This window comes from Dermochelys coriacea, chromosome 7, assembly GCF_009764565.3.
Source record: "Dermochelys coriacea isolate rDerCor1 chromosome 7, rDerCor1.pri.v4, whole genome shotgun sequence".
Lineage (NCBI taxonomy): Eukaryota > Metazoa > Chordata > Testudines > Dermochelyidae > Dermochelys > Dermochelys coriacea.
In genome coordinates, this window is record NC_050074.1 from 56,792,069 (window position 1) to 57,041,865 (window position 249,797).

The window sequence follows — 249,797 nt, forward strand, 5'->3', positions numbered from 1 at the left end:
ATTGATCGTGCCTGACTGAAAGCTCACTGTCTCTGTTCAGAGGGATCTACTCATTTTAGTGGCAAATTTAGATTTTACTATTGTCAGTACTGCAGAGGCAACAATAACGAGTTGAAATTTATTCTGGTTCTCTCAACAGTAAATTCCAGTTGCACGACCCGTTCAGTTACATGTATGCAGCCCTGCTGAAGGACATGAAACCGAGGGCAGAATTTGGTCTGCTGAAACTTAGTGGTAATGGTGTATAAACCAGAAAGAAGCCAGCCTAACTCTTTCAGATCTTAGGACTCCAGCAGGAGCCAACTCTTGTAAATTGAGTGTGTTTGATCTAGACTCAAGTCTACACTCTGAAATTTCTTAAATTCCAATCAGTTTTGTCTCTGGTCCAGTGCTAGCACAGGTGGGACCTGTATAATAGTCAAGGATCTGATAACTGGACCCCTTTTTGTCATTGTTTTTGGTAAACCTGCTTCAGCGGGGCTCCCACCATTACTATAATCACTTCAGTTGAGTCAGAAAGGGCACCCGAATGAATCAGATTTTCTGATTTCCCAAACGTGGACAAGACTTGAGGCACAAATGTAATGCCGTTTGTTGTTCTGTTAGAATAGACCTGCACTTTAGAATGCAAAACTCTGTGCTGATGCATTTCCATCCTTCAGGAGCAGCTCTTCAGTTCTTTCATCTTTCCCAATGTGGGAGTTCCAAAGTGTCTGTCTGGAATAGAAATGATTTTCTTCCAGAGGAAAACGCATGCAATTAGAAAGTTAGGTAACTTTTTTCTCTGGGAGATGCATTTAAATCTTAGAATGAATGCTAACATTTCATTTGTCATATTTTTGGGAGTACCTAGGGCATGGGTTTTCAACCTGGAGGTGATAACCTGCTTTTTTTTTTTTTTATGGCTAGGTAGAAGTGGTCCTGAAACTTTTTTCTGTTGCAACCTTGGGGTCATGGTATAGCAAAAGAAAATCAAATTGTCTAGACCAGTGGCTTTCAACTTGTGGTCCACGGACCCCTAGGAGTCCACAGACCATGTCTAAGGTTTCCAAAAGAGGCTGCACCTCCATTCAAAATTTTTTAGGGGTTCGCAAATGAAAAAAGGTTGAAAACCACTGGTCTAAACAATTGCAACTTTTGCAATATATTGAAAAGTGACATTAGCGAGTTCTAATGCATGGAGAAAATCTCAATCATTTTGGGGGAGGACAAAAAGAAGGGTGTGCCCATTTGTTTGTTTTGGGAGTGGCTAGTCCTATATGCTGAATTAACCAATGTTCGAAGACAAACTGCTGATGGTGAACTCATGTTTAGGCTTTCTAAAGGTCTATTTTCAAGGCTTCTCCTTTTCATTCTTACCCGTATACTGTTAAGAGTATAAGAATTGCAAAAGATTCTTACAGAGGAGAAGTTGATACAAAACACAAGGGGAAAATTGTTATTTGCTGGTATATTCATCTTACGAGCACTTTCGGTCTGTGGAAACAGTAGCTTGCTAACCAGCAGTAATATCAAGGCAAGGCCATGTATTGGGTACTTGCTGAGGTTCTGTGCGTTGTAACTTTTTTTTTTAATAATTAAATTTAACCACCCAGATACTTTCTTTATATTCTAGACAGAAGCTATAAGACTATACAAGAGTTCATGTGAAATATTCAAGACGCAACTTCTATCTGAGGCTCCTTTGCATGAGTCCGCATAACAAAAACATGTACTGTGTTTTTATAATGGCAGATGAATACACAAGTAGAATATTGCTTATGTTTTACAGAAGAACTTGTTTTCCCACCTTTTGTAGCACAGGTTAGAGCATGTTCCTGTTTTGATGAACTAGTTTGTTCATTACAACATGGCAGTATCACATATAATTGATCATTTTGTTAAAAAGATAAACAATGTCCAAGCACAAGCTGAAGTACTTTGCTGAATAGGGATGGTTTGCTGAATTGGACCTGAAAGTAGACGGGTGACCCAAATTGGAAAATTTAAAATATTTTTACAAAAATTGTTTTTTTACTAAAAAAAGGATGAAAATGTAAGTTTGATCTGCACTGCAGGAATCTGTCACATTGAGGCCAGTAAACTTTAAAAAAGAAAAAAAAAAAAAAGCAAGCTTCTAATGGAGACATTAGAAAGACCCCTTGTAGCCTTTTTAACTTTTCTGTGTAAAGTGAGGAAACTTCATGGGTGAGGAAGTTATTCAAGGCATACAAGTGAAAAGTTTTATAAATGGAGGCAATATACTTTATGCCACAAGCCAGGTTAGCCAACAGTTGATAAATGGTAGGATACTGAAGACTTGCATCCTTTGAATTTGAGGATTTCTCAAATCTTATTTGTTTTTCAGCCCATAAACCTAACAAACAGTTTTGCTCTGATCAAGTAGGAATGCTTTTTACAGCAGTAGGTCTTGTTGCAAAAGGGCTGGCTAATGAAACAATATATTTCCTTCTAGCAAAAGGATTTGAAGATGTACAGTGGCCAAGTTTTGATAGAGCTTTGTAGAAGGTTGTTCTGAAAGTCCAGAGTGGTAATTGTTCTTCTACCTGATATGCAGAGGTCTCTACAGCTAAAGTCACTTATTGCTGAGAATAATTACAAGCATTAGGATCAGAGAATATCAGGAAATATTTAATTTCCTTAAAGGGAAGTTATTGTTTGCAATCTCTTGTACTTCCATTTTCTCAAGGTTTTTCTTTTATCTGTAAATTTCCAAAGCCTGTAATGTACCAAGACAATAGAATCATAGGGTTAAAAAGGACCACACGGTTCAACAATAGATAAAGCATGGCTTCTGTTGGCCTAGTTAGTAGCAGGGAAGGCTCCCTTTTTGGGTCATCTGATGGATCTGCTGCTTAGGAATCACAAGCGCCTTGGTTTAACTATATCACTTTAATTTGTTAGGAAAGTGCTGTATTGTATCCATTGCTGCAAGCTGCTTATCCTAGTGTGTGCTGTGGCAATGTGCCCTCATGTAGTGCAACAATGGAATGTTTCCCTCTGTTTCCCTCTTGTCTGGCCAGCAGTTGGCAGGTGAACTAATTAGCATTGACCCTGCTTTATCTGGAGGTCTAATCTAAAGGAGCTCTGATGCTTTTACCAGAGCGGGCACATCTTCAAGCCTAAGAACTTTAGAAAATCCTATGTCAAATAACTCTGCTTTCTATCATTCAGTGTTATGGGGATGCAGTTAGGACGCTTAAATTCAGTATTTAGACTTCGTAAAAGCTTTTTAAACAATTGTAATTAGAACCTTTTTTCATTAGCTGAAAACAGTTCGTAGTTAGTTTCTCTTTGCCTTGCTCCCAAGAAGTATTTGCAATTGCAACACAAAACACTGCAGCATTGTCATCTGATCTGAAACTGGCCAGCTAAGCTTTCTTGCCTAAACTGCACAAAGTGCAATAAAAAAAACTAAAACTGCATCAGTGGTAAAGTAAAACTAAAAATATTGGTTTTAGTAACATATGACACAGCAAAGGAAATCTAGGTTTTAAAATGTTTTAAAGCTAAGAGAAAAGGACCTTAGAGACTAACAAATTTATTTGAGCATAAGCTTTTGTGAGCTACAGCTTACTTCATCGGATGCTCACGAAAGCTTATGCAAATACAGACTAATATGGCTGCTACTCTGAAACCTGTCCTTAAAGCTAAGAGTGTCTTAGTCTTGAAAGTTAGATAAAGGTTTAGCATGTTCTGTGGTCAGTGATAGTATAGCAGACTGCCACTGCCGTTGAGGTTAGAAGATTATTTAGATAATCATGTATACACACACAACTCACGATAAAACATGGACAAGGAGTGCATTCTGTGTAAGTAAGAAGGATCTACTCCTTTGGGTTGCAGCCAGCTTCCTTTTGCTAATTCATTAAATCAAAAACTTGCGAATTGTCAAATTAGTAACAAATTCAGGTAGTGTATGCCACCAGGCTCTTCAGGAATGGACAACTCAGGGTGGATGTTGGAATGCAACTCTTCTTGCCCAATGGTAGTAGTTTAGAGGGACACTGTTAATTTTCAAAAAGAAAAGGAGTACTTGTGGCACCTTAGAGACTAACAAATTTATTAGAGCATAAGCTTTCGTGAGCTACAGCTCACTTCATCGGATGCATCCGATGAAGTGAGCTGTAGCTCACGAAAGCTTATGCTCTAATAAATTTGTTAGTCTCTAAGGTGCCACAAGTACTCCTTTTCTTTTTGCGAATACAGACTAACACGGCTGCTACTCTGAAACCTGTTAATTTCCAGCATCACATTTCTGTCCTTTTTTTGTGGCAGGAGACACAACCTTCTTTGGAAAGACCAACAGACGCATTCACAGAATTCCAGACACCAGAGGAATCTTGCCAAAGGTGGCCTGTATGGTTTTGCTTAACCCTATTGCAGCTGGCATCACTGGAAGCAATAGATTAACCCAGTGGTTCCCAAACTTTATTGGTTCACAAATCACCTTCTTAAATGGTTGTGAAGTGAATTGATGGTACATCAAGCTCTCGTACCACAATTTGGGGACTTCTGGTTTAGCTCATCTTGCTCTTTCCTTTGAGAGGTCCTTTGTTTCTTCGTAGCACCCTTGTTCTGAGTAAAATACAAGTTTTAAGAAATACTGCAGGAAGTTGCTTTATTTTCCCAAGATTCAAGGACTGAACAATGGAGTGAAGTATTGTTTGATATTTCTTTGGGAAGGGGAATGGAATGGCTCCTAAAATACTTTGAATTTACATAAAATCTTAAATTCAGTGATCTCAAAGTACTCTGCAAACCATGACCTATTTCCCAAAATGTTGAGGCTGTTTCACTTTTTGAGTAATAGGATAGATCACTCAAATGTCTAAGTTTTAATGTATAAATGGGTCTGGTTGCAAATGGAATAAATTATTTTTTCTGCTACCAAACGCTCAAGTTTGCACTGAAGCACAAGTGTATTGGCCCATTTACTGATTTAGTACACAGAAAGATTGGGATAATAAACTTATGGAGAAATTCAGATAACTATTAACCACATAAAAATATTATGGCATGAGTAAAATTTGTTATAGAGGTAAAAAGCAGTATCGAGTGAGAGACAATAGGGATCAATAATAGAACCCAATTTAATTTCATTAACAACCTAGAGCTGTAAGTTAGAGCATAATCAAATCCTGCTGAAAAGCCCAAACCAAAGAATAGACAAACACAAAGGAAGTGGGAACCAACCCAAGTAGTGACCAAGAGAGATGAGAACAATAGACTGCAACAATGAGATTAAGTATAAATGGACATAAAGCCTATATCCATAAAGAGGAAATCAACACTAGTTCAAACTAAGGGACTGCTGTTTGAAAAGTTGAATGCAACAAGACTTGGGGTGCAATGCTGTACTGGCAGGGGAGAAACCAGTGCATCCTGGATACTTTAATTTTCCTCAAATCTGTTAGCTTCTCTACAAATATGGTATGGCTTTTGAGGAGAATCTTCTGTAATGAAAAGTTCTATGTCCGTACACCCACAGTCATGGTTGTGTGTAGCAAAAGCTGTTGCATTTTGCTGTGTGACTGGCTGTCGAGTGTCCTTGAACATGTTTTTGTTGTATTCCACACTGAGGTCATAGGAGGTTGGTGTAGACTGCAGCAACAGCATGGAGTTCTGGAACCACAAGCGTTCTTTCCCCAAATCCTTTACCACTTTTTGACAAATCAACTTGTTAGTCAAATCTAAACTCAACCCATGCGTCACCAGAAAATCTGCTCCCAGCAGGTTTTGTGGTTCTGGTAACTTAGCCAGAGCAAACATGAGTCCTGCATAAATCTCCTTTGGGGACTGTCAGTGGGTGAGACAACTTTATTTTAATAGGCTGTTTTGTAAAAGTCTCAATTGCCATGACTCCTTTTCTTTCCAACAGCGATGTGGCTGGGTGAGGGTCATAATGTAGATGCACCTGCACCTTTGTCCACTATACACATTCCCTTGCCACCCCTTAGCAGAGCCATACAGTTCTCCCTGCTCTGCCTGTACCTAAAGAGATCATCATTATACAGCAGGGTGGGTACTGGGGACATTGTGAATGTGTCTCCTCTCCCCCACTTTACCTGGCTTTTAGAATCAGGGCCTGATCAACTGATTCAGAAAACCAGGTATCACATCCCCTTAGAGGAGGCAGTTACTGGATTTCTGTTTGAGTGTATTTGGACTGTCCAGTTGGCTGTGAAACTGTTTCAGTTCCTTCCCTTGTAGCTCAAGGGAATCATACATGCAGCAAGTTTCTGCCACCATGTCATCCCATTGATTCAATGAATCAGACTGGGCTGGCACTGCTTTGGAAATGGAGGGCAGATTTTCTAAGGTGCTGGTTTCTAATTCAAGCCCGCTCAAAACCATTAGACACCCTAGCAGTAAGATTCACCAGTGCTTGTACACAGTCCTTAGCCTGGTTTGCAACAGTCTTAATCTCCCTTCCAGCTAATTCATATTGCTCTCCTTTTTGCCTCTCTAAAGTATTGAACAGTAACAACAAACTATTCATTGCTGCTCCCTTTAAATCATTCCTGTTAAACAAAGTACTCATAAACCCAAAGGGATCTTGTGGCTCTGCTATATTTACCGTGATGTCCAGACTTCTCCTGTGAGTGGCAATATAAGACTTAACAGACGGCATTAAAATGGCTTGTTCACTCTGGAGCCCAGGCATATTATGTCTGTTAGTGCGTCTTAGCTCAGTAGTTTGAGCAATGGCCTGCTAAACCCAAGGTTGTGAGCTCAATCCGTGAGGGGGGCCATTTAGGGATCTGGGGCAAAAATTGGGGATTAGTCCTGCTTTGGGCAGGGGGTTGGACTAGATGACCTCCTGAGGTCCCTTCCAACCCTGATATTCTATGATTCTACGTATACCACAACATACTAAGGAGGCACCCCCCACTTACTAGTGTAAAAAACAGTTTATTTAATATTATGTACTTGTAGCATGTTAAAGTTTATAAGTCCGCAACCTGACTCTATGTCCTTGATATTAAGGATATTCAGCCTCTCTTTGGACCAGAATCAATATAGGTGGAGGATAGGTGTGCAGTCGCTCTCCTGAATGCAATCACTAGTGGAAGTTTTCCAGTGATCTTTTGGATTCTTTTGAGAATCGAAAGCTACTCAGTCACCTCTCACTACCTGTGTTAGGGTCTTCAGTCACCTTGGCCTGGAATCAGTTTTTAGACGAAGGGGGAAAACACTGTCACTTTCCCAAACACCCCTTTCAGTTCCAAAATTAAAGGGACACCCTTATTGGGAGTCCTCGGTCTCTCTGGACAGAAGCACTGTCAACTCCCCCACACCTGAGAGCTAGAATTAACAGTTATTCTGGAAGCACAGTCAGTCCTATTCTCCCTCTGGCACCGGAATTAAAGGCTAGTGCACTGTCACCAGCCTTGGAAGTCCCAGAAGAAAATACCTTCTCTGTCCAGTCCCTACAGCCTAAAGGTATTTGTACTCTGTGATAAAACACCTCTGGCTGGCCCATGTTAGCTGACTTGGGTTATAAAATTGCAGTGTAGACGTTCGGTCTCTAGTCTGGGACCCCCCAAGGGGGAAGGTTTTCAGAGCCCAGGCTCCAGCCTGAGCCCAGGCGTCTACGCAGCAATTTTATAGCCCTGCGAGCCCAAGTCAACTGACATGGAGCAGCCGTGGGTGTGTTGTTGCAATGTAGGCAATATGCTATTTAGGTCTGTGGACAGATACGAGGCCCAGGCATAACTGCTTGGCTGTATCCTGGTAATTCCCAGATGGTTTTGCATCTACATCTTTGAGCCAGTTCTGGGTTTCTATAATCTTCAGTAACACCAAAAAACAAATCATATACTTAAAAAAAAAATCAATTCCACTGTGTAACACTACCAGTATTTTAACTGCAGTCGCTTATGAGAGAAAGTACTCTGGATTGATAAAATCAGTGCCCAAAACAATTCCACAGATTGCTCAAACCAGTTTTGTAGCTGCATTATGAAACTTAAGGCTTCTAAGGCTATATCTACAGTGCACTTTTTTGTTGGTAAAACTTATCAGTCAGGAGTGTGAAAAAAACCCACTCCTGACCAACAAAAGTTTGACTGACAAAAAGCAACTGTGTGGACAGCACTTTGTCCATAAAGCTGTGCAGCTGTGAGGTGCACAGTGTAAATAGCCTAAGTGAGAAGGAAAAGTTTTGCTCTCTGAAGCTTTCCTGACTTTCTCACTCCGCAATAACCTCGCAAATCCACTCAGGCCTGGGTTTCAACACCAATTGTAACCTTTGGTTTGTGTGTTCCCAGACAGTAATTTTAAAAATAATAAAAACAAATGAAATTACTTATGGTTCCTGCCTTCAAAGCAGCTATAGATAATTTACTTTAGTGAAGGGCTGTGAATGACACAATGAGTGATAAAAGTAAAAACTTGATATAAAGTAGTTAAGCAAATGGGTCTCCCTATATTACACTGGATTTATACTAAATTGTAAGATGAAATGATGCATTTAGGGAAGATCAGTCCTTAAATGAGGAAAATAATCACTTTCTCTGACAGTACCCTGATGGTAAATGGCATGCCTAATCTAAAATGAGCATGTTAACCTTTTTAATAATCCATTTTAATGTCCTTTAATTAACATTAAATCCACCTTTATTATAATTTTTACTTTTATTAACTCTTTAACATTGAGCATCCAAGACATAACATTTTATCTAAAAATCTTGTAAAGTCCGTTACATCATAACTCGTCTTCAACTTGCCTCTGAATTGTCTCACTTCACTTTTACTCGTATTTTACCAGCCTTGACTGACTACTGTCAAGCCAATTTTTGAGAAATACATTTTTGGCCCTACTTTTATTTTAACTTTACTATATAAACATAAGCATCATCACTATAGGCTACAACACATGGCAAAACCAGGGTAAAGATTGATGCCCTGCATAATGTTGTGCAAGTGTACCTGGAGTACCATGGAATTCTGCTCCCCATAGGAAGGAAGGAAGGAAAGAGGAAAAATGAATGAGGGAGCTAAGGAATTGAAAATCTGTAGGAGAGTGCGCTTGGGGTTCAGAGGGCATCCATGTGCACAGTCCATGCATACCCTTATAATTTTATAAATGAAGGAGGAAAAATATTCACACGTTTGGCAAAGGTAGAAATGAGCAATAGCAGAGGCCAAGGAAAGAAATCTCACCTTTTACTGTTGGGCCACTTTGGGAAAGTGACAGTAGACTGGACTCCTAATGGAAGTGGCTGAGGCACCATCTCTTTGAAGATTCAAGTATAGTTTCAGGAGTTGAAATGTGGTAAGAAGCAGTCCTGGATGAACCAAGTGGTCTGGTTTTGGCCCTGCGATCTTACTTGTACAACATATTCCACTGAGGATAAGGAATTTCTATTTAGTTCACAAATACTAATCTGAAATTGATGGGTGGAAAACTTTACCCGCTTTATTTATCCCACAAAGAGATTTCCAAAGCGATTTGTATTCACATTTTTTCATGTAGAGAGATTCTGATCTTCTGGAATTTAGAATATTGTTTTTGAGGAAAACTGGTAGAGTCATGGAATCATAGAAGGTTAGGGTTGGGAGAGACCTCAGGAGGTCATTTAGTCCAACCCCCTGCTCAAAGCAGGACCAACCCCAACTAAATCATCCCAGCCAGGGCTTTGTCAAGCCAGGCCTTAAAAACCTTTAAGGATAGAGATTCCGCCACCTCCCTAGGGTAACCCGTTCCAGTGGTTCACCGCCCTCCTAGTGAAAGTGTTTCCTAATATGCAGCCCAGACTTCCCCCACTGCAACCTGAAACCATTGCTCCTTTTTCTGTCATCTGCCACCACTGAGAACAGCCGAACTCCATCCTCTTTAGAACGCCCCCTTCAGGTAGTTGAAGGCTGCTATCTAATCCCTCCTCACTCTTCTCTTCTGCAGACTAAACAAGCCCAGTTCCCTCAGCCGCTCCTGAGAAGTCATGTGCCCCAGCCCCCTGATCATTTTCATTGCCCTCCGCTGGACTCTCTCCAATTTGTCCACATCCTTTCTGTAGTGGGGGTCTGAAAACTGGACGCAATACTCCAGATGTGGCCTCACCAATGCCAAATAGAGGGGAATAATCATTTCCCTCAGTCTGCTGGCAATGCTTCTACTAATGCAGCCCAATATGCTGTTAGCCTTCTTGTCAAACATTTAGAGCAAGATTGTGTCTCACCAAATCACATTTATATTTTACATTTCAGGGCCCATTTAGCTTCTTGGATCAAAAAAACACATTCCACAAGCCTTTTTCTGTTGAGGCTTGACGTGTGTGCATATGACTTACACTGATTAGGGGCATGTGGCTGTAAAGATTGTCATCTTTTTCAGTGAGGGAAAGAAATGTCACTCCTTGAACATCACTTGGCTGCAAGTTAAAGAATGTTACAGCTTAGGAGAATGCCAATCAGACATTCATAGAAGGACTGAGCTCCCTTGGTGTTAGAAGTCTAGAAGTTATATCTTCACAAAGAGACTTTGCTGCTAGGTCTGTGTAAATTCATTCATTTGGATAACAGTGATCACCTGGCTAGAACAATCATCTGGGCTTGCACAAACTAATCCACAGAACTAGGAAACCACAACCATTCACTGACTTTTTTTTATCCAGACCCGAAGCAAGTTCTTGAGTGCTAATGTCTACAAAGGGACCTTTGTATTAGCACAGAGTTCCCAGCCTATGGGCAGCCACCCTGAAGAAGGTCAGCAGAGGATTTCCACGTGGTCACAAGACGGTTCACACTCTGATGGCACACAGCTGAATCCCACTAGTGAACACTCAGGTAGCTCTGCTGAACCATAGTGCTGATCACAGGAGAGGCTGCATTCCCAGTGTTGGAGATGTTCAAATATTTACTCCCCTCACAGAAGAACAACACTGCCAGGACCCACCCTGGAGGGAGTTGAGCAGCTACCCCTTCAAGCAGCCAGAAGGGGAGAATGTGCCTGGTCTCACGAGTGAAGTGCTAGGGGAATTGGCACATCCTTTGATTTACCACTAGAACCAGTGATAACTTGGCATGTGGTGCCATAGGAAGTGGTAGATTAACCTCCAGCGGAAGGAATAAGGTTGAGAACTCCTTGTATTAGCAGATGTGTTTAAAAACAAGGAGCCAGGTTTCCTTAAGGATGATACCCTCTGTCAAAAATATTCTTCCAAGGGTCAGGAATAAACTCTTAAAATGGATTCTGATTAAAGCGAATACTGTTCATCCACTTTCCTGTTCCCCTTGAAATGCCACCTTCTGGAAGGTGTGAAAATGTGGAGCTAGAGTTTATTGTAGGAAATGGAAGAAAATACCGCACCTGCAATGCTGCAACTGGGTCACCAAAGAGCAGCAGTTAAACCTTTCTAAAAAACAGCAGAAGTCAAGTTATTGTCAGCCATATATTTCCAGTTCCATGGTGTAATCTGTTGCATTATGCATTTCCAATGTATACGTCATTGCAGTATTTGAGCCATGCACGAGTATTATGTGCAAAAAGGACATGCACAAACACTTCCCTGGGCACACAGCATTCTTCAATGGGAATTCTATTTGTTAGTCTGGCAAGGTCTACTTGGTAGACCATCTTCCTACTTGATGGAGCCTGCCCAAATGGTAGCCAGGCTTTTTCTTTTGTGGTTTGGTAAGGAATTCCACAGTCCAGGGCCTTCCACTGGACCTTCCTAGTCCCTGAGTTTCACAAGATGCTTGATTAGAGAGTCCCTGTTGAGTGCAGCTGTTTGGTAGATTGGGCAAGGTAGGCTAGGCCCTAAACCACTGAAGCCTTTAAAGACCAGAACCAGGTTGAGAGTCCAGGTTGAAACCAGTATGGGCGGGGAGCGTACTTGTGCTTTATGTGCTCTCACCTGTCTTTTATTTAGGAGATGGTACCGTGTGCAGAGGGGAAGGAGGGCAGCTCATGGTAAACCCCAGCTAAAGTCAGTAGCAGTAATTTAGCTTCATGATTAAGGCCTGGTGTATGCTACAGTTAGATCAACGCAATGCAGCTTACGTCAACCTAACTATGTAAGTGCCTACACTACAGTAGTGCTCCTGCTGGTAAGTTGCCCACTACATTGACTTAATAACTCCACCTCTGTGAGAGGGGTAGAGCTTAGAGCGTTGATCACAGTGGTGTCGATTTAGCCACGTGGTGTAGACAAGGCCATATTCTTCATCCCGGAGCTTTAGTCCATCTTTTAGCTACCCTGGGCCCAGCCATTGACATGCCTTCAGGATAAGAACTGAGACCTTGAACTTGATGTGATATTCTATAGGAAGCCAGTGTAGAGAGCGAAGGGCAGGTGTGATGTGCAGTATCTCATGTTGTTGAGCTGTGCTGCAGTGTTCTGTACCAGTCAGTTTCTTAAGGGCCCTTTTCTTCATACCCAGGTATATCACATTGCTATAGTCCAGAGGAGAGGTAGTGAAGTGGTGTATAACTGATGATAGGTTGCTGTTTGTTGTCCAGGATGGGGTGAAGTCATCCAGGTGGCTGCAAGATGGTAGACAGTGCCACTCCTGGAAGCTGCTATTTCAGAGCTTAGCATCAGTGAAGAATTCAGGAGCACTCTGAAGCTATGGAATGGATTGATAGATGATGGGTGTTTGTCTTCAACTGAAAAAAACCTTGCATCATGGCTGCACATTCTTTAAAATGCTATCCTGTACCCACCAGCATAACCTCTCTCTTTCCAGGTCAGCATCAGGCAATTCCTGTTCTCTGTGAGCTGATCTTCAAGCACTGGACCAGGTTGGTGGTGCTAGCATCTTTTATTTAGGGTGATTGCTACCACTTTAGTCCATGCTGACTGACCAAATCACCTAGGCTGCATGCAGATATTGAATAAGACTAAGGAGAGAATGGATCCTTGTGAGTTGGCCACCAGACCCCTCATGCTTGGAAAGGTGGCTGTTCTTATGGTGCTACCCTCCAGCAAGGATTTAAAATAAACAGAGGGGCAGCAACTTCAGTATGGAATACGGCTGTCACAAACAAACTCAGGAAACAAACTCAGTGCTGCAGTGCAGGATGGTGCATTATTGTAGGCACTATTACTTTTAAAAACATTTTATGGTGTCTAAGGCCAGGTCTACGCTAAAAAGTTTTGTTGGTATCGCTATGGCAGCCAGTCTGGTGGAAAAACACTCACTGACATCGCTATGTTGGCAAAACCCTGGTGTAGGCGCAGCTGTGCTGACAGTGCTTCTGTCGATGTAGTTAATGTTGCTTAGGAAGGTGGTGGTACTACGCTGTCTGAAAAACTCCTGTTTGTGCACATTGCATCTACACTAGGTGCCTGCATTTCTAGTGTAGACAAGACCCAATGTACAAACTCCCTGTAGCACTTCACAGCTGTGGTTAGATTCAGCACTGTTGCGCATATCACTTTTTGCTCATGTCCCACTTACAGCCAGTATGATGAGCAGCCTGTCTTTTTTTCCAGGCTCAGCTCTATTTAAACCATTTCAGTATACAAGTTTCTGTAAAACAGCCTACTTGTTGTAGTTTAAAATGGCCAAACTGCAGTAACCTTGTTTGAGTTGATGGAGGAGAGAGAGGGGATGGACTTTTTTGATGATTCATTCTTTTGCTAATGGTTTTACAAGTTCACTTCTCTTTCCAAAAGAAGGAAAGCTATGGGTTGTAGAATTGTAATGTAAAATAATGCTTAACTGGATCTCTGCACTTTACTACCACCTGTATCAAACAATGTATTCCTACTCCTGTCAGAAAGTAATGAGAATATACTATCTGAGGGATAGCCGTGTTAGTCTGGATTGGTAAAAGTGGCAAAGTGTCCTGTGGCACCTTGTAGACTAACAGACGTATTGGAGCATAAGCTTTTGTGGATGCATGTATTGGAAATTTCCAGAGGCAGGTCTAAATATGTAAGCAAGAATCAGGCTAGGGATAATGAGGTTAGTTATACTAGATATTTGCAAAAATGCTCTACAGCTAGTGCTTAGCTGTAGCTCTCAAAACCAGACTCTGCTGTTCCCTTAAACTGCTTCCAGGTTGCTGCAGAAAGTCAGTGCCTCTTCTACAGTTAAAGGTACCAGGCACAAAGGATGGGACTTGACTGCAAGAGGCAAGTCCAGCTGTGGGCAAAGGGACATAGTCCTAATACTGATGCCAGAGGAGAGCCTAGATGGATTAAGAAGGGAGGGGCTCTTTGTGGATATGGCTGGCAGCAGAGGTAACTAGTCCGTCTCTTGTGTTGGTCCATCTGTAGGATAGCTGCTTGGCTGACCAGAGGCTGGCGAAGATCCCGTGGGAGTCCTTGCTGGTCCTCAGGGCTAGGAGGCTCATAGGCTGGCTCACTGCTCTGGATCACAACCCCACTTCCATAAGCAGCATCTGACTGCCGGCTACTTTTTCTCAGTTGTCTTTCTGAGGCTGGTTTGAATAGTTTTAAAGGGGTATTGGGGTAACTACTGAACCTTTTCTGGGCAAAGCCCAAGAGTCCTGGGCTGGAGCAAGTGATGGGCTGCTGGGTGAGACTCCAGTGGCTGGTGCAGAGAAGTAGGCACTGGGAAGACTGAAGTGTTCTTCTTTGCTTGCTGTGTGACCTAGGACATAACACTTAATCTCAGTTTCCCTCTCTGTAAGCGGTAGGGGACAAGGGGGTGAGGTAATGTCTTTTATTGGACCAACTTCTGTTGGTGAGAGAGAAGCTTTTGAGCTCACACAGAGCTCTTCAGGTCTGGGGAAGGTACTCAACGTGTCACAGCTAAACACAAGGTGGCAATGATTAGAAGTAGTAGTAAACACATCATTCAATGGACCCTTGGAGGTGAAGTGGACCATTAAAATTGCTCCAGTCATAGTGAGTTGGGGGCAGAGGTTGTTAGTGAGTTGCCGATTGTTGTAATAAGCCATACATCCAGTGTGTCTGTTCAGTCCATGATTTTTAGTATGTAGCAAGGTTATGAATGGAAGCTCCCAAGCTTGTGTTTTGAAAGTGTTGTGCAGGTTCCCATTGAGGATGAGGACTGAGAGGTCAGAAATATAGTGATCCCTTCTTTGTGAGAAGGGCTCGCCCACAGGTGATGTGGTGTTTTTGTCTTTTATCGTTTTCCTGTGTGAGTTCATTGGAGTGTAGTGATTGTCTGGTTTCACCCACCTTAGCGGCTGTTGGGGCATCTAGCGCACTGGATGAGGCAGACCCTATGTTGTCATAAGCATGTAATGAAGGACCCAGGGATCTTGAGGGGGTGTTGTGGGGTGTGTGTGTGGGGGGGGGGGGAAGGGAGGGTGTGTCCTGATCTGCAGGGAGCTTGCTTCTGATGATGAGCTTGGAAAGGCAGGGATGGGGAGGGGTTGTTTGAAGGCCAGAAGAGGGGGTTCAAGAAAAATGTCTGGGGGGGGGGGGATCCCCATGAAGTATGGATTGTAGTTGTTTGATTGTGGGCGAGTTCCAGTGTGGGAGGGAGGTGGCAGCTCGGAGTGCGCGGTGCGAGGCGCGGGGAGGCGTTGCTGGAGGGAAGGCAGGTGCTCCGTAGGGCTGGGAGAACAGCGCGGCGGGCTCGCTCTGCTCCGGGCGATGGGGAAGCCGGGGATCTCCCGCAGCGCTGCGGGCAGCTCTGGGCTCCCGGTCTAGCCCCGGGGGCAGGCGGGGCGGCGGGCTGGGGGGGGGGGGGAGCCCGGGCGCGCTTCGCCCCTTTCCTGCTCCGCAGCAGCGGCAGCTCGGAGGAGGCGAAGGAAGCCTGAGCCCGCCGCCCCCCGGCTCGCAGGGCTTCCCCTGGAAGGAGGAGCCGGGGCGCGGGTGCTCGCGGATTGGCTTCCCCCTGCCCTGAGTGACGGGGGCCGAGCCCAGCCAGGCCGCGGCGGGGGCGGGAGGCCGGCCCGGCCCCAGCTGCAAGCGCAGCAGCATCGCCCCCGGCCGAGGCAGCGGGCGCGGGGAGCTCCGTGCAGTGCCCGCCGGCCGCTGCAGCCGCCCCGAGCCCTCCCCGCCGGCCAGGGGCTGCGCGCTCGCCCCGGGCTCCGCTCTGCAGCCGCCATGGGCTGGGCTGCCCCTCTCGGGCCCCTGCTGCTGCTGCTGCTGCTGCTGCGGGTGCCGGCTGCCCGCAGCGCGCCCGGCTCCCGGGGGCTGGCGGAGGAGGAGAGCCCGGAGCAGCAGCCGGGGTACCGCGACCCCTGCAAAGCCGGTAGGTGCGGGTGCGAGCGCGGGGCTCCCGGGCCAAGTTTGCCGGCGCCTGGCTGGGCAGATCCGCCTGCCCCCTCCCTGCCCGCAAGAACTTCCCTGCCCAGCGCTTCCTGGCCCGGGCTGGAGCTAGCAGCTGCCCCGGGGGGGCTTGTCCCGTTCCAGGCGCGGCAAACAGCTGCACCGCGCTGGAGGCTGCGAAGGAGCCAAACGCCGGCTGCGTAGCGGGGGGTTGAGAAGCGTGTCGAGGCTCCGGGCAGTGCATCGCCCCAGGCTGAGCTGGGGAAGGTGACAGCAGGGACTGGGACCGCCCCAGGCAGGGAATAAAGCGGGGATCCTGCTTCCGGATTGAAGCAGCATCTCCCGGCTCCGAGATTACCCCGCTTTGGATGAAAAGTTCCTCGTTTATCTTGTAGCGGAGTGTCGGCGGGGGGGGGGGGGGTGGGAGAGAAATAGAAGCCACCAGCCAGGAACGAAGCTTACTGCAGGTCTCAAATCCAAGAGAGCCCATGTTCGCCTCCCCCCATCCTGGGCTGCACACTCCTTCATCCCCCCCTCTTAATGGAAGGAGATGGGGTGAATCCAGCAAGTGATGGAGCGGGACAGGACTCGCTCCGTCTTGGGGCATTTTGAACATCTAGGGTTCTGTAGGCTGCTCACTTGGGTTTGCATCTACAAATATTCTGGGAGCACTGAAGCATCCGGACGCTGCTGGGGAGTTGTACAGCTCTTATGTTCTCTCTCTGATGTGCATTTGTTACATCCACTGATTGCAAGAACTCTGCTGATGGATTTTATGAGCAACTCGCCTGCCTCATTTGTAATTGTGATCAAAATAGGAAATTCAGGTTGATGGGTTGGGGCCGATTCCTTTTAAAAGATATGTTTTTTTTGCCAAGTGTGGTATTCTCTTCTGTTCGCCAGGCCATGCAGTTAGAGATTTGATCTGACTGAAGTGCCTTAGCGATGGAATTTAAATTAATTATGGGCTTTCTTGAGTCTGAAATTCCACTCTGGAATCCAATGGTAATGAAGAAATGTTTTCTGAGCTTACTTCTGTCTGTTTCTAACAACAGAACGTGTGTATAAATACCGAAATATACTCGCCTGGCCTTATTGGACACCTCCCGCAGAGACACACAGCAATGTCAAGGCGACGCCAAAATCATTTCTGGGCACGTTGGCCCGGCGGCCCCGTGTAAACTTCAAATTGGGGTATGGAAGTCGCCGTGTCTCTGCTTTCTAACATGCTTCAGTGTTTTGTGAGCCTGGATTCCCGTCAGGATGCTGAACCCTGAATCTTGTTTGAAAGCACGATCTTTCCTATCAGCCCTCGACTAGTCGGTGTCTGACACGTTTGAAGTGGGTGCCCTCTCTTGACTGCTGGAACTGGGAAGGGGTTTTCTCTCCTCTTTTCCCCCCTCCACCCCACACTCCATGCACTAGTCGTTGGGATGGGGCAGTTCACTATCTGCTCCACAGACTCCAGGCTTCTCTGGGAAGGGTGGGTTTGGGGTAGGTCTTGTCACACCTCTCCAGTAGCTGTGGTCTGTGGGCGATCCTTTCCCCAGGTGTGATGCCTCTCTGCTCAGAGCTTCCCCCAGCAGCCGCAGCGGAGTGAAACCAATGCAACTCTTGCTCGTTTCACTGCTTCCTTCCCAGCTGCCTCCGTCCAGGGCTGTACTACTGCTGCTGCAGGCTCCAGTGTGCTTCTTTTTTAGTTTTACTGAGGAGTATTGTCAAGACTTGTCCATGTGTCCATTTCTCCATCTATAAATTGGGGGCAGTACTTATCTACCGGACTCGTAACTATCTGGAAAGTGATTTGAGAGAGAGTGCAAAATGTTTTGTAAAGGTTAACAATTGAAGGCCCTCTCTGGAAACAGAGGTTTCAAACCATGGAAGTCACCTCACCTTCAACAGGAGGTGCAGGTGCTCAGCATTTCAGAAAACTGGGCCACTTTCAGGTGGTGCTGAAATGTAGATGCTCAGACTTGAGACTGTTGGTGTTGCATGTTCTTTTCCCTTAGCTCTGTGCCCATGCAAGATAGAAATACCGTGAATGGGGCTTGCCCACCTTTTTTTTTTTTTTTTTTAGTGCTCTGGCACCTGTAGATAAGAGTGCTATAGTAGAAATGCTATTTAATTAGACCAGTCAAGGTGATGGGCTTATACCCAGCTGAATGCCATGTATGCATCTCTGTAGACAAATACATTTGGGGGGGCGGGGGCAGCTCTGACAGTAGGAGAGAAGCTATTAGGGAAAGTGTGGGAATTCCTTCCCAAAACTTAATGTTTCAAGGATCAAAGCATCTGGTTGCCTGAAATGCCAAGATATAACCACTGTTGTTGCTACTGTAAGCACTTGCATTCTGAATTATTACAGTTAATATTTCAGAGTAGCAGCAGTGGTTAGTCTGTATTCGCAAAAAGAAAAGGAGTACTTTTGGCACCTTAGAGACTAACAAATTTATTTGAGCATAAGCTTTCGTGAGCTACAGCTCACTTCATCGGAACTTCACGAAAGCTTATGCTCAAATAAATTTGTTAGTCTCTAAGGTGCCACAAGTACTCCTTTTCTTTTTAGTTAATATTTCAGCACTTATCTATAGCACAGGAGAACAGGGTAATGGCTTAACAAGAAAGAGAATCCATTGGCTGTCTTGAACAACCACCTTGCTTGGTTAGAATTGTCAGTGTAATTTGAAAAATTGGCTATGCTTAACAATTCTCATCAAGATCTATGCGGGGTCACTAAGGTTTCTAAAGAGAGTGTAGCAAATGTTCCCTGCTAGATTTCTGTGCAGGTATGGATGGGAAATGTATAATCTTGAGATCTGCCTAAACCGATGGTGTTTGTCCAAACTGACTTGGTTAAACTGCCCAAGCCTGGGTACAGATCATAGTGAGGTTATCCGTTTAAACAGTTTCGGGAGAAATTGTGGATACTTTGCAAACAGAATAGACACCCAGTTCTGAAATGCTTGGCCTTAAACCATAAGGACTTGTCTGCACACAAACTGGAACCAAAATAACGAAATAGGCTGTAATTCACCTCTTGTTATTCCGGCGCAAGTCTGTGTGCACAGTTATTTTCGATTGTGTGTCCTATTTTGATTTTAACTTATGTCACTAAAAAAAAAAATCTATGTATGTGACGGAGACTCAAGTGTTTACAGGATCGATATCCTTCTAACCACACAGTACCTGACGTGGTAAGCATGCATCTTTCCTTCCAGCAGGGGGCCTGGGAGACTGTTCCTACCTTCAGAGAGACTGCAGGTGGGGAGAAGCATTAACTCATCTAGCCCCGGTGTGTTACCTTTGAATCTGGACCCTTGTCATTCAGGGCCACGTAGCAGATGCATCATGCCTCTCTGTCTGTAAAGATCTATCTCATGTCCCACTTCCTCCCACTCCTTTAACTGGTAGCACATACAGTGATGTTTTTCACATCCTTTTTTGCTGCCTGCCCCCAGGTAACAGCTTATCTCCCTGGCTGGTGGCAGATGCACTTTGCCCTGCAGGTGTTCCAGGTTCATATCATTCCCTGCCTTGGAACTGGACGCAGGTGTAAGCGTCAACAGACTGCCGGCTGAATGAGGAGTGCTGTACCTTTGTCCCAGTGCCTCGTCCATGGTGAATGAGAGGAAATTGCGCCTGTCTGATGTTGTGTGATCAAATGGGGTCTTCAGAAGACCAGTTGCCTGTGCGTACTCTGAGCTTTTATCCTTGTGTATCAGTGTATGGGAGGGGGCGTGCTGTATGCATCTGCTGACCGATACTGAAAGGGGATGGGCTAAGGGCATAAATATGAGCTGAATTATTGTCCTGCAAGTAGTAATTGATTTCCTTTCTTTGGGATCTGTCCTCAGGTGGAATTGAGGCGCTTGCTTTCACTCTGTTAGTAATGGCAACATGGCAGCATGTCATGTCCTTACAGCGTGGACTTGGGTGCCAGGACTCCTGGGTCTGATGCTGAGTGACCTTGAGAGGGTCCCTTAGCCTCTCTGCCCCTCATCTCCCTGGTCCATAAAATAGGAATGCTACTGTGCCCGGAAGATGTCACTGGAAACCTTGGGGAGGGCAGGGTTTTTGGTGTGGAGGGGGTGGGAGTTGGAGGAGAGAGAGTTGGGACAGCAGTTGCACAGGTGGGGCTAAGGGGATAGATGGAGTATCTGGGGTGGTGTAGGCCCAGGATCCAGCGAGGGAGGAGGAGCGCTGGAGCAGCGCAGTGCAGGAAATCCTGAGCCTTCTGGAACCTTGGAGCTGGCGCATACGTGTCTGCAAGGCCCTGTTCTCCATGGAGCAATGAGACTAAACTCTGTGTAAAGGCGAGCCTGCCTTCTCCCTCCCTCCCACCCCCAAACACAGGGCCCCCTGGCTCATAGTAGAAAATATTCATTGATGTAACAGTTGGGCCTGGCTCTTGCATTGTTGAAATGGCCCAGTTCCAAACCCTCCCCTGCTCCCCCACCGCAGGTTGTTCCTGCGGCCAGGCAGCCTAGAAATATTCTCTTGGGGTGGGGTGGGGAGGAAGGTAGCGTGCTTGTTGCCTGGCACGGAATAGTGGGTGCCCAAGGATGCCCAGGGAGTCATGAGCTGAGTGGGGCCCAAGCAGGATTGCTCCCTCCAGTCTCTTCTGCAGCACTTTGTTCTGTCCCGTTTTAAATGCCCCAAGTAATGGGGTTAAACCCCTTCCCCTTAGAGATGGTGCCACATCTTGACTGATTTCGCCTTGAGGGAAATGTCCCGATGTTTGCCCTGAGTTTCCCTTCATTTGATTCTGTTGCCTGGCTCCTGGCTGTGCCTCCATGGAGGAGCTGTGCTGTTTGTTCCAGAGGAAATGGGTTTTGATTGAACCAAGCTACTGCCCTCTGACAGTCATGCGCAGAATAGCGCCCACTCCACAGAGACTTGCTAATGCTCTGGAAGGGGTAAAGACGTGAAATAAAGGGGTGGGATATCTGGATAACTTGAAATCACAGCCCAGGGCCTAAGTGCAGCAAACTTAGCCCCCTGTGGATGGAGCACAGGAGGTCTGGCGCCCTGGCAAGGAATGTACAACATAGTCAGAAGCTAGCCTATGTCACAGCCCCACACAGCCTGTTCCACTCACTGCAGTCTTAACTGTGGGATTTAGACCTGTGGGACTGGGAAGCACCTCATTTAATTTGTGGAAATTAGAAGATTTGCAGAAACATTGCATTGGTTCTAAATTCCTTCACCCAGGCCGATTTGACTGAAGGGTTTGACACAGTAACAACCCTGTGAAATTAGGAATCAGCCAAAGCTACTGGGGTTACAGTTACCAGGCTGCACATCTATGAGATTTATACACTCTACGAGATCTCAAGAAGTTTATAACCTCCACAGAGACCTCAATGAGCTTGCAAAGGGTTTAAGTACTCATGGCAGTAACTCCAAAATTATCTCCCCAGCCTCTTTTAATAAGCTTTATGCCCTAAATCATTCCTCTCCCGCCCACACACCAAATCCTGAAGTCCAGATACAGCCCAGTGAACTAAGTCTTCTATAGGACAAATGAATCAACCACACTACCGATAGGTGCTCTTAGACTGAGTCGGTTTTGACGTGCTGTTCTCAGAAAAGTTAGAAGACTCCAAAAAGTGAAAAACCCCATGCACATATCTTTAGAGCCCTTTGCTCAATTGATCTTGAGCTTTCCCACAAAAGTTCTCCATGCCACAAGATCCCAAATTTACTATAGGCTAAATTTCAAGCAAGAAGTAGGTGGTTTAGGATTATTTTTTAAACCATAGACCTTAGATGGGCGTGTCCAATAGAGTTTACAGAGAAAACTGCCTTAAAACCCTTTCCACGACTGCAGCTCCACTGCATTGCATCCCCCAACTGCAGTGAGATCACTACTGTGCGTGCGTACACTGTCTCCAGCAGCCTTTATCCACCTGTCCTCATTCACCGTAACCGTCTCTCAGCTGCAGGTCAGTGAAGCAATGTGAATAGTCAGTTCATTCCCAGACCACCCTGGGGAGACAGCCAACCAGGCCCTCCTGCAACCTGCCAGGGGAAACAGCAGGTAAGGAGTAAGTCTGTTGCATTTAACAACTCGAGAGCTTCCAGCCCCAACACTGGCTTTTTCCGACTCACAGCAACATCTGCATCAGTGCAAGGCTCTGCAGCCTACAATAGAGGTGTGCTTCCCTGATAGGGACAAGGTTGGGGGGGGGGTGGTGGCAGGCGGAGACAAAGCAAGTCTGTTCCATTGGTGAAGGCAAGAGGACTGGGAGTCCCAAGACCTGGCTTCTACTCCCAGCTCATTTGCTGACCTCTCATTTTCCACCTCTTCCCTATTTGCGAAGCAGTGATGATGCTAACCTGCCTCACAAATCCAGGTCAGATGTCTCAAAACTATCTGGAGCTCTCCCCTTCTTTAAGATGCACCCTGTGGCTACCATGGCATCCTTAGCTGGTGAGTATCTGACACACACTGGGCCATGCGCCCCCCGAGAGGCTAATCTGGAGCTGAGGGTACTCTGCACCACACAGGGTAATGCCCAGAGTCATCAGTCCACAGGTTGAAATTCAACTGTTAAGACTGCAGTGAGTGGAACTTAATTATTTGTCTATTTTAGACTTCACTTCCTGTCCTGAACTATTGTGTGGTGCTGCTGTACACTCTTAAATAGCTGCCACATTGTACCCCCAGATGTGGCTGCCTTTCATTGATGGCTGAAATGATCTATGTAAGTTCTGGGAGCCTAGGAACTGCAGCATGAATTTTTTTTTTTAAAGGTGAATTATTAACCACACAGGGCTTTTCTCTTGATTGGCTCCCGACTACATCATAAGTGAAATAGGAGCTATAGGAAATTAATTAGAAGAAAATCTATAAGTGCAACAAGAATAAAATTGCATCTAGGGTCCAGGAAGCAGGAAGGAAATTAAATTAGGTCACACCAACCTTCTAGCCATGTGTTTAAGAATGGGCAAGGGTTAATTTCACTATACACAGGTTTCCTACAGGCATCGCAAGCACGAGTACTCAGAGGTAATGCTTAAATTAGAATGCAGGCTTAATCTGCGTGGACTGGGTGTGAGGGCATGTCTCTAGATCTAAAAGTATCTCCCTCTATTGCCGGAGCTAAGGGACCCAGGTTGTTAGCTTGCAGGCAGTAGCAGATTCAGAAATGTCTCTACCTGGCCTAACCACTAGAGGGGGACAAAGAGCCATCCAAATCTGCATTTGGGTTTATGAATCAAGCACCCCCCTGTGGGCTTGAATGTCTAAATGCAGGATCAGCACAGCTCATTGACAGTGTCAGTGTTCCAAATTCACAAGTCAGGCACACCCTTGCAGAATATTTCCTTCCCCCCCTGGAGTGGTTTAAAAATTGATTAATTTTTGTAAAGGATTACCTATTGTACCTTGGGGCTTCTGTGCTGTTAGGGAGTACTGAGGTCAGGTTTCAACCTTTTCTCTAACCATGAAGTCTGGAAACTTTTTTTTTTTTTTTTTTATGGAAGCAGAGATTCTCCTGAGATTGCTTGACTCCAGCAGCTGGGGCTTTTAGAAAAACTGCAAATACCACCAGAGTTGACAGTGCCGATGTTTGGACAATTGTCCCACCGCCTGTGTGTAAATCTTTTCTTTCTGACCTCCTCTGTCTCCCTTTCTCTCTCGGTGACAGGCCCATGCTCCCTCTCCCCCAGGCCTATAATCCATGTCCTTGATTCTTCCTGCCCTTTGGCCATGTCCCCTCTTTTGCACCTGTCCATCTGTTCCTCTCTCCCCACTGCTCCATGGTAGTCTCTTGCTTTAGCCTCCGTAACTTTCTCCCTGCACTGGTCCAGAATATCGCCATATCGCTGCCAACGTGATCTTTCTCTGTTACTGTTTAGTTACATCCTCTCCCAACAGCTCCCTGCCTATCACCCCATCACAACCCCCACCCCTACCACCCGGTTCATCTTCAGTTGGCACATACTGTATGTCCACCTCAATGCTCATTTTCATCTCCCCCTACCCCCCCCCCCCGACTGCCCCTAGGTTTCTGGCCTAGCTACTGCTCCTACCTTCTCTGCTTTGTGCCTTCTACCCTGTTGCTCCCTAAGCCTGGAACACACTCCCAATTTGTGTTTGTAAAGTGCCCTTCCCCCACCTCCTTTCCAGCTGGCCCTGGTCTCCCCCCACCCCCGTCATTAATGCCTATGTTCTCGCTTATCCAAGCTGTAGACTTACTTCATGCCATGGCTTCATTTGCCGTGTCTCATGTAGCTCTTTGGAGCAGGGTACCTGCTGTAATGAATGTGCTCCCTTACTAATCTCTCCTTTCCTCTCCTCGACCCAGCTGGAGAAGATCTGGCCACCTGAGAAGCAGGGACCCAGATGAGTACCTATCCAGAAGAGGGCGCCGTGATTCATTATTCCATTCTCCACTGGAGAGTCTGTTAGATTTCTTCCTCAGGGTGCTGTACGATTCCTTATGCGAAGTCCTCCTGCACAGCTTAGTACAGGGTTTCCCCGCAGGTAAGTAGGTTCCTATGTCCTTTCCCTGTGGGGACACCAGATACTCTTGCTTCCCTGGATCCTGAGGGTTGCAGAGGTCAGTCTGCAGCCAAGCTGCCTTCGGCTAGTGCTGAAATCTGCCCTCACTGCCCCGTGATACTGATGAGCCATTGGCTTGATCCTGTTGACCAGGTTTTTTGGCTTTTGTCATCTTTTCTATCTAAGCCTCCAACTGATTTCATGTTACAGAAATGTTTAGCTTCCCTGGCAGAAGAGAGGATACTTTGTTCAGCATTTTAATCCACTCTAGCATTTGCAAGGCTGAAAGATCCTCTGCAGGGAGCAGCTGACTGGGAGGTTGATTGGTTATTGATTTAGAAATCCTGATGACTTGTTGTTTTTTCCTTTGGCATGTTTACTATAGGCAAGCTCAGCACTCCTAGAGTTGTTTAATGGTCTAAAAACAGCCTCTTCCTGTTTAACCAATATAAATTGCCTTTTATTACTGAAGTCTGCAGTGGCTCAACATCACATTAAGACTCTGCCCCAGAAGTCGTTTTGAATCCTCATAAAATTTGGCCCCTAAGAAAATGCAAATGGTCAAAGTTACTGAATTCAGAATATATAACAAAGTGGGAAATGAACTGTTTGCAGAGAAAACTCTAGAAGAAATGTGAGAGTGAGGAGAAGGACTGCTGAATGTTTTATTTTATCCTATTCCAGTCAAAATCTGCATTGGAATAAGATGTACCAGTGACCCACCAGCTCAGATTTCTCAGCAGCCAATTAATATACATTTTTTTTTAAATGCAGTACTGGGAAGAATTCAGAACTACCTTTGCAGAATTCACACATCTTAGTGTGACCATTATCTGTCTTCCTCGGTTCTCCCCCAGGCCTGGATCTTTCTGCCCTGTTCTGTCTTTTCTCAGTCTCCACCCCCAGATTTTCCATGCTAGTCCCAGTCTTCCTCCTTCCATTTGCCCCTGCCAGCTTTCAATCTCTCTACAGAGCCAGCCTTCTTCCCTCTAGGCTCCGTGTCCCAATCTACTACCCTCCACCACCCCTCCCCATAGGTCCAGTTCTTGTCCCTTTGCGTTAGTCAGCCAGCTTCCTTCTCTCGGCCTGGGTGCCAGCAGGGGAGGCCCTGAGAGTAGTGGCAAGTCTCCTGTCTCTTGGTTCTGGTGACTAGCAACCCACAGCAGCTAGGAGTAACAATTGCAGGGGAAGTCCTGCTCAGCCCTAGGCTCCTGGAGCATGTTCGGGGCAGATAGAATCATTAAATAATCCTAACAAGCCTCTACTGAGCATGTGCAAACACAGGCGCTGACTTTCTGATTTCCCTGGGGGTGCTCAAGTCCTGCTCTGCCCCTGACTCCACCCCTTCCCCCAAGAACCCACCCCTGCTCCGCCTCTTTCTGCCCAGCACCCACTGGTGGGCCCCACCAATCAGCTCCTCCCACTCCCCTCCAGTGCCACCTGCCTGCTGCTGAACAGCTGATCTGTGGTGGGCGGGAGGCACTGGAAGGGAGGAGGAGGAGCTGATCAGTGGGGGCCCCCTAGTGGATGCTAAGCATCCACTTTTTTTTTCTGTGGGTGCTCCATGGAGTCAGGGCCTATGTGTGCAAACTAATTTTTTGAAGATTTGAAATTTGGGCAAATTTTCAGATGGGTGACAAAAGGCACATTCTTGGCACCAGGGTGATTTCCCCCCACCAAATTCCAAGCCCTTGCTCCAAACCATGGGGGCACTGACTTCTCACCCAAATGTCTCTAAAAAAATTTTAAAATGTGGGCCACGTGGTTTTCTTTAAGCTCAATCTCAGAAACAGCTGAATTGTTTTATCTTAAATGTTCAAAAAACCCAACCCGAAAACAGCCTTAGTCAGATGCCAGAGTAGAAAATTTCAGTCCAAATAGTTAAAGTTTGGCAAAGTTAAAAGCAACTAAAACCATTGGGAGTACATAGTAGATTCTCTGTAACTTGAAGTCTTTAAATCATGATTTGAGGACTTTAGTAACTCAGCCAGAGGTTAGGGGTCCATGACAGGAGTGGGTGAGGTTCTGTTCTGTGGCCTGCGATGTGCAGGAGGTCAGACTAGATGATCACGATGGTCCATTCTGGCCTTAAAGTTTTGAGTCTATGATCCACTTGTCCGGTGCTCTATTATTATATTGATTGCTAGATGCAATTGTAAAGCAGTGCTCCTCATTCTCACTGAGGGATGTAATTAGGGCGGATGCAAGCATGCCCACCAGGCCATGGTGTGGTAGTGCTCAAGTAAAGATGGTGCTAAGGGTAAATAAATTCTTAAGCTTGGATAGGCTGATGTTTCTCAGAGATCTGAAAAACCCACACCGCTAAGCGACAGAGCTATGCCAACCTAGGCTCCGGCATAGACACAGTAAGGTCGTTAGAAGTATCATTAACCTAGTTACTGTCGCTCGGGGAGGTGGTTCATACAGCGACAGAAATACCCTTCCCATCACTATAGTCTGTGTCTATACTATGTGGTTATGCCATTATAGCTACGGCACCATAGGTATGCCGCTATCATCCCCGGAGAGTTGACATGGCCTTAATTAGAGCTGGTTGAAACATTTTGGAACAGTTGCTATCAGAAGATGTGGTTTGGTTGAAATGTTTCGCGGGAACGTCTGTTTCAACAATTTGACAGAAGTGTCAAAACAAATCATTTTGCCATGATTCATTTGGATAATGTCACTGCTTTCTTTTGACTCGGAGGATATTTTAATAGGTTTATATGTTTGTACCTTGTAAAAATGTTTCAAAGTTTCTGAATCAAAATATGTTAGAATTCCCATTCTGCGAAAAACTTGAACATTTCAACTTTTCATTCCAAATTTCCACCTGTCACCTTTCCCGCTGGGTGAACATTTTGTTTTCCAGTCAGTTGTAATTCTTCCCTTGGTTTTTGTGTCTTACAGGCAGCAGTTCAACCCCCAAATTTAGAGGTCTTTTTTTTTTTTTTTTTTTTTTTTTAAAAGATGCTTTTTATTTAAATGTTATCTTGGTGCTTGTAGCCCGAAAACCACAGCATTGTGCTAGTGCAGGGAAATCAGACTCTGACATGGCTTGTTTACGAGAAAAGTGAAACTGACCAGTTTCGTTGGGCTTGTCTTCACTGCACTGTTAGCTTGAGGAATACCTCAGGTTTGGCTGCTAACTCGATTCCTTCCATACATGCAAATCTCTAGCTCAAGTTAAGTGGTGCTTTAAACTTGAGCTAGATGGCCTGTCTGGGAGGTGTTGCTGCTGACACTCCAGCTAAATTAATGCAGTGGGGGTGCAACAACTTGATTTCCAACTCAGCTGCTAATCCAATCTCTGCTCATCCAATTGCTCCGTGTGGCTGTTCTCATGTGAGCGGGCAATAACTCGAACATACAAACTCGAGCTAAATGGTGCAGTGAAGACAATCCCATTGTCCAAGCAGAGTGAAATCTGCAAAGGAAGTAAACATGCATCAGTGGTGAAATGTACATTGGATTTTAAAAATTCATTTAGCTTTTAATATTGAAGTAGTTTTTGTGGTGCAGATGAGTAAATTTTGCTTTTAACCGGGCTTCCTTATTTATTGAAAAAAGAAAAATACAGTGTGTAGTTTCAATACAAAAGCAAAATGCCAAGATCTCTCTTTTAATAAGTGGGTCATATTTTTATATCTGTAGCCAGGTCCACTAGGAAGAAAATAGTTTTTAACAAGAAATGTTTAGTTTCATAAATGAATGCTAAGCACTATTTTCTTATAGGTTGTGACTGACCATCACTGATCAGTTCTAGTGACAACGCTGCAATAATCTTTACATAAGTGCAGAGCTCGTCTCCAGGGACAGGGACTGTCTTTGAGCTGTTGGTACAGTGTCTAGCACTGAGCAGTCTGTGATGAGTCTCTTAGGCGCTACCACAATACAAACAGTGTCGATGATTGTGATTTTTCTGCCCTTGGCTCTATCCGGTCTAGGAGAGCAGAGGCAAATCTCTGGTGAGATCCCCACTGTAGTCTGTGTAACTGAAGGTAGGCCTTTTATTGCTGTATTGTTAGTGTTAGGAGGAGATTTTGTTCCATGACACTTGACCTGCAGTTGACCATTCAGACAGGGCACGCATGGTGTTGGTTAGCTGTGAGAACCGAATGCACACAATGTCTAACCTTTGATCCGATTGGAAAGCATGCACTCTTCAGATAGCATTTCCCACCCACGCCACCACTGTGACCTGATGCCTGCTGTTCATTTTTCTGGGCATCTAAATATGACTTAGAAAAGATTCAGTAGACTAGTAAGTAACCTCTTTTAATAGGGGGAAGTGAGTTCCCATCATGCTTGGTTAGATACGATTGATTTTGGTTTTGCAGCCTTGTGCACTATATTCCCTTCCTTGCTGTATTTAAGTAACAAGACATTACAGGATGTGCTGGGGGTATTGCTGGCTCCTGGTAACTAAGCATCAGAATTTCCTAAAGTCTTGTCTGTCCTTTGAAGGTTCTAACACTGGGACCAGTGCGCGCAGATTTTTCCATTCTGTACAGTGACATGTCCGGGTAGCACCCTCTTCAGTTGATGCTGCAGAATGATTGCTGTGTTTATACTCTTCGCTCTTCCGAAAAACATTCACCTCCGTGGTTGACTTTTTTCCCCACCTGGTCAGCGGGACTCTGCTTGCATTCTCTGGCCCTGCTGCACAAGCTATCCTGTATTAGTTCCCCAAGTCCAACCCCCAGCCACACCCTAGACTCTCACATACCTTCTTCACTCAGCCCCATGCTGCGGTTTTGGGTTTTTCTCCCATTTGTTACTAAAATGAAATGGGGGATGGTCTACCTTCAACTTCCAGCCTTTGCCTGCCAGGGTGAAGAGTCCGCTGGTTGTCAAATGTCTGTTCCTCGGGTAGATAGCTATAGACTGGGAAATTAACCAGAATTACTATTGTGCCTTTAATTCACAACCTACCTTCCTAAGAGTAGGTCAGCTCTAGAACAGGTGATCAAGGGAGGCTGTGGAATCCCCATCAGTGGAGGTTTTTTAAGAAGGTTGGACAAACACCTGCATGGATGGTCTAGGTTTACTTGCTACTGCCTCAGCATGGGGGATGGACTAGGTGATCTCTGAAGGTCCCTTCCAGCCCTATGTGTCTATGGTTGTCGGGTGGTCATAGAACATTATAGGGTTAGGAGCTTTCCAGGGCTGTAGGCAGGAGCCAGGGAGGGAGAGCGGGCAGGTTACTGAGGCCAGAAGGCAGCAAAGGAGAATGGAAATAGCTGGTTGGTCTGGGCTGTCCTGTTGATTTCTCCTTGCATAGATGTGTTCTGATGACTAAAGGTGACAGTGGCCTGTCCTTGAGATGTTGTCGGAGCTTGGGGACTACGATTTGGTTTATACAAGAGGGACTCTCTTGTGAGAGACTCTTGGGCCAAATTTCCCAAAGGGATCATTGGAAAATGTCTCCTTTGCACCAAGTTAGTAATTAACTTGACCGCACACGGAAAACGTAACTGTCTCCTGCGGTGCTATTGCATGGGATTTGGAGAGCAAATTCAGCCCTTAGTGTGTGTACAAGGGGTTTTGGTCCTGCTGGAAGTGCACATTTTAGCACAGCGGTAGTTATGGAGCTGCTGCTGATGCCACCATGAGGACGCGTGTGTCCTGGAGGGCAACTCAGGGAGACATCTCAGTCTGCACTCCAGAAACTGCAGCTTCAATCAGCCAGGATGCTCCTGCTGAGCTCATGTATTGGGGGTAGGGCAGGGGCAGAGCTTTCTCACTCCATGGGTTTTGTTTTAGAAAGAGCTTCTGCCAGCAGCATGGCTAAGCTGGCATTGGACCACTGCTAGGGGCTGTTGTGAGCTTCCCTTCTTCCTAAGGGACATGTAGGGACAAGCTTTGCTTGGAGACTGAGCCGTCCAGAAGGGCAGAATAGGGAGCTGTGCTCTCCTGTCCCAGCCAAATGACTGTCTGATCATCCAGATGCAATGGTGATGGGCAGTTCAGGAGTGCAGGCGGTAATCAGAAAGCCGAAGGAATAAGTTGTTATAATGGAGGGCTGGAGCTGATAGCCAGGTGCGAGAAGGGAGTTTTGAAGGGCGATTTGAATGAGGAAAGGGCTGTTCTTTTGCACAGAGCAATCAGGGAAGCTGTTCCAGGCAAATCTCAGTGCTTGCTGCCTTCTGAGTGCTTTATTGACCTTGACTCCTGTTATCATGGTGGATCAAGGTGAGAAAATGCTATCCTGCACAGCCTGACTTATGTCTATCGATCTGTTTGTAGGATCTGGGCCTTATTTATTCAGCGCTTGGGATCCAAGCCTTGAGGGTTCAAAAGTGATGAGCCAGGCCCATGGAAACAGTGTGTCTCAAATCACAAGATTTAAAAAACAGTGTGTTGATTTTTTTTTTTTATTTGCATTTCCAAACCTCTAGGATTCATGTTTTTCAGCTTTTTCTTCCCCTAGCTCTGAGGACAACAAAATACTGCTAAAGAAAACGAAGGCAGAAATTCTCACGTAATCACCTGACTCTGGGAGCTGGGGGCTTCAGAAAAATGTCAAACATGGCAAGACTCTTGATCCCCTGGGGGCACTGGGCGGTGCTGAGGAAGCGTGTCCTAAGACCCAGTTGAAGCCAGGGCTGGCTGCAGGGTTTCAGCACCTCTTAACATATGTGACTTCTGCAAGGATGGTGGTGAACACTATAGTTAGAACTCGGGGGAAATCCTGCCAACCAGGCCTGTGCTCAGAGCACTGCCTAATCATGCCTCTGCCTAATCAAGGAGCAAGTGGTGCAGGCTGGATGGTAGGCTGAGGGGTAATGCTTAGCTGTTTCTGACCTTCCCTTTGCAGAGGCTTGTGAGGGGGATGCCCCATTCTCTGCTCTGTAGTGCTGTTGTATAATGCAGGTGGCTGCTTCTCGCTTAAAGCCCAGTGAATGAGTGAAAGGCTGGAATCTACCTGGTTTCTGAGGCGGTGCAGGAGAAAGGTGGGTAGGTTGTGGAACCAATGCTCTCTCCCAGGCTGTTCTGGGCAGTTGTGATGCAGACATGCAGGAAGGTCTGTGCACCCAACGGCCATTTTTACTGTTTTTTAAAAACCTGCAAGCAGACTTTTGTTACTCTTCCATGACGTGCTCCTTGCTTTGTCTCCTCTCCAGCCCCCTCCCTGGGTTTGCTAACATGCACGAATGCAAAGGCCTCAAATTTAGGTTCATGGTTCTAAAGTTCATGGTCCTGAGAATAAACAAAAAACTATTGTGGTGGCAGAGAGCTGGGTACCCCATTAACCCAGAATCATGAATATTTATAGTGCTGGATTACAAAGGAACATAGAGACTATATTGTATTTCCTAGAACTTTCTTTCCATGGAGTCCTTTCTTGGCAGGCCACTTTAATGTAAGCTTTGCTTATTTAGTCGCACACTATAAGCCGATTAACTTTTTACTAATAAAATGTGTGTTGACTCCCTTTGTCTGAGCTCCTGTTTGTTTGTACCTACACTCCTGTGACAAAGCGTCACGGAGAACTGCTTCAAGCTTTGGCTAAATCCCCCTGCTGGAGGCTTTAAATGAACTCAATGGGCTGGTGTGTAATTTCTGGGTCCTCCCCCGCCCCCCATTGCTGCCTCAGGAATGGGCCTTGTAAGGCAAACGTTTTGAACGTTGGTTTGTTACTGTAGCCATTCCCGATGATTCCACTGAAACAGTTTTGACAGAGCTGATCCTTTCCATCGGTGTCAGTGCTTGTACTGGGAACGTGGATAGTAAGAATAAGCTCTGACAATTCCAGGAGCATGCAGTAGATTATTGCTAATGGAGGTAAACCAGGGACACTTTCCAGCTCTAAACTCCAATCCAGGACTCTGCGTGTTCAGTAATTTCCCAGTCAGGAAATGAATTTCCCCTCTTCTGCTATGGATTCTCTTGTTTGCACTGACATGTGCTGTGTGTATTACAATAGGGCACATACTTAATATGGCCTTCTTGCTCTCTAGGAACTTCCCAAAGGATTGGCTGCACCTGGACAATGGGGATGACAACATGAGTCTTGTGACAGTGTTTGGAGACCTTTGTTTAAATGAGCTCTGTAGAGCTCAGGATTAGCAGCTGCTTGGCCACTGCCGGCTCTTTGGGGTAGATGGTTAAAGGTGTCTAGAGGTGGATATTGGAACCTATTGTAATGTTTGCCTATCTGCATCTTTAGGCACTTACATACCTTTATAAATCAAGCCATTCATGTTCACAGGTCAGTGTCACTGGAGCCAAATTTGCCCCTTCTCGATGACATTTTAATGTTGACCTCCAGCATCCCTCCATTCATTTCTCTGCTCCCCTCTCTCCACTCCAGTGACATAGTGACAGCAGCAGCCACAACCACTAACCTGCTTTCAGGCTGACACTTCCCAGGCCTGGTCTCCGTCCCTCGGGGATTCAGAGTGGTTCAGCTGTTAGAATAGGGGAAAAAGTCCTTTCCCTGTTGGAAGGAAATTCTTGGGGCCGCCATCTTAACTGCTCCAGCCCTGCAGTGGCTGGGGGCAGGAAGTGTAATTGGCAGGGGAAAGGTGGGCCCTGGGGTGTTTCTGATGGATTTGGCCACGTTCCGAGCCTACGGAAATCCCAGGCTGCATGTGTGGGGTGGATCGTGGGTGTGGTTTTGGGTAGCTCAGCATGAGAGTAAGCGGGGCTGAAATGTGCGTGCCCAGCTGATGCCAGTGTAGCGAGGGTGCAACCTGGGCTGTGCAGAATCCCTCGCCTCCCTGCGTATCCTGAAAGGGGAGAGCTCTTCCACTGGGCATGGCCGGGAGGGCAGTGCCACCGCTCCACCCACCCTCGCAGGGAAACTCCTGAGGGTCTAACCACTGTGAGGGATCTGCAGAGCAGGGGTCTACCGCTCCTATGGGCCCCTCCCCACTGCACATCCCCCTTCCCCAGCTCGGGAAGGGTCAGAGCCAGGGATGGGAACCATGTGGCCACAGGGAGCTGCAGAGAAGCTCCAGGAACTGTGGACAGAGCCCCCTGTGGAACAAGCTGCCCGTTGGACATTACAGCGGGGGGCAGGTTGATGGGGGAGCAGCAGCAGCTGGCCAGGGGGAGCCAGTGCAGAAGGGCCCAATGAGAGACACTGACGGAGCCTGGCCTGGAAACCTGAAAGCTCCTATTGGCTTGAACAGAGACTGCCCTGGAGAGGGTGCGCCAGGCACGAGACCTGAAGGACCCTGACTCTCGCCTAGACTGCCCCATGGCCAAACAGCAACTGTTAGGCCTCACTGGGAACTGTAACTGTTTTAAACCTCTGTACCTAGGGTATCTGCACCCTTTGCTGCCAGCCCTGACCCCATTCTCTTTTCCTGAGCCCTGTGTCTGAGTGGCTTTTGGGCCACCAGGGCTAGCGCCTACAAGGCCTAGCTGCTGAAGGGCCTACAGCGCTTGCCTCCGAGATGTGGTACGCTGGGCACCACAGTAATTACACAACACTTTCCTGCTCCTGAGCGGAGGGAAGGGGGCAAAGTGCCAGCTGTCTGGAAGGACGCTATGCGAGGTCTCTGGTCAAGACCCCATCCCTCGACGGCCACAGTCATCTTGGCTATTAACCCATCTCTTTCTCCATCCCCTGTGGAGAGAGGGATTGAGGAGGCTGGGGTGGGACAGAGAGGGCAGAAACTCGCTTTGAATGGGGTGGGAGGTGCACCCTAAGCATGGGCGGTGGGAGAGGAAGTGGGATGCAGTGGGGAGTCAGCGTGGGGTGCTGTGCGTGAGGAGCGGGGGGCAGTGCAGATGTTTGGGAAAGGCAGGGGAGTGGGTGGAGACAGGGACAGCAGGGCGGGTGCTTTGCATGGGGAGCTGCTGAGATTCAGAGGGATTGGGGGAGGGAGCTGGCTTCAAGCTGGGGAAAGGGGGTGCTGGCAGTTCATGACCCTCTCACTAGGTGTAGCTGCTCCTGATCACCCCAGTTCCTATCTGCTCCCCGATCCCGGGTGCCACTGCGGATGCTCCAGCTCATCCGCTTCTGAGCCTGCAGAACAACTCACTTAAGAACAATGTGTAGGGGTGGGAACTTAGATCAGGTCCCCCTCAGACTTTTTCACCCCAGTCACTCAGGTTTCAGACACGGGTAGCGTACAGGTGCTGCCCTGGTCGATCTCATGATGGATGAAGAGAAAGTGTCTGCACTGCCCGTTTCTCAATCCTCCTCCCAGCTGCCTTCGATATCGTTCACCAGGGGTTGGTGAGCCAGCTAGCCCATTGCTCCCATCCTGCCACTCCTCTCTTTGAACCCCTCTGCTGGTTCCCCAGATCAGGTCCAAGCAGCTTGTCCTCCCCTTCAAGAGCTTTCACAGCTCCACCCTACCCTGTGATCCACTCCTGTCTCTTAGCAGCTCGCCCTCCTGGGTCCTGCTCGCTGCAGCCACCCTCCACCCATCTGTTAGCATCTCCCACAGACGCTTTTGTGGTTGCGTCCATGCTGCCCCATTTGAGTGTAAACCACACGTAGATCAGAAAGCAGCTCCCCTCTTTCAAATCCATCCTCTGCTGTGACCCCTTCAGGAAGTCACCTGCCAGGGAGGCTGCACAATCCTGGATTCCTATGGAGTCGCACTATTTGATTTCCCTGACTCTAACCCTCTCTTCCCTCTTGGATCCTTCGGTCACACTGGTTGCAGCTTGTCTCACATTTACCTTGCAAACTTTGTGGGCAGGGATGGATTTGAACCCCATTCATAGGAGGTCCCATTCTGACTGGGGCATTTATTATGTGTATTGTGATAACCCCTAATCAGCTGTAGACCCTTGCTAGAATGGATGTAGTTCAGGGGTGGGCAAACTATGGCCTGCGGGCCGCATCCGGCCCATCAGACGTTTTAATCTGGCCCTCGCATTCCTGCCAGGGAGCAGGGTGGGGGCTTGCCCTGCTCCATGCGTGCCATGGCTCTGCATGGCTCCCAGAAGCAGCGACATGTCCCTCCTCTGGCTCCTATGCGTAGGGGCAGTCGCTACTCGCTGCCCCCGCCCCAAGCGCCACTCCCACTGACTGGGAACTGTGACCAATGAGTGCTGCAGGGGTGGTGCCTGCAGACAGGGCAGCGTGCAGAGCCACCTGGCTGCACCTCCATGTAGGAGCTGGAGAGGGGATATGCCCTTGCTTCCAGGAGCTGCTTGAGGTAAGCGCCACCTGGAGCCTGCACCCCTGACCATCTCTTGTGCCCCCACCCCCTGCCCCAGCCCTGATCCCACTCCTGCCCTCTGAACCCCTTGGTCCCGGCCTGGAGCACCCTCCTGCATCCCAAAACCCTCATCCCCAGACCCAGCCCAGAGCCCACACCCTCAGCCGGAGCCCTCACTCCCCCGCCCCAGCCCAGAGCCCCCTCCTGCACCCTGAATTCCTAATTTCTGGCCCCACCCCAGAGCCCACACCCCCATCTGGAGCCCTCATCCCCTCCCACACCCCAACCCCAATTTCATGAGCATTCATCACCCACCATACAATTTCCATACCCAGATGTGGCCCTCGGGCCAAAAAGTTTGCCCACCCCAATGTAGTTGCTCTTTAGTGGTTATACTCCTCCCTCTGAGAGGCTTTTGAGGGTAGCTTGGGGCAATTGTTCTACCTCAAATGACACTCATGCAGGGTACCAGGAGAGCTCCAGTCTGACACCTTCCTTGTGAGGCCACCTGGGAAGGTTTGTGAGGCCTAATGTATGTATTGTGCTGATCAGGAATTGCAAACAGCTGGCATGCACCCATGTGCTATGCCATCCCCACTTTGAGGCTACACTCTCATTCTCTGAATCTCATCTTGCATGTTAAAACAGAGTCTCTAGCTGTTACGGTTGCCAAGCACACCTCAAAACTTCAATTGAACAGTGTTTCCCATGCAGAGAGGTCAGAGAGATAGCTCAGATGTGTGAACTACTCCATGCATCCCAGACGCCCACAGCCAGTGACTGAAATGCCAACATTGTTAACTATTTTGTTGCTTGTGGAAGAAAGGAGTGGGCGGGTCGCAGACCTGCGCCCTTGGCTGGGGGGGCAACATCTCACACTGGCGTCTGGATGAATTAATTCACTTAATTTCCCACCCGCTGTGGTCAGGGAGGAGCTGGACCTAGCAGACCCCATGGGCATGTTCAAGCCCCACTAAGAGGAGCCAGGCTCCAGAAGCCTAGTGATAGCGTGACTGTGTTTTGAACAGCTACACGATCTACTGTGCACAATGTCTCGCCTTGGTACCCCCCATGGGCGGAGCTTATTGTGTGGGCAGAGTTTGGAAGAATGCTACCTCTTCTTCCCAAACCCTGGCCCCGATGGCAGCTGGTGGTTGAACTAAAGCATGTGAGCTGGAAGCAAGAATCCCTGGGTGAAATTCTGTCTGTAGGAGATCAGATGAGGTAATCATAATGGACGGTCCCTTCTGGCCTGAACGTGGTGAAATTGGTGTTGTTTGCGTGTGACCCATCTGGAAGGAGTGCCCTAGTGCCTATAGTACATGTGATGGTTTGAGGTGTGTATGTGATGTCTTTAAACAAGTCTGTAATTCCTTCTTGCTACTACCGTCTGTGAAAGGCACTACTACTCATTAAGGACTCCTGAGGAGCAGAGTTTGAAGTTAATACGTGAATCGATTTTTGGAGATGTGTGAGAGAGAAATTTTTGACAGGTAATTGGCAGGGTCCCTTTTCTATTCTGTATAGTGTCCTGGACTACTCTCCTCTCTGTAATGCACTACTGGATTTGACTAACATCTGGTTTGTGCTTTCTCATCCCTGCTCATGCGGAGAATTGCGTGTGCAGATTAGTGCATTGTGTTGTGGTACGGATTTTTTTTTCCTTCAAATTTTTTATCTTTCAAACCGCTTGTGTAATGTATCCCAGACTTTCCAGAACAATTCCCCACCTCGCCCCAGAGTGTGTACCATGCGATGTTTCAGGTAGCTGGAACATGGGGTATGCTGGAACAGTGTTCGTTAACAGCTAATGTAAAGTGCTACACAAAAGAAGCCGTTTGCAGCTCGCTCACTGACAAAACCAATGGTGCTGGAACGAGGGGTACTGGGGCTGTGGCAGCACCCCCTGGCTTGAAGTAGAAATAACAACCCAAATTCCATCATCAGCACCCCTTCTATAAAAATTGATCCAGCACCCCTAGACAAAACCCAAGAACTATGCTATGTATTCTTGAGCACCATCTACGGACACCTTAACTATTAGCTATAGTATTACGCAGGTGTTTCTGCGCAGTGGGGATTTGTAAATCAAGTCTCAAGCTAGCATTAACCTAAATGCCAGTAGGTTAATGCCTCTATAATTCTTATACAGTTTCTTTTCTCGACTCTTCGGTACAGATGTGTAGGAAAGACAAATAAAAAGGACACAGTAAACTGTACTTACACTAGAGATTAAGTATTTTATATTTTTATAATTCCTATTGTTAATATTAATACAGATGAAGTATTTTATATTTCACTTAATATAAAAGACATACAAGAGCATTTTTGTTGATGATGATCTTTAAGGGTGTTGTGGCAAGATGGCCGATTTTGGTCTGGTGGATCCTGCGCTTTTCTGGGCAGGGAGCTAAGATGCCACCCTTTGCCCCTGCTCTTGGGTGCCGAGGGCCCCGCTACTAGCCCGGGAAGGTGGTAGAGGAGGGAAGTGGGGGAGGGGTCTGGCTTTGCTCCTCACTCTGAGTCCCACCCCCTCTCAACTCCTGTGGGTTTCTTACCCTCGTCCCCCTTAGGTGGGGTTACCCTCGGTCCTTAGATGCTGGGGGCAAGGGAGTCTCCCTGTCCTGCTGGGTCAGGGTCTCCCTTATTCCAATTCTCAGGTCTTCCAAATCTCTCAACACCCCTCCAAGCTCTAGTGCTTTCTCCTTCCTCCCCCTCCTCTGTCTGCCTGATGCAGGGGGTTTTATTAGGTTCCTAACAGGGCCTTAATTGACTGCAGGTGCTCCGATTAACCTGCGGCCATCTTCCCTAGTCTACAGGGAACCACACCTTAATTAGCCTTAAATTTATATATTTCCCCTCTAGCACTCTCCCACTGCTCCCTGGCACTCCTGCATCACAGTGCCTAGAGCATCTCCTTCTATTACCTCAGCTCCTATCAATCCAACTTCTCCACTGCTACAATTTTGTCATGGAGGTCACGGAAGTCACCGAAGCAGCGGCTGGGAGCTGCAGGGTCCCTCCACATCCCGCAGCAGCCAGGAGTTGCAGGGTGCCCTTCCACCTGAGATGGCAGGTGCCTCTGAGCTGCTGCAGGCGGTGGGGGGACCCTTGCAGCCCCCGAGGGCCACGGGTGGTGGGGCAACCCTGCAGCTCCCAGCTGGCCCTGCAGTGGCTATTTTGTTATGGATATTTTTAGTAAAAGTCAGGGACCGGTCACAGGCTTCCGTGAATTTTTCTTTATTGCCAATGACCGGTCCGTGACTTTTTTACTAAAAAATCAATGACAAAATCTTAGCCTTTGTCATAGCCAAGCAAATAGAGATTAAAACAAACCCTGCCCTCTGTTTTAATTCAGATGGAGTATATGGGCCAAAGGGTCAAAAGTGTTGACATGACCCAGTTAGTGTCCTGCATTAAGCAGTGTCAAACACGGTTCAGGGTTTGATATACAGACACCTCAGCCTGCTTAGTACTGTGGCAAACACGTCCAACATCATTTTAACCTTTTATTCAAGATACAGAAAAGAAAGGAAAAACACTTAGTATTTGAAATGTAAAGTATTAAGTAAGGCTTTCATTTTAACAACATCCTTTGTTCCCTTTCTCTTTAGCTGGGGGGGGAGTTTTTAGAAGGAAAAATTCCCTTGTTTGACTGTCTCTTAAATGGTATCAAAGAATTGTTGATTAGACCTTGTCCTAACACAGGGATGGCAAACTACAGTTCACGGGCCACATCTGGCCCTCTGGACATTTTAAACCAGTCCTCAAGATCCTTCTGGGGAACGGGATCCGGGGCTTGCCCCTCTCCAGCCATGAAGCGGGCTTGGGGGCTTGCCCTACTCTGCGTGGCTTCCGGAAGCAGAGGCATGTCCCCGCCTCCAGCTCCTACACATAGGGGCAGCCAGGGGGCTCTGCACGCTGCTCCTACCCCTAGCGCTGTCCCTGCAGCTCCCATTGGCTGGGAACCATGGCCAACGGGAGCTTCAGGGGTGGTGCCTGCAGACAGGGCAGCATGCAGAGCTGCTTGGCCGTGCGTCCACGTAGGAGCCGGAGGAGTGATATGCCGCTGCTTCTGGGAGATGCTTGAGGTAAGCGCTGCCCGGATCCTGCACCCCTGACCCTTTCCTGCACCCCAATCCCGCTGCGCCAGCCCTGATCCCCCTTCCACCCTCCGAACCCCTCAGTCCCAGCCCAGAGCAACCTCCTGCACTCCCAACCCCTCATTACTAGCCCCACCCCAGAGCCTGCATCCCCAGCTGGAGCCTCCCTTCCTCCTCCCCCCCGAACACCTGCCCCAGCCCGAAGCCCCCTCCCATATCCTAAAATTCTCATTTCTGGCCTCACCCCAGAGCCCTTACCCCGTTGCGCAACCCAACCCCCCAATTTCGTGAGCATTCATGGCCCACCATACAATTCCCATACACAGATATGGTCCTCGGACCAAAAAGTTTGCCCACCCTTGTCCTAACAGATAAAGAGGAACTGATCACAGAACTAAAAATTAGTGGTAGCTTAGGTACAAATGATTATGACTTCGACCACATTTATAATGTGCAAGTAGAATTAAGTCCAGAGCAGTAAATAAATATACTTGGTGCTTTAATAGGGCCAGTTTCACAAAGCTGAAAACAATTCTGAGCCAAATCAGCTGGGAGGAAGAATTAAATACGAAAAATGTGAATGACAATTGGGAATAATTTAAGAACACCTTACTAGATGCCCAAAAAGCCACAATTGAGGAAGAAAGTTAAAAAAAAACATTCTGGTTTAGTGGGAAAGTGAAGGCAGCTATACAATTTTATGTAATCTCACCATCTATGGCCACCTTTATTTATTAACTACAGTATTGCACAAATGGAAGAAAGGAGAAGTTGATAGTAATGGATATAATCAGAAATTAAGTACTGTAGAAAATTTGATAAGGGAGGTAAAGGGATACAAGGAGAAATCCATGGCTAGCAGAATTAAGGACAACGAGGGAGGTTTTTAAAATATATTAGGAACAAAAAGAATTCTGATAACAATATTCGTCCATTGCTAGATAGGAATTATCAATAATAGTGCAAAAAGGCAGAAGTTTTCAATAAATATTTCTGTTCTGTGTAGCTGTAGCTCACGAAAGCTTATGCTCAAATAAATTTGTTAGTCTCTAAGGTGCCACAAGTACTCCTTTTTCTTTTTGTGAATACAGACTAACATGGCTGCTACTCTGAAAACTGTAAGGAGAGTGATCACTTAAGATGAGCTCTTACCAGCAGGAGGGGGGCGGGGGGGAGGAATAAAACGTTTTGTAGTGATAATCAAGGTGGGCCATTTCCAGCAGTTGACAAGAACGTCTGAGGAACAGTGGGGGTGGGGAAATAACATGAGGAAATAGTTTCTTTGTGTAATGACCGATCCACTCAGTCTCTATTCAAGCCTAAGTTAATTGTATCCAGTTTGCAAATCAATTCCAATTCAGCAGTCTCTCGCTGGAGTCTGTTTTTGAAGTTTTTTTCTTGAAGAATAGCCACTCTTAGGTCTGTAATTGAGTGACCGGAGAGATTGAAGTGTTCTCCGACTGGTTTTTGAATGTTATAATTCTTGACGTCTGATTTGTGTCCATTTATTCTTTTATGTAGAGACTGTCCAGTTTGGCCAATGTACATGGCAGAGGGGCATTGCTGGCACATGGCATATATGACATTGGTAGATGCGCAGGTTAACGAGCCTCCGATAGTGTGGCTGATGTGATTAGCCCTATGATGGTGTCCCCTGAATAGATATGTGGACAGAGTTGGCAACGGGCTTTGTTGCAAGGATAGGTTCCTGGGTTAGTGGTTCTGTTGTGTGGTGTGTGGTTGCTGGTGAGTATTTGCTTCAGATTGGGGGGCTGTCTGTAAGCAAGGACTGGACTGTCTCCCAAGATCTGTGAGAGTGATGGGTCGTCCTCCAGGATAGGTTGTAGATCCATGATGATGCATTGGAGAGGTTTTAGTTGGGGGCTGAAGGTGATGGCTAGTGGTGTTTCGTTATTTTCTTTGTTGGGCCTGTCCTGTAGTAGGTGACTTATGGGTGCTCTTCTGGCTCTGTCAATCTGTTTCTTCACTTCAGCAGGTTGGTATTGTAGTTGTAAGAATGCTTGATAGAGATCTTGTAGGTGTTTGTCTCTGTCTGAGGGGTTGGAGCAAATGCAGTTGTATCATAGAGCTTGGCTGTAGACAATGGATTGTGTGGTGTGATCTGGGTGAAAGCTGGAGGCATGTAGGTAGGAATAGCGGTCAGTAGGATTCTGGTATAGGGTGGTGTTTATGTGACCATCGCTTATTAGCACCGTAGTGTCCAGGAAGTGGATCTCTTGTGTTGACTGGTCCAGGCTGAGGTTGAGGGTGGGATGGAAATTGTTGAAATCATGGTGGAATTCCTCAAGGGCTTCTTTTCCATGGGTCCAGATGATGAAGATGTCATCAATGTAGCGCAAGTAGAGTAGGGGCATTAGGGAACGAGAGCTGAGGAAGCGTTGTTCTAAGTCAGCCATGAAAATGTTGGCATGCTGTGGGGCCATGCGGGAGATGGCAGTGCCGCTGATTTGAAGGTATACATTGTCCCCAAATGTGAAATAGTTATGGGTGAGGACAAAGTCACAAAGTTCAGCCTCCAGGTTAGCCGTGACATTATTGGGGATACTGTTCCTGGCAGCTTGTAGTCCATCTTTGTGTGGAATGTTGATGTAGAGGGCTTCTACATCCTGAAAACACCATCCTGGCCATTATGGAAGATCACCAATGGACTGTAGTTTCCTCAGGAAGTCAGTGGTGTCTCAAAGATAGCTGGGAGTGCTGGTAGCATAGGACCTGAGGAAGAAGTCTACATAGCCAGACAATCCTGCTGTCAGGGTGCCAATGCCTGAGATGATGGGGCGTCCAAGGTTTCCAGGTTTATGGATCTTGGGTAGCAGATAGAATACCCCAGGTCGGGGTTCCAGGGGTGTATCTGTGTGGATTTGTTCTTGTGCTTTTTCAGGGAGTTTCTTGACCAAATGGTGTAGTTTCTTTTGGTAACCCTCAGAGGGATCAGAGGGTAATGGCTTGTAGAAAGTGGTGTTGGAGAGCTGCCTATTAGCCTCTTGTTCATATTCCGACCTATTCATGATGACGACAGCACCTCCTTTGTCAGCCTTTTTGATTATGATGTCAGAGTTGTTTCTGAGGCTGTGGGTGGCATTGTGTTTTGCACGGCTGAGGTTATGGGGCAAGTGATGGTACTTTTCCACAATTTCAGTCCATGCACGTTGGTGGAAGCACTCTATGTAGAAGTCCAGTCTGTTGTTTTGACCTTCAGGGGAGTACTCCCAGAATCCTTCTTTTTGTAGTGTTGGTAGGAAGGTCTCTGTGGGTTAGTATGTTGTTCAGAGGTGTGTTGGAAATATTCCTTGAGTTATTCCATGTTATTCCCCCCCCCCACTGTTCCTCAGACGTTCTTGTCAACTGCTGGAAATGGCCCACCTTGATTATCACTACAAAAGGTTTCCCCCCCCCCCGCCCCCCAAAAGAGCTCATCTTAAGTGATCACTCTCCTTACGCTGTGTATAACACCCATTATTTCATGTTCTCTGTGTATATAAATTATCTCCCCACAGTATTTTCCACTGAATGCATCCGATGAAGTGAGCTGTAGCTCACGAAAGCTTATGCTCTAATAAATTTGTTAGTCTCTAAGGTACCACAAGTACTCCTTTTCTTTTTGCGAATACAGACTAACACGGCTACTACTCTGAAAAGAATGATTAAAGGATTGGAAAACCTGCCTTATACTGACAGACTGAGCTCCTTGAGTTTATTTAGCTTAACAAAAAGAAGGTTATGAGGTGTCTTGATTAAAAGTCGTATTAAGTATCTACATGGGGAACAAATATATAATAATGTGTTCTTCAGTCTAGCAGAGAAAGTTATAACACGATTGAATGGCTGGAAGCTGAAGCTAGACAAATTCAGACTGGAAATAAGGTGTAAATTTTTAACAGTGAGGGTAATTAACCATGGGAACAATTTATCAAGGGTCATGGTGGATTCTCCATCACTGGCCATTTTTAAATCTAGACTGGCTGTTTTTCTAAAAGCTCTGCTCTAGGGATTAGTTTGAGGAAGTTCTGTGGCCTGTGGTACACAGCAAGTCAGAATAAATGATCACAGTTTTGTCCCTTCAGCCTTGGAATCTAGGTACCATGGCAATAGAGATTCTTGTGGGGAAAGGAGAAGCAGTTAGTTGAGATGGGCTGGAGCTGCTGTTAGTCTGATCCCATTTCATCCCAGGTGGTAGCTGGGATTCAGCTGGAACTGGTGGAGGTGGCAATGTCATCTCCCGCCCCCCATCTTGCCTGGTCTGATCAGGACAGCTCAGAATTGGAACAAAGGTCTGGCCCAGGAGATGGTGGGGGTGGTGGCCATGATGGCAAAGCTCACTCCAGTAGCCAGTTTTTCTCCCAAAGTGTCTTTTTTTTTTTTTTTTTTTTAAAGGATTCCAAAAGGGAGTGATGGGTGGGATTTTGTCCACCAGTTAGGCCTAGTTTCTGACACACCAATGTTGGTTCACTGATTTCTGGGTCCACACTTCTCTCATTTCCCAGGCATGATCTTAATATGGTCCTTGAGTTAGATCAGGAGGCCTTCTTGTTTGGACTAATTCAATCTTTGTTTCCCTTTTGTACCTTCCCCATCAGCATTTATTACAGGTTATTGTGATGACTTATGAATTTACTCTCTCTTTTTACAGTTGAACTCACAATTAGGATAAATGTGTAGGCTCAATTATTACAACACCTCCCAATTCTTCCTCCGAAAATAATAGTGGAAATTTACTGGCTTATATAGGCCACCTGGGTTTCAGCTTAATAATTAACTACCTTGTCCCCTGAATCTCATCTAAGGCAGGCCGCCTATAGTAGAAGGTTGCTGAGGGAGTTATTAAAGTGCATAAATTAGAGAAAAGAATTCATTAAATAATATACACCAATGAAGAAATGCTGGGTTATATAGACCAGTGTTTCCTCAATCTTTTTGATACTAGGGACTGGCTTGCTGCCTTCCTAAACTATGTCAGGGAGATCTCAGGGACCAGTGCTGGTCCACGGAGCAGTTGTTGAGAAACACTGATATAGACTTTGAAAATAGTGTTAGTATAAATGAAGGAAGAACTGTCACGATGCTACTTCCGTATCTAAGGTTCTAGGACAGATGGCATTATTTGAGGAATTGTATGAGGCCTGTAACTATAAACTCACATATCATGCACAAGGGGGCAGAGTTAAAGTTATCCTGACAATCTTAAATTTAACGTTTCTTGGTTCTTTAGCACTTAACTGTGCAACCTTAAGTGCATTAAGGTGATTTGGTGTGGAATAATTTAAGTGGTATTTGTTCCTGCATGCAGCATTCTCATAATCAATAAGGCCATAGGTGCCATCTTTCATCACTTAAGCCCTGCACATTCTCAGTCAGGTGGGTGGCAACGTTTTCCTATTTTGGGTTATATGAGGATATGGGTTATAGCCGAATTAAGAGGCTTGCTCAACACCACCCCCTGACTCAATGGCAGAATCTGGAGTGGACCTGCAAAAGCCTGACTCCATCTCCCTGCTCTAGGAACACTGCTTCCCTGTTTAATCCTTGGAATGGTGATGTTTTCACCCACGCCTGTTCTTTTTTATGAAAGGACGTGAATTCTGAGAAATGCCAGCATTGTAAGTGTTAAAGCTTGGTTCTGATGTTATGTGTGTCTGCTGGACAGCTCAGTGGCTATAGAAATGTAACTAGCAGCAGGAGTGAGTTTTATTTGGTTGATGACAGTGTAATTACCGCGGCTCTAAATTGCTTATAGTGTAGGCTGCTCACTTGCAAAGTGCAAGTGGCTTGTTCAATGTTCTGCTTTCTACAGATTTGGATCTGGCAGTGGGCTACTGCTTCCTGGGAGGTCGCAGTGGGATCAAATTTGGCCCTTATCAGAGATTCTGCTAGGCTGCATGCCAGGGCTTATGTTACTAAATTCCCCTAGCAAAGGAACCACAGAATAGTTATCTCCAGCCTGTGCTATTTTGATCACCAGTGACAGAATTGCCCTTGAATAGCACTGGGCAATGTTTTTTCAGTGGATAGAAAATTTGATGAAAAATGCATTTTTCAGGGCACTGAAACCATTTGCAAATGCAGGTTAGTCCAGCAAGTAATTTTGGCTGGAAAAAAATGGGAAAATTCAGAAATGTCTGTTTCATTGTGTTTTCAGTGTTGCTGTTGCCATGTTGGTCCCTATTAGAGACGAGGGGGGTGAGATGGAAGCTGGTCCAATAAAAAATATTACTTCCCCCACCTTGTCTGTTTCATTTTGACATTTTTGAGATGAACTGTCTGACACTTTGTTTAGAAAATGTCCATTTAAATTGACTTTTGGAAGGTTTCATTCAAATCAAAATGAAAATTTGGGGGGTGGGGGCGAGATGGTCATTGTTTGCCAAAAAAAAATTCTGGTTTTAAACAAATTGAATTTTTTTTCTGGATTTCTTGGTTTGGCCCCTGAACTGAAAAATCAATGATCTGCCCCGTTCTACCCAGGAATGCCCCATACCTTTCCTTACCCCAGTGTCGTTGCCATCCATGCTAGCTATTGCAGCTACTTCACTGGTAAGACCCCCCCCATGTGGTCCCACCAGACCTTTCCTAACAGAGAGAGACGTGGAATGCCCTTTGTGTGCCGGGCTACAGGCAGGTTATTTGTGTTAGACACACTGGTTGCACCTAAGGCCCTTCACCCACAGAGCCTTCTCGAGGAGTGGAGCTTTGTAAAGAAAAGCCAGCATCCCAGGGAAACAATGGCTCGGTATTACCCCTCCTGCTTTCTGCTTGATCCCTTCTCAATCAAGTGTTTCTTTGTAGAATAATATAGCTGATGCAACCTTAATTTAGCCCCCTTGTGTGTATGCATTAGGATAGTCTTTAATTACAGGATCATATATTTTCCCACCGGATGCTCTGCCTCATTTAGTGGAGAGAATGGTACTGCTCTGGGGATGAACCAGGGTTGTGCAGTGAAGGAGGCTGTTGTTTGTAGGACTACAGTAATTCCCAGCTGCATGCAGCAGGAGGCAGTGTTTAGAATGATCAGCAAAATGTAAATGTGCCAAGACCCTAGGAAAATGTATTCCTGGGAGCAAATGAACCGATATGCTGAGGTCTGTGATGAAATGGTTTTTCTTCCACAGTCTCTGCATTTATGTGCAAGTGGCTCTTAATCCCAGTTTTCTGTCAACATATGGAAGCTGTTTAAATTGGCCCGGTAAGCCATAAGTGAAACAGATGCAATTCTTAGGCAGCCTTTTGTCATTTATAGTTGACTGAGTGAAGGCTGCAGCTGGTTTGAAAATTGGGGAGCATGTCCTCGCCCGAATGAGTGTAAGTGTTTGGAGTGAAACAGAGCCGGAATGCTACAGAATGGCTGTTGATAAAGACCAACTCTTCATGGGTTATTAGTGCATAAATAAGTTGGATCTGAACTGCATACAATGTCACTTAGCCCTTGAGCTCCCTTACCTATCACCAGCTCTCTACCATGCTACTTTGACTCACATAGTAGAGATGCAGTAGCTTCCTGAGCTTCAGTGCAAAGAGTTGATTGAGGTCTGTAACAAAGCGGCTTTTGGCTGGACACAACTGAGCGTATCACTCAGGATAGATAAAAATCAATGATTTTTTTTAAAAAATATTGGATTTATTTGATTTGAATCAGATTTTTTTTATTTAAATTGGATTTTTTTTTTTTGCTAAAATACTCTGAGGAAAAAACCTGTCTAAAAATAGATACATTACAGCTCCAAGATATCTCTCCATGGAATAGGGATTATAAATTCTAATTCTATAGTATGAGACAATATATTCATGTAATGTTTAAGAAAAGTTTTGTCAATGAGTTCCAATAGTTCATGCATTAACGACCCAATTTTATGGGGTTCCAGGGACTTGTGTAGATTATTTAGGTTAATCTTTCTGTCTACCCAATTGTACTCAGGGCTCAGTCTAGAAGATACCATCAGAGATGCTTAGTTTTGCAGTTCTCAAACTGTGGATTTGTGTCTCCAAAGATAACATGCTTGTTAACAGCAAAAATGTTTTAAATCAATAAATAATATAGAGAGGTGAGAAATCACAGACCTCAACCCTATCTATTGTCCCTCTGCAAATTTGTGTACACAGAGTCAATCCCTTACTTCTCTCTAGAAGTGCAAAGTTTCAAAAAGTTCAGTGAATAGAAGATTGTTGAGGGCGGAATAGATCTACACAAAGAGAAGAAGTCTGGAGATAAATGTGAGAAGGGAGGACAGGCAGTAGAAACAAAAGTGAAACTGTTTGAGCAGCATATTCCAGAAGTCTTGATGTCTTTGAGTGCAGCCTTCATTGTTTTGAGATCTACCATATCATTCTCTGACTAGAAGGGAAAACCTATAATGGCAGCAGGCCGTAAAAGAGACCCAGTTTAGGAATATTTTAATGAAGTTCCTACCTATGGGTAAGACAGGCATGCGTGCAAAATGCAAATAGTTCAACAAAGAAATGCAAGGCCTGATTGCCTGAATGAACATCACGAGAAGTGTTCTTTCTCAGGAGGAAGCTGCATTGAAGATGATGAAAGGAACATGTCTGAACATGCAGGTTCTTCAGGTTGGTAACAACCAACAAGAATGCACTTTTATGTAGAAATCCATGATTAAATTGAGTCTTGCTGACTAGTGATTTAAATCATGATTTAAATCAAATCCACTCTGGTATCAATTCAGGACAAATTGCTTAGTGTGGGGCAGTCACAGCCTAAGGCGGGGGTCCTTTACTACTAAGGCATGCCAAACAGAGAGGACTTTGGTTTTACCGCACTGGCTAATCAGAAGTCACGAGCAATTTCCTCAGACGCTCCAGTTTCCCAGTATTACCACCAGCACCACTTCTTATGGGGATGAAAGGTTATGAAAATGAATATTCCAGTAAAAGAAAAAAGGTTCTTCCGATCCCAATGGACCAAGCCCCAGACCCAGGTCAATATGCCAGTTAGATTTTACTTACAAATCATGCTGTTGCCAATCCTTTAGAATTTAAAATCTAAAGGTTTATTTATAAAAAGGAAGAAATATAGATGAGTTAAAATTGGTTAAAGGAGTTAAATACATAGAACAATTGCAAAGTTCTTAGTTCAGGCTTGTTTCAGGCTTGATGGGATTACTGCTGATTTAAACCAATCAAGTCTCTGGAGTACAAACGTCCCAGCTTGGATGAGTCATTCAGTTCTTTGTTTAGCACTTCAGTTTCAAGCACAGTTCCTTCAGAGATCAGAATCAGGATTGAAGTCAAAATGGAGGGGATTCTAGGGGCTTTTATATCCTCTTCCATGTGGAAGGACCACTTTGTTCTTACTGTGGAAAATCAGAGCAGCAAGATGGAGTCACATGGGCAAGTTACATGTCCATGCATGACTCAGTTCTTTACAGGGAGAGTGGCCATTGCTCACCTGCTACCTTGAACATTCCCAGGAAGGCTCCTCAGATGTGGATTGGAGTCTTTTAAGGTCCATTGTCAGTAAAGTGTTTCTTGAGTAGGAGTACTTGTGGCACCTTAGAGACTAACAAATTTATTAGAGCATAAGCTTTCGTGAGCTACAGCTCACTTCATCGCATCTGATGAAGTGAACTATAGCTCACGAAAGCTTATGCTCAAATAAATTTTAGTCTCTAAGGCGCCACAAGTCCTCCTTTTCTTTTTGCGTATGCAGACTAACACGGCTACTACTCTGAAACCTGTCTCTTGATTGAGCACTTACTCAGAATTGTTCTTTCTCAAGAAGCTGACTAAATGCTTCGCTGATGCTACTTAGAATTAACACATTGAGATACAAGAACGTAGCCAATATTTATAACTTCAAATACAAAAATGATAGACAGCATAATCATAACCAGCAAATTACAACCTTTTTATATACACCTTATTTGACCTCCTTTGTACAAGATGTGGTGCAACTATAGGACCTTGGTTGCAACAATGATTTATATGATTACAGTTCATGTCAATAACATCACAAGGTCACACAGGGTTCTATTGTTTGAATGCTAGGTTCTGCTGCTTAGTCACCTTGAATAAGACCTTATGCAACCAGGAGTCTCCACTGATTCCATTACTCGGCATGAATAGGGAGGCGGAATCTTCCCTAAAAATTTTGCCTGTTGATGGACTGTGGCTTAGCAAAAGTTACAGCAGGGAAGTGAGGGGTCTGGACTCCTATCTTCTCTTCCTGGCTCTGCTGCTGACATGCTGTGCGACTTTGGAGAAGTCACTTCTAATCATTCTGTGCCTCTATTTACTGATTTGTAAGTGAGTCTGATCCTTTTTGTGTCTTGCAGGAGCTTGTGAGAGGAGATGGACCGGGATCCAAAGATTTGTGCCTTGGGTCAATCTGTACTTATAAGGCTTAATGAAGAAATGCCATTAAAACACTTAGACCTTTGTTGGGGCCTTTCAGCTGAGATTTCAAAGGCTTATAATTTAAAAAGATTAAAAAACCCAAATGGACATACTAGTTCCCCCTGCCTGCATAGGTACTTTGTGCAGGAAGAGAGGTGTGTGTGTGTGTGTGTGTGTGTGGTATGTGTCAAACAAAAGGAAGTACTTCTTCACACAACGCACAGTCAAACTGTGGAACTCATTGCCAGGAGATGTTGTGAAGGCCAAAACTGTAACAGGGTTAAAAAAAAATAACTAGATAAGTTCCTGGAGGACAGGTTCATCAATGGCTATTAGCCAGGATGGGCAGGGACACAACCCTATGCTCTGAGTGTCCCTAACCTCTGCTTGCCAGAAGCTGGGGGAGTGGATGACAAAGGATGGATCACCTGATGATCACCTGTTTTGTTCATTCCCTCTGAAGCACCTGGCATTGGCCACTCTTGGAAGACAGAATACTGGGCTAAATGGACCATTGCGCTGACCCAGAATGGCTGCTTTTCTGAGTCCTTGTAATTTGTCCCATAATCTCTTGATGTGAATGTCTCTAGCATCTGCCCAGCAGGGGGCAGCAAGGTCTGGATAGGTCACTTCCTATATGCATATTGTTTTCCTGCCAAGTAATTACCTTAAGCAACCTGAGGCTGTGGTTGTTTAGCTGCAGGAGGCTCAGAGTGAAATGTGAGTAAATGGAACAATGATAAAAGACAGAGCTACTCAGACTCATGTAGCTGATACCCCTGCAACCGTTACAACACTAACTACAAGACAGCATGAGGTACGTGACACTCCGATATTACAGTGATGAGAGTGGTATGATTGTTCAAGTGGGTTTCTTTAGCCTGTGGCATATAAAGGCATTGTTTGGAGAGTAAATTAGAGTTAAGTCAAAAGGCCAATAACAAAGAGAGTTACAGAAGTGTGGACAAGCGTGCGGTCATGGCAGATCAGGTAAGCTCTGAGATGGAGGGGCAATGAGGTAGAGAGAGGTTCTTGGTGGCCGAGTTGACACATGCGAAAACTCCAGGGCTAACGCTGGTGGGACTGCATGAAAGGGTGGGGAGATTGGTATGAAGAGCTGATGGAAAGAGCTGCCAAAGGAAGAAGAAGGAGATCTCATCTATTCTGCACATGCTGGAGAGCTGGGACTAAGTGTTTTTCTTGGCTTTCCCTAAAGAGACTGGGGTCACCGATTTTCTTACACAAAAGCATCTAACTTTGGGTGCAGAGGAGGTAATCTGGCATCTGGGAAGGGTGTTCTATTATCAAAGATGAGTTACTTGGTGATCACCTGACCTGTGGGTAATAACCATGGTCCTGATTTTTCTACTTGAGATTTTCTAAATGCGTTGAGTTCTAGTTTACTGCCAAGAAGCAGATATTGGTCCCAGACTTTCAAACACTTATGCATGTAACTAGTCACATGGAACTGGAATGTGTCTGGTTACTCATGGGTGCTATTGTTTGCATGGGGACGTGGCTTGTGACGTAGAGTTGACGTTGCATCCCATCCAACCACGCCATTGTGACCACTTTGCATGGGTTTGACTGCTTTCCAAGGCTTTGTCTATGCTGATGAATTCCTTTGCCTCAAGAAGCATTTGGAGATTCCTGCCTCTGTGGTACTTAGTCATTCTTCCAAATAGATGCATTCCTTTTGAGAGGCTGTGTGGCCCAGTGGGTAGGGCACTGCACTGGGAGATCTGGCTCTGACATGGACATGTTCTGTGACCTTTGGCCAATCACTTAATCTCAGTGACTGTTTTCTCCTCCCACCCTTTGTCTGTCTTGTCTGTTTCAATTTAAGCTCTTCAGGGGAGTGACAGGCTCAGTGCCCAGCACTGAGCACAGGGTGGTGAATTCTCCATCACTGACCATCTTTAAATCAAGATTGGATGTTTTTCTAAAAGCTCTGCTCTGGGAATTATTGTGGGGGCAGTTCTGTGGCCGGTGCTATGCAGGAGGTCAGACTAGATCAGTGATTCTCAGACTTTTGTACTGGTGACCGATTTCACATAGCAAGCCTCTGAGTGTGACCCTCCCCCTTATAAATTAAAAAACACTTTAAATATATTTAACACCTTTATAAATGCTGGAATGCTTTATAAAAGCAGGGTTTGGGGTGGAGGCTGACAGCTCGCGACCCCCCATGTAATAACCTCATGACCCCCTGAGGGGTCCCGACCCCCAGTTTGAGAACCACTGGACTAGATGATCATAGTGGCCCTTCTGGCCTTGGAGGGTATGGGTGGTGGATGGGGTCTCTGTGTGTTGTTGCAGCACAAATATTAAACAATTATATCTGGTCATTGCAGCCACGTTTGCTCAGGTGACTCAGCCTTCTATTGGGGAATGTGGTCTGTGCCTTTTCTGTGGATCAAACGATCATGATGTAGGATGGGGGGAGCTTATAATTTTCCTGCAGAGCTGCTGCCAAACCGAATAATTGTAAAGGATTCCCAAACCCTGCCGGGGCTTGTCTGGATGGGAAAATTGACTAGAATAGCTATTTCGGAGTTGCTCCCTACTAGTGTGGATGCTATTCCAGAATAAGTCACTTTATTCTGGAATAATAACTATGTTCACAAAATGCACTAATATTCCATAACAAAGTCACTGTTATTCTGGAATAGTGCATCCACACGAAGCTATTTTGGAGTATTTGGCAGTAGCTTTTCCAGGGCATGTCTACACTACAAAATTGTGTCAATCTAACGTACATTGGCATACAGCCACTGCAGTTATTAAATTGCTTGTGCGTGTGCACATTTGGCTTCTTGTGTCAGCAGTGCGGGTCCGCGCCAGGAGCGCTGGTATCGATTGTATTGTCAGTGTGGGGCATTGTGGGACGGCTCCTAAAAGCCAGTAACAATTGATGTAAGCAATGCCATGTCTACACTGACACTGTATTGACCTCATTACATCAACCATGACTCTACACTGTTCGGGGAGGTGGTGTTACTAAATCAGCAGAGAGGGGCAGTTACATCATCAGGAGCCAAATTTAAGTGAAGACACTTCCACAGCTAGGTAACGCAAGGCAGCTTACGTTGACCTAACCACGTAGTGTAAACCAGGCCTCAGTTCGTTTCCCCATGTTGGCTAGACCATAGCTAGTTGTTTGTTGTCCAGCCTGTTGCAGAATGCTGGGATATAGAAGCAGGTGCCGAATAGCACAGGGACTGAACACGCACTCAGAAATGGGAGGTGAGTTTATTTTTAAACGTACAGGTTTTTAATAGTGCCGCTTTACCTGTGACAGTTTGATATTTTGCATATGGACAAACATGGAGGATACATTTCTGTTCCAGGAGGCTGGCAAACAGGCTTTGGAATCACATATGCAACAAAACACACAGGCTTGAGAGGTCAGAGAAAGGCAAAAAATACCAGAGTTGAGGCCGTCAGGGCAATCTTGCTGTCACATTATCTTAGTAATGTTCTGGGGTGGGAGGTAGAGGATGGGGGAATGCTTCATTTTGAGAGCTAATTCCACACCCTAAGAGCCCAGTGGGTGATGGTGTTAGCCCAGAATGGCTGCTGTATTCTCTTGAATTCCCATGTCAGGGAGTGATCACTGTATCGTCCATGCAGGGATGTAACCTTGTGGCCACTAAAATGTTCCATGGTTGGTCTTGTCCCACAGAGGAGGTTTTAGAAAGTTTGCATAAAACTCCCTGCTTTTTTTGGCAGGGGAGAAGTCACTTCCCATTGTAAACTGACCTGAACCACCGCGTTAGTGCTGTGCATTTCAAATGACAAAACCCCAGCAAATGCATGAGGAAGATTGCAGCAGCAGTGCTGGCTCCATCAGGTCGCACGGATGTACCATTTCCTGACCGTCTCTTTAAAAGGGTGGCTAATACTAGACTGTGTTATGATATGAATCAAAAACATCAAGATTGTGCTGGGACCCTAACTCTTGCATGTATATGTGTGGGTAGGTTGACTATGTAGTCCATGTGTACACATACGCTCTGGTCTTCGTAGCAAACCCTGAAATGTTGCTGTGTTTGGTTGGGTCCATATCGTGCCCCCACCTTATGATATGCTCCTGCTGCCACTGCCGATAATCTCCTTCTGATCTCTTCATTGTTGCAATTTGGGGAGGCAAAATTCTCTGCCCAGGCCTGAGAATTTAACTCCAGCACATTTGTATGACTGATTGGATTTGTCTCGCTTCTGTGGTGACAGTGTTTCTATGGAAAATTAATGGATTCTCACGTTATATTTTTAATGGCCAAAACCCCCTCTCCTTATCCCCGGGCTCTCAGAGGGGAAGTTCGTAAACAGCTCAGATTAGCTATAGTCTGCATACAGCTCTCGTTTGTGTCCTGCATGTTGCCTGTCAATAAAATCCTCAAGCCATGCAGGAACATTTTTTTTGTTTGTTGGATGAGTAAAAATGAATAAAAAGATCCTGTGTTTGCTCTTAGTGCCTGTCCCTTGAATGCACGTAATTCATCGTCAGCCACACTATTTCATCTGTGTTGAATGGCAAACCCGCCAACCTTCCCAAAGTTTGTTTGAAATGGGGCCCAAGCTCATGACCCTATAGCAAAGTTTCAGGGCTGAGATTTTCATTTGTTAGCCTGCCTGGGATGAAGCAGATTTTATTCTGCAGTGAAAGTTTCCTGCTAATGTGGGGCCAGATATAAGTGCCAACATCAAGACTAATAGATTCTAAGGCCAGAAGGGACCATTGTGATCATCTAGTCTGACCTCCTGTGGAACGCAGGCTGGAGACCTGCCCCACAATAATTCCTAGAGCAGAGCTTTTAGAAACGCATCCAATCTTGATTCTAAAATTGTCAGTGATGGAGAATCCACCACAACTTGGTAAATTGTTATCATGGTTAATTACTCTCCATTAAAAATTCATGCTTTATTGCCCATCTGGATTTGTCTAACTTCAACTTTCAGCCATTGGATCATCTTGAACCTTTCTTTGCTAGCTTGAAGAGGCCATTATGAAATATTTATTCCCCATGTAGATACTTGGTGACTATAACAAAGTCACCCCTTAACCTCCTCTTTTTGTTAAGCTACATAGATCAAGCTCTTTGAGTCTCACTGTAAGGCAGGCTTTCTAATCCTTTCATAATTCTTGTGGCTCTTCTCTGAACCCTCTCCAATAAAGTGGAGCTCTGTGGCAAGAGAGTTCTAGGGTTTGGCCATAGCTTGTCACAAAAAAAGGCAATTTTCCTAAAGAAACCCAAGAACACAAACAAAAATGACTACCCCTTATCAAGCCATACACTTCAACAAGGAGCCCCAGGAGCCTGACCTCTGGTTAATCAGAAGAGAATTCCAAGCCACCAACTCCCCCACCTCCATGCTAATTTGCTGCTTGTCTTGAAAATTTTCTTCTGCCATGTCTCAGGCCCTTTACCTCACTGAGGAATAAGCCCTGAGCCTCTGTTAAGGCATTTTAGCTAGCTGGGTGGAAACAGTGGTTTGGATTGTCCACTTCCACAAGATCAGAATATCTAGAAAACATAGCAAGGTTGAGTGCCTTGGCAATTGTCTCCAGATGGAAAGGAGGGGTTCTGGTTCAATTCTCTGCTCTTCCCACAGGCTTCCCAGGTGACCTTGAGCAGTCTCTCTGTTGCTCAGTTCCCCATCTGTACAATGGAGATAATACTCCTGCCCTGCCCCACAGGGGTGGTGTGATGTATGGAAGACTTGTGGGGTGTGCAGATCTTATGGGAACCATACAAATATCTAAAACTTCTGATGGCTGACCCACAGGTATATCCTGGGAGTGTTAGGAAGAGCTGTATTGAGTAGCTGGTCTCTTACGCCCCCATCCTGTCCCCTAAACCTGAGAACACTATCCAGAATGTATCAGAATAGGGTGTTCCATGGTCTTGGGGGGAAAATTGAGAGTCCACCAATTACTTCCCTGGATTCAGCAGACTTTCCTTTTCTCTTCTCTTCTCAAAGCACCAGCACAGGGCATGATCCAGGCCCAATGTCCAACTTAGGAGACACTGTAACTCTTAAATGGCTCTGGTTACCTTATTGGACCTTTTTAAAGGGAAGGAAATAAATCTCCCGTTAAGGCAGACGCTGATGGTGAGGGATATCTGGCACCAAGGCGTGTTTCTGAGGAAGTGGAAGTAGGGCTTCAGGCTGGAATGGCTCATCGATCCCTATCTATATGGTGGCTGTGATACCCATTGCTGGGCAGAGAGACCAGGAAGTTTCTATGGTCTGGTCTCTTGGGGTCTCGGGAAGGCAGTCCTGTCAAATACAGTGCTATGGACCTTCTGATAATGCTTTTCAAGAACAGCTATGTATGGTTCCTTGCCGAGATTTTCTGAGCCCAACGAGAGACACTTGAGTGGGTCTGATTTTTTTTTTTTTTTTTTTTTTTTTAAGAGGGTGACTGCTCAGCACTTTCTGCAAATGAAGTCCCTTTCCATGGGCTCTCAACATGCTCATCCCAAATCACTTCCAAAAAGCTTGGCTGTTACATGGATACTCGTTGCAGCATGTCCATATACAAATTCTGCTCTTTAATGGATTTCCATGGGCAAGACTTAACGGAATTTAGCCCAATTACTTAGTTCATTCTGCGACTTGTCAGTGGATTACTGTATCATTCTCTTAGCAATAAGAAACCTGAGCTTGTTTTATTGATGTGTGGAAGTGTCATGCCTTCCCCTTCAACACAGGTTTAATACGTAGGCTGTATGTACCTGACCTAAAGAGATTGCTTGGGTAACCTACGTGCAATAAAGAAAAGGAAGACTTGTGGCACATTAGAGACTAACATTTATTTGAGCATAAGCTTTCATGAGCTACAGCTCACTTCATCGGATGTAGCTCACGGAAGCTTATGCTCAAATAAATTTGTTAGTCTCTACGGTGCCACAAGTACTCCTTTTCTTTTTTGCGAATACAGACTAACACGGCTGCTATTCTGAAACCTATATGCAATAAATATGAGTCTTTGTCCCCCTCTAGCAGCTGGGTGAGCAGCTCCTGCCTTGCTTAACAGAATTGGGTCTCTTTGTTATGATACGTCTACACAGCAACTAGGCACTTGTAGCTGGCCAGCCAACGCAGGCTAGTGTGGCTTGGGCTATCTGGTGGGAGGGTCCCAGAGCCCGGGTTCCAGCCTCAGCCCTGAAGTCAACACAGCAATGAAACAGCCCCACAGCTGGAGCCTTGCAAGCCCAAGTCAGCTGGCATGGACCAGCTGCGGGTTTTTCTTCGCTGTGTAGGTAGCCCCTTACTTCACACAGGAGAGGTTTTAGATCAGAGGTCCTGGGTTCAGTCCCTGCTGTTGACAACTTACCCAGAGCTGTCACATTGCAAATAGTGTGCTTCCGCTACATTTTATTACCATGTTTAATTAGATGGGTCATGATGAGCAAGGGTGGGCAGGGAGCTACAGGAATAGGATCACTTGGTTACTCCGTTTATGCACATGCATGTACTGTTAGTTCTGTTAGTAGAAGATACTGAAGGTACAGAGGTAAGTCAGGTGACATTAGTGACTCGCTCACTTGACGGCAATGAGAAGGAGCAAGTGTCTTGATCTTAGTCTTCGCCTTTTGTCATCAAAGAACACTCAGAAAAGCTGTCTGCAGTCTTGTTGTAGCAGCGTTCTCCCAGGTGACAAGGTGAATGAGATACTATATTTTATTGGATCAGCTTCTGTTGCGGACAGAGACAGGCTTTCGAGCCACACAGAGCTTACAGAGGAAACCTGCACAATGCCTACAGAAGACAAGCCTGGGAGGTTAAATTCATAACTTTGCTAGACACTAAAAATCATGGACTGAATAAAGATGCTGGATTTATGGTTTATTATAACAATGTGTAACCCACTAACCTCCCCCACACAATAACTCGCAAAGGTGTGTTAATGGAACACTTTACCTTGAATAGTCTCTTACAATATGTGTTTACTTATGTTGAACAATCTGTTCTACCTTGTATTTAGCTGTGACACTGAGCACATTTCCCAGGCTTGAAGAGCTCTGGATAAACTTGTCTGTCATCAACAGAAGTTGGTCCAATAAAAGATATTACCTCCCCCACCTTGTTATTCAGAAAAGTCAAACTTGAAGTGGTTGTCACTTGAGGCATTGGATTACATTAGCATAGAACAAATGCCGTGTAGTGAAGGGCCACAAATCAGGCAGAGCTGGGGACGGGGGCAGGGAGGAGGGAGGAGGGAAAGCTATAAACCAGGAAATCAATTTAATGTACTAGGTGTTTTTGCAGCAATATCATTCTTCCCTCAAATTGCTAAAAGAAAAATTAATTAAAACTATACCGAGCTGCAGAAGTGATGGAGAGTGCCTGATGGGGCTTGTGGGATGATTGTCTGTAATTAATTGACAAATACATCCTTGGCTTTAATTGCCCAGAACATGCTGTCTTCTGGTCTTAAAGGACAGTCAAAGGGATGCAGTATTTCACAAGTCACCGCATCCTCTCTCCCAGTGAGCAGAGTAGTGAATAAGGAGCTTTGAATAGAACATATAGTAAGAGATGTATATAATACACACAGATAAGTTGGAAGTTACCATACGAACTGTGAGAGGCTAATTAGTTAAGATGAGCTATTATCAGCAGGAGAAAAAAATTTTTGTAGTGATAATCAAGATGGCCCATTTAGACAGTTGACAAGAAGGTGTGAGGATACTTAATTTAAGGAAATAGATTCAGTATGTGTAATGACCCAGCCACTCCCAGTCACTACTCAAACCCAAGTTAATGGTATCTAGTTTGCATGTTAATTGAAGCTCAGCAGTTTCTCCTTGGAGTCTGTTTTTGAAGCTTTTCTATTGCAAAATTGCCACGCTTAAATCTTTTATTTAGTGGCCACAGAGGTTGAAGTGTTCTCCTACTGGTTTTTTAATGTTCTGATTCCTGATGTCAGATTTGTGTCCATTTATTCTTTTGCATAGAGACTATCTGGTTTGGCCAATGTACATGTCAGAGGGGCATTGCTGGCACATGATGGCATATATCACATTGGTAGATGTGCAGATGAACAAGCTCCTGATGGTGTGGCGAATTTGATTAGGTCATATGATGGTGTCACTTGAATAAATATGTGGACAGAGCTGGCAACAGGCTTTGTTGCAAGGATAGGTTCCTGGGTTAGTGTTTTTGTTGTGTGGTGTGCGGTTGCTGGTGAGTATTTGTTTCAGGTTGGGGGGCTGTCTGTAAGCAAGGACTGGTTTGTCTCCCACAATTTGAGTGTGAGGGATAATTTTTCAGGATAGGTTGTAAGACTTCGATGATGCGCTGGAGAGGTTTTAGTTGGGGGCTGAATGTGACAGCTAGTGGCGTTCTGTTATTTTCTTTGCTGGGCCTGTCCTGTAATAGGTGACTTCTGGGTACTCTTCTGGCTCTGTCAATCTGTTTCTTCACTTCAGCAGGTGGGTATTGTAGTTGTAAGAATGCATGATAGAGATCTTGTAGGTGTTTGTCTCTGTCTGAGGGGTTGGAGCAAATGCGGTTGTATCGTAGAGTTTGGCTGTAGACAATGGATCATGTGGTGTGATCTGGATGAAAGCTGGAGGCATGTAGGTAGGCATAGCGGTCAGTAGGTTTCCGGTATAGGGTGGTGGTTATGTAACCATCGCTTATTAGCACCGTAGTGTAAACTATATATGCAAACTAGATACCATTAACTTGGGTTTGAATAGTGACTGGGAATGGCCGGGTCATTACACATATTGAATCTATTTTCTTAACTTAAGTATCCTCACACCTTCTTGTCAACTGTCTAAATGGACCATCTTGATTATCACTATAAAAATTTTTTCTCCTGCTGATAATAGCTCATCTTAACTAATTAGCCTCTCACAGTTTGTATGGTAACTTCCAATTTATCTGTATGTGTCTGTGTGTATCTATATCTGTCTGTCTGTCTGTCTATTACTATATGTTCCATTCTATGCACCCGATGAAGTAGGCCATAGCCCACGAAAGCTTATGTGCTAATAAATTTGTTAGTCTCCAAGGTGCCACAAGTATTCCTGTTCTTCTTGCGGATACAGACTAACACAGCTGCTACTCTGAAACCGGAGCTTTGAATGTAAATCTCCAGCTTCCTTGGGGGAAAGGGCATTGTGAAGACTAAGTGGAGAGTTAGGAAGGGTATTGCCTCTTTGTCTAATAACAATCTGTATTTATTTATGGTGCATCTCATGTAGATGGTTCCCAAAGGCCGTTTATCTTTGATCTTCATCTGGCTTCCGTTCCCATAGTATCTGAGCACCTTACAGTCTTTAGCATCTGTCTCCTGGGAAGTAGGCCAGTGCTGTTATCCTCCTTGTACAGGTGGGGAGCCCAGAATAGAACCCAGAACTTATGAGTCCCAACCCAGTGCTCTAGCCCCTGGACTCTCATTTAACTTTCATAACGTCATGTTGTTCCTGAAGAAAGCTCCCTTGGCTTTTTGAGGTGAATTGAAGGGTAGCGGTGGGAGGCTGGACTGGGATGCAGGAAACTTTCATTTCCAGCTCTGCCGCTGACTTTCTGGGTGACCTTGGGCAAATCCCCTCAGTGTGCCTGTTTCCTTGTCTGTAAAATGGGGAGTATGATGCTGACCTTGTTTGCAAAGCACTCTGAGATCTACTGATGAAAAAGGACTGTGGGAGCTAGGGAGCTACGGGCTCCAGAAGCTTGGTTTGCCTTGTAAGACTGTTTCAAAGGCTGTGACAAACGAGGCATTTCAGAGCTGTGCACGTCCTGCCCGTTGTGGTGTGCAGGGTGTTGTGTAACCTTCTCTATCCACTTGGGGCAGGATCGGAGCCTGCCTGGAGTTTCTCTCTGGGATTTAGTTCGAAAGAAAGGGAAACGTATAAATAAAAGTGCAGACCAAGCTGACAAGTTGTGTCCAGTTTTTGTCTCTCTCCAGCCTCCCCACCTCTGGGTTTTGCCCTCAAAGTTCCATCTCTAGTTCTGTGTCAGTACATTTGTGGCTGGCTTGGAATGGAGATTCACACCCGTCTCCTCCAAAAGCAGTTTTTTCAGCCTACTAACTGGTTATTTATATTTAGACATAAATGCCTCACTATGCAGCTAGGAGTTTATGCACTGTGTCCGTATGATGGGAAAGGGCTGGCTCCTGCCTAGTAACCTCTGGGGATGCAACCCTGGAGGTTTTGTTTCTCTATTGAAATCAGTAAGTGAATGAATATGTCTGAGATTGCAGGAACCAGAAGATCTACAGCAGGCTGAGGCTTTAGATTAATTGGCTGCAACAGCCCTAGCCTGCATTGGTAATATGGGCGCAGTGGCAGTACGTGGCTTTCGTTTGCTGTGCCTTATTATAGTGATGGATGGTAGAGCCTGACTCTGATACACTGCAGAAAAGAACATTTTAAAGTCCCTGGATGCTAGGCCGACACTAAATGTTCCAAAGATCAAGTGTAGTTACCTAGGCCAGGAGGGGGACAAAGTAATGTGAGCTTAATGCAAATTGTAGTCTTCACATTTCTTCTTGTGGGTAGGTTAGACTAAGTGGTGATTTAGGTAGTTGAAGTATAATTCGTTTAACAAATCCTAAAGTGGGCACTTCTTCCAAGAAAGCTGGCTTTGAAGGAGGTTTTCAGATCTTTCTGGAATCAGTTGACTTCTGTGTGGCATTTAACTGCATGTAACCAAGACAGCAGGCTAGCCCCATATACAGACAGTTCCCCTGCACCTACAGACTGAGAGTGCCAGCTGCAAGACTTGTGGTCCCATGTAATACAAGAGGTGAGACCTGTAGTCTGATCAAGGTTGGGTGTTCGAAGGAGGATATTGTCGCCTGTGGACCCGTTAAGTCAATGCAATCAAACACAAATTCATTTTTTATAATCCTTTAAATGCAAACTACTTCCCTAAATGCTAAGGGGGTACCACACGGAGAGACGTGTATGAACAGAGGGATGGAGACTTTTTTCAGTTTGATCCGGAGCCTGGGTTTTACCTTTCATCCATAAGATGCCAAGCTTTCCAAATCAAACTGTTGATTTAGGGTATGCCATGAAGATAGCGGTAGGGAGGGACCAATTTAAATAGACACTTTGGCATGTCAATGGTACCTTCATCCCAAAGCCCTTTTAAAACTTCCTGCGTGCACTGCCAGCTTGATGAAGGCTGGCAATCAGCACATTGTCTGACAGTGAAGGGGAAACGACGTTTTGGCCAAGGAGGCCAGGTCCAAATCCTTGTTCTTATGAAAGATATCACTGGGCATTGAACGTTCACCCAGGGAAGAGGAGTTTTTAGTTCTGAAAAGTAAGTTGCATAGACTTGGAAGAATGAAGCAGTGAGTTAACCCAGTTGCGATCTGAGCCTGTGATTAATGGGGGGAGGGATAGCTCAGTGGTTTGAACATTGGCTTGCTATACCCAGGGTTGTGAGTTCAATCCTTGAGGGGATCTGGGGCAGAAATTGGGGATTGGTCCTGCTTTGAGCAGGGGGTTGGACTAGATGACCTCCTGAGGTCCCTTCCAACCCTTATATTCCATGATTCTATGATTGGACATTCAACCTGATGCTTAAACCATTGAGCCACCCCACTTCACTTAGGGCTTGTCTACCCTAATCAGACCGCTGCAAGCTGGGATGCAAATCTAGCCTACAGTAGCCTGTTACGGACTAGCAGTCCCCCTGTACCTGTCTGATGCTCATTGACTGTTTGTTAGAGCACCTTGATCTAGTCCTAGCTAACAAACTGTTAGCAGGCATGTGTCAGTAGGGTGCTCCTGGACGGTTACAACACAGTAAGCTAGTGTGGACTAGATTCACACCCTAGTTTGCTGCTGTATAATTGTTTGAAGACAAGCCCTAAACTTTGAGCTGTCATACCAAAGTGTGTGGACATATTATAGTAATGTTGGTTCTTACAAAGAAGCCACAGTGCAAGTGGTCAGTCATTGGAGTCTGTGGGGGGAGTTGCTTTCCCGAGTACAATATGGGCTCTCAGCACTTTCTAAACCCTTCTAAACTTGCTCACCACACCCTGGAATGGATTATGTAGTTGACCGGACTGGAGTCACGACGATTCACAAGAATCCTTCTTCCTTTTTCATGTCTGTAAAGACTAAGAGGCAGCAAGCAGCAGGAAAGTTCTGAATATTAAAAAGGCCTAGATCTTCTTTCTGCTAACCTAATGATGGCAGACAATATAATCCATGCCACTGAATAGCGCCGTTCTCAGCTAAAATAACACAGCATTCAGCCAGGGGAGAGCATGTATTGTTCCTTAAAGCGGGTCATTGTATATCCTCAGATGCCTGATCGCAGCATTGGACAAATCCAGGCATGAGAGGCTCGTTCATTAACGCATTGTCATCTTTCACAAAAGTGTTTTATCGAGTGCCAACTGGAATGAATGCTAATTCCAGCCTGATCCTGTGGTGTTAGGATAAATAGTTTCCCAGTAGGGGGCGTTGTAGTAGGATTATGTATGGGAATTTAGAGATCTCCACATTCGGAAGTGCATGATGAGAGAGCACAGTCTATGTGGAGACGGAATAATGCCTGAATGTAGCATTCTCTTTGCTCCCTCTCTCTATGCTTGAGCACTGAACAGCCATGCTGTGCACCCACCACGTCCAGTCAACTCAGAGGGAGTTGAGGAAGCTCAGCGTCTGGCCTTTTTGGTTCCAAAGTACTCATTTGGTGTCCTCCTTTTTCAGCAGGTTTCTTGGGCCCTTAGCTGACTTATTTTTGGGCTTTATTCTTCCTGCCTGCACAGTGATTGCTTTTTGGGGTTTGTTTTTTTTTTAAATCAGGGGAATTTTTCAGCCCACTCATCCAAAATCCTTGTTCTCTTATTCCTGAGTTGGTGGCGTTTGCACAGATCATCAGCAGAAATATGAGCTGGGTGCTTTGGTTCAGTGAGTGACCAACACACTCGTGACACGTGGAGGCCCTTGGCAAAGGGCTGTCTTAGTTGCTAGTTTATTTTAAAAAATGCAAGAGGATTAGCACTAGTGAAAGATAGTGACAGCCCTGAAAATGTTTGTCCTTTATTTGTCCATAGTATTAAGAGCTGTATAATGGAAGCCAATTGCTGTGCACCACACTAACTTGATTGGTCTGACATACTTATGAACAATGTTATGTGCCAGTCGATGGCACTCTTTATATTGGCCATGTACATACACCCACATAAGCAGGGACCTCCTTTATATAAACCCCTGTAACACACACAGCAGGGGTAGCATAAGCAATGGCATGACAATCTTTGCTTGCACCGTTCTGCTCTGGGGCCACCACCTCTAGAAATGAGAGATGAGTTCAAAGTGTGTTTGTTTTTTTGCCACTTATTTGAAGTTTTGGGCGGGGGAGTTGTATTGGTGGTACGCATGACTGATTTTTAATTGACAGGTGCACAATATATATCTGTGTATGGGGTGAAATTAATGCTGAAAAGTCCACTGCAATTAAATCCTGCTCTCACTATCTCCTTTAGACCTGTTTCTGCCAAAGAAATTGCACTGGAGTGTACATCAATAATAACCACCAAGTTCTTACGGCGCTTTTGTCACTAGCTCTCAAAGTGCTTGCATATCATTATCCCCATGTTACAGATAGGGACACTGATATGCCCAAGGTCTCACAGCAGTTCAGTGGCAGAGCCAGGAATAAATTCCAGAGCCATTGTGATCACCTGGTCCGACCTCCTGTGTAACACAGACCGACTCTTGAGTCCCATTCCAGTGCTCTATCAACTAAGATGCAATGTTTTGAATGAGGAGCCTGCTGCAGCTGTGAGGTGCTGAAACTCTAGAGAGGCAGCATGCTCTGATGCACACAGCACTGCCCTGGCACTTGAGACCTTTATCATACACACTGTAAGGAGAGTGATCACTTAAGATGAGCCATCACCAGCGGGGGGGGGGGGGGGAAGAGGAGGAAAACCTTTCATGGTGACAAGCAAGGTAGGCTATTTCCAGCAGTTAACAAGAACATCTGAGGCTCACGAAAGCTTATGCTCAAATAAATTTGTTAGTCTCTAAGGTGCCACAAGTACTCCTTTTCTTTTTTTACAAAGTAAAACTATTTCCCCATGTTATTTCTCCCCCCCCACCCCACCCCCCTCTGTTCCTCAGATGTTCTTGTTAACGGCTGGAAATAGCCTACCTTGCTTGTCACCATGAAAGGTTTCCCCCCCCCCCCGCTGCTGGTGATGGCTCATCTTAAGTGATCACTCTCCTTACAGTTTTCAGAGTAGCAGCTGTGTTAGTCTGTATTCGCAAAAAGAAAAGGAGTACTTGTGGCACCTTAGAGACTAACAAATTTATTTGAGCATAAGCTTTCGTGAGCTACAGCTCACTTCATCGGATGCATTTGGTGGAAAATACAGAGGGGAGATTGATAAAATCCATTGTTTCATGTTCTGTGTGTGTGTATATAAATCTCTGCTCTGTATTTTCCACCAAATGCATCCGATGAAGTGAGCTGTAGCTCACGAAAGCTTATGCTCAAATAAATTTGTTAGTCTCTAAGGTGCCACACGTCCTCCTTTTCTTTTTGCGAATACAGACTAATACGGCTGCTACTCTGAAACCTGTGTGGCTCATAGTGTGTGTGACTGGTCACTTGAGTGACATTTAGTGTGTTTGCTCCCTGATTGAATGACCGAAAAGTCTGTAAACTGCAGGAAGGAAATCTGAGGTGACAATTACACTAGAGAGCTTATAGTGGCACAGGTTTCATAGTAGCAGCCGTGTTAGTCTGTATTCGCAAAAAGAAAAGGAGTACTTGTGGCACCTTAGAGACTAACAAATTTATTAGAGCATAAGCTTTCGTGAGCTACAGCTCACTTCATCGGATGCATATAGTGGCACAGCTGCTTTGCTGTAAGCTCTCTAGTGTAGCTGCTTTAAGCTGACAGCAGAGAGCTCTCCCATCGGCTTAATTACTCCAGCCCCCACGAGCGGCAGTAGCTATGTGGGCGTGATGAAGAAGCTCTTCCGCCAGCAGAGTGCTGTCCACACTGGCGCTTAAGTTGGCATGAGTTATATTGCTTGGAGGTGGCTAATTCACACTCCTGAGTGAGGTAACTTATGTCCACTTAAGCCAGGAGTGGGCAAACTTTTTGGCCCGAGGGCCACATCGGGGTTGCGAAGCTGTATGGAGTCCCTCCCCAAACAGCCTGGCCCCTGCCCCCATCTACCCCTTCCACTTCCCATCCCGACTGCTCCCCTGAGAACACCCGATCCATCCAACCCCCCCACCTGCTCTTTGTCCCCTGACTGCCCCCTCCTGGAACCCCCCCATCCATCCCCCCGCAATGCTCCGTGACTGCCCTGACCTCTATCCACACCCCTGCCCCCTGACAGGCCCCCTGGGACTCCCATGCCTATCCAACCCCACCTGTTCCCCGTCCCCTGACCGCCCCCATCCAACCTCCCTGCTCCTTGTCCCCTGACTGCCCCCTCCCAGGATCCCTCGCCCCTAAATGCCCCCCCAGGACCCCACCCCCTATCCAAGCCCCCCTGTCCCCTGACTGCCCTGACCCCTATCATACCCCATCCCCTGACAGGCCCCTAGGGACTCCCACACCTATCCAACCGCCTCCCTGTCCCCTGACTGCCCCCTGGAGCCCTCTGACCCTTATCCAACCCCACTCCCCACCCCCTTACCATGCTGCTCAGAGCAACAGGAGCTCGCAGCTTGGCTGGAGCCAGCCACACCGCCGCGCTGCCAGGCAGGAGTGGTGGGCCAGAGCGTGGATGGTGCAGCAAGCTGAGGCTCCGGGGTGGGGGGACAGCAGGGGAGGGGCCGGGGCTAGCGTTCCCAGCTAGGAGCTCAAGAGCCAGGCCTTAGTTTGCCCATCTCTGACTTAAGCTGTCATGTAGTCATGGTCTTAGATTCCCAGACAGTTGTGCAAACACTTCTACTTTTGCAAAAAAACCCCAAACCCCTGTAACTATGAAGCTGTATTTATTATGAAGTGTCTGAATCTGACCTATTTTTCTTTTTTTCCTTTTTTTTTTTTTGTGGTTTGTTGAAACTTTCAGACTTTATCAAAATGTTTCCTCTATCAAAAACCTGTTTCTAGGTAAATGAGCAATTCTGTTAATGGTTTGGGGGGAAAAATGATTTTTTTTTAAATATGAGGCACAATTCTTCACAAAAAAAGAAAAAAAATAGCTGTTGAAAATTTGTTGAGGAAAACTCATTAAAAATTCCAACCTGCACTACTTAAAAAGCAAACTTTCTCACTCAAAACAGTTGCAGAAGAAAAGGCCAACAGGAAAAACAGAAAGGGCCAGAGAGGTATGTTCTGTTAACCAACAAGTGCTGGTTACCGATTGCAGGGGCAGAGGAAGTGGAATGACAAGCTAGAAAAGCTTCTTGTTCTGATGATGTAGCTTGGGATTGAAACTGGTTAAGAGCCATGCATGTTAGTTACTGTGAGTAAAGTATGGGATGTTAAGGAACTCACATGCTTTGGCATCACTGCTTGTGAGTGAAACTTATGGGGAAACAGCTCTGCTTTTCCCTGAATAGGAAGATTTATTTTCATCTTCCATTAGTGCAGCATCGCTGCAGCCTATGCCAGGTGTGATACTGCCATTGAGTGCTGCACACAATGAAGGTATGAATAAATGTGTAGAACATGTTCAGACGGAGACCTCTACCAAAAAAGGATACTGCTTGAAAAGCTGGGAAGAAAAAAGCTTAATTATCTCATGTCACCTGGCTTAAATTGGAATCCACATGAATTGATTGCAGGTTAGAAGTTTTTTCTTTTTCTTTTTTTTTTAAACAAAAGCTAGTACATTGTTGCAATTAATATTGTAGTCTGTACCTGTGTGTAATTTGGAGCCTGCTCTTGGCAAAAAGTCAGTTTGAGAGATGTGGGTTTATAAGCTTCTTTTAGTCTGCTGTTTTGCTCTCTGAATTTCTTGGGAAATCTTCCTGTTAAATTTAAAGCAAGAATTTTTGGGTGCTTTTGGGATGCTTCATACAATTCGTGTGCTGACAAGTTTGGAACTTGTTGTAACCTCTTAGAAAAAAGGACCTGGCCTGTACTCAGGGACAGCTCCCTGCAAATGCCTGAACAAACAGAAGAGGGACTGGAAATAAATGTTGGAGCAATTCTGCTTTTGTCACAGGCCATCTTTCAGAATCATGCACGACTTCAGAGCAAAACAAATTCCTTCGCTGGGGCTGGAGGAACTTCCTGCCTGGGGATATAGAATAACATGGAAAATAGCAGTGTTATGTAAATCCATGGCCTGGCCTCATCTTGAATCTTGTGATTGGTGCTGATTGCCTCCTCTAAGAGACAAAATAACACACAGCAGAAATAGGAAAGTTCTTGAGAAAGAGACTATGAAAATAATTGGAGCCAATAGGGGCTTCCATATGTTTTGTGAAATTAGTGGGAAAGATAGGGTTGTTTGGTTAGAAAAGAGGATGGAAATAGAGTAGAGATGAATAAAACTGTGGTTCAGTGGATAGGGATTGGGAGTCAGAGGGCCTGGGTTCTATTCTTGACACTAACCCTGCTATGTGACTTTGGGCAAGACCTTAGCCTCAGTTTCCCCATCTGTAAAATGGGGATGATACTTTTTGAGCTGTATGGATGAAAGTGCCCATGTAAGTGAGGAGGGGGTATTAAAATAAAGAGTGTCGTGGACTAGGCTCCCCAGGAGCTCCTATAAACAAAGAATGAGGGCACTTGCTGTAATTGAAAGGCAATTTCAAGTAGATAAAAGAAAATTGTTTGGGGTTTTGAAGTAGTGCAGCAGAGTAAATTGAAACAAACAAATACTAAGAATAGCTAAGGAGAGGAGACCTGGAGCACAAGGAATGTCTTTTTTGTGGCATAAGAACTCCCCTGTGGAACTCTCTAATGCAGGATGTTGGACTCTTCCAAGTGATTTAGTGACACTCCAAAAAAGATGAACAATTTATATGAATCACAGTTTCTGCCAGAACAGTATGTAAGACACATGTTGCAAAGGCTAGACATCTTGCTTTCTTCCTTTGTGCTCAGTAGAGACCCCAGCTGAGATGGAGGCTGTTTCACTGTGGTAGGCGCTGTACAAACATAGATCCTGACCGTCGTTATCAGGGAGGTAACACAGGGTAAACAGACTAGACAGAATTATTGGCTCCATTATGCAGATGAGGAATTAAGGCACCTGGATTAAAATGACTTGCCTGAGGTCATGCTAGAAGTCTGTGGTAGAGCTGGGAATTGAACCCAGGTCTCCCCAGTTCTTGTCTAGAGGTTTGGCTACAAGCCCATCCTTCATCCACTTACTCTTTTGTGGAATAAGCTAATTACCAGTTGGGGACAGGAAAGGCCTCAGTTAGGGATTGGGGCCCCTCCCCCAGAGATCTGACCATCTAAATAGAATAGCTGTATTTTGTAGTTGTTGACTTTCTGTGAAGCATGCATTGTTCTTTACTGTCGGAGAGAGGAGATACCTGATGGGATGGGCCGTTGATCTGTCCTAGGATGGCAGGACTACAAGAGGATGGATTGCTGAGCTGCATTGTGCGAATCATCTGGGAGCACTGCGGGGGTGTGTGTGCTGTGCCGAAAGCTCGTGTGGCCAGTGCTTTGATGATGCTGGGATCCAGCCCTTCATCCTGAGGATGGACATTCACTCTGTTCATAATGTCTGACTTTGTGGGCTGATCTATGTTACGAGGAGAAACTTCAAAATTTTCTGTAAGTTCCAGCTAGCTCTGCTTGTTGGCCTTGCAGCGAAGCTTGCTTGACTGGCTGTGATTTGACACTGTTCTAGCTGTTTACACGTTACTTATGCTGTGCTAGGCATTGGGTTGAATTTACTTAGCGTGTCAGCTCTTTGGGACAGAGGTTGTCTTTTTTTGTTCTGTGTTTGTACAGCACCTAGCACCAGGGGTCGTGGGCCATGACTGGCATTCCTAGGTACCACTGAAACACAAATAATAATGACTAGCAAATGATGTAAATGGGATTCTATTGCTTGTGACCCATTTGATTGAGTTTTGGTATGTAGCTTACAAAGGAAAGGAGCAGAGATGAAATTTTTTTTTTTTTTTTTTTTTTTTTTTTTTTTTTTTTTTGAAACACTCACTGAAATTTTGGTTTCCTTAACTTGATTTCTCGACTAATTACATTGTCATTTTGTTTGGAAACAAAAATTTGTTCTCAGGTTTATTTGTTTTTTTTTAGTTCCTCCCCCCTGTCCCACACCTTGGTCTCTTCCCCTTTTCTCCATTGGAAAAAGGGCCAGGAGAGGGCCAACCCCCTGACAACTTTCATATTGAATCATTTACTCAGAAATGAAAAATTGCAGGAAAATTTTTGAATGAAACAAACAAAAAAGTGTGAGAAACCAGTGGAAAATATTTATATTCTCTCTCGTGCTGGCTGAAAAATGTCTCGTTATCACAGTATTACAGTGCGAGAGGGCAGGACCTGGGACACAGGTGAAGGAACTCGCACAGCGAATCTGTGGCTGAGTCAGGAAATGCTTGGCAGCTCCACAGGGTGGAGTCTGAGATGATTTTGGCTGAGGGAAGGCGGCAAACTGGGATGCTGTGTCTGGTGGTTCATGATAATGGGGAGAGAGAGAGCATCTCCTTTGGGGATAGCTTTTGGTCGTCTCAGCTTACAGGGCAGCTGGTGCAGAGGCCAACTACCACCCATAGTGCAGTTAAATTTCCCTTTGATTAAGAGGGGAGGGTTAGCTTAATGGTCTAATCGCCAGCGGCCAACTTCTGTTTGCCTTACAAGTATAGCCCCACTGACATCAGTGAGAGCTGGAGTTGGTCCTAGACTCAGTGCAGTCACAGGTTCAAATCTAAACAGGGGACAAGACGACGACATCTCCTTCTGGAGCAATTGAGCTTCACGCAGCATAGGGGGTTGGGGTGTCTCATTTGAGTCTCTAAAAGCTGCAGTCCTCTCTGCTCTGTGGGACTTTCCTATAAGAAGGGATTTGGACAGAATGGCTTCTCCTCCCGCTGAGAAGTTTTTCGTTGCTGCCCTCTGCCCCAGAAGTAGCTGTGTGCAAGTTTAAGGGCTTTGGGATGGAAGGGGCTATACAGATGTGAACAGCTCCTGTTTGTTAATCAAGTAGTCAGTCACTCATTTCTGTGTCCTGTTGCAGGATTTCTGTCCTTTTGTTCCTTGGCTATTCTGATGGGTCAGGAAATTCACTTTATTTTCAGCTGTGTGGCTTTTTTCCCTGCCAATTACATTTTAAAGGAAGATTTAAAATATAAAAATTGTATTTGGGGGGAAATCCCTTACCCAAGTTAACATCATATATTTAAAAAACTAAACTTTTTTCTATACATCTTTTCACTCATTCTAATATTGGGGTCCTTTTTGCATTTCATGTGGTCTTGGCAGCAAAGCTGGAGTAGTCAGTTAAGTATGATGTCCTCTGGGCCATAGGCACTGACTTCCCCTCTTTTCCATGGGTGCTCAACCCCTCGCTTTGCCCCTGGCCCTGCCTCCACTCCACCCCTTCCATGAGGCCCCGCCTCTTCCTACCCCTTCCCTGCCCCTATTCCAACCCCTTCTCCCAAGTCCCCGCTTCCTCCCTGCCCCTATTCCAACTCCTTCCCCAAATCCCTGCCCCAGCCCCACCTCCTCCCAACCTCCTCCCCCGAGAGCACCACATTCCCGCTCCTCCTCCTCCCCGCCCCGCACCCCGAGTGTGCAAACAGCTGTTTGGCGGCAGCTGGGCAGGAAGTGCTGGGAGGTAGGCGGAGGAGCAGGGACATGGCACGTTTGGGGAGGAGGATGTGGGGCAGAAGGGGAGGGGAGCTTGGCTGTTGGTGGGTGCAGAGCACCCACTAACTTTTCCCCGTGGGTGCTCCAGTGCCTATGCTTTGGGCACTAGCACAGTTTGGTTGTTTGTGTTTCCCATGCTGCAGGGAACCTTTTTCAATGATGGTGGTGGTGGGGGAGAATCAAGCCTTTCTAGTGACAGCAAGTTAAGTTCACCCCTTGTATAACTTTTTGACTTTAGTGGAATTACAGCTGGGATGAATTTGCCTCATTATTTTCTTATTTAACCTTTTGTTTTATCATTAACATACACAAACTTTCCATGCAAGTACTAACAAATCTTATTCAAAACCTGTGTTCTCTTTAAAAAAGCTATTTATGTTTGATCAACCTCTTCTCATTATTTGTGTGTTTCTTTTGTTGAAATTCCAAAAATGGTAACTGTACATCACAAAGTCATCTTGATTCTAATCTGGCTGTCATTTTTTCCATGGAAAGGATTTCATAGGCTTTATTTCTCCATGTCACAAACGTTGAGGGATCTGTCCTGTTTTATTATTTTTATGGCACCTGTCTTAAACTCCAGGCTTTTAACAGAATTAAAACTCTAGAAATTGCAAGCTGGACCCAATTACAAAACTCCCCCTACAAAACTCCACTTTACAGTATCTGGTGCAAGTTGTTAACACACAGTTCAAATCTAAATCTGAGCTGCAAACTGGCTGACATTTTCCCTTTTTAGCTGGGGGAAATGCCGGTTAATTGCCCCAGTTGTAGAGTGAGATGCGGATAAAGGGCGAATTGTACCACTTAAGCCCCTGGTTTGGAGCCAGCAATAAAACAAAGGAGGGCATGAAGAATCCTAGCTATTCAGTTCCTTTGACTCCATTCTGGTTATTCAGCAAAAGTGGCTTAATTTAAACATTGTATCTGGCCTCCATTAGTCTGATGGTTCCAGCCTCATTTGAAACGCTAGTGTCATTTATAACCTTTTCCCAGTCCCTACCATCTTTCAGTCCACAGGGGTAATTCTGGTTGCAATGTAGACCATATACAGTCTTTTATAGGACTGACAATTGTCTTCCAAAACAGAGCTGAACTAACTGTAATTTATTTTGCCTTTGTCTCCAGCTGCCTTCTGGGGAGATATTGCTTTAGATGAAGAGGATTTGAAGCTGTTTCAGATAGACAGAACTATTGATTTAACAAATCATTTGAATGAGAATATAAGACATACTACAGGTAAGTGCAGTTAATATGAGAGACAATGCCTTATTTACATAGGCTTTATTGCAAGAGTAGATCTGAAGAAGCAGCCCCTCAATCTCATTTGCTAAGGATGGGCATGATCCTGCAGCCATTGAAATGCATGGTTTCAGAGTAGCAGCCGTGTTAGTCTGTATTCGCAAAAAGAAAAGGAGTACTTGTGGCACCTTAGAGACTAACAAATTTATTAGAGCATAAGCTTTCGTGAGCTACAGCTCACTTCATCGGATGCATGGGCAGTTTTACTGCTTATTCCAATCAGAGGAGGATTGGACTCTGCGACTGAGCTCAGCTTTTGCACTTAAACCGAGATTCAGCTTCTTCGTCATGTATGAAAACTAGAATATCCTCCCCAAATTTACAGCCCTTACTCGTTGAGTACAGAATGAATGTTCCACAACACTTACAAGTAGATGTGTTAATTAGTTTGAACTCAGTCATTTATAAAAATGGATCATTTGAGATTTAGCCCTCACTGTCACTTTTTTGTCCTCATCAATCTTAATGGGATAATGTAGCTTCTTCACATTTTCTGTATAGTTAAATCATTGTTGTCTCATGTGCAGAGGCTCCCTCAAAGTTTGGTTGTAATTCAATTCAGTTAACAATTGTGGATGTTTAACGCCAGTGCTCCTGGGTGGGTTGTCAGCAATGGGGATCGAACCTGAGACCTCTGGATCCTAATACATGAGCCTCCATTGCCTGAGCTAAAAATCCCTGCTCACTTAGCTAACTTTGTAGTAGCTTGTAACCATTAGGCAGCCTAGCCAGCACTAAAGGGGGAGAGATTGCCACACCGAGTGGTCATGGCTTATATTATGATTTTATATAAGACAACAGACAGGGCCACATCACTTGAATAGCTTATGTGGGTCAGAATGAGCTCAACCAGTCATCACTACAGTTAATGTGTATGTCACAATACTGCTTGCAGGAATGAGTGAGCGGCATGAGACAAGACTCATGTCAAGAATTCTCATTGGTAGGTGTCTTGACTCCAACTCTCATTGGTCCTTACAGGTTCTGTGGCCGTATGCTGGCTTGGGCATCTGTGCTCAGAAGGTTCCCTGAAGGGCATGGGGGAGAAATCCTTGAGCTCAGAGACTTGGGAAAAGGGTTCCCCAATTTCTATACCCCAGTCTCCTAAACACAATTCTTTTCCTCATCAGGCCTGTGCGCATTCCTGCTTTATTCACATCCCCTTCTCCTGATGATGCTCCCCCCTCCACATTTCTTAATGTGCCATTTCTGCGGTGTGTGTGTGTCTCAATGCAGCCGTTCCCCCCGCAAACCCTGCAGGAAGGCTGAAGTTGGACCATCTCATGCAGCTGATGATCAGTTCCAGACCCATCTCTCTCCTTGTATGCCCCTTATCGCTGTAGTCTCTAGGTGCCTGCTCTTCTAAAGCGGAGGCACCTCGGCACTCCAGCACGAGCAGGGCTGTTTTCAGTCCTTGCTGCTTGTGGGGAGCTCCGTGCTATTGTGAGAGAGAGAGAGAGAGGTCACTCCTGGGGGAATTCTGCACATAATAATTTAAAATTCTGCCAATTTTATTTGTCAAAATAATACTATATAATCATGCCAGTTTCAATTATTTTGGTAATTTATTAAAAAATACCCGTCAGCGAGTATGGCTGTAACAACACAGACGCACACAAAAATTCTCCCAGGAGTAGAGAGTTAAAGAAACCCCTACGACAATCCAGTTCCTCCTTCTCTGCCCCTTTCTTCTCTCTTCCCCCCCGACCCTCCTCGAGCCCAGCTAAGGCAGGGGCAGACACTCGCCCTTCTTCCCCTAGAGCCCAGCTGGGGGGGTGGTGGTTCAGACACTCCGCTCCCCCCAGAGCCCAGCCATGGGGCCCCCTCAGCTCAGACACTCACACCCCGTACCCACCAGAGCCAAGCTGTGCCCCCCCCAGCCCACTCACACCCATTCCCCCCTAGAGCCTAAGAGGACTGAGTGGAGGAGGCAGAACATGCCTCCCCTCCTCACACACTGCTGCCACCAGAATACCTAGTTTAGACTGTTAGGCGGGCACTTTGTACGGCAGCATAGCGGGAATAGCATCCATTTTGTCAATTTCTCCCAGGCAGTGTGCCTATCCTGGTTCTCCTTATTACTCGACACATTTATCTTAGGTTACCGATTGGGCGAAGAGCATTCCTGCTGTGAGGCATGAATGGAGGTTTGCCTGCGAAGCAAACCATTGTAAGTGGTGAACGTGGGCAGATGACAAGTAGATCTGAGAGGAGAAGGGGGGGCTCTGTTCTCCACAACCCTATTTTTAAGCTGCATGGGCTCGATGCTGCTAGGGTATTAGGGGAACAAAGCAGATGTGGCACTTAGCTGTGGTAGCGTCCGCTTGGGGGCTTTTCTATTGATACTGTGCTGTTTGCATTTGATTTAAAAAAAAAAGGGGGGGGGAGGGATGTGACAATAGCCACTGCAGCAAGTGGATGCTGAACCTGGCCAGGTGACGGGTGTTGAGCTTCTGTAACCCTTGTCCGTCATGTGACAGGGTACTGGTCTGTTGTGACTTTCAACTCGAGTCAAGTGGCTGGGGCCTGGTAATAAAGATCAGTCTTACACCAGCGCTGCTGTGTTCCGTTTGTTTATTACAAGGGGCAGGGCCAATGCATGACAGAGCACTCCAGGATTGGCAGATGGGGAGTGTGACCTCACTCCACTGGTCCCACCCACCTCAACATTCATTAATCCCTGCATCCCCATCAGTGCAGATGAGTAAATCTTGTGAGTTTTTTTTATTGGGTTTATTTTGTTTTGCTCCTGTGCTGAGCACATAGAAGCCTGTCTGTATCCGTCCTAGAGAGTTACAAATCTGACAGGCTGTGGGTTCTTTACAGTGCGTGAAGGGGCTGATTCTTTGTATTTTGGGCTTGCTCCTCCCTTGAGGGAATTGAAAGAGGGTGGTCCGCTTGAGGAGGGTGAATGACGGTGAACTGGTGAGGGGGACTCTATTGGAGGAGAGTCCGGTTCTGGGCTTTTTCTTTCTAGTGGGAAGAATGTGACCTCTGTGCAGAAACAGCTCAAGACATTTTATGAATGGGACCCCTTGGATTATAACATTTCCAAGTTTCCTAAAAGTGCTAATCGGATTAGTTGTCTAGAGGAGGAAGTACTTAATACGTATATACAGACACCTGGCCTCTTCATATCAGAGAGCTGCAGCCCTGAACAAACTACCAGGCCCTGCATTCTGCTTTCCCTGGAGTTCCTTCTCCCAGAAGATGTTTTTTGGCTGGGGGGAAAAATGTGCAATTGGTGATTGTTGGGCATGTTTTATTTACCTCTGCCCAGCTGTCAGGTGTTTGTGGAGATTGCAGTTTCCAAGTTCCTATTGATAGTGAAGTATCTCTTTAATTAAAACGCGATCAGCTTTCTGATTATAGAGCCTCATAACAGTCATGTATCAGCTTGCCTGATATGGATTGCAAGCCAGCCTGTGTCCACCACTCTTGAAGATTTACCATTCTAACCCCAGCCCTTCAGATCCCAGAACAGAATGCTGCTGTCTGTCCTGTGTGTATCGAGAGACAGCCATATCACCCTCCACTGGGAAGGAAGGGTGGCCTAGTGCAGTGGTTTTCAGCCCGTGGGCTGCTTGCAGCCCAATCAGCACACAGCTGCGACCCATGTGACATCCTCAGGGCCATGTGGGTAGTGTATCTATTGTATGCATGCAGCCTACATAACACACAGAGCTGTATAGGTGGCCCACAATGGTTGAGAACCACTGGCCTAGTGCATGTGGCACTAGACTGGTCCCTCAGGCCACTGGCTTCCTGCACAAGCACAAGCAAGTCGCATAATCTGTCCTGTGCCTGAATTCCCCATTTGCAGCATTGCCAGCCCCATGTACGCAGAAGTCATGAGCCACAACTCCAAAAATGATGAGACTGCTTTAAAAAATCATGAGATGTCATGACAGGGTTGGAGAGACCCCCTCCAGTGCGGGGCAAGTGTGCCCCATGTCCCTTAGGATGTAGGGGTGGGGCATATGTAACCTGCATCTATGCCTCCGTAGCCAGAGTCAATATACTCAATCCTGTTAGTAGGGCAATGAGGCCTAATGGCCAAAGTCAATAGATTTGCCCCAGTTGGCAGCACAGTAAGACCTAGCGGGCCAGAGTCCATAGATTCACCCCTCTTAGCAGGGCAGTAAGGCCGAGTGGCCCAAGTAAATGTATTTGCCCATGTTAGCAGGGCAGTAAGGCCGAGTGGCCAAAGTCAATAGATTCGCCCCAGTCCATAGGGCAGTAAGGCCCAGTGGCCTCAGTTGGGGAAAGGGGCCAGCATGCACAAAAAGGGCGGGTGGTGGTGGCCTGGCTAGGGGGGCCCGGGCCCTCCGTCTCCATCAGGCCCCAGCCCAGGGCTCTGGTAGTGGTGGGAGTGTGCGCCACTAAGTCAACAGGGGGTTCCGACCAAAACACGCTGACTCAAAATTCCAGTTCATCACCTGGGCCACTATCTAATTCCCCTGGGCTGCTTCCTACCATGGTTCCCACTGGGTGTCTGCTATCTCCAGATTCCCTGGTCTGCGCTATCCCCAGCGACTCTGGACTCTATGGGGCCTCCGTGGGTACCTTGACCCCACCTGCCTGGGTTGCAGCGTCTCCCGTTCCCATGGCTTCGGTCTTTGGCTGATCCTTGGCTGGAGCCTGCAGCTTGATTCCTTCCTCTCCCATGGTCACGCCCAACAGAGCTGAGCTGCTCCCTTTTATACTAGTGCATTTGGAGCATGCTCAGTAGAGTTGAGGAGGTGTGGCTTCCTCAGCCCAGAATGTAGGATTAACCCTTCCCCGTCACAGATGTTAATAAAATGATAGTTTGGATTTATTTTGTCATCTGGTTTCTGAGTGAACACCCTTAGAGTGTTCTTGGGTCACTAATTGTGAGTTTTTCTCAGCAACCGCAAGAGTTAGAAAGTTAGTTCTTAAGAATAAAATCTGAGTATCTCTTGCAATCTCTTGACTCCAGCAGCTAGACTTTAAGAAATAAACCAAATATCATGAGGCTTATGGTAAAATCCCGAGAGCTGGCAACACTGCATCTGTAAAAGGAGGATAATGGTTCCCTACTTCTCTTGGATAGTGAGGGTAAAATCCATTAGGGAGAGGGCATTTTTGTACTCCAGTGAATGGCTCAGAATACAGTACAGTTCAGTGTTCCCATCTCTTAGTTTGAACAGCCTCCATTGTCTGTCAATACGGTGTCTCTCTCCTCTTTTTCGTTCTCTATTCATCTAGCACTGGCTTTACACCATCTGCCTACTTTTGGTTCAAGAGCATTCTCCTCTGCAGCTGCTGCCATCTTGTATCTTCCAACTCTCTCCTCCACTTCTGATTTCCACTTAGAACTTCTCTCTTCTTGTCTGAATTTCTCTGTCATGACTGAACCCTTTAACTTAGTCGGTCACACAGTGACTTGGCACAGTCCTGTAATTTATACCATATACCATCTGCTGCCCTGGATTACTTAAATCCTTTTGGGATATAGGGCCTTATCTGGCAACCTTAACTCACCGAAATAGTCTTGTTTCAACAGAGCTACCTTTGTGAAGATTACTCACATGAGTAAGAGTTGTAGGTCTGAGCCCACAGCTTGTGTGAAACTATACAAAGCTAAGTATTGTGTTATTTTATTTATTAGTAAAAGTCAGTCTTTCCAAACACCACTAAGAAGGACAGCAGAAGCAAGGTGCCTGCTTCAAGCTAAACATCTTAGCCATGCATTTTGTCACTAACATTTTTAGGTGTCTACATGCTGATTTCTATCAGCCCAGCTTAAGTGTTTTAGAATGCAGAGCCTTGAGAATATTTGCCAACAGCAGAGATTAATTCTGTATCAAAGTGATGAGATGCATTCTTGTAATAGGAATATCATGATCGGAAACCACCAATTAATTAGTTGATATCTTATCCAACCCCTGGAGACCATTGCAGACTTTACTCCAACATCTGTTCCAAAGTGCTTTGTTTGGTCAAATCTTAAATGGCTCCTGTAGTGTGACTTTCCTATTCCAGTCTGCTGCATTTTACCATAAGATATTTTTCTTACTATTCAACCTCAGTTCTCTTTTTTTTTTTTTTTTTTTTTTTTTTTTTTGCACTGTGTGCGTCTGTTCTGAATTGTGACTGTAAATTGCTATTTTGGAGTTGTGTGTTTTATTCTGGCTGTGACTGAAGATCAAATCTGATTAATTTACAGATGAAAATATTTTTTTCACCTCACTGCCATCTTGGAAACCTCATGTGGGCTTGCTGGGTACTTATTGTCTTCTACAGCTGAATTATTACTAATGGTCCTGCAGGCCTCTGTGTCACCTGTCCAAGCCCATTGCCCTCAGTGAATTTTCACAGGTGTAACTGGCTAGAACTTAGTAGTGTCTTCTGTTAAGGGTAAGCAAGAAGAATCCAGCTCCTTTCGGGTTGCCAACTTTCTACTTGCACAAAACCGAACACCCTTACCCTGCTCCCTGCCCCACCCCTCCTCTGAGGCCCTGCCCCCGCTCACTCCATCACCCCCTCCCTCTGTCACTTGCTCTACCCACCCTCACTCGCTCATTTTCACCCGGCTGGCTCAATGGGTTGGGGTGTGGAAGGGGATGAGGGCTCCAGCTGGGGTTATGGACTCCAGGGTGGGGCCAGAAATGAGGAGTTCAGGGTGCGGGAGGGGGCTCTGTGCTGAGGCAGTGGGTTGGGATGCGGGGGGGGGTGAGGGCTTCGGCTGGGGGTGCAGGCTCTGGGGTGGGGCCAGGGATGACATGTTTGGGTTGCAGGAAGGGGCTCTACGCTGGGGGGGGTGGAGCCGAGAGGTTTGGAGTATGGGAGGGGCTCCAGGCTGAGGCAAGGGTGTGGGAGGGGGTAAGGGCTCTGAACTGGGGGTGCGGGTTTCTGGGTGGGCCAGAAATGAGGGGTTCAGGGTGTGAGAGAGGACTGCAGGCAGGGGTTGGGGTGTGGGGGGGCTCCGGCTGGGGGTGCAGACTCTGCAGTGGGGCATGGGGTTTGGGGTGCAGGAGGATGTGCTGGGTTGGGATCAAGGGGTTTGGTGGCCAAGAGGGGAATCAGGGCTGGAGCAGGGGGTTGGCGCGTGGGAAGGAGTTTGGGGTGCAGGCTCTGGGGGGGTACTTCCTCAAGCAGTTCCCGGAAGCAACAGCATGTCCCCGCTCTGGCTCCTAAGCGGGCAGGTGGCTCTGTGGAGGGGGGACAATCCGCTGCTTCTAGGAGCTGCGTAGAGCCATGGCTGGCAGGGAGCCTGCCTAAGCCACACTGCGCTGCCGACCGGACTTTAAACGGTGCTGACCGGAGCCACCAGGGTCCCTTTTTGACCGGGTGTTCTGGTCGAAAACCGGACACCTTGCAACCCTAAGCTCCTTCTCCTAAAGTGGAATTGGGTCTGCAGGGGGCATAGAGATAAAAAATGCAGTAATAACTAATTCAGACTAAAGTGGGTGTATCTGACTGTGAAAACAGACCAGAAACAGATCTGTTGAGTAGGTCGGTGTCATTTTTACATCCCAGTCCTGCTTCAGGGTGCTAGCTCCTGTTGTAAAACTAAGTAAATAAGATTAGTTCTGGAAGACCTCTGCTTTAGGAAATTCCCCCAGCTCTTTAATCAGTTTGGTTGCCCTTATATGAACCCCTAGCATTTGTTGGCATCTTCCTTGAACTGAAGTGTCCAGAAGTGGGCCAAGTTCAAGGTGCAGTTTTGACTGTGCTCTATAGAGAGGCACTGTCACCTTCTTTTTCCATAGGGTGATGCCTCTTTATTATTTGCATTTAATGTGTTTTGGTGGGGTTTGCCACACTGTTGTCTCAGAACAGAGTTTTTGTCAGGCAGCAACTTCCCAGACACTGACAGGGAAGTGGTGTGTGTGTGTCTATATGTGCCGAGTGCAATGCCGGGCCAGGAGCCAAGAATATAGATCATTAAGCCCCGTAGTTGCACTTTGGTGCATAGGACAGTTAGAGCTCAGGAGAACAATGTAAAAAGATGTGAGGTAGACTTATTTGGGTTCCCTGGTCATCACTACAAATAAAGGTGTGTGAACTCCAGGTAAAATCCTGGGGAAGAGGAAGCAGTTTTTAGTTTTCACCCAAGTTAGAAGGTTCTAGTGAAGATAAGGACTGTGCATGTACAGCTCCTAGTACAATGGAACCTTTTAGGTGCTACTGTAACGCAAATTATTACAATTAATAAGTGACTAAAATGCTTTAACAAATGGAAACGTTTTCTCCCCTTTGTATTTAGTTGATTTAAGGGATTTCAGCTCTGTAGTGTGATGAAGGCCCTATGTACAAGCTAAATCTGAAGGACCCTTGATTCTGTGGTATCCTAGTGTAGCAGATTGGAAATCCTGCTGAGAGTCTGTAAGACAGGTCATCCATCACATTTTTGAGTCATGCCTTTGCTTTCTCTACAACAACTCTCATTACACCTCTGACCATATATATTTGGGCAAGGTTTGATGTGTGTTAGCAGGTGGGAGATGGTAGTTTTCTAGCTCTTTTTTTTTTTTAGTGTGCGGACAAATGTTCTGTGTTGGGAAGACATGTTTCTTGGAGCCTCCACTCCCACAGTCATGTAATTACATGAAAATCTGAACTTTCATTTAAAAAAAGTAATTTTGTCTTCAGGGTTGCAGAGAAAAGCTTGAAAATGTGACCAAGTTCACCCTGAAGCATCAAATATCAAAAGGCACATAAAAAGAAACCCAAACTCTTTAAAAAAACAAAACAAAACAAAAACAAAACAAAAAAAACTCATGATTTTTAAACTAATCTAATGAATTTTTTTTTTTGGTGGGGAGGGATGTAATGTGGACCAGACCTTTGTGAGCAACTTGCCCAAATTTTTGTGGAGTCAAATTCTGAACCTCTGTTTTATGCAATAAAAAACTCCCATCATCCTTTTGAGTTTTGCCTGCATGAGGATCCTCAGGATTTGGCCCCATAAAGTTTAATATACACTTATGCAAATCAGATATCCAGATAATTCTGTCAGGTGACTTTAAATTCAAGCCAAATAGAGGAATCCTACTCTGCTCACTCTTACTAACTTCCATAAAAGTTTTGTCAAAGAACTTCAAATATTTTTTAAAGGTTTCCATGGATTTTTTAAAAAAAAAATCATTAAAACATTTATTTTTATACTAAATGTTTATTTTTAAAGAAAACCTGAGCCAAAGTCTTACAGATGCTCCTGTGCTGTTAGAAACCCAAGTATCCAGCGTCATGGTGGGAGGGAACCAGAAACTCTATAAACAGGAAGTGGAACTGACTAGAGTCTATTCTCTGTCCAATCTGAGTCAAGGACGGAAAATAAAACGGCAGAAATGGTGAAATGTAACTTAGATTTTTAAATGCCTTTGTTTGAATCATCTGAGGTGTTAGCCACACAGGATGAACTATTTGTTTTTCTTTATCTTTTAAAGAATGTGTCCATTTAAATGTCTTATTCGTTTTTGGTTAATTTCCAAATGCTTCCTTTAAATTCACCAAAAGAGCTCAGACAATTGGGGTCTCTTAAATATAGAGGAGCTGCTTCTACAAAGATTGGGACCATTTTTTGTGATTTCTAGGAGAGGATAAAGCTCAGATAGAAGAAAAAGAAAAACACTTCCATGATTGAGGGAAAGAGAGAGAGGCTCCCTCCCACATTCCTGCTGTGGTTCTGAGGGCTCAGAAGATGCAGAAATCTGACTGCCCTGGTTGAAGCCAGATTTTGTTGGGCTTAATGCAGAGGTGGCAATTCTACGGCCTACTGAAGCCAAGAATGCTTTTCAAGAATGTTTTAAATGGGGTTTCTGATATTGAGTGGGTTTTAGATTCCTAGCCTGTGAACCTTAACAAAGCCTGTAAGACTTGCACAAAGCAATGGGAGTGTCCTAGTGTTGTTAAACCTGCAAATAACGAGTAAGACTAATTCCTGGTGTAACTCGCAGTTGAAGTCAGTGCAGTTGGACTAGGGATGCATTTGCTCCATAGGTTTATCTACTTTGATTATTAAGTTCTTTGGGGAAGGGAACTTTTGTTTGTCTGTATAGCGCCTAGCACAATACAAATAATTAATAATAATAATATTGAAATAAGAAAAAATTCAAAGTGCAGAACTTAACTTACCAGTCGGGAAGGGGGTGTTGCCAACTGCTGAAAGCAGCTAAGGCATAAAATTAATTAGACATCTTAAGATCCAATTATCTATTCAGAATTCAGTAGAGAGATAGGGACCTGTTTTACATATTTAGATCCCTTCCAACTTTATCATACTTTCGTTCTAGTCTATGCTGTGGATAGAACTTTGTTGACTATAAGCCATGCTTGGATACACTTAACTAGCACAATAACAGCTTTTCCCATTTAGCGCATCCATCCATCAGTGGAACAACCATCTTGGCCTGTCTGCACCTACTAGTAAAATACAATACATTGCATGAGGGAGATGTATTATGGTAATACATTAGTCTGTGTATATGCAAAGCTGCCTGTTGAAGTAAGGCTATGTATTAGTCTAGAAGATGCAAACAATAAACAGATAGGCACTCACGCAAGTTCTGAAGTGCGTGTGCATTTGAACGTACTGATGAATCTCACGTCCACCACGTATACATTTCAAGCTGGTAGCATTGTGTTTTGAGTTCTGTTTTAGTTCTGCAACAAACCACATTGAATTCCATTCAAAACTTTAATCTTCTGCATACTTTTTTTCCTTGTCCTTCCATCCACAAAAATAAACCCTGATATTTACCCAGAAAAATTATGAATAGTTTTTGGTACTGATTTTCAGCTGTTTTTGTTGTTGTAATAAACACCAATAAATGTCTTGGAAAAATTAAATAAAATAAAAACTGAAAACAAAGGGCCCCCACTATAATTAGAACCTGGTTATAGCTAGGGTAACCACATAGCAAGTGTGAAAAATTGGGACACTTTTTTTTTTCCGGCGCGGGGGGGATAGTTGCGTATATAAGACACAGCTCCTAATATTGGGATGTCTAGTCACCCTAGTTACAGCCCCTCTCACTGGCAGGGTCAAAACACTTAAGGAATCATGGATTGGATATATTGTGTGTAAGGCTGAGAGTCCATCACAGAGGTCACGGATTCCATGATTTTACATGATCTCTGTGACTTTAGCTTTGGGTGGTTGGGCTCTGGGCTTCTGGGATCTATTGTCTATTGCCCGTGTCCTGTCCCTGACTTTCAATAAAAATACCAATACCAAAATGACAAAATCTTAGTCTTAATTGTATGTAGACACACTTTGTTTATGCAAAAAGAAAAGGAGGACTTGTGGCACCTTAGAGACTAACAAATTTATCTGAGCATAAGCTTTCGTGAGCTACAGCTCACTTCATCGGATGCATTCAGTGGAAAATACAGTGGGGAGATTTATATACACAGAGAACATGAAACAATGGGTATTATCATATACACTGTAACCAGAGTGATCACTTAAGGTGAGCTATTACAGCAGGAGAGCGGGGGGATGTGGGGGGAAACCTTCTGTAGTGATAATCAAGGTGGGCCATTTCCAGCAGTTGACAAGAACATCTGAGGAACAGTGGGGGGGGGGGAGAAATAAACATGGGGGAAATAGTTTTACTTCGTGTAATAACCCATCCACTCCCAGTCTCTATTCAAGCCTAAGTTAATTGTATCCAGTTTGCAAATTAATTCCAATTCAGCAGTCTCTCGTTGGAGTCTGTTTTTGAAGTTTTTTTGTTGAAGTACTGCCACTTTTAGGTCTGTAATCGAGTGACCAGAGAGATTGAAGTGTTCTCCAACTGGTTTTTGAATGTTATAATTCTTGATGTCTGATTTGTGTCCATTTATTCTTTTACGTAGAGACTGTCCAGTTTGACCAATGTACATGGCAGAGGGGCATTGCTGGCACATGATGGCATATATCACATTGGTAGATGTGTAGGTGAACGAGTGTCTGATGGTGTGGCTGATGTGATTAGGCCCTATGATGGTGTCCCCTGAATAGATATGTGGACACAGTTGGCAACGGGCTTTGTTCTCTTAGCTAATATGATTGCTAGCAACGGGCTTTGTTCTCTGTGTATATAAATCTCCCCATTGTATTTTCCACTGAATGCATCCGATGAAGTGAGCTGTAGCTCACAAAAGCTTATGCTCAAATATAATTGTTAGTCTCTAAGGTGCCACAAGTCTTCCTTTTCTTTTTGCGAATATAGACTAACACGGCTGCTAGTCTGAAACTTTGTGTATGGTGTCACCAGGGTACAGACTCTGTGTAGATCTCTGTTTGACGTGTGATAGGTATAGCTGGTGCATCTCTGAGATGTCTGTCTCTGAAGAGAAAGATGTATCCATGATGCTTCTCTGTTCATTACTTGAAAAAGCTTTTCCTTTTAAATGTGGATGGAGCTCTACTGTTAGAGCATGTGCCACAGCTATCTGATTACGTTACTATTTCAATTTATGAAAGTTAACCGTGAAATGGTACATTAGCTAGAATACTAACTGTATGAATTTTCTTGTAAGGCGTATCAGCAGAGTACAACTTATGCTCAGTAACATATTTATTCTGTAAGGCAACACTTAGTTCACGGTTCGGCTAAAGCAGCAAAATTAATGTGAGTTTTCCAGTGTTCTGCCTGTGCTAGCTCAGAGAGTCCCACTCAACAGGGCTCCACTGCTTGGTGTCAGAAGCTGGTGCGCAGTCAATTAGGTCTCCTCTTTAGGCAATACTCCCTGATAGGGTAAAATTCCCTTTGTTCAGTGTCATCCTGGTGTTCCTAGTGGAGTCCAGAGTTACACAAAAGTTTGTAACACAAATAAAGGACTTTGGTTGCCTGAGATTCCAAAAGAAAAGGACTGATTTATGGATTTGGAGACGAGCCTGTAAAACTCAGTCGTGTTGATGGTTTCAAACCAGCCCTAAAACTCAAAGCTCGTTTTTCACACCACTCTTGTATGTACCTCTGACCTTGAGTCTTGGTTGTAGCCATGCTTTGCTCAGGAATAGATGGAAGAGTACGGGGACAGTGGAGGAGAAGGTGGCTTTGTGACCTCTGGTTTCTCGCCTGGCTGAGGACCAATCCAGTCTTCACAATTCAAGCTTACAGGAACAGCAGATGCAAAGTGCCTGAGTAGATGGCAATGATCATTTAGCGGCACCAAATGCTTTTCCATGACCAGTCCCAATTTTTACCTTTTTGTTTCTATTCAGTCAGGGGTTTTACCAGAGCAGACAACATGGAATGAATTTCCCATAGTACTGTAGTTCACTAATGCAAGGAAAACTCCCTGCTCAGTAAATATTAGCAGGCACATGAATCCCCACATCACCCACTTAGTTCTACCAAGCATGTTACCGAACCAAGGAATTCCTTTTCTTGCAAACAGAGTCCAGTGTCATTTTGACTTGTGTTCTTTCTTCACTCCTCTTAACTAAAGAGGAAAGTCACATTATGTATCAGATTGTATTCAGGTGCCTGGACTTTTCTAGGCAACCTGGAAAGAGTATCTGGTTACCATGTTCCAAGGGGGATTTGCACTGAATATCATACCGCTACGAAATTGATAGAAAGATCAGTGCTGGTGCCTGGCAGCTGCTACTTAAGGTCCCTCCCACCCCCTACACTAGAGTTCTTGAATTGTTAGTAAAGGTGTAGGGAGAAATGTATTGCAAGACAGACCTCTGCATGTGTGCATGGAATTTCATCAATCCAGAGCCCTGTATTTATAGTTTCCCTCCACCTGTACACAATTGGTTTGTATTTGCCCCTGTGCGTGGTGCATGCACCATTGATTTCTTATTGCAATCCATCCATGTAAAATCAGAGGCTTTAGCTCAACAAGAAGTGGTGTCATGGTTAAAAATGTACACCTTATTTCCAATCTGAATTGGTCTAGCTTCAACTTCCAGCCACTGGATCTTGTTAGACCTTTCTCTGCTAGTACCCAAATAGATACTTATAGATTGTAATCAAATCACCCCTTAGCCTTCTCTTGGTTAGACTCAAGGAGCTCTGTCTATTTAGCTTAGAATCATAGAATCATAGAATCATAGAATATCAGGGTTGGAAGGGACCCCAGAAGGTCATCTAGTCCAACCCCCTGCTCAAAGCAGGACCAAGTCCCAGTTAAATCATCCCAGCTAGGGCTTTGTCAAGCCTGTCAAGCTTATCACGATCAGGCATATTTTCCAATCCTTTAATCATTCTTGTAGCTTTTTTTCTGAACCCTCTCCTATTTATCAACATCCTTCTTGAATTGTGGGCAGCAGAATTGGACATATCATTTCGGGGCACTGGGTAATTGACATTATCTTGTGTGTGTGGGGAGGGGAGGGAATTAATGTTTAATTCTCTTTACTCCTTAACCATAGTCTTACAGTCTGTTTATTACAGCTTTCATAGGCAATTCTAGATTTGCTCCCAGCATGAAGGTATTGTCCAAATAACATTCGAACCCTGTTGATGTTGGTTTCCTTACACTTTTCATTACAGGATCCTGTTTTCAATTGCTTATAACTTTGGCAGATTTGAACCATTGGGGCAGATATTTTCCATGCTGGCTGTCTTCCTCGGCTGAATTTATTTGTAAAGTTCCAGCTGAAGCAGTTCAGCCATTTCCGAGATTGAGATTTGTGAAAAATGTTGATTTGCCAACATTAAAAGAAACGTTCTTGCAGCCTGTTCATTGGGAAGGTCTCACACTTTTTTAGCAAGGGCTTGATAATTGGCAGGGGGGTTGCCCTTGCTACTTGCCTCTGGCAACTCATAAGAAGCACCGCCCAAGTCTAGCAAAGGTATAGGTCTGAAAAAAATCTGTTTTCACATGCTGAGTAAAGCCTTGTTCAAGTTTGGCAGCTAAATTCTTCAAAGATTCAGTATGAACTGAGCATGCTCAAGCACAAGTTTGCAGGGTCCAAGCCTGACTTTCCTAGTAATTACTACTCCTAATTGCTAGGGGGCGCTGCGGTGGCTGACGCTGAAATTGCGAGCATGGAGATGGTCTCTCAGGTTATCTCAATGCCCCCTTGCTCCCACTCAGGCAGCTGGTAGGAGAAGGAAACAACTGGAATGTAGAGGGCTGAAAACTGAAGGGAAAGGGTGTGGGAGCAGCAGGGTCTATAATGACTAGAAAACGCTCCCTTCCTCCGAGCCTGGAATGGAGCCCAAGTGTTCTGAGTCTCTCAATTCCTCTGCTGTTGGTAGATGGTTGTGAAACCCACTCCAAAATGTGCGTCATCCCTCTCTGGTGCCTGGTCCACACAGATAGCCACCTCCTCCTTCTACCAGTTACTCAGCTCTGGTAGTAGAAGACTGTGCTTTGGTCTAAAGCAGTGGTTCTCAACCTATTTATCATTGTGTTTATCAATGTGTTATGCGGGCCACATCCAGTACTATGTGTGTGGCCCTGAGGATGTCACATGGGCCGCGGGCCACAAGTGGAGAACCACTGGTCTAAAGGTTGCACCCCTACAGCTGTCACAAGTATGGGGTCAATATGGTTCTACATAATATAATTTGTTTTTTATAAGGTTTCTTTTCTCAAATCTTGCCTCAAAAAACCCCCAACTACATTAAAAGGACATTAAGGTTTCAAGGTCAAGCAACCAATGTTAGGCAATGCCAGAATTCAGGTTACCTTTGCAACCTTATTTTGGCCCCCATGTGCTTATGCATCATGATCTCTATTTACATGATCACACTTTATTTTCCCATGGGATTTGTGTCATTCAGTGAATCATAGAATCACAGAATCATAGGGTTTAGAAGGGACCGCCAGGGTCATCTTGTCTAGATGCAGGATTTGTTGTGTCTAAACCATCCAAGACAGATGGCTACCCAGCCTTCTTTTGAAAACCTCCAGTGAAGGAGCTTCCATGTCTTCCCTAGGCAGTCTGTTCCACTGGCCTACTGTTCTTACAGTTAGGAAGTTTTTTCCTGAATCAATGGATGGTTATTGATTGAAATGGATGAAAATAAATATGAATACGTGTACCACACAGCCTGCACTGAATGTAAAATTATTCATTTCCTTCTGTATATTTGTCACTCTGTAGTGTATGAGTGGTTCGCCACATGCTGAGGTAGAGGAATTAAGACCATAATTGTCAGAAGTGTCCATTAAGGTTGGGTGCCCAACTTGAGACATCTAGGGCCTGATTGTTCATGTTAGTTGTATTTGTGAGTGTTCGGCACTGCTGTAGATCAGAGGCCAGATACCTCATGGTGGGCACCCTGAAAATAAGGAGCTCATAATTAGTGGTCAACGTGAACATTTTGGTTTAAGTGACTTGGTGGCAGAAGTGGGGGTAGAATTCAATTCTCCATGGTGGTATTCAGGTTCCTTAATGATGCAGCTATCCTTCCCCTTCCTGCAGTCCCCTGCCTCATTTGCTACATGCCTTCCAACTTGTGCAACAAATGAGGTATGGATGGCATGGAGTGGCAGTCGTCCTACAGACATCCTTCACTACATTACTCACCTTCCTCCCCAGAGCATCCTCTGCACTGAATGAGGCAGGGGTCTTGTGGAAAAACTGCGTGATCAGGATAGCATGTTATCCCGGAGTAATACTATCAGCTGGGTTCCAGCTGTTTAGCCTGTGTGAGGTGTAATGTGAGCGTTTTTCCTCCTACTTTAAAAAAAATACTGAGGAAAGTGATATTGATCTCAATGCAAACAAAGCATATTTATTGCTTTATGGTCCCCACAAATTCAGACCCACCATCTGCACAAGAGGTGCAGTGCACTCCTTGTTGGGAACAAGAAGAGATGATCTCTCTCTCTTATTGGAGCCTGCTTCCAGTTTGCAGCATCCCTTCAGCCTTGATCGTTCTCTGGAGGAGTTGATAGGATTTTGCCAGGCTACGCAATCTCCCTATACAGCAAGTGAAGAAGCTGTCTCTGATGACTGTAGGCAGCAGCGGGCAACAGAGATATTGTTTTGCCTGCAGCACCAGGCCTGATTTTCTTTTGAATCGAGCTTTTCTGGCATTTTGATTTGCACCAAAATCACTCTGGTTGTGGCCACTGATGCCTAGAACCTTCCCTGAGGTTTACGAACTGGGGGGATGCGGCATTCCAAAGCCAGCGCACTGCAGAACAATGGATTCTGTGGAGGGTTGCTCTGTCCGGGCCCAGCTTCTAGTAAGCCTCCTGTCTGGGCACCAGCTCCACAAGCTGTCATAATTGTGCTCCATCTGGCAGTGGCCCGAAGTGATGTAGCCCTGGCATTTTCTCTATTTGTCCTTTCCTCTGCTTTCACAACTGTAGCTGGTGAAAGTCAAGTTAAGGCCCATCAGTTTCATAGCCAGTGGTATGCCAGGGAGTGATGTGGTAGCCTTTGATTGTCCAAATGAGAGGGATCAGGTCCCGGTAGAGTGAGCTGGCCTTTCAGCATGAGACTGAGCAAGGCTCAAACTCACTATCTTCAGGATTGTAGTTGAGCATCTTAACCGCTCAGCCGCTGCACCCTGAGTAGCTGGTGATATGCACCAATAAAGCTTGTTCTAGAAACACGATGTCACTGTGAGCTTGCTCCCTTGTTTTTTCCAATCTGTCAATACTAGGTTTTTTTCCTCCCTGTTGCAGTCAAAAATATGGTGTTACGTTTTTCTTTAGCAGTTCCACAAGCTCTGTAATACTGTTCCAGTTAAGCCTGAAAGCTCTTTTCGTTAAAAAGAAAATCCTTCAGTACTCTAAACCCAGCTATTTCAACATTTCTTTGTGGAAATTTACTGGTGTTTCTCTTATGGATCCAATCCACTGATTCTCTTGGGAATAAAATAGGGAAAAAAAATTCGGACTCATTCTTGTCAATGAGTCCCAGCTGCATATTATGGATTAGTCTGCTTGGATTTTCTTCATGAGCAGTTATCTTTCTTTAAACATACAAAGAAGATTCCAAAGAGTATACAGGGCAATACAACAGCTTAAGCATCATAAAAGCAGCACTCTTTTGTACATCTCCCTATGTAGAACAGCTGTCTTCAGACTTGGGCCCAGATGCAAGCAGGAACAGTGGTTGCAAAAATGCGTCTTCCCAGACTTTTCTTCTACAAACACTTCAAGTCCAAATTCTCCATTCAGTTGCACAGATGAAACTGAGCACAATTGGATTCCCGATGTTCTCGTTTACCCAGGCACGATATGCCAAAAACTAATGAACACTTTAGGAGTGGTCTATGCACTGCACAGAGTACTTGTCAAACATCTGATTCTTCTCCACTGCTTTTGCTGTTGGCCATCCTTAATTAACTTCTTGCTTGTTCTAGTCTGCAATCGGTGTAGGAAGGGTGTGTCCCTTTTATTGAAGCCAAGAAAGACTGAACATGGTCTGTTGTGCTTGAATGGAGATTGTTAAATAGCTTTATATTAATTAGTTGTTATGCACAGAACACATTTCAAATGTACTTAAGGGGATCGGCATATCCATTTGGAAAGTACGCTGGAAGTTAAATCCATTATACTAATTGTAATATTAGACTCTACTTAGCCAGTAGTTTTGGAATTGCCTAAATCCAGCATCAGTTTTGGAGCTGGGAAAATGCCTCATTTCTTTGAATACTTGTTCAAATAATAAATCTGAATTTGGCTTGACTGCATAGGCTGCCCTTTGTGTATTTAGTTTCTGAGGCTGTTTTGTAAAGGCGCTCATAGGCAGGAATGGTCTGGGAAAGGAGGAGTTTTCAGCTGAAGAATGCTTTCAGAAAGAAGACTTTGAATCTGTAATGAGTTTTGCCCCAGAAACCTGACTTTAAAGCTGTCTTCATCCAATCAGGGATTGGGACCACTATAGAGTTTAAGGCCAGAAGGGAGCACCGGGTCATGTAGTGTGATCTGTATATCGCAGTCACCAATGCCACCTGGCCATGTGCCCACGTTTTTCCCATCAAAGCTCAGTTGAAATAATTGAAGGCTCTCAGCAAACTGCTCCCAAATGATTGTAGAGCCAAGAATTAGCCACCAAAATTATTTGAGGAAATAATGCCAAACAACAAATAAATTTAGAGAAGGTCGTTAAGTTAAGTGGTCAATTGCGAGGAGAAAGGAGTTACATCTATGGAATAAAGTGTTAGTTTCAAGTTTCTTGTTCGGGCCTAATTTTTAGAGAGGACAGATATTTTTAGCCACAGCAGACAAAAAAGCTGCAGCTCCCCTTTTCAAACCCCAAGGACAAAGTATTTATTCAGCTGTCAATTAGGGAAAGAAAGCAAATTATTCTTAGACTTAAATGCAGCGTGGTGTCCCTGCTGTAGTTCTGGCAACTGAAAGGATCTGATATTTAGGTGTAAATGGCATCTCTTCTAGAGCTGGAGGGTCGCTGTCCGCTTGTGCAGAGGGTGACAGGAAAGCAAAAAGGAAATATTTCAGATCAAGCCTCAGGGTGCTTTAGTTATACGGTACATGTAGACGATTGAGATTGGCAAAAGCTTTCTAGGGGACTTAGCCATACAGTTCCTAATGAAATTAATGGTGTGCCTAAATCCCAAAGTCAGCTTTAAAAATCTCCACCTAAATCTATATGTGAATCACTTAGTTTTATTCACCATTGAAACGCAACCATCTCTGGGTTAGGGTGTGGCAGCCTTTTTAACAGCATTGGTAGCGTGGTAGTCTACTGAAGTGAAGAAAGCTAGTGTAGCCAGTTAAAACCACAAGGGGGCTTATGGGAGGTGTAGATGTAATAACCCAGTAGGGATTTGGCCAAGACGCCAAGAATAACTCCTTTGCTGTTTTTTGAATAGCTTCAAACAATCAGGGTATCTGTTTTATGTAGTAGCTGAAAGGTGATGACGTTGGCAGCACCGGTCACGCTAGCATGCTGGGGCATTAGTTCTATATGGAATTAAAGAGCGACCTCTGCTCAATCAGCCAGCAGTACCCTGGGTTTTCACAGGCAGTCTGCCATCCCAGGACTCACGCTGCTGGTTTGGGCGCTGACAAGTTCACAGCCCATGCCACGATGGCTGCATGCTTGGAGGGAAATCCATACCTTGATCCTCCTCCTCCTTGTGAACACTGCCAATCTGTGTGATGGGGGAAGGCCCCCTCCCCCGCCCCCAGGGAGCAGGCTTTGTCTGAGCATATTACTTTCTCACTTTGACCTGGCGAGCCATCTATTTAAGACAGGCTTGAGAGAGCCAGGAGGAAAACTAAAGTTGGGGGGCTGGAATGTCGGCATGTCAGAGCCTTGATATGTCTGCTTTCCGCTGACCACTGTGGTGTGTGACCTGGAGGCTAGGTGAGTGACTGCTGCTTGTGCATCAGTGTCTCCAAAGTGTGTGTCTGTATGTGTGTAAAACAAAGTGTTTGAAGTGCTGGCATGAGATTTACCCCATGTGTTGAGAATGCTGCCCCCTCTCCTTTAATGGCCTGTATAGAAAGCCTCGCTGAATGATTCTAGCCAAAGCTTTAGCCAACATCTCTGGATCCTCTCCAGCTTCCTGAGAAATGGGATTTGCTTGTTACTGGCTCTTCCACTTTCCCTGACTGGTAGGCTGGTGCCTGTCCTGGTTTAAGTTCCCCCCACCCTTCATGGCTTTCAGGGCCTCGCTGAATGACCAGAGGGTGGCTGACAGAGTGGCCCTGCTGCGCGGCTCCTACAGCTCTGGTGCGTGGCACCTGTTGCTCTTTGCCAGCTCTGTGTTGGACCTGGGAGCAGGACTTTGCCCTGAAACAATCCAGGCAGCGTCCACATTCAGCTCCCATTCCCCAAGTGGCTTCAGCTTGCCTCCATAAACCCCATGCAGAGAGATGCTTTCTCTTTAGGTACAACACCTTCCACCTATTTGCTTTTGCCTCAGTTTCCCCATCTGTAATGTGGGGCTAATATTGTTCTACCCCACCCAGGGATGTATGTTCACTGCATCAAGCACTTTGAGAATGAGACTATAATACATTCTTAGGGATTGGATTGCAGAGCAGTAAGCACCAAGGGTCCTTGAAGTGACCAGATGCAGAGCTTGGAGGATAGGCGGGGTACTAGGTCTCTAATTTCCAGACGTACCTTAGGATTTGTTTTAACAAGCTCCTTGATTTTAATGTACATTTGAAAGTTGCACACATGCATAGCTCAGACACTCAAATGCTATAATGATGGGTGCCATGGAAAACCCTAAAACAGATGGCAGTTCCTCCCTACAGGGCAGGACTGAGTGAAAATCTGCCTGGAAACGAAGTCATAGAGCATGACTATTGGCTGGGGTCTGTGGAGAGAGTTTGTTAATTGCATCCAGTAATAATTTAGTTTCCAGTGTGTCATTTATATTTTGTTTAATTTTTATCCAGTATAAACAAGTGAGGGAAAACAAGGGGAATAGAAAATTTGTGGGAGGAGAGGACATGCATAGGAACTCTGCCGTATTCTAGATCTGGGCTGTCCTACACAGCTCTGCTGCTCTCCACTGTCCTCCCAGAAGCCAGATCTGGACTTATTGCATTTTAAAGGACACCCCGTGTTTTGCATGTGCTAGTTACACTGCTGATATCTTTGGTGTGCCTGCACGTTAACAATCCTGTGCTGCAGGTGGAAACCTCGTGGTAAATCTGGGACACTAATACAGATGATTTTCGCATTCATTCACGTTATTACATTATATTTGCCACTTTACTGAGCTGTAGCAGAAATCAGGGACTTGCAGGTTGCTTTCCCAATGGAAGAGAAATCAGTGGCACAGAGTCTGGGTATTTTCTTAACATAACTTGTTTTATTTACTACACTCTCTACACACCAGTCCTTGAACAAAGGTGGTCACAAATAGCACTCAGGGCAATCCCCTTCTCCAGAAATCTCTGCCAAAATACCACTTGTAGATTCTCAGGAAGCAGCTCTGCCTCAAGCACTGACTCTAGTTACACGGGTTATGGCAGAGAGCAAACTCTCCTGTTGCTTGCAACAGCTCTCAATAAAAAAACATCATTGTAAAACAAAAGAAGTGCAGCGTTTCTTCAAAGACAATACCCGTGCTTGCATGTGAAGGAAAAACTTGTGAACTTACATGACAGTGCTATCTGGTGACTTGTCATATCACTGTCGATACTGAGAGAGCCCTAAGAGGCCAGTAAGGTCAGGATCTCGTTGTGCTAGGTGCTGTACAAACCTACAGTAGGTTAGTCCCAACCCAATGACTTTGTTCTACCCATATGACTGGCCTTTTCTCATGAACATTCATGGAATGCAAATGTCACAATTACACACAAGCGTATGTGGGAAGTGAATTGTAACTGTGTACATGCAAAATTGGGGCGGGAAGTACTTTTGGGTGTTTGTCCAGTCAGGAATGGAAGTAATACCATGTGATTTGCCTGACCAGTGCCAACTAGAATAATAAAAATCCAACACAGACAGTGAGCTATTAGCGATCAGTCCTCGAAGTTCAAAGTTATGCCATGATTTTTTTGCATGTTTTTTGCATCCTGGAAATTCCACCTGTAGGAAATGCCAAATACAAATACAGAGTTGATCACAAATAACGTGCTCCGCTCTCCATGGCATGCCCAGGGTGTACAGAAGCTTTTTGCTGAACAGTTAAGATAATGGCTCTGGAAAACGTCTGTTCCTGTGATCGAACCTCATTTTCCCAGCTAGATTTACAGAGGCCTTATGTGAATAAAACCATCACTTTCTCTGCCATAGTACAAACTAAAAAAGTGTGTATCCCCCCCCAGTATGTTGTTGCCATAGGCACTGACTCAGTGGTTGCTCCAGGGCTGGAGTACCAATGGAAAAAATAGAGGGTGCTCAGCACCCCCTGGCAATCCTGCTGATCAGCTCCTCCCCCAATGCCTCCCGCCCGCTGGTGATCAGCTGTTCAGCAGCATGCTGGAGGCGCTGGGGAGGAGGGGGATGAGGGAGGTCAGGAAGCAGTGGAACAATGGTGCAATGTGCTCAGGGGTGTGGGCAGAATGGGTCAGGAAGAGGTGGGGCAGGGCTGGGGCCTTGGGGGAAGGGGTAGAATGGGGGCAGGGCCTGGGGTACAGCGGGGATTGAGGCCCCTCCCCCCCACCCCCCCCAGGAAATGAGAAAGTCACTGCCTCTGGTTGTTGCCCGTTGTTAATGAGAGAGCTTTAAAAGCAGCAGGGTCATTCTTATTCTCCCCTCACAGAAGCGGTTCTAACAGACACTGTTGCAATGGATCAGAATGGAATTGCAGCATCCAATGAAGCTGGAAATTCACTTGTTACCTGCTGCTCTTACTCTTTCTAATGCTAGTTGTGAAACAAGGGAAGCTTGCGCTGGTGTTTAAGCAGCGATGGTAGTTCTTCTTTGAGCGATTGCTCATGTGTATTCCACAATAGGTGTGCGTAATCTCCACGTGCACTGGTGCTGGAAGTTTTTCCCCTAGCAGTACCTGTGGGGGGCAGTGCCTGGCATGGTATAAGGGGAGCTGCGTGTTCTCCCCCCCCCCAGTTCCTTCTTGCTGCCAGGGAAGGTGCATCAGAACTGCTCTGCTCCAGCTCGTCCCCAGAACTGTTTGTTCGTTCAGCGTAGTACCTGTAGTTAGTGAGCTGTTTAATTAGTCAGTGAGCCCCGCGCCCTGGGGTTTAAGTCATGCGGCTCTTGTAGGCGTTGTATGCCAAGAAGTGACCCGCATGCAGACTGTTTGCGCTGCTTGGGAGAAACCCATATCAGCTAAAGGTGCAAGATTTGCAAGTTGTTTAAGCCTTGGACCAAGAGAGAAAGGGACATTAGGCTCCGGGCCATCCTGATGGAGTCGGCGCCGATCCCGATCCCAGCATACTGCTCCAAACCGGTACCCAGCACTGTGGCGTCAGTACATGGCGACCCTCCGGTGCCATCGACCAGTCGGCACCGCTCCCCGTCCATGGGGCACGCCAAGAGGGCCAGGAAGATTCTCTCTTCACAGCGGCACCAAGGGAAGTCTGGGTCAGAGGCTAGGCCCATATCGGGCAGTCCTTGATCCCCACTGGGCCCCAGGCCTCCGACTCATGTTGAGCGGAGTAGCTCGGCCCCTTCGGAGCAGGTCTGTCCAGATGCCATCCATGCCTGAAGCCCTCCAGGCGGCCCGGGATGTTATGTCCATGCCGATGCCCGGAGTGCCGCCGTTGTCGACCCCGAGCTCCAGAGGCCAGCCACCGCTGGGATCTCCGCAGTCACCTCTGGCCCGGTACTGGACTTGGTCAAGGGAATGTTCCCGACGCGGATCACCGCCCAGCAATTGCTCGGGGCAGAGTCCAGGTGGATCACCTTCGACACCGACCAGACTGTTTGGCTGGGTTCTGTCCAGCCAGGACTCGCGGCACCGCTTCTCCTCAAGAAGCGAATATCGGCAGGACTGCAGCGGGTGTTGCCATCAGTCCTCTTCTCGGAAAGAGTACCTCAGTCGGTCATGGCATGGTCGTCAATGCCGTTCCCGCTCAGACTCTGGCTCCAAGTCTCCGCCAAGACATCGCAGCCCCGGGCGTTGATCACCAGCATCTCGCCATCACGGGTCTGCCCGTTGAGGCCGTTCATGGAGCAGTGGTTGCCATCGATGCCAGTCCTCCACGTCAAGATCGTGGTCCCGTGACCATCGTAGATCCTGGAACCGCTGCTCCTCCCGGTCCAGAGACAGCAGATCTTACGTCAGCCTGATCTCCATTTGTAGCCGTCCTTCAATGGGCCAGGCCAGCCAATCCGAACAGCTGGCCCCGCCGGTGCCGCAGCAGGTGCAGTGGCACCGACCATCGTGACTGGCCCAGTGGGCACCGTGGCCTCCGGCACAGCCCCCGGTGGGAGCTCAGTTGGTGGCCGGAGCTTTGGAAGCACCTTTGGCCTCCCTCTCCAGACCCCCGAGAAAGGAGTCGATGGGACATACATCTTTGGCACCATGCCCGGAGTCCGATCAGATGGCGGACCCTCCAGTGCCAGCCGACTCAGAGCACTGCACCGGCCTTTTTGCTCTGCCCGGAGGACGCGATTGCGGCCCCGCCCCCCCTCCGTCCTGCAGGAGGACATCAGGGCCCACCAAGAACTCTTAAAGAGGGTGGCAGCAAGCCTCCACCTCCAGGCAGAGGAGATGGAGGAGCCCTCAGACTCCCAGTTTAATGTGTTGTCCCCATCGGCACCGGATAGGGTGGCCTTGACTCTCCATAAAAGGGTGGCTAAGATTTCAAATGCCCTGTGGCAAACACCAGCCTCGTTGGCCCCCATCTCTAAAAAGGCGGAACACAAGTACTTTGTACCCACTAAAGGGCATAGGTACTTGTATACCCACCCAGCACCCCACTCCCTGGTGGTCAAGTCAGTCAACCACAGGGAATGGCAGGGTCAGCCATCCCCGACCCCCAAAAACAAAGACTCTCTCAGAGACTGGACTCTTTCGGAAGGAAGGTTTATTCATCTTCGAGCTTTCAGTTACAAGTGGCAAACCATCAGGCTCTCCTGGGCTGGTACGAACTCAATCTGTGGGGCTCCCTCCCCAAGTTTGAGGACTCCCTCCAGGAGTGCGATAGGAAGGAGTTCAAGGTGTTAATGGAGAAAGGGGTAGCAGCTGCTAGGGCATCCCTGCAGGCAGCCTTGGATGCTACGGACACGGCCGCAAGATCAATGGCCTCTGTAGTGTCCATGAGATGGGCATGATGGCTCCTGCTCTCTGGGCTGTCCAGCGAGGCGCAGTCTTCCACGCAGGATCTCCTGTTTGATGGGAAAGCTCTGTTTGCGGAGGAAACAGATACAAGGCTGCATGGCAAGAAAGACTCCTGCACAACCCTCCAGACTCTGGGTCTCTATGTCCTGGCTCTGGCAAAACCTAAGTTCAAGCCACAGCAGACTCCCGTCCAGGCTGCCCTCCCGAAGTATGAGGCCGCCCATAAGAAGCAGCGGGACTATAAGAGTTGCCCTCAGAGGCAGTCTTGGCCTGCCCCCCAGCCTGGGTCCTCCAAGGGCAAGCAGGTGGGGAAAAGATGTTTTTGACGGGACGCTTGAGGGCACCCCACCAGTCCTTATCAGGGATCCACCCCCAATAAAGCTTCCCTTCTCCAACCGGTTGCGTGCTTTCCTCTTGGAATGGTCGCAGCTAACCTAGGACCGATGGATCCTCAACACCATCTCCTGGGGTTACACCCTCCAGTTTACTTCCTCCCAGCCCAATCACCCCCGCCCCTGTCCCTCTTGGGTGATCCCTCACACGAAGCTCTGCTCGAGCAGGAGGTGGGGTGGCTCCTAGGACTAGGAGCGATAGAGGCAGTGCCCAAGGAGTTCATGGGCAAGGAGTATTATTTCCGTTGTTTCCTTATCCTGAAGGCCAAAGGGGGGCTCAGGCCCATCCTGAACCTCCGAGGTTTGAACCAGTACTTGGTGAAACTCAAGTTCCGCATGGTTTCCCTGGCTTCCATCATCTCCTCCTTGGATCCCGGGGACTGGTACGCTGCCCTCGATCTACAGGGTGTGTACTTCCACATCCACATATTTGAGGGGCACAGGTGCTTCCTCCGTTTTGTGGTGGGACAGAATCATTACCAACTCACGGTCCTCCCGTTTGGTCTGTCCACTGCCCCCAGGGTGTTTACAAAATGCATGTCGGTGGTAGCAGCCTACCTCAGATGGCGTGGGGTCCAGATATTTCCCTGTCTCGACGATTGGCTGGTCAAGGGCACCTCCGGGTCGCAGGTGAGGGATCATGTGGTGCTCCTCCTATCCACATGCACCAACTTGGGCCTGTTGGTAAACAACACCAAGTCCACGTTAGTCCCGGTCCAACGCATAGAGTTTATCAGGGCACTCCTGGATGCAGTGTCGGCCAGGGCCTCTCTCCCGCCAGACAGATTTGAGACCCTGAAAGGTCCCATTGACTCGGTCACAAGGTTCCGGTGACAACAGTCAGGGTTTGCCTGCAACTCTTGGGTCACATGTCGACGTGCACAGACATGGTCCGTCATGCCAGACTCAGGATGAGGCCCTCCAGCTCTGGTTGGCCTCAAAGTTCTCCCAGGCCATGGACAGGATGGACAAGGTCTTCACCATGCCAGACACAGTGATCACCTCCCTACAGTGGTGGTCCGCCCCAAACAACATGCTCCAAGGGGTCCCGTTCAGAGAAAGGGCCCCGTTGTTGGACCTGGTGTCCAATTGTCGGACCTGGGTTGGGGGACCCATGTGGGGAATTTTCAGACCCAGGACCTGTGGTCGGCTCAAGACCTGACCTTACATTTAAATGTCAAAGAACTCAGGCCAATGCGACTGGCGTGTATGGCCTTCTGCTCACACCTGGAGGGCAAAGTAGTCAGGGTCCTCATGAACAACACGGTCTTGATGTTCTACATCAAGAGGCAAGGCGGGGCCCAATTCTCTGCCCTCTGCCGCGAAGCCCTCAGGCTGTGGGACTTGTGTATAGCCCACAGCATCCACCTGAAGGCCTTCCAGCTACCAGGCACCTGGAACGAGAGGGCAGATCACTTGAGCAGGGATTTTTCCTCGCAACACGAGTGGTCCCTCCACCCAGAAGTGGCCCACGGGCTCTTCCGAAGATGGGGAACTTCCCAGGTGGACCTATTCGCGACTCGGCAGAACCGGTGATGCCCCCGGTTCTGCTCCAGGGAGGCCTGGGGTGGGGCGCTATCTCCGATGCCTTTATCCTGTCCTGGTCAGACTGGCTTCTCTATGCCTTTCCACTGTTCCCTCTAATCAGCAGGGTCCTGGAGCAGATAAAGACGGACAAGGCCTGGGTCCTCCTGATTGCCCCGGAGTGGCCTGGGCAGTATTGGTACGGGACCCTCACAGGCCTGGCGGTAGCTCCGGTGTGGCCGTTGCCACTCCTCCTGGACCTGCTCTCTCAGGATCAAGGTCGCCTCCTCCACCCCAACCTGGCGGCTCTTCACCTCACGGTGTGGCTGCTCAGCGGTTAGGTGGAGAGGAAAGGATGTGCTCAGAGCAGGTTCAGCATGTCCTCCTCGAAAGTAGATCGCCCTCCACTTGCTGTGCTTATTTGGCGAAGTGGTCCTGGTTTTCTAGGTGGGCGGCATACTAGGGTGTCTCCCTAGTGACCGTCCGATCCAGCTTCTCCTTGATTACCTCCACCACCTGAGGGCCCAGGGCCTGGTGCCCTCATCAGTCAAGGTGCACCTGATGGCCATATCGGCCTTCCATTCGCCGGTGCAAGGCCGCACATGGTATTTTCCTATGCTGTGACTGGTCGGTTCCTTAAGGGTTTGGACCGTCTTTTTCGGTATTCTAGATCCCCGGTCCCCCAGTGGGACCTAAACCTGGTGTTGGCTCGTCTCACGGGTTCCCTGTTTGAACCACTGGCCATGTGCTCCTGGTCTCACCTCTTGTGGAAGGTGGCCTTCCTGGTTGCAATCACGTCGGTCAGGTGAGCCTCAGAGCTCAGGGCCCTGATCTCCGAGCTACCGTACACAGTCTTTCATAAAGACAAGGTCCAGCTCTGCCCACACCCCATGTTCCTTCCGAAGGTGGTCTCCGCCTACCACATGAGTCAGGACATTTTTCTACTGGTCCTCTGCCCAAAGCCTCGCGCGTCCAGTGAGGACCGCCATCGCCACACGCTCGATATGCGGCGGGCTCTGGCTTTCTACCTTGAGCGGACCAAGCCATTCAGAAAGTCTTCGTAACTGTTGTCGCCTTGGCTGAGCATGTAAGGGGCCAGCCAATTTCCACTCAGCGGCTTTCCAATTGGATCACTTTGTGCATCCGTTCCTGTTATGAGCTGGCGGGTGTCCCCCCACCACCCATTCTGAGGGCACACTCAACTCGAGCGCAGGACTCGTCGGCTACCTTCATGGCCCACGTTCCCATCCAGAATGTTTGTAGGGCCGCCACGTGGTCTTTGGTTCACACATTCACCATGCGCTATGCGATCGCTATGCCAGGTTTGGCAGGGCTGTCCTCCGTCCTGGGAACTTGTGAACTCCTACCCACCTCCAACAGATTTAGCTTGGAATCATCTATTGTGGAATACACATAAGCAATCACTCGAAGAAGAAAAGACAGTTACCTTTTCTGTAACTGGTGTTCTTCAAGATGTGTTGCTCATGTCTATTCCACATCCCACCCTCCTTCCTCTCTGTCAGAGTTGTCAGGCAAAAAGGAACTGAGGGTGGGGGGAGCACGCAGCTCCCCTTATACCGTGCCAGGCAGGCGCCACTGCAGGGGTTGTGGGGGGCGCTCCCCCTACAGGTACTGCTAGGGGAAAAACTTCTGGCACCGGAGAACATGGCGAGCACGGACACCTATTGTGGAATAGACATGAGCAACACATCTCAAAGAACACCAGTTATGGAAAAGATAACTGTCTTTTTCGTAGTTCAGGTTACATTATGGCTTCCATTTTAAACCCAGTCTTTGGGCTCTGTTCTGCTGTACATGTGTCATATGACCAGCAGATGCGCTGACTGAATTTGAGGTCATTTTGGGCAAGCTGTTTGAAGATCTGGAATGCAGAGGGAAAATGGTGTTAATCATTTCCCCAAAATTCTTCTAATGCTTTTTTTTTCCCCTGCCATATCCTAGCTCCAGCCTGCTTGTGCCAGAGCCATGTAATGAGATTTATTAGAAAGGCCTGGGTGTGAGTTGATGTGCCAGAACAATTATGAAGGATAAAAAAAGCATATCTAGCAAATCACTCCCTGGTGAGTTCAGAATGGCACATCCGAGTCTGGCAGATTCCTGGGGCTTGATTTATCCCTAGGGTTTGAGAGGAAGGCTAATAAGCTTTACATGATTAACTGCCTCCGAGAATCTGATGTTTGTCCATCAGCCGTCACTGAATGGAGTCCTGCTGGAGCAGAGCACCTGCCCTGCAGGCCTGTGGAAAGGGAGGGGGACCTGCTGTGGCTCAAGATGGGAGGAAAAATAAGTTGTAGATCAGCAATGCAGTCTAGGTCTAATGTTAGAAAGTGGGACACTCTGCTTTTCGTGGGGCACACGGCACTCCCTTTTAGCTCTGGAAGGACCTGAAATAGCAGGTGTTAAACATGTGACATTTTCCTCTCTAGAAAAGTTATTGTTAGTGGTGGTCTAAGTTGAGCTTTACTTTTTCTCTCTCTGGGATTTGGACAGCTGGACTCAGAATGTCTGGCTCAGAAGGAAACTCCGGTTAACTGCAGTTTGGTGTTTGGGCTGGATTTTCAGCTGGGAGAAGTCAATAAGAGCAGCAGGTGCCTTAAAATCAGGCCCAACGTAACTCAGGGAAGTCAGAGGAAGTTTCCCCCTTGATTTCAGTGATGATTCATGAGGCACCTGGCTTTTCCAGAAGAAGGATACAAGAAATAGTTCCAGCCGTACGTTTCTGTGATTCTAAATTGTTCTAAAACACAAAAGTTTGTGAAATAGTTCTAATGCATTATAGACTATACAGAGAGCCTGGGGTGGCTGCAAAGGTTTTACTGGTGTCCTTGGAATTCCCAACTCGGCCACAAGCTGCTTGTGTTGCTGTGGGCAAGTCACTTGACTGCTTTGCCTCACGCATAGGGGCGTTGAGCCGATGTTCACCAGTTTATAAAGCACTTTGTGATCTGTGGATGGAAGGCTCCAGAGAAGGGCAAAGTGTTATTTTTAGTAAGAGGTTCACCCAGCTCCTTCATAGCTCAGACTACTTGGGATAAAAAAAAATAAAAATAAGTGCCAACGTGTTGCAGGAGAACTAAACTTTCAAGACCCATAAATTAACAAGCTGTGTCCCTCTCCCCCATCCTCTTTCCTGTGCCGAATATGGTTCCATCTTCCACCCATCCCCTGTGCACCCCCCTGTCAGCTCACAGTAGAGATACAAAAGAGCTGCAAACAGTACAGTTTTGTTCTGACTCTTTGGCATGCTTTGCGCTCTCGTCTTAATCTGCTACCTTTTGTTGTGGTCCCGGCTGAGCAACTAGATTTTCTTTGAACAAGGTTGGGTTTGAGTTTCCTCTACTGTAACAGTCACATGGGACGCTTTCTTCCCACTGATTCCAGAGGCTGCCGCTTTCTGCTTCACTGGGCCTTCACACATCACACGAGAGACTCTGTAGTGTGCACAGACAATCTCGACACCTGCTGTTCTGCAGGGGCAGGGAGCGCCGTGGGCTTTGCTCGGCTCTGTGGCGCACTGGGGCCGTTGGAAGCTCCTTTAATCAGCAAAGCTCCCCCTGTGGCACTGCAGTGCAGGTCCTTGCAGAGCCGCTTTGGTATTCTTGGAACAGAAAAGTTGCGTTGTTTAACAAGCTTGCGGTAGGTCGAATGCACAGAGCCAATCTGAGCTTTGTGAAGCTTCTTTTGTATGTTTCTGGGCCTGTGTGTGAGAGCCAAGTTATCCACTGGAGTCTAGTAAAGGCCCCGCCGTGGTTAGATCGGGTAGCATTTTGTGTTGTTAAGTGCTGTCAAATCCAGGGCATCATGATGTTCGTGGCGCTAGGATGCATCCACTGAAGCCTTGCTCCATCAAGAGCTTTCGGTTACTGAGCCAAGCTGAACATCCACCCAGACTACAGAAATAAATAAATATATATATACACCCTCTCTTCATTTGGCTCTAATTGCCTGGTCAACATCCAAGTGGTGTTCTCTGAGTTCTCATTCAGGGAGGACTCTCAAATGCAGCCAGCACCATCTCTCTTCCTTTCTGACACACCAGGTCCCCCGCCCAGCTGATCCAACAGAGGCTGCTGAGAGGTCAGACCTTCTGTGGCAGGGACATTGGGTGCAATGGAAGGTGGCGGCAGTAGAGAGGGAAGATAAATAGGAGAACAGTGTCGAAACGCTGGGTACTAAGGGCTTGTCTAGTTCATGCCTGGCAGGCTGGGGTGTAATTCTACCTCGCACCGGCCTGCTGTGCACTAGCAGTTCCCTAGTGTGCTTTGACCTACCCACCTTTGAAACAGGAATCATTCAGTGCTCACTAGGGAGCTGCTAGTGCATGGCAGCAGGGTCCATATGGGCAGTCAGTGTGCAGTACGCTAACGCGAGGTAGATCAGCACCCTAGTTTGCTGTGCCCGATCTGTTTGTCGAGACAAAGTCCTTCTCTCCTACTGCACTGATCTCTGCCCTTTCCATGCTTACTACTAAAACCCTGCTCCTGCTTTTCGGCCTTGTCTTCCCAAGTACCATAGCTCCCTCCTTGCTCCTTTCTCTGCCTTTTGACCACACCTTCTTGTCCATCCCGATTGCCTCTGCTGAGATCGCAATCCTCTTCTGATCACATGGTGACTGACCTGCCCTGAAATTCTTGCTGCTGTCTCCCATTCTGCATCACACTGAAAACTACTTCAGAGCTCTGTCCCTGGCTCCCCTTCTCTCTGTCTCCTCCATGCCTTTTCTTCTGTCTATTCCCTTTGTTCCCGCCCCGCCCCTACAGCTGGCTGCCCCTTTGGTTTCTGCATTTATTTTAAATACAGGGTGAGATTTTCCAAAGCACTCAGCATCGGCCTGTCTCTGCTCTCAAAGAGGGCAAAGCTTCCGCTGGTGTCTGTGGGAGCACTGTGAGGCCAGCTTGGGAAAAATCTCACCTCCTATTTCTGCACTGCCACAAGGCGAAGCTAACTCGTGCTGCAGTAATACATTCCAACATTGCTTTCAAAGCCGTCAGCTGTAACGTCCTTGATGTTTTAGCCCAGTCTTTTTAAAGGGATGAGCCTGACTCAAACCCCAGATCCCTGCCCCCATATGGTTTGTAGGAGTTTGGGTCCTGATGCAAAGTTTGCAGGCATCCCAGAGCCATACTGAGGGGGGATTCCCTCTCTGCTTCGGGATGCCGTGGGTATGAGGGGGCCTGGCTTCAGATGGAAAGCTAGAAATGAGATTAATTACTGTGCTTTCGAAATCATTTCTCTGGTAGCATTACTGTGACATGTGGCACATGTAGAATCCGTGACGTGGACTGACCTGCATAGCTCACCTGCAGCGCCAACCTTTGCTAAGATGGTGTGCAAGAGTGGGGGAGGGAGCATTGCGAAATTCAGTGCACACAGACCACTGTTCATCAGGGCAGGTGCCCTCCAAAGGGCCGCAGGGTGCTAGGCAGAGGTGGCCAGCTGATGCACCAACTTGGACACCGTGCCCCCAAGGAGAAGTGGGCTGGGTTACGCTACCTCCAACTAGCACGCAAGTTGCACCCACCTCCCGGTAAGGAGAAGGTAGGGAAGGGCTCTAGAGGAGCAGCAGGTTGCCCCCCTGCATGTCCCTTGAGCCTGCCATCAAGATTCCTGCTCTCCCTGACCGTCATTTTTCAGGGGATGCACCATGCATCATGTCTGTCTCTTTCACTGCAGTGGCCAGAGCTGGATTTAGTTCGTAAAATACACAACTAGCAGCCAGAGCCAGAGCCAGTGCTGCTCCTGCACAACGCTTACATAGATATTTTGTCCTTCTCTAGCAAATTTAATCTAAGGGTCTCAATGCTCATTACAGACATTCACTGATTAAGCATCCCAACCTTCTGATAGCTAGGTAAGTTATTACCATTTTGCAATGGGGAAACTGAGGTATAGCAGTTAAGGAGCCACAGTGAGTCACTGGCAGAAATAGAATTCAGAAATCCTGACCTCTGGTTCCTTTAATAGCTAGATGAATTATTTGTGTTAATTAGGTTATCACCTGCTGGCCTAGTCCAGTGGTTCTCAACCCTGGGAACATGTACTCCTGGGGGTACGCCGAGGTCTTCCAGGGGGTACATCAACTCATCTAGATATTTGCCTTGTTTTACAACAGGCTACATAAAGAGCATCAGTGAAGTCAGTACAAACTAAAATTTCACACAGACAATGACTTGTTTATCCTGTTCCCTATACGATATCGGCGGGTCTCAAACTGTGAGAAGTTCATTTTAATGGGGTCACCCGGGCCAGCGTTAGACTTGCTGGGGCCCAGGGCGGAAAGCTGAAGCCCCAGCCCCTCTGTGTGGGACTGAAGCCAAAGCCCAAGTTTTTTAATGAGGTGAAACTGGTGTGTGCAGGACATATCAGACTCCTGAAAAGGGGTAGGGTAGTCTGGAAAGGTTGAGAGCCACTGGCTTAGACCACTCTGTGCTACTATTTTTAAACGTAGGTATTTTTAATTTTTCTAATCATGTTCTTAAAGACCATGGAATTCTCTCCTCCCCACCCCAAAATCTCTTATTAGCTCAGCACCCAGCCATAGATTTGATCTGGCTGTGTGTAACCTTACAATAGTAATTATGCAGTGAATTTCAATATTGGGTGTGCTTAGAGGTCAGTCTATTGATGGAGACTTGTGTTGGCTCCAAGAAGCCAGTTCAAGTCAGGGCTGTTGATTGTTCCGAGGTTATTGACAGTAAATCCTTCCTCTCAAATTCCCAGTTGCCTTCTGAGGTTGGAATCAATAGATGGGAGAGAATAGGGGTCATTCAGGAAAAGACGGCACAGAATGAGCCTGAGCTACAGATTTCGGATACAGAGTCCCCAGACTCTGAGTTTGTCTGGATTCTGGTTTTGGTTAAGAGGACTTAAGCAATGCCAGCATCAGATCCGTGGCTCTGGATTCTGGTTTGGATTCTGAATCTCCTACCACCACTCAAAGTTCAGGGTTGTTTGAATTCTGGCCCATCTCTAAACTGTAGTCACAGAGGTATATGGAACTGAGATGAATGGAAGCTCTGGAACTCCAGGCCCCAGCTGCAAGAGAAGGTTGACCTGTGTATCAGTGGAAAGGGAATTCCCTCTAGATTGCAAACATGGTTTCAGATCTGTCACGCTCTAACATAAAGTTCCATTTACAAATACTTTATAAATGATTAATGGATATTTTTAAGAAACGAGGAATCAGTTGTTAGATTTTACAGTTTGCTTAACATCTATAACCTCTTCAAATGATGTGCTGATAACCATTTGTTAGTACTACTCATGTCTGCAACAAGTTTTCGCAGTGTGATTTATTTAATCCTTTGAATATAAATAATCTTAATGTGAAGTGTGACCTTCAGATCTAATTTATGATCTTAATGTCAAAGTAGCACTGATTGCCCTACAGAACATTTATTGGTGGAATGCAATGCTTTTTTTGTGGCTCTTGGAAATTAATACATTTCCGATATTAAAATTTGTTAGTTCTTTACCATGATTGTACCAGGAGAATTGATAGTCCAGCGTCCAAGTGCTGCTAGTAGCTGGGAATGTTCCTGATTCTCTCTCCCTGTAAATTGTCAATCAAAATTTCATGTAAAATACCTTCAGAAATTCAGGGCTGATTACCCCTGAGCACATGTTCACAGGTCAACATTTATTGTTTTAATTGCATAGGACCCAAACTGAAAATGAAATATAGGAAAGGTGAGCCTGCTCTAAAGCACCTTCAGCTCTCGCACCCAGAGCAATGTTGTGCCAGAGGATGAACAAGCATTAAACCAAAAGAAGAGAGGCTGCGGATAGGCTTGTTACAAGGCTGCCACTTTATTTAATTGCAAGGGAGGGTTAGATGGTTCGAGGTAAAACTTCATAGGCTAAGTCAACAGGTCAAACTCTAGTCCCAGTCAATAGTGACTGGAAGTAATTAATATCTGGAGGCCTCTTGTGGCTTCTATGTGAAATTAATTGGTGATTCTCTGTCCAATTCATGGTCTGCACTGCAACGTTGGAGCTATTTCTCTAATGGACTGAATCTGAACACCCCAGCCAGTGTTGCCAACTCATGATTTTATCATGAGTCTCGCAAAATGTGGTGTTTTTTTTTTTTAATCCTCTGCTCGTGGAGTCAGGGGACTGCATAAAAATCTCAGTTTTGATTTAAAAAAAAAAGTTTCTATTCCTCATGGTGACAGAGAAAAGCTTGAAAAGGTAACCCCAATGCACTCTCCAGGCTCAGAAACCAGACACCAAGAAAAACAATCTCCTGATTTAAGCCAATCTTGTGAGATTTTGAAACATGACTCATGACTTTTGAATGCCTGGGGTTGGCAGTACTGAGTTTGGGAAGGTTCCATTATGCATTTCAAACAGCCAGGTCCCACGGCTGCTTGGCTCCAGGGTTTTGGTTCTGGCCCATCTTTGGATCCTTGTGGGCTGGTCACAAATCCGCCATTGCTCAAGTGGCAGTAGTTGTTGCAACGGTTAGTTGATTCCACAAAGGCTCAGAGTAGAATTCTATTAAGACAGCAGCACGTTCATCCCCAGAAGGGATTCAGCTGGAAACAAAAGTTGGAGCACTGTGGTAATCAACGATAATTCTTCTGTGTGTTTGACCTGCCTCCAGGAATCTCTCTCTCTAACCCCATTTAGGTCTGTAAAATCCTGGAGACAGGGAGCTGTCATCTGTTATTTCTTGTGAAGAATTATGCACACCTTATGGCATATTACATAAGTATTGTTAACAGGGGCCCACTTTGCCAGCACAGCTTCCCTTTAAGATGTTAATTACTGTTCACGTACAGCAGCGAGTGGTCAGTGTGCACAGGTAGATCTGCAAATCCAGGTAAGCAGCCGCTTGAGCAGCAGGATCTGACTGATCTGATCTGAGGCTGCTGTCGTCCCATCAAGCCCCCGGCATATGGAGCACTTGGCTCTGCTCCATTCTCTGGTAGCTAGGGTTTTTTGTCCCACTGGAATTTCATTTGGGTGACCTTGGCACGTAGTGCATGCAAAGCATAGACAACCGCATGAAATGTTTCAGAGTAGCAGCCGTGTTAGTCTGTATTCGCAAAAAGAAAAGGAGTACTTGTGGCATTTTAGAGACTAACAAATTTCTTTGAGCATAAGCTTTCGTGAGCTACAGCTCACCCTGACTGCTTCCTACTCATCCCCAATCTGATGTACCTCACCTACTCACCTGGAAAGGTGGGAGGAGAATCTTAGTGGACTGTTTGCATGGGGAAGAGCTAGATACTTAATTTTCACTTTACAACAAAGCTTTTCTGCCTTAAACTGTTGCAAATCAGTCACTGGGGTTGAAGACTCATTGCTGTTTTTCCCCTGATGAATGAGAGGCAATTCACAGCCACCCAGGGGCTGCTCCTTAGGTCCAGGAAACTGTAGCTCTAGGTCCCTAGGTATTGGGTAAAACCAGGTGGCTAGGATATCCCTGAGGGCACTAGGGCTTTTGCAAGCAGACATTGCTGGAGGCCAAATCCTCTGCTGATCAGGCAGTGTGGACTCTGCTCACAATAAGGAGCTGGAAAGTCAGCTTGCTGTAGTGGGCTAAGCAAGGAAGCGAGAGCAAGGGACTGGCTCCCTCTGGCCTTCAGCATGTTGTGTGTGTGTGTGTGTGTGTGTGTGTGTGTGTGTGTGTGTGTGTATAGACATTGCCTGACTGTGTTTGATTCCTTGGTTTTCTCCTGCTACAGAGGGCTCCTCTAGATAATGAACGCACCCAGCTTAGTTTGGGTTTGTAAGAACTCGCCGAAGCAGGATGAGTGCCAATTATTTGACATTGTGCTGTTAGAAATTATTGGAAACCAATTCAAAGACAGGTTACTGAGAATGGGAGGGGAGGTGGAATCTGCTTTGGGGCCGACTCCTGAGAGTCCCACCTCCAACTCCAGCGGACATTAATGGGAATTGCAAATGTGAGCACCACTTGGGATCAATCCCCTGACTAGGAAAGAGACACATGAAGATGTAACTAATAAAACATAGATTGTAAGGTCTGTGGGGCTGGGGCTTTCCTTTTGTTCTGTGTTTGTACAGCATCTTATGCCATGGGGTCCCGGCTCATGATTGGTGCTCCTAGGTGATACTGCCATACAAATAATAATGATAGGCACTGTGACATTCCCCTGGGTACAATTTGGACCGTTGAAAAGCTCTGTCATCTCAGTTTTCCAATCGGGGTTGCTTTTTACATTGCTTTGCTGTGAGAGCTTCCACTCCTGGTCTGCTCACACACAATCTCTAGCATGCAAAACCACTCCCAGCTAGGGTGACCAGATGTCCCGATTTTATAGGGACAGTCCTGATTTTTGGGTCTTTTTCTTATATAGGCTCCTATTACCCCCCACCCCCGTCCCAATTTTTCACACTTGCTGTCTGGTCACACTTCTCTCAGCTGTATTACATGAATGCTCTGGCTAGTCACTCATGAACTGTATTACAGGGTGACACCAGCAAATTCCTAGCCCCAGACTTTCCCACAGAAATGTGTGTCTTGTACTGCCTAGCACCTTCCTGGGCAAAATAAGCTCATAGAAAGTCCGTTGTTTCATCAATGGAAAATGATATGCACAAACCCCGTTTTCTCAAGTGGAGGTTCCCAACACTTCAATCCAAACACACACTGGTTTAGATAAAACAATAAAGTTGATTAAGAACAGAAAGACAGATTTTAAGTGATTACAAGTAATGAGGCATACAAGTCAGATTTAGATACAAATAAAATAAAAAGGTAAAACGGAAACTGATGTCTAATTTAACAAGCTAATTTAACAAACAATTTAAAAGCAAAAAGGTTTTTCTCACCATTAGCTCACAGCAGTCTGGCTGGATTGCTTCAGCCAGGACCCCCCCCCCCCCCAAATTCAGTGATGCTTCTTTTGTCTTTCAAACATTGTAGCTGTAGAGATGAGAGAGAGGTGATTTGGGAGCCTCTGTTTCTCATTCTATGTCCCCCCTTTTGAGGATTATCTCCAGCTGGGGTTCAGGCACCAGCCAGTCTGTTTACACAGAGCCCCCCAACAGTGTTTTTCCCAATATGTAAAGTTCTCACACCTGTGCTCCTGCCAAAGAATGGGCGCTTAATTAGGTGATAGTTCGTGATCGTCCATTTGATTATGCTGATACCTGACTGGAGCGTCAATGTGTCTTTTGTCTCTGAAGAACTGGTTTTGGCCTTCCCTTCTAACTCTGGAACATGTTATAGCAATGTTATACAGTAGAATCTTATAACTTTTACATATAACGTTGACACACATATTTTATCAGGACAATAATGTTCAGCATATTGTGGGTTTTTAATGACACCTCACAAGACATACTTTGTACAACATTTATCATAGCTTTGTAGAAAGGGTACAATCTGTCACAGGCACCTAAGGCCCTGATTCACCAGTCCATCCCTATTCAGAGCACAGCACTTAAGCACATGCTTAAGTCCCACTGAAGACAATGGGATGCACTTAGATGCTTTGCTAAGTAGGGTTGGATTTAAGCATATACTTAAATGCTTTGCTGAACTGGGGGCCTGAATGCAGAGGTGCATCAGAGTTTGCTGCTGGGTGCCTAGTGCCTCTGAAAAAAGTCAGGTCGCTTTAGGTGCTTAATAAGGATGTCGATACCTAACTATATGCACCCTTATGGCCTAGATCTCCACATCTCTAAAATGGGAGAATATTTAACTCCCAGGGAATGTGACACAATTAATTTCTGTGAAGTCCTGAAACTCATCAAAATGCAAATCCTCCACTGCTCAGAGACCTAATGGTCCCAGACTCTTCTCCCAGCTTTATTTTGTCCCTTGCAAAGATTTTTCTGTTAGCAAATATGCACAGAAGCTAACATGAGAAGCTATGGCTCCACTTTCTCTGCTACTGGAGATTCAGGGAGATGGGGCTTCCAGTGCCGCCAACACAATGTACATGTTCTATATATTAATGATTATTTCTGGAGGCAGTGTGGTAGCAACACACATCCCAGTTTTATGAAATTCTTACTCTGGTACAAAGCCATAACAGCAACTCCTCATACTCTTATGTGCACAGAGATACGTCTGACTATTATGTGGTCGCATCATTTGGAAAGTTGTTCTGCCTCAACATTTCTAAGCCTGAGTTCTGTAAAGTTGGGGTGAACATTGGAGAGGGAAGTGATGCCTTATAGCATGTACGTATAAAAAAAAAAAAAAACCTGCCGAAAGACGGCACACAGAGAGTTGTCCCTCTGGGAAGAGGATGAGAGAGAGAACGAACCACATGTAACAGATGTTCTATGTTCCTAAAAGCTCATGCTTCAGGATTTCAGCTGACCACCTGCAGGGGGTTCAGGAAGGAATTTTTTTCTCCCCAATGTATTCTGAGAGGGTTTTTTAATCTTCTTCCTTTGATCAATGCTCTTTGAAATGGGAATAGGTCAGTGCATGGCAGCAGGGTCCATGTGGACAGTTAGTGCACGGCAGGCTAGTACACCATAGATTTATGTCCCAGCTTGTTGCGAACTAGTGGTTCGTCTGGACAAGCCCTTAGACTGTAAGCTCTTTGGGGCCAGGCCTGTCTTTTTGTCCTGGGTTTGTACAGCACCTAGCACAATTGGGTCTTGTTCTATGACTAGGGCTGCTATGTGCTATGATAAGACCATAAATAATACCTGAGCGTGCTAGATACTGTCCAAGCTTATAGTAAAACAAACCTAGCCCTGAAGTACAATAGGTTAGCTAGAGAGACAGAAACAATTGGATAAAATGAACCGTGTAAAGAAATAGAAGAATACACAAAGAGAAATGTGACACACAAGTTGTATTGCAAGATAAGAGAACTGAGTGGGAGATATGGGTTGAAGATAGTGGTGAAAGACAAACCTGGGCAAGACGAACAAACAAAGCATAAGTGATGGACAGAATACTTTGAAGAGCAGCTCAATGTGTAGAAAGTTTGAGAGAAAAAGACTCCCGGAAGTGACAACATTACCCCAGACCTGCTTCAAGCAGGTGAGGAACACACGGTAAAGGCAATGCACAAGCTGTTCAATGAGATTTACAAACAAGAACAAGGGACAAGCAAATGGGGGAAAATGATAATTCTGATCTATAAAAAAAGGAAACAAAGATGATTGCTCTGCAGTTCTCACACTTATTCTAGTGTGTGCTCCAGGAAAAGCATTCACCAAGATGTTGCAGTGGAGAATGAAGTGGTGCTTACAGAGGAACAGGGTGGATTTAGACCATGATGAAATAGAATAGATCAGCGATAAGACAGATATCGGAGAAGTATACAGAAGGCAACCAAAGCTGCTACAACAAGTTAATAGACTTCAAATGGTTTTTTTATAGTATTTGGCAGAAAGGGTTATGGCAAGTGAGGAGAATGTATGGCATCCCCAAGAAACTGATCAAGCTGGTAGAAAACATCTACAGCAGGTGGATGAGTGTGATGAAAGTAGACAAGAAGCTGATAGAATGGTGCAGGATGACTGTAGAAATGAGACAAGGGTGCACAATATCCCCAGATTGCTTCTGTTTAGTACTGGAAGCAGTTGCAGCACTGAGAGATGAAATGGGAGGAGTCGTGTTATGAGGGAAGACAGTGAATAACCTTAGATTCACAGACAGTACTGATCTCTCACCAGTGACTCAGGAGGATTTACAAAGAATAATTGACAGGGTTGATTGGGAAAGCAGAAAAGTCAGACTTAAGATCAGCATGAAGAAGACAAAAACTATGGCAACTGGAAGACAAGGGAGACATAAAGATCAAAGTCGGAGATGCAGAACTGGAACAAATGGGAAAAAATATTTCTCTGGAGGACAGGTATCGGAGAATGGGAATTATGAAGATGACATAAAATGAAAAATTGAACTAGCCACTACTGCATTTTGAAAACTCTGGAAGATCTAAAGACATTTTGATAACGGAAATTAGCATATATGAGAGACTTGTCGCGCTGATACTGCTGTACAGGTTGGAATACTGGAGTATGAGGAAATATGGCAAACTAAAAATATCAACTGCAGAAATGAACTGGCTATGGGAAATACTGGGAGTTTCAAGACTGCAGAAAATAAACCAGCTAGGGCAAGAAATAACGCTGTTACAGAAGACGACTGAAGAAAGATGACTGTAGTTGTTTAGACACGTCAAAAATGGATCCAGAAAAGATACCATACATGGCAGTACATACCAGAGTGCAAGGAACTAGAAATGGGGGAAGACTGAGGATGCGCTGGATTAGACATAGTGAAAAAAGACATAGAACAAAAAAGATTTAAAAATGAATGAAGCTGTGAAGCTGGTGTGACTTCGGGAGGCCAGGTGCCAACTCATACCAAGGTCCCCATGTCTCAGCTGAAACATAGCTGGAACCTGTCTGGGTCACTTGTGCGTTAGTATTGTTAAAGTAGGTACTAGAATTATAAAAATGTGTCTGGTGCTTAGACATTATTGAATGCTTCTGAGTTGCTGCTGGCTTTAATCTCGCTTATAATATCTGCCCCCGTATTGCAAGGTAGTATTAGAGCAGTTGTATTGTGAGCCTCCGTGACTGTGTAAATCACCAGACACCTTGAAAGCCTGATCTGGAGCTTAACTCCCCTTTGAGTTAGAAAGTTTTTCCTAATATCAAACCTATATCTCCCTTACTGCAGAGTAAGCCCATTACTTCTTGTCCTACCTTCAGTGGGCATGGACAACAAATGATCCCAATCCTCTTTATAACAGCCCTTAACATATTTGAAGACTGTTATCATGCCCCCTCCCCCCCGTCTTCTTTTCTGAAGACTAAACAGCCGTCACTCTGTTGGCTCATATTCAGATTGTGATCCACTGTGACCCCCAGATACTTTTCAGCAGTACTGTCACCTAGTCAGTTATTCCCTATTTCGTAGTTGTACATTTGATAGTTCCTTCCTAAGTGTAGTACTTTGCACTTGTCTTTATTATATTCCATCTTATTTATTTCAGACCAATTCCCCAGTTTATCAAGGTCTTTTGAAATTCAAATCCTCCGAAGTGCTTGCAACACTTCCAGCTTGGGGTCATCCACAGATTTTATAATCACACAGTTGGAATTGTTATTACTATAGGATATTATCAACACCAACTTAACCATAAATTCCTTTATTAAAGGCCGAATGGTCTTTCTGCAAGTTCTCTAAACATCTAAAAAGCCTCAATAATAAGCAATTTACTGCATTCAAACAGTAACAAAACATTGATGAGCATTTGATAAGAGAGCTAAACCCAGGTATATTTAGATTCATACTGATAGGCTCCAACTCGACCAGGCAGGTATTAGTGATGAATCCTTTAAGAGTTTACTTTTTTATGCCCTTTAACTATCTGGTGGTGTCATTGCCAATTACTGGACCTAGCTAAGGCCAGACAAAGCAGTTTTTTATAATATGTTGAACAAAGTTATATAGCCAATTGCTGCATCTGATACCCAATCAACCATGTCCCCCCCCCCCCCACCTTATTACTTCAGCCTAAATTTTAAAGAAGATAACACTGGTATTTTGAAGGGTCACTATAAGTTTAACACAACTCTTCTTTCTCATGATCTTATTCTTTTTGGTCACATGCTTTTAGGGCCTGTTGCCCATGCTAATATCCCAACTCAAGTGAAAACCATAGTTCTAATGTGGGCCTATGTTCCCACACGTATTCTCCACTCCATTATCTAAGTCATTAATGAAAATATTGAATAGTACCAGACCCAAGACCGACCCCTGCAAGACCTCACCAGATACAACCTCCCAATTTGACAATGAACCATTGATAACTACTCTTTGAGTACAGTTTTTCAACCAGTTGTGCACCCACTTTATAGTAATTTCATCTAGACCAAGTTTCCTTGCTTTGCTGATGAGACTGGCAGGAGGAGCTGTGTCAGAAGCCTTACTAAAATGAGATAAATCGTGTCTACAGCTTCCCCCATCCCCAGCCATTCACTAGGCCAGTGACCCTGTCAAAGAAGGAAATTAGGTTGGTTTGGCATGACTGGTTCTTGTCAAATCCATATTGGCTATTACTTATCACCCTATTATGCTTACAAATTGATTGTCTTCAATTGCCTGTTGTCCCCGATGTTATTGGTTGGCTAATTTGTTGGAGGAATCATGACAGAAATGGAATCTGAGGAAGGAGAGAGTTAATGACTTGATACCTCAGTTCTGAGAGGGTGCTGTGTGGAGGGGAAAGAAGCATGAAACTGGTTGTGAGAGAAGCAGACAAACAGGCAAGGCAGATGGAGTAACGCGCCAAGGCAGAGTTTCCTGCATAGTGGGTCCCAACCCAGCAGTGGGTTATGGCAAGAGTCTAGGTGAGTCATCTGTCACTCTCCCTCATGTCTCTCCCTGCCCCGCCTGGTGCCCTGGAAGGGCTCTCCCCCACGTTCTCACTTCCGCTGGGGTGGGGTTGCAGGCAGTTATGTGGGGAATGGGTTCCAGGCCGCAGCAGCGTGCAGGAAGCAATCGGAACCAGCAAGCAGACAGTTGGCAACTGAGCACAGGGACTTGGGGGAGTCAAGCATGGAAGCCTGGGGGCCAGGGGAGAGGGATGGAAGCCCCCCACTTTAAATGGCATTCTACATCTCTGTATGACAGCTCCTACCTGGCAATAGTAGATAGATATCCAGTATATATGCAATAGCGGGTCACCAAAAAAAGACAAAATGCACGTGCTGGGTCACCTTAGTAAAATGTTTGGAAACCAGTGTGCTAAGGGACAGTCTGGAGTATGGGGGAGATAGGCTGACTCTGAGAGCGCCTCACTTCATGTCCAACAAAATAACATGCTGGGTGCTTCTCAAGACTTGGCAGCAATGACTGAATGGGGGCTTCCCATCTGAATCAAATCCTGTGGGACTGGAGGGGTCCGGGAGGACCGGGCCTGGTTTTATTGTAAGACACAGATTTTTTGGATTTATGAATTACAGTGAAGTCTGTCCCCAGTGATCTCCGGAAATTAGGAAGCCCCAGGGGGATACTTCAGAAATACCCTGGAGGTGGTGGTGGTAGGGGGGCTATTGGGCATGATCTGCAGTGAAACTTTAATTGATGATGCTACTAAATTAATCTATGGCCCTCTTAATATTCCCTTTGATTTTCGGTGTCCCATATGCTTAGCTGAGGAACTGATTTTTAGAACCACTGATGGTAACTAGCTTAGTCCTTTAATTCTGAATGTGGTTCATATCTCTGCATTTGGTGCATGTTCCCAAACAACTCTCATGTCCAAGGATGATTTAGTAATAGGCCTAAACACTTTTATGGTTATTCTGCACGGCAGAACTGCCCTGTGTTTTAACTATGTGTGGGACAATGGTGTTTCAGTCACGTCCGGGGGGGACAGGGGCCCATGGCCCCTCCACTTTTAAAGGGAAGGAGTGGCATAGGGGCAGGGCCTTGGGGGGGAGGGGCATAGGGTTGCCAGACATCTGGTTTTCTATCGGAACGCCCGGTCGAAATGGGACCTTGGCGGCTCTGCTCAGCACCACTGACCGGGCCGTTAAGTCAGGTCGGTGGCGCAGTGGGACTAAGGGAGTCTCCCTGGCTCTGCACAGCTCCCTGGAAGTGGGTGGCATGGCCGGCCCCTAGGTGCAGGGGCAATCAGGGAAGCTCCGTGTGTTGCCCCCACCTTCAGCGCCGACTCTGCAGCTCCCATTGGCCAGGAACAACAGCCAATGGGAGCTGCAGGGATGGTAACTGCAGGGGCGGGCAGCACGCAGAGCACCCTGGCCCCTCCATCTAGGGGCCGCAGGGACGTGGTGCTGGCAGCAGACGCCAGGGCAGACAGGGAGCCTGCCTTAGCCCCACTGCACCACTGACAAGGAGATACCTGAGGCAAGTGCCGCCCGGCCAGAGCCTGCACCCCAAACCTTCTGCCCCAGGTTGGAATCCCCTCCTTCACCCTAACTCCTTCCCAGACCCCGCACCTCCACTGCACCCCAACCCCTTACCCCAGGTCGGAACCCTCTCCCACACCGTAACTCCCTCCTACAACCTGCATCCCACATCTCCTCCTGCCCCAGCCCTGAGCCCCCTCTTGCCCCCCAAATGCTTCATCCCTGGCCCCGTCCCAGAGCCCACACGCCCAGTCAGAGCATGTGCCCCCTCCTGCACCTCAACCCCCTGCCCCAGCCCTGAGCCCACTCCTGCACTCCAAACCTCTTGGCCCCAGCCTGGAGCCCCCCTCCTGAACTCTAACCCCCCGAGCCCCACCCCAAAGCCCACACCCCCAACCGGAGCCCTCACCTCCTCCCACACCTCAACCCCCTACCCCAGCCTAGGGCCCACTCCCGCACGCTGAACCCCTCATTTCTGGCCTCACCCCAGAGCTTGCACCCCCAGCTGTAGCCTTTACCCCCTTCTGTACCCCAACCCCTTCCCCTGGCCCAGTGAAAGTGAGTGAGGATGGGGGAGAGTGAGTGATGGAGGGAGGGGCTGGCGTGAGTGGGGGTGGGTTCTCAGCGAAGAGGCGGAGCAGAGGGTGGAGCAAGGGTGTTCGATTTTATGCAATTAATAAGTTGGCAACCCTAAAGGGGTGGCGTAGGGGCAGGGCCTCAGGGAAGGGGCAATGTGATGGTGGGGCCTCAGGGAAGGGGCAGCACGAAGGTGGGGCCTTGGTTCAGGTGCTTATGGCCCCCCCCTCATTTAGGGCACTTGTGCTGCTCCTAGTCAGGTCCTCCCAAGAAAGCAGACAGAACCTTAGACTGTGAATGCTGTCACTCTTTGAAATGCTGAATGGGGGAGATGTATAGCCAAGACAACTCCGCTAAAGGTGCCTCAGGTGAAATTGGACACATCTCTGGAAAGTGAAGTGTCTCCTTTCATGTATGAGGCTGGAGATTGATCAATCTAGGAGGTGTCTGTCCTCTAGAACTCTCTGGCATGTTACCCAATACTCTGAACTGGAAAGTCTTGATGTATTGACTGTGCAGCTGGTGAGGGAGCGATGCTGTATGAATATCACATCTCTCTGATCAATAGAAAGAAGAGTCATTGGATGACTTGGCTCCAGTTATGTGCACTTAGGCACCACTTGGATCAATAAAGGGCATTAAGCCTCATATCTGCTGTAGACAGGATCTACCCAGAATGCCAACGGTCATGTTGGATGCTGTGAACAGTGAATCCACTCAAACGGCTGTGTCGGGACAGTCACATCTTTGGGCTGATTTCTCAGCCTAGGAGAGGAGTTGGAGAACACACGTTTGTGTGGTGAATGCCATGACTGTCCTACTGCAACAATGTTTGAAGGACCATCAGTGTTCATGTGGGAAAGGAGAAGATGACAGGTTCTGAGAGGCTACTGCAAAAGGGAGGGTGTGTGTGTTCCCTTCTACTTCTCCTTCAGGTCCTGTATCAGTCACTCAGTGCCCTTCTTCGACTAAGGAGGACTTGATGGGAATTGTCGTAGAGGCCATCAGCACAGCTCCTAGCCCTGCTATGGTGGACTGTGCCGGTGCTCCTTTCCAGGCCTCCCACAATTACAGGAGCAATGTCACCATCATGATTTCTGGCTTTGCTCTAACCAGTTCTTTACAACTCCCTCCGCTATTTTTTTTTAAACTTCCTTTTTCCTCTCCTTTAAAAACAAACAAACAAAAACTAGAACATAGTGATGGGAACCTAAACTTCTGCTGCCAAACCCCTCATTTCCAGGTTCCCCAAGGATCAGGTCTCTGTCCAGTTTTCTTCAACATCTACACTCAACCACTAGGAGAACCAGTGAGATTTCTTGGCCCAAACACCAACCGCAGCTGGCACTCAGCTCCGGATATCCGTCACAATACACAAGGATGCTGGTGCCATCTGGCTAAGCCGGTGACTGGCTGAGATCAGAATCATGGACTGGACTAGGAAGATCTGCTTACAGCTGTCTAGCAGAGGACAACACTGAGGGATTGCGGCTGTAGGGCCTTCTGCACATGTTGAAGGTACTACAGCTGGACAGCTAATAGAGCCAGGCTGCAACCTAGGAGTTCTTCTGGACTCCTCCCCAAAGTTAAGCTCTCACTGCTGGCTAGCAGGCTGCGTCTCATCCTTTTGGATGATGACCTGGTCTTGATAACACATGCCTTTGTTATATCTCAGTTGGATTATAGCAATGCAATCTATGCCGGTGTGAGAAATCAGCCATGAGACATATACAACTAATACATAACGCACAAGTTACTGCAAACATAAATTTTTTCTCCACTTGCTACACTGGCTTCCCATAGTACGTTGCACCAGATTCAAGATCTCTATCCTCCTCTTCAGCATTCTTAATTATACTGGGCTGAAATATGTACGTGATCAGTTCATACTCTGGAATTATAATTGCCATCTGCAGCTATGCTCTTCTGGCACGATGGGAAAGTCCATCACGAAGGTAAAGCTCATTTTTCCCTTCTCAGTTGGCTGGCAAGAGAGACTGTGGAACTCTTTGCCACAGTAACCAAGAATCACCTTGAACCATTACACTTCCTGTTCCAAATGAATGGTGCATTTCTTAGACCTCACCTTCACTAATAAAAGCCCTTAATTTACCTATCACAATCTCTCCAAAATCATGTTTTATCTTCTCATTGGGAAAAGAACAGAGAAGGGGCATCATGTTGCTTAGTGAATCTCTGGAAGGTGTTTAGATACTAAGTTCGCAGGTAGGGCCTAAGAGCCCCAAAAATCTAGGATGTGGAATGTGTCAATAAAACCATCCATCTGTTTAGGCAGGAGTGTGGGTGTTCCTTGGCTGTGGTGGCAAGATTAATAATGTTTGAAAATATCTGGTGTATCCCCACAACCCTATTTAGTCTTTGTGTAATCATCCCCCTTTTCACTGGCTACCATGAGAGAAAATACGCAAAAAGCTTGTAAATTTCATTAGGCTCAGTAGTTTATTCAAACATCTCGTTTGCACACGAAACCAAGGCTTGCACTGATCTCTGGGAAAGAATGCAATTGCAGCTCTGAAAAGAAGTCTGTTCCAGTGATGGCTGAAACACGGCAGAGGTCAGCAGCCTGGGATGGAGGGGGTGCCGGCTGTAATGCTTGGTGCCATCATTTGCAATTCAATCCCACGCGGCCCCCTTCTAGGGAAACAATTCACTAAATGCAGTGTTGTTCTTTTTTTCCAATTCACCATATAATTCACCTCCCAAATTCAATTAAGAAGCAATCTGTTCATGACTCTAGAAGCAAGCTGCTTTTTATTTATAAATACAAAATTATTTTCCACTCCAGCAAAGATCCCCAGGCCATAAGAACTCCGCGTTAACATCTGAACACTGTCCTTTAAATATGACTGATGCTCTGTAATGAGTAGTATGCTTAGGGGTATGGAACAGCTTCCGTATAAGGAGAGATTAATAAGACTGGGACTTTTCAGCTTGGAAAAGAAATGACTAAGGGGGGGGATGTGATAGAGGTCTATAATATCATGACTGGTGTGGATGAAGTAAATAAGGAAGTGTTATTTATTCCTTCTCATAACACAAGAACTAGGGGGTCACCCAATGAAATTAATAGGCAGCAGGTTTAAAACAAACAAAAGGAAGTATTTCTTCACACAATGCACTGTCAACCTGTAGAACTCCTTCCCAGAGGATGTTGGGAAGGCCAAGACTATAATAGGGTTCAAAAAAGAACTAGATCAGTTAATGGAGGATAGGTCCATCAATGGCTATTAGCCAGGATGGGCAGAGATGGTGTCCCTAGCCTCTGTTTGCCAAAAGCTGGGAATGGGCAATAGGGGATGGATAACTTGATGATTACCTGTTCTGTTTGTTCCCTCTGGGGCACCTGGTATTGGCCACTGTTGGAAGACAGGACACTCGGCTAGATGGACCTTTGGTCTGACCCACTATGGCCATCTTATGTTTGGGGAAAAGAAATCCTAAGGATGTCAAATTCAGCTAGTCAAAAGAGCTGTGTTGAGATGATTTTAGTGGATGTAATAAGTAGCAAGATGAAATGGAACAAAGGGAAATTTTCGAATTGGCCATCACAGCTGGAAGTGAGCGATTAGGTCCCAAGCAGCCCATTTTGTCAATTCAGGTTTAGCTCACACATGTAGTGACTTTTGTCCAACTGAATGGTAAGTGTCCCAAACGATGGAGCTTCCATCACTTCCCTTAGGAGACAATTCCACACCATAATACATCAACAAATAGAAAATTCCCCAAATTTCACCTTGTGAATGCATATCTCTCATCCCTTTTCTTTGTTCCATGCCTGTTTTTCAGGGTACAAAGATCATCTGCACCCATTATTTCTAGCATCTTATCTAATTAAAGACACTGGTACCAATTATCTCAAAGATAACGAGCCATGCCTAGCACACTGTTTACATTTATATCTCCTAACAGATTCTGCCCATTCAAACAGCAGTCCATCTGCTAATAAGTTTTCACAGTAAAGCTTTACATCCATGCAAGGCATGCTAGTAGTATGGTTCATAGTTATACAACTTAGTGTAAATCCAAAGCCATCCAAAAATGTGTAACTAACAAGCTGAGTGCTCCAACCCTTCCTTCTCACTTCACCTGCCCTCTGTGCTCCCCTCCCTCTTCTCCCCTGCCCTAGTCTTTCAGCATTCCCGCACTGGCCCTGTAGTGTGCCCCCTCCCTCCCTTTGTCTGTCTAATCCCCCCTACCAAATCTAATAAAATTTAGCTCCCCCCTGCAAAAAGAAAAAAATTGTGCCACATATGGCATTTGCAAACCATTGCTCTGCTTCAGTGTTTCATCCTCTTCCCCACTCTTTGTCGTATTTATTCAGATTGTGAGTTCACTGGGGAAGCGGTTGTGTCTCATTAAGTCTGCACAGGGAGCCCTAGGAGCTACCGTAATACAAATAATAGATTTGGTGGTGTTAGAAATGGAATGGAAAATTGTGTTAGAAATTACAAGCTATTACTTTAAGTGGCAAGGGGTTACCTAGTCCTGCTGGCAGGCTAGGGACACTATAGGGAAGCATGTGATCTGGGTCTAGCTGAATCAGCTGCAGAGAGGCAGCCTAGATTAAGGTGGAGTGAGTTGTGTCTGTGTTTTAGGGAGCAGCCTGCTTTATCTCATTCTGGTTTGGGGTTATTAGCATGTTAAGGTTCTGAATTTGAAGAAATAAAGTTGTTATGCTGCAATCTTTGAGCAAGAGTATTTTATATTCTTATCTAACTTTTCTGTTTGTATGACATGAACATAAGATTCCTCCCCTCTCTTGGTCTTTACACTCTTCAGATGTTTACAGATCAAGATGCAAGATGTTTTCTCATCTCTCAGTCAAGCTGTACAGATCTGCTTTAATTTTCCTATGCAAGTGTTGGAAGTAGACTGGTAATTTGGCCCTGAGTGAACTGCAAGAAATAAAGTGGAATTGTGCAGTTCTTTATATTCAGTATTGTAATAACACCTAGAAGAATTGTTGTTTTCAAGTGGGGGCAGATTCATCCCAGGTAGAAATTAATTAATTGAGTGGCCAGGGATGAGGAGTGGCTTATTTCTTTATCATGTCAGTGCCTTTTATTATTGTATTTAATAGCTACCATAAAGAATGCCTGGCTCTGAAATAGCGTTTTCCATTCACACGTCATGTTACAAAGATGGTATTAAAAACTGGGGTGCAGAGAGGTGATATCACTTGCCCATGATCACAGAGCAGGCTAATGGCAGAGCTGGGAGCAGAACCCAGTTCTCATGAGCCCCAGTCCTGTGCGCTACCCACCCGGTCCCGCACCTGGAAGGAGAGCGATCACTTTCCATCCCCATGGCAGGTCCCCTTCCAGGGTTCGCACTGAGAATTCGATGTGTGTTGTCCTTCTTTTGGTGCATCTGCTCTCCCTGCCTGCTCACAATGGGCTCTCTCTCCTCTCTTTACAGGTGGCCTAGGGGAGCAGTCTGCCGGGCCCAGCCAGAACACCACGGCAACCAGTGGTAGTAGCAAAAAAGTTAAAAAGGGTAATGTGGTGCCCCGCCCAGACCTTTGGGTATCTTATATTTCCTTTTTTATCCACTGTAAAAGAATGTTTTGTCCTGTGTACGTGTGCTTGCGTGTATCAGACCAGCTGTATCCCTGACGCACCTTCTCGGACCTGGGTGGAGGTTCACCAGGGTGGATTTGGTCCAGTATAGCTCAATGAGGATGCACTGGCTGGGTGGTGCTTGTGAGACTCCTTGCCCCTTTCCAAAAGCTAAGCTAGCTGGGGACATGCACCATGTTGTGAAGCAGGCATATTGAGCCTTCTCACTTGCAGGAGCTGTCAGTGACTGGTTCCTGCCCTAGGTCAGAGCTCAAACACTAATGAGAGCAAAAAGAGGGAGCTGCCACTGCCTAGACTGTACCTTGTCTGTGGATAAATACAGGACATCAGTCTCTGGGTAATTCCTACAGGTGCTACATGCTTTGCATTTACAAATCGTTCTTCCCACTTTACAGGTGGAGAAACTGAGGCAGAGAGTTTGAGCAACATCCCCAGAGCCATATACCAAGTCAATGGTAGAGCTGGGATTAGAACTCAGGAGCACCTGGTTTCTAGTGTAGTGCTCAGTCCCCTGGACCACGTAGCTTCAGAATAGCTCCAGCTGAATTACCCAGTGTTTGCCACTTGGCCTCAGGATTAAATTCACTAACTCAAGGAAGAGCAGTTCATGGATATTGAGTAGGACCTTGTTATCCAGAAGGCTGAATACTGGTTTTTCTGTTCTGTTACTGGTCTTTCTGCTCACTTCCTATTTGAGACACACTGGTGCAGATACGTTTAAAACTGAACTCAACCTTTCTGACAAACTGCCCATATCTAGCCACGTGAGGCTAGAATAGACAGTGTGTGTACACAAGCAGCAGGAACCATTTCACAGCCCCTCTCATCCCAAAGCACTTCATGAGCTACAGTCAGCGTATGAGGAATCTCTTCACCCCCACCGCTGAAATGCTGCCATTTCTGCGGTGGCGGTGGCAGCTAACAGCTCACAGCAACACTTACAAACTCGTTTCAAGACAGGAAGTAAAGAAGGAAGCTGTGCTCAGTTGAGACTGCAGGAGGAACGTTAGGGAGGTGGACTCCTATAACTGTCCAGACTAGCATTTGCAGTGTTGTTGTAGCCATGTTGGTCCCAGGATATTAGAGAGAGAAGATGGGTGAGATATCTTTTATTGGACCAACTTCTGTTGGTGAGAGACACAAGCTTTCAAAGCCACACAGAGCTTTTCCTCTCTGGGGCCAACAACTCTCTTTATAAGAACAGCCACTGCCATTGGGAAAAAGATAGGGCCTCTCTCATTTTTAGCTTCTGTCTTCATTCTTTGTGGCATGTGCTGGGCACAGAAAAACCTCCCCGTCACACTGATGACTGATATGAGGATCATTGCTTAAAGCCATGAACTGTGTAGTCCTTGCTGGTGGCACAATGCTGCCTCATTTGCTGCCGCTTCTATAAGCTGCTCCAGCTCTCTGCCGGAAGCATTGGAACGTTGCCGAGGCAGTTGTTGAGAAGGAAGGGCAGCTTCCTCTAGGGCCTTGCCACAAGTTGAAGAGCACGGGGCAGAATCTCGGAGCTGCCAGCAGGGAAAGGACCAGGAACTGCCAATGAGGTCTGAACCAGGGGCTGCCCCAGCAAGGTGCATTGGGATCTCTAGGGAGGGGAAAGCACCTACAGCTGCTCTCCCAGCGGTCTCCCAGCCGACACAGGAGCACAGCCACAGAATCTGTCCCATGGAGCTCCTCATGTGCCACAAACGGCAGGCTTGGGCTGGAGTGTGGGGAAAAAGGCAACTAGCTTAGCTTGAATGGTGACAGGTTTCAGAGTAGCAGCTGTGTTAGTCTGTATTCGCAAAAAGAAAAGGAGTACTTGTGGCACCTTAGAGACTAACACATTTATTAGAGCATAAGCTTTCGTGAGCTACAGCTCACTTCATCGGATGCATTTGGTGGAAAAAACAGAGGGGAGATTGATATACACACACAGAGAACATGAAACAATGGGTTTTATCATACACACTGTAAGGAGAGTGATCACTTAAGATGAGCCATCACCAGCAGCAGGGGGGGAGGGAGGAAAACCTTTCATGGTGACAAGCAAGGTAGGCTATTTCCAGCAGTTAACAAGAACATCTGAGGAACAGTGGGGGCTGGGGTGGAGGGGGGGAGAAATAACATGGGGGAATAGTTTTACTTTGTGTAATGACTCATCCATTCCCAGTCTCTATTCAAGCCTAAGTTAATTGTATCCAGTTTGCAAATTAATTCCAATTCTGCAGTCTCTCGTTGGAGTCTGTTTTTGAAATTTTTTTGTTGAAGAATAGCCACCCTCAGGTCTGTAATCGAGTGACCGGAGAGATTGAAGTGTTCTCCAATTGGTTTTTGAATGTTATAATTCTTGACGTCTGATTTGTGTCCATTTATTCTTTTACGTAGAGACTGTCCAGTTTGACCAATGTACATGGCAGAGGGGCATTGCTGGCACATGATGGCATATATCACATTGGTAGATGCTCAGGTGAATGAGCCTCTGATAGTGTGGCTGATGTGATTAGGCCCTATGATGGTATCCCCTGAATAGATATGTGGACAGAGTTGGCAACGGGCTTTGTTGCAAGGATAGGTTCCTGGGTTAGTGGTTCTGTTGTGTGGTGTGTGGTTGCTGGTGAGTATTTGCTTCAGATTGGGGGGCTGTCTGTAAGCAAGGACTTGCCTGTCTCCCAAGATCTGTGAGAGTCCTTCAGGATGGGTTGTAGATCCTTGATGATGCGTTGGAGAGGTTTTAGTTGGGGGCTGAAGGTGATGGCTAGTGGCGTTCTATTATTTTCTTTCTTGGGCCTGTCCTGTAGTAGGTGACTTCTGGGTATTCTTCTGGCTCTGTCAATCTGTTTCTTCACTTCAGCAGGTGGGTATTGTAGTTGTAGGAATGCATGATAGAGATCTTGTAGGTGTTTGTCTCTGTCTGAGGGGTTGGAGCAAATGCGGTTATATCGTAGAGCTTGGCTGTAGACAATCGATCGCTGGATGAAAGCTAGAGGCATATAGGTAGGAATAGCGGTCAGTAGGTTTCCGATAGGGTGGTGTTTATGTGACCATCGCTTATTAGCACCGTAGTGTCCAGGAAGTGGATCTCTTGTGTGGACTGGTCCAGGCTGAGGTTGATGGTGGGATGGAATTGTTGAAATCATGGTGGAATTCCTCAAGGGCTTCTTTTCCATGGGTCCAGATGATGAAGATGTCATCAATGTAGCGCAAGTAGAGTAGGGGCATTAGGGGACGAGAGCTGAGGAAGCGTTGTTCTAAGTCAGCCATAAAAATGTTGGCATACTGTGGGGCCATGCGGGTACCCATCGCAGTGCCACTGATTTGAAGGTATACATTGTCCCCAAATGTGAAATAGTTATGGGTGAGGACAAAGTCACAAAGTTCAGCCACCAGGTTAGCTGTGACATTATCGGGGATAGTGTTCCTGATGGCTTGTAGTCCATCTTTGTGTAGAAAGTTGGTGTAGAGGGCTTCTACATCCATAGTGGCTAGGATGGTGTTTTTAGGAAGATCACCAATGGATTGTAGTTTCCTCAGGAAGTCAGTGGTGTCTCGAAGATAGCTGGAGTGCTAGTAACGTAGGGCCTGAGGAGGGAGTCTACATAGCCAGACAATCCTGCTGTCAGAGTGCCAATGCCTGAGATGATGGGGCGTCCAAGGTTTCCAGGTTTATGGATCTTGGGTAGCAGATAGAATACCCCAGGTCGGGGTTCCAGGGGTGTGTCTGTGCAGATTTGTTCTTGTGCTTTTTCAGGGAGTTTCTTGAGCAAATACTGTAGTTTCTTTTGGTAACTCTCAGTGGGATCAGAGGGTAATGGCTTGTAGAAAGTTGTGTTGGAGAGCTGCCTAGTAGCCTCTTGTTCATACTCCGACCTATTCATGATGACGACAGCACCTCCTTTGTCAGCCTTTTTGATTAGGATGTCAGAGTTGTTTCTGAGGCTGTGGATGGCATTGTCTTCTGTACGGCTGAGGTTATGGGGCAAGTGATGCTGCTTTTCCAGAATTTCAGCTCGTGCACGTCGGCGGAAGCACTCTATGTAGAAGTCCAGTCTGTTTTTTCGACCTTCAGGAGGAGTCCACTCAGAATCCTTCTTTTTGTAGTGTTGGTAGGAAGGTCTCTGTAGGTTAATATGTTGGTCAGAGGTGTGTTGGAAATATTCCTTGAGTCGGAGACGTCGAAAATAAGCTTCTAGGTCACCACAGAACTGTATCATGTTCATGGGGTGGAGGGGCAAAAGGAGAGGCCCCGAGATAGGACGGATTCTTCTGCTGCGTTAAGAGTATAGTTGGATAGATTAACAATATTGCTGGGTGGGTTACAGGAACCACTGTTGTGGCCCCTTGTGGCATGTAGTAGTTTAGATAGCTTAGTGTCCTTTTTCTTTTGTAGAGAAGCAAAGTGTGTGTGTTGTAAATGGCTTGTCTAGTTTTTGTAAAGTCCAGCCACGAGGAAGTTTGTGTGGAAGGTTGGTTCTTTATGAGAGTATCCAGTTTTGAGAGCTCGTTCTTAATCTTTCCCTGTTTGCTGTAGAGGATGTTGATCAGGTGGTTCTGCAGTTTCTTTGAGTGTGTGTGGCACAAGCTGTCAGCATAGTCTGTGTGGTATGTAGATAATTGTCCATGTATGTATTCACTAAGCCTTATGGTAGGCCAAGGATGGTGCGAGATGGTGGCTGGGAGAAGGTGTCCATGGGGCCCTCTCTCCCCTTTCCAAACCATGTAGCCATTTGAATGTTGCATGCCACTGCCCGTGGACTGCACCCAGAGAGTGTCACTGCACCCTGTTAAACATCCTACCTCGATGGCAGTCAGTTCAGAGAGGATGGGCCATGACCCTGCCCTCATCCTGCTTCTCCTCTATGGGGCTCCTAAACCCACTGTCTGTTGCAGAGTCCTCCAGTCCTTGTATGGTGAGATGTGTCTGGTTGTGAGGGCCCAAGTGCTAGTCTCCTTCCATCTCCCTCACCCTCTTTGCACCCCCAGAGATCTCCCCCAGTCTAGCCCATAGCGCTGTAGAGCACAAGTAGGCATGTCGGGGGCAGGTGAGAAGGCAAGAGGAGAAGGTGGCTTCTCCTTCATCTGAAGCACCCGGCATTGACCGCTGTAGTAACCACAATGTCTGACTAGCTGGCCCATAGGCAGGTTCTGGGATGGGCCGTTCCTATGCTTCTAAAATGTTTGATGCTCCTGCTCCCCTCTGCAGTCACATGAGACCCCTTCAGACAAATGCAACCGAACAAAAGGCAAATTCCAGGCATTGTGTCCTCGCTCAACCTGCAGCTTCAGAGAAGGCATTTGACAAGCAAGCATGGGCCCTGCAGGAGGTGGGGAGGGAGTTTGAAAGTTCATCCTTCCATCCCTGTGCTCTGCCTTAATTTCCTTCTCATTGTGCAAGACCGCTCAGCCTTGACAGCACTGATTTGCTGCTTCACGTCTCTGCCAGGAGGATGAATGGGAGAGGGGCTCAGTCCGCAGCCCCTGCTAATCACGGTGGACCATGGGGACCCCTCTTGCATGGAGAGTAAGGCTCAGCAGGCTCTGAGTATTTTTGTAATGAGGCTTTAAAAAAAACAAAAACAAAACAAACTCTGCGTGTGTCACTGATTCAGGAAATGAGGCTAGTAACTGGCCACACAACCGCAGTGATGCTGACAACAGCGCAAAGGCACCTCTGCCTGGAGCTTCAGCAAAAATCAGCGAGCCGCAAGCCTGGATCGTGCCCCCCAGTGCGTGAGCAGAAGGGTATGGATCTGGTGCCTGTGGATTGGAGGGGGGCATTGCCAAAGCATTGCTCCCTTCTTTTCCTGACCCTCCCCCCGTGTGCAGCAGAGGTCCGGCTCCTTTTGGGGTGGGGCGGGACTGGGGGAGCACAAGGGACCACCAGCCACTTTGTTTTGTAACAAATCTATGAAGTTGAAGTGTTCTGGGATGTAAGATACCACTGGGATAACCCTAAAGGCCAATTTCTTCCACTATCCCCCAATCAAGTAGGGCACTGGCAACAGCATAGCAAGCTTCTTTTACTGCCTCAGCCCTGACCTGCAGGGGCCGTCTGCAGGGATGTGTCACAGGGGGCTCACTCATCGTTGGTGGGGCCTCTTTGGGGCACCTCTGGGATTTGCTCTCCACCAGTCTGACACTTTTTCCATCAGTTCCTCGCCCTGTGGTCTTTCTTTTTCTGGGACCTGGGGTGCTCCTTCTTCACGACTCACCCCTCCAGCCAGTTCACCATAGTCCTCCCTTTCCAGGGTGTCAGAGTCCCCTGGATTAGCAACCCATTTGCTGGCCCAGTCAGCCTTCCGGGCCACGACCGGATCCAGTGCCGCTTTCTCAGCAGCTGGTAGAAGAACCCAGGCTGGCCGACTACTCCGGGTTCCAGTCGAGGGACTCTACACCTGGCAACTAGCTCCCAGGTCCTGGGGCTACTTTCCTAGATGCCTTCCTATTTCCCTCTTTATCTTCTGGACTGCCTCTGAGTTCACTGGCCTGAATATCTTCTTCTCAGGGAGTAACTGCAGACTACTACTTCTCTCCTCTGTAGCCCTGAACTCACCTCCCTTCTCCCCGGGAGCTACTGCAGACTACTTCCTCTGCCATCCCTTCTTTTTTTTTAGCCTGCTGGCTATATACAAGCTCAGCCTGCTCCTGCCCAGCTGGGCTTCACAATCAATTGGTATTTCAGTCTCTGACTCTCCCACAGGTTGTTAATTGTCCTAACAACCTACTCTGCCTACAGTGGGATGGACACCCCATCCCAGGGTGAAAATGGAGTGGTCAATGACCCATTCATTCGGTCCTCAGCTTCAGCACTGATGTTGCCACCCAGGGCATTGATTAGCTCGAGTCATGTCACTGGCTTGTCTTTGTGATGGGGCTGTTTGTCCACTAGGTACTGGACTGAGGATCTGTCCAGGCTGCAACTGAGGTATATGACTGCAGGAGGTGTGGACGTACCTGCACAAGCCTTAATGTAGCCAGCTCAGGTTCCGTTAGCAGGTCAGCATGGACTTCAGCGCGGATTATACAAGCTCCCCTGGAGCCCTGGATAATCACTGGGCAGCTAGCCCCCACTGAAGTCCATGTTGCCGCAGCTTTGCTACTATCAGTACCTGAGCTAGCTAGATTAAAGCTAGCTTGTGTGTGTGTACACCTGCTGCAATTCCATCCTTTCATTGCAACATAGACCTACAGTGAGACTCACTAGCTGGAAATTCCCGTGGGCTGTACAGTCTGTGTGTAAGTGTTCTTTAAAACAAGACAGAGGAATAAAGCAGACAGCGGGGAAGCTGCCTATGGTGCAGTAAATGGGACATTTGTAAGTGCTCTCAGAGGGTCATCAACAAAAGAAGATCTGCAGCTCAGTCAGCTCTAACTTTGGCTACAAGGCAGTGTCCCTCAGAGTTAATAAATCACCGTTAGAACTGGACCAAGTATGTTTGCAGCAGCACCAAGGCAGATGGAAATTAACCTTGTTGCCCATTTAGTAAGTAAGGGGGAGACATTTTCTCATTTTGCCTGTTAACTTTATATTCTTTTTGTACCAAAACAAGAGATTGAATGTGACAGATTTGTAACTAATGCTGGGGGTCAAATTTCTTCATTTTTCCATGGTGAAAACCTGCATCCTCCTGGCAGAAACTGCCCAATTCAGACCCTCCCAAGTGCCTGAAAATTACATATGAAAACTATTCAGCGTAGAATTTAGGAGGTTGTTCCTTCATTTTGTGAGAGCAGATTCCACTTCTAAGTAGAAGTAGGTTTGGATGCTTTTACCATTATAACAATGTAGACGTTGTGGAATAGACTTCAGTCTCTAAACGCGTTAGTATGAAGATGAGTCAATAAATTGAGAGTACACGCCAAATCAATAACTGCCTTTGCAGTGGGATAAACTCACAGGCAAAAGGACAAGGATACACTTATGAGTTTATATGAAGGACCCTAGTGTTGTGATTACACTGGAAGGCCTAATGATTGTAATTGTTCAGCCTCCCTGTGCTTTGACTGACTGAGATGCAATGCAATGCAACGGAATCTACATCATCTAAAATGCCAGGAGCCCAAGCTGCCAATTTGGGGTCTAGAGGCAAATTATGGTGCTGTTCGGATCTGGGATTTTGGTTTGGTCCCGACTCTACTCAAACTTCTAACTTGATGTCCCTGTCAGTGAGATCACTGTAATGTGAAGAAACAGCAGAATGGCAATTCGCCATCTGCTTTAGCATTGCGGATGGGGAAGGTCAAATAAGACCGTCTGCTACAGATTAGCTCTATGATAGCCCTGAAGAAAACAAGGGCAGGCCTAGATGTGGCTTCTGGTTCACATTAACAATCTGATCTGTTTTGCGTGCACTGAGGCCAGGGTATTGCTTTGGGGCTGCCCTGGGAAGCAAAAGGATTTAAACAGTGTTGCAACTTTTGTCTTGCAGATGGCAGGAGGAACGTCACGCTCTCAAGGAGGCCAAAGGAGGAAGAGTATAAAGACCTGCCTCTCTCAGCCATGGGCTCCTCTCCCAGAATCCGCAGGGCAACCACATCCAGGGCAGAGAGAATCTGGCCTGGAGGGGTCATACCCTACGTCATTGGAGGAAATTTCACTGGTCAGTAGCAAAACCCAATGCTTAGCTGTTTGAGGCTTGGGGAACTCTTCTTAGGAGATCTTCATTACTGGCTCATGGGTGCCTGATCTTTGGGAGCCCTTCCCTGGAGAGGGCTGGCAGCATGGCGAAGCGGCTGGACACCTGGCCGAACCCCACCCTTGAAGTTCCTAGAGAAAGGCCTCGGCACTCAGTCCAGCCTACCTCTGTGCAGCTGGAAGAAAAGGAGTACTTGTGGCACCTTAGAGACTAACAAATTTATTTGAGCATAAGCTTTCGTGAGCTACAGCTCACTTCATCGGATGCATTTACAGCAGCTGTGCAGCTGGACACTGCTTAAAACTCCTGTTTTGTGGTGGGTCAGAATCTGAGACCTGAGCTTGCTTCCTTGCTGTCTGGATCTCCAGGATGGGAGTTCTGAAAAGGCAGGGCACTCTGACCCACAGGCATGGGGAGAAAGTGCATTTGGCTGTTCTCGTGTGATCCCTCTGTCGAGCAGACTCCTGAGACCACAGCGCCTTGTGATTCTCCTCTGCACAGTTGGTCAGTGTGATGCCGAGCCACGAAGCAGCTGGGTGGGGAGGAGGAACAGGGAGCTCTAAGCCGGATCCCTGGATGGAATGGGGGATCTCTTAGTACAGCTCAGAGACCCTTGGTTGCACCACCTTTGAGCAGTGTCCAAATAAGCATCTCTTCCAAGAGTAGCTGCCTGGAGAGGGGCTGGTGTCCTGCCTACTGTTTTGCAATATCCATTGAGAGGATGTGGCTGTCTTTGCCTCTCTAGGGCAGCCCTGCCAGGCCATGTCTTCCTTGTGTCTTTTGCTGTTTTGTTACCAACCAAGTGCACCTTAAAACGTTCATTTGGATCCTGCCATTTCCCAGTGCTTTGCTCGGGGAAGCCACAGGAGAGGTGCCTGGTTACCACCCTCAGTCAGAGCAGCCTGGGAAAGGGTTTAAAGACGGGGGAGTCACAGCTTCCACAGAACCCTAGATGTGGGAACGAGACCATCCCCCACCCTTTCCTGCCCAGGCCAGTGCAGGATCCTTCCCTACAATAAATCTTCCAGTGGTCTGTCCACCCTCGCTTTAAATAACTTCAGTGATGAGACTTCTAGCGCTTCCTTTGGGTGACTGTTCCAGTCTGATCTGTCATGGTGGCAATATTTCTCCCAATATTCAACCCATTTCATCCTAGTACTCTGCACTATACTCCTTGTGGCCTCTCAGTGCACTTTCCATTTGAAGTTTGCTCCCTTCAAATATTTCTCCATGGTTCTAGCTCCTTCTCTTAACCTAGCTACCCAGTGAGGGTTCAATTATTGCATTGCAGCAGAGCTCAAAGGACAGGGCAGTGCAGAGGTGCGGTCCCAGCAGAAGCTCCTGGAGGAATTTGTGCCACTCAGGTGGGCATAACTGCTCCAGCAGTCCCTAGGTGCTACAGGTGCAGTGCCACCCTCCACACTTGTACAGCATGCACAACCACTGCAGCATGGCAGCATGTCATAGACTCGTAGACTTTAAGGCCAGAAGGGACCATCATGATCAGCTAGTCTGACCTTCTGCACATTGCAAGCCAAAGAACCTCACCCACTCCTGTAATAGATCCCTAACCTCTGGCTGAGTTACTGACGTCTTCAAATCATGATTAAAGACTTCAAGTTACAGAGAATCCACCATTTACACGAGTTTAAACCTGCAGCTGACCCATGCCCCATACTGCAGAGAAAGGTGAAAAAAATCCCAGGGTCTCTGCCAATCTGACCTGGAGGAAAATTCCTTCTCAATCCCAAATACGGTGATCAGTTAGACCCTGAACGTGTGGGCCAGACCCACCAGCCAGACACCTGGGAAAGAATTCTCTGTGGTAATTCAGTGAACTCCCCATCCAATGTCCCATCACCAGATGGTGGAGATATTTGCTGCTAGCAGTCGCAGATTGGCTAGATTATAGGCAGTCTTGTCATACCATCCCCTCCATAAACTTATCTCGAGTTGGCAGTGCAGAACCCTCTCATCTCTGCCCCTTTGGGAGTTGATGAAAGCCTGGAGCAGTCCTTGTGCACCAGACAAAAGGACAACAATTGCTCCTGGCTCCTGTGTAAGGGCTCAGTGTGCATTCTGTGTTGCACACTCAGCCAGGGCCAGACCATCTGTCCATGTATGTACCTTTCAATCTCGCCTCAGAAATGATTCCCTCTAGCTTTTTTCCTCGTTATTTTTTGCTCCTTGGCTGAGGAGATTTTTTCGGCAACAATTTTGCTTTATTCACTGGGATCCGGGGGAACGTACACCCAATGCAGACCTGTAATTACCTGAGCTTTACATCTTTTGCTTCCCTGCCCTATGCTGCCACGGGAACGAACGCTGTGAGATTGTAGTCACATACAGAACAAAGCACCATGCAGCGCTGGACATTTGGCCTCTCCCTTTTGCAAGTGTGCCTCTTGATGGCAGAAGCCGGGAATCTGTACTTTACTGGTTTATATATGCATGAAATATACTGTTAATGCTTAATCGTGTTCGTGAGTCATTTTAATACAGTAAATCATTGAGTGTAAGGAGGAAGGACAAGCCTGGGTTTCTATACTAAGCACTAAAGGTCCAGCTTTCAGAGGTGCTGAGCATCTGCAGTGGCAGTTGGAGGCCATGGGAACAATGGAAAAATGGGGCCCTAAATGTTTGTCCTGCTTTGATTTCTTTTTTAGGCAGCCAAAGAGCTATTTTTAAGCAGGCCATGAGGCACTGGGAGAAGCACACCTGTGTGACTTTTGTGGAAAGGACTGACGAGGAGAGCTTCATTGTGTTCACGTACAGAACCTGTGGGTAAGCGCCGCGCACTGGAGCACATAGCAGTGTCCAGTCACATGGCCTGCTGGCATCTTACCACATGCCGTACCAGCAAAATCAGTGATTGGTTGCCATCGTGCAAGATCAGGCCTTTGCTTCCTGGATGAAACTCCTGTTGAAAGTGTCCCACCCCCATTTTTTGTATTTCACAGATCAGACACTATAAAACACATCGTAAGCCCTTTGGGCTGTGTCTTGCCATCTAAGTGCCCCCAAAGGATCCGTCCCCATTTTACAAATGGCAGAGTGAGTCTCAGAGAAGTTAAACTCCCAGTCCTGTAAGGAGCTCCATACAGGTGACTCGCCCCAGATCACACAGGAAGGACTGGGAATAGAATGTGGCAGGACTGGGAATAGAATGTCAGGCCTCCTGAGTTCAGTGCTATGTTATTAATGAGCCCCTGTGTAGTTCAAATGGACAGATTCTTGAAGGCTCCAATTTCCTTTTCAGTATTTATGCTGTTGGTTTCTTATCAGTGCTTTTGTTCTGACAATGAAAGTAGCTGTTGTTGTTAATTAACGTAGTGCCTGGGAACCCCATCCATGGACCAAGGCTCTGTTGTGCTAGGCACTGTACGAACACACAACAAAAAGATAATTTCTGTCTCCAAAGCGCTTACAGTCAAAGTAAGTGGGACAGTGTCTCTCTGTTTATAGTTCATTTCTAATTCTTTTCACCCTCTGGCTTCATTCATTAGCCTATAGGTTGTTTGGGGAGGTAAACGCTGAATGAGAATGTCAGAATTCCCTACCGCTTGCCCCTGTAATATCTGTTTGTTTAAAAAAAATAAAAGTCATGCACATATTTTAGATTTTTGTCAGATTTTCGGGGAAGGGAGGAAAAACAAAATGTAAACGTTGGCCCTATTGGCTCTTTAAACCAGGGCTTTGTAACTCGGGCCCCAGGTTTTCCACCTAAGAAATCTATTGCTGGTGAATGTGCTTGGTCCCCTCTAATCATTCCCCCTCTGCCATTGAGGCTTCATCTACCCTTGGAGCCGGGGTGGTGATTCCCCACTCACTCAGACGTACTCAACTAGGACTCATCAAATCAGTGCGCTCAAAATAGTAATGTAGTCACAGTAGCACAAGCAGTAGCAAATGGCAGCAGGGCCATGGGATCCAGATGAGTTTGTGCTCAGGGTAGCTAGACCTGCTTGCCACTATCCATGTGACCATGGCTCTGCTACTATTTTTAGCTTGCTAGCTCAATGAGAACTAGCATGAGTATGTCTACACAAGCTGGGAATCGCACCCTGAGCTCCAAGTGGAGACATAGCCTCAGTTTCAAGAACCCAGCATAAGTTATTGACCCCTTGGGATAGGGGGTCTTGCCATCCAGGATGCTCTTGCTGAAATGGGCCTGAGCATTTGAGGGAGTTCTAAATCCAGCTTCATGCCTCCTCATCACAGAGGGGCTTCTCCTGAACACAAGTCTGTGAACACCTCCAAATCTGGTGGAGTCCAAATCTAATCTAAACTCCCCAGGCCTATCTCTCAATAGAGAGAGAAACTATGCTTTTCAGCCAAAAAACTCCCCAAAACATTAGCCTGCAGCATAGGGCGACCTGAGGCTGTTCTGCTCCAAAAACCTACCCCAGATAAAAAAGCTAAAAGCGATGCACGTGTGAGAGAGGGAGAGGGAGAGATAGAGAGCATGCATGATCTCTCAATAAGAATAGACCTGGAGCACCTTGAGCCACTAAAACATAACAGCCATACTGGTCAGACCAGAGGTCCATCGAGCCCAGTATCCTGTCTTCCGACAGTGGCCAATGCCAGGTTCCCCAGAGGGAATGAACAGAACAGGAAGTCATCAAGTGATCCATCCCCTGTCGCCCATTCCCAGCCTCTGGCAAACTGAGGCTAAGGACACCATCCCTGCCATTCTGGCTACATAATTCTAAATTATTCAGTGGATCTGACTCCATCCAGCAGGACAGTGGTGCATATTCTGCCAGTTGATAGACACATGCTACTCCAGCCATACCAGCATGGTTTAATCCATTAAAGTCACTCATCCAGTTGTTTGTTTTCCAGTTGCTGCTCATATGTGGGTCGCCGAGGGGGAGGTCCCCAGGCCATATCCATTGGCAAGAACTGTGATAAGTTTGGCATTGTGGCCCACGAGCTGGGCCACGTGGTTGGGTTTTGGCACGAGCACACGCGGCCCGACCGGGACCAGCACGTCACAATCATCAGGGAAAACATACAGCAAGGTAAAGAAGAAGCTCTTATACCAATTTCAGATGCTGCGTGGTGGAAACCTCAGACCTCCCTGGGCTTGTGCACAACTCCCCTTCAGCTAAGAGTTACAGCTGGTAGCCTCAGTTATTGCAAAAGGAAACCAAACTACAATGCCAGGCATTGCAGAGAAAGAGGGCCAAAATATTCAAGTGACTAGCGATTTTAATACACTGGGAGGGGAATTTTCAGAGGGTAAGATCCAGTTCCCTTTAATGTCACTAGTTGCTTCTGGAATTCTCAGCCATAGATATTTACTAAACAGAATTATATTAAAGGAACTTGCAAGATAGCTGAGGAGCCCAGTCATTATTTTGCTAACTTCAGAAATGTAAATGTTACTGGTGCTTCCCTTAATGCCAGATGTTGCTTTACCTATCTGGTTATGTACATTAGGACAAGAGCTGGATAAGTTAGTCATAATTGTGAACTCTCTAACTTTTCCAATATGACAACAAGCACTACAGGACATGTGTTAGGCTGTGACTGACTTTTCCAAAGCATTTCTTGTGGTAAAGTTATATGGGAGAAATAGGATCAAATGCATTTTGAAACCAATATGGAAAGGAGGTTGGGCCCAACAGAGACTTGTTCTTCATTTTAGGCCCTTTGTACGTCTCAGCAGGTATAATACATTTTACGTAGACCATTCAGAAATATCCCTTTTGAGTAGAGCTGGATGAAACTTTTCTGACAAAGCATTTTTTCACTGAACTATATAGATTTAGGTTACCTGAAGCATGCTGTGAATTTGTGTCAAATTTGCCAAATTATTTGAGCAAAAAATTAAATAAAAAAAAGTCAATGTTTTTCTTGTGATGTTTTCAAAATGGAATGTTTTGTTTTTATTAAAAATTTGGTTTAAATTTACTCTTGATTTTATTTTTAAACAGGTTTAAAAAAACCCAAATGAAATGTTTCATTCCACCCAAACCAATTTTATTTTCAACTTTTTCGTTTTGCCAAAAAATCTGAGACAGCAGGTGGATGAGATAATATCTCTTATTGGACCAACTTCTATCGATAAAAGAGAATAGCGTTCGAGCTTACCCAGAGCTCTTCTTCTGAGTAAATTCAAAAGCTTGTCTCTGTCACCAACAGAAGTCGGTCCGATAAAATATATTGCCTTATCCACCTTGTCTCTCTAATATCCTGCGACCAAGATGGCTATAACACTGCAGACAAAAAATTTGAAACATTTATTTTGGGTTGATCCAAAATGAAAATATTTTCTAATTTTTATTTTGGTGATTTGGCCACCAAACCAAAAATTATTTATTTGCATTGCTTGGCTTATGAGTGCTCTTTTGAGCAAAGCTCTCAGATTTCCACGAAACTTTTTTCCTTTTAATGGAGCCTTGTGTCGCAGGTCAGGAGTACAACTTCTTAAAGATGGAAGCCGGGGAAGTGAATTCTTTGGGAGAAACTTATGACTTTGACAGCATCATGCACTACGCCCGGAACACCTTCTCAAGGTCGGAATCCAAGGTTATTTCTCTTTACTACTTTATATAGCGCCTGGCTACCCAGGCTGTGTAGCGGCTAGAAGGACAGCTGTGAGTTTATTGCAGATAAGCATGGCATATGCAATGATTTCAGATGAGGGATGTATCAAGCTGCAGGAATTTGCCCGGCGAGCTTCATAAAGCAGAAGCATAAAAATGACTCAGTGGAAACATGGGCAAATCCTGTTCTCTTCCCCACTACCCTGACCTCCATCTTGCACAAATACCCATAAGACCTGACCTCCAAATATACTATAGAGAAACCAGGTACTTCCTGCCTGGTGTCGGCATTCTCTCCTTCCTCCCCAGTTGAAGTGACTCTGAGTGCTCTTGGCCTGCTCCTCCTACTGCAAGGATAGCGAAGGTCAAAATGTGAGTGTCAGTGGGAACTGGGCCCATATATCTGGGCCCAATTCTGCCCCCACTGGTCTTGTCTAGACTTTAGGACCTGCAACTCACCACTGGTGCAGGCTAGAATGGATGGCTGTCACTGGTGGAGCAGTCCATTGTGGGTCCTTATGTAGCTGAAGCTTGTGGGAGCAAGTTAAATAATTGAAGAATTCCCATCCATGTTACAGGACAATACAAACAAAGAAAGATGCTGCTGACAAGACATAACCATTTTTAGGAGCTGGAATCCTGGCTTATCCTTCCGTCATGATTAGCAAACTAAAAAATACAACTTGTTGAGAGGTTCATGATGCTGATGACTGAAATTTACCTACTTGTGTTCTGGGCTGGGTATGGGGGGGGGGTATCCCTGGGGAACTTTCAGCACAGTTAATCAAGACAGTGCTAAGCGTCCCTGCCCAAGAAGAGCCATTTACATATGTGTAAACAAGCGGTGACCTGGCATAATTCTCCGGCTCACACAGCTCTAAGCGGGTGTCATTGATTCTACAAAAGCAGTGCCACACCATTGCCTTAGAAAGGAAACTTAGATTAGTAATGTAAACCTTGACATTCACATTCCAGGGACTGCATACACACAAAATCTCTTCTGTCTGAAAAGGGACGGATTCCAAAAACCTCTCCTGTCACTGTAAGTGGAAGACTGGAGGAAAATTCCTTTTTAGAAGATACTGAGCTAAGTATCTGAGAGTCAGATGTTGTGATGAGTATATAGATAAGTGTGTGATGCCAGCTCCCACAATCCAACCAACTCCTTTATTGTACAGGGGACTTCAGTATTACACAGCATGGTTGTGTGTGAGGATAATTCTGAACTTAGCTTTGAGCTTCCTGGTTTTCAGACTTGTGCTTTTGAATTGCAGCAATGCATTGCTTTATTTCCTTTACACTCCCAGACAAATAACTTTGCTAAGATAGAAGTTAAGTTGTAAATACCAATCGATAACTTCAATTATTTTATTATTACTGTACGTGATCAAGTACCCTGTGCTATGCACTACAGACTTATGACTATGGACTGTAGAATTATAAAAGGAGAGAGGAAGTTGCTAACGCCTTTCCCCTTTCAATGGTTAGTTGGAGAGAGGTGAATATAAGAATCTTTGGCCTACATTTCCAACTTGGCAAAAAGAACTGGAGTACTTGTGGCACCTTAGAGACTAACAAATTTATTTGAGCATAAGCTTTTGTGGGTTACAGCCCACTTCATCGGATGCATTCAGTATTTTCCACTGCATGCATCTGATGAAGTGGGCTGTAGCCCACGAAAGCTTATACTCAAATAAATTTGTTAGTCTCTAAGGTGCCACAAGTACTCCTGTTCTTTTTGCGGATACACACTAACACGGCTGCTACTCTGAAACATTTCCAACTTGGGTGCTTAAAGTTAGACACCCAAATAAAAGTTTTCCTTGGGTGTTGAGCATCCATAGTTTCCACCATAGCTGTAGGTTCTCTGCACCGCTGAAAATCAGATCACTGTTGTTTAGTTGCGCTAGGTGTATGTGGCATTTTACAGACAGGTCAGGCTGCAGATCCTAGCCAGAGCAGCTTCCCTTCTAAAGGTCCTGTTCTTTAAACAGTTTCTACTGTGTGTCATGCCTATTGCTGTGAATACTCAATCCCATTGATTTGAAGAGGGACATCTTGTGGTAGTACGGACTATATTCAATAGTGTTTTCAAAATCACGTTCTCTGGCTGTGCTGCCCAAAGAGATCACATCCCAAGCACCAGACACACTTTCCGCTTAAATTTCCAGAGCCATATGTTTAGGGCAGCAGAGATGATCATCTCATCCTTTGCTCGAACCTGGGGGAGACTTAAATTCAGACTGTCTTGCCAGAATGCTTGGTTGCCCAGTGCACAATATGCAAAGATGTCTGACTTTTTAACCCCCTCTTGTCACTGAGTTAGACCTCAACTGTTGTAAGGTCTCTCAGAAGGGCTTGGAAGCAAGGGTTTGGTGAGATTGGGGATGGGATGCAGAGCCTTTGCATCCAGCCCATATGGACAGTGACCCAAAATGATGGTGGTCAGTGGCTTTTGTGAATGAACTGAGGCTTTCTGTCCAAGTTCCTGCTCCAGCTAATTATCATCAAAGCTGCAAAGAAGGGGGTCCATTTTTGCATGGGCCATACATACTTAGCTCCCATCTCTCCCCTACACGTGGTCTCTTCAGTCAGCATGGAGGGCAGTGCTAGAAAAATTGTACTCCTGCTGCCCATTCCATGAGTGCAGGATTGTATTCTGTTGGGCTATTAATCTGGAATCTTTAGCCAGTGTTAAATATTACTCACAAATTCAGCTCTGCAACTGACTTGTGAAGTGTCTGACCTACTGGAAAGCTCTCCCCTAACTCCCAGTACTGCACTGCTGGTGCACCTGGAACTCCCAATTACTCCAGTGCACCAGAGTTTGCAAGATGGAATCCATTTCCTTCAAGCACATCCACACTGCAAACCTTTTTATTGCACTAATATTATTGCATATTATTAATTAATTATTGCATCTTTTCACTTGGAAAGAGGATCCCTTTCATGTGTGTGTTCTTCATTGCTAAAATTCAATACAAATATTTTTGTTAACCTCTCTAGTTTTATGGATGTGCCACATCTATTACTTTGCTCTCTTGTTGATGCACGATTAAAATCCGTTGTGGTCAGCAGGAAGAATTATGAAATGTGCGGTAGTGTCGCCTGCTCTGGGGATGGGTGCGGGAAAGGTGCTTAATGCATTCAGAGATGTCTTTGTGTCAGATAACCTGGAGCAGGCAGTTTTTCTTCCTTTGGGGCATCTGCTGAGCCCTTCCAGAGTTCAGTGGAGTTCAGATGGTAAGAGTTGTCTCACACAAAAGCAGGATTAAGATATTACCTCCATTTATACTGTAGATGCCTTAGTCTGCATCCCTTGAAATCCAGAGCTCTTCAGACTATTGAAGGGCCAAAAATAGCAATAATTCTTCGAAATACAATTGTGTGTTTTTCATCTGTTCTCTAAACCTTTTGTCTCCCTGACCCATCGCTGCCCCAGCAATGGTCTTTTTGCAGGTTTCAGAGTAGCAGCCGTGTTAGTCTGTATTCGCAAAAAAAAAAAAAAAGGTCTTTTTGCAATAATTCAAGTGAGCGCTAAGCACTTCTACGGGCATTAGTTTTGTATCCGGAGTAAGCAGGCAGCGCCGGCATGCAAGTTTTACATATCCTGTGAGTGTTTTTAATGCAAGGAAAAGGTGCAGGCAAAGTGTGGCCCAAATTCTCAGCTGATGCATGAAGCTGAGCAGAGAGGACCTGGCTGAGAGTTGGAAAATGGAATCGTTCCTTTCCCATCCCAGCCTGGAGCTGGAATGGTATGGTATGGAATAGCCATACAGCAGTGCCCTGGGCTTGTGGGAATGGCTATGACTCGCTACATGACACCTACTTAATGCTGCTAGCACTTTCTTTTAGACCGGACAACATTGAGATCCTGCTCACACTGCTGTTTTTTCAAGAGTAATGCGTTAACCCTAGTGCCCTGAGCAAATTTCAGGGTGGATGGCTGCATTCTGCTTCACTGAACTTCTCCTGCAGTTTAATTGGGATTCTTCATGCTTCACCTCTTGTCCTAAACTACTGCCTGGTGCTGCTGTGCACTGCTGTGGAAAATTGCCCTGTTCCCAACCAGAGGTGGCTTCACTTCAGTGATGGGTGAAGCAATCTCGGCTCCATTCTCTGAAACGGTTCTAATATTCATGTTCTGAAGATTGACTTTGTTTCCTGGGATTTTAAAGTGACTTCTTTACACATTCTGTATTGTCATACTTTAGTTAGCAGTTTGTCATCCAGCCTTCCTGGTGTAATAGAGGATGCTGCTAATTTAGTTGCACACCCGAATGCAACGCATCCTTACTTAGGCACAAGGCAAGCAATGAGGGAGTTAGTGCAGTAATTTAGCACTGAATTTAAGTGCCTACATAGGACAAGCAGTTTCCCCTGTTACTTTGTCATACCTAATCCATAGGATGCTTTGTAAGTACAATGTACTATGTACCTGTCATTAATGATTGTCATGACTCCATTTGTCTAGAATTTGATTTCTTCACTTTCAAGTACTTAGTGTTGTTGTGTTTTTCTTAATTTTTTTATTAATAATGTAGCAGCCAGCACAGGTGCAGCACTGCCCAAATGTTAGGCAGACCTTTCTAGGAGGCCCATTGGGCAGAGCCTTCCCTAGGGTACGGTGAATTGGGGTGACTGCTCCTGGTCCTGCACTTTGGGGGGCCCTGTGGGCCAGCACGATTGACCAGTGTGGTTGGTCCCAGAAGTGACGGATTCGTCATTTCCACTCTGGGCCCAGGAGCACCCTAGGGATGGCCCTGGCCCTGCCACCTGGAATTGCTGTCAGCAGACCTGCATGGGACAGTGCCAGACAGTAGGGATCTGTGTCACCATATAACAGCTGCCAGTAGTGGGTGTCACTGGGGATTGAACTCCAGAATTCCAGCATTACAGTCATGAGCTGCTGTCAGTTGAGCTAATGGGGTAATTCCTCTGGCTAGTGGCACACAATACTCTGTGGATCAGCAACCTCATCTCCCTCCCCAATTATAATGTGCATTAGTGGCAATGGGAATTTGACTGCAGGCATAAGAGCCCCTAATGAGGGCAAAATATACTTTACAACAATGGATGCTGGTTATTGCACATGAGGAAATGTCGTGCAAAATACGCAATGTGGCTCCAGACTTGTACTTTCTAGTACGCAGGCTGATGCACACACAGAAATGTGTTAAGCCAATTAGTCAGGAAGACCGGATTAGAAAGCAATGCTCTCTTCTCCCACCAAGACCCACAAGTAGCAAGTCATCAAAGATATCTTCCTGTATTCCAGACAAAAACTTAACATTAAAGTTGCACAGTCAAAAATTAGAATTAAGGTCTCACATTCCACCTTCATTAAGCCCCCTTGCATTACAGTTCAGCCTTTAATTATGTTCTCGGACTATTTTTCCCCTGAGATCCCCGCCTCAATCAGTACACAGATGGGGCAGTGCCCAGCTGTTCAATATTTGTTTCTTTTTTCAGTGTGTGGCTTCTTGTGTTATTTTGTGTGTGCCATTCACACCCTGTCCTGAACATAAAGTACTGCATATCCTTTTGGACTTGACCCTGGGAGGTAGGGATGTATTGTCTCCATTTTACACATGGGAAATCAGATGCAGATTTAGGCCACAACTTGCAGAATTGTCTAATAATTGTGGGTGCCCAGCTTGACATCAAAGAACTGACTTTCCCAGAGGTCCTGAAAACCCACAGCTCCACTGATCTCAAACTGGGGTTGTGAATGCTCATCGTTTCTTAAGCGTAGTTAATAACTTCGTAGGGTTGATATACCACTGTATTGTGCCAAGTACCATACTCACATTAATCCTAAAAGTATCACCACTTGAACTAAAGCAGTAATTAATTAGCAGATAGCAGCAGTGGGTGCCAGTGATTGGAGGGTTATTGGATATTTCCTCTAGCCAATCAAGAGTTACAACACTCTTTGCCATCAGGTTATACAACATTTGCTAGACAGCAGGCAAATGTGGGTGAGGGGATCAGGATTCCTGGGTTCAGTTCCAAGCTCTGAGAGGGAAGTGTGGACTAGTGGTTCAAAAAGGGGATTGGGAGTTAGGACTCCTGAGTTGCTATGCTTTGCATTTAGATAGTGCTTATTCGTCTGTGTACCAGAGCACTTTGAGGGTGGGTAGTCCCATCTGAACACCATAGCCAAGCACATAGATGTAGCATGTTCATTCTGAAAGTCAGTATGGCTAAGTCAATGAGACTTGGGTCTGTGGTATGAAACCTCTGGGATCTACTCTGAGCTCTGCCAGAAGTGATGTCATACATCCTCATTTGTAAAGTGGGCAAAATCTATACTAGATTATCTCCTAAAGTAGGACCTTGCTCAGTAAGGGTTGTGAAGGGCACAGAATTAAGTTGGAGGAAAAAGCGGGACTAGAAGGTATGGTCTTTTGGATCCCAGCCCAGTGCACCTTCCTCTAGGCCAAAGGTTGTTTTGATGGTGGACAATGACCCTGGAAGGAGATGGTTCCATTCTGCCAGTGACTTGGTTGATGCTTCTGTGTGTATGATGTTGGAGGGACCTGGGAGCATGGGCATGGCAGGTGGAACATTCCAAACAATTAAGAGCAAGCATATAATGACTCCTACTGAGCATGTGCATAGGACAATTTCACTTATAATTTTAAAATCCTTCCAGCTTTGACCATCGGGACAGAAAAAGGTATTTCTCTGAACCCAGAAATGCCCCCTTGCCAAATATCATATTATTCTACAGACCCCTGAGGTGGTCAAAAAAGTTTTTACTATTGGCAAAACTACCTGTTTTTCAAGTAACCTTATTCCTGGAAATGAAGGAACTGTTTCTGCTCAAGCTTCTTACCCAAATTCAGCCCAGAGCAGACACCGGGCATGGAAAATTTCAGCCTGAAGCGTTAAAGTTGGTCAAAGTTAGCAACGGACAAATGTGTCCTGATAGACAGTGGCACCCTTCGCTTAGAAACATCACTGAATTCGCGTGTTTTGGGAATTTATCTTTTAAACATGAAAATTTTTTTTCCCACCAAAACCTCAACATTTACACACGAGATTGTTCACAAAAACTTGTTTCATCGAAAGACGTTTTCTGTTGAAAAAACATTGAAGGAATTTTTGACCGACTTTAATCACTATTACTCTGCCTGTCTTTATTCAAATTAAAACAAAGAAAACCTCCACACTCTCCAGCGTTCCCAGCCGACAAAGTAATTACACCCATGCATAGTTCCATTGACATCAGTGGCATGACTCATATGCTTGAAGGTAAACACCTACCTTAACACTTTGTTGGACCTGGGCCTACCTGCATTGCAATAATCTTATTGCTCTCAGCCCTGCCTTTCCTCGGGCTCTCCTCAGGACTGTGGTCATAGGAAGACGAGCCATATCCCAAGGAACTGACAATCTCTGTTCAAACATGTCACTACAATCTGCACTGTGAGACTCAGAATGTATTTTGGGGTGATGGGTAGCACGGCTGAGTTAACTTAGTTTTAAGACCCTAAACTTCCATTTTCTGACTTTCTCCCCACATTTTACTTCTTTCACAGGACTTTTCATCCAGAGATCTCAAATCACTTTACAAAGGAGTTCAGTATCGTTATCCTCCTTTTGCAGATGAGGAAAGTGAGGAACTGGGCAGTGAAGTGACTTGCCCAAGGTCACCCAGCAGGCCAGGGGCTGAGCTGGGAATAGAATCCAGGTCTCCTTAAGCCCAGTCCAGTGCTCTATCTACTAGGCTCCACTGCCTCCCTATGATGTTACACTGAAGTAGCTTTTGCATTAAAAACCCTTGCACCATAAGTACGTTGATTTCAGTGGAGCTGCTTGCGTGCTGTCAGTGAAGCATGTGCTTAAATCCTGTGTTGAATCAGGGTCTCAGACATGGGGAAGGGGTGCTGAGAATAAGGGACAACATAGAAGCAAGCACAAAGAAGAGAATGGGAAAAAGATACAAAGAGAATCATTGGCTTGGAGGCTTGGCCAGCTCAAGGGGACCAAGAGTGGAGATGAGTTAGACACGAGCACAGGAGCCTCTTGGTTTTATCATCTAAGAATGGCAGGTCTATAGTAGTCTCAGTCCGCAATGATCATTACGAGCACAATCCCAAGCATGGACACCCCATGCTGCTCCCATGGCCATGCTGTCCAATCTGTGCTATTGTTGGTCTAGTGGGCGTATGTTGATGTGAACCTTGTGAAAGGATATTTTATTGCTTTCTCTGATTTATGGTAAGTAAAGTGTTTGTGCTGAAATAGAAGCTGTCACAGCCTCTGCTAGGCCCAGAATTTACTAAATTGGCAGAGATGCCTGCTCATTTGGAAGCTATCAGGTGTTGGGAGAACATGAATGTCAAAGCAGAAATTTCTCATAAAATACGTTGTCCAGTCAGATTCTGTTCCCCCCTCCTGCTAGCGCAGAGTATGTAGTCATGGGATTCTCATGCTGAACCATGATTGCCCTCAGCACATCATGCCATCTTCACTGCTGCCTGTGTCTCTCTCTCTCTCTCTCTCTCCAGAGGGGTCTTCCTGGACACCATCCTTCCCCGTCGAGATGACAGTGGGGTTCGGCCAACTATTGGTCAGCGCATTCGGCTGAGTCAGGGAGACATTGCTCAGGCGAGGAAGTTGTACAAATGCCCAGGTAAATATGGCCAGTGCAGATGGCTCCAGCTCTGTTCCATACATGTGCTTTATCTGAAAGCCTCTGGAGTTCAGTAGCAAGTTAATGATCCCTTTGAGGAAAGAGCTCTGAGAAGGTGGACCATCCAAGTGCTTCAAGCTGGGGGAATTGAACATTTATTAGTACTTTGTCAGTAGTCCTTATTTTGTTTAAGGCTTAGAACTCTTTACTGTCTTCCCCTGCAGTGACTGAGAGGTGGTAGTGCCTGCATTTGATAGGTCCCTATACTCCTTCCTTTCCCAGCATGCTTTGCTGAAAAGGAAGCTAAAGTCAAGCTGTCCTCCCCCACCGTTTTTTAGTGGAGAAAGTTCATTGCTGCACCCTGTTCAGAGTCTATTATCCAGGTAGGGACCAATCTTCCATGGCTTGTTTCCTTCGGGCCAGGCTATCCTAATCTGCTAATCTGGTGAGGAGAAGGGAAGCTCTTATTCCTCGTTTTTGGTGTCTAAGTGAATGGGAGAGTAAGCCAGTCTGTTTAAAAGCATAGTCTTTTCACCCCCACCCCACGGCACTTTCCAAATTCCCACTGCTAAGGGGGCAGCCGCTTTTCGTGTCAGAAGTAGCCATGTTGGTGGTTTAGAAGGGAGGGGGCAATTCTTGAGTCTTCCAGGGTCTCAGTCTGAGAGGAGGTAGAACTGTTCCATGTGCATCGTCCCTGGAAACACATCCCTTCAAGCTGCTGGGTAACATGCTGCATACCCCAAATCGCAGGGGATAAAAGGGAAAAATGTCAAACTTGCCTACCTTGTTGTCCTGCCATGCTAAAATCCCTTATTGGGCTCTTGCTGCTGGGATATTGAACTATCACCTCTGCACTATGTTCACTCCTATTTTAAGCATTTGCTGGTCACTTATAAAAGGAAAGTAAATTCAACATATCCCCCCACCCCCCACACAAATACACCAACACCCTGCCTCCCCCACCAACACACCCCCTTTCATGACTAATAAGCAAATAGAGTTTCTGGGAATGGTTACCTTATAGGAAGTAACTCCCAACTCTCCTTTATTGTTTGCTGGTAAGTACCCAGTATCTGCATGGTAATTACTTGATCCTGCAGATTACTGTGTAATTGCACTTAGCGAGCTCAAAACTAATTCTCTTGCAACCTGCACTGCGGTTTAGCTGAGAGCAATCATCCTCTTTATCCCGTGTAATTAGGGCAATATGATATGTGTGCCCTGTAATGATCTCTCCACGGAGGCAACTTGTGTTTGAGCGGTTGTTCTTTTTTTTCCCCCCAGCTCAGAAAAGCTGTGTCGATTTGTTAGCCACATAGTGGGTAGGTCCGATAACCTGGGACATGCCCCCAAATGGTCAGATATTCCTCGAGCCAACCTTCCAGCGATCAATGATGATTCAAGGTGACTGGCTCCAGAGTGACTTGTTGTTCCGGTAACAAAAATTAGTGGGTTTCAGTCAGTCTCCTTGAAGCATCCGCCTCGCAGATCACCCTCATCGCTGGCCTTTTTTTACGTGATGTGGCCGGGAATGGCGTAGGCCATGGAGACTTTACAGCCCCAAGACAAGGTACTGCCAGGAAATCTCAGATGTGTGGAGAATGAGCATTGGTCGTTTCCTGCTCCACAAGGGAAAGCCTTCAGGCTCTGGCACTAGGAGACCAGCACCTTCCCCCCCCCCCCCCATGTGAATTTTTTTAAATCCAGTCCGGTGAGCACTTCCATGTCTGGCCCTGGGAGCTAGCAGACCTTTCAGGCATGCAGCATTTGCGGATGTGTGGACTAGCAGTGCAGACACAGTTCTGTGAATGAGCCCCTCAGGAGCTGTAATCTCAGCTCGGAGATTAGCTCTTTCTGTGGCCTAGGGGCTTTCACTTTCTCTGGGTACCTTGCTCCGCCCATCTGTGGAATGGAGTGATGATACTTGCCAGAAACACGGGGTGGGGCCTGGGTGGAGAAATTGATTTCCATTGTAGAGCACTTGGAAAAAGGGCAGTGTGATGTCCCTTGGTGGTTGCATCAGGGCTCGTGTTTTCTCAGGACTGATAGCTATTTCCATTAGGAATGGAGAGCAGGCTGGAAGTTTTAGAATCTGATTTGCTGTTTTCTAATACTTCCCTAGGAGGGGCACGTCTTTCCCCCTTATATGATGACTAACTAGGATATGACACCCCACATTTCAAAGCACCTGTTTCACCTGCAGGGTTCAAAAGCTGCATGCTGCTCTCTAGCAGTTTTACAAGGAGTTTGGCTTCACCTCTGAGGCCCCTGCATCTAGCATGTACAAACTTACTATCTGCATTGTTTGCGGTCTTGTAGCCATGTCAGTCACAGGATATTAGAGAGACAAGGTGAGGGAGGTCATCTCTTTTATTAGACCAGCTTCTCTTGTCTTTAAGCTTCTCTCTTTCACCAAAAGAAGCAGGTTTAATAAAAGAGATGACCTTGCCCACCTTGTGTCTCTACTTGGAATCTGTGACTTTTCCATCCTGGTGTCTTCACCTTTAAACTTCTTTATGAGCCATTCAGTAGGACAAAGACATCTGTACGTCCAAGCCCCATGGCTGCTGCCTGCAGGTCATCTTTTCTGTTTGGCCTATTAAGTTGTGGGTCAAAGTACTGTAGGGTAATTAGGATTTCTGGCCTGGGTGATGACATTTTTTCATATATTAAGTGTCCTGAATGCGGCTGGTCTCTCTCCATCTCCAGGTTCCAACCCACCCCTGGATTGTGGGTCAAGGCTGAAAAATTAGTGAGCAACCCGCCGCGTCAGGCAGTGTCAGGGGTGCCAGGCCAAGTAGCGTTCATGGCATTTGCATGAGAAATGGAGGCAGATGTTCCATCTTGTCAAATCTTTCAAAGCGCTCCTGCTTAATGAAGGATTCTTGGGGGCTGCCTCACAGTTGCTGGGGAAACCAAGCAAGGGTCAGATCCTACTTTAGAACGGGAGTGGGCACAAGGTTTATGAAATGCAGAGCAGTCGAGCAGCAGTCTGATATCTGCTCCACGTTGTGTGTATTCACATGCAGCTTTTGAACCCTGTGGGTGAAATAGGCACTTTGAAATGTGGGGTCTCCTGCCCCAGTCAGTCATCATCTGCTCTGCACGTGTTTGTCATTCTACATTCCAGCCCTTCCTTCCTGGCTCAGTGAACAGGAACTACAGTTGTATCTGATTTCACAGATGTTGGAAGCCTGTTGCCTAAAGAACGGTGTTTAAAAACTTTCTGAGATCTACGTCTCCCCCGCTGCAACAGGCAACAAACAGCGCATGGTGGAGAGCGGGACAAAGCTTCGACATTAAAATCTTATGCCGTGTCTTGCTACAATGCAGAGTCGACTCTGTGAACTGAGGGTGCTTTGGGGCTCAGCTAGCTTTTGTCAGTGTTTTAACCCGAAAAAGAGTATTAACAATGGTAACTAAGGAGAACTTTATTGAGCAGATTGTAATGAAGGGAAAATAGCTTTTCTAGTGCCAGGCTTTGGTTTTAATAATTTTGCATTTGGTGAAGAGGAAAGAAAAGATCTACCACAATTCAGATAATTAAAAAATATATTTAAAAAAGTGCGTGGCGCAGAGGGAGGGGAGAGGTTACCCTTTATAATGATCTATTTTCTCGGCACCCCCAGCTGGATAAATCTTTCTTATCCCACGGATGCTGATGAACTTCACTGAGGCCACCAGACAGATGAGAATGACCACTGATCACTACCGAATGAAGCTGGAGTTGAGTCAGTGATCTAGAGGTGCAAGGCTGTCTAGCTCGCTACCAGTACCCACAATAGAAGATCAAAAACAGCTTGATAAACTCTGACCAGCTTCTTTCAGATAGTAACTCTTTGCTGCTGTCTTTCAATTACATAGCTTGTGGGGAGACCTTGCAGGACACAACGGGGAATTTCTCTGCTCCTGGTTTTCCAAATGGCTATCCTTCCTATTCCCATTGCGTGTGGAGAATATCTGTGACTCCTGGGGAGAAGGTAGGTTAGACTGCAAATTGTATCTGCAGTTTACAGGCATGTGGTTTTGCCTGACGGTTGCATTTGCAACTTGCTGGGATGTCCTAGGCCACACCTGTTTTCATCCTAAATGCAGAGACTGTGCACCCGATCTAAGTAGAGGCTCATCTGGTGGAGTCTTGCACAGGTAAGTGGAGCCAATGATCACGGAGTACCAGCTTCCATGGATAGGTATTGCTGTGGGAGTTCAGGTCTCTACATACAATATTCTGCACTGATCTTCTCCCCTTTCAGAATAGAGCCTTGCATATGGGGACTGGTGCTATTTGCTGCATATCTGTGGGCCCCCCCCAGTAGATCCTGGGGAGCATTTGGATAACGTGGGTTGTGCTGTGCTCCCTTCCACTTTCGTTCTAGTATGAGGAGATGGTGGGCAATCTCTGTGGGGTTTTTTGCAGCCTCTTGGATCTCATGGAAAGTTTGTCCCCCTTCACTCATCTCCACTGATGCACATACAGGAACTGCGCATACACGGAAGATGTTCAGTGCTCTGCCCAGTTGAGTAGCTGTCCAGGAAAGCTCCAGAGGCTCTTTAGCTACTCTCCCAAGAAAGCAGAATTCAGTGCAGAGCCTTTGGGGAGCTCAAAGGGCCGAGTCAGGCAATAACTCTGAGCTGCTGCCAGCAAACTGTTAAAACGGGCGACACATTCAGAGCAGAAGGGGACAATCCTTCTCTATCCAACTCTGGTGTGAGTGTAGCAGTGGTATTGCCCACAGTTCTGGCCAGGAAGGCATTTGTCAATTGAATGGAGTTAAGAAAAGCAGCAAAAGGAAGGGTTGTTTTAAAAAGAGAAAATAAGAGCTAAACCCAGGTATGTGATGGCTACGGGGAAACATGATATCCCTCTGTAATTATAGACAAGGTTTACACCAAGGATGGAGAGGGTTTATTAAAGATGACTCACGGGATATAATTACTGCTACCAGGAAAGGGAAAAGGGAAAGAGAGCCATATCAACAGTTACACGCTTACAGTGGCACAGCTGTAGCCACATCATGCTGATGGCAGAGAGCTCTCCCGTTGACGTAATAAAACCAGCTCAACAAGCAGCAGTAACTCTCTCAGTGGGAGAGCATCTCCCGCCAACATAGCATGGTGCACACCATCATGTGTGCCAGCAAAATATGTCACTCAGGGTTTGGGGGTTTTTTTCCCTACACTCGTGAGCGACAAAAGTTTTGCTGACATAAGTGCTAGTGTAGACAGGGCCTGAGTATTTGGAGAAACTTCCTGGCAGCGAGGTTTAATAAGCTGTTGGACAGTCACCTAATGGGGGTGGTGAAAGCCCCATCATTTACAGGAACTCATTTAATGCTACAGGCTGGACAAACACTAGGCAATGTGGGGAACAACCTTGCATTGGTCCTTGGGGGAATGGACTTCACTAAACGACCTAAGAAGTCATTTCCTTCTCTAATGTGTCTGCTGTGTTGAAAATCCCCCAGATCTGTTTTTAGGGATCAATGAGGTTTCTAAACCAGCATTTTCAACCTTTTGCTGTTTGGGGAATTTGCTGGCTTTTGGGGAATTAATGGCTTTTGTCCCTAGAACAATAGGGGACCTATGCAGCCTTGAGAAATCATCAGTGCAGCATCTCTCCTAGGTGTCTACTGGCCTTCCCTGGTGGTCCTTACCTGCCTGCTAGCCTTCCAACAGCCTGCTAGCTCCGGCTGCGCTGAGAGCTCAGATGCACACCTCTCAAAGCTTCCTTCCTACCACTCTGACTAATTCCATAAAGTTGTAAGCAAAATTGCCATTGGTTCCTGAAGGGGGACTGAGAATCCAAGACATCACCTGCACAGGGAAATGCTGCTGTCAGCTGGAACGCCGCCCACCCATCTTCAGATTGCAAGACCTGCTGAGCCTCAATCAGTTGCTTCCTCCATTTGCTTTTCAGTTTCCTTTGTTTTTATTGATCTTCCAGTGGAAATGAAATCTTTCCTTAATCTATTAACACCACTGCACTCAACCCCTTTGCATCATGTCAGGCTTCAACAGGTGTGGTGCCCTGCTTCGGAGCTCCTCTGAATGGCAGCTGATCGGTAAACTCTGTAGGGAAGCATTTCAGATGCACCCTGAAAACCATAGATCATAGTGCAGAAAGAAACCATAGATTACACTTCAGCAAACATTTGCGTACAGCTACCTTTCATAGAATCATAGAATATCAGGGTTGGAAGGGAGCTCAGGAGGTCATCTAGTCCAACCCCCTGCTCAAAGCAGGACCAATCCCCAACTTTCTGCCAAGCTACCTCATTCAGGGCCTGAGGCCCAGACCCTCACATGGATTTAGGTGCCTAACTCCCAGAGTGAGCTGCCTTACTACCTTTGAGGGATCTGAGCCTGAGATCTGTCATCACTGGGTTCCATTGCCTCTGGGTCCAGTCCTGAGATGTGAGACTCCTGGCAAGATCAGGCCCAATCAGAAACCTTCTGATATTAGAAAAATTTCCAAGAACAGTGCAGGCTCTTAAATAATATTATTTGATGGTTTTAAAGTGATTCAAACCGTTATACGTTCTTTATGTGTCTCTCTGCTTCATTTATGAGGGTTAGGTCAGATGTGACCCAAAATTTAAGTTCTATGAAAAACAAATGTTTACAAAATCTTAGTGCCATTTAAAGGAAAAAATAATCCAGCATTTTAAAATAAATAAAATAGACCTTCCACTGTGGTGTTTGCAGCCAAGACATTGCCGCGTTGAGTTAGTATGTGAGCCCCAGATGCTGTCTGTAAACTGAACTGAAACTGACTAGTCTGTTTTCATTGTACCAGTTCAGAGAACTGCAGAATGTGAGAAAGGGTAAATAATAAAGAGTAAATAGCAATTTTAAAAATCTTTCCAGTTTTAATAATCTAGTTTGTTAGTTCAGAATATATAATAGAAACCTGTTCGTAGCAAGGCCTTATTCCTTTGGAAGATATTAGATGTAAATGAATCTCTGGGCCAAATCTTGCAAACACTTGCTACCCTGAATAGGTCCATTGGGTTTGGTGGGACTCTCAGATGCAAATGGGAGGGTCCCTTTTCAGAAATAAGCCCTCTAGCTCTAAAATTCACGCTCCCTCAGCTAGTGGCCTTACGACTGAATACTTTAAAGGGACACTGTCATGATAAAAATCATGGGACAAATTATGCTCTTAAATGAGAGCCAGCCCCACTGGGTCAGCATGATTACAGTGGCATAAATGAGCCGAGAGTTTTTTAAAAAAAGTTTTTGTTACCTTCCATCACTTGTGCCATGTGTATCTCTTTTGCACGGCTCTTAGTTTGGACAATGAAGTGAACTGCACCATTGCTGGAAAATATTTTTGTTTTCTTGTCAACTGTTGGGAATGGGCCACATCCACCATGATTGAATTGGCCTCGTTAGCACTACAAAAAGTAATTTTCCCTCTGTTGATATTCACCCTTTCTTGTCAACTGTTGGGAATGGGCCACATCCACCCTAATTAGCTTCATTAGCACTGACCCCCCACTTGGTAAGGCAACTCCCATCTTTTCATGTGCTGTATATTTATACCGGCCTACTTTTTTTCACTCCATTATCTGATGAAGTTATAGCCTGCGAAAGCTTATGCCCAAATAAATTTGTTAGTCTCTAAGGTGCCACAAGGACTCCTCGTTGGTTTTGTTTTGTGTGTGGCTGCAGCATACATGACTTAGTTTCCCCCAATAAAATGGATAGTACTTACCTACCAGACACCACAGTTGTGTGAAGCTTAATTCGTGCCTTGTAAAGCACTCAAGAACATACATGTTCAAATGAAAACAATCTTATTTTCAGAGCTGATCAAAAATCAGAATTTCGGTTCCATGGGGAAATCCAATATTTCAACTTTTTTTCTTGTGCCGATTTTGGACAAAAAGTTGAAATACTGAAATTTTTGGTAGAGTGAGATGCTCCGAAACATTTCAGTATGGAAAAGTGGAAACATTTTCAATCAAAAAGAAAATGTTGAAACATTCCTGAATGGAAACAGTTTCATTTTTGGTTTATTGAATCAAATTGAAACATTTTGTTGCAGCTCTGTGTGACGTTAACCATTGTTTGCCTCAGCGCTCACAATAACTTGTGTTCTCCCCTATGGGCTGGGCTTCCTGGCTGGACTACATCTCCCATGATGCATCACAGTGGCTCACCTAGAGGGGAGACAGTGGTCTATTGTGGAGGACGTAATCTGGCCAGAGAGACCTGCCCAAAAGGAATAGCGGCATGAGTCAGCCAAACTACAACTCCCATGATGCACCACAGCAATTGGAGCAGACTCAGATTAATGTTGAATTGGCTGGAAATGGAACATTTTAATTGGTTTGACAATCCCAAATGTTTTGATTTGGGTTAACTCAACCCAAAACAAAATATTTAATTTTAATTTTCCTGACAGAAAACTGAAAAATATCAGCAAAATCAAGATTTTCCTGGAGAAAATGTTAATTTTGTATTTCCCCCCCTTATTCATATTAGGTGAACCTATGGTCCCAGTTTTTGTTTTGCTACAAAACCTAAATTGGTCCTAATTTACGTAATAGTAGCCTTTTTCTTTATTCCCTGTGCAGTCAATTTGCATAATCTTTTCCATAATTCCCCCAGTTAGTTGTGCTGGCTGCTGTCCTGTACTCTATAGCTCTGAAAAACCCATCAGGTAAAACTTTTTAATGAAAGATGCTCCAAAAAAATAAAGTTGGTCCATCTTGTTGTATCTAAACCTCATATGCAGAATAACGGCACCAATGGAATCTAATCTGTAGTGCAAAATAGCTCCTTTGGCAAAGATAACCGGGCATCATCTGTTCACAGATCATTTTAAATTTCACATCGATGGACTTGTTTAAAAGTCGCCTATGCTGGTATGATTATGTGGAGGTGCGTGATGGCTACTGGAGGAAGGCTCCCTTGTTAGGTGAGTGGCTATTTCATTTTTTAAAAGAGGGACGGTATGGAAAGTATGCAAATGGTCACTTGCAGCTGCGGGGAACAAAGGTGCCTGGCACTAACGCCTTTCTTCCAAGGATCCCAAAGTGCTTAATGGATGGTAATTAAGATTAATTTAAATCAGTGGTGCTTAATGGACAGTAATTAAGATTAATTGAAATCAGTGGTGGTTAGGCACCTAAATCCTTTTGAAGGCCTGGAGCTGTTCAGCCTCCCAACTGCTTTGTGAGGTAGGGAAGTGATATTCCTTCATTGTGCAGCTGGAGAGCTGAGGTAGAGATGGGGAAGTGATTTGCCCAAGGTTCCACAGTTAGTCAGTGGGCAGAGCGGGGAATAGAAGCCAGGTCTCCTGAATCCCAGTCCCCTGCTCCCACCACTAGATCACATTCCTTAAAATATGTTTAATTATATTCTACTGAGATGGGCTTCTGAGCCCGCTGGCCTAGGGAAGCTGTACAGATGCAGACCCATAACACTACAGTTACTAATGAGAATACAGGTATGCAAATCCCTGCACTCACTGGGCTACTGTGCTAATAGCCATATCACAGGGCAGGGATACCATATGGACGACATGGTTTTCTTGGTATGCAAATCCTCCTGTTCTGATTGGCTACTGTCCGCAGAACTCTCACCTCAGCTTTTAACTTTCTTTGATATTCCTATCCTGGTCCGCAGCCTCTCACGAGAGTACCCCGTTCGCATTCAGCTGCCTGTTAGACAAGCTGAATCTGGAGCAGTGACAGGCCTGTGACTTGGCTCCATTTTCCTTCCCCTCAGGAAAATCCACCGGGGGTGGGGAAGGGGTATGAATATTTTTGGGGGGGGGACAGAGGGGCGGGGCTGGCAAAGAGTCCCCCACGCTGCCCTGCCAATGTGGCTCAGCCCTAGTTCAACCTTTATGATCCATTCGGTCCTTGGTGTTGTCGTCAGAGTACTGGCTGTTATCACATGGAACTAGGCCTGAGCACACCCAAGTCATCTCATACAAGCCACTCAACAGCCATCAAGTGGCAGCAGCTTTTGGTTGGTAAAAGCCTAGGATGGATTTGAAACTGCTACCTTATGGGGCATGATGTTAGAGTGCATCCCCATCCCATAATACTTAGAAACCAATTAAGTGATTGAAAAGTGGACTTCAGCACCAAGTAGGCGTTCTCTCGGAGTGGGAGGAGCAGGCAACCAGGCCAAGTGTGAAGCTGTTGAGGGAAACATCCCAAAGGCCTTTAGAGGGAAAAACCAGGCAGTTATAGTACCTCTGGTCAGCATGACGCTCATGGCTTGTGAACCCTAACGATGCATTTAAAGCACAGATCAGTCTTGCAGCACAGATAGTATTGAACTGTGTTGTAACCATGTTCACAACCCACCCCACAGGCCTTCTAGCTTCATGTTTCCAAGGTTGACTAGTGATTTGGAGAGTCTTAGTTATTGGGTGCTCAACGAGGGACAGTTAAAGGAGGACCTGATTTTCAGCAAGCGTTGAGTCACCCACCTTCTGACAATCAGGCCTCTTTAAGGTGTCTCACATAAACTCACAGCTCCTTTTGGAAACCATTTAAACATGGGCCACACAGCAAGACTGGACCTAGCAGGGGGGTTAGCGTGGTGAATCCAGATCCCTGCAACCATTGCTTTGGCAACAAAGCTGGAACCTGAGAGAACATTATCTGCTTTTGGATTGGTATGTGTCATGGATCTGAAGGACTCTTTGCTGGATCTGCTTGTACATATCCCTGGCAGATCCCATGTAATCGTCTCCACGTTCCCTCTGGAACAGTACGAAATAGCGCTGATGTGACAGTGCGCTGTGTGTACGGCTGAGTGGCTGTGAGAAAACACTAGTGTCTCAAGTTCCTGGTGGTTCATTTATTTCCTGCAGCCTGTGCTATGCCCTCAAGTCCCTCTTGAAGGAGCACAGGTGTCTGGAAGAGCCTTTGGGTGTTTTAGAGGAGAGAGCGCTGTCTGCTGCTCCCAGCAGGGAGTCAGGACTCCGGGGTTCTGTTCAGAGTTCTGCCACTAACTCGCTTTCATCTTGGACAAGTTTCTTACCCTCAGCGTCCCCATCCATCAAATGGTGCAGATCCTCACTGCAGCATACAAGAGGAAACAATGCCACATTCTTTGCAGCTGTAAGCCCGTGATGCATCACTGAGGTTAACAGCATGGCACTGTCTGACCCAATGAAGAATCGGGCTGCTAGGGTGGTGCTTTCAGTGAACTCCTAGTGACATTAGGCCTCTTTGACATTTCCAGACTCAGTGCCCAGTATACTGGGTTGTGAGGTTTCATGTTGGCAAGGTACTTTGAGTGAGCAGGGAAAAGTATGAAGGCTTATGCCTGCAGAAAGCAAGGTTGTGTAGTAGGGTGTGCAAGTAAGGCTACGCAAGGACAGCCATTGGGCATAGCCTCGCTGCCTTCTTTCCACTCAGGTTAGCACGAGGTTAAAAGAGGGTGTGTCTTCAGAGACAGGTTCATAACCCCCCATAGGTATGAAAGACACTTCCCTCCTGCTCCTAGGCAGCAGTAGCGTGGCATCTGACCATGCGTTGTCAACGCTGAATTGGGTTCCCATGTGTTTCCTGCCTGCTAATCACGTATACCCATGGCGCTGCACCTGGGCAGGGCAGGATTGGGCCATGGGACTGCTTTGGTAAAGGCTGTATAGGTAGGAGAGTGCTCTGCTATAGCGTGGATACCTGGCACTGGTGGAGGGAGCGAGGCTGTGGTCTCCCTGCAGTTTCTTTGGGGCTGTCTCGAGGAGCAGAGGTGTGGGGTTCGTAGTGTCAGTGTCCGTGTGCGGTGGTCACTATTTGCTGTGGGTGAGCACACGCCTCAGGAATCGTCCTTCCAGCAGCCTTGCTTTACGTCACTTCAGTTTTTCTGCCAAATATTTGAAGGGCTTCACAAAAAATCTCGTTAATACAGTGGGATTTGCAAACTGTTCCGTTCGGAACAAGTGGCTTGTGTGAGCTGCCATGGCCCCTGAGAGGAGGCCGGGGCCATGAAATTAGTTAGGAAGAGGCAGGCTGGTGGCGGTCCGGCAGCGGGGTGGGCAAGAGGATTAGCGTGAATTGTGAAAGCATGTATTTTGCCTGGAAAAAAATGTGCACTGCATATTTTCCCAGGGAAGTGTGTGAAAAATCCAGCCTTAAATGGTGCATAACTTTTTATGAATGGGCCCTTTATCGTACTCCACGGAGCTCACTTATTCTGGCTTCCTCATCTGCATTTTCTCTCCTTGACATCCTTGTTGAACTCCAATTCGAAATCCAAGAGGCAGTTGCTCAGTGACCCTAGAAATAAATAACTTTGCAGCCTCGACCTGTTAGCAGCATCTCCTTCCCATATCTTCGGAAACTTCAGCAAGCTGTGTCCCCATCTTTGTCATACTGCAGTGACTCCTGACCCATGTGGACTAGCCTTGTGCTTGCAGCTGTGCACCTTTGGAGGGTGATTTTTGTCAGATTTAATTAGTTAAGCAGAGTTGGGTCTGAGTTAGCATTTGGATGGGAGATGCACAAGGAAAAGACGGAGTGGTGGTTCAGCAGATGTTATTCCACTCCAGCTCTCGCCTTCACTAGGTTTGTAACACACCTTTAAACCCCAAGGCAGCCTAGTGTTAGCATTGATGAGCTAACATGTTAAAACTACAACTGCCTTCTCTACACTAGGATTTTAAGGCGTGTTGGTTAACATGTGTTAGCTAATTCATGTTAAAACGTGCATCTTTTTCACTAGTCTTGACATGGCCTGAATAGATAGAGAGCCAATCATGCAGCATGTTAGTTGATAATAAGATGCTGACTTTCCAATGAGGTACAAAACCAATCTCTCAGTCATCGGAGGTTATTACATATCCCCTGGATGTACCCTTCCCCCCCCCCCCCCCCCCCCCCGTGAGACCAGCAATTGTAACCCTGATGTGCTGGCTGAATTCCAACTTAGGTAATTACATTCAGCTTCTGCCAAATTCCCCCTGCAGATTCAACTGGATAAGATGGAATTTAGTTACTCCTTTAAATGAGGAACAAACCCCAACTCTATTGCATACAACAGATAGTATCACTGGTGTCTAGCAAAGAAAAGATCCATATTGCGTTAGTTACTCCCAACACTTATTTATTGTTTGTACCATGCTTTGAGGAGCCTTCTGGCCGAAACAGGCTATAGAACCATTAGGAATTATCCTTATTAATCCGATTGCTCTGCTGGATTGCAGTTTGTGGTGGTACAGTTCAGGAATGCCACCTTGCCTATCGTAATCCTGACATTTACGAGAATCAAGCTGTGTGAAGCATCCAGTGAAGGTGCTTGTGCTGGGGAAAGGCACTTAGTGAAACCAAGTGCCATAGGATTATGGAGGGTTGAGTAGGAAGAGATGCTCAACTAAGATGATTCTGTGTCATGTGCAAGGGGTGGAAGTGATCACCAGGGCTGGCATGACGGAGAGGTTTTCCCTCATGCTACATCCACAGGAGGAATGGATCTGTCTTTCTTTTTGGGCCAGTGATGCTGAGATTTTCAAAGCTGTCCAGGAGCTCTCTATATCGCACTCCCATCTGTATTAACCCACTGTTCTCCCACCCTTTGTCCGTCTGGTCTATTGACACCGAAGCGCCTGGGGACAGGACTGCTCCTTGCCATGTGCAGGAACAGCGCTTAGCACCGTGACTCCTTGTCCTGGGTTCGGCGCAGCTGTAATACAGTTAACACTAACAAGGGCCTTCTTTATTCTGTGTCTGTGAAGTGCTTAGTCCAATGGGTTCCAGCACATGACTAGGGCTCCTGGTCATACAAATCAATAAGAATGATGGAAGGTAAAGTGCCAGGGCTCCTGGGTATTGGTTGTCACTCCTAGCACTTTGTCTCTCACAACAAGTGAGACTAAAGTCCCCACTGCATTCATCTGCATGCTTTTTAAGATGGCCTAACCTTTGTGTGGGTAAAATGAGAGCCAGGCGAATTGGTGACAACATTTGGGAATGAGCCACACTGGCTTTTGTTCCCAGATGATATTTGAACCCTGTTCTGGGTGAATACAAATAAGGTGGCCCCTTCTTAAAATCTAAGTTGGAGTAGGAGTGAAAAACCTTTTAAATGGCTCTGTTTACTTTTACCATTGACTCTCTCTTGAACTGCAGGCGCCTTATACGTCTCCCCGTCCACCACCGTTGCGATCACAAACCACTTTTGCCAAACAATGGAGAGATCTTGATTGTCTGTTTCCTGCTTTCTAGGTAGATTTTGTGGTGATAAGGTCCCTGAGCCTCTTATCTCCACGGACAGCAGGCTGTGGATCGAGTTCCGGAGCAGCAGCAATATCCTAGGCAAAGGCTTCTTTGTGGTTTATGAAGGTATGACCCTTAGCTAGGAGGCCTACATCATGCTGCACAGTGATTCCAACACCAGGCATCGTACGTGGGAACGTAACAAATGGGCCCAGAGCAGGGACCTGTTTGACCATAAATTAAGGCTCTCAACCCACTCATGTTTCCAAAGGCTATCGGGCTGCAGAATTTGGAGACCCCCTTCAGTATGCAAGGCCCAGATCAACCAGCTTGGTCCACAAATCCGTTTCCAGGGCATGGTATACCACCATGAGGAGACCACATCTGAGCATGGGGCTCAGATCAGCTCTTCTGCTTACCCGTGCCCTGTCAACCACCGATTGTAGCTATGATCCATCTAGCAGAGGTTCAGTCAGCGTTTATCGCTGTGGTTTTGGCACTTCCTCTCAGGCTAATTGGCCAGCCAGATCTCCGCTCAGAGATTAGAGCGGGATAAGCATCTGCCACTGAAATTTCTACCCTCTCTGAAACCAAAGGATGGACTCAGCTCTTTGTTCTTCAGGTAGATCAGGTGAGTTTCTTGAAGCCTCTTGGATGAATTCCTGAGTCCCTTTCTGCACAGCCTAACATTTCTTATGAGAGGAGGGACTTGCCCTGATGTCCTGGCCCCTCCCCACTTGTCTGTGGGCATGTGATACACTGGTGTGACACAATATGTCTATTGTCTGTGAGGTTCTTCAAGAAGAGAGGTGCTGTAGACTTATAAAACATGATGGTTTAAGGGAAACTCGCCCTCCTGGTTGTGTGTGAAGTTTCAGAACTTGCATTGATTGCTGCTGTTTCAGACCCCTATTGATTCAACTCCTTTAAGGGCCTTAGCCCCTTTACAGCTGTGGAGAAGAAGCTATCCATGTATGTCAGAGAGCACTGGTTTACATTGTCCCTTCTGGGGCCGCATGGGCTCATGAGTGTGCAATGGAGTTGGATGAAATTTTTGGACCAAAAGTGTCTTTTTGTTGAAATATGTCCTTTTGTTAAAAAAAAAAAAAAAAGACAGTTTTTCACACACAATTCTCCATGTCGTTTTGCATGAACAATCTTCCAAAACTTGTATAGAAAATGCTGAAAATGTTATGGAAGTGTTCGAAAAATCTCCATAGCTGCTTTTGAGAGGGGGGGAAAAATTGAAGAAAAGTCCACTGGTTATTTATAAAAGTAATTAAAAAAAGGGTCCATTTTGGTCACTTGGGAATGAAAAAAAAAAGATTTTTTTTCATAAAAGTAGGTTTTCATTTTGCACCTCTCCCTAGTTTGCAAACAAGACAAATTTCCCTGCCAACACCACCCAGTGAACTATGGCATTTATTGCAACCCAGAGGCCTCAGTAGTAACTGCAGGATCAGTGGCTCGGATGGGGCTGCCCAGGCTGGGGAAAGGGTCCTGAGGTGCCTTGGGCAAATAGAGCATTATGGGCATATGGGCACTGGGCTTTATGTGAATGATGGCTTTGCAGAATGGGTTGTTAAACAGAAATTTTGGAGGACAGTACTCGATACCATGGGTCTGTGCATCTGAGAGGTGGTAATGCAATGTCTGCAAGAGCTAAAGTTCAAGTATGGGTCTGAACCTTTTCCTAGCAATTAGCAGGGCTTTTGTCCCTTCCTTTTTATTAAATATTTGGAGAGCTTTTTACCCTCATAATTGTTTTTCTTTCAAAATTGATTTTGCTGCTTAAATTTTTGTTGTTGCTTCCCCTGTCTGCCAGAGTAATTACCGGGGACCAAAAGCAGCGAGATCGGAAAGATGCGTAATTCTCAGAACTGGTGACACAAATGGATCTTCGTTTGTATCACTTAGTTATTTGGCTGGATTTTTGGCCCTGGCACTTACTGCCTGTCTGAAGTACCACTTGTCTTGTCTCGCTCTCTGTTGAAAATACCTAGAGAGCAGGTTCATACTGTTGTCCAGCTCGATCCATTTTGCTTGCAATTACAGCAGACTGTTACTAGCAAGAACCTTTTGCAAAGAATGGAATAGATTTTAAATGTCAAAGTATGAAATTCACCAAAAAAACAACTCTGGATTGGAAGGCCTCAAACAACCCTGAGTAGGACTAAGAACTTTGGGCCCAATGCTTGATTCAAGCCAAACCTTCACTGAAGCTGCAAGCCAATGCTTTAAAACTAGAATGCCTGAAATTTGACACCTGCAGAAGAGCAGCCTGGTTTTCAGAGGGAATGAGCACCCACTGGTCCAAGAGACACCTAGGTGTCTCAGCTGCTCTGAAAATCAAGGCACTTCTATTTCGGTGCCTAATTTTTATGCTGCTGCTTTGGGGGACTGGTCATGCCAAAGTCAGTGGCAAAATGGTGCAGGATCAAATCCATGCAATCCTTCACTTTCATAGATCATGGAAGCTTTCAAGTTTGATAGTTTTGGACATACTGTTCCCTTGGTTTGCTCTGATTACAAGCAGTCCCCTGCTGCTCTCAATTACTGTTGGCCCAGTGGAGTTACTTTGGATTTAGAACAGATCAGATTTTGGTCTCAGGTTCTTTCCTGAATAGTTTGTGCTATGAAAAGTGCCTTCACATGGACTGGATGCATATCCTCTTCCATGCAACCAAGTTCACGGTGGGCTTGGCCACTGGCCTGCCTCAGTTTCCCCATCTGTAAAATTGGGGTAATGATACTGACCTTCTGTGGGAAGTGCATTGAGAGCTACTGCTGAAAAGCACTAGATAAGAGCTAGGTTGTGGTGTTTTCAAAAGAGGCAGGACATAATACACACACTTTTTCATGGCACCGTCCCAAAGCACTTGACAGACTACAAGGTACAAATCAAACTAAAAAAGTGAGGTTGGAAGCATGCTTCAGCTGGGTCTGGCTAACGCCCAGCAAACTCTACACTCTTGGCAAAAAATAAATTCACTTTCAAACAAATATTAGAGAATCTGGACCTGAGCAAATCTGGAATCCAGCCAGTTCTCCGCAGCCACGTCATCATTCCTCACTCCTTATGGCACTGACTGACCTGAAGTTTGTCCCTTTGTTTTGTTCTGCAGTGGAAGTATGTTGGGTGAATATTGTTCGCTTTGCAGTGTGGTGGTGGTATAATAAATCGGGAATGGATTCCTGAAATCCATCTTACAGTTGGGTGGGGGGAGAATGAGTGATAAAGGATTATAGAGCCATGGGGAATTGGCTGGGTCCGTTGTCTGTCCACGTCCAGGCTTCCTAACGTATGTAATAGTTTTTCTGGTGGACTCCGTTAAACTCCTGTTTTCAGCCTGGACTCCAGGTTTGGGATTTTCCCTGTATCTAATGAGTGTGAGAGATTTGACTCAGGAGTGGGAGCCCTGATCTGACAAGGACCATCCATGCAGGGCACCCTTCCTGCAGACTTCAGTAAGTCTACAGGAAGTGTGTGGGAGTTGTTACCCCTGGGGGGGTTTGTTTTGATGCAGCTGCACCTTTCCTTGTCCTCCATTTCCATGTATACATCCCTCAGTCCGCTCCATTACCTCCTTCATGGTCCACCTCAGTCTCCTGCGTTTACCCACTTTGTGTCTCCCTCCTGGGCCCTTCCACTCCCCTGCCATGATCTCCTGCTTCCTGACCCCATGGCCACATTTCCTGTTCCGGTCCAGGCCATCCCTTCCATAAACTTATAGAATGGTAGGACTGGAAGGGACCTCGAGAGGTCATCTAGTCCAGTCCCCTGGACTCATGGCAGGACTAAGTATTATCTAGACCATCCCTGACAGGTGTTTGTCCAACCTGCTCTTAAAAATCCCCAATGATGGAGATTCCAAAATTTTCCTCAGCAATTTACTCTAGTTCTTCGCCACCCTGACAGGAAGTTTTTTCTAATATCCAACCTAAACCACCCTTGCTGCAATTTAAGCCCATTGCTTCTTGTCCTATCTTCAGAGGTTAGGCAGAACTATTTCTCATCCTCTTCCTTGTAACAACCTTTTATGTACTTGAAAACTGTTATCATGTCTCCCCTCAGTCTTCTCTTCTCCAGACTAAACAAACCCAATTTTTTCACCCTTCCCTCAGAGGTTGTGTTTTCTAGACCTTTCCTCATTTTTGTTGCTCTTCTCTGGACTTTGCCCAATTTGTCCACATCTTTCCTGAAATGTGGTGTTCAGAACTGGACACAATACTGAGCCTTGTCCATACCCCTCCACTCCACATTTACACCTCCCACCGTTCCCTGAGCCCCCCATTCATCAACCCCACTCCATCTCCACCAGACTGCTGCTCCACTCTATCCATCCCACCTCCTGCTTCTAAGAATCTCCCAAATTCTGACATCAGGGATCACAGCTCCATGCCATCCTGCCACCTCCAATCTTTTCCTTCCAGTTGCATCTCTCTCAGTTCCCTTGGTGCCCTATAAGACTCCTGTCCCCCTGCAGTCCTCTCCAGTCAACAACAGCTACAACACAGCCTGGAGTCAGACAAGTCCATTCATATTTCAGTATTGTTCTGTGTACCTGTCAAAGGAACTTGCAGCCTCACTCCTCAGTAAATGGAAGCAAATTAGGAATTTATAGGCACGGTCATTGTGGAGCCAAACACAGTTTAGGAAAAGTTTGAAAAAAAATGAGTGCAGCCATTTTAAAGATTCCGTAACTTCAGAACCCTTTCTGCTAACTTTACCAAACTTCCCAGACTAAATCTACACAGGAATGAGACCCTGTGTGTAAAATTTCAGAGGAGTTGGGTTCTTCTTAGGGACGATGGGAAGGGAGGGAAGCATTCTAAAAACTGGGCTTATAATAAACTCGCTTCAGCTTTAACTATAGAGTGGCTATGGCTGCTCCACATGATTTAGGAATCACTAACCCACTGCTGAAATGCAGCTGCTACAAGGGAGGATGGGGTAGAAATGCAGCAGCCATTCTGCACTAGCACCACTACAACAGGATGATTTTTAGGAGTGGAATTGACTAATAGTTCTCCAATTGAGACTGCAGCAGGTAGGGCTAACAGGAAGACCTAAGTTGCAATGAGTTGAAACTCGGGCTACTAGAGTTGGTTAACACAGAAATGCTATGGAATCTCTAAGATAGTCAGGGTCTTGGTTTTATGACTCATCTGAAGGCAAGTATATCAAGTAGCTTCGCCATTCATTGTCACCCTGGTTTCTGATAAGCACATCCATAGAGCTGCTTGGATTCACTGCTGGAAACCTAATGTGCACATTGTTACTTAATGTTTGCTATGGTAATGCTCAGTTTCAGGATCGGGACCCATTGTGCAAGGTGCTGTACAAACACACCCACAGAGCCCATGCAGAGGTCACACTGGGCTCTGAAAGTGTATCTTCATTTTTTTTAGGCTGATTTTTAAAAATAAATCTAAGTTTTAAGTGCGGTTTAAAAAAGAAACACATGTTCTCTACGCAGCACCTGGTGCTGATAGCATAAACTGCTGTTACCTATTCCTATGTTGAGCTTTCTTTCCTTGATTTGATCCTCTTACCAGTATGAAAAGTTTTATTTAGAAAACAGCCCCAACCTTGTCTACAGCAACTTGCTTCTCTGTGGCCCTTTTTCCAAGTCCCAACTCTACACTTGCAATGTGCAGTCCCACCTCTGTGTTGCCCAACTTCTTGCCTGGACAGAGAAATGACTGTACCTGGATTCTAAGTCTATAGAGCGTCTGGGGATGCATACACATGAGACCATATGCAATCAAGCTGTATTAGATTGGCCTTTATCTTTAGGCACATCTTCCGCATTATGAACTCGCATTATGTTTGCAATCAGTGCCATCTAGTGGCAGGATTTCACTTTGCTCTTTTTGTGGGCTTTAATGTTCATTTCATGTCTGATTGCTATTATTTATTTGATGATTACATTATTAAATGATGTACCAGACACAACTATCCAAACAATTCCTGCCCCAGAGAGCAAGATATCCTTGCGGGCAGACACAGCAAGACAAGAGGCACTAAGCAGAATCATGTTAAGCTTTTAATACCTTTCACAATTTGTTTGGAGGCCTTGTAGAATGAGTGGTGTTAGAATAGATTTGTAAGGGGAGAGGGTGTGCTGGGAGCAGGCATTTGGCGAGGAAACGATGTGTAATCCCATCCACTTGGTGTTTGTTTTTGTGAAGCGATTTGCGGTGGAGAAATTCACAAGGATGCTGGCCAAATTCAGTCTCCCAATTACCCAGATGACTACCGACCTTCCAAAGAGTGCGTCTGGAGGATCACGGTTTCCGAGGGGTTTCATGTAGGACTCACATTCCAAGCATTTGAGGTGAGAGGTTTGAGGTGTGTGCTCTTAAACCAAACTAACATGGCAGCCCATGAGACTGTAAAAAGGACATATGATAGAGAATGTACAATTTGTAAAAACTGGGAAATTTTCCCCCTAAATGTTTGTTTTAGAAAATTATTTCTGCCCAATCCTGACTCCACTATCATCAATGAAAAGTGTGTACTGTGCGTGTCTCCAGATAATCCATCCATACCACTTTTATCTGAGGACCGCAAACTGTTTGACAGCGTGTTAGTGGTTGTGTGTATCACAGTAGCATTCAGAGGTCCCAGTGCTCGGTTCTTTCTGGGCACATAAGGAAGACAGGCCCTGCCTCAAAGACCTCGTTATCAAAGTATAAGATGAGAACCGAAGGATTCAGCAAACAAACAATGAGGAGTGCAAGGTAACAGTGAAGCAAATTATGCAGGCTCATGCAGGGGCAGAGTCGGGATACAACCCAGAAGTCCTGGCACCCAATCCCTTGCACTACCCATCAGGACACTCTGCCTGCAGGGAATGTTGAGAGAGGATTCCTGCCATCAGACTGCAGAATGCACAGGACATCGATTCACTAGCCAACCCTGCACAGATCTATTGAGACCGCACCACCCAGGAACACATCCATATCTTCCCCCTCCCCCTTTAAAATCTTATAGTAGCCATAAAGACCTCAGGACAGACCATTCCCTGCATCACCAGCCAGTTTTTCATAGAAAAGTAGAAATTAGAGAGCAACTTGAAGGTTGCTGAGAGGTTGAGATGGAGCTTACATCTGATGAGTTTGCAGCAACTAGGATTATTTAGCCTTGAAAGGAGAAATTAGACAGGATTTACAATAACTGAGCTATGTAAGAATATTAAAGAGGGTCTTAGAACTGATGAGCCCCTCTGTACTACGCTGTCATGTAACATGAGATCCCAGGGTTATTTAATGAAGTTAATGGTCGGTAAATTTGGAATAAACAAAAGGAAGATACCTCTTCACACCCATGTGACTAGGCAATGACTGGAGATTAGCCAATCATATTGTGTCTAGGGGCCTCATCCAACTCCCACTGAAGTCAAGAGCAAAACTCCCCTTGTTTTCAATGGGGCAGGACTGGACCTTAGACTACTTTAGGGCCAGCAACGGCATTTGTGAATGTCTAATAAAGTGTCCTGTTTCAGGACAGCAGCCAGCCTCTGCAGAGGTCAGGAAGGATTTTCACCTAGTGTTTGCACTATGCATTGCACTACTGGCTGGGTGCATTCTGATTTGATTAATTTTTTTGCTGACTCTTTGAAGTAGCAGGGCTGGAGATGGGCTGGGCTCGGCTGGACCCTGATGCCGTGTCTTCCTGATCTACATTTTAGCTCCCATCTGTTCCTTTTGTAAAGGCCAGTGCAGGATTGTTCTCTCCAGTCTCTGCTTGTTTTGTCCAGACAAGGGCCATCAACTCCAATGGGTTGGCTATGACACCCCAGTACATTCCCCAAGCTGCCTAGTTGGTTGCTCATCTCCCTCCTTTGCTGTCACTCATGAGGTGTGGCTACAGTGCGGAGACTTTGGTATCCTGCTGGGAAAGCAAACAAGCCCTAGTTCTTGAGCTATTTGCCAGTTGGTGTTTTCCATGCTGGCTGGCGGGTAAGGATGTTCTTTCCCTGCTCGGAGATCTTCCCCTCGATTTGCCCCTCCTTGCAGCTGAGCCTGAGGAGGGCAACTCTTGTAGATAGTCAGGAACCAGAGTCTCATTGGAAGGTGGGATGTGAAGGTGACAGAACTAAGACCATATAACACTCTGATGCTGCATCTCAAGGGGCTGCAGGGGATTCGATGGCAGCCCCGTGACGCAGGCAAGAGGCTTCAAGGCTACTAGCAGAAGATCCAGTGGGTCCCACCAGGCCCAATACCCTTGTGAGGAGGCAGCATGATATGGTGGGTGCTTTGGACCCATGATCAGAGCAGATATTGAACCTCAGGAGTGTGTAAAACAAACGTAAAGATCCAAGAACTGAAAAGAAAATGAAGGGGCAGGAAGGTAGGGTCTGAGCCAGTCCTTCAGGCCCTCTTCATTGAAATAAGGGACTAGGCAAACTTCCCCCATGCTGCCCTGCCCGTACACCTCAGCCCTGCCTGGATGAACAGGAAGGGGCCAGTTATGATGGGGATTTTTATGTGCTGTCACCTGGGAGCTGAGCTGAGACTGATCTGTAGCTACGTCAGTAATCACAAATTACACATTCAGTTAAACTGACATTTTAAACCACACAACCAATAATGTGCTTTGCAGATTGGTGGGCTGATGATAACCTTGAGGTCCAAAGTCTGTTCCACTTGTTTGTTTTACTTTTGATTGACAGGAATGTTACTTAGGACCACCTGTCCCCATGCTCCAGGCACCGTTAACATAACTTCAGTTGCTGAACTTGGGTGTATTTCATTTTTAAGCTGATTCACCACAAATCCACACCCCACCCCTGTTCCCCTCTTAACAATTCAATTTCAAAAGCCTGGGGGAAAAAGATGAGCCCTGCTTCAGCTGAGCCAGAGAGCTTTGCCCTGACTGTATTGAATCAATGTGTGCTTTCTGATCCTTTAAAGCTAAACAGAATCTGATGGGGCTGAGCGAAGTGGGTGACCTCTGTTGGCGTGTTCCCTTTCCCTCTGCAGATTGAGAGGCATGACAGTTGTGCTTATGACTACCTGGAAATCCGAGACGGCCCTACTGAGGACAGCCCTTTGATTGGACACTTTTGTGGCTACGAGAAGCCAGAAGATATCAAATCCAGCTCAAATGAAGTGTGGATGAAGTTTGCATCTGATGGGTCCATCAATAAAGCAGGGTTTGCAGCAAATTTCTTCAAAGGTATGGATTGCACATTGGACCCTAAGGTGGTTAAGATGAAACCTCTCAATCAGAGATATTTGAGACCCCTCTCTAAGGATGGCCCATGGACCAAGTCCAGGCCATAATATTCAGCAATGTAGCCCACAGGCAACGATCAACATAAGGCCTCTGTCAAAACTGAAGACTGCAAGCTGCTTGGGGTAGGACAGGCTGGGAGCTGAAGACTACGTAGCTCCTTATTAAAGGGGAAATGGCTGCCCTCCCCTCTCCATTTTAAACAGACCAGATGGGGCCCATAGCTTCCTGGCAACTTGCCATTGTAGTCCTCAGCTAGTCAACTTTGGGTGCACCCTATGTTTTAATGAATTTTGTAATAATCAGGAATTTAATGTGCGTCTTGCATTGTTTGGAAGAAACATGAAACATACAAAGCACCCGACAGCTTAAAAAACCTGAGTAAAAGCGTGGGTTGAAATCTGTGCTTTATGAGAACATGGGACACTAACTTTTAAATGCTGAGAATAAACCAGCCATGAACCTATACAGGATCAATCCTTAAGGGCTAAGCCTTCTACTCAGGTCCAACAGTCAGGGGATGAGGCCTCAAAAATGAGGGATTACCTTGTCTTCAAGCCAGAAATGTGACCATTGGGGTTATTTTAGTTTAATCTACTCCATGCTGTCCTTACGGAGAAGCTAGAGTAGTCCTCAGTTATGCAGACAATCTCTGAAGTGCATATAATATTAATAATGATGTGACTGTCTTAGGTTTATATGGTACCTTTCATCTGGAAGCATCCCAAAGCATTATAAAAAGAAAAGGAGTACTTGTGGCACCTTAGAGACTAACAAATTTATTAGAGCATAAGCTTTTGTGAGCTACAGCTCACTTCATCGGATGCATTTGGTGGAAAAAACAGAGGAGAGATTTATATACACACACACAGAGAACATGAAACAATGGGTTTATCATACACACTGTAAGGAGAGTGATCACTTAAGATAAGCCATCACCCACAGCAGGGGGGGGGGAAAGGAGGAAAACCTTCCATGGTGACAAGCAGGTAGGCTAATTCCAGCAGTTAACAAGAATATCAGAGGAACAGTGGGGGGTGGGGTGGGGGGGAGAAATACCATGGGGAAATAGTTTTACTTTGTGTAATGACTCATCCATTCCCAGTCTCTATTCAAGCCTAAGTTAATTGTATCCAGTTTGCAAATTAATTCCAATTCAGCAGTCTCTCGTTGGAGTCTGTTTTTGAAGCTTTTTTGTTGAAGTATAGCCACTCTTAGGTCTGTGATCGAGTGACCAGAGAGATTGAAGTGTTCTCCAACTGGTTTTTGAATGTTATAATTCTTGACGTCTGATTTGTGTCCATTCATTCTTTTACGTAGAGACTGTCCAGTTTGGCCAATGTACATGGCAGAGGGGCATTGCTGGCACATGATGGCATATATCACATTGGTAGATGCGCAGGTGAACGAGCCTCTGATAGTGTGGCTGATGTGATTAGGCCCTATGATGGTATCCCCTGAATAGATATGTGGACAGAGTTGGCAACGGGCTTTGTTGCAAGGATAGGTTCCTGGGTTAGTGGTTCTGTTGTGTGGTGTGTGGTTGCTGGTGAGTATTTGCTTCAGACTGGGGGGCTTTCTGTAAGCAAGGACTGGTCTATCTCCCAAGATCTGAGAGAGCGATGGCTCGTCCTTCAGGATAGGTTGTAGATCCTTGATGATGCGTTGGAGAGGTTTTAGTTGGGGGCTGAAGGTGATGGCTAGTGGCGTTCTGTTGTTTTCTTTGTTGGGCCTGTCCTGTAGTAGGTGACTTCTGGGTACTCTTCTGGCTCTGTCAATCTGTTTCTTCACTTCAGCAGGTGGGTATTGTAGTTGTAGGAATGCATGATAGAGATCTTGTAGGTGTTTGTCTCTGTCTGAGGGGTTGGAGCAAATGTGGTTATATCGTAGCGCTTGGCTGTAGACAATGGATCGAGTGGTATGATCTGGATGAAAGCTAGAGGCATGTAGGTAGGAATAGCGGTCAGTAGGTTTCCGATATAGGGTGGTGTTTATGTGACCATCGCTTATTAGCACCGTAGTGTCCAGGAAGTGGATCTCTTGTGTGGACTGGTCCAGGCTGAGGTTGATGGTGGGATGGAAATTGTTGAAATCATGGTGGAATTCCTCAAGAGCTTCTTTTCCATGGGTCCAGATGATGAAGATGTCATCAATGTAGCACAAGTAGAGTAGGGGCATTAGGGGACGAGAGCTGAGGAAGCGTTGTTCTAAGTCAGCCATAAAAATGTTGGCATACTGTGGGGCCATGTGGGTACCCATCGCAGTGCCGCTGATTTGAAGGTATACATTGTCACCAAATGTGAAATAGTTATGGGTCAGGACAAAGTCACCAAGTTCTGCCACCAGGTTAGCCGTGACAGTATCGGGGATACTGTTCCTGACGGCTTGTAGTCCATCTTTGTGTGGAATGTTGGTGTAGAGGGCTTCTACATCCATAGTGGCTAGGATGGTGTTTTTAGGAAGATCACCAATGGACTGTAGTTTCCTCAGGAAATCGGTGGTGTCTCGAAGATAGCTGGGAGTGCTGGTAACGAAGGGCCTGAGGAGGGAGTCTACATAGCCAGACAATCCTGCTGTCAGGATTCCTATATCGGAAACCTACTGACCGCTATTCCTACCTACATGCCTCTAGCTTTCATCCAGATCATACCACTCGATCCATTGTCTACAGCCAAGCGCTACGATATAACCGCATTTGCTCCAACCCCTCAGACAGAGACAAACACCTACAAGACCTCTATCATGCATTCCTACAACTACAATACCCACCTGCTGAAGTGAAGAAACAGATTGACAGAGCCAGAAGAGTACCCAGAAGTCACCTACTACAGGACAGGCCCAACAAAGAAAACAACAGAACGCCACTAGCCATCACCTTCAGCCCCCAACTAAAACCTCTCCAACGCATCATCAAGGATCTACAACCTATCCTGAAGGACGAGCCATCGCTCTCTCAGATCTTGGGAGACAGGCCAGTCCTTGCTTACAGACAGCCCCCCAATCTGAAGCAAATACTCACCAGCAACCACACACCACACAACAGAACCACTAACCCAGGAACCTATCCTTGCAACAAAGCCCGTTGCCAACTCTGTCCACATATCTATTCAGGGGATACCATCATAGGGCCTAATCACATCAGCCACACTATCAGAGGCTCGTTCACCTGTGCATCTACCAATGTGATATATGCCATCATGTGCCAGCAATGCCCCTCTGCCATGTACATTGGCCAAACTGGACAGTCTCTACGTAAAAGAATGAATGGACACAAATCAGACGTCAAGAATTATAACATTCAAAAACCAGTGGGAGAACACTTCAATCTCTCTGGTCACTCGATCACAGACCTAAGAGTGGCTATACTTCAACAAAAAAGCTTCAAAAACAGACTCCAACGAGAGACTGCTGAATTGGAATTAATTTGCAAACTGGATACAATTAACTTAGGCTTGAATAGAGACTGGGAATGGATGAGTCATTACACAAAGTAAAACTATTTCCCCATGGTATTTCTCCCTCCCACCCCACCCCCCACTGTTCCTCTGATATTCTTGTTAACTGCTGGAATTAGCCTACCTGCTTGTCACCATGAAAGGTTTTCCTCCTTCCCCCCCCTGCTGTGGGTGATGGCTTATCTTAAGTGATCACTCTCCTTACAGTGTGTATGATAAACCCATTGTTTCATGTTCTCTGTGTGTGTGTATATAAATCTCTCCTCTGTTTTTTCCACCAAATGCATCCGATGAAGTGAGCTGTAGCTCACGAAAGCTTATGCTCTAATAAATTTGTTAGTCTCTAAGGTGCCACAAGTACTCCTTTTCTTTTTGCGAATACAGACTAACACGGCTGCTATTCTGAAAGGTGCCACAAGTACTCCTTTTCTTTTTGCGAATACAGACTAACACGGCTGCTACTCTGAAACAAAGCATTATACACTCACTTGTACTGAAATGCAGCCTTCTCTGGAGTGGGACATTGCTGCTCCTAAACAGTACAAAGCTGGTCAGGTCAGGAACTGAAGATAAATAGTTCTCCAACAGGTTGGATTTGATTTAAATCAATTTGATTTAAATCATGATTTAAATCGCTAGTCAGGAAGACTCGATTTAATCATGGATTTCTACATAAAAGTGCATTCTTGTTGGTTGTTATAACCTTAATACATATTCTTCACAACTCAGAGATAAATGTAGGTTTCATTTTTAGAAGGTACACACTATACATTTTTAAGTGATTTATTTTGAAAACTTTTCAGATTAGTTTTACAGCTATATTAGAAAATGAATGATTGTTTGGTTATTTCATTACCAAAGGTAATTGAAGCAGATATTTATGAAGTCATTGAGAGGTGAACTATCACCAATTCAACAGGTTAATCATTAATATTTGGAGGATTTTCTTGCCATGCTCTATTTGGAGGAGAACATCACTAGACAGACATTTAAATTGTTTTATTTAACTAAAACAACAGTGTTATGTATTCTGGATTTTTTTCTTCAACAGCAAACATAATATTTTAACAAAACAAGAATATGATTTTTTTGAATTAAAACATTCACATTTTTTAAAATCAAGTTTGTTTTTGTTAAAATTGTTTAACTAAAATAGTTAAATGAAATATTTTAAAAAAACCCACACAAAAATTAAATCGACTATGTCAGCCAGGTCAACATGAGAAACTTAAAATATTGGCTTCTGCAGCTAACTCAAGTCGTCTTCACCTTCATTTTCCTATTTGTTCATCATCTGGAAAAGAAAAACAAGCTTACCTGCTTTTTCAGGTCCCAAATGATTTCTCAATTTGAAATGAATTAGTCCAAAGGAAGACAATATTCTTTCTACACTGGTAGAAGAAGCTACTGCTGTTAAAAGTGAGATTATCACTTCAACAGTCTCTGAATCCAAGTGCTTAAGTGACTTCCACCAGTTCACTGGTGTGACTTTCTTTAAAACCTCATCAGCAAACATATATTTCTTGCATGGTTTACCCTTAGCTCTGGAGTTTATTATAGTTGGCATTATGGAGGGATGATTGCTGGATGTCCATGTCATAGCCAACTCCTCTTCTTCAGCAGTTATGGTTTGACCCTGATGCCGAGTATCGAGAATATTTGCAAGAAAATGAGCTGGAGATGGTGCTTGTCCCATTCATTTTTTTTAATGCTTGTAATTTAACTCTGCCATTGCATATTTCTCTTTTTCAGATCTCACTCAGTTCCTTCCAAATTTCAACAGCATCAGCAATAAAACAGTTACTTCCCTGCACTTTGTTCAGGGCTACAGAAATAGGCTTCAGGGTACTCAGCATGTGTTCAATCTTTCTCTTAAGCCCAATGTTGAGAACGTTGGCTGTGACAGTGTCATCTATTTTTTCATGATTTTGTTCACAAACTGTCATCAGATTAGGCCAGTTCTTGATCTAGTGCTCAAAACAGTCCACTACTGAGTTCCATCGCACGTCTTGTGGGAGAGTTAGCTTGGTTCCTCCCACCGTTTTCATAGCAGCTGCTGCAAAGTGGTTGTTACGGAAGTATTTTGCAGTTTCAACAACATTAGGCTCTATTTCCGAAACACTGAAGTCTTTGGCTAGGAGGTGCATCAAGTGAGCACTGCAACTGTATGTTGTTGACTTGGAAAAAGAAAAGGAGTACTTGTGGCACCGTAGAGACTAACAAATTTATTAGAGCATAAGCTTTCGTGAGCTACAGCTCACTTCATCGGATGCATAAGCTCACGAAAGCTTATGCTCTAATAAATTTGTTAGTCTCTAAAGTGCCACAAGTACTCCATTTCTTTTTGCGAATACAGACTAACACGGCTGCTACTCTGAAACTTGTTGACTTGGGACTCTCTTCTAAATAATTTCTTCTCATCTTGGATATATTTGCAGCGTTGTCTGTGACCAAGCTGCGTACTAGACATTTGCATTTTTTTTCACAGTTTGTTATAGCTTTTACTGCTACTTCTTGTAAGTATTGTGCTGTATTTGCATTTCCTGATGTTTCAGTTGTTTCTGTAAGGAAGACATTCCCTTCTTCTGTTGTCACACAAGCACATACAAAAGGATCATTGTGGACATTGCTCCACCCATCAAGACTCAGGTTAACAATTTTACCCTCTAGACCTTTTGCACACTGTTCAATTTCTCTTCCATACACTTTATCCAGCAATTGCCTGCGACGTTTGCTCTGATGGGTGGACTGTATCCTGGTCTTAATGACTGAACCATGTTAATGAAGTGTGGGTTCTCAATTCATACGGAAAGGAGAGTTAGTTACATAAACAAACCAGGCAATTTTTTCATCAATTACCGTTTTGTAATGTGCTGGTTCTTATCACAAATTTATCTATGGTTGTTTCTGGGTGATGGAGATTTTTTTTTCCCTTTTTTGCTATAGGTGATATACTGTGACTATGTGACATACCTGATGTGATTGAAACACTATCATTGGCAGGTAACTCTGAAACTATAGAAAATGATGGTGATCTTGAAGGTGGATAGTCTTCAGAATCCTGTATGTTGAGGATGGATTCTCCTAAACAAAATAAGTCGATGCAGTTATTAATTATTATTACCATACTGCTCATTTAGTATTACTCATTGCATTCACTGACACGCAGTACTACTTTAAAGGCGAAATTGTACAAGGAAGGTCTGCCTATTTCAGCTATTTATTTTTTATCACAACTGCATCTAAAATGATATTACCATAGAGTAACATCTATATTTTTTACTCAAGCATGAGAATTCAAGAATAGTCCAGAAGGAAGACAGGCAGTCCTTAAGAAAGAAGTATGAAATAAAAAAGTTTACCAACCTCAAGGTTCTGCATGTTCAGACATGTTCCTTTCATCATCTTCAATGCAGCTTCCTCCTGAGAAGGAACACTTCTCATGGTGTTGTTTCATTTGGGCAACCAGGCCTTGCATTTCTTTGTTGCACTATTTGCATTTTGCACGCATGCCTGTCTTCCCCACAGGTAGAGGAACTTCATTAAAATATTCCAAAACTGGATCTCTTTTTATAGCCTGCTGCCATTATAGGTTTTCCCTTCTAGTGAGAAAATGGTATGGTAAATCTCAAATCAATGAAGGCTACATTCAGAAAGACCTCAAGACTTCTGGAATATGCTTCTCAAACAGTTTCCCTTTTGTTTCTACTGCCTGTCCCTCCCTTCTCACATTTATCTCCAGACTTCTTCTCCTTGTCCAGATCTATTCCGCCCCCAACAATCTTCTATTCATTGAACTTAGAGAGACGTAAGGGATTGAATCTGTGTACACAAATTTGCAGAGGGACAACAGGGTTGAGGTCTGTTATTTCTCCTCTCTCCATATTATTTATTTTAAAACGTTTTTGCTGTTAACAAACATTATCTCTGGAGACACAAATCCACAGTTTGAGAACTGCAAAACTAAGCATCTCTGATGGTATCTTCTAGACTGAGCACTGAGTCCCACTGGGTAGATAGAAAGATTAATCTAAATAATCTATACAGAAACCCCTGGAATCCCATAAGATTGGGTCCCTAATCCATGAACTGTTGGAACTCATTTACAAAACTTTTCTTAAACATTACATGAATATATTGTCTCATACTACAGAATTAGAATTTATAATCCCTATTCCATGGTGAGAAATCTTTGAGCTATAATGTATCTTAATTAAAACTATCTTTAGATTTTTTTTCCTCAAAAAGTATTTTATCAAAAAAATCATTGATTTTTATCCACCCTGTTCTCCAGTTAAAACCACCAGGGTAAATTCTTAGTGAAGTATAACGACCAGGACCCCAGAGCTCACATCCCCACCTTTTAGACACAACAAATGCTGTATCTTGGCAGGGGTTAGACTAGATGACCCTTACAGTTCCTTCTAACTCTGTGGTTCTATGAGTCTATGAAAATGGCTGCAGGACCTCCAGTGACCATGACCTAAGCTTTGTCTCATGCAAATGATTTAACCCCACTTCCCCTCTAGTTTTAAAGTGGAGCAGGAAATCTGGCATTGTGTCTTAGCCTGGCGGTGAAGAAGCAGAGTTCTAGAGGCTGACACAGACACTGTGGCCCAGTGTTAATCAGCTGTCTTTCACTGCAGTTTAACAGCATCCCATGACCAGCCACAGAGCACCGTCGGTTCATGGACAACTGTTTGGGAACGGCTAACTTACTGAATGGGAGGGGTTTTCTTAGCGGTGAGCCTGTAAACAGAAGCAGGGAAACAGTCTCTTCTCAAAGTGGGGTTATCGCCTCTGGTGTTTTCCCAACTCGGTGGCAAGGCTTCCAAAGAGATCGTGTTGGCAAGGCTGTCCCCACCAAACCAACATAGCAATAACCTTTACCAGGTTCTCTTAACAAAACAACCCTTGGGAGGGGGGGTGACCTGAGGTGCCTAGAGTAGCCCATGCTGAAAATGCCAAGGTCAGGGTAGGCCGCAAAAAGGAGAGCGGATACTCCCAAAACTGGTAGTTAACACAGTAGTTAGATTCACCAACCAGTCCCAAACTGTGCTCCTGATCCCCCACACTGGTTACCAAGAAGCTAAAAAAAAGGAAATCCCCACACAGCCCCCTTTATTGCATTCCAGTTCTCTGGCTCCCAATCAGCAAAAAGGTCCAGTAAGGTGAGAAGTTATTTAAAACTCTGCTCAGTATACAAAATGTTCTTCTGATCCCCAAAGGGCCAGCCACATTGCCAGGTCAATATTAGTTTGAATCTTACCCCAAATGCCACACTGCCGGCCAATCCTTTAGCATCTAAAACTAAAGATTTTATTATAAAAGAAAAGAAAAAGAGTTGCTCAATGGTCAAAGCAATCAGATACATAAGACTTCAGAGTCCATATATCAGGTTCTTAGCAGCATTGGTGAGTTTGCTGGCTTGTAGAGTCCCTCTGGAGCACATCCAAAGTGTGGATAGGTCGGTCAGTCCTTTGTTCAAAGCTTCAGTTTGTAGAGAAGTTACTGCAGAGCTGGGAAGCAGGATTGAAGACAAAATGGAGAAGATGCACCTTTATAACCTTTGCCATGTGGCTTGTACATCCTTTGTCCCAAACACAAGATCACAGCACATGGGCATGGAAAAGCTCTAGGAATCCCCTGTCCACAGACATGTCCCTACATGTCCTGTTGACTCATAGGCATAGCCCCTGCCTTCTCTCAATGGGTTCATTGTACACAGGGCCGGCTCCAGGCACCAGCTTTCCAAGCAGGTGCCTGGGGCAGCATTGAGAATGGAGTGGCAGTTTGTGTCCCGCAGCGGCAATTCGGCAGCAGCCCCGCTGCTCTTCCGGGCACGGCGGCAATTCAGTGGCAGCTCGGCGGTGACTGCTTAGGGCGGCAAAATTAGTAGAGCTGCCCCTGATTGTACAGCTGATTGCACTTGATGGGCCATTAAGCAGGCTGGATGGTGCTGATGCCAATCTGTCTGGGGGTGACCACCCAGAAACACAGCACAGGTTTATTATACAAATATGCCACCTATATTTATAACTCTCAATACAGAGATGATACATACATATAAACATGATTATCATATTTAGCCAATCATAACTTTTCCACTGATACCTTACATGGCATATCCGGTAAGTTCACTGCCATTTTGTAATATTGGTATCACTAATATTATAAATGGTCACCCATCTTTCCTACAGCATCGTGTGGGGGATGAACTACAACCAGGAAATGGGTTGAGAGGCCAATAAATCACCTCTTTGGGCTTTGGAATGGCAGCACAAGGTGTAGAAATCTGATCAGAAAAGCCAGGTTTCAAAGTCCAGTCTCTTCCTAGGCTGGTGGGAGCGAAGCACTGTTCCCAAGGCTGCTCGTACTCAGGCTGCCCGCTTTTAGTGTTGGGTGCTAATAAAGGAAATCAGGTGTGTCATTGCAAATGAGGGCAAAGTGCAGCAAAGTCTTTGCAAGAAGAGACCTCGCTTCCTCTTCCAATGATGTTGACTGGAAGTGTCACTTCAATGCCCGCTGGCTGGCAAGGCCACTGTGGTGCCAGCAGGATGGCGATGCTAATTGTATGCCCCCTACTTGGTGAGGGCAAGACTGCTTTAGCCCCTACCGGCCAGCAAGACCTCTTCAGCTGTTCCTTTGGTCCTCCAGCCAGCAAGCGCTGCCTATGAAAATGGAGGTGGGGATCGGGCCATTAGGAGAGCTTGAATTGTTGCCTTTTCCTCCCCACAGAAGTAGATGAATGTTCTCGGCCAGACAATGGTGGGTGTGAGCAGCGCTGCATGAACACGCTGGGCAGCTACAAGTGCGCCTGTGAACCTGGCTACGAGCTGACAGCTGATAAAAAGAGCTGTGAGGGTTAGTAGCCTGCAGAGTGGGAAGCGTGGTCGGTGGGGGGGGCCCCACAATTAAGAATAGTTAACTGGACCTGGTTTGATAATGGTTATCTGCCCCCCCGTGGAAAATTTTGACAAAACCAAAAATTTAGGTTTCATCAGAATTTTCATGGAAAACATTGAATTTTCAGTGACAAGTTGAAATCTGAAATATTCTGTCTAAAAACCAAAATATGTTTATTCTCCACTGCCGTGGTGCTCCGTTATCCCCTTTCCTCTATAGGTTGGACTGTAGAGATAACGCATTCAGTGCCTTGTTAGACTTTGAACTCTAATAAAGCCATAAAACACTGAAGTACTAACAGGGCAGTATAAAACTACACTGCAGAAAAGGTGTCTGTTTTATGTCAAGACAGCTGTCTCATGTTAGCTCGTGCTATGTAAAACCTTAGTGGAGACAAGGCACAGGTAGCTTTTACCATGATAGAGCTAGCTGGGGTCAACGCCTGGTGGTGGTGGTGGTGGTGGTGGGGTGTAAGGTTGACCTCGACTAGTTACATGAAGGTAAAAGCTACCTTTGCCTTGTCTAACTAGCGTTTTACATCTAGAGAACTGACCTGAGTTAGCCGCCTTGTTGTAAAATCACACCTCCTTTGCAGCGAAGACGAAGCCAAAAGCTAGTGAAGTTTTAAAGAAAATAGGCCACTAATGAGAGAGTGCAAGCCTCCAAAGACACTGGCTTTATCCTCATTAGGAAAAGGGGTGTGTTAACTTTTCCCTGGCATAGATATGGCCTGTAAATTATAAACTACCAAAGGCCCAAAGGGTTTGTCTTTACTAGACCTTTTCAACCTCTAGTCAATTGATTGGCACTTGGTGGAGGTACAGGCAGTGTTTGTAAAGGCTAGCACGGGCACACCCTACACGCTTAATGAAGGCTATGAATGTTTGCTCTCTAAAATAAAGAGCAACTATTTGTAGTGTAGAACAAATGTCTGAGGAATCCCCACGTTGGCCTCCACAATCATGTTAACTACCCCAAGTTAATTGGTTGTCACCGAACTTGAGGTGCAAAGTTCAGTAGAGACCAATCCTGAAAGGCTACTGTGGTACTAAGGGCCAGATCCTCAGCTGGAGTAGATCAGCAAAGGTCTAGCTGCTTCAGTGGAGCTCTGCTGGTTTTTTACTGGCCGAGGATGTGGCCCGAAAGTGATTTTCCATTTTCTCCCCCACTCCTGGCTATTTTAAAATCCATTCTGAAGGCTGGGATTGGAAACACGTGCCCTTGCCTTGCTCCAAGTTAGTGCTGACTTGTTTCCTAGAGAACAACGTGGCACAATCTTTTCTCTGTCTGGACAGAAGCAAGTATATCTTGTGTTCATCTGTTGCCTCTCCAGCTGCCTGTGGGGGCTTCATCACCAAGCTCAATGGGACCATCACGAGCCCTGGGTGGCCCAAGGAATATCCCACTAACAAAAACTGCGTCTGGCAGGTGGTCGCTCCAGCCCAGTACCGGATCTCTCTGCAGTTTGAAGTCTTTGAGCTGGAAGGCAATGATGTATGTATCTGGTCCATGTATTTAGTAGGTGCAACTGTTGACTGGCCTGGAGCCTGATAAGATCCTGGGGTACTGAGAGGAAACCTGGTGTTGTGTCTTGGTTTGGGGGCTTCCCATTGTTTCTCAGCCCTTGATTTAATGAGCAAGTGACAATAGTTAGCAAGACTTTCTTTAAAGAACAGACTGTTTTCTTTGGTATGTATTTGTAAATCTATAGGGAATGGAGAAGTACTAAGCTATTTCTGTTACAAATGAGACAGGAAAATGTAAAATCAGGATAATAGCACTTCCCTACTTCACAGAGGTGTGGTGAGGAGAGAAATACATTGAAGATTGTGAGGTGCTCAGATGGTAACAAGGGCCAGATAAACACCATACAGAGAAATGAAATGTAACTAAAACCATTCTGATAACTGCAAGTATACTAAAGATGGGGCAGGAAGTGAAGGAGTTGATGGCATTAAGTGACTCGGGTTAGGAAGAGTGTTACTGGTGGCGGGCAAGTCTGTATATGGTGTCACTTGCCGTGTCACTCAGGAAATGGACACTTGCTGTTTGGTATCCTACATCTGCAATGCAGTGTGCCCAATTCCCCCACGCTGTGAAAACTGACTATCCCTCGGCAGGTCTGTAAATACGACTACGTGGAGGTTCGCAGTGGGCTGGCTTCTGATTCCAAGCTCCATGGCAAGTTCTGTGGCTCGGAGAAGCCGGAAGTGATCACATCCTATAGCAACAACCTGAGACTGGAGTTCAAATCGGACAATGCGGTATCCAAAAAGGGATTCAAAGTCCACTTCTTTTCTGGTACGTGGCTGTGTCCCTCGGGGAGGAAAGCTCTCAGCACTGGGAGCACCGCATGCTTCGTGTGAATGTGCATCTCCGTGCTGTTAAGTCTGGCCATTCATGGCATCAGTGGTTACATTCTGCCTTCTGCTGTATGAAAGTCATTATTGCTGTGTACCATCTCTCCCTCTTCCCTTGTCTCCCAACACTGGAAAGGGGCAGTGAATTCTGCATGATTCATTTCCATGGCACATCGGCTGCTGTGTGTTACCCTAGCAATGAAGGAATTGCCATATGGGATTGCAGATCCTTAGGTTTTAAGGCCAGACCTGCTTAACACAGGCCAGAGAACCTCTCCCAGTAATTTCTGCATCAAGCCCAGAACTAGTGTTTTGAGCTAGCGCATGCCTTTTAGAAAGACATCCAGTTCTGAAGACTCATCAGAGCGGCAGCTCACCCAGTGTCCTGTCTCAGATACTAGCCAGCACCAGACCTTTCAGAGCACAGCAGGCAGGACTTGAGGTAACCTGCCTCTAGGGAAGGCTTCATCCTGGCCCCCAGTACTTAGAAGTTGGCTTTTGCCCTGAACCAGGAGGGTTTAGATTCCTTCCATCTTTACCATCATAGCTCTGGATGTTATCATATAAATGTCCAGTCCTCTGCTGAATCATGCTGTGCTCTTGGCCTCAATGACACCTTGTGGCAGAGAGTTCCAGAGGTTAATTATGCCATCATAGATCAGGGCAAGTGTACCTGTATTCTCCTGCCATGCTCCACCAAGGCCACCCACTCTCGGCTCCTGGTTTTTCAGCCATCACCCTTCTTGGGCAGAGACCTGCGTGTATATCTCCCTCTTGACTGAGGTTTTTCCAGGCTACACAGTTCCCTGCCTACACTGATATTCCCAGCAAGCCAGATTGCCTGTGTGGACCAGCATATGCATTTTGTTTACTCTTTGAAGGTATGAGAGAAAAAATATTAAAAACAATAAAAGAACCTAAATGCATGCCCAAAAGCATCCCAGAGGTCACCCCTCAGTTCCAACATCGGGCTCTGGTAGGTGTCAATGCTTCAAACCTCACAACCGTCTTTCCCCGTGGTTACAAATTCATAACTGTCTCAGATTCAGAACCAGAACAACCAGGAAAAACTCAGTGTTTCCTTTATACAGCTTGGATCTTTGATCTTGGCCTCATGTAACAGGTGATCAGCCGACAAAGGCCCTCTCCTTTGGGTGTAGCTTCAAAAGTCTGGGATTTTGCATAACCAGAAGTGAGGAATTTGCATTCACCTCTCCCTAGATATTTCCCAGGAAAGCCACTTAACGCTTTTTGTTCCAAAAGTCCACACTGTTCAGTACTGTCCTTTGAACCCCCAGGTCTCACATCTGTCACGCCTCACCCCTCGAGTTGTTCCAGGCAGTTCTACCTACAATTACATCCACCGTTCATTTAGTACAATGGACCCCGAAGATACTTAAACTCAACTCAGTAAGGTCTCCCAAGGATATGGCAGGAAATTGCCAGATCTGTCACACATGCACTATGTGGAAGTGTTTCCTTTCATCGGTTTTAAATGTTACCTTTCAGTTTTGTCACACACCCCGATGTGCTTGTGTTATGGGAAAGTTCAAATAGACGGATCTGATCTACCTTCTCTATTTATACCTCATTCTTTGCTTTTTTCCAATGTCTTCTGTGTGCAGCACACCACAAGGCCCCGTAAAACTGCCCCCTCCTGCTGACCGGGCAGCCACGAACCTATCTGCCTATCTTCTCTGCTCTTGTGGCTTGTGCAAGCCATGGGAGCATGGGTGAAGGCATCTGCTTGCCTCTTTGCCCAATTCTCTGCTCCTGCTGTGGCACATTGCAGTCATGGGGGGCAGCTTACCTGGCAGCAGCTCTCTCTACCTGCCTGCATCCTCTTTCTCTACACCAGCCACAGACCCTCTGGGCAGCAGACAGTTCTTTCCACTAGACACCTGGCGAGTGGAGGAACTGGCGAGCTGCTGGCAATGAGCAGAGGGAAACTGTTTAAGGGGGCATCAGCACAGAGCTGAGCGTTGAAGAACATGAAGCAGGGTTGCCAGTATAAAGATGGGTCAGTGGATTTTTGCCAGGACTGGTACCTTTGCCTGTTAGTTTTCCTGAGTGCTATACTCATCTATTTAAGCTTTGTTACTTTTGTGTTTAATTATAATTTGGGGGAAACATTTAAAATGTACTTTATGTGCTAGACCCATGTAGTTCGTTGTATTGTGAGGAAGGACAGTGAACTAGGGAAAGAGCAAAGTGGCTGGACCTGATCCAGCGACTGAGATTTAGGTTAGTTCTCTACCCTAGCAGAGAGAGCTCCCAGCTGGCATAAGATTTGGTTCTCTCTCGACACGGAATTAAGTGCTGTTCATTTGCCCCTCCTCAGATAAAGACGAATGCTCCAAAGACAACGGCGGATGTCAGCATGAATGCGTCAACACATTTGGGAGCTACGTCTGCCAGTGCAGGAATGGGTTTATGCTGCATGAAAATGGCCATGATTGCAAAGAAGGTGAGCACTGCTAACTGCAGCGAGGAAGCATCGATTTATTTCCAAACCTGCTGTTTAGTTTTCCCTAAACAATGTAAATAATGCAGCAAGCAAAGGATAATTCATGGGTAAGGACAGGTGAACAAAAGCCTTTTTACAGAGCTTAATGCAGATGCACCAATGACAACCTCTCAGCCTAAGTTGTTAAAGGAGCCCAAGGGAGGTAGTGGCTTAACTTCTATTGAATTTCTGGGCTGATTTAGGCTGCTCTACACAGAGCTTCCCAGCCCACATGGAGGGACTTGAGGTTTCCAGGCACACACCAGCGCTGTAAAAATGGCTGTGTAGAAACACTCCAAAGTTGCAGTTTGGGCTATGGAGCATCCCCCTCCTAAGGCTTCTGAGCCTGAGCTGCAGTGTCCGCACAGCTGTTTTTTGTGCAGTAGCGCGAGCCCAGGTTCGTTGAGCCAGGCCAGGTGGCTTGCTGCCATGGGCTGTGTAGACAGACCCCTGAGTCTCCTTTGAAACTCTTAGCCTTCTGGCTCTGGTGAAAGTGATCTGACTCCAGAAACCTCTGCAAATACAGAGGAGAGTGGCTCCAAAACCAGAACATGAGGGAGAGGGAGATAAGGAATGACGGAGTGAAGAAACTGAGTTCCATTGAAGCCTATGGATGTGTGTGTATTGGTGCTGATAGTTAATTAGGCCCAAGGAGAGTAGTTATTTCTGGGGTCCGTATGAGACTAACTTTTCTTCCAGAAGTTGGCTGGAGAGGGGTAATTTTTGCATTTAATGCTATCGTGGAGATTTGCTTCAGCCAATCTTCGTAACTAGGCGGCACCTCAGACGTGCATCTCCCCAGTGATCTCCCCAGTCCATAGTGTTGTCTGGCAAGAGCAACTGATCCAGTGTCCCCACTGTGCCCAAGCAAAAGGGTCAGCGGTGAATGCCAGTGGCTCTTACAGTGGTTGAAGTGCTGAACAGGCTTGGTCCAATAACTCTCACAGCAGGAGCAAATCTGGAGCTGGTAAAAACCTGAGTTGTGGAGACTGGAGTCTTGTGTTTAGCCACATAAGGGTAAAGCACAGGCAGGGTAGTACAAGCTGCCTACAATTCGAGCTCACCGCTGCTTGGTGTGTCTGTTGAGTTTGGCAACAGAGCGTGGCTGTGGGTTTTGTGAACAGAGGACAACATCAGTGGATGGAGACCTCTCCCTCCATTCATGCAGGCCCCTGAGCAGCCATCAGATGGAAATGAAAACCCAGCTCCAGCAAATTCAAGGCAAGCAGCAGACAGACACAACCCAAGGCACTGAAAATGTACTTGGCCAAACTCTCCGAATGCTTGTGAGCGGCACAAACACTTGTGGTCTGAGCCCTCCAAATCACAGTGCTCACCCAAGGCCGCCTTGTGTTCCAGCACTACTGGGGCGAGCTGGGGAGAGAGGGAGATGAGAATTCTGCCCAGGGTGGGAGCAGAACACACACAGGTGCTGTGGGGAAACTCGGCATCTGATACAAGGAAGTGCACTTGCCCTACTGCTCCCCCATAACGGTATAGGAGATAGAACTGTAACCCTGCAGGGTGGGGCTCTGTCCTTTTCTGAGTCACAGAAATACATGAGCCTGCTGCAGCCGTGGCTAACAGAGATGGGTGTTGCAGCTCCGGCAGTTGAGGCTCATGCTTTAAGATCCAGAGGTCCCAGGTTGCCCCGTCCTGGAAGCTGACAGCCTTCCCAGTGGTGCAGTGTTACACAGCATTTATAAAAGAGTCTCTCTTCCATGATTAAATCCTTCTGTTTTGCCACATCTTGGCCTGAGAGCTGCCTCTAGTGCACTACAGTTACAGAGACTTGACGAGGGGACTGGGTTTTCTCTCTCCCAAGCTGGCTGCGAGCACAAAGTGAGCAGCGCAGAAGGAATAATGGTGAGTCCAAACTGGCCCGATAAGTACCCCAGCCGGAAGGAATGCACCTGGAACATTTCCGCAACTCCCGGCCACCGGGTGAAAATCGTGAGTAACTCAGGGGGGAGGGGAGGGATGGGGGATTAACTCTGCTTTTCTTTTTACAAACAGCGTCATTTCTGCCAGCCCACCTGCTCTGTGCTGGGGGTGAGTGACCTCTGCGCTTTACCCGGGGCCTGGGTGGGCTGGGGGGTGGAGTGGCTCAGATGGAGCTGGTCAGACTGTGGCCCCCTCTGTGCTCGTAAGGGGCAGGAGGTGGAAGAGGCAGTGATCTTGCGGGTGCTCATGCTGGGTGTTAGTGCTGCCAAAGAGCTGTTGGGGGAGGAGGTCTGGGGTGGACCCCACTCCCCCTTTAGTACAGGTATAGTGAGTGCACACTGTCCCTTCCTCATCCTCCCATAGCCCCTTTGTAAGCAGGATCCATCTGCCCAGGTACTTAAGCTTACATCTGCTCTGGAGGAAAAAATCTCCAAACCCGCGGGAGCTTTGAGACCCATCCTAAGCCCAGGCTTCAGAGCCCAGGCTCTGGGGCCTGTGCAGGAATCTCTGCACTGCCCTTTTTTGCCTGTAGCATGAGCCCAAGTCAGTTGAACTGGGGCTTTGACATATAGTTCGTTTTTGCAGTGTAAACAGACCCTTAGCATCCTTCCTTACTGTACTATCTGAGCACCTCCCATCATGAATGGGACTTTATTCTTGCAGCATCCCTGTGTGTGAAATGGCACCCCATTTTACAAATGAAGTTCCAAGGTACAGGGTAGATTAAAGGACTTGCCCAAGTCTACACAGACGTTAGTGGCAGAACCAGGATTTGAACTCAAGTCTCCCAAATTCTGGTTCAGTGACTTAACCACTGGACCAACTCTCCTCTCACAAAGGTTTCTTCAAATAATGGGGCTGTCTTTCTCATTGTTAGCAAAGCCCACCCCACCTTTTGCAGCAATATGTACCCTCCTTAACCTTTTCACATGTCACCGGTACAATGGGTGAGAGTGCTTTAAAGTTAATAGTATAACAAACGAAGGGCATTCATGATGGATGTGACAGGAAACTGCAGCTAAAGAGACCGTAGCTTGTTGCTTGACGATAGATGCATTTATTTGTCTCATCAGTCAGGATTTCCAGTAGACATTTATCCCAAGATACACAGTGGTACTATGAAAGTCAACATCTGAAAGCAGTTGCTAGTGTACACAGGGCTCCTGGGGAGAGGTGGTTATTTCCTGTTCCGGATGTAGGGCTGATCTTGGTTGCTAATGGCTCCCACCACCTGTTGTAAATGGGAACCCCTGAATGTGGCTCTGTGTGTACACAATGAGCTGACTCCTGAGGGGGTTTTTTTACCCTCTCAGCAGCTTTCAGAGCCTTGTGGGCAGAGCTTTCAGCCCATGTGAACAGGGAGGCACTGCGGCTCATGCTACCCAGAGGGCGGACCCCTCTGTGATACAAAGAAGGTCAGACTGGATGATCTAGACTCAGTGGTCCCTTCTGGCCTTGAACTCTGACTCTCCTTTGGAGGATCCTGAGACAGGGATGGAGAATAATTTTGAAACATGCCTTGGGAGCCGCAGTCTCACTGAAAGTCAGTGGGGGACATGCTCCTGAGTGGCTAAGTCACTTCTGAAAATGGGACTTAGAAGCGTGTGAAAATCCGACACAGCGATAGCTATCTGTGTCTCTCCTGCTGGGTTTCTTTGGAATAGATCGACCTTGTTTATGTGAGGTCCCATGCATAGCAGGGGATGTTGAACACCAGGGGCACCGATTCTTGATTGACACTTTGGTGCATAATACAGGTACTGACACACCCTGCTGAGCACACAGGTCTAGACTTAATGTCCTGTAGACACTGGAACAGCTCCAGGGGTGATGAGAGCACCACAGAGGACTGAGGATCTTGTGACTACAGCACAGCCCTGCGTATCAAGTGACTTGGGTTCTATTCGTGAGTCTGCAGGAGACGGCCTGGATGGGTTTAGTGCACAGGGAGGAGACCCAGCTGTTCCCTTCTTTGTCATGGAGATAATATTGATTACCCTCAGGGTGAGAGATGTGGGGCTGATTAATTGTGACGCTCATTAATTCATAGAGTTTAAGGGTAGAGGGGACCAATAGATCATCTTGTCTGACTGTGGAGATCTCCAGGTCCTGATCCCTGGGCCTGCGGGCTTCTACCACCCGACAGCTCTGCGAGCGACTGGAGAATTGGGAGCTGTAAGGCCTTACACTCCACCGAAGGTACCATCCACAGGCACCTGATTGGAGGAGCCCCAGAGCCCCTGACTGGGCCAAATACACTATTTAAGCCAGAAGGAGACACAGGAAGTTGTCTGTGCAACAAGGTGGATCCTGGCTTGCTGCTGCTACAGACCCTGCTGTCTGCCACCTGGCTCCCAGCCCTGTCCCCGATTTCTGATTTTGGCCCTGCCCTATCCCCAGCTCCTGAACCTTCTTGCCCTGATTTCTGACTACCCCAGCTCCAACCCTTGGCTCCGACTCGTGGGATTCTGTCTTAGCCCTGGCCCTTGGCTCCAGCGCCTGTTTCCTGTCTGACCCCTGCCTCGACTCCTTACTCCAACTCCTGTGCTGACCACAAGGTCTGAGCACTCACTGACCTTCTGTATGTCAGAGGCCATAGCATTTCGCCCAGTTACCCTGGTAATGACCCAATAACTTGTGTCTGGATAAATCATCTCTTCCGGAAAGTCATCCAGTCTTGATTTGAAGACAAAGAGAATCCACCTTGATAGTCTGTTCCAATGGTTAATCACCTTCACTTTAAAAAAAAATAATAATTGGGCCTTAATTCTAAATTGAATTTGTCTGGCTTTAGCTTCCAGCCATTGGTTATTGTTCTGCTAGATTAATGGGCCCTTTAGTACCTGGCATTTTCTCCATGAGAAGGTACCTTAGATACAGTATAATCGAGCCACCTCTCAATCTTCTTTAGGAAAGATTGAGCTCTTTAAGTCTGTCGCTGTGAGGCCTTTTTCTCCAGTCTTCAGATTGGTTTTGTGACTCTTTTCTGCCTACTTCCAATTTTTCAACATCCTTCTTAAAATGTGGATACCAGAACTGTATGCAGTATTCCAGTATTGGTCTCCCCAGTGCCATAGACGGAGGTAAAATCACCTTCCTTCTCTTGCTCTCTATTCTCCTGTTGATACATCCAAGGATCGCATTGCCACAGCATTGCATGGAGAGCTCACGTGAGTTGCTTGTCCACTGTGACCTCTAAATCCTTTTCAGAGTCACTGTGTTCCTTGTTCCCAGATGGATAACTTTGCATTTGGCTGTATAAAACACATAGTATTTGTAAAAGCCCCATTTACCAAGCAATCCAGATCGCCCTCTCCTCCTCATTGTTTATGCCTCCCCCCATCTCTGTCTCATCTCCAACCTCTATCAGCAGGAATTTGAGGTTTACTTCCAGATCATTGATAAAAATGGTGACTAGTAATATTGGCAAGGATCCCTGCAGCATCCCATTAGCAACATCTCCGTTATTTAATGATTCCCCACTCACCACTGCTTTTAGAGATCTGTCAGTTAGCCTGTTGCTAATCCATTAAATTCTTGATCCTGTTCTGAATAGTGGCAAAATGTGTTACGATCCTCAGATGGAAGATGCTGCAGAAGGACAAAAAATATGACAGTGAGGAGAGACATTTCCTATGTATGAACACTATGAATCAATGCAGAGCTCTAGTTTAGCTTTGGGGTGTTTTTCTATATGATCATAGCTGACCTGAATGAGAGGTAGAGCTGGGAGCACCTCAACTTCTTTTCAGCCTTTCCGTGCATATGCGTTATGGTACAGTCTTTATTACTGGATCACATGCTATTTTCCCCCCACTGTCTCAGTCAGTGCACAGCCTGGACCAGCTCTGGGGATGAATCAAGGTTGTGCAGTGAAGGAGACTGTTGTCTGTAGGCCCTGCAGAAGTTGGAAGGTGTGCAGTGAAGGAGGCAGGGAAGAGAAGAGGAAGTTGAATGTTACCCTGGAGAACTGGATTCTCTCCTGTCATGGAGTCTCTGTGTGATGCTGGGCAACTCACTTAACCTACTGTTTTCACAGGTGGTCCCTAATGGTGTGGTCCTCTTTTTCTCATGTTCAGCCTGAGACACCTGGGGCCTGATGCGTGGAACTGCTGGGGGCTCCCATCTACAGCTGCTGTCAGGAGCTGTGCTTTGAACATAAAGTCGCTATAGAATGCTACGTTCTCTGAAAAATGAGGCTGTCGCTATCTCAGATTGGGCATGCAAAATTCATGGAAACATCTGACAGTATTGGCCTCGGTCTGTGCCTCATTTCCCTGGCTGTAAAATGGGGATAATGCCACCAGCTAATTCCAAAGGCTTTTGTTGCAAAGATACATTCAGCAGTGTTTGTGAAGCACTCAGATACTATGGGGTGAGCACCATAGAAACACCGAGGAAGAAATTCATACTTTATATTCAGTGCACGATTTGGATGGTGTGTGGAAGCCCTGGGGCCACACACTGAATGAGAGGGCTAAAAAGAAATATTGAATAAGTACCCATGCACTGAATGACGCAGGGGTCCTGTGGGGGAAAAATAGTATGTGATCTTGTATTTAAAGATGGTATCATAAGCATATGCACAAGGGGGCACAGTTAAGATTGCCCAGGCAATCTTAACTCAGGCATTTCCTAACTATTCAGTGTTTGACTTTATGTTAACTTTAATGTTCTGTTAATGTATTTGTGGGGGATGGTAACAGAATATATAACATGGTTCTCAAAAGCCACCAGATTTATCCACAGCCCCACATTCACATTCACCCATGCAATCAGGCATTAATTCTGTTTATGCTTTTTCCAGAAAAGCAAGTAACTCCACTCTAGTATGTGTCTGACTGGGTGCTACAAGGGGAGAGAAACACCATACAGTCTTGGCAGCATTTCTCCTGGTATACCCTGCTTTGCCCTATACCCTGTGTTAAATACTGTCAGAGGAGTGTCCATTTCTTTCACATTTCATGGAGAGGTCTAATTCTCACTGTTGATGTTTGCGTTATAGACATTCAATGACTTTGAGATTGAGCAGCACCAGGAGTGCGCCTACGACCACTTGGAAATGTACGACGGCCCCAACAGCAAGTCACCCATCCTTGGCCGCTTCTGTGGAAGCAAGAAACCAGATCCGGTAGTGGCATCTGCTAACAAGATGTTCCTCAGGTTTTACTCCGATGCATCTGTGCAGAGAAAAGGCTTCCAGGCAAAGCATAGCACAGGTAAACTGGGTTTTCTGTTGCTACTCCAATGATACTGGGAACGCTGCAACTCTTACTGTATATATTGACAGGGCAAGAGAGACTCCCAGAATCAGACAGCACCCATTCACATAAGACTAGACAGGTCACAATAAAGCTGTTCCCAAAGAAATGACCCAATCTGAGTGTTAACCAGCAAATATAAACCAACAAGCAACTGGAGCATCCATTGCATTGTACCTTTCATGCCAACCATCTCCCATCTGTATGGGACTTGCCTGTTCTAACCTCTAGCCTCCTAGGTGCTGTCTACATGGGGAGAATTACCATCCTAGCTGTAGCCAGTAATAATCTATGTATGGATAATCTTATCCTGGAATAAGAGTGTTTTTCCCCCTGATTTAGCATATACTACTTTCAAAGCAACATAAACGAAACCAGGAAAAAGCGCTCTTATTTCAGGGTACGTGTCCCCATGGACAGTTTTACCAGCATAGCTATGCCAGTATAATTATACCCATACAGTTGTTGTGGTAATTTTCCCCCTGTAGCCAAGTCCCTAGGTTTTAAGGCCAGAAGGGCTCCTCATGATGATCTGGTCTGACCTGCACAGACCATAGATCTTCACCGACTGATCCCTCTATTGAGCCAAACACAGTTGATCTAGAGCACAACAATCTCTTAGACATCCAGTCTTGATTCAGAGGCTCCAGATGACTGGAGATTTTACCACATCCCTTAGCAGTCGGTCTCCCCTCGCTGTTAAATGTGCCCCTTTGACAGGCGCTCCCCAGCTCTCCCCGCTGAATGATGCTGGGAGGAGATGTCTAGGCTGTGTTGAGCAGTGGGGATATTTAGGAAGGCTGTACAATGTGCTGTCTCTTTGCTCCAGAGTGCGGCGGGCGCCTGAAGGCTGACGTACAAACTAAAGAGCTGTATTCCCATGCCCAGTTTGGGGATAACAATTACCCAGGCCAGTCCAGCTGTGACTGGGTTATCGTGGCAGAAGATGGCTATGGAGTCGAATTAATATTTCAGACATTTGAACTAGAGGAGGAGGCCGACTGCGGCTACGATTACATGGAGATCTACGATGGCTACGACAGCACCGCACCCCGCCTGGGACGTTTCTGTGGCTCAGGGGTAAGCCGTGGAGAGGTTAATTTCTTAGCTGTAGCTCTATCCAGGGGAAGAGATGCACTGCAGGCATGATCCACCCTCTTTCGAGTCAGACAGACAACACAGTTGTTACCAGCTGCCCTGGCTATGAGCATTCCTTGTGTTCTGTTTCACCCACCCGCCTGCAGATGTCACCAGCCTCCAGCCGAGGTACCTGCAGCTTAATCTATATACTGTTCTGGACTGGTGATGCTGGGGGTATGGGCTGCCCAGACAGGGTGCCTGAGCCCTGACCTGGAGGGAGAGCACTGTCTAGCGGTGAGGAGCTCAGCCTCCAGCAGCCCATTTAATTCTTGGCCTCTTTGTAGCTGAATAAGGTGCTAAAGTATGTTGAAGCCACACAGTGAAAAGAAGGGAAGAGGATGGAATCCGCTTGCATAAATAACCCGCACCCACTCAGGATGGGGCTCTGTCCCCCTCGAGGGTGGCTGGACAATATCTGGAGATGAAAGAGTCAGCTACAAGTAGAAGAGGATTGTGGGTTTGATCCAGAGGTCCCAGGTTCAATTTCCCCGGCTGTTGATCCATCCAGAGGCTCAGCACTATGAATGCTCTTGAAGTCTCATCCGTCTGGAATTGACTCATGATCGAATTGCATTGACTGCTAGCTAATGTTTTTATGCCATGCTATCCCAACACCTAGGCTGGGCCCTATTTAAAATGCACTGTTGAGAGGATTTCACCTACTGTATTTTAATGAAGCTATCTTTGGTCAAATCCTCCCAACTGTGCATTTTAAATGGGTCCCGGCCTAGGAGCTGGGATAGTGTGACATAAAAACATTAGATAGCAATCAATGCACATGGCCTGACAATGAAGGACAGCACCTGAGGGACAAGAGAGGCATGTTGACAGCCAGGCAAAGAGGCAACTTTTACTTGGAAATAACTGTCAGAGAAGCTGCAGGCTGGAGGCAGGGCCACAGAGCGTCTGTAGAACTGCACATGCAGTGACTTTGTGCCTTTAATAAATAAAGGCTTTCGGCCACGGTGCCTTGCATGTTGGGCAACTACATTGACTTTAATGGGATTGCATGAACTGAAAGCAGAGAATTCACCTCTGAAATGTCTATCAAGGGCTACTCAGCAGCCTCTGTGGAATGTTGGAATTCACTAAAGTTCCCAGGGCATGGGGCATCCATGTCACAGTACCCCGTATGAGCCCTCTTCCTGCCAACCTTAGCAGTAATGCCAAGGGCTGCATAGGTCATGGTGGCTGAAATACCCCCTGCCTCTGGAGATCCTCTCTGCAGAGGGGAGCTGAGTCACATGGACTGCAGCACTGCAAGTCTAACCCCCATCCAGAGGCCCCATGTTGGGCCACCGCTTGCATCATCGTGCCCCGGGGAGAGTTGTCAGCAGCAGGGACTGAACCTGGCACCACTTAACATAAGAACAACCATACTGGGTCAGATCAAATGTCCATCTAGACCACTATCCTGTCTTCTGACAGTGGCCAATGCCAGGTGCCCCAGAGGGAATGAACAGAACAGGTAATCATCAAGTGATCCATCCCCTGTCGCCCATTCCCAGCTTCTGGAAAACATAGGCTAGGGACACCATCCCTACTATCCTAATAGGTATTGATGGACCTATCCTCCATGAACTTACCTAGTTCTTTTTGAACCCTGTTATAGTATTGGCCTTCACAACATTCTCTGGCAACAAGTTCCACCAGTTGACTGTGCATTGTGTGAAGAAATACTTCCTTTTGTTTGTTTTAAACCTGCTGCCTATTAATTTCATTTGGGGACCACTAGTTCTTGTGTTATAATCTAAGAGCATGAGCCTCAGCTGCCTGAACTGAAAGATGCTGCTTTATTAGCTGCAGCTGGCTCATCAGCCTCTGTGGCCCAGCAACCACTAGAGGGGGATAGAGCCCACATTGAGGGGGCATGGATTGTGCAATCCTCCCTAAAACACTCCATCAATGCTGTATATCAGTACAAGCCAACAGCCTCTCTTGTAATGAAAGCTGGCACGAGCACTCAGAATCATAGAAGATTAGGGATGGAAGACACCTCAAGAGGTCATCTAGTCTAACCCCCTCCTCAAAGCAGGACCAACACCAACTAAGTCATCCCAGCCAGGGCTTTGTCAAGCTGGGCCTTAAAAACCTCTAAGGATGGAGATTCCACCACCTCCCTAGGTAACCCAATCCAGTGCTTCACCACCCTCCTAGTGAAATAGTGTTCCTAATATCCAACCTAGACCTCCTCCACTGCAACTTGAGACCATTGCTCCTTGTTCTGTCATATGCCACTACTGAAAACAGCTGAGCTCCATCCTCTTTGGAACCCCCCTTCAGGTAGTTGAAGGCTGCTATCAAATCCCCCCTCACTCTTCTTCTGCAGACTAAACAAGCCCAGTTCCCTCAGCCTCTCCTCATGAGTCCTGTGCCCAGCCCCCTAATCATTTTCGTTGCCCTCCGCTGGACTCTCTCTCCAATTTGTCCACATCCTTTCTGTAGCGGGGGAGCCCAAAACTAGACGCAGGACTCCAGATGTGGCCTCACCAGTGCCAAATAGAGGGGAATAATCACTTCCCTCGATCTGCTGGCAGTGCTCCTACTAATGCAGCCCAATATGCCGTTAGCCTTCTTGGCAACAAGGGCATGCTGCTGACTCATATCCGGGTTCTCGTCCACTGTAATCCTCAAGTCCTTTTCTGCAGAACTGCTGCTTAGCCAGTCGGTCCCCAGCCTGGTAGCGGTGCATGGGATTCTTCTTTCTAGCTGTCAAATAAGATGCCTCCTCGCATTTTATAAAGTGCCTGGGAAATGTGAGCGGGGCAGAAGGGAATGAAACGTTCTGCATTTGGGTCTAATGCTTGGCCCATCACACCTGCTGCATAAGCACCAGGGCTTTGACCTCAGATACTGTGGTCCTGGTGAGAACAGTTACCTGTCATGTAGACTGACCAGTGTTTTGTTTTCCCTCCTGCAGCCCCTGGAAGAAATCTACTCTGCGGGGGATTCCATCGTGCTCCGATTCCATACGGATGACACCATCAATAAGAGAGGCTTTCATGCCCGATACACGAGTACCAAATTTCAGGATGCACTGCACATGAGAAAGTAGCTCGGACGTTCCTCATGGACGTTCCCAGGCAGAAGATTGAGATATCTACCTGGGATTGGTTTTAAACTCCTGGGTGCCTGACCTAAAGCAGGGCACAGTCTTTTCCTGTAACTAAAATGGAACGCAGCCCTGAAGGCTTGCCTTTGAAATTACGAGCATGGCCTCCTCCCGTGAGCACACCCAGGACCCAGTATTTTCTCCTGATCATGACTGCCAGGGCATCAACTTTGTGTTTTTGCCCAGCTGGCCACTGGGCTGAATGAAGAAAGAGTTTGAACTGGAAGAAGCCTTAGTCTATCGCATCCTCCCAGTTGGGGTGGCTCCTACTAAGTAGCATATACAATAGTTGTCTTAACACATCGTACTGTGAAACAGACTATGTGGATAGCCACCAAATGGGATGGCCTTAAAGGAACATGGGGCTGCCTACCTACCCCTTCCCTGCCAGCTTGAACTGCTCTGTGCAATAAGTGGAAAACCACACAGTTGAGACTCCAGATAGCCAGATTCATTTTTATTTATTGTTTTGGTTATTCTGCCTGTGTGTAAAGGTGACACAGGATCACTGTAAGACTGCTAGCTAATTGCACCATGTTCAACAGGAAGTCCACAGTGCCTGATGTGCAGAAACCCCACAGGGTATGTGTCATAACAGAAGCACTCTGCAATGATGGCTAAGGACTAAGGCTGTGACTAATAGCAACTGCTGTGGCATTAGCTAGGATAAAAATTTGGAAGGCTATCAACCCGGACCTTCCTTGCACCAGCTGCTCGCTAGCCAGAGTCAGGAAGCAATCTCCCCCCCACAGGATTCCAGATTAGGTGGCTCCCTGTCCTGGCCTGTCTACCAGTCCCTGTGTTCTTAAATAAGAACACTTCTCCCCAACCCGTCTTTGCTTGTGAAATGCCTGGTTACGCAGGATGGTTTTATTGTACAGATTTCCTCCCCTCCCTCCTCTGCTAAATTATTGCTTCTTTATAATACCACCTCTATCTTTGAGTTCTCTATTTCTCTTTCCACCTGTGGTGCTTTCCAAGGACTCCCCTCGCTGACCCATTGTTCTGTGTGATTAACTTGTCAGTGTCCAGACAGTTTTCTTGATTCTCTTGAAACACAAGGTAGAAGAATTCAAGAACTACTCAACACCTGCCCTCCTGGTGACCCAACTGATCCGAGGCAGAGAACTTGTAGCACAAAGCAACACTCAACTCCGCACAACTCTGGCAACATGTCAAGTGAATGCATGTTCTAGTGGATGGACTGAGTATGTTGGCTGGGAAGTCGGCGGTCAGCTGGTTTCTATTTCCACCGGAATCACTGCGTGACATTGAACAGGTCACTTAACCTTGCTGTGCCTGTTACTGATGCTGCTTTAATTTTGGTTAAAGCACTTTGAGATCTAGGGTGGACAATTATAAAAATAACTCTGTACACGGCAGCCACTGAGTTAACCAGCAATCAAGCCATGGGTTTGGAGAATTAACTAGCTGTTTGGTATTTCTTTCAGAGAGAAACTGAGCCTTTTAACAAACCATTGTAAAGCATCGTGCTGTAGATTAGTAAAGAGTTAATCCTGAACGGCATTTCCTTAAGACACATGTGAGCATTACAGCTAAAAGCTGTGGTATGTTAGCTTTAATGAAGTATTTATAATCAAATGATTAATATGTTTACATAACCAATGTACTGTTAGGCTACAGAGAGACACCCTTTCACTAGGTGTGAACTGTAGTAAGCGCAGCCTGGTGTCAAATGCCAGGAACAAAAGTGTTCTTGGGGGACAGGTTTATTTCCAAATGTGTTATAAACAAAATGCCACCCCTGCAAAAGTTCTTGAATGAAATAGGTGTCCAAGTATTGTGAGTATGGAGGTGAAACAAATGCATGAAAATATTTTCTTGCTGAAAACAGGAAAAGCAAAGTAAATATATATATATATATATATATATATATATATATATATATATATATATATATATAATATATATATATAAAAAAATGCATGTAGCCTTACACAGTGTAGTGTGAATGATACTGTATCATTGACCATAGCTTTTCTACAGGCCATTTGAAACCATATTACTTAGTGCTTGTTTTTTTAGATCTGCTTTGTTTCTCTTCAAAGTTTACTTGTGGCCTTCTCTTGCAAGCTTAAGATAAGGTATGTGGTCTCTCACTGTGGTACACTGGAGCCTGTTGCATGAGTAAGGAACTCAGGGCCAGGAATATAATCTCTGCTTCTAGCAAAATAGAATCAAAATTGCGAATTGGATTGCAGGCTGAAATTCATATTATAGTGTCTCTCTGGTTGGAGTGAAGTCTGTCTGGAGGGGGAAAAGTTACTTTAGAAGCTTCCTTTGAAATTAAGTATTTTCGCTCCATGTTTTGGCATCATTTCTGATTTTTCTTGGACATCTGATTGTATATTCTGATTCATTGCAAAAGTTTGCAATGTGGTTTGACCAATTTGCTACATTTGTTAGCATTCAAATAGGTGTTTTGTGTTACAGTTTATTAGCAACTGGTTTACTCTGTGCTTTCACCAAGGATGTGTGCAAAAATTTCTCTTCCTTCTGTCTTGACTGGGCTTTCAGTCAATAATTCTATATGCCTAAAAGGTTCCTTTTAAAAAAAAAAGTCCAACTCTTTAAAGTGTATACATATTTTGGTCTTTGTTTAGTTTTAAATTTCATGAAATAAAGTCCGTTTTTAAAAAGTCAGAGAGGAAGAATAATCTGAAATCTATTTGTTCCCGGCATGGTGTCTCGAAATTCATTAAACAAGGCAGATTCAGTTACACATTGTTTGTGTGCACACCTGGGCATGTGGCCCTTTCTGGCCTGGGGTAAGTTCTCTAATACAACGGTCACTCTGTCGACAATTATTTCATTTCCAGCGGTCACACCTGGGGATTGGGTCACACCACGTTGGGATTTACCACTTTCAGTTTCTGAAACAAAGCTGAATTTGTATGTTAAATGTATTACTTAATTTTTTGAATGAATGAGGGCAGTTGAAAGGCTGCAGGGCTCAAAGTAGAAAGTAGGCAGCTGGTCCAAATCACAGCTGCCCCCTCTCCTAAGCATTGCGAATAGAGAGAACACCAGTGTGCCTCTTGCACATTCAGTATTGGATCCAGACAAGATTTTAGTCTGTGAGCGGCTTTGAAGAGGTGGGGAAAGAGGCCTGATCACCCAAAAGTGTCACCGCCAGAATACAACCATTGACACCCTGTACCCAGGATGGAGATAACTGAACTAAGGTATTCTTGGTGCAGGGCATTTGCCTGTGGAGCTCTGACATACAGGAGAGCAGGATGAAGGCAAGGCAAGCCTCCTTTATACACACACCCCTTTCCTCAGAGAAGGTGGCAGCACAAAGCAAAGACAACCCAGGCATAGTGCTAAGCAAGGCTACGATGAAACTTGACCCCTGTATTTAGTGCCTTGAGATGATCCTTCTCGAACCTAACAGCCCACTCTACCAACTGGCAAAACCGGTTCCTCTCCTAGGGCAGCATGGTGTTCAGTAGCCAGTTGACGCTTATAATCAAAAATAGTTTTCCTCCTGTGTCTGCTACCCAGCTGCCTTCTGTCCCCCCTCCATTTTCTAAAGAACATGCCAGATAAAGCTTCTCCTTGTATAAACTCCTATGCCTCTGCTCATTTACAACCATCAAGACTAAAATGCTGTGTCATATTCACTCAACACTTCACAGGACTTGGGAATTGGCCTTGTTTCTTTTTCAGCCACTTTCAAATATAAGAACGGCCATACTGGGTCAGACCAATGGTCCATGTAGTCCAGTATCCTCAGGGCCGACCCACAACATTTTGGCACCTGAGGCAGGGAGCTCAAATGATGTCCCCATGCCCCCTTGCTTGGGCCAAAACTTTGAAAGTTCTCAATTCTGCCTTCTTCCTGTTGTACTCCTCTCATAGTACTGCTCTGCTACCTACCCCAATAAAGGAGAACTAACAACTTAAAATGCCTTGTTCAAAAATTTTAAGTAACACTTAACTTTCAAATGCCTGAACAGCAAATGTATCTTTTCTTGTCTGCATAGGAAACGCTGGCAGTTTTATCTGTTTGAATAATCAAAGTGGTGCTTTCCATGCCTTCTTGGTTGCAAAGATTTGAATTGCTTCCTGAAGGTCCACAGTCTGGGTCAGCTCATGCTCTATTGAGATGGTTGCAAGGCCGACCAGCCTCTCGTGTCATTGTGGATGGCAGATGTGTTTTTATTAACTGCAGCTTGGAGAAGCTGCTTTTTCCACTGGCAACTGTTACAGGAAGTGTTAGAAGTATGCGCAGAGCAACAAAAGCATTTAGAAAGAGGGTGGTCATCTTATTTGTGCCCATATATTCCAGAACGGCCTTTGGAGTTGATCCTACTGAAATGTATCTTGAAAGGGCTTTCAGTTCATCACTCAAATCACTCGCATCAATATCATGCATGTCATCATGTGTCAGCACTGTCTCTAGTGCCCTGCATTGCTGGTGTAAGTCTTCTTCAGGTATAGCGAGGAGTTTTGGAATATCATACAACATCCCAAATATACTGCTGTATTCCTTGAGCTGGATGAAACGTTCTTCAACTGACTGTATTGCACAATCTAGCACCTGGTTAAAGAATTCAACTTTGAATTGTTGTTTGGTGTCTCTTATGGGATTATCCCGTACCTCGTAATCAAAATGTCGTCTTCTTCGGTGACTCTTGTATTCTTGAATGGGTGGGAAAATAGCTTCAGTGTGAAGTTCCTCTGCCAACTTCTGTGCACTCTTCAGAACATTTTGAAATCCCTCATCTGACCGGTAAGACTGTAGGTATGACTTTGCTTTGTCCAGTTGTTCCACTGCTCCAGATATATCAAGGTCAACACCTTGGAGTCTCTTGCTTACAACATTTATTTCAAACAGTATGTCATGCCACAACACTAAGCCAACTAGAAATTTGAAGTTATGTATGTTTCCGGTGATTCCATTTCCCTCTGCCACTGTTCTTCCACAAACAGTTCCTGTCATAGCATTATCCTCCATAATGGCAACGATGGCATCAACTATTTTCCCAATTTGGTGTTTGATAGGCTTTATCACATCCACTTGATTTTCCCATCATGTGGCACTCAGTGATTTCAGTGTCAGAGAGGATGTTCCCAGATGTTGATTCAAAATTTGCCATTGATGAGCTGATGCAGAGAAAAATACAAAGATGCTTTGAATTACATTAAACATTCAGCAGCCTCACTAGAAGCTGATGCTGCATCACTGACCACCAAGTTCAATGAATGAGAACTGCATGGGACAAAAAAAGCTCGAGGGTTTAACTCTCGGATTCGTGTCTGCCCCCCTCTGTTCTTTTCTCTAATGTTGGCACCATTATCGTATCCCTGACCTCTCATGTCAGCTATTGCAATTCCCATATCTTCCAGCTTTTTAAGAATCACATTTGTCATACCAGCTCCTGTAGTATTATCAATGTCAATAAATTCTAGAAAATGCTCTCTGACAGTCACCATTGCAGGGACATTTTCACTAGGTTCTGTTGTTGTTACAAAACACACCATTAAAGTAATTTGTTCTGTATGGCTGATGTCAGGTGTGCAGTCCAGAATAACAGAGTAATATCTTGCTGACTTCAGATCTGCCACAATCTTCTGTTTGACTTTTGTTGCCAGTAACTGTATGATCTCATTTTGAATTGTTTTTCCAAGGTAATGGTGTTTGTACATTTCTTGAGTTTTAGGGGCTTATTCCTTCATCCGCTTACTTCCCTGGTCCTTCTCGCATGAACAGAGAGCAACAATACCTGAAGTCCAAAGGTGCAAACGATTTGATGTTTGTTTGGGGTGAACTTCCAGCAAGCATGATTCCAGTTTCCTTCCTTAGTGTTCCCCTTCCCAGCTCTGACACCACAGAGCCTTAGCTGTGCTCCCTGTTCCCACTCTCTCCCCACCCACATTCCCTGTTCCCATTCCCCCCTTAGCAAAACATGATTCCAATTTCCCCACCCCTGTTCCCATTTCCCCCCACCCCCCCCACACACTTCCTGATTGACTGCAGACTATATAGTAAAACTTGAGTTCTGCTTAGCTATACCTTAACCAATCATTTTACTGAAATTTAACTAACCAATCTTAACATATTGTAACATGATTATTTAACCAATTATATCCCACCACCTTAATTAGTTTACACCCAGCAAAATTAATTATACAGCAGACAGAAACAATCACAGAACCAGACGGAGACCATGCAAATAAACAATAGAAAAGTAGGAACTATAATGACAAAACAATATAGAAGTGAGGATTTCACATCCCAGCTATTGATAAGTGAGTTCTTGCCAGACAGGATGCTATCAAACTAAGTTTCCTTTTACATCTTCTAGGCACTTCCCTTTCTCTGGAGGTGGTAGGCATTATCAGATCAGGATTGTGTTCCTAACAGCCCAATAGCACCTGATTTCAATGTGACTGGTTTGGAATGTGAGGATGTGACCAGTCACTTCCCAGCTCATGGCTACCTCTGCTGATTAGCCAAAGGCCTTAGCCTAAGAACAGGGCCTCCAACTGTCTCTGTAAAAGAAGGCCCTTACACCGGCAGACAGTGATTTTGATTCTTTCTTTTATACCTCTATAACTAGCTAAGTGATAAGAATACACCTAAATTAGAGTACAGGCCTTCACAGACAGGCCTGAATATCTATATCCTAACACTGGTTGGTGACTCTTTTTAGATGCTCCTCGCGTACAGCATCAAACTCAGCCATCAGCTCCACAATTTTAAGGAAGTTTCCATTGTTTGGCATATACAGCTGGTCTGAAGTTCCACACTGTGCTAGGTTTTGGGTAGCAACCATTCTCACAGTGGCAATGAGCCTTTTCAGAACATTTTGCCAGTAAAGTGTGTCTGATGCAATCTTCTCTTGATGCTGATCTATGGTGGCCTTTAACCTTAGTCTCTTCTCAAGCTCTTTCCACCTATGGAATGCTCTCTGGTGATTTGCTGCCTTCTCATGGCATGCCAGATTTCTAGCCAGATTTTTCCAGTCCTTTGTTCCTGTAGAACCCAGTATGACTGAAACATTAGACTGGAAGAGTTTGCAACAAAAACAATATGCAGCATTTGGGTTTTTGAGTACATAAGCCATGGCCTCTCCACTTTGTCACCATTGGGGATTTCATGCCAGTAATGTGTTGGATGGAAACTTCTATTTTCATTGTCTTTTGGGGAACATGAACATTTTCACTTGCTGTGGCCCATGCAGTACAAGGAAGTCCCTCAGGCTACTGCTCAAGTGGGTCCACAGTCCTGGATCATCTAAACTTAATGAACTAAACTCAGCAGCAGCTGTTTCTTGTGCCTGTACCACACTCTTCTTTGATCTATACTTTTCTTCAGGAATGTGCATGGTTACATCCATTTGACATGGAGATATGGATGCTGCAGTAGCTGCCAGGTCACCTGCACTCTAACTAACTGGAAGATCAGGCATCTCCTCACCACTCACATCCTCACTGGGGCCGGAAGGCTCATCGTGAATATTTGTGTCTATGTATCTCAGGAGAGCTCCTTCCTGCTTAGATAGAAAAGCTTCCTTTGCTTTTTCTTTTTCTGAATGTTTCCCTAGTGGGGCATTTTCTTTGTTCACTCATGACTGCTGTTCTGTGCCAGCTATAGTGGCTCTCAACACTCAATTGAAGGGGACAACTAAGCAGGCTGGTAGCAGGGCCTGAGTGAGGGAAGATATCAGCATCTTAAGGTCCTAACTGGCTCCTACTACTTCAGTTGACTGCCTGTTCTCCTCAAGTGGGTTCAGGGAAGCAGCAGGAAACAGAAAGCTCCCTGAGAAGCTGGTGTTAATCAGTCCAGGCTCCTGGGAGTGCTAGAGAGGTACATAAGAGGCTCCTCCTCCTCTCTCTCCCTACATCTCCTGCTGCTTTCTGTTATTCCCTCTCACCTTTTCTCCTGCCTGCCTGTTATGTCTCTTGTGCCCTCCTTCCTCCAGCACAGCACTCAACCCTCTCTGTGCATCTAGAGCAGAGAGACTACATATGCACCAGCAGCAGACACAATTTTCTACACTCTGGGTCCTAGTGGTGCTCCCGACAGTCTGGCACCCGAGGTGGCCACCTCAGTTCACCTCATGGTAAGGCCAACCCTGAGTATCCTGTCTTCGGACAGTGGTCAGTGCCAGATGTTTCAGAGGGAATGAACAGAAAAGGACAATTATTGAGTGATCCATCTCCTGTTTTACACTCCCAGCATCTAGCAGTCAGAGGTTTAGGGACATCTAGTTCATGAGGTTGCATCCCTGACTATCTTGGCTAATAGCCATTGACCCTTGCTAAGTTGTTCCAATGGCTAATTACCCTCACTGTTAAAAAATTACACCTTATTTCCAGTGTGAAATTGTCTAGCTTCAGCTTCCAGCCATTGGATAATATTATACCTTTCTCTGCTAGTTTGAAGAGCAATCCAATATTTTTTCAAATATTTCAAATATTTGTTTCCTATGTAGGTAGCTAGAAACTGTGATCAAGTTGGCCCTTAACTTTCTCTTTGCTAAGCTAAAAATAAGCTTCAGTCTATCACTATAAGGCATGTTTTCTAATCATTTTGATCAGTCTCATGGCTCTTCTCCGAATCATCTCTAATTCATCAACATCCTTCTTGAGTTGTGGACACCAGAACTGGACGCAATGTTACAGCGATGGTCACACCAGTGCCAAATAGAGGTAAAATAATCTCTCTACACCTACTCAAGATTCCACTATTTGTACATCCAAGAATCGCATTAGCTCTTTTGGCTACTGGGAGCTAATGTTGAACTGATTATCCACCACAACTCCCAAATCTTTTTCAGAGTCACTGCTTCCCAAGATAGTCTCCCAGCCTGTAAGTGTGGCCTACATTATTTGTTCCTAGATGTATACATTTACATTTAACTATATTGAACCATATATTGTTTGATAGGGCCCAATTTACCAAGCAATCCAGATTGCTCTGTATCAGTGACCTGTCCTCTTCATTATTTACCTCTCCTCCAAACTTTATCAGTGATGATTATAAGTTTTCTTCCAGGTCATTGATAACAGTTAAATAGCATAGGACTGACAACCAATACCTGCGGAACCCCACTAAAAACACACCCACTGAATGATCATTCTCCATTTACAGTTACATTTTTAGATCCATCATTAGCCAGTTATTAATCCATTTAATACATGATATGTTAAATCTATTTTTTATCAAAATGTTGTGAGAGGCTTTACAAAGTCAAATGCTTTACAAAAGTTGAAGTATATTATGTCAACACTATTACCTTTATCAAACAAAGCTGTAATCTCAGTAAAATAAAATCAAGTTAGTTTGAGAAGAGCTCTTTTCCATAAGATTAATGTTGATTGGGATTAATTACATTAACCTTCTTTAGATTTTGATTAATCGAGTCCTGGTATTAATTGTCCTATTATCTTGCCTGGGATTGATGTTAGACTGACAGGTCTATAATTACCTGGGTCATCACATTTACCCTTTTTAAAAATTGGCACAACATTAGCTTTCTTCCAGTTTTCTGGAACTTCCCCAGTTTTCCAAGACTTATTCAAAATCCATATTTGAAAGCGGCTTAAAAAAAGTCAAGGCAAATTCCCAAGTCCAGTGAACTCCTCAGACAACTCTTTTAAAACTCTTGGATGCAAGTTATCTGCACATGCTGATTTTAAAAAGGTCTAACTTTAGCAGCTGCTGTTTAACATCCTCCTGAGATACTAGTGGAATGGGAAAAAGTGTTATCATATGTTTTTTCCCCCAGAATAGAAATATTTATTGAACACTTTTTCATTTTCTACATTATCATTTCCATTTAGTAATGGACAAAGACTTTTGTCAGGATTCTCTTCGTTCCTAATATTGTTAAAAACTCTTCCTTATTGTCCTTAACTCTGCTGGCCATAGATTTCTCCTTGTGTCCCTGGGCTTCTCTTATCAATTCCAGAGCCCAAGTGAAATGGGCTGTGCTTGCAGGGGTGTGACATTCCCCAGGTACAATCTGGACTGGTAGGTAGCTGTGTCCCCTCAGTTCTCCAGCCTGAGGTGCCTTTTACACTGCTTTGCTGTGAGAGCAACCACTCCTGGTGTGAGTTTCCCAAACACTTCAATCCAAACACACTGATTTAGATAAAACAATACAAGAAGTTTATTAACTACAGAAAGATTGATTTTAAGTGATTACCAGTAATGAGGCATAAAAGTCAGAATTGGTTACAAGAAAATAAAAGTAAACGCAACTAATGCCTAACTTAAAAAGCTAAGTGAATACAAAGCAAAAGTCTATCTCACCACATACTTCATCAGCCTTACTGGCTGGATTCCTTTCTGCCAAAATCCCTTCCTCAATCCAAATCTGTTTCTTTGTTCCTCAGGTGTTGTGGCTGCCATGGGTAGAGAGAAAGTGAGGAATCGCTTGGTGTTTTCCCTCTTCCTTGATAACCATCTCCAGCTGGGGTTCGGGAGACAGAAACTCTATGGGAACAGGAACCACAAGCTGTTCTTTGCCAAGATGTAAATTTCTCCTTCACACCCTTTTTCCTGCCAAAGAATGGCAACTTAACAAGGTACTGGTCCATTTGATTTCATTGACACTTGCCAAGTGTCAATTTGCCTTATGTCTCTGAGGAACTGGTTTGTGGCTGCTTTTCTAAACTTGGAACATGTCTCAGTAATGTCATACAGTACAATTTCATAACTTTATATACAATATTGCCACACATATTTTACCAGGACAATAATAATCTGCACATTATGAGTTTTCAAATGATACCTCACAAGGCAGACTTTGTACAAAATTTATCATAGTCTTGTAAAAGAGGTGAATATAGGGGTACAGACTGCCACAAGGGGTCTTTAACTATGCCTGTCCTCAGGAAAGTTTAAAGTGGGGCTGTTTTCTGATACATCCTGAGGTCCCTGGATTTCTGTTGGGACAATTACAGGCACTGGCTTTCTCCTTTCCCTGGGGGTGTTCAATCTCCACTCTGCCCCAGGCTCCACCCCCACACTCCACCTTCCCCCAAGTTCCACCCCGCCCTGTCACTTCCTGCCTCTGCTCCACCCAGGCCCCGCCTCCATTCCACTCCTTTCCCCAAGGCCCCCAACACTCCGCCTCTTCCCACCCCACTCTGCCTGTGCCCCCACCTCTTCTGCCCAGTTCCGCCCCCTTCTCCCACCTCTGGCCCACCACGGAGTAGCTGATCATGGTGGGTGGGAGGCGCTGGGAGGGAGGGGGAGGAGTTGATTGGTGGGGTTGACAGAGGGTGGGAGGTGCTGAGGGTGGGCGGAGGAGCTGGCTGTTGATAGGGTGCTAAGCACCCACAATTTTTTTTTTCAGCCCTGGAGCACCCATGGAGTCGGCACTTATGGGGAGCATCTTTGATCTGACATTCCCTCCACTTGCCAATACATCCAATATTTTCTAGTGAAAATGTCTTCGTAAATGTAAAGGGCTAGATTGTGGCTCTAAGACACAGCCCTGCCTTGTGGGGAGCTATGGAAGTGAGCACTGAGATTCCTTGGGGCATGGCTGGGGCACCACCTTGAAAGGTAGGTCTGCACTGCGTATGGTGGCATGTAGGGTACAGACACTGCATGCCGCCCTAGCATGGGTAGAAATAGCAGGGTAGATGGAGACACACTGTTTCGGAGAATAAAGACACACCAGAACCCTACGGTATATACCTGACATGGCTCTCCAAGCAGTGCCTCCCATGTCTACACTGCTGTTTTTAGGCTGGAGCCTTTCCCCATTGCAGCAGGGAGCTGCCAGAGTCTTTCCCCACTGCACAGAAAGACGGCAGCAGGGAGCCTCTCCCGCTCCCACTGCTAGAGCCTTTCACTGCTCCATGTCGCTACACACCACCATGTGGACACAGCCTGCTCTTTGCTGTGGTGCATAGCTACACATACGCTACACACCACTGCCAGTGTGTGCTGTGTAGATGTAGAGTAAGTTTGTGGAACTTGCCTCCTGCTAGACCTCTTTGCAGATGTCACTAGCCTTGTGGACTTCTCATGCTCTCTGGGCCCTGTTCTCCTACTCAAGGGGAAAAGTCAATGGGAGTTGCTCTCTTGTGTCTAGGGGCCTCCTTTGTCCCAGGGGAGAGACTGCCTGTGTCCTCAACTTCCACCACAACCCCACCTAGCGCAGCCAGCACATGCACTACCTGGACCTGTGTCCACATGCTTCCTCTGTCAATCATTGGAAATTGCATTTAGTTTCCAGAGAGGTGTGAACTTAAGAGCAACCCCAAAATAATAAGTAGTGAGGCGCACTGATGGTAAGGTTCGCTGGTCCACAATTCTTAAGATCACCTTTGGGTAAAGGAATTGCCGTTAGTGTTAGATCATGTGTTCTTGTAAGCAGTGCATACACACTCAATGTCATAAAAGTCGGGCAACCCACATGAGCATTGTAAAGTTAATGCCAGATACAAAGTAAGTAAATAATTAAAAATTGTTCCCATAAAAATACAAGGGCAGGGGATGGAGCAGGTATTTTGTTTTAGAGGCAGAATTTATGAAGGGTCTCGTGCTAATAAATTCATATACATAGCCAAGAGGAGCATGGCCAGACACCAGCAAGATAGGAAGGAAGCAGATTCCCACAGTGTCCCAGAGACCTTGCCTTTCAGATGCTCTGCCCTGGCAGTCTGTTTAAGGAACTGCTGTGATCAGCTACTTTGGGATTCAGCCAGGTTGTCCCTGGCTTAGATAAATACCATCGATTGTTCTCTTCCTGGACCTGCAACTTGCTTTGTGAGAGAGCAGTAAGCTCCACACAAGAAGAGTGCTAACTCCAGACTCGGCCATTCAGCGTGAATATGAGCCAGGCTTTCTCAGGTAACAGTCTGACATGGTGAGTGAGAATAATTCTGTTTCTCTCTGGGGGGTTTTTGCATTGCAGGCTGATCGGAAAGGCCCAGAAACTGAAAGAGCGGATTTAAGAGACAGGCACGCCCTGCAGTTTGTTCAAAGATTCCTCACCAGAGTTTGCCCGCTTGCTCCTAGCCTTGATACCCAACTGACAATTGAATTCTCTCACACAGGTCCTCTTTTTGTTCTTTAAAAAAAAAAAAAAGATTTCCCAGACTGTGATATTTTAAAGATCTGGTAAAACATTTGCATTGTCAGGCAGCTTTCACCTTGGTCATTTTAGTTCTCCAAAGGAATGACAGAGAATTTTCTTTTGTAAGCGCAATAGCTGAGCAGACAGAGCAAGGTACCTAACGTTTCATCCTGTTGTGTCTTTTTTCTTCCTTAAGTTGTTTGTTTGTTTCTGTTCTGCGCATCTGGGTATTTCGAGCTCCTCTCCAGAGTTTAGTGCCTGTGCCCTATGCCCCTGTATGATGACTTCAGTGGAGTTATAGCAGGGATGAATATTGGGCCCCTGGGGTTGTACAGTTCCACCTGCCCTGAGAGGATTTCCCACCCTGCAGGGTGGATGCCATTGAATCACACGGGGTTCCTGTTTAAAAATGGAAGGGAAAGGAAGAAAAGGAACCTTTCCCTTGCATGATGGGGAACTTCACTCCAGGGCTGATCAAATCGCAGAACAAATCATTTTTAATACATCATTCAGTGAATTTCATCTGAATTCACCAAGTAGTATTTCACCAGCTATAGAGCAGGCCGGGTACAACAAAATATGTGTCAAATGCCTGTGAAACTGAACTTAACAGATTCATGGATTCGATTTGACCAGCTCTGCTAGCTGCTTCTCCCTGGATTTATTTTACCTTCTTTCAGTTCCTTCCCCTCCCCACAAAACCAGAATCTCTCTGTATATGCAGCATATCTCTAACTTATTCTGTCCACCTCACTCTATTATTATTATTGTTGTTATTATTATTGTAGCAGCTAGAGGCTCCATCTAAGATCAGAATCCCATTATGCTGGACACCATACAGACATGGAGTGTACCATTTAAACAGATGAGATAGACAAAGGACAGGAGGAAGGGAATAACATCATTTTACTGCTGGGAAACTGAGGCACGAAGCAATTAAGTGACTTGCCCAAGAAGTCTGTGGCAAAGCTAGGAACTGAATTATGTCTCCTGAGTCCCAGTCTAATGCCTTCACCACAAGACCATCTTTCCTCCATCTCATTCAGTCGCATGTGTAAGTTAGACATGCACATATGAATGTACGTCAATTGCATGCACCTTATTCTGACCTGTACCTCACCTATGCATCTAGTTCCTGGAAACATTTGCAAACCCCATAAAGTGTAGAGTGATTCATCAAGAAAGAGGAAGTGAAATAAATTAATTGAGCCTCAGAGAAGAGAGAGATATAAAAATCAGGAACCAAGTGTACCCTGTTCAGCCGTCCAGAGGGTTGTGATGCATGGCTCAGGAGCTGTGCAATGTGGGGTAAAGAGAGAGAACACACATTTCTGACCCAGGTATGGAGAGATTCTGTGCATATGTTTCACCAACTATTGCTAGCAGCTGCCTGGAGCCCCAACTGCACCAGCTCTCCCAACGTTAGCTGCACTAATATTAGTAGGAGAAAAGGCTAACGTAGACACAGCCGAAGCTTCCTGGTGCCCCCTTAGACTGTGAGCACTTGGGGTCAGGAACTGTCTGGGTGTCACTTATTTGTACAGTGCCTAGAGCAGTGGGGCCCTGATCCCTGACTGGCATCCACAAGCTCCATCATAACAGAAATAATAATGATGATTACAGAAAAGCCTGGGAATGGCTAACGGTTTTCAGTGCCCCTTCACTGGCTGGCTCACTGCATCACTGGCTGAGTACAGATGCCCCTCTGCTCTTTAGTCAGCAGCAGCTGAAGCTAGCATGCTAGGCAGCCAGCAGCTCGTTTGGGTACTTCTCCCTCCAGGCCTGGAAACAATTCAGTCATTAAGGAGTTAAGTGTTTTCATCTATTGCAGTGACAGAGAAATTGGTCAGGTTATTAAACTTGCTAGTTTAGGGCTTGGAACCCAGGTTCAGCTCCTTACTCCATCACAGGCTTCACCTCAGTGACCTCAGGCAAGTCACTTTGTCTCTCAGTCCCTCAGTTTCCCCATCTGTACAGTGGCAATTAGAGCCCTGACCCACCTTCCAGGGATGTTGTAAGGAAAAATGCATTAAAGATGGTGACATGATAGGACGCTAGAGGGAGAGGGCTCTGAGTTACTACGGAGAATTATTTCACGGTTGTCTGGCTGGTGGGTCTGGCCCACATGCTCAGGATCTAACTGATAGCCATAATTGGGGTCAGGAAGAAATTTTCCCCTAGGCGGGAGGGTTCACCTTCCTCTGTAGCATGGGTCACTTCCAGGTTCAAACTAGCATAAATGGTGGATTCTCTGTAACTTGTAGTCTTTAACTCATGATTTGAGGATGTCTGTAACTCAGCCAGAGGTTAGGGGTCTATTGCAGGAGTGGGTGGGTGAGGTTCTGTGGCCTGCAAAGTGCAGGCGGTCAGACTAGATGATCACGATGGTCCCTTCTGGCCTTAAAGTCTGAGAGTTTAGATGCTCAGGTACTATGGGGATGAGGACAGTGTAAGTTAGCCCTGGTCTACACTACAAACTCACAGCGGTATAACTGTCACTCAGCGGTGTGGGAACTCCATACCCCTGAGCATGCAGTTACACCAACCTAACCCCTGGTGTAGACAGCGCTGTGTCCTGGACAGCTCTCCCGTCGCCGTAGGGAGTGTCGTCACTAAGCGCTCCAGCTGTGTTGCTGCAGCACTTTAAGTGCAGACAAGCCTTTATACAGATTAATTCTCGTTCCCAGAGCTTAAATGCAGGGCTACCTCTCCTGTCAGTGGCACACTTGTATGCAAGGCATGACCTGCCACATACAGTGTGTGTGAGATAACGCTCTGTGGAGGATGCCATTTTGTTCTAGGAATGCTATTATCATCATTGCTTGACCCCTGGCACCTCTTTCTTTACAAACTAAGCACAGCTTGTTCTTATGTATTTTTCTCTAAATAATTTGAGGGCCTATTTTTTGCTGTCTTCGGCTGGAGCACTCACTGAGGATTATCCATCAGTCACAAGTGGGCATTTCCCACCCAGTCCCTTTCCTGTGGTTGCAGGGTAGAGAGAAGTAATTGGCCAGGGTCACCTGTCTTTCTGCATGTCTTTAATACCGAGCTCCTTTGTATTCAATGTTTTTCCTTATAGATTTCTAAGAAATCCATGTTGTTTGCTGAACACATAACTGTAAGTGCGTTGGATATGGGTGAAAGAAAGGTGATTTATCAACTCTCAGGTTATTTGAGAAGGTTGAGAGTCTGCTTCCTGGAATGACAAAGGCATGGAGGAATTCTGGAGAGGCTGGCAGAGTTCTGGTCTGAATGACAGTTTTATCGCTGCTGAGGTTACCTTTTAATTTTAGTTGCATGCGAGGTGCCTAGAATCTTGCATTTGCATCATTGCATTTGCATCTCAGTGAGAAAGAAGGTGAAGAGTGAGTTTATCCATTAGAACAGGGATCAGCGGCAGGGAGTTACACAAACCTTGAGTTAAATGCACACTCAGACTGACTATAATACAGAAGACACACATTTTCTTTTCTTGGAATCTCCCCTTTCTTTACCTCCTGCCCCCTCTGCTTTTTCAAAATCACATGCATGCTGGCCTAATAGACCTCCCAGCCTTAGCTGCCATTATATGAAAGATGAACTGACACCATGGCCTCTCTTTTTCCTAGGCTTAGGAGTTGCAGTTTTCCCAGCCAGGCAGCAGCCACAGTTAGCTGCTGATTTACAGGTGCTGGGTACAATCCAGTTTGAAGCCTCAGCTCCCCAAAATGGAATAGGCAGGTGGGAAGGGGCAATATTTTGGCCTACTGAATTACAGAGAAGTAGGCACAGCCACAAGGAGACGTGCTACTGCTACTTGTGCATGGCACAGCCTGCAGGGTTTATCAGCCGCATACAGTCTTTATTCACAGTGGAGTTTTCCTTGCCATGGCTGAGCATGGCAGCTCATAACCACTTGTGTGTTCCAAAGGCCAGAGAAGTTATAGAGTTTTGTTGTGACAGTCTCTGGCAGTGGACTGGGGAAGCAAACACGCTCAGCTGGGTGTACTAGCGTTGCATCCAAGAGCCGACACAGGAGATGTAGGATTTTTGAGTCTGTGGGCAAGGTACAGGGCCCTGCCGTTGGAGTTATGATGAGAAATGATGGCAGGTGTAATCTGCTATGAGGACACGTGTCCTTTGCTGGGTATTCTTACCAACAGGAGTATTGATTGTCCCTTCCTGATAGTTCCAATGGAGGGAAAACTATCATGCATCTTGTCCTAGACACAGTTCCAGGCCCCGGTTTGGGAATGAGCCAATTTTAAGGAATATACCTCGACTGTGCCTCCTTTTAACGAATAGCAGTTGGCCAGGCCGTTTGGATCTTACACACTTCCAGCAAAGGGGTCATGCTGTCTAGATGAGCTTTGAATTTCAAATGCTCCCAATCTAATCAGCTAGAGGTATCTTTTGAGGCAAGCCTCCATCAGTCTATGTGCAGTGCAGGAGTTGGGCTGCTGGACCAGGCCATTGTTTCCTGCCTCATGTTAGGGGCTTATTCCTTCACCCACTTACTTCCCTGGTCTGTCTTGCATGAACAGAGAGCAACAATACCCAAAGTCCAAAGGTGAAAACAATTCGATGTTCATTGGGGTGAACTTCCAGCAAGCTTAAATCCAAGTTCCTTTTTTCCTTATTTTCGAATCCCAACTTACTTCCTGTTTGCCCCTAATTTGTATAGTAGTAATCTCAGCTATATCTTAACCAATCATTTTACTGAAATTTACCTAATCAATCCCAACATATTGTAACATGATTAGCTAACCAATTATATCCCACCACCTTAATTAGTTTATACCCAGCAAAATTAATTATACAGGAGACAGAAACAATCACAGAACCAGACGGAGACCATGCAAATAAACAATAACAAAGTGGGAACTATAATGACAAAACAATACAGAAGTGAGGATTTTACAACTACACCTATAAAGACATGAGGGTTTCCCAGCTTTGTCTATTGATAAGTGAGTTCTTACCAAACAGAAAATTATCAAACTAAATTTCCTTTTACATGTGCTACGCTCTTCCCTTTCTCTGGAGGTGATAGATCGGATCACCTTTCTAATGGCCCCAGATTGCCTTATTTCAGTATGCCTAGTTTGGAATGTAAGGCTGTGACCATATGCTTCCCAGTTTATGGCTTCTCCAACTGCTTAGCCAAAGGCCTTATCTTAAGAACAGGGCCTCAGACTGTCAGAGTGAGAGAGGGCCCTTACACAAGCAGACAGTGACTTTGATTCTTTCTTTTATACCTCTATAAACAGCTAAATGATAAACATATACCTACATTCTTAAAGTCTAGGCCTTTACAGACAGGCCTGAATATCTATATCCTAACACCTCAAACGTGGCCACGCCCGGATGCTTCAGAGCAAGGTGAACCTCCTCCCATCCCAACTGTGCTGAGCCGTGCAGTGCATTGGGGCTGAGTGGGAAAGACATTCCTGTCCGGCTCCCAGCTCCGGATATTATTAAGCTACGTGCTGCTTTCTCGCTGGAGTCTGGTTTGTTCTTTGAGACTCAATCATTTCATTTTCTCTCTTGTTCAGGAGTCCGTCCTGGTCACCAATGCTACCATTATCACAGTAAGTGTCCCAGGTGTATGGGGATAAGGCCAGAAGGAACGGTTACGGTCATCTAGTCTGACCTCCTGCATAACACTGGCCCAGTGGCTGCTGCATCCACCCCCTACCTTGGCTCTAGCTGCCTATCTGCCATTTCAGGCTGAAAAATCTCCCCCAAAAGCCACTAGTGTGACTGGCAATGCCACGTGACCATAACGGGCCATGGCTCCCATGCCTGCTTGCCAGCTCTGCAGTGGGGAGAGGGGTACCCTACATGTTCCTTGAGCCGATATAAGCACTATGCAGAATGCTTCCATCAGTGCTGCCCAGAAACTTTGCCAGCATCTCTCCATCACAAGGAAAGTGGCCCTGCATCCACACTGCAGCTCAAAGGCCAGAGATTCTCCCTTCACAAACCTGTGAGTGAACAGGGCAGCTCAAAGAAGTTAGCCATCAGATGGTTATTTGTATGATGGAAGGATATTAAGCCTGTCTCCCTCAGAGAATCTGCTTCAGTCGGGCCCCAGGAGATAGAGACCATAGATCACTGCAATCTCCCGAGGCCTGTGTTCAGTGAGTGGGTGAGGCTCAGCCCAGGTGCTGGCATATTGGTGTCCACACCATGAAAATCACATGCAAAAATGGTGATAACTGGTCCCCTGGAGGACAGTCACAGCTGAGAGAAAAAGGACAATGGATCCTGGAGATTGGACGCCCCTGCAGCTGGGGGGAAGTTCACTCGGCTGTTGCCAGGGCTGTAGCTGTCCAGCTGAGAATGCACCTCAGTCTCCTGGACCCATTAATATTGTTTTTAAATAGCCAGATTACAAGAAAATGTTACACTAACATACTTGATGGGAAAATGTCTCTCTAAGTCTGCACCCTAGAAACTTCAGGCCTCAGTCAGCAAATTTACACCCCATTAACCAGTCTATCACAGCTACCTCTACCCTAGTATTTTGGTGTCTCACAATCTTTAATGAATTTATCCTTACAACACCACTGTGATATATATGGGAAACTGAGGCCAGAGAGGCTAAGTGACATGCCAAAAGTTTGTGGCAGATCAGGGAAGTGAACCTGGGTTTCCCAAGTCCCCAGCTAGCATCCTAGCCACTGAACCAACCTTCCTCTCTTGCCTTTGTGGAGACTTCACTTTTGGGGAGATTTCACTTTTGGGGAAATAAGTATTTACCCCAGAAAACACAAGAGGCTCCGAAAGCTGGAGGATCAGACATTTTCACAAAGCAAGGCAACCTCTAAGAAATCCCTGTGGAAAACGGTATAGAGGGGAAATGATCATGCTGTGACAGAAGAGACCTGGAGGAGGAAACAGAGTGTAGATATGGGCCTGAAGTGGCACGTTTTGCTCTGAATCCTAATTTTCCAAAAATCTTTATGGTGTTTAGATCTGGGCTTCATCTGTAGAAAAGAGCAAGGGATCAAAGGCAAGTTTGGAGCTGGCCTAAAGTTTTCAGACACTATGTTTATTCCCTCTTAGATCTGTTGCAAAAATAATGTAAACAGCACTAAAATTCTGATTCCAGCTCTGTCCTCAGTGGAGGAACATAATTTTTACAGCTCATAGACAGAATGTGGCCATGTTTCAGATGATACCCAGTGCTGCATATGACCTTGTCACAGCTTGTACATCCTCTGCCCTCATTCAATTTTTACAAAACGTTGTAACTGATCTAAACTCTTTCTTGTTTTTAGCCTCCTACAAGTGATAGCACAAATGTTCAACCAGGTCCTTCTGCTACGGTAAGATTTGGTTCACTGTTGAACTTGATTAATTATATACTCCCATTTTCCAAACAGTAAATTCCCCCTGTAGAATCAGTCCTCCGTTTCTCCCGTAAATACTGTTGTTTAGTGCTGATGGGATCTGTACAGCATTTGCCGTGTTCCACCCCAGAGGTGGCTGTATTTCTATCCCTGGTGAAGTGCATATACAATTATTTTATAAGCCTTTTGGCAATGGCAATATTTTATTATTCATATCTGTGTATAGTAGCAGGATTAGCAGTTAAGATACTACTAACAGCGATTAATATCTTGCATTGGCTTTTGAAAAATATAGTTGCTATTTGTCATGCATAGGATGGAAAAGGCAAACATATGCACTATTTACTTGCAGACTTTTAAGGAAATAGTTTCCTTAACAATTCTAGTAGCTGTGTCTAGATGATGCAGGAAGCCCTATGCTAATGGTATGTTACGCTCACAATAGACACACAGGGATTGTCTGCACTGCAATTAGACACCAGGGGCTGGCCCATGCTAGCTGACTTGGGTTTGCAGGGCTTGGGCTAAAGGACTGTTTAACTGAGATGTAGAAATTCACTATTTGGCCTTGCAACCAAGTCTAAGAAATGCTAGAAAACTGCAGTTCTAAACCAAATGAAATGTCTCTCTGCCATGTTTTGTGCAACAATCGCTTTTCAGGCCACTAAAAGACAGTTTACCAAGTATCAGAGGGGTAGCCATGTTAGTCTATATCCACAAAAACAACAAGGAGGAATCTGGTGGCACCTTAAAAACTAACAGATTTATTTGGGTATAAGCTTTCGTGGTTAAAAAAATGCATCTGAAGAAGTGGGGGTTTTTACCCCCGAAAGCTTATGCCCAAATAAATCTGTTAATCTTTAAGGTGCCACCAGATTCCTCATTGTTTTTTTTAAAAGACAGTTTGATTCCCTGGGTTGCAAACATGTGCTTCAGTTTATACCCATAGCCATTTACTCAGGCTAGGAAATATTCATCCAGTTAAATCAAGCCAGAATTTGTAGAGTTCACTTCTATGCTAAAAGGCAAATGCTGTGCTCAATCAGTGTAAACTCAGAATGCCACTGATTTCTCCAGTGCAAATTCGATATCACTGAGAGCAGAATGTGGCCTTTAATATTTAAGCTTTGTAGTATCTTTATGCATTAGAATAACAATGGCATTTGACCAGAGGAGTCAGTTTACAGTACCTGCAAAAATCTAGGAGTAGCAGCTCCATGCAGAAATAGCTCTGAGCTTCCTGCTCCCCAGAGCTAACCTATCAAACCCCACCTGGGCACAGAGTTCCAGATTTAAAGAGACAGTACAGTAAAAAAAACAAAAAAACAAAAAAAAAAAACAAAAAAAAAAAACCTGGGGTTTCAGCATTTTGCTCACCGTGGCGTAGTTTCAGCCGAAAGGAATATGCCACGTTCACTTGTAGCTAGTGGTGAATGCCCCCTGGGCTATGCTGGATCCCAATGTTGCAGTGGCGTCCATAGGTGCCGACTCCATGGGTGCTCCGCCCCAGCTCCCCGCCCTGCCCCAGCTCACCTCTGCCTCCTCCCCTGAGCATGCTGCATGCTTGCATTTTCCCCCTAGCTCCCCAGCACTTGCCGCTGCAAAACAGCTGGGAGGGAGGGAGGGGGAATGCGGCATGCTCAGGGGAGGAGGCGGGGCTGGGGTGGGGATTTGGGGAGGGGTCCAATGGGGACAGGGAGGGGGTGGAGTTGGGGCGGGGACTTTGGGGAAAGGGTTGGAATGGGGGTGGGGCAGGGGTGGATTCAGGGCTGGGAGGGCACAAGCATCCACCGGCGCCATGAGAAGTTGGCGCCTATGGTGGGGTCAGCCCGCAAGAATCTCAGTGCAGGGTGGGGGCCCCTGGTGTCAGTTACACTGTACAGAGGGATGATGATATTGATTTTCTTTGTAAAATGCTTAGCGAGTTAAAGAGGAAAAGTGCTATATAAGAGGAAAGTAGTGGTATTCTTTAATTGTCAGCTCTTCTATAAACAAGACCAGGACCTGAGCTCTGGGAACCCAGCAGTGAGATTTAGGTATGCATGTATACTGACAACTTGCCCTCAATAATTCATAGATTTAAGGTTAGATGGGACAGTTAGATCATGTACTCTGATCTCCAGCATATCACAGGTAGGCAGGTCATTCATCTGGTTTTAAGACAGACAGTCCTGTTGTTGTATGATTTGTCTCCTGTCCTGTATGGATATAAAACTGGACGTGGTTGAGTCCAGTATCACGCATGGAGGTTGCCATTTGGCAGAGTGCATTGCTCTGGCCCTCCTCCCCTGGAGTGACCTTGCAAATGCTGTGTGTGTGAGGTCATGCTGGCAGCACGGCATGCTTTGCAAAATAGCATCCTCCATGTGACATGGTCACACCAGAAGGTGTGGGGACAGCTAAGGGGATGTTGTCCTGTGTTCTGGGAATGTCAGTGGCCACCCTAATCACAGGCCATTCAATTTCACACTGTTACTCCTGGATTGAGCCCAATAACTTGTGTAGCTAACGCATCTTCCAGGAAAGCACCTAGTCTGGATCTGAAGACACTAAGATGTGGAGACTCCACCATTTCCCTGATGGAAGGAGAGGATGCCACTGTGTGTGTGTTTGACCTTGCACTCTTTCTTCATGAGCTAGGTCAATCTCTTGGTGTTTGGACTAGCATCAGGGATACCCAGCATTGTGGCCCTGGTCCTCGGAATCGTACTGGCTGTGACCTGCATTCGACAAAGGACACGCTGCAGCTGTAATAAGGTGACTGTATGACATTGCTATTGACTTTGTAACATTTCAAATGGCAATGGGCTCATATTGGAATCCTGGTTCAAAACTCCATTGAACTTTGGGGAAAGTTGGATTCAGATTCAGATCCAGTTCCAAGTGTCACTGCTGGCCATATGCTCCCATCCTAGAAGATCCAAACACCCCAAAGCTCATGGAAAAGTTGGAGCTCAGATTAATGGCTTGGGGCCACTTCACATTTAAAGTGTAGCACCCCATCTTCACCCAGTTACCTTCTTTAATGCCAATCTGCTTACAGGTTTTGATGGACAGGTCTTCTTCTGGATCCCGCCACCCACTCAGCAGAGTGTATCTTTCTTTTTTTTCCTATGAATTTATTTGGGGTGTCTCCACCCCCCTTGCTCATCAACTCATAGATATTAAGGTCAGAAGGGACCATTATGATCATCTAGTCTGACCTCCTGCACAATGCAGGCCACAGACTCTCACCCACCCACTCCCACAATAAACTTCTCACCTATGTCTGAGCTATTGAAGTCCTCAAATCATGGTTTAAAGATTTCAAGGTGCATAGAATCCTCCAGCAAGTGACCTGTGCCCCATGCTACAGAGGAAGGCGAAAAACCCCCAGGGCCTCTTCCAATCTGCCCTGGAGGAAAATTCCTTCCCGACCCCAAATACGGCGATCAGCTGAACCCTGAGCATATGGGCAAGATTCACCAGCCAGATACCCAGGAAAGAATTCTCTGTACTAACTCAGATTCCACCCCATCTAACATCCCATCACAGGCCGTTGGGCCTATTTACCATGAATTAATCAATTAATTGCCAAAATCATGTTATCCCATCATATCATCTCCTCCATAAACTTATCAAGTTTAATCTTGGAGCCAGATAGATCTTTTGCCCCCACTGCTTCCCTTGGAAGGCTATTCCAGAACTTCACTCCTCTGATGGTTAGAAACCTTTGTCTAATTTCAAGTCTAAACTTCCCAATGGCCAGTTTATATCCATTTGTTCTTGTGTCCACATTGGTACTGAGCTTAAATAATTCCTCTCCCTCTCTGGTATTTATCCCTCTGATATATTTATAGAGAGCAATCATATCTCCCCTCAACCTTCTTTTGGTTAGGCTAAACAAGCCAAGCTCCTTCATAAGACAGGTTTTCCATTCCTCGGATCATCCTAGTGGCTCTTCTCTGTACCTGTTCCAGTTTGAATTCATCCTTCTTAAACATGGAGACCAGAACTGCAGACAGTATTCCAGATGAGGTCTCGCCAGTGCCTTGTATAACGGTACTAACACCTCCTTATCTCTACTGGAAATACCTCGCCTGATGCATTCCAAGACTGCATTAGCTTTTTTCACAGCCATATCACATTGGTGGCTCATAGTCATCCTGTGGTCAACCAATACTCCAAGGTCTTTCTCCTCCTCCGTTACTTCTAATTGTTGCGTCCCCAGCTTTTAACTAAAATTCTTGATATTAATCCCTAAATGCATGACCTTACACTTCTCACTATTAAATTCATCCTATTACTATTATTCCAGTTTACAAGATCATCCAGATCCTCATGTATGATATCCCGGTCCTTCTCTAAATTGGCAATACCTCCCAGCTTTGTATCATCCGCAGACTTTATTAGCACACTCCCACTTTTTGTGCTGAGGTCAGTAATAAAAAGATTAAATAAGATTGGTCCCAAAACCGATCCCTGAGGAACTTCAGTGGTAACCTCCCTCCAGTCTGACAGTTCACCTTTCAGTATGACCCGCTGTTGTCTCCCTTTTAACCAATTCCTTATCCACCTTTCAATTTTCATTTTGATCCCCATCTTTTCCAATTTAACTAATAATTCCCCATATGGCACCATATCAAACACCTTACTGAAATCTAGGTAAATTAGATCCACTGAGTTTCCTTTGTCTAAAAAATCCGTTACTTTCTCAAAGAAGGAGATTAGGTTGGCTTGGCATGATCTACCTTTTGTAAAACCATGTTGTATTTTGTCCCATTTACCATTGACCTCAATATCCTTAACTACTTTCTCCTTCAAAATTTTTTCCAAGACCTTGCATACTACAGATGTCAAACTAACAGGCCTGTAGTTACCCGGATCACATTTTTTCCCTTTCTTAAAAATAGGAACTATGTTAGCAATTCTCCAGTCATATGGTACAACCCCTGAGTTTACGGAGTCATTAAAAATTCTTGCTAAATGGGCTTTCAATTTCATGTGCCAATTCCTTTAATATTCTTGGATGAAGATTATCTGGGCCTCCCGATTTAGTTCCATTAAGCTGTTCGAGTTTCACTTCTACCTCAGATATGGTAATATCTACCTCCATGTCCTCATTACCATTTGTCATGCTACCATTATTCCTAAGATCCTCATTAGCCTTATTAAAGACTGAGGCAAAGTATTTGTTTAGATATTGGACCATGCCTAGATTATCCTTAACCTCCATTCCATCCTCAGTGTACAGCGGTCCCACTTTTTCTTTCTTTGTTTTCTTCTTATTTATATGGCTATAGAACCTTTTACTATTGGTTTTAATTCCCTTTGCAAGGTCCAACTCTACTTGACTTTTAGCCTTTCTCACTTTATCCCTACATGTTCTGACCTCAATCCTTGCTGATCCCTCCCATCTTCCATTCCCTGTATGATTTCTGCTTTTTCTTAATCACCTCTCTGAGATGCTTGCTCATCCAGCTTGGTCTACAATTCCTGCCTATGAATTTTTTCCCCTTCCTTGGGATGCAGGCTTCTAGCTTCTGTAGCTTTGACTTGAAGTAATCCTAGGCCTCCTCTGCCTTTAGATCCATAAGTTCTTCAGTCCAATCCACTTTCCTAACTAATTTCCTTAATTTTTAAAAGTCAGCCCTTTTGAAATCAAAAACCCTAGTCACAGATTTATTTTTGTTTATCCTTCCTTCCTTGGCAGGGTCACCAGGGCAGCTTGGGAAGAAAATTCTAACCACAGGGTAATCCCCACTTACTTGCCAGATAGTTGGAGACTTTCAAGAAATAACACAAACACATACAATATATTCAACACAATAATTATATTAAACAGGAGACAAATATAACAGGGTAAAACACTATTTTTAGGTTCACCAGTGCCCACGCTGCTAATACCTGTGACTTTCCCCAGTCACGTGACTTGATGTAGCAAATGTAAGATTAGTGTCCTGTTTGTACACGTTACTTTGTTGGGGCCCTTGATGACCTATGACCACAACATTCTTCTCTGCAGTGGTTTAGCAGTGTGGCTGACTGGGTTCAGTACAGCCCAAAGGACTCATAAGTGGGAGAAGGTGGTAAATCTGTCCACAGGTTTAATATGTAGCAAGTTACAAAATCCCCAAACCCCTACTCTCTGTCTTGAGGACACAGTTCAAGGAGTAGGGGGCCCCCAAAACAAATTCCCTGACTGACTAACTAAAAGATGGTGCACTCCCAAACTCCATGAATGATCGTCAGGTTCAGAGATAACTCTGGACTCTTCAGTTGCTGCAGAGGGGCTGATCTCTGCTGGCAGGGATTCTCTTCAGGCAGGAATCAGGCTGCTTCGGTCCCAGGATTTTCCCCTCACCACAAAGGGATGAAGATTACACAACCGTACTAAAATCCAAACTGTAATCTCCTAGCCCAGTGCCCAGACACACACACACACACACACACACACACACACACACACACACACACACACACACACACACACACAGAGCAGCAGCCCTGGACTAGCAGCCAGAGGAGAGCTGACCATGTGGTGACTGGTCTCACGTAGGGAGCTGGAGGGCTAACTCAGCCTGGCTGGGGAAGTTTCCCAGCAAAACTCTACAAACTGGGAATCATCAGTGAAGAAGGAAAAGCCCAGATGAGGGATCTTGCTTTCAGGTCTCTAGAGGCCAGTTCTCAGGGGGAACCCTGCGTGCAGGCCTGAGACTCACCAGCCCCCCACGCAGCCAATCCTGCCCTTGCCCTGGCTGGCTCCAGACTGACTCAAAAATAGCTTCTCCCCTTTCCTGAACTCCCTGGGGCATCTCACTCCCTATTGGTTGCCAGGCAAACTTTGAGTTTGCCTTGGCTCCCCATCCCTACCAGGGTCAGTTTGACTCTCCCTTAGCTGCCAGCAGACAGAGACCCAGGAATCTAGATAATCTCCTTGGGGGTTACAAAAGGATGTATTGTTTCATAATAGCAGCCGTGTTAGTCTGTATTCGCAAAAAGAAAAGGAGTACTTGTGGCACCTTAGAGACTAACAAATTTATTAGAGCATAAGCTTTCGTGAGCTACAGCTCACTTCATCGGATGCATTTGGTGGAAAAAACAGAGGGGAGATTTATATACACACACAGAGAACATGAAACAATGGGTTTATCATACACACTGTAAGGAGAGTGATCACTTAAGATAAGCCATCACCAGCAGTGGGTGGGGGGGAAAGGAGGAAAACCTTTCATGGTGACAAGCAAGGTAGGCTATTTCCAGCAGTTAACAAGAATATCTGAGGAACGGTGGGGTGGGGGGGGAGAAATAACATTATGCTCTAAAAGGATGTATTGATGGTGAAAATCCAGGAGGGAAAGGCTTGAGGTGAGGGAGAGGATGAGATATTAAATAGGATTGGTCACAATTTTTCCATTGAAACAGTGTTTCAGTGGAAAATTGAGTTTTTCATTAAATTATTATTTTTTCTGCAGAAAGTATCTGCTTTGAAAAGAAAACTATGCCCCAGACTTGAAATATTTTGATTTAGGAATGCTGCTGTGGTGCCTCATGGGAATTGTGTTTGGTTACCTCATTTTCCATTCTTATCTAATGACGAGGCTCCCCAGCTGGACTATATCTCCCATGACACACCATAATCAGGGACTGCCATGATGTATCACTTCCTTTTTCCAAGAGGGGAGACACTGGTGCTTCATGGGAGATGTAGTACAACCAGGGAGGCCAGCCCTTAGAGGAGAATGTGGTCATGAGGCACCCAAACTACAAATCCCATGAGATACCGTCACAGCACTTTTAGAATTAAAATGTTTTGAATTTTTGCTGCAAAATTGAAATTTTCAACAAGAAACCCCCAAAACTCCATTTTCCAACCACATCTAATATCAACACAAACCTTGATTTCCTGCTGCCTGAGAGAGGGCACCTACAATCTTACAAAGAGCCATACTTTCTGATGGTTGTTGCTAGTTTAGATTTAGGGCTGTCAAGGGATTAAAAAAATTAATTGCGATTAATCGCACTGTTAAACAATAATAGAATATCATTTATTTAAATATTTTTGATGTTTTCTACATTTTCAAATATATTGATTTCAATAACACAGAATACAAAGTGTACAGTGCTCATTTTATATTTATTTTTTATTACAAGTATTTGCACTCTAAAAACCCAAAAGAAATAGTATTTTTCAATTCACCTAATACAATTACTGTAGTGCAATATCTTTATCATGAAAGCTGAACTTACAAATGTAGAATTATGTACAAAAAACTGCATTCAAAAATAAAATAATGTAAAATTTTAGAGCCTGCAAGTCCATTCAGTCCTACTTCTGATTCAGCCAATTGCTCAGACAAACAAGTTGCAGGAGATAATGCTGCCCGCTTCTTCTTTACAATGTCAACTGAAAGTGGGAACAGGCATTCTCATGCCACTGTTGTAGCTGATGTCGCAAGATATTCACGTGCCAAATGCGCTAAAGATTCATATGTCCTTTCATGCTTCAACCAGCATTCAAGGGACATGCATCCATGCAGTGCAGACTGACGCATGTTCATTTTCATTATCTGAGTCAGATGTCACCAGCAGAAGGTTGATTTTCTTTTTTGGTGGTTTGGGTTCTGTAGTTTCTGCATGGGAGTGTTGCTCTTTTAAGACTTCTGAAAGCATGCTCCACACCACGTCCCTCTCAGATTTTGGAAGGCATTTCAGATTCTTAAACCTTGGGTCGAGTGCTGTAGCTATCTTTAGAAATCTCATATTGGTACCACCTTTGCATTTTGTCAAATCTGCAGTGAAAGTGTTCTTAAAATGAAGATGTGCTGGGTCATGATCCGATACTGCTATAACATGAAATATATGGCAGAATGCAGGTAAAACAGAGCAGGGGACATACAATTCTCCCCCAAGGAGTTCAGTCACAAATTTAATAAACACATTTTTTTAACGAGCGTCATCAGCATGGATGCATGTCCTCTGGAATGGTGGCTGAAGCATGAAAGGGCATATGAATGTTTAGCATATCTGGCAAATAAATACCTTGCAATGCTGGCTACAAAAGTGCCATGCAAATGCCTGTTCTCACTTTCTGATGACATTGTAAATAAGAAGAGGGCAGCATTATCTCCTATAAATGTAAGCAAATTTGTGTTTCTTAGCAATTGGCTGAACAAGAAGTAGGACTGAAAGGACTTGGAGGCTCTGAAGTTTTGCATTGTTTTGTTTTTGAGTGCAGTTATGTAACAAAAAAAATCTATATTTGTAAGTTGCACTTTCACGATAAACAGATTGCACTACAGTTTTTGTATGAGGTGAATTGAAACACACTATTTCTCTTGTTTATCATTTTTACAGTGCAAATATTTGTCATAAAAATATGCACTTTGATTTCAATTACAACACAGAATACAATATTTATGAAAAATGTAGAAAAACATCCAAAATATTTAATAAATTTCAATTGGTATTCTATTGTTTAACAGTGTGATTAAAACTGTGATTAATCACGATTAATTTTTTTGAATGAATCGTATGAGTTAATTGAGATTAATCAACAGCCCTGATTTTAACATGAGATTTAATTGTCAATGTAAATGTGCAAATTTGGGGTTTTCCTTTATTAAGATGAATCTGTCTCATACCAATGAGGGCAGCGACAGGCAATCCGTGCACATCTCCTGTTGTCAGGCGTCGGGGCCTCACAGGTGTCAACCTGCCTGGATGAGCTTGCAGAATCAGGGCTTCAGTTCTTGAATGGGTTGGGCCTGTCTCTCCACTGTGTTGACACCTGTGCTAAGAGGCTGCCTGTTCAGAATGGTAGCTCTTTACACTCAGGTGACTCTCTGCAAGGTGCAAAGCAGAATCAGACCCATGGGTATGTTTTAGAAACACAAAGCACCCACTTCCTTAACCGCATGCTCTAAGTGCAGGTCTGAGCTGAAAAGGGACTCTCTAAAAAGTCATCCGGAAGCTCTCAAAAGCACAAACGTGAAGTTTGCTTCAGTGCCTTCAAATCACATATGCTCAGCTTACAAGTGAAAAATGGGACTTCTAACTAGACAGCTTCTGAAAACTCAGCTTGAGATCTCAATGTCAAGCAGGGACTCTATCTGGCCAGGGTGAATTGATTTAAATCATGATTTAATCACCAAGTGGAAAAACCCAGATTTAAATCATCGATTTCATCAACTTTCCCATTTGTACTTCAGTTATTTTCTAAAGAAAGGTACATTCTCATTGGCTGATATAACCGTTAAAGCATGTTGATTTATAAATAGAGGCTAGGTTGTGTACATCTTTTTGCTACACTATAACTAGTGTGACAAAGTTCCTGCTCTATCTTGGTGGGTCTTGTGCTTATTGGCGGATTTGCTCGCCTTGGAGCTTCACAGCAGCCCTCAGCTTGGCCATTTTTCTGAATTCACAATCCAGGTCGATTCCTCCTGTGTCTGACCAGGAGTTGGGAGGATTTGGGGGGAACCCGGGCTCGCCCTCTACTCCGGGTTCCAGCCCAGAGCCCTGTGGAATGCAGCTGTCTAGAGTACCTCCTGGAACAGCTGTGCGACAGCTACAACTCCCTGGGCTACTTCCCCATGGCCTCCTCCCAGCACCTTCTTTATCCTCACCATAGGACCTTCCTCCTGGTGTCTGATAATGCTTGTACACCTCAGTCCTCCAACCATCCGAGTTCTCAGTCTCAGGTCCTACTGTGTCTTGCTCCCAGCTCCTCACACGCACACCACAAACTGAAGTGAGCTCCTTTTTAAAACCCAGCTGCCCTGATTAGCCTGCGTTAATTGTCATTAAGCTAGCAGCTTCTTGATTGGCTGCAGCTGTTCTAATCAGCCTGTCTTAATTGTCTCCAGAAGGTTCCTGATTGTTCTGGAACCTTCCCTGTTACCTTACCCAGGGAAAAGGGACCTACTTAGCCTGGGGCTAATGTATCTGCCTTCTATTACTCTCCTATAGCCATCCGGCCCGACCCTGTCACACTAGATACATTAATTTAAGCAGTTATATAGCTTAATATTTTCAGTGTTATGAAGTATTTGAACATTTTTTAGTATGTTTGAAAATGGTGAATGATATCTTGCTTATTTACTAGATAATTAACTTTTTGCTGATGAGTTGTGTCAAGCTGCATTAGAATGGTAACTGGAATTTAATTAATCATACAAAACAGCGTATAACATTTATTTTTGTTAAACAAAACAAGCCCTTAATACAGTACATGACCTGCTGTGCTGTTAATGTTTTTCCCCTGATTCTTTCTTTATGTAGAAAAGCAGAGTTTAACTCAAAGTTTATGATGGAGGTTCATAGATTCAGCATATTTGTTTATTATTTAAATGTTCTAAAAGAGTATAACATGTTTAGGCCTTAAAATATTTTGTATTACTTTCAGATTTTCATTTTAAGCAGGTTTATTTTTTTAAAAGGAAAACTTCTTATAATTTGAATAACAAAATAAAGAAAAGTCTGATTATTTTGATTAAAAAAAAAAAGATTTGTATCCACCTGGTTTCTGGCTCATGTATCACCACTAACAGATTCTGTAAACCACAGTCTGCCTTCAGGTTCATTTATGCAAGCTTAGCGTGAAGGATTGTTGTCTGATTGTAAGAGTGGGGGCCTAGGAACCAGAACTCTTGGGTTCCTAGCTCCCAGTGTGATCTTGAGTACTTTCTTGTGCCTCCTGTTTGTAAAGGACTTTGAAATCCTTGGATGAAAGACGCTAGAGAAGTGCAGAGTATCATTTTTTAGTATAATGACATAGCCAAGGTGTGTCCAGAGTTCTGAAGTTTTTTTCCACAACAAATCGTATTAGAATTCCCCATCGCTCCTTATGTGGACGTAGGTAAATTGTTATGGGTATTATCTGTCTGTGACATTTTGTTTATTCATTCAGGCCAAGCAGGGTCAAGAGGTGCTTGAAGAATGCAAATATGAACAGACCATTCCAAAGCTTCCGAAAGTAAGAATTCTTATTAGCACTTTCTAATATGCTGCAAATGTGTGCACACTATGTTGAGGACTGGCCCCCTGAATTAGTGACTATGCACAGTCCTCCCTGGTGGTTCGCTTAAGGGTAATTCAGAGCCAATAACATACAACTCGCTCGAAGCTCTCCCCACAAGATTTCCCTCTATATTGTTATTTATATCCACCTATTGCTGGGGCCTTTCCAAAGAGAAAAGCTGGGATGTCTCACATGTTGCACCCTGCAGAGCCTGGGTACTTTATGGCAGATGGCTGCTATTGTGATGTTTTGCTCCTAGGTCTCCTGTGTGTCCATGATGGAGCCAACAAATGCTTATGAAAACGAGGATCAAAAACCACCCTGCAGGCTACCAGCGCCCATCCCCAGAAAATCCAACTGGGTGAGGAATATAAAGCAGGATGCTTGTCCTGCAGTGTGGAAATCCTCCGAATTAAGTCTGGAGGCAGTCTACGAAACTTGCATACCTTCCCCCATAACCGAGAAGAGGGAAAAGAGTATGGGTTGGGACTGAAATCAACTGGCCATATGCTCTGCTTGGACACACCCACCAATGCAGCTCCACTGCTGTTAGGAAGAGGGTAATTGGGCCTTTTGTCCTTGTGTATATTTGGACTGACCCAGAACAAAGAGAAGGCAGATGAAGGAGGACTATGTCTGGACTGATGCCTTCAGGACTCCGAAGCAAAGTGCCCCCAGTCATCCACAAGCGATAGCTTTGCTTATCTGGCAAATTTTAATGGCATTTGAGTTGATTCACTCTAATCAAGAGCAGCTTACCCTTTGCAGTGACACTGTGGATAGAAAAACTTGGCCGTATGCAATGTATTCTATTCTTCACCCTGTTTCTCCAAAGGGTCTGGTAAATACACTCATGGTCTTAGCCCATGTGCTATAAAATCATCTCTCATGTGACATGTTGTCTATTGCTTAGAGCAGGAACAGTGTCAGGACAAATGAACTAATCCTCTGTCCCAACAACCCAACCCCTTCCAATTAAGACCTCACTTGTCTCCACTCTCCCCCACTCCCTCGGAGTTTGTAAGGCTTACCGAGTTTCGGGGATTCCTCTCCACCCTTTCCTGACTGTCCTAAATGAATGCAATAAATGTTTACACAAGCTCATTACATAAAGTCCTCAGTACAAATCAATGCATAACTCATCCCCCAAGTAGAAGGCACTTTGTCATGGAGGAATTTCCAAATTCTTACTGAAATCCAATCCTCTTTATTTCCAAACTTCCTGGGAACTGTGAGCCATATCTCACCTGGTGTAAATCAGCATTGCTCCATTGAGCTCAGAGCTACTCCAGTTTATGCCAGCTGAGGATTTGGCCTTGCAATTGCAAGTAACTAATTGATCTTGGATTTCCAAACAGTTGGTGGCTCAAGAAGGCAAAACTCTATTTAACTCAAAGGGTTCTCAGGTGAGAGGCCATGACAGCCAGCTCTTCTCGTGGGGCTAAATGGGAGGAGGATCCAAGCTAAATCCCAGGGAGAGATTCTCAGTTGGCAGGTACTAGTATGGAAAAGGAATCATGCTGTAGGAAAGGTTGAGAACCTGCTACTTTAATTTATGGATTAAAAAAATCAGGTATATTAATGTGCCTTATTAAACGTGTTTATTAACCTAACATCTATCTGTGTTTTTAATTTCTCACTTGCAGGAAAAAAATCTTTAATGCATTCACTGTAAATTACATTCTAAAATATATACACAAAAATACATTTAATTGTATGGGTTTTTTTAATATATACACACACAATCATTAAGATACATATATATAAAACTCATAGAATCATAGACTTTAAGGTCAAAAGGGACCATTATGATAGTCTAGTCTGACCTGCACAATGCAGGCCATGGAATCTCACCCACCAACTCCTGTAACAAACCCCTAACTTATGTCTGAGCTATTGAAGTCCTCAAATCATGGTTTAAAGACTTCAAGGTGCAGAGAATCTTCAGCAAGTGACCCATGCCCCATGCTGCAGAGGAAGGCAAAAAACCCCCAGGGCCTCTGCCAATCTTCCTTGGGGGAAAATTCCTTCCCGACCCCATGCAAACTCTACATGCAAATACAAATGAATAGCTTTAATTTTCGGGATAGTTATCCTACTCAAGTTATGAGCAACATAAACAAACGTCATCAGAACAAGCTCTCATTGGTTGATCAGACCCAGTGGGCGGGACACGCGCCTAATTGCAGAAGCAGGTGCTTTGCACAAATTAAACCATTTCAAGGTCATGGCATAGGCCACTAAGAAAGCAAAAAAGATAACTACTTTATGAAGGAGAGCCGGTCACACCTGAGCTTCCCTGTGGACACTCCAAGCTCATCATACAAAACTTTGAAAGCCAGCTCTATATGTTCCGTCCTTAGATTGTTCTTTTCTTCACTTACAAGTTATTTGCTTGTTACTTGAAAAGCAAGGCACTTTGTCAGTAGATTTCATGCCAATGAGCTCTGTAAGTGTGGGGCATTTCTGGCATTGTGAGTCCAGCATCCACACCAATGCATAAGCATAAAACAAAATGGAGGTCATTTTAGCCAGGGAGACCACAGAGCTGGTCAGGTTGGGGTAGGTTTCCTTAATCGCACTCTGCTAGGCGTGATGTCACTTTCCTTGGGATCAAAGAGAGGTTTCAAGGTAAAGTTCTGCAAAATGGTGATGAAGAGTAAAAATATCTCTGTGTGAGCCAGCCCCTTTCCGAGGCAGCTCCATTTCCCTGAAAGGAAAGAGAAAAACAAAAAAGACAATGCGCCGATGCAAATGTGTCTTACTGTTAACACGAGTGTAAAATCTCCAACTTAAAGTTAGTTCCAAAGAGTACTTTAGGGTAGTTAGCTGGAGGAAAATGTTGCTGTCTCAGAGTTTGGGATGGTATGAAAGTGCTTGAGAGACGGTTGAAGCCAAGAAGGGAACATTTGAGGAGTCAGATAAATAAATCAAATAACCTCTTTGAACCATGAGAAGATAGTGGCCATAGACTTGCAGCCTTGTTTTCTCCCTCTCCTCCCTTTCTTTGGCTCCCTGCATCCAGGCTGTTCAAACACTCTTCTTGTAGGATAGGGATGAATCTGCCTCTGCCTCCACCTCCTTGCCCTGGACATTGCTCAAACCCTGACTCGCACCTTGGTGATTTCTCATGGCTCAATTGCTGTAACTTTGTCTCTGTGGTTCTCCCCTCCTCTCCTGACTGGGCTGCTGGAGCTTCCCCATCTCCTTCCTCTGACTCTCCCCACTCCAATCCACCTACCAGTAATAGCAGCTAGAGTCATCTTCCTGCCTTGCAGTTCTGACTCCATTATTTCCCTTCCATCCTCAACTCCTTTCAGTGACTCCCTGTATCTTTCTGCATCCTTGTCTGCCCATCATTTTCTGTGTCCAGCTTCTGCAATCTGGTGTTAACAAGCTGTCCAAGGAGTCCTAGCTAATTTGGGCTTGGGGACTTGAAGCCGGTTGGCTTAGATCCAGGACTGTCTTGTTGCTACGTGGATAAAAATTGTCTGGAATCCTGGAGAAAGCTATCAGAGAAAGAATGGCAAGAGGTTCACAGCCACAGCCCTGAGAAGGAAAGGTGACAGTAGCTGCAAGTCCAAGCAAGAAGAGGATGGAGACAAGGGTTGAGTTTGGGATCTAACATAAACATGGATCCTTTTACCTGCAGAGCAGGGCATGAAGAAGTCATTCTTTCTAAAAGCCCCATTTGCAGCCAAGAAATGTCCCAGGTTACATTGTAAGTCTGCCAATTCCCTGCTGTTGTACAGGACAGAGCTGAGGATGGGGTATAGAGTGGGGCCCTGAATTAACAAGCTCAGATAAACAGCATATGAAGGAAGGGAGTGATTAGAACACATAATCCGATTCTCTGCCAAAGCAGGACTGTGCCTGACAGGATGGTCCCTAGAAGTTTGTTCAGTTTAGTTTCTGCCACTTCTCAAGTCATATCCACAGCTTGAGCTATTGCACTGCTAGAACAGTCGATCCTGCTATTCAGCCTGCTTTTTAACCTCTCGTCCCATTGATGCGCTCCTTTGTTATGTCCCTAAGTATGACTCTAAATAATTCCTGTTGAGTATCTGCTCTTCACAATAACCCACAGTTATTATGTGGCTGAGCTTCCTGAGCATATTTGGCTTCTGTCTCCCCAGGTGTGTTGGCTGCATCTTCCCCATGTTTTGTTCTGTTTGCTGCTCACATTTCTAATCTCGCCAGATCCCTTTGCATTATTTCTTGGTTGGCAGCGTCTTGCAATTTAGTAGCATCATCAGATTTCATTAGACTCTGTGTCCTGGCCTAACAGAGATCGTTAATAAGGATGTTAAATAAGCCCTGATGGCGCGCCAGTCCCTACGGTAGCCCACTAGACGCCTTCCTCCAACTCAATTACAGCAGAGCCAGCCCTTGGAGCAGCATAATTTTCAATGCCTGACTTTACAAATGTTGTTTAAGCCTCTCACCTTCCTGTGTGGTAGCACTGTAACCAAAGGCCCTGCTCCCACACTCTGAAGATCATGGCTTCAATCTGCATTGAATCAAGCTCCAGTTTTCCAGCAAATCACAAGAATTGATTTGCTGACGCTCACTGAGCAAAGCAATAGAGGAGGCGAGAAGAGAACATAGGCATCCTGATGCCCAGTTTACCTGGCCCATCTTCTCTGATCCTCTTGATTTAGGTTAAAGAGTCTGTGAACCGCAGTGTCCCATGCTGAAGGGGCCTCTGCAGCCCCAACTCCGGAACTACAATAAAGAGTTTCAGGGCTGCATCCTAGAGGGACTGGGGCTAATTACATCCGTAAGGGATGGGCTAAGACTAATTAAGACTGTTCCAGCTCTAATTCCTGATAGATGTGAATACCACAGAGGGAACATGTAATGTGAATCTGTTTTGCACAAGACCTCAGCCTTCCCAAGAAACACTGGTAACTGACCTTGGAGACAGTATATTGTCTGAATGGAGTGTCCTGGCTCATAACATGGGGAAGAGTTAAGGGGATGAGGGACTGAATCTCTGGATTTCACAAAAAGAAAAGGAGTACTTGTGGCACCTTAGAGACTAACAAATTTATTAGAGCATAAGCTTTCGTGAGCTACAGCTCACTTCATCGGATGCATTTGGTGGAAAAAACAGAGGAGAGATTTATATACACACGCACAGAGAACATGAAACAATGGGTTTATCATACACACTGTAAGGAGAGTGATCACTTAAGATAAGCCATCACCAGCAGCAGGGGGGGAAGGAGGAAAACCTTTCATGGTGACAAGCAAGGTAGGCTAATTCCAGCAGTTAACAAGAATATCAGAGGGACAGTGGGGGGTGGGGTGGGGGGGAGAAATACCATGGGGAAATAGTTTTACTTTGTGTAATGACTCATCCATTCCCATCATCTGGACCCATGGAAAAGAAGCTCTTGAGGAATTCCACTATGATTTCAACAATTTCCATCCCACCATCAACCTCAGCCTGGACCAGTCCACACAAGAGATCCACTTCCTGGACACTACGGTGCTAATAAGCGATGGTCACATAAACACCACCCTATATCGGAAACCTACTGACCGCTATTCCGACCTACATGCCTCTAGCTTTCATCCAGATCATACCACTTGATCCATTGTCTACAGCCAAGCGCTACGATTTAACCGCATTTGCTCCAACCCCTCAGACAGAGACAAACACCTACAGGATCTCTATCATGCATTCCTACAACTACAATACCCACCTGCTGAAGTGAAGAAACAGATTGACAGAGCCAGAAGAGTACCCAGAAGTCACCTACTACAGGACAGGCCCAACAAAGAAAATAACAGAACGCCACTAGCCATCACCTTCAGCCCCCAACTAAAACCTCTCCAACGCATCATCAAGGATCTACAACCTATCCTGAAGGACGACCCATCACTCTCACAGATCTTGGGAGACAGGCCAGTCCTTGCTTACAGACAGCCCCCCAATCTGAAGCAAATACTCACCAGCAACCACACACCACACAACAGAACCACTAACCCAGGAACCTATCCTTGCAACAAAGCCCGTTGCCAACTCTGTCCACATATCTATTCAGGGGACACCATCATAGGGCCGAATCACATCAGCCACACTATCAGAGGCTCGTTCACCTGCGCATCTACCAATGTGATATATGCCATCATGTGCCAGCAATGCCCCTCTGCCATGTACATTGGCCAAACTGGACAGTCTCTATGTAAAAGAATGAATGGACACAAATCAGACGTCAAGAATTATAACATTCAAAAACCAGTGGGAGAACACTTCAATCTCTCTGGTCACTCGATCACAGACCTAAGAGTGGCTATCCTTCAACAAAAAAGCTTCAAAAACAGACTCCAAAGAGAGACTGCTGAATTGGAATTAATTTGCAAACTGGATACAATTAACTTAGGCTTGAATAGAGACTGGGAATGGATGAGTCATTACACAAAGTAAAACTATTTCCCCATGGTATTTCTCCCCCCCACCCCACCCCCCACTGTCCCTCTGATATTCTTGTTAACTGCTGGAATTAGCCTACCTTGCTTGTCACCATGAAAGGTTTTCCTCCTTCCCCCCCCCTGCTGCTGGTAATGGCTTATCTTAAGTGATCACTCTCCTTACAGTGTGTATAATAAACCCATTGTTTCATGTTCTCTGTGTGTGTGTATATAAATCTCTCCTCTGTTTTTTCCACCAAATGCATCCGATGAAGTGAGCTGTAGCTCACCGAAGCTTATGCTCTAATAAATTTGTTAGTCTCTAAGGTGCCACAAGTACTCCTTTTCTTTTTGCGAATACAGACTAACACGGCTGCTACTCTGAAATCTGGATTTCACGTATCACAGTGATGGGCACCTGTCTTCAATTCCCTTAGGCAGGGACTCTGAGTTTGGCCAATCAGTCTCTTCCTGAACTTTCTTTGTCATGCAATGAAAGAGGTTTAGCAGGAATGAAAGAGAACAGGCCGCCCACAGATTTGTCCAAATCTGTCACTTGGTCTGCAAAATGTAAGTCTCATCTGATGCCTACTGGGAATAATACAAAACTGGCTAATTTGTGTCACCCAAATTGCATTATACGTCTGGCCAAATACAACTAATATAATCACATGACAGTGATATTACTCAGCATTGACTAGATTACCAATATAGCCCTATGTAACATACTAGTGCCCTAGGAACGGCAGGAGCCTTTATCCCAGTTTCTCTAGGCAGTGCTGCTGGTGCAGCCAGGGAAGATGAGTAGTTCTGAATTGTCTATGGGGAATGAAGATGTCACTAGGACCTGTCCCTTTTGATGGCCTGTGGAGGGAAGGTGATACCAGGAGTGGGAGTAGCTGTGACTGGAAGGGGTGGAGGTGTCAGTCAAGAGCACAGCTCCGGAGCATGGTTGGGGGTGGGGCTGTGTCCACTGTACGTTATATTGCTGGGTGTCTGAGTGGAATCAGGAGTGCATATGTCAGTGTGGTGCTAGTCACTCTGATCCCCCAGTAAATAAGTTGAACGTGGTGGTTACAGAGTTCTCTGTGTGGCATTCAGACTTGCCATTCTGATTCACACAGGATGAGGACCCCTTCCCATCCTGCCCTGGTCCAACTGTAGTCATACCATTAGTCTTCTGCAGTATAGCACCGAAACATTAGGGTCTGACAACACTACTGTACTGTATTGGGCTGTCACTGTTCTCAAGCAGTGGCCTATGCTCCACTGAATGGTCTAGTTGTTCTGGCTCCTTTTCCTGGTTTGTAGCTACTAAATTGTGTTAAAAGCCAGCTAGAATGAATAAAAATACTTTCCTAATGTTGTTTTTCCATGTACGCAACTGATCCAATTGCCACTGGGAAGTGATGTGATTAACCATGGGAGTAGCAGGGCTACTAATGAATGGGGAGGTGGGTCATATGATTGTGGGACCACCTTTTTAATTGGAGGAGAAACTAAATTACTGTAGTGTTTTCCTAAGAGCAGAACTGGAGATTCACAGCAAGTAGGTCACAGATGTATATTCAGCACCAGAACACTTAATGCTAATAGTGAGTCTGTTATGATTGTATTTATGATTTTATTTATATTAATTACATTGGCAGACTTCAGTGGACCTGCACCAGAGTAGAAGTTGTTGTTAGTTAGTTCTATTATTGTTCAGCCAAGTAGCCTCTTGAATTCAGCCAATGTTTGTGCAATGCTGGGAAGAGGTAACATGCTAAGAGGTAAGTGATAAGTATTGTTGTTGGTTTATTTCTGCCCTCCTACTACCTGTTCTGTTTTGATGAGGAAGCAGTCTATCCAATCTCAAGGGCAGTGGGCAGTCTCTAGAGAGACTTCGGGTTGCTTCACTTCCTCCAAGACACACCCTTTCACCATCTCATAGTTTTGTAAAGAACAGAAGCTGATTTGTAAGTCCCATGTGCCCTTAAATATCAATTTTTGAAACCCTGCTCTGAATGTGCTTTTTTGCCTCTGTCTTCATGAACAAGGTCAGCTCCCAGACTACTGCACTGGGCAGCACAGCACAGGAAAGAGGAGACCAGCACTTTGTGGAGAAGGAAGAGGTTCGGGACTATTTAGAAAAGATGGACGAGCACAAGTCCATTGGGGCCGGATGCGCTGCATCCGAGAGTGCTAAAGGAATTGGTGTATGTGATTACAGAGCCATTAGCCATTATCTTTGAAAACTCATGGTGATCGTGGGAGGTCCTGGACGACTGGAAAAGGGCTAATGTAGTGCCCATTCTTTAAAAAAGGGAAGGAGGAGGATCTGGGGAACTACAGGCCAGTCAGCCTCACCTCAGTCCCTAGAAAAATCATGGAGCAGGTCCTCAAGGAATCAATTCTGAAGCACTTAGAGGAGAGGAAAGTGATCAGGAACAGTTAGCATGGATTCATCAAGGACAAGTCATGCTTGACTAATCTAATTGCCTTCTATGACGAGATAACTGGCTCTGTGGATGAGGAGAAAGCAGTAGACGTGTTATTCCTTGACTTTGGCAAAGCTTTTGATACAGTCTCCCACAGTATTCTTGCCAGCAAATTAAAGTAGTATGGGTTGGATGAATGGACTATAAGATGGATAGAAAGCTGGCTAGATTGTCGGGCTCAACAGGTAGTGATCAATGGTTCCATGTCTAGTTGGCAGCCGGTATCAAGTGGAGTGCCCCAAGGGTCAGTTCTGGGACTGGTTTTGTTCAAGATCTTCATTAACAATCTGGAGGATGGCGTGTACTGCACTCGCAGCAAGTTTGCAGATGACACTAAACTGGGAGGAGAGGTAGATACTCTGGAGGTATAGGATACAGAGGGCCCTAGACAAATTAGAGGATTGGACTAAAAGAAATGTGATGAGGTTCAACAAAGACAAGTGCAGAGTCCTGCACTTAGGACAGAAGAATCCTGCTACAGACTAGGGACCAAATAGCTAGGCAGCAGTTCTGCAGAAAAGGACCTACGGGTTACAGTGGATGAGAAGCTGTATATGAGTCAACAGTGTGCCCTTGTTGCCAAGAAGGCTAACGGCGTTTTGGGGTGTATAAGTAGGGGCATTGCCATCAGATTGAGGGGCGTGATCATTTCCCTCTATTCGACATTGGTGAGGCCTCATTTGGAGTACTGTGTCCAGTTTTGGGCCCCACACTACAAGAAGGATGTGGAAAAGATTGGAAAGCGTACAGCAGAGGGCAACAAAAATGATTAGGGGACTGGAACACATGACTTATGAGGAGAGGCTGAGGGAACTGGATTGTTTTAGTCTGAAGAAGAGAAGAATGATTGGGGATTTGATAGCTGCTTTCAACTGCCTGAAAGGGAGTTCCAAAAAAGGATGGATCTAGACTGTTTTCTGTAGTAGCAGATGACAGAACAAGGAATAATGGTCTCAAGTTGCAGTGGGGGAGGTTTAGGTTGGATATTAGGAAAAACTTTTACTAGGAGGGTGATGAAGCACTGGAATGCATTACCTAGGGAGGTGTGGAATCTCCTTCCTTTGAGGTTTTTAAGGTCAGACTTGACAAAGCCCTGGCTGGGATGATTTATTTGGGGATTGGTCGTGCTTTGAGCAGGGGGTTGGACTAGATGACCTCCTGAGGTCCCTTCCAACCCTGATACTCTATGATTCTATGTGAACTGGAGGATTCTATCTATTACACACCTATTTTAGACTGCAAGCTCCTTGGGGAAGGTGCTGTATTTCCCCTATCCCTTCTGTTGTCCTTGAAGACAACACCCCTTCCATGAGTGTTAGCCATTAATAAATACCTAAGCCTTTGTTAAATGGTGTCACCAGCTGGCAGACTTCTTCTGGCAACGAACTCCTCTCCACCGCTGCCTTCGCAGCCTCAGAGCCAGACAGTGCCACAACTGCTCGGATCCAATGTGCTGAATGAACACTGGACTTCTCACTTAGCTGTAAAAATACAACCAAGCAACACAGCTAGGGTGGGTGGGCCTGGCAATGAGGGAACTCAGTAAAGCAGGAGAAGGCAGGGGCGTCTAATGGATTTCAGGTAACCTAGGCTCTATGCTTGGCTGTCTCACTAGCCTGCTGGGTAACCATGGGCAAGTCACTTCACCTCTCTGACTCAGTTTACCCATCAATAAATTAAGGATAATGATACCTCCTTTGTCAGCTGCTTTGAGATCTGCTGGGGGGAAAGCACCATGTAAGAGCTGGGCATTAAGACCAGGTCTTGTTTCTCAGTGTTTTAACATGTTAGAAGCAATTCAAATGTGTCTTTAAACCTTCCCAGCAGGACTACTTGGAAAGCTATCATCTTCGGAATTGAACTTTTTTTGGAAAGACTCAGGTGTGGGGTACAAGTGTCTTTGCTTTTAAGAAGTGGCCAGAGGCACTTTCATATCTACAGTGATGAATATGATCAATCAAATTCCACACAATGTTTTCCCATCACTATGGGAGCATCAGACCCCAGCTATTGCACAGGTTTCTATCTGCCCCTTTAACAAAACCGCTCAGAGGGAGAAAGTGCCTGTACTTCATGAAGGGTTCTGGACAAGGCCTTGGTTTTCAGCTGCAGGGCATTCCCTCTGACAGGGAGAAGAGCAGGTCCTGGTGGCAGCTTCCCATTTCTGGACAACTTTCTCCATGCTATAAAGAAAAGAAAGCAAGAGATACAAGCCACCAGGAAATAGATTTGCTCCCAGAGGTTCCATTGCAGAGTGTAGCAGTTATTCTGGGTTCTAGCTGGAGTTAATTGGAATGCCAGAATCTGGAGTTGATATACCGCTTGGTGCAATGGCAAGTGACAGCAACTTAGCGAGTAGCAGTTCTTAGTTACTCTGTATAAATAAAGGTTAACTATTAACTCGCTTGGTTTGCATAATATTATCAGACTAGGAATGAACTTCTCTGAACCCTTATTTATGCATCAGTTTGCATCTCCAGTTCCCCCACCCCCCACATCATATATATGCTCCCCAAAGACAACAGTAGTTACACTGCTAATCCCTCAGCATGGTGTCAAGATTTGCATGACAGTATCTGCTCTATAAACCCAACGCTGTTGCAATAGCCTTCACCTCCCTGGTGCTAGCTGGAGCCTGACCATGCCACCTCTCATTCACGGGTCCTGGACTTCATTTGTAAAGCCCTGCTGAAGTCACTGAGATGGGAAATGATGGTGGGGGAGGGATTCACTCCACCCACACAGGGTCCACGAATGCTAGTTGTGCTTATTCCTGAAGCTGGCTCCAAGAGGTCTCTAAACTAAACCCAGATGAAAAGGGCTCATGCAGATCTTCACAATTCCTGTGCTCTTTCTTGAGCACAGTTACAGTAACCATCTATACAATCAGAACCTAAACAAATTCCAACTAAACCATCTAACAGTAGGATGTGGAACTATGCAACAAAGTAAAAACTATTTCCCCATGCTAATTTTCTGCCCTATTGTTACTCGCACCTTCTTGTCAACTGTTTGAAATGGGCCATCCTGATTATCACTACAAAAGGTTTTTTTTCTCCTGCTGATAATAGCCCACCTTAATTAATTGGTCTCTTTACAGTTGGTATGGCAACACCCATTTTTTCATGTTCTCTGTGTGTGTGTGTGTGTGTGTGTGTGTGTGTCTTCCTACTGTATTTTCCACTGCATGCATCTGATGAAGTAGGTTTTAGCCCACGAAAGCTTATACCCAAATAAATTTGTTAGTCTCTAAGGTGCCACAAGTACTCCTTGGTTTTTTTGCTGATACAGACCAACATGGCTTCCACTCTGAAACCTATTATAATTCTTGTAAATGAGGGGGGATTGTACTGCCTTTTTTTGCCTAATAATTTGCCTCTAAATCTTCATCTTCTGGTGTGTACATGCCTATAGGAGGTCTTTCATACTAGGTGCATGCTAAGTGATGATTTAATCATTCTGATTAAAATTCTAGCATTATTCAAAATCAATCTGGAACCTGGTAAATGTTTTACAAGCTGAATAACTGAGATCTCCAAACAGAGCTGTTAATGGGGCTGTATCAACTGGTTCTGTTGGGGAGACTAGCTTCAGCCCAATGTTAGTGAGGATTTTTATCACTGATTTGGAAGAAAACATGAAATCTTTGCTGATAAAGTTTGCAGATGATACAAAGATTAGACGGTTAGTTGACAACACCAAGGACAGATCATGGATATAGAGCAATCTGGACTGCTTGGTGAATTGGGTGCAATCAAACAATGTATGTTTTAATGCAGCCACCTGCTAGGAACAAAGAATGCAGGACATGCTTATCTGGGGCTCTGTAGGGGTTTTTATCCTAGAAATCAGTGACTCTGACAAGGCCTTAGTGGTCTTGGTGGATAACCATCGCCCAGTGCTACTGAGCGGATACTGTGCCAAAAGGGCTAACGTGGTATATGGTGTATAAATAGGGGAGTATCATGTAGGAGTAGGGAAGGTACAACCCTACCAATGTTGACTTTATGACTAGCAAACTCTTTCCTTTAGGGCTCTGGGCTCTCCTGGTCACATGGACCCTGACGCTCTCTGGGTCATAGTTCACTTCCCAAAGTCACTGACTGTTAATGGGCATTGTGTCCTGCTGTTCTACACCCCAAACACACCAATGCAGGGACCTACCTCCTCTTTGACCTGTCCTCCAGAATCCCTACCTCTCTGGGAATTTCAGGTAATGTTTCCTCTTGACCTGCTGGGGCCCCCAACTCCCTTTTTCTGCTGCCAGCTCCCAGATGCTCTCCTGCTGAGAGGTGTACCTCTCTGGGGCCTAGGACAGTCCCAAACTTCTCCACCATAGCATCCAGAGCAGTCATATACCTGCCATGAGACCTCTGGTCTTTGGAACCCAATGGCTTGCTCCACAGAACCCCAAACTCTCAGTAATGACTTTGGCTTGTTACTGGACATCTTCCCTCCATCCCAACATAGCTGGAGCGAAAGGATCCCACCAGTGGAGGGCTCCATAATGCCCAAAGTATCCTGGGGGATCCTCAGTGATGCCCAAGGGGGCCAGGCTCAGAGGGGGCATGACAGCAGGAGCAGCAGCCTGGAAGCTGGTGGCAGAGGGAGGCTAAATTGGGACTGGAAGGCTAAGAGCCAGGCAGAGTGACACATGGTGCCAGCAGTAGCTGTAACAGGAAGGATATGGGCAGTGGCTGGCAAAGGGTTGACAAAGAAAAACTGTTACCATTAGGAATGGTTGGGGGTTATCTTACATGCACTGTGATTCCAGTATTTGCACTTTCTGGCAGCCAGCGTTGTCCATGTGACTGGGCAACCCCTGCTCACTGAATGGACGAGTTTCCCCGCAAGTCTCATCTGAATTTTCTCTTTCCTCCAGCTACCAAGAAGACTGGAAACGTACAACAAAGAAGCTTTAGGAAATTTTTTGACAAATAGGTTCCTTACTAGGAATATTAATACAGAACTCTGAGTTACAATTCATTTAGACTACAACTGTATTTCCCGCACCTCTCAGAAGCAATGCAAAGGCTTGGAGGAGTCGGGGGTAATGAAGGAGCTGAGGGAGAGGGAAGAAGTAGTGTGGGAATGAACCTGGAAGGTTGTTGGGTGTGGTAAGAGAAGTATGGAACAGTTTTGTTGTGGGGGGAGGTGGGAAGGCTTGTTGCGGAGCTTCCCCCATGCAGACTCTATTAGACGCCCCCCCCGCCTTTCCCATTCAGTCAGGCACATCTGCCCCTGTGCCCGTGTGTCCCTGCAGCCCCACTCAGCCCCTGGCTCAATACTGTCACCCTATTAGCTCCTGTGCACCTGTCCCAGTCTGCCCCCCGACTAGCCCTTCTGAACTCATGTGTGACCCCCTCCCCAAAGCTGCACTCTGTCTGTCCTCCCATATTCTGTGCTACGTCACCTGGCAGGCTGCTGTGAGGAAGGCAGCCTTTCCTCCTCCCTCTGTGGGGCTGGTTGCCCTCTCATCTGGTGCTACAGCAGCCTCGGGTAGGTGAAATGCATAATTGCAGTGCCTTCCTGGTAGAATGTATTTTCTGGGGTGGGGGCGGGGGAGGGGAATCTGCAGGGGACATGAATTCTCTGCGTGCACCGTGGCACAGAAATCCCTCCGGAGTATAACAGAGAGAGGGCAGTGATCGGATGAAGTGTGGGAAATGCTTCAGGCAGAGTGTATCCCTCTTAGTACCCATCATAGAATCCACACAGAGGCAATGAGCTATAAATCCCTTGGCTGTGGGAAGGCCACTCCATGCCAGCCCTGCCCTGCCTGGGCATTGCTGACACTCAAGGGAAAATAGGCTGCTGGGCCCCAGCTGTGGGAAACGTTTCCTGCATCGCCTGGCCCTTCTCCAGCACTGCAGCCAGATGAGTCGCAGGGGACACTGGGTGGCTAAGGATGCAGGCATGTTGCCTCCACCAACTTGCCCCAAAGCAAGAGGGTCTTTACTAGTTTAATGCATCAGTTTCATTTGGAAATTGGAATCTTCCCCTGCCCTCCCTGCTTAAAATCCACTTTCTGTCTCGCTCCTCAGTCTTTTTTCTCCTTCCGTCGCCTCTTTTGTCAGGATATTTGTACAGCCCCATCACTGTAGTATCTGACCATTGGCCCATTGTTAACAAGCGTGTTCTCACCATCCCTTAAGAAGGAAGGGATCATCATTACCCACCTGTATGATGGGGACAGAGAGCTTCAGCTGTGGGCACATAGAGAGCCCATGGGGGAGCTGGGCACTCAACTGCTGTCTTGTAGGCCAGTGCCTTAACACAGGCCCATATTGCTTCCTCTAGCCCCTCTGAGCACAGAACAGCAGTAAACCAAGCTGATGTTAGCAAGATCTCACCGGGGCAGAGCCCTTGGCCTCCCACTAGCTTGTGACTGAGCAGAGGATGGTCCCTGGGCAGCAGGCCCTAAGGATGAGCGCTGTTGTTCTGGGACTTTTCAGGGGATGGTGGTGCATTTCAGTGCTGCAGAACAGGCTCTCTGGACGAGATGCAGAGGGCACTGCCCAAAGAAGTCATGTTGGAGAACTATGGGACCATTGTGTCACTTAGTAAGGTTTTGCTTTCCAATTTATGAGGAGCCGGGAGGGCTCTGAGCCCCATGCCTAGGACAGCTTCAGGTCACCTTAGAATCCCTGGGGGTCAGCCCCTGCAATGGGTGTGAGAGCCAGGGTGGCCTGAGCTCTCTCAGAGCCCTAGTGATGATGTAGCCACAGGAGCTCTGCTGTGTTAGCAGCCCCCGTTCCTCTTCCCCAGGGCCTGGTGCAGGACTGGTCTCAACAGGGTAGATACAATCATAGATGTCTAGGGCTGGAAGTCCCCAAGTCCAACCTCCTGCACAGAGACTTCTCTGTCTGCTCTACTGTACTGCTTCTCCAGTGACTAGGTTCCCCCACATCCATTAGGAGATTGCTCCCCACAGGGGGAGCTTGCACTGCTGGGAAGTTTCTCCTGATATTCAGCCTAAACTTGCCTTTCCCATTAGTCTGCCTCTAGCGCCGACAACCCTTTTTATTACCCTGACTGCTCCCTTGTGCTGTCTGGCAGTTACACCCATTAAATATTTGCAGCCTATTCCCATGGCCCTACTTGCAGGGCTGGATTAAAGAATTTCGGGGCTGTGTATTATGGAAATTGCCCCCGTTCCTTTAATTCAACAGAGAACGGGATTTACAAATATGAGAAGATCTGCATTTATTTGTGTACTAGATCATATGGACTCAGCTGGGTATTGTGCCAGCACTCCAGATATTATATTACATACATTATCATTTTCATGTGTACATAGTGCATGTGAACTAGTCAGACATCTGAACACACACACACACACACACTCACACATCCCCAAACAAAAAAATGCCTGTGCCAGCCAACCCCAAATAACACAGGAGGTTTGCAACAAAGTAGCCGTTGGCACCTCAGGTCACCACAGGATTTAGCGTGTGTGTTTTTTCACTTATCAGGATATCAGAAATAGTAACTTCTCCGCCTTTCACTGGGAGCAGATCTGTCTACCAGGACCTTCCCAAAATAGCCAAATGAGAGACTTATTCAAAAAGGGCAGAGCAAGATTGCAGAAGACTTTAAAAAAAAAACTTCTAACATGAAATATATTAATAGAGCTAGACTATATACTGTAAACATGTACAACAATTTGATTTTTAAACATCTACTAACCACTCTGTTCTTCTTTGTGCGCTGAGAACCATTTGCTGAGCTGGCTGACTGCTTGGGTGGGTTTATGAACTGTGCTTAGAAATGGCGTGGCCAGTGCCCTGCTAGCTCCCCACCCAGAGGGGAAAGGGTTCCTCATGAAACCAGAATTTGGCAGAGGCTCTATACATCAGAAAAGAGCACATAGTGCAGGAAACAGCTGAGCCAGAGCTGCTTTGTTGCCTTTTGGAAAAACAGGCAGGGCAAAAAGAGGAACTTTACCAGCTTCTCAGGAAAAGGGGCTCTGAGTCTCAGCTGGCTCGGGACACAAGTGTGAGCTGAACCAATACAAATCAGGTCCTGCCTGAGACACTGGGGTTCGACAGGCAGGCAGGCAAGCAAGAAAGCTGGGTCTTTTCCCCCAGGAAAGGAGGGTGGAATTGGGTGCCATGATGGGCATACTGAAAACTTGCCAGTTCGAAGGAGCTGGAATAAGCACAGTACCCCTATCTCCCTCCCTCCCGCTCGGATCACCATTTACAACTAATGGTGCTGCCGCTTTCAACCCCACTCAGTATCTCCTGGATGGGGCACAGCCCCAGTTGACTAAATGCTGGGGAGCTTTGGAGAAACAGCGGGTCAGGGAGATGGAGACAGAGGATGGGAGGGGCGGGGGGGAAAGGCAAGTACTGCCACACTTTCTATAGAGCAGGATTTTGGGGCTGCCACTGTCTCCCCCAGACAGTGTTTGGGGCTCCTGGCCTTAGCCCCATACATTAGACTATACCACTGTATTCACATCCTACACACTACTGTAATAATCATTGTCCAAAGAATGTCCGATGAGGGTTATTTTTTTTCTTGAAAAATCATTTGACGGCGTGGCCTGGTAAAATATCTGTGGTGACATTGTATGGGAAGTTATAAAATTCCCCAGTATGGTGCCCAAACAGCCACAGGAATGTGTGCGCTGCAGTATCCAGCATCATCAAGCAGGAAAGGGGAAAAAAAGAAAGTTCAAATAGGTGGAAAACCAAGCAGGGAACATCCTTCTACATAGACTCCTAGTGGTAGTTCTCAGCTGGAAATGTTTTTCAAGAGGGGAACTGAAACTATTTTAAAAAAGAGGAACAAAAACCCCAAGGCACTCCTCTGTCTCTCCCTGACCACCGCAATCACTGCACCTGAAGAGAGAAAGGAAGTAACCATTGGCCTTGGGGGCGGGGGTCAGGGGGGTGTCTTGACTTAAAGAGTTTGGTCAGAAAGCCCGCTGAAAGCATGTGGTGACAAACCTTTGCTTTGAATTGAAGGTAGGCACCAGTAAGCATTTTGTCTTTCATTTTCTTGTACCCTTTTATGCCTCATTACTTGTACTCACGTAAAATCTCTCTCTGTAGCTAATAAACTTGTTTTAGTATTTTATCTAATCCAGTGGCTTCACATTAAAGTAGCTGGCTAATGCCATGCGGGGGGGGGGGGGGAGGGGGGGTAACAAGCTGTGTTCATTTTGTGCTCTTAAAGGAGTAATGGCCTCAACATATTTGGACTGGCCAGGAGAGGCTGGGGGCAGTACAGGACATACATTTCTGGGGGCGAGCCAGGACTGGGGCTGTGCTGGGGGTCACCTTGCAGCATAACCAAGGTTGGTAGGCGCCACGGCCTGGCTGGCCAGCTGCAGCACACCCAGACATGGCTGGGTGGACTTGCATGCTGGAGGCTTTTGTGAGCAGTCCAGGCTGGAAGGTGCAGCAGCAAGGCATTGTAAAGGGTGCCTGACTTACAAGGTGAGGTGACACAGCTACTCAGTCTGTCTTGGAACCCCAGTATGTCATACGCCCTCCCCAGTTCATGGCCCATGGGACTGGACTGCGGGAGCAAGACACCCCCCCCCCTTCCAAACTGGGAGAATAAAAACAATTTGTTCGATTGGTAACAAAATGCAAACAGAAAAGGAGTATTTGTGGCACCTTAGAGACTAACAAATTTATTTGAGCATAAGCTTTCGTGAGCTACA

The 249,797-nt window shown here is 45.7% G+C and overlaps 1 protein-coding gene and 2 long non-coding RNA genes across 4 annotated transcripts; 1 reads left to right on the top strand and 2 right to left on the bottom strand.

Annotated features, from left to right (window-relative positions):
• The first annotated feature begins 15,902 nt into the window (after positions 1 to 15,902).
• TLL2 (tolloid like 2) lies at positions 15,903 to 201,468 on the top strand. 2 transcript variants are annotated; one of them, XM_038409421.2, is made up of 21 exons: positions 15,903 to 16,146; positions 73,176 to 73,286; positions 124,702 to 124,779; positions 133,277 to 133,447; positions 136,150 to 136,267; positions 138,332 to 138,510; positions 139,905 to 140,010; positions 148,560 to 148,684; positions 152,549 to 152,664; positions 157,508 to 157,610; positions 162,883 to 162,999; positions 169,069 to 169,214; positions 171,868 to 172,063; positions 182,314 to 182,439; positions 183,815 to 183,975; positions 184,602 to 184,782; positions 187,183 to 187,308; positions 189,173 to 189,300; positions 194,297 to 194,510; positions 195,382 to 195,632; positions 198,613 to 201,468. In XM_038409421.2, exons 1-21 carry the CDS (start codon positions 15,999 to 16,001, stop codon positions 198,745 to 198,747), a joined length of 3,036 nt encoding a protein of 1,011 aa, XP_038265349.1. In that variant the 5' UTR covers positions 15,903 to 15,998; the 3' UTR covers positions 198,748 to 201,468. The 2 variants fall into 2 exon arrangements, with proteins under 2 accessions (XP_038265349.1, XP_038265350.1); XM_038409422.2 differs by lacking the exons at positions 15,903 to 16,146; positions 73,176 to 73,286 and having other exon boundaries at positions 124,725 to 124,808.
• On the bottom strand, positions 178,051 to 178,925 carry LOC122461217. The gene is made up of 2 exons (XR_006283044.1): positions 178,435 to 178,925; positions 178,051 to 178,136 (listed from the first exon to the last, which is right to left on the bottom strand). It is a non-coding gene; the product is annotated as an uncharacterized LOC122461217 (long non-coding RNA).
• On the bottom strand, positions 191,488 to 209,722 carry LOC122461218. The gene is made up of 3 exons (XR_006283045.1): positions 209,711 to 209,722; positions 208,886 to 208,887; positions 191,488 to 191,651 (listed from the first exon to the last, which is right to left on the bottom strand). It is a non-coding gene; the product is annotated as an uncharacterized LOC122461218 (long non-coding RNA).
• Positions 209,723 to 249,797: the final 40,075 nt, after the last annotated feature.

Excerpts from the sequence above, each read along its gene's own strand:
- TLL2 (XM_038409421.2), top strand. The coding sequence starts at position 15,999 with ATGGGCTGGGCTGCCCCTCTCGGGCCCCTGCTGCTGCTGCTGCTGCTG. Across the intron at positions 163,000-169,068 it reads CTTCTTTGTGGTTTATGAAG|CGATTTGCGGTGGAGAAATT; the intron begins GTATGACCCTTA and ends GTTTTTGTGAAG. Across the intron at positions 183,976-184,601 it reads TTGAGCTGGAAGGCAATGAT|GTCTGTAAATACGACTACGT; the intron begins GTATGTATCTGG and ends ATCCCTCGGCAG.